This window comes from Acanthopagrus latus, chromosome 9, assembly GCF_904848185.1.
Source record: "Acanthopagrus latus isolate v.2019 chromosome 9, fAcaLat1.1, whole genome shotgun sequence".
NCBI lineage: Eukaryota > Metazoa > Chordata > Actinopteri > Spariformes > Sparidae > Acanthopagrus > Acanthopagrus latus.
The window spans coordinates 30,439,147-30,717,905 of NC_051047.1; the positions used below are offsets into that span (position 1 = coordinate 30,439,147).

General features: G+C 43.6%; 12 protein-coding genes across 15 annotated transcripts; 6 read left to right on the forward strand and 6 right to left on the reverse strand.

The window, feature by feature from the left end:
* Positions 1 to 8,348: 8,348 nt before the first annotated feature.
* LOC119025955 (olfactory receptor 11H2-like) lies at positions 8,349 to 9,275 on the reverse strand. The gene has a single exon (XM_037109986.1). It carries the CDS (start codon positions 9,273 to 9,275, stop codon positions 8,349 to 8,351), a length of 927 nt encoding a protein of 308 aa, XP_036965881.1.
* Positions 9,276 to 14,463: 5,188 nt separating this feature from the next.
* LOC119026255 (olfactory receptor 11A1-like) lies at positions 14,464 to 15,408 on the reverse strand. The gene has a single exon (XM_037110486.1). It carries the CDS (start codon positions 15,406 to 15,408, stop codon positions 14,464 to 14,466), a length of 945 nt encoding a protein of 314 aa, XP_036966381.1.
* A 10,863-nt stretch (positions 15,409 to 26,271) lies between these two features.
* On the reverse strand, positions 26,272 to 28,536 carry LOC119026258 (general transcription factor II-I repeat domain-containing protein 2B-like). The gene is given in 3 exon segments (XM_037110490.1): positions 26,272 to 26,642; positions 26,764 to 27,777; positions 27,779 to 28,536. Coding segments are annotated over 3 exon segments (1,779 nt in total). The 3' UTR covers positions 26,272 to 26,635.
* A 2,598-nt stretch (positions 28,537 to 31,134) lies between these two features.
* On the reverse strand, positions 31,135 to 32,061 carry LOC119025953 (olfactory receptor 6N2-like). Its single transcript, XM_037109984.1, has one exon. It carries the CDS (start codon positions 32,059 to 32,061, stop codon positions 31,135 to 31,137), a length of 927 nt encoding a protein of 308 aa, XP_036965879.1.
* Positions 32,062 to 46,812: 14,751 nt separating this feature from the next.
* Positions 46,813 to 60,113, forward strand: LOC119026264 (olfactory receptor 51E1-like). Its single transcript, XM_037110495.1, has 5 exons — positions 46,813 to 47,725; positions 50,944 to 51,031; positions 52,122 to 52,193; positions 56,239 to 56,502; positions 59,903 to 60,113. Exons 1-5 carry the CDS (start codon positions 46,816 to 46,818, stop codon positions 60,111 to 60,113), a joined length of 1,545 nt encoding a protein of 514 aa, XP_036966390.1. The 5' UTR covers positions 46,813 to 46,815.
* A 6,740-nt stretch (positions 60,114 to 66,853) lies between these two features.
* LOC119026316 (MAGUK p55 subfamily member 4) lies at positions 66,854 to 91,230 on the forward strand. Its single transcript, XM_037110594.1, has 20 exons — positions 66,854 to 67,139; positions 70,132 to 70,170; positions 70,941 to 71,062; positions 71,144 to 71,221; positions 72,158 to 72,241; positions 72,457 to 72,588; positions 79,434 to 79,515; positions 82,061 to 82,146; positions 82,325 to 82,396; positions 84,031 to 84,227; positions 85,388 to 85,446; positions 85,568 to 85,585; positions 85,691 to 85,732; positions 88,363 to 88,401; positions 88,796 to 88,963; positions 89,149 to 89,229; positions 89,356 to 89,449; positions 89,552 to 89,660; positions 90,296 to 90,430; positions 90,653 to 91,230. The coding sequence occupies exons 2-20, from the start codon at positions 70,146 to 70,148 to the stop codon at positions 90,836 to 90,838; spliced, it is 1,809 nt and encodes a 602-aa protein (XP_036966489.1). The 5' UTR covers positions 66,854 to 67,139; positions 70,132 to 70,145; the 3' UTR covers positions 90,839 to 91,230.
* An 8,911-nt stretch (positions 91,231 to 100,141) lies between these two features.
* itgav (integrin, alpha V) lies at positions 100,142 to 132,671 on the forward strand. The gene is made up of 32 exons (XM_037109214.1): positions 100,142 to 100,599; positions 103,411 to 103,544; positions 108,904 to 108,995; positions 109,352 to 109,466; positions 110,396 to 110,457; positions 110,816 to 110,864; positions 113,622 to 113,744; positions 115,148 to 115,192; positions 116,249 to 116,292; positions 116,367 to 116,423; positions 117,284 to 117,336; positions 118,814 to 118,889; positions 119,104 to 119,233; positions 119,333 to 119,430; positions 119,551 to 119,644; positions 119,770 to 119,815; positions 120,751 to 120,858; positions 121,008 to 121,063; positions 121,190 to 121,344; positions 121,428 to 121,559; positions 121,689 to 121,756; positions 121,868 to 122,018; positions 122,339 to 122,431; positions 122,835 to 122,914; positions 123,668 to 123,748; positions 123,872 to 123,977; positions 124,382 to 124,540; positions 125,156 to 125,290; positions 128,080 to 128,193; positions 128,478 to 128,585; positions 128,766 to 128,885; positions 129,325 to 132,671. Exons 1-32 carry the CDS (start codon positions 100,436 to 100,438, stop codon positions 129,415 to 129,417), a joined length of 3,141 nt encoding a protein of 1,046 aa, XP_036965109.1. The 5' UTR covers positions 100,142 to 100,435; the 3' UTR covers positions 129,418 to 132,671.
* A 258-nt stretch (positions 132,672 to 132,929) lies between these two features.
* On the reverse strand, positions 132,930 to 149,517 carry si:dkey-69o16.5 (uncharacterized protein LOC100149419 homolog). 2 transcript variants are annotated; one of them, XM_037109222.1, is made up of 9 exons: positions 149,499 to 149,517; positions 137,896 to 138,021; positions 137,328 to 137,416; positions 137,022 to 137,096; positions 136,734 to 136,813; positions 134,129 to 134,302; positions 133,657 to 133,716; positions 133,150 to 133,232; positions 132,930 to 133,055 (listed from the first exon to the last, which is right to left on the reverse strand). In XM_037109222.1, exons 2-9 carry the CDS (start codon positions 137,988 to 137,990, stop codon positions 132,995 to 132,997), a joined length of 717 nt encoding a protein of 238 aa, XP_036965117.1. In that variant the 5' UTR covers positions 137,991 to 138,021; positions 149,499 to 149,517; the 3' UTR covers positions 132,930 to 132,994. The 2 variants fall into 2 exon arrangements, with proteins under 2 accessions (XP_036965117.1, XP_036965116.1); XM_037109221.1 differs by lacking the exon at positions 149,499 to 149,517 and having other exon boundaries at positions 137,896 to 138,120.
* Positions 139,157 to 152,338, forward strand: tgfbr2l (transforming growth factor beta receptor-like). Its single transcript, XM_037109216.1, has 8 exons — positions 139,157 to 139,381; positions 142,580 to 142,736; positions 145,196 to 145,407; positions 145,594 to 146,336; positions 146,478 to 146,615; positions 146,701 to 146,842; positions 151,163 to 151,290; positions 151,786 to 152,338. Exons 1-8 carry the CDS (start codon positions 139,243 to 139,245, stop codon positions 152,107 to 152,109), a joined length of 1,983 nt encoding a protein of 660 aa, XP_036965111.1. The 5' UTR covers positions 139,157 to 139,242; the 3' UTR covers positions 152,110 to 152,338.
* A 1,340-nt stretch (positions 152,339 to 153,678) lies between these two features.
* lmln (leishmanolysin-like (metallopeptidase M8 family)) lies at positions 153,679 to 164,276 on the forward strand. Its single transcript, XM_037109215.1, has 16 exons — positions 153,679 to 154,973; positions 155,901 to 156,004; positions 156,206 to 156,236; positions 156,905 to 156,987; positions 157,526 to 157,643; positions 158,209 to 158,387; positions 158,501 to 158,606; positions 158,879 to 158,973; positions 159,303 to 159,420; positions 160,322 to 160,429; positions 160,510 to 160,697; positions 160,834 to 160,966; positions 161,310 to 161,469; positions 161,674 to 161,804; positions 161,947 to 162,157; positions 162,237 to 164,276. The coding sequence occupies exons 1-16, from the start codon at positions 154,839 to 154,841 to the stop codon at positions 162,335 to 162,337; spliced, it is 2,001 nt and encodes a 666-aa protein (XP_036965110.1). The 5' UTR covers positions 153,679 to 154,838; the 3' UTR covers positions 162,338 to 164,276.
* Positions 164,277 to 164,580: 304 nt separating this feature from the next.
* lacc1 (laccase (multicopper oxidoreductase) domain containing 1) lies at positions 164,581 to 172,051 on the reverse strand. 2 transcript variants are annotated; one of them, XM_037109220.1, is made up of 5 exons: positions 171,408 to 172,051; positions 169,801 to 169,979; positions 166,509 to 166,674; positions 166,167 to 166,392; positions 164,581 to 165,545 (listed from the first exon to the last, which is right to left on the reverse strand). In XM_037109220.1, exons 1-5 carry the CDS (start codon positions 171,913 to 171,915, stop codon positions 165,455 to 165,457), a joined length of 1,170 nt encoding a protein of 389 aa, XP_036965115.1. In that variant the 5' UTR covers positions 171,916 to 172,051; the 3' UTR covers positions 164,581 to 165,454. The 2 variants fall into 2 exon arrangements, with proteins under 2 accessions (XP_036965115.1, XP_036965114.1); XM_037109219.1 differs by having other exon boundaries at positions 164,768 to 165,665.
* Positions 172,002 to 239,946, forward strand: enox1 (ecto-NOX disulfide-thiol exchanger 1). 2 transcript variants are annotated; one of them, XM_037109218.1, is made up of 16 exons: positions 172,002 to 172,127; positions 173,797 to 174,100; positions 209,728 to 209,865; positions 210,047 to 210,184; positions 216,552 to 216,719; positions 216,904 to 217,110; positions 217,532 to 217,765; positions 219,312 to 219,524; positions 224,252 to 224,358; positions 227,132 to 227,249; positions 227,492 to 227,691; positions 229,753 to 229,860; positions 230,762 to 230,818; positions 232,364 to 232,466; positions 237,952 to 238,037; positions 238,543 to 239,946. In XM_037109218.1, exons 3-16 carry the CDS (start codon positions 209,856 to 209,858, stop codon positions 238,672 to 238,674), a joined length of 1,881 nt encoding a protein of 626 aa, XP_036965113.1. In that variant the 5' UTR covers positions 172,002 to 172,127; positions 173,797 to 174,100; positions 209,728 to 209,855; the 3' UTR covers positions 238,675 to 239,946. The 2 variants fall into 2 exon arrangements, with proteins under 2 accessions (XP_036965113.1, XP_036965112.1); XM_037109217.1 differs by having other exon boundaries at positions 172,018 to 172,138; positions 238,543 to 238,680.
* Positions 239,947 to 278,759: the final 38,813 nt, after the last annotated feature.

Below are 278,759 nucleotides of genomic sequence, written 5' to 3' on the forward strand. Positions count from 1 at the left end.
TTTGCTGAAGATATCAAGTGACTCTGCTGTTCTGACATTGGTCAGGAATTTGTTTCACCACTGAGGCGCCAAAACACAGAAGAGTTGCGACTTTGCTGAGCGACCTTTGTTGACCTTTGCTCTGAGCGATTGCGGTACCAGCCGACCAGCTGATGTCGAAGAGTGAAATACTTGTGCTGGGGCGTGTGGTCTGACCAGGGTTTGGAGGTAGATGGGTGCAGTTCCATTGACGGCCTTGAAGGTAGGTCTGCTCAATTATGGAAAAAAATCATAATCATGATTATTTAAAGAATTATTTGGAGTTTGGAAACATGATGCATTTATTCAGCATTTCTCTCTAAAAAACAAACACTTTGTCTTTTATTTTGAAAAGTGACCAGATGTTATGTTGTTGTTTCGTTGTGTGACTTCCTTTCTGCTCTGTGCTAAATTTGGGTTTTGCTGATCTGCCAGAGATAATAGGCCTGCATATTTCCTCTGGAGGGCTCTGGACTGTCGGAACTGGGACTGAGCACATATGCAGCACAGCAGTTGTAGAGGGCGAATTTGAAGGATTGGGCCACAGCAGTGATGTTGGAGGCATAGGACATTCTCACATAGGTTCCTTACCGTCAATGAAGGTGACACTTTGACATCCTGGACAGTGACTGACAGGTCCATGTGAAGGCAGTCTTTCCTGGGATGGAGGAGTTCAGTTTTATTAAGACTGACTTTGAGGTGATGTGCAGCTGTCCAAGCGGAGATGTCTTCCAGACAGAGATGTATGTTGCAACGTGGGTGTTGGAGGATGAGGGAAAAGAGAGGAACAGTTGGGTGTCGTCAGCATAACAGTGGACAAGATGACACTGTAGGAGACGGCAGCTTATCCAGTTACTCTGTGGCACTGTTTTTGTTTTTACCTTTTTCTTCCCCTATTTTTTTTACCCTTTGTCTTTCCATTCCAACATTTCACTTCTTCACGAAAGATTTTACATGCATCCTGTGGATACAGTGGACTCTAAAAGACACACAGGAGTTGCTAGGTCTTATGATGAGCACACAGGGAAAGAGACACAACATCCCAGCGGAGCTGCAGAGAAGATACCGAGGCTGTAAGGCTGGGCGAAGCTAAAGGCTAAGGTAGCGGACAACCGGAGGCGCTTCAAACCATCAATTCCCTTCATGATTATGGGGAATGTCAACTCACTGCAGAATAAGATGGACGAGATGGCCACTTTGGAGAACCAGCAGATCTACCGTGAGTGCAGCTTGTTCATTCTGACATGCTAACGTGGACCTGCAGGGATTTACAGCAGTGAGAGCCGACAGGGACGCAAAGGCATGTGGCAAAAACAAAGGTGGGGGACTCATCATAGCATGTTTTTAATTAACCAAAGGAAATAAGCAATATAATTATGTAAATCTGTCGTCAGTATGTATGCAGTGTCTGTTTGTGTGAGTGTGTGTGCATGTGGAACCAATATAGAAACAAATAATAATGTTGGTCGGTCAGAGCAGAAGAGAGAGTGAGAGGATCCAGCAGGTCTGATTTATAGACACCTGAGCCCAGCCTGCTCAGGTGTGTTGCATCACTGATGGCATAGCTCCTCCCATCAACTTCCTGAAACAAAGTAAACACAAACAGCCAAAAGAGGACAGAGCAGGACCAACCCTGGGGTCATCACATCATATATGTCAACAATCATTGGTGTAACCCCGGCCTTGTCACCATGAAGACGGTTTTGTGTTTCCCTGGAGCTGCTGGCTGTTACCTTGCAGCCATACTATCTACCGAGGGAGTTGAGTCATGTGATCGCCCTCTGTGTTTACATCCCTCTGAGAGCAGATGCAGCTGCTGCCTGTGAAAGGATACACAGCGTCACAGAATCGCTGCAGATGCAACTTCCTGAGGCCTTCATAATAATTTCTGGATCATGTCACCTTGCACTCTATCCTGGATGCTTTTCACCAGGTTGAAGAACAGGACGATTGACTAACAAAGCATGGATAACACAGAGAGTCAAGGCTATCCTTAAGAAGAAGAACAAGGCCTTCAGGACTAAAGACAAACAGGAGATGAAAGCAGCACAGCTGTCAGAACCATCACAGACCACAAAGCAAAGACTAGCACAGAGGGGGGAGGGTGTGGAGAGAGCGAATGACCTGAATAACTTCGTGGTCGTCCACACGAAAATGCTCTTTTGCCAAAACGCACATGTATTGCATCGTTTTGGCCGACCGTCCACACGGATCCTGAAAACGCACTTTTTTGAAAATGGGTCTCAGGGTGGAGAAATCTGAAAACGCAGCCCTCCCGTTTTCATGTGGATGGGGAATCTGCATACTTTCCGAAACCATGACGCCATCGCCCCACCCCTCGACCTCTTTTCTCTGACCTCCGCGACGTCTCATAACAACAACAATGGCAGCCCACATGTTCGTGTTCATGCTGCAGAAGATATTGAGCCTTTCTTGCAACTTACATACCTTGTAGTTGAGTGTGAGTCGCAGCAGCAGTTCGACCTCATTACCGGTCCACACAAAAGATTCTGGTTTCCTTGCACTAGCCATTTTCATCTTCTTCTTGTTGTATTTGATTTCTCTGTCTACTGTTTGTTTACAGCACGCAAGCTTAATGCACATGCTCCGTGTCTTCTTCCTTTTTGATGAATGTTAAGCACCACCTATAGGCCTGGAATACGAACTACAGCGTTTTTGGTCATTTTCAGTGGATCCGTGTGGATATAAATATTCTTAAAACGATGATGAGGAAGACTGAGAAAAAAAGATTGTTTTCGCCTGTGTGTACTCCACCCAGGCAGCACAGCAGCGCCCCTCCCCCAATGGCCACAGCCATCCCCCACCCTGTTCTCTCTCCCTTACCTCTCCTCAGACTTTTCTCACCTCTTTCTTTCACACCAGCTCCAGCTCCATGCCCCCCACCTCCCCTTCCACGGCAGCTGAGCAGCACCCCTCCCCTCCCCTTCTCACTGCCTCATCCCTGCATCACAGCTTACCAGGTGAAAGGCGAACTGAGGAAACTCCGATCCCAGAAAGTAGCTGGACCAGACAATGTGCGTCCCCGTCTCCTCAAGACCTGCGCTGAACTTGGGGAACCGCTTCAACAGGTCTTCAACATGAGCCTGCAACTCGGGAGAGTGCCCTCCCTCTGGAAGACATTATGCATCATTCCAGTTCCAAAGAAGAACCAGCCTAGTGAGCTGAATGACATCCGACCTGTGGCACTCACATCACATCTGATGAAGACTCTGGAGCTGCTCTTCCTCGACCTCCTCAGGCCTCAGGTACAGCACAGTGAGGACAGCCTACAGTTTGCTTACCGAACAGAGGTCACTGTGGAGGATGCCATCCACTACCTCCTACACTGAACCCACTCGTATCTGGACAAGGGAAGTGGCACAGTCAGGATCCTCTTTCTGGACTTTTCAAGTACCTTTAATACCACCCAGCCCCTTTTACTCCAAGAAAAACTCACCAGAATGTGGCTGGACCCCTGCCTGGTTGCTTTCCAGCTACCTCACCGATAGATCACAATATGTCAGGCTGAAGGACATCACGTCTAATACTGTAATCAGCAGCATAGCAGCTCCGCAGGGGACTGTGCTGTTCCCCTCCTCTTCACTCTGTACACAGTGGACTTCTGCTAAACTCTGAAACGTGTCACATCCAGAAGTTTGCAGATGACACGGCCATCATAGGGTGTATCAGAAAACTGGGCATTGACTTCAGGAGTGACAAACCCAGACCCAAACCAGTTCTGTTGGAAGCAGAGGAGGTGGAGGTTGTGGAGACCTATAAATATCTTGGGCTGTGGCTGGACAACAAGCTGGACTGGACGAGCAACACGAAGCAGCGGTACTAGAAGGCTCAGAGCAGGTTGTACTTCCTGAGGAGGCTGCGATCCTTCAACATCTGCAGGAAGCTCCTATGGATGTTGTATCAGTCCGTGGTCACCAGCATTCTCTCCTATGCTGTGGTGCGCTCGGGCGGGAGCACAACAAAGGCAGACCTCTCCAGGTTTGAAAAGCTGGTCAGGTGGGCCGTCTCTGTGGTCCGCATGAAGCTGGACCCTCTGGTGACAGTGGCAGAGAGGAGAACCCTCAACAAACTGCAGGGCATCTGGACAACACCAACCACCATCTGCACACCTTCATCAGCAGCCAGGGGAGCCGGTTCAGCGAAAGGCTGCCCCTTCCAAAGAGCCGGACAAACAGACTGAAAAACACCTTTGTCCCCTGTGCCATCAAAGTGTTCAACACCTCACTGGGGAGGAGGACAAACAGGCAAACAGAGAGACTGAAGGACAGGGAGGAGAGGCCTGCCCAACCATAGACATGCTGGACTGTTCATGAACACAACATACAATAACCATGTGCAATAATAACATAACCATAACAGATACTGTATGTCTGTGTACACTTTGGGTGTTGGGTACTTAGTTGTCTTTTCTTTCTTGATCCTCTATATGTGTGTAACAGTGCTAGTGTGACATGGAGCTTCAATTTCCTTGAGGGAACCTCCCAAAGGGATTAACAAAGTTGTCTAAGGTAAGAGGAATTCTCTTACTATTTGCTTCCAGAGTCCTTGGATGAAATCCACTTAAGTACAGGGAGATCATGCAAACTCCACGCAGAAAGGCCCTGCCCCAACCAATGGTTGTTCTAGTCAAAGGAGTATTTAATTTTCATGTATGCTTTGTCAAAGCAAACCAGGTGGACGTAGACACGGTTCAGCAGGTAGATGATGATATCCTCAACTGGGGCTGGTAGGCAAACTGGAGGGGATCTAGGTGCGGCCTGACCATAGGCCCGAGCTGATCCAGGATGAGTCTCTCACGGGTCTTCGTGATATGTGAAAAACAGTAAATTGTTTTAGGCTGACACCTCAGCCTCTCTCTGTATTGTGTCTGTTGAGCATGTACATCACCTTGGACTGCCATCTAGTGGCCAGTCTTAACAAGGTATAAAAGGGAGGAGACTATGAGCCTTGTAAGCTCTCCTGAGTGCATCCTCACCTGTGCGCATCTCAATCGCCTTCACCTTTATCTCTGCTGGGTTGACACTGCATCTGTGTTACAAATCTCTCCTTTGTCTGGATTATTTGTGGTTCCCCGAGTAAGTTTGCTTTGAACCGTGTAATGTAATCATGTTCCATCTTTATGTTGATTTGGTTGCTTCAGTCTGTCTTAAGTTTGTTTTCTTATTATTAGGAGGCAGATGGCTCTCAAAACGACACCTTCAACATAAACAATTAGCTCCCTTGGTAAAGTGGAACAATGTGTGTGGAACTCAAATTTTGGGCAATTACTTTTATCCTTGGGGTGTCTAGATTTATTTTTGGTTGATCAAGTTTTAACGATGCGTGTAACCATTTTCCAATAAATGTATCTCTTTTTTTATTATTGAATGGGACTGATTGTATTGAGGGTTTGGAAATTGTATTAGAACACTGTAAATCAAATGTTTCATGTATTTAATCCAATCTCTTTATTTTCTTTCTGTATTTCCTTTTCATATTTTTTACGGTACTACAGCACACAATAAAATTTAAGCACCCGTTGAATCTCTCCGCCTCATTAGTTGACGCCAAGGGTCCGCTACAATACGTGATGTCAGTGCCACCGTTTGGTAGTTCAAGAAACCAATGGGCTGCGGTGTCTTTGGTACAGGAACAAGGCAGGACGTCCTCCATTACACAGGACCCCTCTTGAGGCTCAAGCTCATATTGAAGACACGATGAAACACTCCACAGAGCTGTTCGGCGCAGGCTCAGGGCCTGGAGCCTTACTGGCAGGGAGTTTGCTTAGCTGTCTCCTAACATGTAGCGGTCTAAATGGTGCAGGTCGAGGAGGTGGAGAGTTGGAGTCCAAGTAAGAGATGGGCAGGTAGCATGGGAGCCAGAGGAGGTGTGAGGAGTGGGGGATGGGTGTGAGGGGCTCATAAAGTTGGAAGAGGTGCTATCAGGAGGCAGAGGGGGGGTCAGAAGTGGTGGTGGCTGGAGACGGTCAGCAGGAGAGCCAGCAGGGGCTGCCTGTTGAACAGATTTAACTCGCTGGCTCTAACCACACTACCATCAGCTCCACTGCTAGTTGGTCTGAAACCAGTGATGGTCCTCATACCACTCCAGACCTCCCTCATGTTGTTCTGCTGGAGTTTCCTCTCCAGCTTCCTCCTGTAGCCGTCCTTAGCCTCTTTGATCTTCCCATTCAGTCAGCTCCCTCTGAATGTCCCTCAGCTCCTCCCTGTTGCCACCTCTGAAAGCCCTCTTCTACTGGTTGAGTATAGCTTTGACGTTTTTAGTTACCCAAGGCTTGTTGTTTGGGTAGCAACGCACAGTCCTTGCTGGGACAGTACCATCCACACGGAAATTGATGTAGTCTGTAATGCACTTGGTAAGCCCAGCAATGTCCTCTCCATGTGGCTCACAGAGTACATTCCAGTCAGTCACCTTAAAACAGCCCTGCAGAGCCTCATACCAGTCCTCTGATCATGTCCTCACTGTCTTTGTGGTCACAGGCAGCCTCTTCAGTAGAGGCACTTAGCAGGGGGTGAGAAGCACCAAGCTGTGGTCTGATCTTGCCAGTGGGGGAAGGGATGTGGAGGTGTATGCGTCCTTTGCATTAGGATACAGCAGGTCCAGGGTCTTCTCCTCTCTGGTTTTACAGGTCACATACGGGGTGAATTTCAAGAGTGTCTTTTTAATGGAGACATGGTCGAAGTCACCCAAGATTATAATGAGGGCACTTGGGTGTGCAGTCTGTAGTCTGGCTATTGTCGAGTAGATGACGTCACCTGCCGACGTCGGGTTAGCAGATGGGGGAATAGACACAGCTGCTACAATAGCATGTGAGAATTCATGGGGTAAATAGTAAGGACCAAGGCCCACAGCTACCAGTTCCATATCCAGGCTGCAGATGCGGTCTTTGACGGTAATGTGACCAGGATTGCACCACCTGTCGTTCACATAAACAGCAAACCCCCCTCCTTTATGCTTATCACTCTCAGTCCCTGTCAGCCCGGACAGTGTGGAAACCCTCGGTGGAAACATTGTGGTCAGGAACATCCACGTGTAACCATGACGCAGAGAATCAAACTACACTCCCGGTATTCCTGATGACTCCGGGTTAGCGCTGTAAGCTCGTTCATTTTATTTGCCAGTGATATCATGTTGCCCATGATAAGAGATGGGCGACGAGGCTAGTTTGTCTTCCTCTCTAAGTCTCCGATGTTCTGCTCCTTTTCTTTTCCCATAGCGATTCTTTCCCTCTGCATCCCCAGTGTGTTTTCTTCCAAAGTTGAGTAGGGATATCCTCCATCACCGTAGCCAAGCCGGCCAGCTTCAGCTCCATCAGCTGATCCACAGAGTAAACAATGCAATGTTGCTGAGCAATGGTCGAGTGGCAGAGTAAAAGGAGCAATTCCACCACAAGCGAAACAACAAAAACTCTCCACACAAGCATGTTTAGAGAGTATGTAGCTTAATAAATAACTAAAGCAAAAACTGAAAAAGTGAGATAAAGAAAAAAGATAAAAATTTTAAAACAAAGTAATAAAGTAATATGCATATACCGCAGCTCATGCACACTCTAAAACCCACCGGCCCAATACTGTCCACAGCAGGTTTAGTTTGTGTGGCTGCTCTGAGCAACATGTTTTGTGGTTAAGTGTATTATATGTTTTTCACCTGCGTCTTGTAGCAGGACAGAAGACTATCACTATGCTGCTCTGCTCCATGTGTCTCCAGGGACCATGGATCCAGCAGTGTCTTGAGTTTAACAAGTAATGCAGAAGGCTTTTTCGAATGACAAGCCTGAGACTAGGCTTCACTGTCTCTCTCTCACCCGCTGTGAGTTGGTGACAGAAACAATCTTGTCAACCCACACACCCTTTCCCTTGTCTCCACGTTTCATATGGCTGAAATATGTAGACAATATAATATGTGTTGCCCACTTCAAAATATCAATAAATCAGTCTCTAAGGTTTATATGTCTGTCTTAGTGACAGTCTTAAATGTAGCCCAGACTTTTTTTCTTTTTTCTTTTTCTTTTTCTTTTTTTTTTTACAAAAGACACCAACAAACCAACAAACAAACAAAAAAATTCAAATTAAAGAAGTGGGAGAAATGTTGGGGAGTTAATTCACAGTGATATGCTTTCATCCATCACATCCATCACTACATTGTTCAAACTGAAGATACTCTATACTGTTCCCATCAAATAATAAAGAGCATTGTTGAAGGAAACGACTCCTCAAGTCAAACATTCACATCTCTGCATCATTATTACAAAATATACAACTGCACATTAGCATCACTATCATCACTATTACTATAACATAACTTTGGATACATCAGATTACTTTTGCTTGACAGAACAACCTCCTCAGATGTTTGTTAATTTCTTTCATTTTCAGTCCATATATAATAGGATTGAAGAGCGGATGATACAAAACTGCTTGTAAAGTCATTATAAAACGTGCAGTTGTTGGAAAATCTGATTCCATTCGAACTATAATGATGTCATATGCACACAAACAGGAAAAGCTGATTAAGACCAACAGGTGGGGTAAACAGGTCTGTGCAGCTTTTTTCCTGACATTTCTATTACTTTGGTAAGATATTATAAGTATCCTGGTGTATGTAAAAAGTATGAAAAGAAAAGGGAAAAGTCCCAAATTCAACAGAGCAAAAACACCAAATATTGATCGTGCTTTTGAACTCACACAGTTGAGATTGTAAAATGAATTATTACAAAAAATCCCCTTTAAAGTCGAATGACAGAGTTTCAAATCAGCACTCAGTATTACTGGGACTGAAGTTTGACAAGCAGGCAGAAGCCAGGCTAGAACCAAGAAAATACTGATGGTTGTTTTGCTCATGATAGTTGGATATTGTAGAGGTTTACATATAGACACATACCTGTCATAGGCCATGGCTGACAGCAGTAAGAACTCTGAACCACTTAAAGAATAAAATAGAAAAAATTGAAAGAGACAGGCTGAATATGATATGATCTGTTTTTCAGATAATAAGTCAATCAGAAGCTTTGGGTACATAGCAGTGCTGAAAGCAACAGAGTTCAGTAACAAAGCTGCAATGAAAATGTACATTGGCTCATGGAGGTTTTTGTGCATCCAAATGAGGCACACGATAGTGAAATTACAGCTGAGTATAAGAATATATACTGTGAACATTATCAGAAAATACAGATATCTGTACTTCTGCACTCCCACATATCCACTAAGAGTTATATATGTTACATTAGCTTCATCATCCATTAATGTTGAAATAACTAAATGTTCAGCATGAAAACAGTCATGTATTTAACAGAAATTGAATCAGAATACATAGAACATGAGTATTTATAAAGAACTCTCATTTTCTCGATTCCAACATTCAGCCTGTACTTTAGTATCTGACTGAATCAACGGTACCTGACCTTGAATTGAATTTGGTGTGTGTTCCCCCCCAACATTTTGAAAATGAACCATGCCAGTGTGCGTAATGTTTTTTTTTTATTAGATTGCTTCAGCCTCCATGGATCTCATTAAACATTTGAGATGTCTGTTTTTGACAACCTGAGAATAACCCGGATTACATAACATGTCAGACAGCTCAAGGCTATTTGGCTTCCTGTGTTAATCTGACCAATAAGCAGAATGCAGTCCTGACAGCAGTTTACTATCGATTCAGATTTATTTTCACTTTGCTGGACTGAAATGCATTTCACATAATCCTTCAAGTAACACTAGAAGTCTAAACATACAAACCACACTTTCATTAAGCTATACACAGTAAAGGTTCTCTGTACAAGTACAGTCAAACTTTTACCCGTTGGGCTTTAAATGTAATACACAATCAACATGACATGTATTCTCTTTTGACAAGAGACTTATAGTTCTGATTAAGTGCATGTATGAATTGTACCTGACAAGTTATTACTTGCCCATTTCTCAGTCCATGAAATGAAAATAAAACCCGAACGGTCTTCAGTCCAAAAGTTATAATGGTGTCCTTTAATTGTCTGTAGCAAAAAGAAAAAAATGAACTGCTGGCCAGCAAAAGTACATTCAATTATTTTTTATAGAGCTCTATTTGTATTTGTATGTATAATGTGTGATCGGGGGGTTGTGTATGTGTGAGGGTTTGCCTGAGATATACAACCAGAGGTCGCAGAGATGGCAGCTGGCAACTATCCTCCTTTAAACAGGTATCAGCAGCAGTCTCTCACATCAAGCTAGCAGGGAAACATGACATTACCCGATCAAATGAGCAGACAGGCGACACACACGTTGCAGCTTTCACCATCTGAGCCTACGATGCTCGCAGGGCACTTAGTAAATCTCATGACACGTCATGAACCTGGGCAAAATGGGCAAAGAGTTGGAGCATGTTTGTTCCAACTAGCTGAAAGCTACCAAGCTAGCTAAGGCTGACAAGCTAGCTGTGTTCACACAGAAAGGGAAGTGAATTTCACTTTGTGGATTGCAGGACCATTTGTGCTGTTTCCAGTTAGTCAATGCTGAAGGACTGCTGAAGACAACATATCAGAGTTAGTGAGAACAATCTTGTCTAAAAATGAACCATGCATGGATCGTATGTCTGAAGTGCTGCTTTGATGAAATTGAATTTTTTGACACAGACTGCACTCCTACTGTGCTCCTACTCCTACTCTTACTGTGTTAGTCCGACTATGATCGGATCTTTAAAATGCATGTATACACCTCAGTCTGACTAAAATTGGACCAGATCGGATTTCTAATAGTCGAATTAAAGCACCCAGATTATTCGATTGATAGTCTCATGACTCCTGCATGTATACGTTCCAGCAGATCCGATCGGATTTTGCATTCTGCACAGGCGCGAGATTTTTCCCGGGGCCGTGAGCCGGAAGTAGATGAACGGCAGCGGCAGCGTCTTTCCTCTGAAATCACTGCAAGCAAGAGCGCCATTGTGCATCTAGTTTGTGTTATTATCATGTACACCATATACGATGTGTACAAAGATGTAGCTTCGTCTCGCTCTTCGTACACCATCTTTCTTGAATGCCGAGGCAGCTGGTGACGTAAAGAGGTCAGCCGGAGGTGTTTCTGTTACCACTAGTTGAAATGGGTACAGCGCCACCTAATGTACCGGGTCTGACATGCTCCGGACCAATAATCTGATTTTCTCCCCAGCATGTATACTCAGATAATTGCAGTTGTCTGATTGAGTGGCATAGTCGAACTATGGCTGTAATCTGACTAAGCTGTGCATGTAAACGCACTGATTGAGTTTTCTTGGGAACAATGGGAGCGGGTAACAACAAATGGTGCAAAAACCTTTTTAAATGTTTTAAGCAAACCCACACGGGGACAATCCAGGACTTAAAAGAACTATTTCACAAAAAGTTAGAAGCATTGGCCATTCATCAGTTCAACTGGATCCACCAAACAGAACAGTTCCATGACCTGAAGCAAAATCTGACTGAATCTGAAGCTGTTCTTCACCTTGATTTTTTTGAAAATTACGCCTGCAAGATGAGCACAGAAATACAATTTTATCATTTTGGAGGCAGCCGAAAGCAGGCCACAATACACTCTGCTGTCAAACAGGACAAACGAATTACAGTTCTCCATGAAATCAGTGATGAACGTGTTACACAGTACAGGAACAAATCAAACTTTTATCCTCCTAGTACTGTGCCTTTCCTTTCTGGGTTCAAGCACGTGACATGAAACTATTCAGGAAAGTCCCATGGAAAGAGTGCCCTGGATGGCACTGGTGGTGCTGTAAAGAGGGATGCTGATCTGTTCGACGAGGAGGTAAGTTGTAGACTCTACTGGACTTGTATAAGATGCTGGCCAAAAAATCAGGTTCAACTATTACTCATCATTGGATAAACAAAGAGAGCATCCAGAAATATGATGAACTGATTCCAGAAAATTAGACTGCTGTGAGAGGAACCTTGAAGATACACCAGGTTTTGTCTTCACATGCAGCCCAAATCAGTCACAGGAAGCTGTCATGCTTCTGCAAGCATACAGAAATGAAGACGTGCCTCTGTTACCTGCCAGTAGAAGTCAACTTGGGAGAAACATGTGCCACACTGAAGCTGCAACAAGCAGTCCTGAGCCACCAAAGGAACAAGCCAGTCTTCAAAACTTGAATGGCAAGTTTGTGATTGTGAGCTATGATGAGCTTCCATATGTGGGCCAGGTCCTTCAGGACCTGTAATATCTTCATGTCATTTAGTGCAACCACTCATCATGTGGTGCGACCAATGAAAGTAGTGACTGTATTGAATTCAAAATATAATTGTCACAGGAGGTTTAAAGGATTAAGGGGGAACAAAAGGCAAGTTTTAATTAAACAAAGCTGAATGCAACAAAAACCAAAGAGCATGAAATGGAAATGAATCCAGGACCAAAAACCAAAGTAGCAACACAACAGCAAGACAAAGTAGCAACTAAGACTAAAGCAAAGTTCAAATCAAAATGCATCAAAAAAATCAAAATCCAAAACATACCAAACAGGAGACAGGAGAAGAACATCAGACCAACAGAAGCAATGAATGGACAAGAGGTGAATGGGGAACAAAGGCTTAAATACGAGACAGGTGAGATAACGAGGGGAAGGCACAGAGGAGAAAAAATGCTGACAATCATGACAACATGCGCAGAGGGAAGAACACAGGAGACACTGAAAGGACACAAGAGGGCATGGAAAATCAAGACATAAAACAAGAGACACAACACAAAGACATAGAACCACGACAATAATATCTAGTTTCTGTGGCTGAAGTATTAATCACTGATAGAGTAAACTTAAGTGACTGGTAGTTTTTATATTTCTAAAATATGTGTAAAATAATTTAGAGGAAGTATAGGTGTGTGTGACTGGAACATTATAGAACAAAAACATGAAATCGTTATTGACAAAAAAATCAAAAGAAAATCAAACCCGAATGAGAACTTGTAACAAAAAATGTTAGGTACATTATGGAAAATAACTAATTTTAATATAAATCACGGTCCCACCCCCTGCAGGACACTATCTCAGCACTGGGCAGCTCCTTCAGTAACAGACTGATACACCCTAAGTGTGTGAAGGAGAGGTATCACAGGTCCTTCCTTCCTGCTGCTGTCAGACTTTGCAACCAGCACTGCTCCCAATAGCCTATAGACCTCACCCTGTACCCTGCACTGTGCAGTATGTCTGCACAAGGTCATTTCTGTTTTTGCACTGGGTTAGCAATCTGGTCTGGTCAATTTTCTTAACACCCATATTTATTCCATATTTATTATCTGTATTTAAAATCCATGTTTAAAAAGACAAAAAACAAAACAAAAACTGCTGTTAATTTTGCACAACATCATGTAAATATGTATATATGTCTATTTCTTCCCTTTATAATTGTATTGCTTATTTTTGCTTTTGTTCCTGTAATTCTAATATGTTTCTGTTTTTGTAATATTATGTCGCTGCTGTGACAAACAAATTTCCCCTTCTGCAGGACATTAAAGGATTTCTGATTCTGATTCTGATATAAGTGAAAAACCACTAAAAAGGCTTCATTTAATTTTTAACTTTAATTTCTGTGTGCACAATATTCCTAATGTTTAAACAATTGATATAGATACGTTAATTTTTTATTCTAAATTTGGCCTGTTGAAAATCCTTATACTTCACTGACCCATGTACTGTATGTATCTTGACTTTTATTTTGACTCTGTGATAGTCAGAGGTTATAGATATGGGGCAGTCAGGAAAAATGTTTTAAAAATTGTGAAAACATTTCAGTACACAGATCTTCATCAGTTTAATAACAAGATGAAGAAGGAGAAACCATCTTAAATAGGTTGAGTTACCCATGTTGTGCTAGTAATGTTTCACAAATGTATGATCAATTGAAACTAATACTCTGTGTTTTCTTTACATTAGAATGAGCCTTTTTACATCTACAGAGGGAGCAGCTCCTCTTCTACAGAGCTCACCTGTTACACCACCATGTTTCTACAGTAACCCAGAACACACCAACACACACACACACATTTTGTCTTTTAAAGAATAGCTGGGAATTACAAATGCCATTTTTATTTCTACAAACAGTTTAAGATTCTTTAAAGAACAATATGATTAAATGGAGAAAAAAATCTGTGTGCACACTGTCAGTGTTGTCTTAACACATAATTATATGGCTCAAAACCCATATTAAACTTCACCAATACATCCAGAATGGGTGATACGAATATGAATTTCATTTCTTGTAAAGTGAAATATATATATTTTTTTACAGTCAGAAAAAAGTTGTGATTCTTGATAATAATGAATAAAAAAGATGTTTTGTCCAGAACTACATCACCCAATTACCATGTTCAAGTATCATTACTGTTTATTAATCTGACATGGAAATTAATGCCTATATTAAATACCTTTCAAGAATTCATATCTCTTTATGATTATTTCAGAGGAAGTGACTGAACATCAGTCATCAGTGTTACATGAAATGACTTTGGCTGGACAGAACAGCTTCTTCAGATGTTTAGAAATGGCTTTCATTTTGAGCCCGTATATAATCGGATTAAACAAAGGATGATACAAAACTATTTGTAAAGTCATTATGAAGCGAGCAGTTTTGGGAAAGTTAGATTCCACTCGAGCTATAATGACATCGTATGTAATCAAACAGGACAAACTGATTAAGACCAACAGGTGGGGTAAACAGGTCTCTGCAGCTTTTCTCTTGACTTCTCTGCTACTTCGATAGGATATTATAAGGATCTTTGTGTATGTAAAACTTATGAAGACCATAGGGAGTATTGCAAGATCTAATAAAGCAACAACACCATATATAGAAATTACTCTTGATCTTTGACATTGAAGTCTGTAAATTGCATTATTACAAATTATTCCTTTTAAAGTAAAGTCACACAGTCTAGCTTCAGCACTCAGTATTGCTGGGATTGCTATCTGACAAGCAGGCAGAAGCCAGGCTAGAACCAAGAAAATACTGATGTTTGTTTTGCTCATGATAGTTGGATATTGTAGAGGTTTACATATAGACACATACCTGTCATAGGCCATGGCTGACAGCAGTAAGAACTCTGAACCACTTAAAGAATAAAATAGAAAAAATTGAAGGAGACAGGCTGAGTACGATATGATCTGTTTTTCAGATAATAAGTCAATCAGAAGCTTTGGGTAAACAGAAGTGCTGTAAAGAACAGAGTTCAGTAACAAAGCCACAATGAAAATGTACATCGGCTCATGGAGGTTTTGGTGAATCCAGATTAGACACACAACAGTAGAATTACAGCAGATTATTAGAATATATGCCGTGAACATAATCATGAAATAAAGATATCTGTATTTTGCCACTTCCACGTACCCACTAACAGTTAAATGTGTAATATTAAATGTATCATCCATTAATGTTGTCTCGGACCAAATGTATAACAATAAAATGGGCAGATTACAAAAACAGAAGACATGAACAATAACTCAGAAATAAGTCTCAAAATAACAGTGATACCGATCTAACCTGCATTTGAGTGTCTCACACATTCAAATGGTACTTGGCCTTAACATGCAGCGTGTTTGTGTGTGTGTGTTATTAAAATCAAAGAATGATCTCTATGAGTCTGTGTGTGGAATATTTTATTAGATTGCTTCATTCTCCAAGGATCTCACTGAACCTCCCATCAAAACATACACTAATATGTAAAGGACTTCATCAGACTCTCCAGAAGTCACAGGATTGGTTCGCATCTTTTACTTGAGCATGTGCTCCATCACACAGTTCTTCCAGTTTAACTATGAGCTGTGGTAGGCCACTACAAGTAAGCATTCCAATCTGTACCATGTAAACAGGTGTGACGGTCATGATCTGTTTGGTGCCTGATGAGACTGAGCTTTGGAGCAATAGTGACATGGGGCTGGCAGTTTGAGATCCCTGGTAGAGAACTTGACCCAGGAATATGGCTCGAGCCAGATGCCCCATCTATAGAGAACTGGTACAGTATTATTCATGAAATCTTCATAAAGGAAAGAATTATCTTTTCAATGTTTCAGGAGCAAAAAACTGAGGAAATTTGGAAAATGTGAATTTCCCCGAAATGTCCTTCTTCATCTCATTATAACTTAAGTCTATATTTAGTTTTGGTTTCTCAAACTCAAGATATCCAATGCTCTGGCTGTTTCATTTTGTGTTAAACTGAAAAAATTTACTCAGTGAAAGGAAAATCTAAAGATGAATGTGGAATTGTTGCGTAAGATCTGAAACCAATTAAAGGGGAAATGTAACAAAAAAGAAAAGTGGATTCTGCATCTCTCTAATGTTACAAGAAACAGTCACAGACAGCTTCAGGACAATCTTCAGTAACGTTCTACAGTTAACTAATCATAGCTTTGTGAGTGAGCTCACTAGATAATGGACCAGTTAATTAAATTGTTAACGTTCTCTAATCCTATCAAATTAGCTCTGAGACTCAACATTATCATACATTATTAACAGCTAATGTTACATCTATCTGTACAATCACCAACTCATTCTGGGGAGTAATATTACATTTGCAGTGTGAAAGCTAAAATAAGTTGTAGAGTTACAGGCTCCAGCATTACTCAAAGCTATAACATTAGCTGTGGATACAGATATAAACTCTGTTATCTCTTATTGTTTACAGGCTAACATTATCACTAGTGTAATAGCAAAGTGCATTGTTAGGACAATATCAGCCCATTTTGATTAACACGAACAGGTGAGCAGAGTAGGCGGATTAGGTGAGAATTGCTGGTTGTTACAGCGTCCTTTGATAATTTCAACACAGCGGGTCAAAAGGGTTGGAGGAAGTAACATATAAAAGATACCACACACAACGTCAACAATCAAGTAAGGTTTGTTGTATAATTGTCAAAATAAAACCCACGAACAACACTAGTTCTTCTGTGCACACCAGGGCCCGTATTCACATAGGCTTTTATCTCAACGTTAGGAGTACTCCTAAATCGGACTAAAAGTTTTTATGTAGGAGTTGTCTCTTAAAAGTAATTCACAAAGCAGCTGAGACCTGCTTTTAGTTATGAAAACACTGAACTCCTAAACTAGAAGTAACTCTCTGTTGGTATGGATGACGTCATTTTATAAGGACGCACTTAGAAGCGATGACCGCAGTGATTGGTTGCTGAGTGACAGGGCAGCCCATTGAAAAGTCATTTAAGCTGCGCAATGCATGAAGTAAAAATAAGAAAGTTCCCTACAAGCCCATGACAAAGCCTATGAAAATATATTGGATAAAGAAATGTATTTATGTATTGATGGAATGCAACTTATTCAGATTGACAAAAGCCCTATTCACACAAGACTAGTATAACCTGGGGACCTCCAGTAATTTGTAATAATTGCGGAGGTCTTCTGTGATCTTAATCCCATGCGTATCTGCCATGTCTGTAAAGTAAAGTAAGTAAAAATTCCACTGCAAATTACCTTCCATATTTCACCAAACACAGAGGTCATGTGATAATATTAGTCCTGTGCGAATTGGCATCTCTGTGATTTGGGGTTGTTTTTTGTGTGTTTTCCCTGCCTTGTTTCTGCCTTTTTCCTAGTCAAGAGTTATGGAGGCTGCTTCTGGAATTTATTAAAGTTTTTATTCTTCTTCCGTACGTTTTTCGGCACGCTTCTGCTCCTACAGTTCTTGAGCTATTGAAACCATTCAAGTATCAAAATGTGCAGGACATGCGAGCTTCTATTTTTCTTTCTTCTACCTTTCATAATTTTGTAAATATTAAGCTTTTTATGCAAAATTTTGCCCATTCATCCTTATGGGGATTTTTTCAAATTTCATTCAGCTTTAGCTTCAGCATACGTTCAGCTATTTCAACCATTCAGCTATTAAAACGTTCAGCTTTTTAAGCTCTTTCAGCCTTCTGCTTTTCAGCTTTTCAGCTTTTCAACTTTTTCATAAATTCCGCTTTTTATGAAAAAAATTTAACATTGCCGCAAATGGGAAAAGCTTCAAATCCTCTTCAAAAATCCTCGACTTTCAACCTCTTCTTCTCCCGCATGCTTTGAGCTAGAGACACCATTCCAACTTTAAAAGAGTCACAAAACCTTGAACTACTGGGCTTGTATTCAGTTTTTAAAGATATTGTACGATTTTGGACTAATCACAGTTTTAGTTTGAAGAACTTTTAGCCCGTCTTCTGACTTTATAATGGGTGTGTATTGCGTGAGCTAGAGTGCGTGACATCATCAACTGCTGCACCCCAGAGTGTAGAGCAGCTCCAAAAGTGAGAAAAAAAATTCTCTTCAGCTTGATTTCGATCCAAAACCTTTTACTCACCATAGACAATGTATACATAGAAATGGAGGAAAACTTGTTGGCTTTGAGATGATGGTCTCATTTTAGATGTACGAGTTACAGTTTTGGATGTGGAAGCCCTGGGGCGACAAGAAGTGAAGCAGTTGCCCCATAAGCCACAATGTTAATTTTGAGCCTAAAGTTGTAGAGGACAGCAGACGGTACCTGATTTGTCTCTCGCGTTTGTGCCCTCATTTCTCACTTTCCAGAAATAAAAACCAGATGACCGAGATCAGCAATATCTCCTCTCACTCACCATATAGATGTTTTGACCCTAACTATTAACGTTTTTTCTAAAATCGCAGGGGTTTGTGAGACATTTTCCCATTCATTCTTATGGGGACAGTGTGTGTATCTGTAGAATGCGTGTGTATTGCGTCAGCTAGAGTGAGTGACACAGTCACTTGATTGAGAGCAGCTGGAACACTGGAGAAAGAATTCTCTTCAGCTGGATTTGAATCCAACATCTTTTACTTCACATAGATGATGCAGCCATTTTAAGCTCGTTCTGCCTTTAACTTTCAACCGATTCAGTGTTTTTTCACCTTTTTAAGTTCTTTCTGCTTTTAACTGTCCACCGTTCCAGTGTTTTTTCACATTTTTTACCACTTTCTGCCCTCTTGCTCTAGACCTTTTTAGCCTTTTCAGATATTCATCTTTCTGCCTTTTCAACTCCTTCAAACATTCTGCTTCATGTTCAGATGTGAAAAATGTTCAACTTTTTAAACTCTTTCAGCCCTCCTCAGCTTATCTGCCTTTTCATCTTTTAAAAATATTCATCTTTGTACCTTTTCCGCTTTTTTATACATTTTGCTTCATGTTCCGCTACAGAAACTGTTCAGCTATTTTTTCACCTTTTTAAGCTCTTTCTGCCCTCTTATTCTACAACTTTTCGGCCTTTTCTGTCTTTTTTCTCCTTTTCAAGCTCTTTCAGCCCTCTTGCTCTACACCTTTTTAGCCCTTTCAGATGTTCATCTTTCTGCCTTTTCAACTCCTTTAAACATTCTGCTTCATGTTCAGCTTTGAAAATGTTCAACTTTTTAAACTCTTTCAGCCCTCTTCAGCTTTTCTGTCTTTCCATATTTGGAAATTTTCATCTCTCTGCCTTTTGAGCTTCTTTATACATTCAGCTTCATGTTCAGCTACAGAAACTGTTCAGCTATCAGCGTGTTCAGCTTTTTATGCTCTTTCTGCCTGCTTTTTCAGCTTGTCAGCAGAACATTCAGCAGATTTCCCTTCGGCCTTCAGCATTCACACTGTATTTTCGCAGGAAATGCAAGTTGTCTAGTTATAAATGAAAGTTCTGACAGCATTTTGGGTGCAAATTCAGGAGGCTCATCAGAATAGCGAAATCTGGAAAGATGATTAGATGGATTACATGCATGACAGCATGCGGTAAAGAACATTTTTCCATCTTTCAACAGGCTCACCAGTTATTATATTAAAAATATCCATATATAACCGTTGTGCTGGTCGTGCAAGGGCTCCGGTGCGATTAACCTGGGGGATAATGTCAGTAAATTTTAGTTAAAACACAGACTTATCTTATCCTGTGCGAATGTGCCACATGAAACACAGACGTGGTGGGATAATTTCTAAATCACTTGAGGTTCAGGTAATACTAGTCCCGTGCGAAGAGCTGCATCTTCCCCGTAGCCAAATACAGGAGTGTTTCAGTTGGTTGGGGACGTTATTGCATCCCTCACCAACTCAACCATAACATTAATCATCGTTTTAATCATTCCCTGTCATTTAGCGTCTCCGGGACATTTGGCTGTGACTAGGTCTTAGCGAATTAGGAGTCCTCTGGACTACTTCTAAGGTCTCCTACTACTTTTAGACCTAAAATGTTTTGTGAATAACTCTTATTTTCAAAAATTAGGAGTCCTAAAGTTATGACTGACACACCCATTATTTTTAGGAGTTGCTCCTAAATTCGCCTGTTAGGAGCTACTTTTTAGACAAAGTGGAAACATTTATGAAATGCTTAATATCTGCATCCTGTAGCAGGGCAAAAGGCATTGGCACTCAGCACTTTAGCTTGGTGTGCTACTGTTACACTTTGGTTGTTACTGTGGAAGACAGACCAGCAATGTGTCTCCCTTTTGAAAAAGCTAATGCTCACCGTAGTCTTTGATTAGACAGTTTCATGTCAGTGGATAATAGCTTAGTAGGTGACCAGTTATGCTAAACTGTGACACTTCATCTGTTTCCCCCTTTTTTAGTCACTATAGATAGATTAATATGTTTTTTTCAGGGCCGATACCAATACCAATTATTAGTAGTCAGGGAGCCCGACAAGCGATATTTGGAGCCAATATTCATTTGCAGTAAAAGGGAAAATATTGGCATCAAAATTTTGAATAATACAAACTCAAACACTTAACCTTGTTTAAATGCCTTTAAGCATATGTTTATTAAACATCTTACCAGATTTGTCACGTATTAAAGGGTTTTTTTTTTATCTTACACAATAGACATCTTTGTTTTAAAATTCTAGGCTCAGCAGCATGTCTTATAAAGTTAAATGATAATTTAAACAAATAAATAGCTCCCTAAAGTTTCCAAAATTTCAATATAACTGAAATGTTAATCTTACTTATGGGTGTTCCCAGGGTCAGCAGCAGCTCTTATAAAGTTAACTAAAAGTTTAAACAAATAAATAAATGAATAAATAAACGTCGTAGTTTCTCTCGGCTGATGACAACCGTCGTGACAGGAAGGCGCAGGGATGCATCTTACCATCCTTTTCTGATCTCTGAGATAGTATCGCTCCTACCCCTTCGTTCGACGCATCCACCTCCACCACGAACTGTTTTTGTGGATCCGGTAGGGTGAGGATCGGGGCTGTGGTGAAGCGATGCTTGAGTTCTTGAAAGGCCTTTTCAGCCTCGGGATTCCAGACGAAGGGAACCTGAGTGGAGGTAAGAGCATGGAGAGGGGCAGCTGTCGCGCTAAAGCCTCTAACAAATCGCCTGTGTGAATGAGACAGTCTCGGCATGAAATACACTCTTTTCAGCTTTTACATACAGTTTATGTTCTAGAAGACGGTTGAGAACCTGGGTTACGTGAGCTTGATGTGTGGTAATGTCCGGGGAATAAATCAAGATGTCGTCCAAGTAGACGTAAACAAACTGGTCCAAGAAGTCCCTGAGAACGTCATTAATCATGGCCTGAAACACAGGAGGTGCATTAGTGAGACCAAATGGCATAACACAATACTCATAATGTCCACTGGGAGTGTTAAAGCCGGTCTTCCATTCGTCCCCTTCTCGAATCCTGACCAAGTGATATGCGTTGCGAAGGTCGAGTTTGGTAAAAACCTTCGCCTGCTGGAGCTGGTCGAAGACCGATGTCATCAGAGGAAGAGGGTATCTGTTCTTTATGGTAATGTCATTCAATGGACTATAGTCAATACATGGGTGTAATGATCCGTCTTTCTTACCCACAAAGAAAAATCCAGCTCCAGCGGGTGATGATGATGGCCGAATGAGTCCTGCTTGCAGGGAAGCGGAGATGTAATCGTTCATTGCTTTCTTTTCAGGTCCGGAGATGGAATATAGTTGCCCCTTGGGAATGGTAGAACCGGGGATCAGGTCGATGGCGCAGTCGTACGGACGGTGAGGAGGGAGAGACAAGGCTTTAGTTTTGTTAAATACCTCTTTTAGTCGGTGGTAACAGCTCGGGACTGAGGTCAGGTCCGGGTATTCGGGGTCTGTGACAGGGTTAGTGGAGAATAGATTTATCTCGGTAATAGATTCAATCAAACAGCGTTTAGTGCATTCTTCCCCCCACTCTCTAATCTGACCGCTCTTCCAGTCGACGTGAGGGTTATGTAGAAAGAGCCAGGGTTGTCCCAGAATCAAAGAGTGAGAGGTGGAGTTGAACAAGTGGAACTGTATAATTTCGTGATGATTGCCAATTACCATTTCTATCGGTTTGGTTATGTGAGTTATCATAAAAATGTCTGCTCCGTTAAGGGAGCGTGCCCGAATGGGCCTGGCTAGATGTTCACAATCAGTGTGTAATTTCTTGGCCAAGTTCCAATCCATGAGACTTTCATTGGCTCCTGAATCTACTAGAACTTTCATGTCCCACTTAGCGTTTAGCTTGACTTGGGTAAGCACACGCACAGCCGAATTAGCAATCAGATTAGAACTCACCGCCGGGGTTTTTTTGGCTGGACAGGAGCTGACGAGGTGACCGGTCTCTCCACAATAAAAACACCTTCCTTCTTGGCGTCTCTTCTGGCGTTCATCTGGAGATAATTGAGCCCGTCCTAACTGCATGGGCTCTTCGTCAGTGCGAGTCTGGAAGTTCTCTGGAGCGATTCGGTGCGTTGTCGGCCATTTTGATTCCTGTGGAGCCGCAGATCGCTCTCGGTCGCCCCGTCTCCCTTCTCGGTATTTCCTGAGCTGTGTGCGTCAGTTATCCGTACGGATGGCGAGTGCGATGAGCGCATCCAGACTTGAGGGGAGATCGAGTGGCACCAATAGATCCTGGATATCTGTCGAGAGACCTTTTAAGAAAGTATCATAGAGGGCGGCGTTGTTCCATCCACTCTCCGCTGCCAGTGTCCGAAAGTGAATGGCATAGTCACACACAGAGTCTCTACCTTGTCTCAAGGTGCTTAGTTCCTGGGCCTTTTCTCTGTCAGAACAAACCGGGTCAAATGTTCTAGTTAGAGCCGTCTGAAAACCTGCGATAGTGTCACATACCGTAGAATTGCGGCTCCATTCAGCCGAAGCCCAAGCTTTGGCTCGTCCGGTCAGGTGAGATATCATGAACGCCACCTTTGCTCGTTCTGTGGGGAAAGCTTGTGGCGTAAACTCAAAATGGATCGAGCAGTCAATCAAAAATGGTCGGCAAAGATCTGGCTCACCGGCATATTTCGTGGGGGGCGCCAGCTTACAGGAAGCTCCTCCGGAAGTCGCTGGTAGTTCCGGGGTGACTGGAGAAGGCGGAGCCGGAGTGGTCGGGTTTTGTCGACAGAGTTGCCCGATAAGCTCTTGTATCTGGGAGGAGAGATGTCCCATGTTGGCAGCCATGGCGGTCTGGAACTCCTCCTGACGGTTCAAGCGAGCTTCCTGGGTTCGCAGCGTTTCGGAGAGCCGTTCTGCCTCCGCTGAGTCCATTGCTGGCCAAAGTATACTGTCAGACTTGGGCAGAAAAGAGGACTCAGATGCGGAAATGGCAGAAGTAGTGTCAAGTTTTATTACTCTGAATTTGTAACTCTCCAGAATGAATGACAAATAAACCTCTATGAAACTCTGCGTGACGAACAAAACAAACAACATGAAACACAGAAAAACTGAAAACGCTCCCGCAGGAGGAAAACCTACACTGTTCTTGAATATATACATAAATATCAAAGTTAACGAAAATAAATACTCTCCGAAGAGAAAGCTCAGAGGCTATGAAAATTAACTACTCTTTCTTAATGAAATTATCCAACAAAAATTCACTCGTAACGAGGAAAAGAAACGCTATCAAAATTCAAACTACACTCAAAACTCTAACCAGAAAATACAAATCAAAATCACTCTTCTCGAGGATACAAAATACAGATGAATAAAACATGAACAATACTTAACCAGGATGTGAATCAAACACTCAACAAGGCGTGGAACAAGGCTGTGATGAAAGGCTTCGGTAGACGACATAAAGACGAAATACTTTGGCACAGAGACAGGGGAAGACACAGACTTTATACACATGAGGAAGGGGTTCACAGGTGGAAACAATCAGGGATTAGGGATGACGTCAGACCAGGGACACAGGAGGAAGGGTAAGTGACCTGAAACGAGAGGAGAATTACTTTCAAAATAAAACAGGAAGTTCACAAGACAGATCCCAAGACAAGACAACCTCACCGCGATGTGACAATAGTTCCCTGAAGTTTTATAAAGTAAATAAAACTTGCACAGAAATGTGAGTCTAAAATCAATTAGTAGTCCCAATTGAGCAGCGCCAGATTGCAGTGCAAAAAGCAGAGTTGTTCAGCGTGCCTCTTTCACCCTCATAAATTGCAGAGACTTCACTGAAGACGTGCTCACTTGGGACTGATGAGGATGGTGCACAAAGAAACTTTCTTGCTTGTTTTGCAAGTAGCTTGAAGCGCCCTTCATTCTGTCTCCACGACTGGAGTGGGTCCCCTTTATGCCTCATCCTCAACGCAGCTACTGGCCAGCTGGTCACCAGTGTGAGGTGCCAGCAGAGAACTGAACACCTCATCAACACGGCTGCAGAAGAATGTGTGTTCTGTCCGTTGCCTTTTGTGGGTGTTTCCGTCATTCTCATGTGTCCCATATGCAGCTGCCTGCTCCTCCATACTGGCTCCTTCTGTGGCAGCATGCTCCTCTCGAGTGGTCTGTTGTGTGGCAGAGCCCTCTTCCTCTTTCAACCATCCTTTGGCCTTGCTCAGTGTTATGGCAGAGAAGAATGCATGACTCTTATAACGAGGATCTAAGAGACAGGCCAGAACCGCAGTTTTTGTGTCTTCTATTTTTGAGAAACGCTTGTCGAGACTCTACTTATTGGCTTGCCTGAACGTTGTGATGCCTTTTGTGGAGGGCCCCTCATCATCTTGAAGAAGCATCTTCAGCACAGTCAGGCATGGAATGATGCAGGATTCTTTGCAGCATGTGGAGCACTGAGTTCCACCTCGTTTGAACAGCCTGGATTATGTTGTGCTCTGGCAGGCCAAGTTCCCTCTGAATGTCTTGCAAAGGCTGTTTGACCAGAATGGAGTGGTGGAAATGTGCGGCACACTTCTTAAGTATTGCAATGACACCTGTGATGGCTCTTTGGCTTGCCAGGCCGTCATTCACCACAAGTTGCAAGTTGTGCGCTGTGCAGCTGAGGTCTGGGAGTTCAGCGAGCCTCATTCCCTTCACAATATTTACTCCACTGTCTCAAAGCACTAGTGCTACACGTTTTTTGCTTCAAGCCAACATCAGACACCACCGTGAATGGCTGGTTGTCAGTGACTATCATCTCTATGACTAGTTTGTCCATTAGTTTTGACTTGTCATCTAAGTTTGTCCACTTTCTTTGTGGCTGAAACATGTCCTCTATTGTTGGCTGAGATGAAATTGCCTCATCTTGATGAGATTCAGATTCCTGTTTCTTCTGTGCTGTGTCATACAACTCAGGGTGATGACTCCTAAGATGAGACCACAGGTTTGGAGTATATTTGTTTTTCCTCGTTGCGCCCATGCTGACACCTTCATTGCATGTATTACAGACCGCCTTCCCCGGTGTTAGTTGAGTGCAATATTTCCACACCGCACTTTTAGACTTCTTTAGTCTATCCATCTGCAATAAGGGTTTTAAAAAAGAGAGAGAGTTAAAAGTGGGGCCACATGCTGACATATGCTCAACTCATCATGCTTAATTTACTACAACATTTAGGAAGCCTGTAGTTGATTGTATTATATAAATATTATATTTTACCAACATGTGATAGCAGGGACACCGTCATTCAAAACTAGGCTGCTGCATTACCAACGATTAATGTAACTATAGCTGAAAAAATAGCACAATCACAACAGGAGAGACTATTCATCCCTGAACACCATGCAGTTCATGCAGGCCAGGGGTGTCAAACTCATTTTCACAGAGGGCCACATCAGCATAATGGCTGTCCTCCAAGGGCCAGATGTAACTTATAAATGTAACTAAATGTAATCAAATGCAATGTAAAACAAACATAACAACTCCTTAATATCAAATAACTTCGAATTTATTACTTATTTAAATGACAAACATCACAGTTGCATAGAAAAAAATATGTCTGTTTGTTGCTCTGTTATAACATAAATCTTTTTAATTTGTCAGCTTATGAAACCCATATAACTCCATCAAACGAGGATCAAACTATCCAAGTGAAAGAAAAATAACATAAAACACAAATTATGACATTAAATTTGTTCAAAACGTTTCTGTCAAAGTTAAAATGGGCTTAATTACTGTAAAATCAACAATTGTTAACTGCATGTATAACATGTATAACAGATGTAGCATTTTACAAAAAAAAAAAGGCTGCATACAGCCTTGCATCCAATTGATGGTTTGATTACAATAATTTGTCTGCATACACACATAAAACCTGTAAACACTAAATAATTGCAACAGCACCTACACATAAATAATATGTAATCAACTAAAAATTATTACAAAATAAAGGTTGATTCAGTTCACAACTATATTGGTCAAGTTTTTAGGTTAGTTTTTGATGAGGAGATGCTGCCTGTTCTTGAACACACCAAGTGGATCCCCTCTCTACCATCCATTGATCATGTTCTGAAAATAATAAACACAAAACAAAATGCAAGCACAATCATTAAATTGCACACATAGTTTAATTATTCTTCTTGGTTGAATTACATTATATTCCAATTAAGTTTTTTTTAAAAAAGCTTACCTGTGTGTTTTCTGACCAGATGTCTGACACCGTTTTCCCGCTGCCAGTGTGTCAATGTCTGGTTTTAAGTCCTGTGCAGAGGCAATCCGTAGAACAGCATGGAGGTTGTCATCAGTGAGACGTGATCTGTGCTGGTTTTTGTTCAGATTCATTATGGAAAACATCTGTTCGCACAGATAGGTGCTCCCAAACATGGACAGAACACAGGCAGCATGAAGTCGAAGCTGTGGCATCAAACCAGGGGGCAGCAGACGGTAAAAGTCCTGGATTGCAGCATCCTGGAACTTTGCTCTCTGACCACTGTCGCTTTGAAGCTCAATTAACTCCATCTGAAGTTAATGTTGGGGTGCAGCGCAGACGTCGATGGTGAAAGGATTAGCAAAGATGCCAAAGCCAGACTGCTGTGCTCTGAAGTCAGAGAAGCGCCGATCAAACTCAGTCTTTAACCGGCTCAGTTTGGTAGCCAACTGAGCACATGAAAAAGTTAACGGAAATGAGGCTGACATGCTCTGACAAACAGGAAAGTGGACAAGATTGTCCTGTTTCACCTGGCACATCCATAGGTCCAGTTTACGGTGGAAAGCCGTGATCATATCAGACATCTGCGTGATGACTTGTTTGTGTCCCTGCAGCTTCTGATTCAGTTGGGCGAGATGCTCGGTTATGTCACACAACACAGCAAAGTCCCACAGCCACTTTGGATCTGACAGTTCAGACAAGGGTTTTCCTTTACTCTGCATAAAAAGAGCAATGTCTTTCCTGAGCTCAAAAAATCGCCTAAGGACTTTGCTCCTACTCAGCCACCGCACTTCTGTATGGTACGGCACGTCCCCGTGCTCTGAGCTCATCTCCAGCAAAAACAGCTGGAACTGACAGTGATTCAGGCCACGCGCCCGAATGAAGTTCACTGTTTTCATGACTGTGGTCACAATGTCATCCATCCCCAGCACCTTCAAACACAAAGCTTCTTGATGGATAATGCAATGATACATTATCAGAGGCGTGTGACAGTTTTTGCATTTTCCCCTCCATTAATCCAACCAAGCCCACTTTTCCTCCACACATTGCCGGTGCATCGTCTGTAGTTAATCCCACCAAGTTTTTCCAGGGCAATGCATTTTTAGTTAGATACTTCTCCACCGCATCAAAAATGTCCTGTCCCGTCGTGGTCCCATGCATTGCAGCCACATCCAATAGGTCCTCAGTGATAGAAAGATCTGACTTCACGCCTCTAATAAAAATTGATAACTGTGCTGTATCCGTGTTATCTGTGCTTTCATCAACAGCTAATGAAAAAGCTGTGTAGCTGCGTGTCTCATCGGCCAGCTGTATTGCAAGATTATCTGCTAGTTCCTTAACTCGGTCCGCGATGGTATTTCTTGATAAACTGACATTTTTAAAAGTCTGTAACTGGTCGGGACACACCTGCTCACAGACCTTCAGCATGCACTGCTTCAAAAACGCCACAATAATGCTAGCTTTCACTGCCGCATTATTTTTGGCGGTGTATTTCGAGAACAAACTCTGCTGTGACCGCAGTTTGCCTTTTAATTCTTGGGCAATTTGTTGCTTTTCTTGAAGGCTAGCTTTGGCGTACTTAGCTCCGTGTTTGGTGTCAAAATGCCGCTGCAGATTGTACTCTTTGACAACCGCCAACGCCTCGTAACACAAAAGACATACCGGTCTTTCTCCTTGAAGCACAAACAAGTATTCGCCTTCCCATCTTTCTTGAAACATTCTTCCATCTGTATCAACTTTTCTTTTCCTGAACATTTTGGGATCATTATTTATTTCTCAATTCTACTCGTTGACATTGATGTGGAAACACTGCCGTGTAGTGGCGGTGAGCCATCACTTCGCGGGTATCAAAGTCGACAGGCATTGTGGGAAATGTAGTTTTTGGTCAAAGCACGCTTTTGACCTATTTATTTTAGACACTATCTTTAGACTTTTTAAACTCTCGCGGGCCACATAAAATGACGTGGTGGGCCACATTTGGCCCGCGGGCCTTGAGTTTGACACATATGATGTAGGCTTTATGATGCAGTTACATGATGTCTAAAGTCTTGAACAGCAATATTCTGCTCCTCTCTACAAGAAACTGTCAAAGACAGCTTCAGGACACACAACATGACAATATGTCATTTTCTGCTGCTTGGGATCAACACAGAAAAAGATTATGTAAAATAACTTGGTAGATAAACAGCCATTATTGGCTTTTTATCTGGGTGTTTTTCTCAGATGATGCTTTGCTGTCAGTTTCTGCAGCTTCTCATGAGGCTGAGACACACACACACACACACACACACACACACACACTATTCTTTAGCTGTCCTCTCAACATGCTTCCCTGCAATAAAACTGAACTGAATTGAGTTTATTAGGTTTCTACTCTCTCACTCACACACACAGACTATTTCCATATTGATATTAGCGAGCGATTAACAGGCTCGTCTGGAGGGACTGCGAGCGAGCTGCCTGCCGCCTTAGCTTACCTTCGGAACCAAGCCCCCAGGAACAGCGCCGGGCTATGAATCCAGTTTTACTGAATGGCAAAACTTTTTCTCCTCTCTGCCATGTGTGTGAGCATTGCTTTCACTGCTGATTGGCTGTTGCCCGTGCCATGGCTCTGCATGTAACCAGAGCTTGTAACCAATCAGATGCTGTGCTGTGGGTGGGACAATGCTGGAGACAGAGGAGTGACAGCAGACAGAGAGACTGCATCAGAGCCAAAATAACCTAGTTTTAAATTGATCTCCTATCTGCCGAATGCCGAATATCGGTGCCGATAATCGGCTGGCCGATAATCGGTCTATGTCTAGTCTACACAGCACCTATTGAGCCCATTCCCACTTCTCGTATGCATGGCGGCCTGTTTGTGATTTTTTTCTCCTTTTTTTCACAGATGTCACGTTTCAAGACACTAATGCACTGGAAACAGTTGTAACAAGAGAAAACAACAATTGACCCATTGTGACAGAAGTCTGTAAAACTGGATAAACACAAATAATTTTGAGTGTCACAACCCCTTCATAATTTGAGCCGTTCATTCCAATAACATTTTGGAAATCTAGAAGGGACACACGATTAAATCATTTTATCCCCCTTCAATTTAGCCAGATGCTAAACTGGAAGTTGGCTGGCTTGGTCGGTGATCCAGTTATTTTCAGAACCGGGAGGTGGAGCTTTTATGACTCCAAACACCACTGAGTCAGGAATGAATTAGCGAGACTCCACCTCTGAAACTGTGTCCAGTAACAAAACGCCCTTGGAAGGATGCATCAGATATTCCATCTTTATTTACGCAGCACCATCAGATGTTGATAATGCATCATCACTTCGATGTAAAAGGTAGAATTTAGTGTGTTCACCTGGGGCTGAAGTTTAGATCAAAGCTGAAGCAAGGAGAAAAAACCTGGGTTGACTGCAGAGTCAGTTGACCTAGGTGTTACTACAGAGTTTAAACGTTCCCATTGCACACAAAAGCCTGATGGGGTTTGAGTAGGGGGAGAGTTCCTCTGGTTCGCGAGTTCTTCTGTGCACACCAGGTTTAGTTTGTGTCATTGCTCTGAGCAACGTGTTTTGACAAAGTAGAAACGTTTATGAAATGCTTAATATCTGCATCCTGTAGAAGGGCAAAAGGCATTGGCACTCAGTGCTTTAGCTTGGTGTGCTACTGTTATGCTTTGCTGGTCTGTCTTCCCCAGTAACAACCAATGTGTCTCCCTTTTGAAAAAGCTAATGCCCTGCTTTTTTGCAGCATGGACTCACCATAGTCTTGGATTAGACAGTTTCACTTCAGTGGATAATAGATCAGGGTTTTTCTCATGTCAAATCTGAATCAAACTTAACTGTCTTTTTCTCACCTGCTGTGAGTTGGTGATAAAAACAATCCAGTTTTCACCATGTAACTCCAATGTGTATGGTTTGACTCATGTCCCTGAAATTATTGTTTCATGTCCAAGCAGCCATCATTGCATTCCTCCCTCCTCAGTTCCTATGGTTGAACTATGTAGACAGTATAGTATATTCTTTAGAACAAGTCAGGCCATAAGAAAATTAGGAGAAACCTTGTGAGCGGACATTCAAAGTGACATGCTCTTTTGTCCCCTTCAGACAGCTAGCCAATGACATGAAGTTGAGTTCGCATAAACAAAATCACATTTTTCAATACTGAGTACATCAGTACATTGTTTAAACTGAAGACAGGACAAATTGTAAAAATGATTTTTACAGAATGAAAACAAATCCTTCCATTCAATGTCTTCCATCAGATCAGAATATTGGCATATCAGCATTACTTCTACAAAAGACACAAGTGTACATTAGCATCACTATCATCACTATTATTATAACATAACTTTTGATACATCAGATTACTTTGGCTTGACAGAACAACCTCTTCAGATGTTTGGTAATTTCTTTCATTTTAAGTCCGTATATAATTGGATTGAAGAGTGGATGATACAAAACTGCTTGTAAAGTCATTATAAAACGTGCAGTTCTTGGAAAATCAGATTCTAGACGAACTATAACCACATCATATGCACACAAACAGGAAAAGCTGATTAAGACCAACAGGTGGGGTAAACAGGTCTGTGCAGCTTTTTTCCTGACATTTCTATAAGTTTGGAAAGATACTAGAAGTATCCTGGTGTATGTAAAAAGTATGAAGAGAAAAGGGAGAAGCCCAGTGTTCAGCAACGCAATTATACCGAATATTGATCGAGCACTTGAATTAAAACAGTTGAGATTGTAAATAGAATTATTACAAAACATTCCTTTTAAAGTAAGATAACAGAGTTTCATATCAGCACTCACTATTGCTGGGACTGCTATCTGACAAGCAGGCAGAAGCCAGGCTAGAACCAAAAAAATACTGATGGTTGTTTTGCTCATGATAGTTGGATATTGTAGAGGTTTACATATAGACACATACCTGTCATAGGCCATGGCTGACAGCAGTAAGAACTCTGAACCACTTAAAGAATAAAATAGAAAAAATTGAAAGAGACAGGCTGAATATGATATGATCTGTTTTTCAGATAATAAGTCAATCAGAAGCTTTGGGTACATAGCAGTGCTGAAAGCAACAGAGTTCAGTAACAAAGCTGCAATGAAAATGTACATTGGCTCATGGAGGTTTTTGTGCATCCAAATGAGGCACACGATAGTGAAATTACAGCTGAGTATAAGAATATATACTGTGAACATTATCAGAAAATATAGATATCTGTACTTTTGCACTTCCACATATCCACTAAGAGTTATATATGTTACATTAGCTTCATCATCCATTAATGTTGAAATAACTAAATGTTCAGAAATGAAATTTAAAATTAAGTCTTGCTGTCATAATAATACTAAACATTAATTAAACATTAAAACGGTCCATTATTGTCTTTCTCATTTAGAGCTACCTGAGCTGCAAATGCATTTGGTGTGTGTTCACTTCCAAAATTCAGGAAATGATCTTGTGAGTTTGTGGGAAGTTTTTATTAAGTCGCTTCAGCCTCCATGGATCTCATTAACTGTTCCATCTCAACAAATTCTAATATTTAAAAAAACTTCTTGAACTTATTGCATCGTGAAACTTTTTTTTGTCTGCGTGTCTCATTGAATAGTACACTTTATTACATTAATATTCACCAATGGTAATTGGCTTATATTTTCTTCAACAACATAAATATTCCAATTGTTTTGTTTTTTTTGTACTGTTCTTTTGACCGTTTGAAGATAAACGTTTATTTGTTCGAGCAGGTGTGCCAGTCTAGCTACTGCCACTTGAAGAATTGTAACAAACTGAAGTCCAGCCATCCATCCACCCATCCTCTTCCGCTTATCCAGGGCCGGGTCGCGGGGGCAGCTGTCTGAGCAGGGACACCCAGACTTCCCTCACCCCGGACACTTCCTCCAGCTCTTCTGGGAGGATCCCAAGGCGTTCCAGGCCAGCTGGGTGATATAGTCACTCCAGGGCATCCTGGGTCTTCCCCGGGGTCTCCTCCTGGCGCACATGGCAGGAACACCTCCCAAGGGAGGCGTCCCGGGGGCATCCGAAACAGATGCCCGAGCCACCTCAACTGGCTCCTCTCGATGAGGAGGAGCAGCGGCTCTACTCCGAGCTCCTCCCGGGAGACAGAGCTCCTCACCCTATCTCTAAGGGAGCGCCCCGACACCCTGCGGAGGAAACTCATTTCAGCTGCTTGTATCCGGGATCTTATTCTTTCGGTCATGACCCAAAGTTCATGACCGTGGGTGAGGGTAGGAACGTAGATTGACCGGTAAATCGAGAGCTTCGCCTTTTGACACAGCTCTCTCTTCACCGCGACAGACCGATACAACGACCACATTACTGCGGCTGCTGCACCGATCCGCCTGTCAGTTTCACGATCCATCCTTCCCTCACTCGCGAACAAGACGCCAAGATACTTAAAATCCTCCACCTGAGGCAGTAGCTCTCCCCCAACCCGGAGGGGACAAGCCACCTTTTTCCGGTCGTGAACCATGGCCTCAGACTCTGAGGTGCTGATTCTCATCCCAGCCGCTTCACACTCGGCTGCAAACCGTCCAAGGACATGCTGGAGGTCCCGGCTCGAAGGAGCCAACAAGACCACATCATCAAAAAGCAGAGATGAAATCCTGTGGCTCCCGAACCAGATCCCCTCCAGCCCGTGGCTGTGCCTAGAAATTCTGTCCATAAAAATAATGAACAGAACCGGTGACAAAGGGCAGCCCTGCCGGAGTCCAACATGCACCGGGAACAGGGATCTGACTTACTGCCGACAATGCGAACCAAGCTCCTGGTCCAGTTGTACAGGGACCGTACGGCCCTTAACAGAGGGCCTCCAACCCCGTACTCCCGGAGCACCTCCCACAGCATGCCACAAGGGACACGGTCGAATGCTTTCTCCAAGTCCACAAAACACATGTGGACTGGTTGGGCAAACTCCCATGAACCCTCGAGCACCCTGCGGAGGGTATGGAGCTGGTCCAGTGTTCCGCGGCCCGGACGAAAACTGCATTGTTCCTCCTGGATCCAAGGTTCGACTATCGGCTGAATTCTCCTCTCCAGTACCCTAGAATAGACTTTCCCAGGGAGGCTGAGGAGTGTGATCCCCCGATACTTGGAACACACCCTCCCGTCCCCCTTTTTAAATAGGGGGACCACCACCCCGGTCTGCCAGTTCAGAGGCACTGTCCCCGACTGCCATGCAATGTTGCAGAGATGTGTCAACCAAGACAGCCCCACAACATCCAGAGACTTGAGGTACTCAGGGCGGATCTCATCCACCTCCGGTGCTTTGCCACTGAGAAGCTTCCCGACTACCTCAGTGACTTCGGCTTGGGTGATGAATGAGTCAACCTCTGAGTCCTCAGCCTCTGCTTCCTCTATGGAAGACATGTCAGTGGGATTGAGGAGATCCTCGAACTATTCCTTCCACCGCCCGACAACGTCCCCAGTTGAGGTCAACAGCTCCCCACCTCCACTGTAAGCAGTGTTGGTGTTTCCCCCTCCTGAAATGCTGGATGGTTTGCCAGAATTTCCTCGAGGCTGACCAACAGTCCTCCTCCATGGCCTCTCCGAACTTTTCCCAGACCCGAGATTTTGCTTCCGCGACTTCCCGTTCTGCCGCTCACCTGGCCTGCCGGTACCCGTCAGCTGCTTCAGGAGTCCTCCTCCTTCTTCAGCTTGACAGCATCCCTTACTTCCGGAGTCCACCACCGGGGTTGGGGATTGCCGCCACGACAGGCACCGGAGACCTTACGACCATAGCTCCGGACAGCCACATCAACAATATAAGTGGAGAACATGGTCCATTCGGACTCAGTGTCCCCAGCCTCCCTCGGGATCAAGTCCAAGCTCTCCCGGAGGTGTGAGTTAAAGACCTCTTTGACAGAGGGTTCTGCCAGAAGTTCCCAGCAGACCCTCACTACACGTTTGGGTCTGCCAGGTCTGTCCAGCTTCCTCCCCTGCCAGCGGATCCGACTCACCACCAGGTGGTGATCAGTTGACAGCTCAGCCCCTCTCTTCACCCGAGTGTCCAAGACATATGGCTGGAGGTCAGATGACACGACCACAAAGTCGATCATTGACCTCTGGCCTAGGGTGTCCTGGTGCCACGTGCACATATGGACACCCTTCTGCTTGAACATGGTGTTCATTATGAACAAACTGTGACTGGCACAGAAGTCCAGTAACAAAACACCACTCTGGTTCAGATCGGGGAGGCCGTTCCTCCCAATCACACTCCTCCAGGTAACACTGTCGCTGCCCACATGAGTGAACGATGGAGTCCCCGGTTGGAGCACTCTCCAGTACCCCTCCCAGGGACTCCAAGAATGCCGGGTACTCTACACTGCTGTTCGGCCGATAAGCCGAAACAACAGTGAGAGACCTATCCCCGACCCGAAGGCGCAGGGAAACGACCCTCTCTGGGGTAAACTCCAACACATGGCAGCTGAGCCGAGGAGCTATAAGCAAGCCCACACCAGCTCGGCGCGTCCAGTCCATCCTCTCTCAAGGAGTTCGGTTCCAGAGCCCAGACTGTGCGTAGTGGCGACCCCGACTATCTCTAGCCGGTACCGCAAAACCTCTCGCACCAGCTCAGGCTCTTTCCCCCCCAGTGAGGTGATATTCCATGTCCCCATGGCTAGAGTCACCATCCAGGGATTGGGTCGCCGGGGCCCCCGCCCACGACCGCCACCCAAATCACACCGCACCTGCCTCTTCTGGACCCTCCTGCAAATGGTGCGCTCACTGGAGGGCGGGCCCACGTCGCTCCTTCGGGCTGTGCCTGGCCGGGTGCCGTGGGCAAAGACCCGGCCACCAGGCGCTCGCCTGCGAGCCCCAACCCCAGGAAAAGTGAAGTGTATTTAGAAATTATTTTTCAGCTTATATATTTACATTTACATTTAGAGTATTTAGCAGATGCTTTTTTTCCCAAAGTGATTTACAATAAGTACATTTGTCACAAGAAAGAAACCAAAACATATCATGTCAATAAAGTAAAGATAAAAGAAACAATATTCAAGCCCTCATCTGAGCACAGTAGCTGCTATTTTTCAAGTATTAGTATATTATTCATGGCTTTATTGATCGGACAGCTTGAGAGAGGTGACAGGAAAGGGGGGGATGCAGCAAAAGGGCCCAGGCCAGATTCGAACACGGGGCCACTGCAGCCTTTTCACATGGGACGCTCTATACTCTACCAAGTTGGCACGCCAACAGCAGTGTGTTTGTATAGTTGTATGGTCTTAAGATAGATGGAATTGTTTGTGACCTGAGATGTTGGACTGAATGCATGCATTTTAGGTATGCACCCGCCCATCCTCTGTTCCCAGCATTTTACTGGCTTCCCTCGAGACGCCGGCTACACTGCCAGGGCTGCAGAACACAGAAGAGGAGAACAACTTATTTCCCAAAGCTGTTCAGCTCCTAAATGCCAATCCACCCCCCCATAACTTCATGGTGTCCAGTGATTGTGAGGCCTTTGTTGATGTTGTTGACGTGAGTGACTTTGTCTGAGTGAATAAGTATGACTTTTTAGGACCATTCATGACCCCAGAGAAGTGCGGCAATTATGACTGCCAGAAGAAGGGGGGAGTGAGGACAGTTCTGGGGGCCAAACAGAAGTGAACCGTCTACCACCATAGTAGCCTCCGAAACCTATTGAGGGTGTGGTGTCTGCGTATGGCTAGATGTCCCCTGGCTGGGTGATTTGGTCATCATAGAGGGAAGAAATGCCATTCTATGAAGACAGAAAGTCACACCACATTCTTGGATCTATTTTGCAGGTGATGTAGTTGTGGAGGGATGGAATGGTGGAAGAAAGGGATATTAGGTGGGAGATGGAGGATTGACCCTGAGGGATAATGCAAATGGCTTAGTTTAGGTTTCCGAGCAGGGTCAGAAGGTGGCGCTTGGAGCAGAAGTGGACAAAGATGTAGTTGGAGATGAACAAGGAGGTACGTAGTAGCTTCTCAGTTGGGAGAGAGGCTTGGAAGGTGTGTGAATCAAGGGTGATGGAATTCGAGAAGCCTGTTTTTTTCGGCAGAAAGGGGAAAACCAATTTGGTGGAAGGTTGAATTAAGAGCAGAGGGATCTTGTACTGGAGAGGAGGGTGGTAGAGTGACTGTGAGAAAAGCATAGAAGAGGCAGGTTGTGGTTCTTAAGCAGTATCAAGCAAAGGGATTTGGAGAGGGAATTTAATATTTTTTTAACCGAAGAATCTCTAGAAATCTAGGCAGATGGACAGGACCTTGAAAGCGCTGGTGATGTCTGCTTTTCCTGCTTTTGTCACTGTGACCTTTGAGAAAGATGAGGCTGTGTGGGTGATTGTGGTTTAACACATGGAAAGATCTGGGATTGGGAACCTCTTTTTTCCGGAGTACTTTCCGGAGCATCAATGTGAGACACATGAGGAGCTGGCACAGGGGTGGATGTGGAAGAAGAGGCTCTGAGCAGCGTGAAAAGCTGGGCTTTCTTGACAGTCAGATGGAATGGGATGTTCCTTTCCCTGAGGGCATGCTGGAGGTGGGTGACTGGATGAGGTGGCGATGGTGGTGTCCGGCTGGAGATGCTGGATGGAGAACTGCTAAGCATCTTATTGTGTATAGTGTTTTCAATTGTGTATTGTACTGTTTTTAATATCAATATTTGCCCATACCTCTTGATTGTATTTTTGTATTTCTGATTGTATTGTACCGATGCTGCGATGACCTAATTTCCCCTCAGGATAAATAAAGTTATCCATCTATCTATCTAGCAACGGTGCCTACCTGGCTGGCCTGGTCAGAGTGGAGATGATCCCAGATGGAGGAGATTTAGAGATGACAAATAGATCATAGAAAAGATTGTAGTCTGAAGGGATAAAAAATATATCTTGATCCGTGGGGTAGGTGGCAAGGATTTCAAAGTATATTTTCAAAATGCTTGTTTTAGTACAAACAAATGTCATGTATCCTGCCATTCCTCACCGCTCTGATCAACTCCTCCATCACTTCAGGCCTAGGTTCTGCTCTAACCTAGTTCACATCATGCCTGACAAGTCGGACCTTTCAGGTCACATGGAACGGCTCCTTGTCCAAACACTGCTTTCTGGAAACGGCGGTCCCTCAAGGCTCGGTAGTAGGACTGCCTCTGTTTTCACTATACACTAGATCACTAGGCTCTGCAATCACGTCCCATGGATTCTCCTACCACTGTTGTGCTGACGACACCCATCTTTTCCTTTCTATTCCCTCATCCTCCTCCAACACCCATGTTGTGACGCACATCTCTGAATGGAATCTCTGCAGATATCTCCACTTGGACAGCTGCTCATCACCTCAAACTCAGCCTTAATAAAAATAATAATAATAAAATAAACTCCTCTTCATCCCGGGGAAAGACTGCTCTTGCATGGACCTGTCAGTCACTGTCAAGGACATTGTGGTATCACCTTCATCAATAGCAAGAAACCTCAGAGTAATCCTCGACGACAGACTGTTCTGCACCCCCAACATCACTGCTGAGGCCCGATCCTGCAGTTTTGCACTCTACAACATCTGACAGGAACACAGGTCAGATCACATGCCCCAGCGAGAGCACTTCGCTCTTCTACATCAGCTGGCCAGCCAGTACCCCCATCGCTGAGAGCAAACAAAGCCCACTCAGTGAAGTCGCAACTCTTCTCTGTTTTGGTGCCTCAGTGGTGGAACGAACTCCCGACCAATTTCAGGACAGCAGCATCATTCTCCGTCTTCTGCAAAAAACTCAAGAATCATTTGTTCAGACTTAAACTTGACCCCGCATAGCATGACTCCCTCCCAACCCCCCTAAAAATGATATAAAATTTAAAAAAAATGTATGCACTTGTTCATATCGTTATCACTTCAATGATAGCACTTATGCACATGAATCTTTGACAAATAGCAGTCCTCAGATGAGGGCATGACAATAATGTAAATGTAAATGTACTGCACCGTCATGCCCACCAGGTGTGATGTAGGCAAAAGCTTTTCATAACTTTTCATCTTAAAGGTCTGAGGATGATACTGAGTTAATGTGAAGTCTGTGGTATTAAACCTGTAAGAGGAGTTTGCTAAAGTACGAGGCATAGAAATTGCTGAAAATGGCAGCAAAAATTAAAATGGCCAACTTCCTGTTTGTCTGACTTTTTTGTGCATCTGGTCATGATACATTTGCCCACTGATTTGTTTAAATTCATGTGCATGTAGGAGAATAGAATTTATAGCAGGGGGCACTATAGAGTCCCCAGGTCCTAACCCTAACCCCTACCCAGGGAAGTTAAAGTATCAAATTTTTTCACAAGATGTGACATACATTTCAAGTTTGGTGAGATTTGGGGTATGGTCAAGCTTCCAAAACTGCGATCAATGTGCAGAAGGAGCTGGAGTCGACTGCCACCTTGCTGCATGGACCACCAACTACCTTACAAACAGCTGCAGTATGTGAGGCTCCGTGACTGTGTGTCTGATGTGGTAGTCTGCAGCACGGGAGCTCCACAGGGTACAGTGCTCGCTCCTTTACTCTTTAGACTCTACACATCAAAATTAAGTTATAACACAAACACCTGCCACCTCCAGAAGTTCTCCAATGATACAGCCAATGTTACATGTGTGGCGGAGGGGAACAATCTGGAGTATAGGAAGGTCATCACCAACTTTGTCGCCTGGTGTGAACTGAACCACCTGTGCATCAACTCCAGCAAGGCAAAGGAGGTGATGATCGATTTCAGGAGGAAGGCTCCTCAAACTGCATCGGTGAAAGTCCAGGGTTTGGACATTGAGATCGTGGAGGAGTATAAATAACTGGGTGTTCACATAAACAACAAACTAGACTGGACACACAACACAGGTGTCCTCTACAAGAAGGGCCGAAGTCATCTCCATCTGCTGAAACTGAGGTCATTTGGCATGTGCAGGACACTTAAAAACTTTTTATGGCTCTGTGGCAGAATTGGCCATCTTCTATGCTGTGGTCTGCTGGGGCTGTGGAAGCTCAGAGAGGGACAGGAGGAAACTCAATAAGCTGGTCAAAAGGGCTGGCTGAGTCTTGGACTGTCCTCTGGACTCCATTGAGGAGGGGGGTAAGAGGAAGATGTTAGCCAAGGTAATATCAATCATGGACACCCCCTACATTAGACTGTGGGGGCCTTAAGCAGCTCCATCAGCAACAGACTGCTTCACCCACAGTGAAAAAAGGAATGCTGCTGCAGGTCATTCATTCCAATGGCTGTCAGACTGTTCAACACTAATAACCCTTAATGTAGCACCATAATCACCTACTTATCCTGCACTACTCACATTTCAATATCTGCCATTCGTACATACTCATATTCTTACGCTGAGTCTGTTCAATTCAAACACTGTATTTATTTATGCATCCAGCCTTCCACGAGGCAATACTATTACAATTAATTTAAACGCATATAATGCACATTTACCTCTGTATACAATGCCCACTGCCTCTTTTTCCTGTATATAATGCATATAGTGTATATTCCTTTCTATTGTATCTTTCTCTCCTATTTAAATCTCTTTTAGTATTCTTTAAGTCTTGTACTTATTGTATGTCTGTCTAACTGTAATTGAATTTCCTCGATGTGGGATGAATAAAAAAGTCTAACAAACTAACAGAATAATAAGTATCCTAACAGATTCGATGGGGCCTTCGCACTGTTAGTGCTCGGGCCCCAAATAGCGATTACCTAAAAAGAAAAGGGCAGAAAGTGAATAAGTCTAGAACATAAGTAGATGGAAAATGTGGTCAAGCTAGGAAGGCCTGGAGAGAAGGACGGTGCAAAAGAAAATTGTACCAAGTTGGTGGAGGGGGTGAGCCAAGAGACAGAGCGGCAAGGGCCGGTCAGCAGTGAACATGACTCGGTCATAGAAGAGGACATCACAATAGCAGACCTATGTGCCCTCATGAAGTGAACACGCCACCTGCACTGTAACAAATATTAAAAAATGATAAGGTTCAACTACAGTAAACAGTTAGATATAGCCTTCAGGTATACCTTTCCCTTGCTGCTCAAACCCTAAGTCCTTGCAGTAACTCACAACCCCCGCCCGAGTTCAAAAGACCTCCAGTGTCCAAATTGAAATCCACAGTTGGTTGTTAAAAAATGGTCAATCCTCCTTGTGCTCTGTTTACCTTGGATCTAACAGCAAATCTCTTTAAGTCCATTCTGCGATGATATGCTGCTCACATACTCCGTCTTGAAGTTTAGTCCAAGGTACAAGAGCAGGTTAGGGTTAGGGTCCAGAGGCTCAGCACTCCATGTATTGGTACTCCGTAATTAGTGTACTATCTATTGACTGCCACATATGCACAGGCATATGAAAAATACAGCCGGCATGAACTGCTTAACATCAGTTTGATGCCCATAAACTGTACGTTCAACCTGGAAGACCCCAGACACGACATCTTGTTGGAGCTCGTCAGACCACCAGAGTCACTGCAGACTACACTCCCAGCTGGGAAGCGACGGAGGCAGCACCAAGAGACGAAGCAGAAGCGAGGCTCTCAAGCCAGGATACAAGCTAGTCTAGGCAGAAACCCATACAAGCCTTCACTGCCAAGCCTCTTCGTCACAAATGCAAGATCACTTTCCAACAAGGCCAAGGAGCTGGAACTTACCATATCCACGCAGAAAAACATCCAGGACTGCTGTGTTATGGTAATCACAGAGACGTGGTTCAGTCCAACCATCCAGGCTATCGAGCAAGCAGACCGCGGAACACAGCGACCCAACAGGACATCAGACTCTGGTAAGAGCAGAGGAGGGGGGCCTTTGTGTTTACATGAGTAACAACTGGTACACATGCGGTAATGACTGACACTTACTGCTCGCCAGACTTGGAGTACTTAGCAGTAGGATGTTGTCCCCTCTATCTGCCATGAGAGTTTACAGTTGTCACAATCACTGCTGTTTATGTACCTACAGATGCTTATACAACAACAGCCTCGGGCTATTTGCTAACTATCATTAGCAAACAACAGCTGGACCATCCTGACAGGGTTTTCGTAATAGCAGGTGATTTTGACAAAGCAAATTTAAAAACTGTACTCCCAAAATTCCACCAACATGTCCACTGTCCCACAAGAGGAAGCGGAGGATTGAGGACCACTTTGGCAACTCAGACCCCTGCCGGGCATGGCGATGATGACATGATATGTCACATCACAAGGCAAAGCAACACCAGCAGCAGCGCCGTGGAGGCGGAGCAGCTCAACCTGTTCTTCGGCCACTTCACGGTCATAAGAACAAGGACAAACGTCGATCCTGCTCCAGTCATCAACAACCAGGCATCGTCACCCAATTGGCAGATGTGACCAAGACACTCCGTAATATCAACCCACGGAAAGCAGCGGGCCCAGATTGCATCCTGGGCGGGTCCTCAGAGGCTGTGCTGCAGAATCAGGTGAGGTATTTTCAAATGACTTCAACCTTTTTCTGTCACAGTGCAAAGTCCCCACCTGCCTGAAGACATCCACAATAGTGCCAGCTCCAAAGCAGGCTGCTGTAACATCCCTCAAAGATACAGGTCCGTGGCACTGACACCTGTCATTGTGAAGTGCCTGGAGAGTCTTGTCCTGCGACACATCAAGGCTGCCCTGCCACCCACCCTGGACCCCCACCAATACAGAGCAAACAGGTCGATGGACAACACAACCTCCACTGTCCTCCACACTGTACTGCACCACCTGGAACAACATGGGCATATGCACTGCTGCTGTTCATGGACCACAGCTCCGCGTTCAACCCCATCCTATCCCGCAGACTGTTTTCCAAGATGTCCGACCTGGGTGTACCACACAACTTCTGCCTTTGGATTATTTGACAGATCGACCACAGTCAGTCAGGATGGGCCCGCATCTCTCCTCTACTCTGACACTCAGCACAGGGGCCAAGCAGGGCTGTGTGCTGAGCCTGTTCCTCTACTCTTTTTATACACATGACTGCATTCTCATCACACATCACCAACACCATCATCAAATTTGTAGATGAACTGTGGTGACAAAGGCAATGAGTCTGCCTACAGAGAGGGGGTACTGAGGCTAACAGAGTGATGCACAGAGAACAATCTCACACTAAACACCCCAAAAAAAACAAAATAACTCATTAAGGGCTTAAGGAAGAAGCAGGATGTCCACTCACCACTGAACATCAATGGGGAGAAGGTGGTCAGCTTCAAATTCCTGGGCACACACATCTCTGAGGACCTCACATGGACAGTGAACACTACAGCGCTTGTTAAGAAGGCACAACAGCGACTGTACTTTCTAAGAATGCTAAAGAATGTAAACCTGTCACAACAGCTTTTGGAGTACTTTGACTGATGTTCTATTGAGAGTATCCTCACATATGGCATTCCGCTGACAACAATTCCACCTCCCGCTGCCTGCAGAAAATTCCCAAAATCCTAAAGGACTCATGACCCTGCCCATCACCTGTTGGAATTGTTGCCCTCCGATAAGTGCTACAGGTCCATCAAAACATGCACCACAAGTTTCATCAACAGTTTCTACACCAAAGCCTTCACCACACTGAACTCAGAACTCAAAAACACCCCCGAAACACACGTCAACACTAATGCAATAATTTATTATCACAAATGCACTTTATCATCATGGAACATGTGTTTTGCATATGTTGGCAAACTGGCATGAATGAGAATATGTCATGACTCCTGTTTTTGTTTGTTCTTGTATCTGTTTTTTGGTTTCTTGTATTTGATTTACGTCATTGTATCATGTCTTGTGTTGTGTTTTTGTTTTTCCATGTCTTGTGTCATGTGTTTGATATTCCATGCCCTCATGTGTCCTTTAAGTTCTCCTATGTTCTCCCCTCTGGCTCCCTCTGTCTGTTGTCTTGTTCCCTCCTGGTCTGTTCCTCTGTGCTCCTCCCCCTCATTATCACACCTGGCTTCCTTCCTTCTCTCTCTCCTCACTTGTTCCTCGTCATGTCATTAGTGTCTGTGTATTTAGTCTCTGTGTTCCCCTCACTCCTGGTCCGGTCATTGCTTTCTGTTTTCTGTTTCCTGTTCCATGCTCCTGATCCATGCTCCTGTCCATGCTCCTGTTCATGCTCCTGTTCCATGCTCCTGTCCCATTTGGTATGTTTTGGTTTTGGAGTTTTCCATGTTTTGAGTTGAACTTTGATTTTTGATTTGTACTTTGTCTTGCTGTTTTTGCTTTGCTACTTTGTCTCGTTCTTGGTTGCTACTTTGTTTTTCATCCCCGTTTGTCTGCTTTTGGTTTTGTAAACACCTTTCAAATAAAGCTCGCCTTTTTGTTTTCCTTATCTTGCCTTCCGTGTGTACTGCATTTGGGTCCACCTTTCCCTTCCATAGTTTTCCCTTTAAACCCCAACCTGACAGAATATAAGTAAGGAAAATGGATGATGAATGAAAACAGTGTATTTTTAGGATACATTATCTATTTTACTCATCCTTGAACTGCTGGCCACTGGCTGACCACTGGTCGGACTTGAAAAAACTCTGGCAAACCATCCAGTGCCTCGGGGGGGAAGCAGTCCTCCACCAACATTATTTACAGTGGAGGTGGGGAGCTGTTGACCTCGACTGGGGATATTGTCAGGCAGTGGAAGGAATACTTCGAGGATCTCCTCAATCCCGCTGACATGCCTTCCATAGAGGAAGCAGAGGCTGGGGACTCAGAGGTTGATTCATTCGTCACTCAAGCCAAAGTCACTGAGGTAGTTCGGATGCTCCTCAGTGGCAAAGCACTGGGGGTGGATGAGATCTACCCTGAGTACCTCAAGTCTCTGGATGTTGTGGGGCTGTCTTGGCTGACACGTCTCTGCAGTATTGCATGGCAGTTGGGGACAGTGCCTCTGGACTGGCAGACTGTGGTGGTTGTCCCTCTATTCAAAAAGGGGAACCGGAGGGTGTGTTACAACTATCGGCAAGGCATTCGACCATGTCCCTCGTGGCCTCCTTCTGTGGGGGGTGTTTGGGAGAATGGGGTCAGAGGCCCTCTGCTAATGGCTGTATGGTCCTGTACGACTGGACCAGGAGCCTGGTTCACATTACCAACAGTAATTCAGATCTGTTCCTGGTGCATGTTGGACTCTGGCCGGGCTGCCCTTTGACACCGGTTCTGTTCATTACTTTTATGGACAGAATTTGTAGGCACAGCCACAGGCCGGAGAGGGTCTCGTTCGGGAGCCACTGGATTTCATCTCTGCTTTTTGCAGATGATGTTGCCCTGTTGGCTCCTTTGAGCCAGGACCTCCAGCATGTCCTGGGGCTGTTTGCAGCTGAGTGTGAAGAAGCTGGGATGAGAATCAGCACCTCCAAATCCAAGGCTATGGTTCTTGACCGGAAAAAGGTGGCTTGCTCCCTTCGGGTTGGGGGAGAGCTCCTGCCTCAAGTGGAAGAGTGTAAGTATCTTGGGGTGTTGTTCACAAGTGAGGGAAAAATGGTTGTATCGGTCTGTCATGGTGAAGAGAGGGCTGAGCTGAAAGGTGAAAGTGTTCCTTGCATGTCTCTCGATTTACCGGTCAACCTACGTTCCTACCCTCACCTATCTTATTCTTTCGGTCATGACCCAAATTTCATGACCGAAAGAATAAGATCCTGGATACAAGCAGCAAAAATGAGTTTCCTCTGCAGGGTGGCGGAGTGCTCCCTTAGAGATAGGGTGAGGAGCTTTGTCACCCAGGAGGAGCCCAGCGTAGAGCCGCCGCTCCTCCACATCGAGAGGAGCCAGCAGAGGTGGCTCTTGTATCGGATGCCCCCTGGACATCTCCCTTGGGAGGTGTTCCTGGCATGCCCTGCTAGGAGGAGACCCCAAGGAAGACCCAGGACACGTTAGACAGACTATGTCACTTGGCTGGCCGGCCTGGGAGTGCCTTAGGATCCTCCTGGAAGATCTAGGGGAAGTGTCCGGGGAGAGGGAAGTCTGGGTGTCCCTGCTCAGACAGCTGCCCCTGTGACCTGGCCCCGGATAAGCAGAAGAAGATGGATGGATGATCTATTTTATCTACTTTAATTTAAGCATTTTGAATTCAACACTAGAGCGCACCTGAAATGTCATTGTATTTATTTTACAATGACAAAGACAGTCTTTATCTCTCTATGTTTTCAATACTCTTTCAGCTTCCTGGCCATCTATTGTTTAAGAAGGAAATTTAGCTTGTGTCCTTACAAGACTGTGCAACCACTTTCAGTACCATGACACTGTACTGGTCAACTTTTGTTCCTCTTTATCTCGCAAACTCAATGAAAAATCTCAACCTTTAGCCTACTTGAGCTTGTATATTACTTTGTGGGAGGCTGTGGCAGAGCCAGGGGTAGAGCCAGTGTCTTGTTATCGGAAGGTCGCTGGTTCGATTCCCCTGGTCTGCATGTTGAGGTGTCCTTGGGCAAGATACTGAACCACAAACTGCTCCTGATGTGCTCATTGGCACCTTGCATGGTAGCCGGCACCATCAGGGTATGAATTACTGTTAGTCACTTTGGATTAAAGCATCTGATGAATGCCCTAAATGTAAATGATTAATCTCTTCATACAATTTTGTAACTATGTCTCATTTATAACTCCATTATAACTTTGTAATTACAGCATTGTAATGATTACAAAAATCATTACACATTTAATTATAGATACAATACACTAATAGCAGAGCTCTTGTGTATTTATTAATCACTTGTTAGAAGTAAGTATGCTGTCCTTTTACTTGCAGATGGTATATGACCAGTGTGTAGAGATTCTTAGATCCTATCTTCCACCCCTTCTCCAGTTTGACAAAGTTGCTCTCATGTTATTGTAACTTTCGGTGAAGAGTTTAATGAGATCCATGGAGGGTGAAGCAATCTGATAAAAACATTTCTCCAGCTCAAACTGTGCCCTTTCTGAACATGAGAAATGACAAATACTTACTGCAATTCAAAGTCAGGTAACTATGAATGAATAGCAATCAAATGCTGATTATAGATTCACTTTTAAAATGAGACTTTAATACGTAATTGTAATTTTATTATGTCTTCAATAGTATCTGCTCATTTTTGACAATCTCAATGGAAGAAGAATCTAATGTAACATACATAACTCTTGATGGGTATGTAGAAATAGAAAAATACAGATATCTTTATTTTGTGATTATATTTACAATATACGTTCTTATAATTTGCTGTAATTCTACTATTGTATATCTCATTGTGACAAACAAAAGCCTCCATGAGCCCATGTACATTTTGATTGCAGCTCTCTTAATCAACTCTGTTCTTTTCAGCGCTGCTATCTACCCAAAGCTTTTGATTGACTCTTTATCTGTAAAACAGATGATATCTCATCCTCTGTGTCACTTTCAATTTTTTATATTTTACTCTTCAGGTGGTTCAGAGTTCTTACTGCTGTCAGCCATGGCCTATGACAGATATGTTGCTATATGTAAACCTCTGCAATATCCAACTATCATGAGAAAAACAACCATAAGTATTTTCTTAGTTTTGTCTTGGCTTTTGCCTGCTTTTCAGGTCGCTTTGTCAGCTATGTTTAGTGCTCACAGCAAAGTTTGTAACTTTACCTTGAAAGGAATCTTTTGTAATAATTCAGTTTACAGACTTCACTGTGAGACCTCAAGAGCACTCTCTGTGTATGGTGTGATTATTTTACTCAATATTGTAGTTTTACCTTTGCTGTACATTGTTTTCACATACACAAAGATACTCAAAATATCCTATCAAAGCTGTCGAGAAGTGAGGAAAAAAGCTGCACAGACCTGTGTACCTCACCTGCTTGTTTTAATCAACTTTTCATTGTTATGTACATGTGATATCACATTACTTAGACTGGAATCAGACATTCCAAAAACTGCACGTTTAATAATGACTTTACAGCTGGTTATGTATCATCCTGTCTTGAATCCAATCATATATGGACTAAAAATGAAAGAAATTTCCAAACATCTCAAGAGGTTGTATCCATGTATGTAAGTATGATCTGGTCTGTTTACCATTGCAAACAATTGTGTCTTAATTTTGTTGTAGAGATGTGATTCATCTGATCCTTGACAAGTATTTTAGTAGATTGTCTTTATTACTAACACAAAGAATGGTCACCGCCTTATTTATCTGATTCTTTTTAATTTATTAATCTTTAAATTTGGCCCTTTGAGCTACATTTTAGGGATTCTTTGGGTTGCTGGTTAAAATCCAAGCTCCTCTGGCTGAGCTGCATGTCAAGTTGTGCAAGATATTGAACCCCAAATTGCTCCTCATGTGCAGTTGGCAACTTGCCTGGTGGCCTCTGCCATCAGTGAGGGCCCTGCCATGAGCTGGGGACTTGTACCCAAGGCAAAAACCCTGGGGAACCCCATAAAAAGGATAGAGCGGTTACAGACTGCAGACTACAGATGTATGGATGTGTCCTGAACATCCAAGAGACCATAAGGAATTTTGGCAAATAGATTAAGACTTTAAGATAAATTAATGCTCATGGTCAACATCTAAACTCTAAAGTCTTGAACACAAAAGCAGCTAACTGTTTTTCACTGATTGTTTTCTTGTAATGTGTTCCAATATGGAGTTCAAGTTAATAAAGCAGTAATGATATTCATGCATGTCAGTCCATATTATGTGTGCACACACCTCTGACAGAAGAGTAATAATGATTAAATGTTTTACAACTCTGATGTCAGGAACGATGAAAGCCACTGTTTGTGTATTAGCTTGTAGGCATCATTGTGTGGTTGACTGTTGAATTTAATTCTGCAGCATGTGGATGAATTGGATCGTACAAGTAGAGTTTTAATAACTTGTGAGCTTTGGAAAGCCTCATAACCCCAGAAAGTTTAAAATAAGTAATCAAAAATAGGTTTTGTCTGTGACACTGACATTGTAGTGTGACTTTTTATGACGTTGTGCTGAACTCTTATGTTGGATAAGCTCCTTCATTGGTTGGCACTAGCTTAGCTCAAACTATTTTTGCCAGTGACTTTAAATCAATTACCCCGCTTAAGTTAAAGATTTATATAAGGTTACCTGATCTTTACCCTATACAAGGGGTCACTAACAGATGGACAGTGGTCTGGATCTGATAAAAACTGATAAATTACTAACAATGATTACACTTGACAGAACCTTTCTATTTTAATTCACACTGCTTTCCTAGTCTTTACAGCACTGGTTTAGCAGACCAAGGAATCTAACAGACCAAATAGCATGTTGTCAAGGTTAGGGTTCATGTTGGACCCAGAATAAGTCCAAAGGCAGGAGAATAGTTCAAAGGTATGTATTTGCAAAAAAGAGTCTGGGAAGTTTAGAGTGATGAGGCTGAGTGGTCAGGTAGTGACAATGCAAATTCATAGGTGAGCAGGTGGAGCTGCAGTCGGTTATAAAGTGAGATATAGACGTATTTCACATGGCAGGCTCTTAAAAGACAAAGGTGGACAGTAAGTCTTATATGTTCCAAGACTGTGGCGATTGTTAAAAGCAACAATGTGAAAAGCCACTATGAGACGAAACTCTTCAAACAAATTCTGAACTGAGGGTAAAGAAATTAAACGATAGAGCTCACTGCTCTCACTGAACAATATGAGGTGAGGACCAGAAAATATGAGGGCAGGAAAGAAAAGGAGATGTGGGAGCTGTTCTGTTGTAGCGACATGTTGACCTTATGTATTATAAAGTTGTTTGAGACTGCTCAAATGTTACATGAAGTTGGGAAGGTAAACTTTTTTTCCCCACAATTAGGTAGGCTATTTTAAGAGGAACTGTTCCTAAATGTTACTGTTATGTAATTGTTTTTAAAATACTGCCCATATTTTAATAATAAAATATTTATATATTAACACAAATGTCAGTTCAGTGTGAAAACTGCCGATAAATGTTCATATGTTATAGACTTGTACTTTAATGGTCTTGTTGATCACATTCAGACACTAAATGTGTCGCTGTGTGAGATTTAGCTATTGTAGCATTTCATTAACATTAGCTAGCACTAGCGATGTTAGCTTTAGCCAGTGTTATTTAGCAGCATTAGCTAGCATTAAACACGCTATGGCAGTTCAGTATGCTAAGCAGATACTGAAGAAATCAGCCACTTTTAAGTTTTTTTCCCACAAACTGGCAACTACCAAGACCGTTGACGCTGACTAAACACAGACATGATTCCAATAAGAGTCATTCTGCTGACTGAAAGGAAACTGACATTTCCTGACATTTAACTGACGTTAGAAACTGAACCACCTTCAGAAACACAACAAACGTGGATCGGAATCAGATACTTGCACAGAACACTGGTATGTCAGAGATATGCGAGGACAACAAACTGGAATCGGAATTTGTGGATGTTCCTGTGGGTGTTGGTGCATAGCTAGCTGCTGCCCTATACACTCTTGATGTAGGCTATCCATAAAATCTTCACTCCTTTAGCCCTGCACATTCTGGATGTCTGGATACTCTCTGTACTCATCTGTAAGTTACATTCTCATGTCTCAAAGTGTTTCTCCAGGCTTAACTTCATGCTGGTGCATTTACTGTTTGCTTATTAATCCACTGCCAATGATAGCTAAGGCTAAAACATGGTTAGGTGTTTCAAGTTCCTGTCTTAGGAGCATGTTAAGCTCTATCTATGTTAGCCTTCTGTTCAGTAGTTTATTTTGGTGTTTGTGATGAAGTTTTTTAATGTGTGTTTTTTTTTTTTGTTTGTTTGTTTTACATTATTTGCACAATCACATTTTGCTTGGTTTATTCTCTTGCTAGCATGTCAGCAGGTGTTGTGTTAATCCGACGGGATTGCTAGGCTAATGTTATTGCTTTTTCCACAAAGGCTAAAAAAGCAAAAGGCACCAGTAGTGGTACTTTCACATTAGTGGAATGGGATTCAACTCCCTACAGTTTACTTACTAAAAGCCAAAATATATGAAAACACAATACACATTTCACAACAAACCTAAATACCCCTAACATCCCACCTTCAAACACAGCCTCATTTAGCCATCCATGAAAAAGCTACTTACCCTCCCACTTTTCTATAGGAATACATACTTCCTACGGGCAATGCACTAGTCTAAATGAAGATATTTTTCCAAAATTCATTCAGTTGATTTAACCTTTTTCATCAATAAAATAATTTAGCAACTTGTAATGATGGAACCACACTTTTGTAACATTTAACTGTGACATATGTCACTGTTCCTGTAGTATTTGCCTTTTTTACATCCACATACTGGAAGTGTCTATTGGCGAAGGAGTCTCGTCCCCCTGCAGGTCACTATCACAGCAAGGAGAGGTACCGTAGGTCCAAGTGTGTGAAGGAGAGGCACTGCAGGTCCTTCCTGCTGTCAGACTTCACATGTTCACTGTGCCATAAAAACCTCTTCTTTTTTTTTGCACTAACTGGACATTTTCATATTTATATATATTATTTGTAAACAACAACAAACTGCCACACTGTTTACATTACATTAAACATTACATTACATTACATTACATTGTTCACAGTTTAACATTTTTTTTGTATATATTTTTTTTTAATAAAACGTGTTTCTTGATTTTTTTTTTAATCAAAAAACAAATATACACAAGACAGGACCAAGCAAAAACAAAAACAAGCGGGGAATAACAACACACACAAAAAAAAGTAACAGAAACACAAAGATCAGTTCCAGGTAAATGTGACGGGTACATTATACAGCACAGGGTGAAATACAATGGGAGCTGAATAAAGAAAAATAATACAGTTTTTTTTATATACAAATGCTCTGGTCATTAAAGCAGAAAGATTTACATAGATAGATAGGTTCGTTATTGTCATTGTATTTAGAAAAAAACAACAAAACACAGACAGCAGAAATTTGTTTGTCGAATATAAAATATGGAAAAACAGATAAAAGAACATTTAAAGCATTTACGACAGTAGCAGTATATATACAACAATAGTGAAATATATACAACGAGATCAATAGTATGTAAATGAGGTGTGTGGGGGTGCTAGTGGTCAAGGGTTTTATTGCACTTCAGTTCTGGGGTGGGGGTTTATTGCATATTAATTATGTGTGTATTCCTGATACACAGAGAGAATGAGTTCATAGTGATCACTACAAGCTGAGCTGAGCATCTCCCAAGTCCTCTCAGCACTGTACGCAGTACAGTTGTATGTATATTGTGCTATATTTGTATAGTGTACACACCTTTGTTACTTTACTTGCAGGAATAAGAAAAAAAGGTTAGATACACTGAATATTATTTAATCATTTCCATCATTACCGGCATTCCCGATATAGTGGAGGTGTGTGGCTTAGGTGCCCTAAATACCCCTTCATTTTCTAGTGAGACATTGCCACCCCAAAATGATCACATAACCATCGTGTCCACCCCAGAGAAAATGTCCTGGCTCCGCCACTGTCCATCCTGTCCTGTGCTGTGCAGCTGGAGAACCACACCATGCAGCAGTAGGTCATGAGGCTTTCTATTGTCGATCGATAGAAGTTGGTCAGCAGGTGTTGAGGGAGGTGAACGTGTTTTAGCGTGCCAGTGTTCAGGCTGATGTTTTGTGGTCTGTTGCTGAGGAAGTCCAATATCCAGGTGCACACTGAACTGCCTTAGCCCAGGTTGCTCAGTTTGTGGATTAGTTTATGGTTATCTGGCAGTTGTCTCAAATTACCTAGAGGCATCACCTCTGATTTGAATACATTAACTTTGTATCCAGAAAAGGCAGTAAACTGGGCAATAATCTGAATAAGATGAGGGACTGCTACTGAGGGGTTTAACATGACAACACATCATCTGCATATAATGTCATTTTATGTGATTTTTCGCCCATGTGCAATCCAGTCATTAAACGGTCTCGTCTGATAGCTTCCGCTAGAGGTTCAGTTGCCACTGCAAACCAAGATGGTGATAAAGGACAGCCCTGTCTGCTACCGCTCTGGACCAAAAAATTTGTGGACCAGAGTCCATTGGTTATGTCTACAGCCATTGGCTGGGTATATAGCTCCTTCACCCAATTAACAAATCCATCACCTAAGCCAAACTGTTCAAGTATAAGAAATAAATAAGACCATTCAACGCAGTCAAATGCTTTTTCCGAATCCAGAGAGATCACAAGCCCATCCACTGACTGCTGTTCAGTTAGTTGATTAATATTTAGCAATCTTCTAATGCTGTTGTAGAAATTACGGTCCTTAATAAGCATCTTGTCAGCAGAATTTTTAAATCTACATTCAGCAGTGAGATTGGCCTTAATGATGGTGGGAGGGTGCCACATTCAAAGGAGTGATGATGGAGTGATCATGGGCTATAATAAAAGACTTTTAAATTCTTTAGCACTTGCTGCCAAGACCATCACTGCCTGGTGCTTTGCCTGTTCAAAGGAGATAAATGGCCTCGTGCAGTTCAGCCACTGAGATTGGGGCATTTAATTTAGATTTCTGATCTTGTGATATAGTTGGGAGGTCAAGTTCGGAGAAGAAAGCTTCCATTAATGTTTTGGCATTGCTAGCTTGTTCCGACTGATATAATTTTGTATAAAATTTTCTAAAAGTGTCAGTCATTAGTTAAGAATCAAAAGAGCAAGTCCCCGACCCATCTAAAACTGAGTCAATAATTTGAGAGGCCCTTAGTTTTTTTGTTTAATTGGATAAATATCTTCCTGGTTAATTCCCATGTTCAAATAACCTTTGCTTTGCCCGCCCTCTTTGTTAACAAGGAGTCTAATGTAGAGCGAGTAGCAGTTATTTCCTTCAGTTTAGCTGCTGTAGGTTTCTTGACATATTCCTTCTCTGATATACTATACCTTTTCTCTAATAAAGCTTGTTGTTCCATATTTTTATGTCTTTTGGTAGCGGTATAGGAAATGATTAAGCCCCTGGCCTTGGTGGTCTCCCAAAGCAGAGATGAATTGTTAGCAGAGGGGGTGTTAGTGGAGAGGAAATACCTACATTCTATAGTGAAATATGATATGAATTGTGGTCTTTTAGAATTGAAGTGTCCATTCTCCATTCTCGCTTGTGGTTGTTTTGGGATTTTTTTTTTTTAAATGTAATGTTCATATACACTGCTGCATGGTCTGATATTATAATGTTTCCAGTTGAACAAGAGACAACAGATTCTACAGACTGTTTGGGGGCAAAAAGTAATCAGTACTGTAACAGCTGTGAGGGTTAGAAAAAAAGGTGAATTCTTTATCCAAAGAGCAGTGGCGGCTCTAGACACTTTTTACTGGGGGGGGACTAGTGTTTAATCAAAGGGGCACATTAGAAACAGAAACAAATAATATTTAAACATTAAATACTTAAAAATCATACAAATGTCATGACTCCTGTTTGTGTTGTCCTTGTATCTGGTTTTTGGTTTTTGATTCATGTCCTTTTTTCTATGTCTTGTTGTGTTCTGTGTTTTGGTTTTTCCTTGTCTTGTGTCTCATGTTCTGATTTTTCCATGCCCTCATGTGTCCTTTAAGTTCTCCTATGTTCTCCCCTCTGGCTCCCTCTGTCTGTTGTCTTGTTCCCTCCTGGTCTGTTCCTCTGTGCTCCTCCCCCTCATTATCACACCTGGCTTCCTTCCTCCTCTCTCCTCACCTGTTCCTCGTCATGTCATTAGTGTCTGTGTATTTAGTCTCTGTGTTCCCCTCACTCCTTGTCCGGTCATTGTATGCTGTTTTCTGTTTTCTGTTTTCTGTTTCCTGTTTCCTGTTTCCTGTTCCATGCTCCATGCTCCTGTTCCATGCTCCTGTCCATGCTCCTGTCCCGTTTGGTATGTTTTGGTTTTGAGTTTTCCATGTTTTGAGTTGAACTTTGATTTTTGATTTGTACTTTGTCTTGCTGGTTTTGCTTTGCTACTTTGTCTTGTTCTTGGTTGCTACTTTGTTTCTTGTCCCCGTTTTGTCTGCCTTAATGTTTTGCATTCGGCTTTTGCTAAACCGTAGCTCGCTTTTTGTTTCCTTTATCCTCACCTCCCGTGTATAACTGCGTTTGGGTCCACCTTTCCCTTCCACAGTCTTCCCTTTTTTACCCCGACCTGACAGAATGACCGGACCAGAAATGGACCTACCAGACAGTGTACTGATTTGTAGGCTGGGAAACAATTTGGTGGAGATTTTGAGCGGCAAGGCTGACACAGGGGAGAAGCTAAGGGCCATAGCAGATTTTAATGAAGAACTGTTTATTAGGCCTTGGCTGAAGGAACTCCCTTGGGTCGCTCTGGTTATAGCGGATCTAGATAACCTCAGAAAGGCCTTGGTGGCTTCAGCCACAGCCGAGCTCCCAGCCCAGGCCGCAGCCACAGCCAAGCTTCCAGCCCAGGCCTCAGCCACAGCCGAGCTTCCAGCCCAGGCCTCAGCCACAGCCGAGCTTCCAGCCCAGGCCTCAGCCACTGCCGAGCTCTCAGCCCAGGCCTCAGCCTCAGCCACAGCCGAGCTCTCAGTCCAGGCCTCAGCCTCAGCCACAGCCGAGCTCCCAGCCCAGGCCTCAGTCTCAACCCCGCCGACACCTGCCAGTGGCCCCCAGTCGGCGGTCCGGTCGACATCCCACGCCAAGTCTAGTTCCTGCACCTCGGTCGGAGGACCGGCCGAGGCCTGTTCCTGCACCTCGGTCGGAGGACCGGCCGAGGCCTGTTCCTGCTCCTCGGTCGGAGGACCGGCCGAGGCCTGTACCTGCCCCTCGGTCGGAGGCCCGGCCGAGGCCTGTACCTGCCCCTCGGTCGGAGGCCCGGCCGAGTCTCACGCCAAGTCCAGTGCCTGTTCCTGCACCTCGGTCGGAGGTCCTGCCGAGTCCCACGCTAGGTCCAGTGCCTGCTCCTGCACCTCGGTCGGAGGCCCGGCCGAGTCCCACGCCAAGTCCTGTGCCTGCTCCTGCACCTCGGTCGGAGGTCCGGCCGAGTCCCACGCCAAGTCCTGTGTCTGCACCTCGGTCGGAGGCCCGGCCGAGTCCCACGCCAAGTCCAGTGCCTGCACCTCGGTCGGAGGCCCGGCCGAGTCCCATGCCAAGCCCTGTGCCTGCACCTCGGTCGGAGGCCCAGCCGAGTCTCATGCCAAATCCAGTGTCTGGTCCTCGGTCGGAGACCCAGCCGAGTCCAGTGCCTGCTCCTCGGTCAGGGGTCCGGCCGAGGTCATTTGTTGCCAGAGACCCTTCATCGGCTCTCAGACCACCAGCTCCCGGCAAAACTCCGTCGGTGGTCCGGCCAAGGCCCTTGAGGGTTTCCCAGCCAGTGGTCTGGTCGCCAGTGGGTCTCAGTCCACGCCTTTGCCACCGGTTGCCAGTGGGTCTCAGTCCACCCCTTCGCCACCGGCCTCCAGTTGGTCTCAGCCCGCACCTTCGCCTTCGTAACCAGCCTCCAGGGGGTTCCAGCCCACACCTTCGCCTTCGCCTTCGTTACCAGCCTCCAGGGGGTTCCAGCCCGCACCTACGCCTTCGCCTTCGTTACCAGCCTCCAGGGGGTTCCAGCCCGCACCTACGCCTTCGCCTTCGCCTTCGCCTTCGCCTTCGCCTTCGTCGCCAGCCTCCAGGGGAACCCAACCCGTACCTACGCCTTCGCCTTTGTCTACGTCGCCAGCCTCCAGGGGGTTCCAGCCCGCGCTTTCGCTTTCGCCGCCAGCCTCCAGGGGGTTCCAGGCCGCTCCTACGTCTTCGTCGCTGCCCTCCTGGCGAGTTCCAGGCCGCGCCTACGTCTTCGTTGCCACCCTCCGGCAAGTTCCAGGCCACGCCTACGCCTTCGTCGCCGGCCTCCGGCGAGTCTGAGGCCGCGCCTACGCCTTGGTCACCGGTCTCCAGCAGGTTCCAGCCTGCGCCTCAGTCCACGTCCCTGGTCCCCAGTGGGCCCCAGTCCTCGCCTCCACCTCCTTGTTTATTTGAACCTTGGCCCTCCCCCTGACCCCCTCCACCCTCCCGGCTTTGTACTTTGTCTTGCTGGTTTTGCTTTGCTACTTTGTCTTGTTCTTGGTTGCTGCTTTGTTTCTTGTCCCTGTTTTGTCTGCCCTGATGTTTTGCATTCGGCTTTTGCTAAATTAAAGCTCGCTTTTTGTTTCCTTTATCCTCGCCTCCCGTGTATAACTGCGTTTGGGTCCACCTTTCCCTTCCATAGTCTTCCCTTTTTTACCCCGACCTGACAACAAAAGTTTATCTTGCATATAAAGAGCGCATCAATTGAAACAATGAGGTAGAACCATCCAAAATTTGAAATTAAATACTTTAGGACAATGCTGCAGAAGGTGAGCATGGACCCCTGACCCTTCATACCAGTCTGGCCTAGAGCTCCACCTCCTGCCCTCCATCAGAGTGGTTGAGAATATGTTCAGCTTGGGCTGCACTGCTACATCGTTCTTGGACTTGCTGATATCTGTGGAAAGATGCACAGTAAACATAGGGCACAACTACAAACAACATTTATTTACTCACTCATCTATGCATGTATTTTAAAATGTAGGCCAAGTATTTGTTAATTTTTTTCACCATAAGAATCACATATCAATGACACAAAAAATAGATTATGGCAGAAAGTTCCATTTTATGGACACACTGTACTATGAATTGTAATGACACTGCTTTGCAAATGGCCTGAACAAGAACATCTTTTCTACATCGCAAACCTGATGGTGCAGTACTTGATCCACATGGATCCACTTGCTGTTCTCCTCTGTCCCTGTATGTTTTCTTCCTCCTCACCCTCCTCTTCCTCCTCACCCTCTGGGATGTCCCTCTCTGTGTCAGTGTCCATCACCTGCCTTCTCTCCAACCTCCACCAACTCCACTGGCTCTCCCTCCAGCTCTTCAGCTCTCTAAATACCTTGATATGTTTCGTAGAGGCATACATCTCATTTCACAAGTAACCATCCCTCCCTACATTACACAGCAGATACTGTTGATTACTTTACACACTATACATATTATTTATTGAAATGCAACAGCCAAGACTGATAAAGTTATATGGTTAACGTGACAACACTGTGTAGAACTAGCTAGGATACTGACATTTGGATATTTGCTTCTGCTTTGATGAGTTTGCATCAATATTTAAACATAGCGAGACCAAACATTTACAAACTTGATTTTCTTATCAAAGTGAGGAACCACAGTAACACGGTTACATGCAACAAATCACTTTATGAGATGAAATGGTTTTGTTTACCTTCGCCTCTTGCAACAAGACATTAGTAGCTCCTCTCTTCAAAAGTTCTTGCTGCCGTTCTCATTCTCATGTCGCATCCGGCAACGCAGTGTTTGGATGTGTTGCTCAAATTACTCCGTGTAGAACACCGAACACATTAATTTGGCTCTTGGTGCTAGCATGTAAAATCGTAGTAACTTGACCAATTTATTTCATTTTCCTTTTACTATTCAGTCAGCTCAGGGGTGGCCACGGGGAGGCCAGGGACATTTTTACAGAGGCACTGGTCTCTGTAGGCCCCTGTGTAGAACCGCCACTGCTGCAGGGTGAAGTGTCCTCCAAACCTCAAATGTCCTCACAGAGACCAATGATTTGTTTCGACTGATTTAATAGGAGTAAGGCACCTAAAGGAAATCTGTCCATCAAGAGATTCATAAGACAATAAAGTAACTTCCTACAAAAGTTCTATCCACTGCAAGATCAGATAACTTGGCAAATGTCTCCATCAAAAAATTAAGGGGATGGCATGGAGGACAGTAAACACTTAAGAAAGCAAAATCCTCCCCATGTAAGTAGGCTGACATGAGTACAGACTGTCCATATTCATCTTTTTTTTTTTTTTTTTTTTTGGCCTTTTCTGGCTTTATTGACAGACTGGACAGCTGAAGAGGGTGACAGGAAACAGGGTAAGAGAGGGGGGGTGACACACAGCAAAGGGACCCGGGCTGGGAGTCGAACCCAGGTCCGCTGCAGAGCCTCAGCACATGGGTTGCGCGCTACCAACTGAGCTAAGCGGCGCTCCCCCATATTCATCTTTGATACATCTTGTCACTGTAACTGGTAAATTTATTGCCACCCCTCTGCTTTTGGTGGTGAAAGATGAGATGAAGATGAACCAAGCTGAGAAACAAAAACAAACTTGATTAACTTCTCTTACAGCTCTAAGCTCAGATAACACCACCAGAATGATAATGATATCCACCCTTAAACAAGGACGAACAGACCAATGAAACAGTGAAAGAAAAAAAAAACATGTTGTTCACCTCAGAGTGTCAAGAAAAGGTGGATTATTTTCAGCGTAGCTGGGTAGAGCATCATGTATTTAGCTCCGATGTCCCGCAGCCACTTATTCACATAATCAACCTTTCTGTTTGCACAGAACCGCGGCTGACAGATCCTGGGAAAACATGATGCTTGACTCCTGGTACCTCATAGTCCTGCAGCATCTTGCAGCGTCCAACACCCTCTGTTTATCAGCGAGGTTGTGAAACCTGATTCGGACGGGTCGCGGTCGCTGGTTTGGCCCCCGGCTTTGGAGCTAGTGTACGGTGAGCTCTTTTAATTTTCACCCGGACGGCTTTCGTCTCCAGCCCGAGCAGGCTGGGTATCCAATTCTCGAAAAACTTTGAGTTACTACCCTCCACGTCTCAGGTAAGCCAATTTTTTTCCTGCCTCTGTACTCGAGCTTTGTAATTGGTTTTCAAGCACCTGAATCCGCTGCTTTGCCACCTCTGAGGTGTGTTCAGTCGCAGAGATCTTGTTCTCTGCCTCAGTTGCTCTTTCCTCATTTTTTTTCAGCTGCCGAGCGTGGGCCTTTAGTGTTTGGGATACTGGCCCCATCTTTTCATCAAGCTTTTCATCAAACCTGGTTATGTTTGCCATTATTTCCTGAATAGTCTGATGAAAAGCAGGGTCAAGGACATCCTCAGTGTTAGCTATTAGCAGTTGTTGCTCCTCTTCCACTGGGGAAAGGTCAGGCAAGCTAGCAGTCATCAATACTCATATTAAAATACCCAACATGAAAGTTGTTGTCAATAGTTATGTTGTAAATATCAGTGCAGTGGTGCAGAGCTCAGAAAAGTCAACCACTCTCTACGCCGCCAACTTGAGTTCCCCCCAGTTTAACATATTATGTATGTACTGTATTTGAGGCTCGAAAAGTTAAAATGTTAAGTTAAAGTTCATAAGTTAACTTGTAAGCAGGTCTAAAAAGTATATGTGCTTTGGTTCAAAGAAACTGCATCAGTACAGACAACCTAGGGTGTTCTGTGTTTGACAGGTCCAAGGATGACAACAAACTAGCACTGTCCATTGAAGACAAAGCCTTCCTAGCTCTCATGGATTCAGAAGTCCTCATCAAAATGAGGAGAACAGCTGGGTGGCTCCTTTACCCTTTCGGCTTCCTAGACAATGCCTTCCAAGCAACAGGGAGCAAGCTTAGAAATGCCTCTGCTCACTTCAGAGAACCCTGGAGAAAAAGCCAGAAATGAGAGAACATTATATCAAGTTCATGCAGAAGATGTTGGACAGTGGCCAAGTTGAGCTTGCTCCATCTTTGGACAAAGGGAAAGAGCACTGGTATTTGCCAACCTTTGGTGTGTATCACCCGAAAAAACCCAACCAGATACGTGTTGTTTTCGACTCGAGTGCTGAATGTGATGGAACCTCACTCAATGATGTCCTCCTTAGTGGACCGGATTTGAATAACACTCTGCTGGGAATTCTTTTGCGGTTCCATAAAGAACCTGTCGCTCTTACGGCAGACGTGGAGCAAATGTTTTGTTGTTTTGTCGTCCGAGACGAGGACAGGGATTATCTTCGGTACCTCTGGTATGAGGATAATGACATAAGCAAGAATATGACCGAGTACAGGATGAAGGTCCATGTTTTTGGAAACAGCCCTTCACCTTCTGTGGCCATCTACTGCATGAAACGAGCAGCACAAAAAGGTGAACAAGAACATGGTTCAGATGTAAGACAGTTCATCGAGAGGCAGTTTTACGTAGACGACGGTCTCACCTCAGTCGCCACACCTGAAGAGGCAATAGATCTCCTCTCACAAACCAGAGAAATGTTGGCAGAATCCAACCTGAGACTGGACAAAGTGGCATCAAACAGTAGTCAGGTAATGGAAGCCTTTCTAGTAGAGGACCGTGCCAAAGATCTGAAGGATCTAGACCTTGGAGTGGATCCCCTCCACTTTCAGAGGAGTCTGGGTCTCTCCTGGAATTTGGAAACAGACAGCTTTACTTACCTGGTATCCTCTGAAGAAAGGCCGTACACACGGGAGGTGTGTTGTCAACGGATAACAGTTTGTATGACCCCTTGGGCTTTGTTGCTCCTATAACAATGCAAGGCAAAATGCTTCTGCGGGAGTTGTCTTCTGAACAGAGCGAGTGGGATGCTCCTTTTCTCCCACAAAAGGAGGCAGAATGGAATTCGTGGAGAGACTCTCTAAAGGCTCTGGAAGACTTGCCTATGAGGAGGTGCTACATACCAGTTTCACTGTCCTCAACACAGACAAAAGAACTGTGCATCTTTCAGATGCTTCCACAGTAGCGATAGGAGCAGTGGCCTACCTGAGAGCTGCAGACACTGAGGGACAGTATCGTGTCGGATTTGTCATGGGGAAGTCAAAATTAGCTCCTCACCCCGCTCACACCATTCGACGTTTGGAGCTCTGTGCAGTGATGTTGGCTGTTGAGCTATACGAGTTGATCAGCGATGAGATGGACATCGAGATAGCCACTGTGAAGTTCTTCACTGACAGTAAGATCGTCCTTGGCTACATTCATAACTCTACAAGGTTTTACCTCTATGTCTTCAATCGAGTAACTCGGATCAGACGATCTACACACCCCAACCAGTGGTACTATGTGCTGATAGATCTGCATCCTGCTGATTATGCAACCAGGTTTATGCCAGCATGCCAACTCCGACACAGCAGCTGGTTGTCAGGTCCAGCTTTTCTCTATCAGGACAACGCAGAGGAGATATCCAAATCTAATATCTTCGCCCTTATTAAGCCTGAAGCAGATGATGAGATTCGTCCAGAGGCTACTACCCTGGCAACCAAAGCATCAGAGTCTCAGTTGGGCTCCCAACACTTCGAGCGATGTTCAAGCTGGAGAACACTCTATCACACCATAGCCAAACTTATTCACATTGCGGCATCTTTCAAAGGAAAGTCAGACAGGGCTGAAAAAAAAGGTTGGAAGTGTTTCGGAGATGCATCCAGCATATGTAAGCTTTGGAAAGCCAAAGTCGTGATCATCTGCTCTGTGCAACACAGTGCCTTTAAGGAGGAACTTAAATGTCTTGAAGGCAGACAGGCCTTCCTCAAGCAAAGCACACTCAAAAAGCTCAATCCGATTGTGGATGAAGATGGTCTGCTTCGTGTCGGAGGTCGTCTTTCTCGTGCCGATCTGAAAAAAGAAGAAAAACACCCACTGATCATTCCACACACACATCACATTGCTACACTACTTGTGAGAAACTTTCATGAACAAGTAGCTCATCAAGGGCAACACATTACAGAAGGAGCCATCAGATCAGCTGGATACTGAATAATTGGGAGCAAGCGTCTGGTGTCTTCTGTCATTCACAAGTGTGTTACCTGCCGCCGACTGCGAGGAAGGTTGGAGGACCAGAAGATGGCTGACCTTCCGGCCAACCGACTCACTCCTGAACCTCTGTTCACCACTGTCGGCCTTGATGTCTTTGGGCGGTGGTCTGTCATGACATGTCTGACAAGAGGAGGATATGCAGACAGCAAACGCTGGGCTGTGTTGTTTACGTGCATGTCAACTAGAGCAGTGCATATCGAGCTGATAGAAACCGTGTCAACAGACAGCTTTATCAACGCTCTCTGGAGGTTTTTTGCAGTTCGTGGTCCAGCCAAACTTCTGTGGTCAGACAGAGGAACCAATTTTGTGGGAGCTTGTAAAGAATTGAATATGAACACAGAAGCCATAACAGCCAGGAAGTACCTCCAGGGGAAAGGTTGCTCCTGGGTGTTTAATCCCCCTCACGCTTCCCACATGGGTAGCTCCTGGGAAAGGCTCATCGGAGTTGCCAGGCGCATCCTGGATGCAATGTTGCTTCAGACGGGACCGGCATGTCTCACACACAAAGTCCTCAGCACTTTCATGGCGGAAGTCATGGCAATTATGAACGTGAGACCTCTCGTGACCATATCCACTGACCCAGATATGCCTATGGTGCTCACCCCAGCGATGCTCCTTACTCAAGATGAGCGTAGTTTCAGCCCCTTGTGGAAACTTTGATACAGCTCAGTTGTATGGCAAGCAGTGGAAGCAAGTCCAGTGTCTTGCTGACATGTTTTGGAAGAGATGGAAGGGAGAGTATCTGTCTACGCTACAGAGCTGCAGGAAATGGACAAAAGACAAACCAAATGTCAAAGAAGGAGATGTTGTCTTGCTGAAGGACAGCCAAGCCCACAGGAATGAGTGGCCGATGGGGCTGGTTGTTAAGACTTTCCCAAGCGGTGACAACAGAGTCCGCAAAGTAGAGGTGTGGACTGCAAAGGATGGGACACCTAAGGTGTTCTTAAGACTGGTCTCAGAGATCATAGTCCTTCTTTCAGGGACTTAATGTGTATTGTTTCCAGAAGGCATTCCCCTTTAATTTTGTTTGTATCTGGAGTGATATAATGTAATCATATCAAGTGGGGAGTGTACTGTCTTTGAGGGTTAAAAAGTTAAAATGTTAAGTTAAAGTCCATAAGTTAACTTGTAAGCAGGTCTAAAAAGTATATGTGCTTTGGTTCAAAGAAACTGCGTCAGAGTGAGTGCTCAGCTCGTCAAGTCCAGCTATGCTGTGTTTTTTCTGTTGCATGCTCAGTTCTCATGCTTGGGTGTAAAAGTGAGCACAGACAGCTAAACAGACTGCTAAATAATATTGTTGGACGCCTTTTGCCTAGGAGAATATTTATCTGTGAGTATAATATGCAAATAGTGTTACATAATTGTGTATTTTTGTAATTAAGACATGATTAGTTATGTTTTCGGTAAACACACCTTGCTAGCTTTCAGTCTATGCTAACTCTTTTCACTTGTTAATCTATGGATGCTAATTGAAATATGTTCATACTATGCTACTGTAAGTACTGTAAATAAATTGTGTTTCTATCTGTGATCATTTCAGTTTTACGGAGGAGAAATAGAAGACTCCATTAAAGGACAGGAAAGATCAAGCCTTGTGGTTTTTTGGGGAACTTCTATCTGTTGACTGACTGTCTAGCTTTGCATCAGCACACTCACTGCGAGGGCAGTACAATGTATATACAATGTGTATGAGTTGATTTCTAGTTTTTTACCTTTTTATTATATTGTTTATTTTGTACTGCGTTTATTATTTATTGTTATATTACTGTCCTTTGGCTGCTGTGACAAATAAAGGAATTCTGAGCCTCCAGCTGTCATCAGATGTTTTCCTATGATGAACTTCAGAACAGTTCAGACAACTTTAGGTCCTGTGTTCTGTTTACTCTGTTAATGTGTTTAATTGATCCCAAAGGAAAATGGGACCTGTTGACCACCTCAAATAGGTAATAATTAGTGTACTAATTGCTTCATCAAAGTTTCTCTAGTTATTACTCGATCAGTAAAGGTTTTGGTGTTTGTCATATTACATCATGATGAAAATCATCTGGACACTTCTTGAGATAAACAATATTTCCTCAGCAGTTCATCTCCTGAGTCTCTACGCTGAGCCCACTGGGTCATAATTAGATGTTTCCATCCTGGCTGTAGTCAGGCCACCCCCAGAGGCCTGTTGTTCAACACAGGGCAGCAGTAGTCATGTGACTCAGGGGACAACAGAGACTAATGATCCTCGTTAACAGTATCCTTACATCAGCTGTCGTTTGTGGTGTCTGAAACTAAAACAAGTTGCATCATACTAATTGGAAATATAATTTTTCAATCATTGGAGGCCAACACACACACACACACACACACACACACACACACACACACACACACACACACACACACACACACACACACATTAGACTATGGAATTATCTTTTCTCAAATTTTTATTAATCACTCACACTTAAATTAAAAACAGCTTCATTGTCACCAGGATCAGAGCAGAACAAAACACTATGATACTAATCTACATAATATTTGAGCCCTGTTACAGTTTTTGCTAAATGCTTCCACATATGTTGCAGACTTTGGCTCACAGTGTCATAACTTAACAGACAGCACATGGAGATAAATTCTCTTAACTTATACGGCAAAATGAAACTCTTGAAACTAAATCTAACAATCCCATTTCAAAACTGTTTTTAGCATCAAAATGTTGAACACATGCACCTTTTAATTGTTCTTTCCTAGCAGCAACAACACGCAGTCTTGTGTGCTTTATGCAAAACAGCTGTATTCAGTAAAAGTCTCATACAATTTTTTTTTGTGAAAGATTGAGCCACTACAGTTGATCTAGACACATGAAAACAAAATGGAAACACTTCAGAATTTTTTTTTGTTTTTCAGGTTTTTGCAAAAGTAAAAAAGCAAAACAAAACACAAAGACATGGTACAACTAGAATGTTCTACAAAACACAGTGTTGTAAGGGAGTGATTGGAAGACATTTAGGCTATGGATCCTGTCTCCTGTTGGCATTTGGCCACATCACCTCATCCACATCACAGGCATCATGTTCTCCCTTGCCAAGCGATGGGTAAATATCACTTTGCATGCTGTATCCAACCCTGTATGGACCTCACCTCAATGTTGCCGCATGCCTCTTCCATATCTTGTAGAAGAGGCTAGCTGGCATGTGGCTGACGGTCATAAACTTTCCAGCCTCATGCTGAAAAGAACTCTTCAATTGGATTCAAAAATGGGATGTATGGTGGCAAGTTGGCACAAAGGAGTTGAGCTCATATCAGGTGTATTTGTCATGCTATGGCTTAGACTTATTGGTCTACAATTAGATTTTAAATGTTATTGTGTGTGAGTCTGTGTGCTTTTCCAATTTTAGTTGTGTTTTGTATTTAAATAGATGTGTTTTCCCAATGATTGCATGACATTTGCTTTCTGAACAATGTGTCTTGTATAAAAAACAGTGCGTAGTGTTTTGCAAGAAGTGCGTTGGAGAATTTCGAACACAGTGCAAAGCATATGTTGTGTTTAGAGGGTTGATGCTTTTGTTTAGGGCATGGTCACCCAAGTTAGAGGTTGTGATGCTTTGGGCATAACAATCACTTTTAGTGTTTTAGCATTAGGCAAAAACTGTAAGAGAACGAGAAAATAAACTATATTTGCAGATACTGTAAAGTGAGTATTTTTCATAAGCTATAAGATCAGAGTGATGTTGTCTTTCAAGACTAGAATGGCCCCCAGTAGAGTGCAAACCTCCACAAAGGGCCAACACTCTAATAAGCATATTTAAATCTGCAACATCTGGATTTTCATTGGGAACTGTATCAAATCGATCACAGATACCAGCCACTGTAATATACCTGATACATAAACCTGTCTCCATCAAGATCCAAATATTACTCCCTGTCCTAAGATCCTCCCTTTATCTGGATCAGAGCAAAACGTTAATGTGGTCTGTTCTGGGTCGAGTCTCATCCTCCATCCAAGTTTACTGGAGCAAGCAACAAACCAACCTACAAACAATCAGCAGCTTTTCCATCTTCCAGTCTGAACTGTTGTAATACTTTGTTCACCTTAAAGCATCAATGTTTATACATAAAATGAGTTTTTCATTATCAGAGCAGTGACTAAACTATGTGTAGCTGAGTTATTGTTGCAGCACTGGTGTGAGTTAGTTGTTAGTTGTGTGAGGAGGAGCTGACCTCCATGTTTTCTTAAATCTGCCTGTTTCTGTGGCCTCTGTGTCGCTTTGTGAGGGATCAGTGTTAATCTCAGGTGACCCAGTGAACCTTAGCCTGTGATGACGCTGAATTCACACACACACGCACACACACTCACACAAAGCTGATAGACCCAGATGTTGAAGTGGGATTTAATGCATTACAACAACTGTTCTTGTGTGTTTGTGTGTTAACACGGTTTCCTGGTGTGTGTGTGTGTGTGTGTGTGTGTGTGTGTGTGTGTGTGTGTGTGTGTGTGTGTGTGTCTGGCTAAAAGCAGCAACAAGTTAAGAAGCTTTCTGATATGTTGAAGCACTTAGAGGGAGTGAACATAACAGAAAGAGGAAGTGATGCGGTGAAAGAGACATTTACACGAAGAGACACAGACGGAGTGAGACACACGGAAGACGGGAGAGGACAGACTAAGACTTGAAGATCCAGAAGAAAGAAAAGAATAAAAGAGGAGGCAGGGAGAGAGACAGAGAGACAGCGAGAGAGAGAGACAGAGAGAGAAAGAGGTTAGTGGTTGGTGGATTAACTCGGGTTAGAGAGGATTAGTGGCTGCTGAGGTTTGGTAGTAAAATCAGTTGTCAGCTCACACTGCTGATTCACACACTGAGACATCAGCTCAGTGGAGCTGAGGAAGAGGAGGACGAAGAGCAGGTGAGTGCGTCTCATTGAGTGTGTGTGTGTGTGTGTGTGTGTGTGTGTGTGTGTGTGTGTGTGTGTGTGTGTGTGTGTGTGTGAGTGTGTGGACTGAGAAAGATTTCCACTTAATGCTAAAGTCTTAAGCAGCTCCTTGTGGCTAAATGCTAACATCAGCATGCTAACATTTACAGTAGCAATGCTAACATTCTGATGTTATATGATGGTATAATATTTACCGTCTTGTCTGTCATCTCTCAGTTTGATAGCATGCTAACAGTAAGTCAGTATCAGTAAACACATCAGTACAGTTGAGACTCATGGGAATGTTGTGCAGATATAAGGAGGTGAAGTCGCTCCACCTCCTGTTGACCACCTGTACAGAAACAATATTTATGTCAGTGATAGCAGAAGATAATCTATTTTTTGATTGGGCCTTGAATTATACACACTTTAAAGAAAGTCACAGTTTGTCATTTTTAGGTGAAATATAAGACTGTAAAAAAACATCATTGAGTCTGCAAGGCAAATCTCACACCACAGAGGGTGGAACAAGCAATATTGATTTATGTAAGTGATGTTTTTACAAATGTTTTCTTTATGTTCAGTTTTTATGGAGACATGGTCTGATTCTGGTCTGCATATGTTTAAGCATAAAACCACTTGGTTAGTTGAGGGGATCATCATGTTTCGTAATAAAACACCTGGTTCTGTCTCTACAAACCCAACTGGAAAATGTCCTGAAGTCTCATTAAAAATATCCACAGGTGGGATGTCCCAGTAGCTCAGCTGAAAAGTAGAGCTTGTGTCCCGTGTATGGAGGCTTTGTCCTCGCTGGTTTCCAGTCTGACCTGCGTCCCTCTGCAGTGCCGCAGCCATAAAACTGTGGTTTCACTGATGAAACACAGACCTGAACTGTGGTCTCTGGCTTGGCTAACTTCTCACTCAGCTCTAACTGTAAATGTTGTGTTGGTATGTCATGACACATATGACACACACATTTGAGCACATTTGGTTACAGCTTACAAACACATATTTGAACAAAGAGAGAGTTGCTGTGGTTCAGTTTCATTCACCGACTGTGTGTCCACCTGAACTCACCTTTAACACATCCACATTCTTCTGCTCGTAGGGTAGGATGACATCACAGGCACCACTGCAGGAGTTTTCAGTTGAGTTGCTGTGTTGCTGTTTTGTTCCTGACAAAACGTTTCCAATAAGCCTGGAGTGAAATATTACTTCAGTCCGCTGCAGCAAACACAAACATCCATGAATATTGTTGCATTTAGTTTCATTTGACAAACCAAATAAAGGGAAATTAATGTGACTTGACAGAAATGTTTGCAGACCAAGACTGAGGAGTAACTAAATAGTAAAGGCTGAACTATAATAAAATGTGTATGAGATCAGATGGCTGAACCTGGTCAGGTTTCATCACAGCATCAAGTATTAGCACCAAGCTTTCAGACACGCTGCTATGTTGGATAACCTTATTTAAATAACTTAACATGATGTTACAGCCAAAGTAAAAAATACATCAGAGTTTGTAGCATTGTGTAACAGGCAGCAGAGGCGTTGCTGTGTGAGGCTGAGTGATGACGTTTGATGACTTTCACAAGTATCATGAAAGCTCCTCCTGGACAGTGGAGAGGAAACAGAAGCTGAGCCGAGAAAAGAAGCTAAAGAGGAGACGTAACCACATTTAGCCCTCGCTCATTAACCCCCTGCTGTCACAGGAAGTACAGAAATAACTCACCAGTCACTCCTCATTCTCGTATCTGACCTGTGACATCGTTTTCTTAAATTACAACTCAAAAGAGTGATTAATACACACAGGGAGGAATTCCTCTGATAGTTCACTGAAGTCAAATCAGTAACACCAAAGTGTATGCAGTAAGTTGATGACCTCGGAATTACCAAGTGAAGTCAACTATTAAATTTGAGTTGTGCAAGCTAAAATGCTTTAATAAGTTAAGATGATTAGTCTACCTTACTCGGTAATTATGAGGTAATCAGTTCCCTTACAGTCATACATTGTAGAAGCACTCCTAAGCCTATCCTCCTGCATTCACAATTTGACTTAAGTTACCTAACATATCATAACCAAAAGTAAAAGTACTCATTATGCACAATGTTCTAGTTGAGAATTATGTATTAAATAACTGGATCACTTTACTGTCGCAGCTGCTAAACATGGAGCTCATTTTAATGACTTTATGCACAGCTGGTAGTTTGTTCTACGATGCATCATGATTCATTCTGTATAGGATCAGTAATCTAAATATGAAAAGTAACTAGTAACTGTTGTTGACAGATAGTAGTAGTAATGGAATAAGACATTTGACATTTTTCCAACATTTGCCTCTGAAACATTGGTCAGTTGAGCAGATGTGTGAAGTAGCAGCAGTCTCACTGATAACTCAGATGTGCAGCTTCTTTTCAGCTTCTACCTGTAGACACACTGAAACAATAAAAATATGTGGATATGTTAAAGTAATAAAAGAAGTAGGACTCAGTTCATGGATTATCTTAAAGCTGCAGTAATCAGTAAGAAATCACATTTTCTGTCCTTCACTTCCATCTGATGTCAGAACAGTTTTGCACATATAACATACAATAGATGTTTCATTCAAATAGATAAAAAGCAAGTTAACATTTCCCCGTCTGTCCATTTGATTTAGCAGAAAAGATTTCTTTGATCAAACTTTGACCTGCTGGACTAACTGCTGATGTGAACACTGTCAGTTTCAAACATCGTATCAGAACTTCTGCTTTTACCTTGAGGAGAAATGTTTTTGTAGAGCAGTGTCCCATGTACGGAGGCTCTGTCCTCGCTGTGATAGCTCCGGGCTCGAGTCCCAGTCTGGGGCCCTTTGCTGCGTGGGGAGAGAGTTCCAGAGGGTGGGGGCAGCTAGAGAAGTCTCTGTCTTGTCTCATTTTGTGCCTCTGAAGCTTCCACACTCACTGAAATCTGGTTTATTTATCTTCAAATCCTTTTTTCATCTCATAGTGTGGACGACCACCATGAGACAAGCTGCTATGGAGGATGGTGAGAAACACACACACACACACACACACACACACACACAGTGTGTATACCTGACCCTCACTGACTTCCTTCGCTGTTTATTGTTTTATTTAGATGAAGCCTGAACCTTGAACTGAGTTTAAATCCAGACTTGTCTTAATTTGATTTTAATCTGATGTAAAACCTAATTCAGATGGTATTAGTGTCTCCGTGGGTCAGAGCACCTCATGTTAATCCTGTCTGATCCAAACATGTCTGCCTTCTGCTCAGGACAAACCTCAGCCTCCGACAGCTGCTGTCATATCACACATTCTTCAAACTAGATTCAATCTTCTGCACGCTGGAGTCTGTAACACATCAAGTGGAGTCGCATCAGATTGTCATGTGTGAAAGCAGAGCTCATCTAAAATGCTGCATGACCCAAGAACCAGTCACAAAACCCTGCTCACATTTTATGAGACAGCTTTTTGAGATTAAAACAAGCTTGTCAAATCTTAATCCTTTACTGCCCAGTTGAGAAGTTATAAAAGTCAAGGTCAATTAGAAGTGATTCTATCTGTAGTGGCTTGATGATGCTGGGTCCAACGTGGTGTCTGGACGACCACGAGGGGTCGAGAGAACTTCTTGATTTAATGGGTGGAAATAAAAAAGCTTTTTTTTAAATATATACATTTTTTCTGAGCATTTCATTCATTTCTGTGAAGAAAACTAATTTTCATTTAAAATGAACATTTTAGAAGTAAACCTAAAAGTGTGTGTGTGTTTGTGTGTGTGTTTTTGTGTGTGTGCAGGTGTAAGTGCGATGCTGTCAAGTGTGGTGGAGGACGTTGGTCAGGCTGTCCACAGAAACGTTCACGGTGCTCAGCTGCTGCATGAACTCCTGAGTGCTCCGTGGCTTCACGCTCTGCTAAAGGTACACAACTGACTCAGCACACACTGAAACATTCACCATATAAATGTGAAGCAATTATGTTATTTCCTGTTTTCTTTCCAGATTTATGAGTGCCTGATGCAGTTCCAGAGGTTGACACCAAGTCCCATTCTGCCTTATGCCTCAGGACTCTCACATGAGGTATCAACCAAGAGGCCCAAATGAGCGACCTAGCCTTAGCAACCCACATGAAGGCCAGTTGGGTCAACAACTCTGAAACTCAGAGCTTACATTTGTCATTAACAACTCTACAAAGACACTCCCACACTCTGTAAAGAAAATCCCACATTATGTAAGGACTCCTCAACACTCTGGAAGGATATTCCTTTACATTCTAAGGACACTCTCATACTATATAAGGACACTCCCATACTGTAAAGACACTCCCACACTCTGTAAGGTCACAGTAACACACTGTAAGGTTACTCCCACATTATGTAAGGACACTCCCACACTCTGTAAAGTGTAGGTAGGTACTCTATACGGACATTCCTGCACTCCTTGAGGATACTCCCACAACTACTTTCTGTAAGCCTGCAGCTCCTCCAGTTAGTTAGAACTGAAGAAGCCTTGGATGATACATGAAACATCTTTATCAAACTGAAACAAGTTCAGTTGACTATGCTACAGAACTTAGAAAAAAGGCCTAATTACTGTCATTATTACAGTAAGTCTGAAGTCGTCTGAACACTGGGATGAAAAGCTTCTGTCAGTTCAGTTACACAGCAGAGGGTCTGAGAGTGACCAGAGGAAATAGTCACTGACACTGACACTGACACATACTCCAGTGATGTTACAAACACTGATGAACATTTGTGCCTAAGTCATCGTGTTACAAAAATCTGTGTCAGTCCGTCCAGACGCCAACACTGAAAATAGTTTCTGAATATCTTCAGTCTGAAGGAGATTAACTCAAGATCCCGTCTCAGGGACGTGAAACACCTTTAACATGTGTCCAAAAGCCAGAACACTTCCTTTAACAGATACAGGACCTGTGTGCGTGGGGACAGAGCCTTAGTCTGATGCCTTCTGATGTCAATGTCTGTCTGTCTGTCTGTCTCTCTGTCTGTCCATCAGATTATCAGTACAGTACAGAAGATCCACCATCCCTCAGCTGAAGCTCGAGAGCTCTACAGCCTCCTTAACTCTCCTCACGTCCAGGTGAGCAAACTCAAGCACCTATACCTGTCTTTTTCTGTCACCTGTACCTGTCTCTCTCTCTGTCACCTGTACCTGTCTCTCTCTCTGTCACCTGTACCTGTCTCTCTCTCTGTCACCTGTACATGTCTCTCTCTCTGTCACCAGTCTCTCTCAGTGTACTAACAGCTGTACCTGTCTCTCTCTCTCTCTCTCTGTCACTTGTACCTGTCTGTCAGGCCCTCCTCTCATCCCACGACAGTGTGGCCCAGTTAGACTATGGACCTGTTTTACCTCCTCTGCCTGATGAGATGCCTGATGATGAGGAGGCCATGAGGATTGTTTGTCTGGTGAAGAACAACCAGCCACTGGTGAGACAAAGTGGCACTGTTCTCAAGGAGAATCTGTTTAGTTATTGGTCATTGTATTCATTTGTCTGAAGCCCACAGTTGTGATGAAGATGTGAGAAAATATCTTCCTTTTTTAAGCTGTGAAGGTTTCAGCTTGTGATTTTTTGTCCCAGAAGAGCAGAGAGGTGTTCGAGGGGTTTGTAGGAGACGGAGCAGGACGGGTTCCTATTCGATGGAGCAGCCTGCGTCGCCTCACATTGGAGCGCCTCGTCCCAGCGAGGAGGGCGCGGTCGGGGGAGGAGCTCAGGGTGATCGACAGTGAAACCAGACATTTGCCCCTCGACAGAGGAGAGTCACGTCCCTTTCTCCCCCATTATGAATCAACAGGAAGTTCACATTTGTGCCCACAAACCACAGATCTTTCAAAGACAGGGCTCAACCAGTCAGCTCCCTCTGTCTTTAGTCCCATCCCCTACAATGGTAAAAGGAGGAAGACATGAAGACAGTCACTCCACTACATCACCAATCATATGTCGCCGTTTCCATTCATCACTCTTTGTCCAATAAGTCATCAAGACATCCAAAAGTTCCAGCTGGGGAGAGGAGCGATTCAGTGTCACTCAACACATTATACAGCTTGTGAAGACGTGCTCTGATTGTCTTTCAGGAAAAAAACAAAGTCCAAGGTCAACTGGAGTTTACCTAAGTAACCGTGAACCGTGTTTCTGGTGTTCTTCCTGCACTGAGAGCACTGACAAAGCTTCCACCTCCACGTGAGGAGGTTAATGAAACTCTTCTCTTCATGTTGTAGTTTGATTCAAAGCACAACGTTTTACATGTGGCGTCGTGTTCAGGAAAATGTTATAGCTGACTAAACTGTCCAAATATGATCCCTCCAGATTGAATTAACAGCACGGCGCACCTGTGGAGCAGCGCTCTTTATGAACCCATGGCATCAAATTTAGGTCATGGAAAATGCAGTGTGACTGTGCTTCTTGTACTGAGCACTTGAGATCATCTCAACCTTCTTAAACACAAAAGAACCCAGAACATGTGATGCTGTAAAGGAGCATGCTCCAGGCCTGATATAATGTGTTTCTAGCAATGCCTCTGTGTGATTTGCTGCTTAGACTACATGTGAACACTGGCAGGACACATTTAATGTAGAAAGGCAGGAACCTACTCATAACTTCACAGAAGCTTCTATTCTGCATTAAACATATTATCATCTCTTCCATTCTCAAACCTTTTAGTACACTTCCAGTAACATGGTAAAAACATGAACACATCTATTGACTACTGACAATTTATAACCCAACCCAAAGCATCGGTCTGTCACAACTTGGGAATCAGACTCTGCAACTGACTGTGTTTCTCCAGAATTAGAGTTAGTTTATTTTTTATAACATGGATCCTGTTGGTCAGGGCTGTCAGAGTTTGATTCATTAGGTGACTTCAGAGATAACTGGTTGTAACAGTTTTAACCATCAGTGTGAGGCTGTGAGGACATCAGCGAACTGATATCCTGCAAAGGCCTGAAAGTTAAACACATCATGACAAAAATACTTTCTGCTCCGAGATGCTTGAAAGATAAACTATATTGCCAAAGGTATTCTCTCACCTGCTTTGACTCGCATATGAACTCAAGTGACATCCCACTCTTAATCCATTGGGTTTAATATGACGTTGGTCCCTTTGCAGCTATAACAGCTTCAACTGTTCTGGGAAGGCTTTCCACAAGGTTTGGGAGTGTTTATGGTAATTTTTGACCATTCCTCCAGAATCATATTTTGAGGTCACACACTGATGTTGGATGGGAAGGCCTGGCTCTCAGTCTCCGCTCTGATTCATCCCAAAGGTGTTCTATCAGGTTGAGTTCAGGACTGTGTGCCCACCAGTCAAGTTCATCTACACCAAACTCTCATCTCATCTCTCATCCATGTGTTTATGGAGCTGCTTTGTGCACTGGTGCACAGTCATGTTGGAACAGGAAGGACCATCCCCAAACTGTTCCCACAGAGCTGTGAGCTGGAACTGTCCAGCATCTCTTGGTGTGTTGAAGCATTCAGAGTTCCTTTCACTGGAACTAAGAGACCAAGCCCAGCTCCTGAAGAACAACCCCACACCATAATCCCCCTCCACCAAACTTTACACTTGGCACAATGCGGTCAGACAAGTACCATTCTCCTGGCAACCGCCAAACCCAGACTCGTCCATCAGGCCAGATGGAGAAGTGCGATTCGTCACTCCGGAGAACGTCTCCACAGCTCTCAAGTCCAGTGGCAGGTTTTACACCACTGCATCTGACGCTTTGCATTGCACTTGCAGATTTATGGCTTGGATGCAGCTGCTCGGCCATGGAAACCCATTCCATGAAGCTCTCTACACACTGAGCTAATCTGAAGGCCACATGAAGTTTGGAGGTCTGTAGCGATTGACCATACAGAAAGTTGGTGACATCTGAGCACTTTGTGTCTCAGCATCTGCTGACCCGCTCCGTCATTTTATGCCACTTCATAGCTGAGTTGCTGTCGTTCCCAGTCGCTTCCACTTTGTTATAATATCACTGACAGTTGACTGCAGAATATTTAGTGAGGCCATTTCATGACTGGACTTGTTGCACAGGTGGCATCCCATCACAGTGCCACGCTGGAACTCACTGAGCTCCTGAGGGCAACCCATTCTTTCACAGATGTTTGTAGAAACAGTCTGCATGCCCAGGTGCTTCTTTTATACATCTGTGGCCATGGCAGTGATTGGAACACCTGATTCCAATTGTTTGGATGGGTGAGTGAATACTTTTGGCAATATAGTGTACATCATGTCTGTCCTGTCACCGTCCATTTCTGCATTAGTTCTTCTTTGATCAGAAAGTTCATCCACTGAGTGTTTTTCATCATCACCAAATCCAAAAAACGTGTTGCTTCATCGTATTTTTCATCATTTAATCTTTTATGTTTCTGGCTGCACTAATTTGAATCTTTGTCTTTGCTTCCTCCTCTCTACATTGAGGTTCATTTTCAGACAAACACATCTGGGGGCGCAGTACCTCTTCTGGTGGGGGCAGTGATGACTATGCCTACCCTCCTCCTCCAGTCCCAGCATACGGTCTCAGCCTCCCTAACTCCCCTGTCTTCTACAGAAAGGGAGCAACAGGGGGACACTCAAGGAACATCCCCACACCTGGCAGGACCTCCTCTGGTGCTGGGAGGACTTCTCTCAGAGCCCACACAGCTCCTTCTAGTCCTGCTGCTCATCCCTCCACACGACGGCAGGGTGTTAGCACTCTTCCTACCACTGGGAGGCAACACTGGGGTCAACCTGGATCTCAGAACAAACACCAAGATGCACTGTTAAGTCATCCCTTGAGAATCCACTTCACTACTGCTCCTCACCGCAATGAATGTCAGAACCAGAACCAACCAATCCTCTGTCATCGTCCTGATCTAACCAAACAACACAGTGTGGAGGAGCTTAGGTCCACCATTCAGGCTGTGGCGAGCAGCATTGGGCATGACACTCAGGACGTTTGCCATCTGGGCCAGAAGGCAATGGCAGCAACAGAGATGATCACAGACTGTGTGCAGGAGAACGCCCAGGCGCTCAACCTGCTGGCCCAGGTGGTCGACAAGCTCCAGGGGCTTATCGTGGCCAGCAAACACCCTGTTTCATCTCCTCCACACAGGCCCAAACAACACACTCCTCCCCCACCTCCTCCACGGGTCTCCTCAATCTGTCCAAAGATGGTCCGAAAACCTCCCACACCCTGTCCTCACCACCTGTTGTCCTCCTCTTCGTCTTCCTGTTCCTCCTACTCTTCATCCTCATCTGTCAACTCCTGTGCAGACGGCTTCACCACATCAGATCCAATGAACAGAAGATCTAAAAGGACAGTGATGAGCCTTAGTAGTGCCCACAGTGCAGGTGGTGGTGGGAGTAACGGGCAGGTGAGGCTCAATAATGGATCAGTTTCGAGAGCACCTGTGGAGGACCAGCAGGACTGTAACAGCACTGGATGTTTGACAACCAAGAGGAAGAAGAAGAAGAAGAAGAAGTAGGCTCAAGACCAAATGTCTCCTCTCCTGATGAGCTTGGGCTCATAAAATAGACTCAGCCACCTACAACAGCACAACTACATCTGCAACTACAGCTGCAGCTACAACTATAGTTACAACTACAACTACAGCTGCAACTACATCTGTAACTGCAACTACAACTGCAACTACAGCTACAGCTATAGCTACAACTACAGCTACAACTACAATTATAGTTACAACTACAGCTGCAACTACATATACAACTGCAACTACAGCTACAACTACAGTTATAGTTACAACTACAGCTGCAACTACATCTATAACTGCAACTACAACTACAGCTGCAACTACATCTACAACTACAACTACAGCTACAAGTACAGCTACAGCTACATTACAATTAATACTACAGGTGCAACTACAACTACATCTACAACTACAGCTGCAACTATAAGTACAGCTACAACTATAGCTACAACTACAATTATAGTTACAAATACAACTACAGCTACAACTACAACTACAGCTGCAACTATATCTACAGCTACAACTTCAGTTACAACTACAACTACAGCTCCAACTACATCTACAGCTAAAACTACACCTACAACTCAGCTAAAACTACACCTACAACTCAGCTACAACTACAGGTGCAACTACAGCTACAACTACAACTACATCTACAGCTACAACTACACCTACAACTCAGCTGCAACTACAGGTGCAACTACAGCTACAACTACAGTTACAGCTACAACTGCAGTACAACAATAGCTTGGACAACAGCTACAACTACAGCTATAGCTACAAGCTCAACTACTCTTACTTCATCAGTTGCAGACCTCAGACTGAAATCTCTGATCATAGAGCTTCATCAGAATCTGTATCCAAGCTATTAGTTGAATGAACAAAGTTGTATTTTTCATCAGAACCAGACTCTGGACCATCACACACAGGAGGAGAAGGTACAGAGACATTACATTTTCTCAACCAACATCTGACTGTTCTTCAACCGTCACTACCATCATCACCCTCTCCATCATCACCATCAATGCCACCGTCACCACCATCATCACCAGAACAGAGTGGAGTCGTGACTTCGCTGAGCGGGCTTTGTTTGCTCTCAGCGATAGTGGTACTACCTGGCCAGCTGATGTACATGAGCGAAGCGCTCTCTCTAGGGCGTGTGATCTGACTGGTGTTTGGAGGTAGACAGGTGCAGCTCCGTTGACGGCCTTGAAGGCCAGGCCAGTCTTGAATCGGATGTGGGCTGCAACAGGAAGCCAGTGGAGGTAACGGAGGAGGCGGGTCACTTGGGAGAATTTGGGAAGATTGTAACAAGACAGAGGCTGGGAATCCAGCCAAGAGGGAGATCACCAGCGCTTGGACCAGGAGTTGCATTGTGTCCCTTGTGAGGAAAGACTGGATCCTGTGGAATTTGTAGAGGGCAAATCTGCAGGATCAGTCCACAGCAGTGATGTTGGAGGTGCAGGATAGTCCGTCGTTGAGGATTACGTCAGTGATACTGTGACATCTGCAACAGTAACTGACAGGTCCATAAGAGGGCAGTCTTTTCCCAGGATGAAGAATTTTATGTTCAGTTTTATGAAGGTTGAGTGTGATGTGATGTGCATCTGTCCAAACAGAGATGTCGCGTTGCAACATGGGTGTCGGAGGATGAGGGGAACAGAGAGGAGCAGTTTGGTGTTGTCAGCATAACAGAGGTCAGAGAATCCATGTGATGTGACCGCAGAGCCGAGTGATCTAGTGTATAGTGAAAACAGAACTAGTCCTACTACTGAGCCTTGAGGGACACCAGTTTCCAGGAAGCAGGGTTTGGATAAGGAGTCATTCCTTGTGACCTGAAAGATGCGATTTGTCAGGTATGATGTGAACCAGGTTAGAGCAAAGTCAACAATGCCAAGTTCAGCAGAGTGGAGAGGAGGGTTCGACTGTATTAAACGCAGCATGTAGGTTGAGGTGAATGAGTGTTGTGGAATTTTGGCTTGTCTTTCAGGAGAGATGAAGAAGATTCATAGACACTGATGACTTATGTTGAAACAGTTTATATAACAAGATCTTTGATCTTTAACATCTGTACAAGATACGTATGACCTCCTAGCATATGAGGACAGAATGAAGGGAAAGGAAGAATCATATTTTTCTACCACAACGAGGACTGATGCGGGACAAGGCTCTGGCGGCACCGAGGGACTCAGTCACTGTGAGGACAGCCATCTCAGGAGTGGGTAGTCCTGAAACCTGACTGATTTGGGTCAAGGAGGTTGTTTTGTGAAAGACAGTTGGTTATAGATGGCATGCTCTAGGGTTTCAGAGAGGAATGAAAGACAAGATACCATCACCACCTTCACCACCAGCATCATCTTCATCATCTGTCTTTTATCTTTTTCTCCTGTGACCTCAGCTAATGTTCGCAAGTATATGTGTTAATGTGTCTGTCAGAGGTGTCACTCACTCTGGCGACGCTGTATATGGACACTGACACTTTTTGAAATCGCAGATTTTCTCCCATGACTTATTAAGGTATAATTTGTGAAAAAAGTTCTGAAATAAATTGTAAAAAAATAAACTGTGAACTAACAAATCAGAAATTGTTGCCCTCCATCAGCACTTTAAGTTAAAACTGTCTGCTGCAGATCTGCTGAGAAGTTGTCACCAAATTGTAACCCAGGCCCTGATGTCTACAGGACACCATGAACTAAAGATAGAGTACAACATGAGCTGGAAGACTGTTATTAGATAATAAATAATGTCTGTCTGTCTGTCTGCCTGCCTGCCTGCCTGCCTGCCTGCCTGCCTGTCGGTCAGGGGGCAACGATCAGGAGAGACGAGGAGACAGGAGAGATCTACATCGCCAGAGTGATTCATGGAGGACTTGCTGACCGCAGTGGTGAGACAAGACTGTATTAACTGTGTGTGTGTGTGTGTGTGTGTGTGTGTGTGTGTGTGTGTGTTTACAGTCCTCTCAAACTATTGGAACAGAGAGGCAAGTTTTTTTGTTTTTGGTTTGACATCAATATAGCAATATGAGCTTAACAAAACTTAGAAGAAAGCATCTTTTGTTTGAATCCACACAATTTTCAAATGAGCAAAATTCTTGGAACATGTGACTGAAAGGTGTTTTTTGCTGTGCAGGTGTTCCCTGTCACATTGATTATTCAATCAATAAAAAGTGCTGAATATCTACTGCCAGTTTCAACTCAGGATTTGTCTTTGCAGACTGCATTTATAGTTTAAAAGGTATAGCCAACAATTGGCTGAGGCTGAGAGAAGATGGAGAATCAGTCGGAGCCAAAACAAAACAGACATTGGCCATAGCCAGTACAACCATCTGGACTGTCCTAATAAAGAAAGAAACCAGTGGTGTTCTCAGCAACAGACAACGAACTGGTAGACAAAGAAAAACCCCAGCAGTTGATGATCAAACATTGTGAGATCTGTAAAGAAAAACCCTAAAACAACTGTCAGTGACATCACCAAAAAGAGGGTATGGGGGAACCACAATTCAGTGTGACAGGAGACTTCAGGAACAAAAGAACAGAGGCCACACCAGATGATGGAAATCACTCATTAGCAATAAGAACAAAAGGGCCACATTGGAATTTGCCAAAAAGTACAGACACAAGGCTCAGAAGTTCTGGGACAAAGTTTCATGGTCCAGTGAGACGAAGATGAATTTTACCAAAGTGATGGAAAGTGTAACGTGATGAGACAGGAAGCATCTGCTCAGGATGCCAAACACACAAGCTGATCTGTGACACAAAGTGGAGGTGATGTCATGGCTCGGCTGCATGGCTTCTTCTCGAACAGGCTCATTGATCTTCATTGATGATGTCACACATGATGCTGCAGCTAAATAAACTCAGAAGTCTACAGAACCTTTCTGTCTGCCAATGTAAAGAGCGATGGAACCAAACTGACCACAAGCTCCTTCATCATGCAGCAAGACAACGACCCAGAACACAAAACAACCAAGGAGTCCATCAGAGGAGAGAAGATGGTCTGAGACTGAAGAGAATCTCCAGACTTATTAACATGTTGAGCTTTTACCTGCTGAAGGAAACTGAAGGGAGAAACCCAGAAACCAACACCAACAGAGAATCTGAGATGAAGTCTGGAGAAGCACCACACAACAAGAATGCAAAGGTTTGGTGATGTCAGCACATCGCAAGCAAATATGTATGGTGAAGTCAGCTGTGAATCAGCTAACTAGTTAGCTCCGCTTCAGTCCACTATGTAATGGTGTTTGAAGCGAGTTTAATGTTAATAATATTATGATGGAGCTTGGTTGTCACAGTAAAAAGTCTGGAAACATGCAGACTGGAGACAGAGACGATGAAAACAGTGTCCAAGAGTTTGGAGACTGAGTTGCAGACAAACACAGCTTTCGCTAGCTGTTAGCCATTAGCTACATGGTGGTAAATGTAACAACACATACAAACAAACTAACATTATACAGACACACTAACCATTCTGAAACATCCTGCTGCAGCCACAGAGTCTGTACTTCTTCAGCAGCCTCTCCTTCTGGGTCCCATTCTGGGTCAAAAAGGTTCGGTTGAATGAAAAATTCTCTGCAGCCACAGCGATACATATATACATCCACCGTAAACATTAGCACATGCTACTGCTAACCCAAGGGGCTTCCCCTCCCTGAGAGTGATGTAGCAGGCAGGGCTCTCCAAGTGGGCACTGACAGACGGAGCTCATTTAAAGGTGCAGGCACAGAAACAGACTGCTCTGAATAGAGCTCTGTAAAGCGACTTTTAGACAGCTGAAATTCAGGACCGCGGATGGATTTGGGGCAATGCATATCGAATACAGAGCTGTTGGACCTCTGACAGCTGTGTGAAATTGATGAAAAACAGTATAATATGGGACCTTTAAGAATTATACACTCTAATCTATTTTCAGTCTATCTGTTCCTGAACTTTTGTTAAGCTAAAAGTTTGGTGTTCCGTTATGTATGCGGTTAATACCTGGAAATTAAGCTGACAAACTGATCTTTCGTCTCATATTCATCTTTAGATGTCAAACCCAAATGTTTTGAGAGTTCAGCAAAAACAAAAGAACTGACCTCGCTGTTCCAGTAGTTTTGGAGGGGACTGTATGTAATGATGCACTCAGCTGCTCCTCAGATGGCCCCGTTTCCTGAACTGGGAAGTAGTTCTTCTGACATTGGTGTTGATGTATGTCACATCACAACTGACAACTGTTTCCAGTATTTGAGTGACAAGCAGGAGTGAAGAAAACAACACGACAACTTCACAGCAAACTAACCCTAAAGTTTCTTACCATCAACCCAATGCTCACTCTCGTCCACCATGTTTCAGTGTCACATGACATCAACTCAACAATTTGTGTACGTGTGTGTGTGTGTGTGTGTGTGTGTGTGTGTGTGTGTGTGTGTGTGTGTGTGTGTGTGTGTGTGTCAGGCCTCCTTCATCCCGGTGATCTGCTGGTGGAGGTGAATGGAAACCCTGTGGTGGGTTTGGAGCCCGAACAGGTCATCCAGATCCTGGTGGGTCCCATCATTGATAAATAATAGAAATCAATCATCAATCAATAGAAGTGTGTTTGATTAGGTTGATGGCCACAAATGATGAAATTAAATGATAGAATCATAAATGTGTCCCTCAGTGTTGAAGTGTTTGCTGCTGCTGTTGGTTCTGTTCACTCTGGTGTGTCTCTTCCATCAGGTGAAGTCTCGGGGGACGATCCTGTTTAAAGTCATTCCTAACCCAGCTCAGAGCAGCAGCAGCCTCAAGTCGGTAAGAAACATCCAGCAGACACTTCAGAAATGATTCAACAACTCAGTCTCATCAAGTCACTGTGAATGTGAATACAACACCCTGACAGGCTGAAAATATCTGTGACTCAAACATCAATCATCATCAATCTAAAGACGAGTCTGGAAAAGACACAAACAAGTCTGTCTACCATCAAATCCAACAATCAGACTTGGTCAGTTAATGACTGTCTGTGGTTTTGGACCTGAGCGTCCTCACAGCAGAGAGAGCTTCCTCCTACAGCTGCACAAACACTCTCTGCATCTGATTGGACAAACATGGCGGCTCATTTAAAAAAAAAAAACAAAAAAAAAAACTCTGTCTTATTGTTACAACCCTGGCTCTCAGGTTGAAACAAAGGAGAGGAGACACACAGAGCTCTGAGACGATTTCAGTATTTATTTAACTAAACAACCCGAAAAGAACATAATGTGGGTGTGTGTTGTATCAAATGTAGTGTGTGGGTGTGTGGGTGTGCATTTCTATATGTATTTAAGGCAGCAAACACCAAACCACAGCAGGTTGTAGGCCATAGCAGCAGTCAGCTGCTCAGCCACCAGAGAGAGAGAGAGCAGACTGACTGAGGCAGCCTTTTATCAGTGAGGCCCCACCCTAAGGTGTGGTCTGCTTAGGACGGCCCACTGCTTCCTGGTTCTCCTGGAAGGCACTGAGAAGACAAACAGATGCTCAACAGGGCCGTCACATCCCCCCCCATAAAAAGAGGAGCCAAAGGGTATCCGAGAAACTAAAGTGAGTCCTGTCCTGTAAAACACAGAAGACACAACATAGTAATACAGCAATACAAGTACACTCCAAACTGCTCCCTCGATCCCCTCCAACTCAGCAACTTTGGTACCTAAGAAGCAAATGGTGGGGAGAGAGGCTCAGCTGAAAGAATAAATGGACACTGTCTACTTAAGTCAGAGAACGTGACAGGGCATCAGCAACAATATTCTCTGACCCTTTGATATGACGAATATCAAGGTTAAAGGGCAGTAAAAACAAGCACCACCTCATCAGACGCTGATTTGGATTTTGTGATGAGTGCAGGAACGTTAGCGGGTTATGATCAGTATAAACTACTACAGTTCTACCTCCACCAACATATACTTCAAAATGTTGCAGGGCCCAAATGAGGGCCAGGGCCTCTTTTTCAACAATGGAGTAATTCAACTGATAAGAATTGAATTTTCTGGAGAAAAAACAGAATCGGGATCTCTCGCATTATGAAAACAGTTCATCAGAAAGGCATGCTGCTGCAGCTTCATTCTTCATTATAACTTGACTTAATGTTTTTATCTACCAGTTCCATTTCTAGTATAGTATAATACAGTCATGCATTGTTTAACAGCAGTTAATGAAGAATTCAAATCATAATGAATGAACTTTGTTTATGTAACAGATGTTTCACAGACATAAAGTGGAAAACACACAGTTCAATCACAGAATGAAGAACAGGTGAAAATAGAAAATGAAAATAAAACCTTTCAGAGTAAGAAACAAGAAGGTACACTTTTGAATGAATGAATGAATGAATGAGTTTTTAAAACCTTCTGACAGGAGGACACTGAGCAGCTCCCGTCCTGCACCGACACTCTCCCTGCTCTGTCTGTCAGGTGTACATGAGGGCGATGGTGGACTACTGCCCCCTGCAGGACTCATCCATTCCGTGTCCTGATGCAGGGATGGCGTTCAGCAGAGGAGACTTGCTGGAGGTGGTGGACCAGTCCGACGGACAGTGGTGGCAGGCCAAGAAGCTGCCGTGTACGGTTTCCTGCGCTGGTCTGATTCCCTCTTCCAGCATGCTGAAGAGGTGATGGTCACTCATCTGAACACCTGGTAGTCAAATTTTATTCACTGGACACATTTTTGATTGATTGATTTATTTTTGGATTCTAAGACAAAAAGCATAATCCAAAGCATAACATGTTAAAGTGATAACACTTTTTCCAACATGGTCCTCGGTGTCAACACACAACACACAAAGACACAGAAACAAAAACACTGACATACTATCAGACACAATCCAAATATAAATACATTACTAAAAGTTATTAGAAAATAAAATACATCTCTAGTAAAAACATAAAAAAGGCAAGCATAGACATGACTCATCATACATCCGTCATTTTGTTCCATTAAAAGGCCTCAACCTGATTTCTAAAAGACTGTCAACAATTAAAAGTTTGGTGTCAGGTGGAAACTGTTTCTTAATAAGATACCAGTGTAAAACAAAAGGTACATGAGGCAGCATTTTCATCTCTGGGTACTTTACAGGAAGGATTGCTGGCCCTTGTATTATGATTGTGTTGAGTGTGAACCATTTTCATACTGGTGCATAAATAATTGGGAGCATGGCCATTTACACCATTATACATATGATTTAACTTAAGCTGCTCCACTGTAAGGTACAGTACTGGCATCAATCCAGATTCAATTAAAAGCACGAGAGAACATTTAGTGACTTCTCATATTCAGTGGTTACAACATTAAATGATCTGGATCACTTCATGTTTCCTCCTGAATCTACAGGCTGTGGCCAACAGACTGCTACTAACTCTTATTGTAATTCATGTCTCCAAATTCTATTCTGAGTTAATCAATGAATCATTTACACTATGACACATCAAAGGAAAAGATGATGCCCTCAAATGCTGTGTTGTGTCTGACTGTCTGAACTTTATTTTACTGTTTTACATCACAAATAACATCAGAAAATATAAACATATATATTATATTTGATATATTATCAGAGGAGTTCAGTTGTTTTCCATTGAGACCGAAGTAATTAATCTTTTAATCAAAGTAGTTATCAAAGAAAGAAATGCCAGTTATTTCTTTGTCGATTGATTAATGAGGTAATCGTTTCATGTAGAGTAATGAGCGACCTGAATCAGCTGATTTCTGCTGTTTTAATGCTTTAGTTTGTTTCTATGTGCAGTTTCAATGTTGAATCTTCTTCTGTCTCTGCAGTAAACAGAGGGAGCAGTGGTGGTGTCAGCCGCTACAGGTTCATACCTGCATCAGACCCTGTGAGCTCATCAATATTATCAGTGACACTAATGTTTACTAATGTGCAGGGACGTCCATCCCGTCTCCGCCTGCAGGGGGCAGTCTAATGTTTTAACATTTGTTTGTTCTGTCTGTCCTCAGTGACGCTGCCTGATGAGGGTTAGTGTGTTCAGACATGTTGCAAGTCTTTAATTACATAGTTAACTATGTGTTTTGCTGACCACAGCTTCAGTTATTCAGAGGAGTCTTGTTTGTCTGTTTCAGAGGACGATGGAACGCTTGCTGATGACAAACACACAGTCACAGGTAAAGAGTCCCACACAGTGAGGAACATTAATATGAACGATCAACCATCAGATCAGTGAAGTGACTTCTGTCTCTCACTCTGATGTTCAGATTGATCTCTGCTGATCGATCGTTGATTTGTTGTGCTGTCGTCACTCTGTCAGTCTGTGATTAGCAGCAGTAGTTTGTTTTTATTCACTTGAACACACTGAAGACTTCACAGATTGAGAAAGAAATCATTGATGAAGAAGGATCTGTGTTGACAGAGTAGGGCTTTACAGCAGCACAGCATTGTGAATCCAAACCTCTGCTGCTAAACACCAAATACAAAGGATGAAAAGAAAAGTACACGAATTGGAGACGCTCTGCTTTTCCCAGGTCACCTACACACAACTGCTCGCAGATGCAGGTGCAAAGCTTTTATTAGGCAGACCCACAATGGGTATCAGACACCTGGCCTGACAGTCAATCAACTCAAACAATCAATCAACATGAACATAAAGTTTACCCATCATAAACACAATACAACAAATAAACATTTAATAATTGGGAGCACTAACTCAATAATCTGTGACCACAGAGCGTCTATGAAATCAGCTGATCCTCCTCAGCAGTTTAATAACAGAAGAAGTACTTAGATACTTTCTGTCAGTAACAAATACACCATTCCAGTTAACGTCAGCTGGTTCTCACACACAGCATCTGTGTTCAGTGTTTCCTCTCATCTTTTTTCAGCCCTTTATTGAAATATTGATTATGTTATCACTTATTAGATTACAGTTTTTTTGGATCGCATAAACACTAAAATCAAAAGTCGTACACAATTATAAAAACCTTACACTCAAGGAGCAAAACTCCAGACCAGATTAGCACAACTATAAGCACAATGTCAGCTTCACACTTTTTGCAAATGACTGCACACAGTAATTTGCAAAACACTAAACACACTTGTATACATTAGACACAGATGCACTCATTATCTAATTGGTTAAACACAACACTCAGGTGCACCAACACATGATTGCTTAATTGTAGACACACCAATCAGGTTCAAGCACTACAAAAAGGCAGCAGGTGAGTTCACCTGTCTTCTACCACAATGGCATGAGTAAGACGAGGAAGAGTCAGAATGAGAGGAGGAATTCAAAGAGAAGGAGAAGGAGAAGGAGGTTAAGGCAGAGGCCATGCCAGACGTCAAGGCGGAGGTGAAGGTAGAGGAAGAGGAAGAGGAAGAGGAAGACTGGAAGCAGGAATACATGCCCTAAGATGGAGAGGACCAAATTTATCAAATGAAATTCGGGCAGCATTATTTGACCATGTGGTGAACCACAGACTGATGCTGAGGGAGGCTGGACTGAGAGTTCAGCCAAATCTTAGCAGATATATAGTGGCATCTGTGATCAGGACATTTCGACAAGAAAACAGGTAAAAAAAAATCTTTCTACAAAAGTTATCAACTGTATGTACCATATCAGCACTGTTCATACTGGTTCCTTTGACATCCTATGTATTTCTCTCCACATAGGATTCAGGTTTGAGAGCGACAAGGAGGGAGGGGGCCTTTTTTCACACAAGAACAAGAAAGAGCAATTATAAACATGGTTCTGGCCAATAATGCAATAACTCTCAGAGAAATTCACAGCGGTTCTTCCCTCATTGTCCTGCTAATGAAGATATCGCCTGTGATATTGACGAAATTCTCTGGCCTGATCCAGCTCGGCGAAGAGATAATCCCTAATATTTTCCCTGCTGGATTTTCTTTTCTTTTTTTGGCAATTTTTAAGTCATATGAAACATGTGTGTTTTCATATGGTAACAAAATATCATTTTTATAAAGTAGTGTATAGTTTTTACAAGCGTGTTTCATTTTGCAAAGGATGTGAGGTATTCTGCTAATTGTGTGTATGGTTGTGCTAAATAGTTTTTGAAAAACCGGGCCCTCTATTCGAAATCGTGCTTAAGCAATTAGAAAAAAACTGAAAAACATGTGACTCTGGCTTTGAGGAGAAAAGTCTAACAGCTCAGTGGGCTTTCTGTCTTTGTGGAATACAAAAGAGGAAGATCGTTTCAGTCAGTCTACACAGAGTGCGGAGGGTTCATTAAATGTGGACGACTGATCTGCTGTGTTACCTTCTGTATGTTGTCAAGTCTGTTTAAAGAAAAGTTTTTTAATTGGGGCCCGAGCAGGTCGAGACCTGCGAGGTCACTATTGTTTTTCAAATTACCCCTTTTTTTTTGTCCCAAATGATCACATTTTTCATTGTCTGAACGTCCCCCAAAACTCAACAAACTTAGAATACACGTCACACCTGCCAAAAAATTTCACAATCTATTGTTGTCTTCAATTTCCACCACTAGGTGGCCCTATAATCAAGGAAAGTGCGCTTTGGCTTATAACTCACAGGTGGCGTGCTCCATTTTGATGCTTCGCCATAAAACAATCAACTCATTTTAACTTCCACATACAATTTGCCATCTACTCAAAATTGCTCAAACATGTAGATGGTCTTGCCCTGAATACATCTACGTGGCACAACCTGACAGCAGCATGCCCCGACACGCGTGGACTGTGAGGGCCCGTTCATTGCTGCTTGCAGCTTTAATTATCTTATTTAAATTCTGAACAAGGTCTGAATGTGTGCTTCTTTCAGATGAGGCCGACGCTGACATCACTGATGGGATCTACCTTGGTAACACCCAGTTACTTACTGTACTTAGTTACAGCAGGTGTTACTGTAATTGTTACTAGAGATGGTAACTGAACTTAGTTACTGTGGTTGTCTGTAGTCTGTACTCAAAGTGATGATGATGGAGCAGAAGACGTCCTCAGTGAAGAACCGTTGATGAATAAATGAAATGATGAACTTAACACATAGAATAAAGATTTATAGAATAAACTGTTGACGCTGTTAATTAACATGTTGATAGTTTCATTTATGTTCATTGTGAAACCTTGTTATAGTCTAACAGATACCGACAGTCAGACGTTAATGACTTTATTTATTAACTTTAAGTACCAAAGTTTCTCTTCCTTCTGGATATTAAAGAGCCAGTAGATTCATAAATGAGTCGTCTTCTCTTCAGCTGGTTTCCGTCAGAGTTTCCGGCTGTGGAGGAGGACGTCCTACAGGAGAAGACGTCAGTCCTGCACCTCCTGCTCGCCCAACAGCAGCGCTCTGTCCACTCCCTATGAGGAGGTGTGTCTGTACCAGCGCCTCCCGCAGGAGAACCACCGCCTCATTGTCCTCGTCGGTGAGACACCAACAGTTACTCTATGGACGGACGATCAGTTCTTTAATTATTGTGTGTTTGGCTGGTTGTCCCTCAGTTTACATATGTGAATGATCAGTATGTCCCTGTTCTGTCTCAGTGTGTCTGTTTGTCCTCTCTGTCGTCCAGTCTGACAGAGCCTCATGTCTTTTTCTGTGTCTGTCCAGGTGCTTCAGGTGTCGGCGTGAATGAACTAAGGAAGAGACTCATCAAACTGAACCCTTCCACCTTCCAGGGACCCGTACCTCGTATGTCTCCTCCACTGATTTAACACATTTGTTTTAAATAGGATGAAATCTACCATGTCGGACTCTTCTGAGAGTCATCTGTGAATAATTGTTCTGTTCTGATTGGCTGTTGCCCTGTTCCTCCAGACACCACTCGTCCAATCAGACCAGGTGAGCAGACAGGAAGAGAGTACCACTTTGTGACCAAGGAGCTGTTTGAGTACATGGTGTGTAACCACAGGTGAGAGCATCGCCACCTTTGTTAACATGTTAGTGTTTTTAAATGTATTTTGTTGTTTTTGTTGTTTTATAGTCTGATATTTATCTGCTGATGTGTGTTCAGGTTTGTGGAGTACGGGGAGTATAGGGGTCACCTGTACGGGACGAGCACTGATGCCGTAGACGAGGTGGTAAAACGAGGACGGATGTGCATCATCGACGTAGAACCACGAGTGAGTTTCATTAACAGTTAACCAGTCATACTGGACCTATAGATTCTGATGCAGGCTCATCTGCTGGTCACACTGCGAAGCTCCCTCAGAGGAAATTGTGATTTATAAATAAAACTGACTTGGAAAATGCAAACACCATAATATCAGCATTGTGATATATGACTGAAATTGAAGATTGTTATAAAATGGATAAATCTGTAGATCATTTAATCAACTAACTGATTAACTGTTCAGTCTGTAAAACATCAGAAAATAGAGAAAAGTTTGCCTCCATCGACAAATCGACACTCTGATAACTGTTCCATCTTTATTTAGTTTCTGATCATGTTTGATTCTGGAGGTAAGTTTTTACGAGTGTGTCCCAGTTTTGTTTGTATGAACACGATTGAGATGCAAATCTGATGTCAAGAGACTTTAAACTACTTCACAACACAGTTGACAGGATTTAGAACGAATGATCAGAACGAAGGTCCCTCTCATCATATTCAAAAACATGTTTCCATACGACGTTGAGTCAAGGACGCTTGCTGAAAGATATGACTTCCTGAACAGCTGCTTCATCAAACAAACAGGAGCGTTTGTTTGGGACTGTTTTCAGCAGCGGATGAACACAGATCTGTTGGTTCTATCATCAGAGCATCCTGATGCTGCGCACGGGGAAACTGAAGCCCTATGTGATCTTCATCAAACCCCCGAGTCCTGAGAGACTGAGACAGACGAGGAGAGACGCCCGGATCATCACCAGCTACAGCGTGAAAAGAGCCTTCACAGTAAGAAGTAGTCCAGACAACAGAACGACTGTAGTTACTCACTGTTTTATTAGCAGGTACATTTGTCTTTATCGACATCATTTCAGTTTCTACATGTTACGTCTTCCTTTCTTCTGAGTCTTTGTGCTGCTGCCACAACCTAATGTCTCCCTGGGATCAATAAAGGATCATCTTATCTGATAAATGTGTAAAGTGACTCACAGGGTGTCTGTGCTCCTGCAGGAGGAGGACCTGCTGGAGGTGGAGGACTTGTCCCGACTCATCGAGGCAAAGTACAAACAGTTCTTTGACAGCGTGCTGGTGAATGACGACCTGCAGGACACCTGCATCCAACTGTGCTCCATCATACAGGACGCCCAAGACGAACCACAGTGGATCCCTGTGAGCTGGAGCCAGAACCAGGAGTGACAGGGAGGAGGAGGAGGAGGAGGAGGAGGAGGAGGAGGAGGGACCACTGGCTGGTGTAAGGTGTCGTTGTCCAGCTGTGTGTCAGACAGAACCAGGAGTAAAGACAAACATAATGTCTGGACCCAACAGAACCTCAACACAGAGGCGCCACAACAAGAGACTGAATACTGGACATGGATTTTGAACATGTGTGTGTTTTACAGGAACATTTGTTCTGGTGCTGACATCAGACCCGGTCTGGTTCTGTGTATAGTCACTGTTAGGACACACTGGGTGTGATTGTATGAATGAGCTGTGTTGTATTCAGAGGTCCACTCACTGATGTTCCAGGTCCTGTAGAGCTGCTCAGTGTCATCTCACTGTTTAAATAAAGTTAGAATCTACAAACCATCGGTCCACTTTGACCCGATTTCTTCACTGTGTTGCTGTCTGGACGTGACTCACTGACAGACACCAACACCGATGTGTCATACCCGATTTACAGTTTTTTTTCCAATTACTAAAAGTCAATTTTGCAAACTAGGCTGGTTTTATCAAAATACTTAAAGGGGTATTCCGATGTAAATTTAATCCATGTTCTAACACACCGTGACACTGAGTACGACCCCCCCCCGAGAGATAAAGTTTGTGGACCGCTAGCTTACATAGTTTTTAGCATCCTCAGAAATGACCGTACGGCAACAATACACTGCAGTAAATGGATCCAAGTATTAATATAAGTATAAATCGTTGCCGGATTCGTCGGAAAAGATAAACAAAACTCACCACCTGAGAAGCCTCCTACTGAGTGCAGTAGAGTCCCGCAGTAATTATATTCACTGAGCTGCTGAACTCTACTGCACTCGGTAATCGACTCACAGGGCTTCCCCACAACGAGCCTGCAGCTGGAGAGGTGAGTTTTGTTGATCTTTTCCAACAAATCCGGCAACGATATCAAATGTTTGATGCGTTGAAATATGTGCTGGGACCCTGTTTCTATGTTGCTGAAGTTTGGTGCTGTTCTGAGCATTATTTGTGGCTTTTTGGTGGCGATTTATACTTGGACCCATTTATTGCAGCGTATCGTTGTTGTTGTGCGGTTGTTTCTGAGGATGCTAAAATTACGTAAGCTCGCGGTCCGCAAACTTTATCTCTGGGGGGGGTCATACTCGGTGTCACTGTGTGTTAGAACATGGATTAATGGATTCAATTTACACCGTAATATCCCTTAAACACAGTTCACAAAACCACAGCAGAAGACCTCATACATCCTGCAAAATGAAGCGCTGCAACCAAAACTACATAAAGCATTATCAAAATCAAACCATTGCACCAAATGGCACACATTTCATTCATATTACCAGACTTTTGTCTAAGCAGCTACACTGTTGTTGGGCATAATGAAAAGCACTCTCCTCTTCATTATGCTTTGCCATAATGCTAATATAGTTCAAATTGTAGAGAATTCTTCAGATAGTTCACATGCACAGAAATATTTGCAGATACACACACATGCTGCTGAAACATATATTTATTTATTTATTTTTTCACCAAACAAGTCAGTGCAACATATGCACAGCAGATATATTTACATTGGAGTGAACAAAAATATGCTCACAAAACAGTAAACTGAAAAAGAAAATTGCAGAAAAAATGTGCAGAAAAAATATGGAAAAAAAAAGAAGCAAGAAAAATAACTAGGCAGCATCTCACTGGACAGTCAAAATGTCACTCTGATGACAAAATGATACCCACTTGCATCATATGAACACACTTTCAGATCAGCAGCAACACACTAGTCTACTTTATATAAAACACTGCAGTCTTTTGTTTTCACTGTTTTGATTCAGTTCCACAGAAGCCACATTTTCACAACAACCAAAAAATGAAATACTCAATTCAAAATCATTGAATTACAGTTATGTATTTTACAATACAGTAAATTCAGTTAAAGCAAAAATAAAACAATAAAACAATGCACTACTGTAAACAGTAAAACACAATTGTGCACGATTGGGCTTATGGATCCTGCCGTCTGTCTGTCTGGCCACAGGATCTCATCAACATCACAAGCAATGTCTTCTCTCACTAAGCATCAGGGAGAATATCCTCCATCACTGGACTGACCTTACCTCAGTGTCCCTGCAGGCCTGTTCCACTGCCTGCAGAAGAGGCATACAGGCATGTGGTGGCGGTCATATACACGCCATCTCCAAGTGGAAAAAAAAATGACTCTATAGGATTTAGAGATGGGGAGTAAGGGAGCAAGTACACAACTTCAATACTTGATCATAGTTGGTGAACCAGTTCTGGACCAGAGCAGCACGATGGAAACTAAAATTATCCTGGACTACAACAAACTTCGGCTGCTCTGGTCTATCCTGTACAGCAAAGTTCTCAAAATGGCTGAACTGGGGCCTTTTTGTAGCTGGCTGATAGGTTCAGTTTTGTAAGTAAGTATTTTCAGGTGTGTGTCTAAGTATTTTGAATAGATGTGTTTTCCCAGTGGTACCCTAAGATTTCATGTGTGTCTTATGTATGAAATGGTGTGTAGTGTGCAGGAGCAAATGTGTTGCAGAATTGTAACTAAAGTGCAAAGCAGTGCTTTTGTTTAAGGTATGGTTACACTTTGTTTAAGGTACAGTAACAACAGCTTCAAGTTATGTAACTTTGGTTATGCATGTGTCTATAGTGTTCAAGCAATGAGTAAAAACTGTAATGGTAATAAAGAGCCTAAAGAACACTCCTTCTTTGTATGTTCTACTTCCATCTTTTGCATCTCAGGCGATTTTATAATGCAAGTAGAAAGAATGTCACGCGTGATGTAACTTATTACTTTCTTCAGGGAGTAACCATGTAATGCAGGGGTGTCAAACTGATCCAGTAAAGGGCCATGTGGCTGCAGGTTTTCATTCCAACCAAGCAAGAACACACCTGATCCAAATCAGGTGTGTTCTTGCTTGAACACACCTGATCCAAATCAGGTGTGTTCTTGCTTGGTTGGAATGAAAACCTGCAGCCACATGGCCCTTTACTGGATCAGTTTGACACCCCTGATGTAATGTAAGGCATTACTATTTTTGAGAGTAATGTGTAATGTGTTATATAGTACTTTTTTGAGTAAGGAGCCCCAACACTGGTTGTATGGTCCAAGGCTGGCATGACGGTGGTGGACACCGCTTGAATTGGAGATGGCAGTGATTGTGATGTTTCGACCATGTTGGCCAGGAACGTAATGGATCTGTGGACGTTTCCTCCCCTTCTTCTGGTTTTTGCTAGGTTGAACCCAGCTTCATTTATAAAGATGAACTCAAGTAGGATTGCATGAGCATCCATTTCCAGCACTCTCTGAAAACAAAGAACAGAAGTCAGTCAGTCTCAAAAGGCTCCTGATAAAGTTATTTCATTCTGATGTGGTTTCACTCGAGAATGTGAGCCGATGTGGACAGACTGACTCATTGAATGTTGTTGAACATGGTGTTGTCTTGGATGATGTTGCTTTGAATTTCTCATAATCTGATTTCATTATTTTCCAAAACCAAGTTTACAATGGCAGCTTCCTGTACCCCAGACAACATTTGGCCCCTTCTTCCACCATGGTTGCATCTCTCAGTCCTTTAGAAAAACAAAAATACTAAAATATAGAGCGTGGCCCATGCAGACTCAGAATATTTCTTCCAGAGTAGAGTAAATTGTACAGAAGCTTGTACAGTGTGTGTATGACATCAGCTAGTCATGAAGTAAACAGGTGTCATCCAGCTGATACACTGTGACACAGGGTGTACTAGTGTGAAAGTAATGTTGGTTACCTGTACTGCAGTCTGAATGTCCAGATCACAGAGGCGACAGTAAAGGCAGGAACACGGCCCAACCCCTGCACATCTGAAACATTTGGGGAGACTTGGACAAGTTCAGGAACAGATCTGTTCAGTGTGTTCAGCTGCGTTGGAAGCTTTTGGAACCACACGGAGGGGGGAATTCTGTGTGCGCTTTCCGTTCAGTCATTTCCTGTTTTCATGTTTTGGAGTACTGCAGTTCTTTTGGAGTACTGGCACGAGAGAATAGCACCACCCACTTGTTGCATCTCACACAAGTGCCCAACGTACATGCTACTGTGGAGTTGGCAGCACATCTGGCCACAGAGTGGTCAGGTAAAGACAGCTGGCTGTTGGTTTGAGTCTGGGCGGTGTGGGAGGGCCTTAAATTAGCTCACTGCACTCTGTTCAGCCTCTCACAGTGTCAGCCTGTGATCGATGACACGATCAACTAAGGTTGCTCTGATTTCATTTGACAGTTGTTGTCTTCATTGGCCATGACCTCTTCTACCAGCTCTATCTCTCACTCTTCCTCCCCCTCTCATTCTCACCCTCCATCTTCCTCTTCCTCTCTCTTCAACCTCTTCCATTGTTGTTATATAAAAAAAAAGGACCTCACCTGTGGTCTTTTAGTGCTGACTTCCTGATTGGAGTGGTAACAATTAACAATTGTTTGACCAAGTGGCACAGATAGAGAGTGTGTGTGTGTGTGTGTGTGTGTGTGTGTGTGTGTGTGTGTGTGTGTGTGTGTGTGTGTTGTTGCCTTAACATATTGTTCATATGATTACACATCATTCATCAGAATCAAAATCAGAACCAGAATTCCTCTATTTGTCCCGCAAATAAGGTAGCCTAATTTCTTTGTCACAGAAGGCGAAGAACAGTAATATAACAAAAAACAGTAATAACAGTACAAAATAAACAATATAATAAAAAGGTAAGAAATAGAGTAGACTCATACACATTATAGATACACAACATGTTACACTGAGAACACTGTGGCAGTTTGTTGTTGTTAAATAATAAATATAAGTATGAAAATGTCCAGTTAATGCAAAAAAAGATAAAGAGTCTGACAGCAGGAAGAACCTGCAGTACTAGTACCTCTCCTTCACATCTGGACCTGTGGTACCTCTCCTTCACACACTTGGACCTGTGGTACCTCTCCTTCACACACTTGGACCTGTGGTACCTCTCCTTCACATCTGGACCTGTGGTACCTCTCCTTCACACACTTGGACCTGCGGTACCTCTCCTTCACACACTTGGACCTGTGGTACCGCTCCTTCACACATCTGGACCTGTGGTACCTCTCCTTCACATCTGGACCTGTGGTACCTCTCCTTCACACACTTGGACCTGTGGTACCTCTCCTTCACACATCTGGACCTGTGGTACCGCTCCTTCACATCTGGACCTGTGGTACCTCTCCTTCACATCTGGACCTGTGGTACCTCTCCTTCACACACTTGGACCTGTGGTACCTCTCCTTCACACACTTGGACCTGTGGTACCTCTCCTTCACATCTGGACCTGTGGTACCTCTCCTTCACATCTGGACCTGTGGTACCTCTCCTTCACACACTTGGACCTGTGGTACCGCTCCTTCACATCTGGACCTGTGGTACCTCTCCTTCACACACTTGGACCTGCGGTACCGCTCCTTCACACACTTGGACCTGTGGTACCTCTCCTTCACATCTGGACCTGCGGTACCGCTCCTTCACACACTTGGACCGGGTCTTCTTGATAAGTCTCCTCTCCTCCTGCTCCAGCAGACGACTCCTTAGAAAATGGCTGATGCCACCACAGGATGAAACCCCGCCTCCTACATGTCTTCTTCTGTGGTTTCTGTTTTGGACCTGGAGGTTCTGTTTCACAGTTTTTTTTTCTGTGGATCAGGTACAGACATCCTCACAGCATCTTTATTAACCACCAGCACACTGCAGAAGTCAGAGGTTACATGAGCACTGTTTACCACAGCGGCTCACCGTGGAGCCACAGTGAGACGCTGCATCATCACTGTTACTCACTTCAGTCTGAGCTGTTCTGATGGCTGCTGAGGAGCTGAGGAGTTCAGACATGTACATATATACACGTTTTTATATAGTTATTCAGTTAATATATTGTGGAACTCCTCTGAAAACCAGACATGTCGATGTCACATGTCAGTAACAGTTTCACCCTTTGGACACACCTGTACCTTCACCTCATCACATCTGCTGTTTGTGCTTTAGATCGTGTTTAGAAGTGATGGACCAGAACAGAACTTTTTAGTTCCAGCAGTCGTTTATGTGTTCTGGTTCACTGTCAGTGCTCTCATGGTGTTGCTCTCTGAGACAAAGTCCACTACAGACAGTCAGAGAGCCGCTGGTGGACTGAGATGATCCAGAGACACAAACAGTGTGAACATCATGTCGATCTGTACAGTTCAGCACATCAACTTCATGATGATCATTGTTATTGTTGTGTTTCTCCTGAAAACAAAACGGCTGAAAAGGTATAACCATCAACATTGTATTTATTCATTTCATAACACTGTAGCTTGGTTATGAAATAAATACAATACATAAACCTTTACTGGGGATTTTGTAGGTTTGCAGGTTTTACAGATCAGGTGTTTGTTGTATTGAACCTGCTGTGAAGTTACTAATGTTCCAGACTGATGTATTTAATCACTAAAACTGGAGGAAGAACTCTGGACCTCTTCAGTTCTGACATCTCTCTTAAATGTTCTCACCTTTATTGACCCTGAACCCGTCTGATGCCTGTAAACTGTCTCTGAAGGTCCATCAAGCTCTGCATGCTACATTATCTGCAGAACTCAGACTTACACAATGTCCATTACACCATCTCTTTGACACAAATACACAAGCATGCACACACACACACACACACACACACACACACACACCTCCCCCTCCTGTGGATCTCGGGGGAGTTCTGCCACACATTCTTGAGTGCACACTTCATTGTAGCGGTGATTCAGAGCAGCTCATGGCCAAATAAGACGAAAAGCCCTCAGCTCAGTGTGTGTGTGTGTGTGTGTGTGTGTGTGTGTGTGTGTGTGTGTGTGTGTGTGTGTGTGTGTGTGTGTGTGTGTGTGTGTGTGTGTGTGGAGGATTTACTGGGCTGTGGCTCCGTCTGAGCATCACAAACAACATTGTTCTAGTGAGAGACACTTGAAGGTTTGATCTGTAACATGTCAGCATGTTTCTGTCTCTTCAGGGTTTTTTAGATGTGTTAACAAAGTACATACATAAAACAACATCAGACTGTCCCTGGACTTTGGTCTTGATCAGGAACTTGACCCAGGACTTACAGTGACATGGTCTAGACTAGGAACTTGCCATTCTTGGTGGTCGTGACTTCAGACTTGAATTGGGAGATGGGGTATCTGGACATCAGGACTTCCTGATTCTGATCTGACCTGGACTGCACACAGGACTTGACTGTCTGAAGACATGTGACTTGTGGTCTGTTTTAACCTGGGACTTTAAATCAACTTGACTTGGTTCTTGCCATTGATTTATGATGTTCCTATCTTGACTTAGGACTTCACTTTGCTTGGTTCTTGCATTTGTTGACTGGAGAGATTATTTAGAACTTGGTTATTCTGATATGGGACCTTATGTGGGACTTGAAGTCCCCTGTCTTAACCAGGACTCAACCATGTAAAAGACCAGGACCTTTTTCTTGGACTTGACTTTGACTGCACTTACTTAGGACCACTATATTAAGATCTGACTATGCTGACAAGGGACTGGGATTGTTTTTTAAACCTGGGACTTGACTTGAAACTCAGCTGTCTAGACTGAGGACATGCAAACAACTTAATTAAGGACCTGATTATTTTGACTTGGACTTGTACTTAGTTTGTGTCTGTCTTGAATGAACACATGACATTATGTGTTCATCTGCTGTCAAGGAAACATGACAAAGTTAATCCTCCAGATTGAATCTAACCTGTCCTGTTGCTGCAGACATCAGCCTGTTCTGTCCTGAACAAGTGTGTTCTGCTTCAATCTGCTGAGGAATGAACTTCCTGTTGTGCGTCATGACTCTGCTGCCTCAAGTTGAACCGGTTGACTGCAGACAGACCGGAAGACACAGAGACTGGGCTCCAGAATAAAAGCAATCTAGTTCTGTATTGGATTAACTGACTTCTGTATATTAATCATGAAGGCAGATTTTCGTGTTTTCTGTCTTCAACATCACATTCATGTTGAGATCCAAACAAACATGGTGGCCACAAATCACATCTGTCCACACTCTGTTTGATTAAAACATTATATTACCATTTGTCTGTTATGATAACATTGTGTTATTTTATATTTTCAAACAATAAATAACATATGTCACATTTGCATCTTGTTTAATCAGAAATAGAGTCTTAATGTGTCTGTAAATCATTGTTATAGTTTTTCTTTTTTACTCTATCAACAGTGATCAAACTGCTTTGGACAAAAGCGTCTGTTAAATGCCCTAAATGTAAATGTTTAACTGTTCAGCTTAGTGAATGTAAAGCTGTGGTAGTACATGACTGACATGACGTCCTCTGTAGCTTCTCAGTTTGTTGTCTAGTGATAAAAAGTTATACATTTGTGTTATTTACGGGCTGATTTCAGTATCAATAAGAGAGTATTTAGTATTTAATAAGGAACTAATGAGATAAACAAATATGTTTTGATCCTTAAATAATTCAGCAGAATCCTCTAAAGTGGTAAATAAACAGGTCACATTTTATTTTGTCTAATTAAAATACTGTAATTTACAGTAAATACAGTTTTGAGGTACTTGTGCTTTCACTGAGTATTTCCACTTTCTGTTACTTTAGTACATTCTGGAGACAAATACTGTACTGTTTACTCCACTACATTAATGTGATGACTAGTTACTTCATATAATACATGCTGCATCAGAGCCATCATAGCCATGATTGTGACGATCAGCTGACTCATAGTATAAAGTTTATTTATATGTATAAATATATGTATCAGATACAGATACTTGGATTAGGGTTGTCACAATAATCAGATTTTAACTACATGATTATTGTGGAAATATCAAAATACTTGTTTAAAGATGCTCTGAATCCAAAGTGTCTGTAAGTGAGTTCACTGAGTGTTTGTGCGTGTTGGTGAATAAGTGACGTCACAGTGTCCTGAGGAGGAAACCGAGTCTGTGACGTCATCTCTGGAGCGTTCCCATCAGATCATCACGTGTTATCGTGAGTATTGTGATGTCACGACATCCCTACTTTGGACACTTTTTATCAGATACTTTAAGAGTTCTACTAGTACCATTCAAACCGGAACTACTGTACCGCAGTATCTTTACTTTTACTCGAGTACTGATGGGTATTTTACAACACCAGCACAATGCCTTGGGTGCTTTTCTTCTGAAAGGTATAAACCGGATGTAACGTTGCGATCCTGCGGTGGCGCGCGCACACACACACACACACACACACACACACACACACACACACACAGCACGGCCTCTCCCCGGCTGTGTATCCGTGTTTCTGTTCGCTCACAGCGGTTAGACGAGCTGACGCTGCTCCAGTTCGGACGGTTCTTTAACGGCTCTGTACAGACCGGAAGTCCCGCCGTCGTCCATCAGGAGGGCTGTTATCGTGGTGCTGAGGTGTCGTCGCGTTGACGCTGGACCGACACCGGACCAGTGGACCGACGCCGGGCCAGTGCTAACATCAGTTAGCTCCTCCATCTCTGCGCCTTCATCCTCGTCCTCTTCCTCCGTGTTTCCAGCGGCTAACCCGCGGAGCAGCACCCCGGCAGCCATGGTAGGAGGACGGGCAGCTGTCGGGCTCTGGGTCGTCCTGGTGCTGGTTCAGCACTGCGGAGCCTTTAATCTGGACGTGGATTCTCCGTCCGTCTACTCCGGACCGCAGGGCAGCTACTTCGGCTTCTCTGTGGACTTCTTCAAACCGTCCAACAACCAAAAGTAAGACGACGACGATGATGATGATGATGAAGATGAAGATACAGAGCTACTGTCTGAACTGACACCACGACGTGTGTGTGTGTGTGTGTGTGTGTGTGTGTGTGTCTGTCTGTCTGTCTGTGAAATAGATAATTTATAAGTGGTGTTGTTGATCAGCACACTTGTGAACACCAGCGCGTGTTATGGTAAAGTTCATGTTACCAGTGTGAACGTTGCGTTTGCATACAGAGAAGTGTGGAACCACATCAGACTGTTAAACAGTTGGCTTCACCCCTGACTGCCTCCGCAACTCTGATGGTGAAAAAAGTTCACTGGTCACAAAAAAGAACCTCGCTTGACTTCCATCCATTATGTTATCTGTCGCTAACCTGCAGCTCTTTGAACTCTGAACAAGTCCGCATGTCTGTCAGCTGAAAGTGGCATGAGTGCTCCTGCCGACCGTCCGAGGCGTGTTGAAAACGCAGAAGCACGGAGCGAAATATGGAAATATTTCACTAATGTTGCCGACAGTATAAGGGCAAGTCCACGGACACCACAAGGCCCGTCTGTAAACGATGCTTCCAATCGGTAATGACCGAGGGAGCCAACACGTCTGTCTCGCTCTGCGCTGACTGTCCGTCACCGTGAAGCCACGCCCACTCTGGCTGCAGGCGGTGAGGAAGCAGAGAGAAGCTGCACAGACAGACCCGCTGTTCAGCAAGTACCGCGATAAAACGTGAAAAAGTATTGTTTTTAACGGCAGGGTAAAGATGCTGTCTCTACCCCTGAGCCAAGGCTGCCAATGACGAGACATCCTGCAGTGTAACACAACAGACACAACTTTATAATATTTGATTTCATACACCATGTTGATGGTGTGCACAGTTCAAACAGCTGTGAGCCGTTTCACTTCCTGTTTTTATTTCACCAGACACCAAAGTGCGTTATAGTTATATTTTAAAACACACGGTCATCTGACAGTACTGAGGCTGATGTTCCACTGTAATGTCCTGACAGTCTGAGCAGCAGCTCCATGGATCAATCACAGTGTGACTCAGTGTCATTGATCAGTGACTCTGACACACTAAAACATCCTTCACACACAGACATGAATGATAAAGTCAAAACAACACTCTGCTGCACACACAACTCACTCACATCCATCCAGTGTTCAAAGCTCACAGGCTAAAACAAAGTTAGCCAACTAGCTGTCCTGAAGAGACACGGCTGTCACCAAGGTAACCAGGTGTCGTAGGTTCACGTGACTCACCCGGTCAGATAAGAAAATAATAAACATGGAGACTAGGGCTGTCACTATTCTCCAAATCCTCAATTCGATTACATTTTCGATTCGAAGGTCACGGTTCGATTCGATTCTCGATTTTTACATTTATTTTTTTTAAAGCACAGGTTGCTGTGCCATTTTTAGACTAGACTTTTATGCAAAATAATATCCATGTTTGTGCAGACAGTGAATGAATGGGAGAGGAAGGAGAAGCGAAATGAGTAGCAGGAGTACTGACAGCAACAAAGTGTACCCTGGTATTATTTCCAGACCAGCTGAACACGTGAAAGTGTTTCACCCTGAAGGTAAACACAAACTTCGGCCCTGGAGGAATCATCTCCCCTGTGCTGCCCGACCACGGTCCAGGAGCTGAACTGTGTAACACCATGCTGTCGTTTGACTGGGCGTAGCTAATAGCTACTGGCTTAGCTAGTAGCTAAGTTAGAGGAAGTTGACTCGCAGCACTTAAACACTTAAGTTACTGTGTTTTTTGTTTTTTTTTCCGCTTGGCAAGCCGACCAGACGTGACATGGTGGCGTGGCAGCGTCGACAATCCCATTTTTTAATTCAAAGTTCGAGATTGTGACTTAATTTTGAAATTGTGACACCCTTAATGGAGACGTAACGTTGGTGCAGAGCAGCAAAAAGCCTCTGTCTTTGTCTCTCCATCAAACACAGCAGTTGCTGCTCTACGGCAACTCTGACGGGACACAACACTTTACTGCTGATGAAGGTTCTCAGTCATCTAGGTCCTGGTACCTCTAGATTGTTAAACATCATAGTCAACTGGACTTGTTTCAGTTGAAGCATCTTCACTTATACATATTTAAAAGCTGCAGGCTTTTAAATTGTGTGTGGGAGTGTCCTTCATATAATATGTGAGTGTCCTTATCTAATGTGGGAGTGTCTTTACATAATGTGGGAGTCCCACACAGTCTTTGAAAGCCTTACTACTCCCCTCACTTTATTGTGCTTACCATGTAACAGTTAACACAACTCAGGAGGGAATATCTCGGCCATCAGCAGCCTGACTAACATTCATCCTCTCCTCCTCTCCTCCTCTCTCCTCCTCTCCCCTCCTCTCCCCTCCTCTCCTCTCCTCTCCTCCTCTCTCCTCTCCTCCTCTCTCCTCCTCTCCTCCTCTCCTCTCCTCTCCTCCTCTCCTCCTCTCCTCTCCTCCTCTCTCCTCTCTCCTCTCTCCTCTCCTCTCCTCCTCTCTCCTCTCCTCTCCTCTCCTCCTCTCTCCTCCTCTCCTCCTCTCCTCTCCTCCTCTCCTCTCCTCTCCTCCTCACTCCTCCTCTCCTCCTCTCCCCTCCTCTCCTCTCCTCCTCTCTCCTCCTCTCCTCCTCTCCTCTCCTCTCCTCCTCTCCTCCTCTCCCCTCCTCTCCTCTCCTCCTCTCTCCTCCTCTCCTCTCCTCTCCTCCTCACTCCTCCTCTCCTCCTCTCCCCTCCTCTCCTCTCCTCTCCTCCTCCTCTCCTCTCTCCTCCTCTCCTCCTCTCCTCTCCCCTCCTCTCCTCTCTCCTCCTCTCCTCTCTTCCCCCCTCAGGTCAGACGTTCTGGTTGGAGCTCCTCGGGCGAACTCGTCGTCGTCAGGTGGAGGTGTGGTGGAGAGAGGAGCGGTGTATAGTTGTCCCTGGAGTAGGTCCTCATCCTGTCAGCAGCTGCAGTTTGACAGCTCAGGTATTTAAATGTTGCAACAACAGATGATCACCACACAGAGTTTGATACAAGATTTATGAACCTGAACTGGATATTAAAGGAGTACGCCACCCCCAGGTGAAATTGAGTCACTCCCCGCAGTCCCTAGAGTTGGATGAGTGAGCCAAAGTGTTTTTTAGCCGACCCAGCCATTGTCCTAATCTAGAAACGCCGCGGTTAGCTTTAGTTTAGCGTAGTCGCTGTAATCCGGAGTGTCCAGCTAGCATGTCATTGCAAAAGTGAATCAAATAACTCAAGATTTTTTGTAATTATTTCTCTTGACCTATACATTCATATCGAGTACACATATAAATGCAAATTAACACGAAGGGATTTACTAGACCAATTTATATCTGGAACTATTTGCGGCCACAACACAGGCAAAGCACTGCTACCACGCGCAAAGACCTGAAACCTGAGACCAGCACCCGAAAACCCTCAACTTCCGTCAATACACTGACAGCACACAGCACCACAACTTCCAGTGTTACCTGCATGTAGTTGCAGTAAGAGAAGAAGTTGTTGCAGTAAGGTTGTTACGTTAGTAGTTTGAAGTTAGTTTCACATCTACTGAGGAAAAATGGTTATTTGCTGTGTGAAGGGCTGCGATAACAAGCAGAGGACATACACGAACATAATGTTTCACAGAATTCCAAAACCAGTGGAACGAAGAAATCTTTAGCTTGCTGTCCTCGGCATTCCTGCAACAACACCAGTGGATAAAATCAATCAATATCGTGTTTGCGATGAGCATTTTAAACCGGAGGACTACAAAGAGAAAATGCAGTATGCTACGAGAAAGATGCTGCTACATCTGAAGGATACGGCCGTCCCATCCATTTTCAGTACAGAGGCAGAACAGAGTTCATCATCCATGCCTGTAGGTAACGTTATAATTTTTACCCTTCCTTGGTTTATACATTGCTAACGTTATCACTGAAACTTCACGTTAGTAACTCAGGTTCGAACAGGTAGGGTCTCGGATCTTGGTAGTCAAAGTCATCATCTTCGTCTGTCGTGTAATCTTCCATATTCATCGGACTTGAGAAAGCACACCTGTCAGTGTCAGCCTAGAGGCAGAGAACTTAGTAGCCATGCTGGTGTATTGACGGAAGTTGAGGCTTTTCAGGTGCTGAGTGGTGTCTTTGCGCGTGGTAGCAGTGCTTTGCCTTTGCTGTGGCCACAAATGGTTCCAGATATAAATTGGTCTAGTAAATCCCTTCGTGTTAATTTGCATTTATATGTGTACTCGATATGAATGTATAGGTCACGAGAGATAATTACAAAAAATCTTGAGTTATTTGATTCACTTTTGCAACGACATGCTAGCTGGACACTCCGGATTACAGCGACTACGCTAAGATAAAGCTAACCGCGGCGTTTCTAGATTAGGACAATGGCTGGGTCGGCTAAAAAACGCTTTGGCTCACTCATCCAACTCTAGGGACTGCGGGGAGTGACTCAATTTCACCTGGGGGTGGCGTACTCCTTTAACACTGATCCATAATCTATAATCTGATTTTTTTAGAACTCAGCTCCTCAAAAGCAAACACTAGCTGTCATTTGTAATAATGTAATCTGATTACTTGTCAGTAGAGGTATGAACTGTGGCTGCTCCTCATTATGAACACTTCCTGTTTGACTTTACTGTTGATCTTCATACTGCTGGTGTGTTTTCATCAATAACTGGTCAAACGCAGGTGGAGACAGAGAGAGAGGCTGATATTAGTCACAGCTGATTACAGACTGTAACTGGATTACAGATTACAGTGTTTGATCTACTATATCTAGATGTAATTTAAATCAAACATTAGTAAATGAGAATATTATTGAATGTGAGGATTGATCACATGTTCACACTTTACGAGGTGTTTGGTAGAGCAGCAGAAACTGATCAGTGTCGTCAGCTCTCTCACTGTTGTGTTTCTGATGGTCACAGTGGAGCTGCTGCACTGATCTCCTGTCAGGACATGATCAGGAATGTGTGATGAAACAGGAGGTGTGTGGACTCGTCCAGGGACTGAGAGAGGAGCTGAACTCCTCACATTGCTCCTCGCTGAGTCAGAACTCAAGAAACAGCAGAGTTCAAATAGTAGAAGATCTACAGACATTAATACAGAAACATTAATGAGTTCAGATTTTATCTGTCAGAAAGTGTTGAGTACAGCAGCACATACACATCCAGGAATCTCTTCCAGAGTTATTACAGCAGCACTACAACTGTATTTCACACTGTGACCCTGTTCACACCCGCTGTCACCTACATCTGTCAGTTCACACCTACTATCAGCAGCGGCAGTTACCTGTGAAGTGATGTCACTTCCTGCTCTGTATGAACAAACTCGTCCATCTCTGAGACAAACAGACTCCATGTTTCTACTCAAAGACAGAAAGAAGTTCATATAGAACATTTGCTGAATGAACAAGAAGGTCCAAATGATGCAGAATGAGTCAGAGACAGAGTTTCACAGAGTTTATAAAGTGTCTCCAACTCAACAATTCACTAAACTGACACATTTGTTAAGGGAGTCTGGGGACTTTCTCCACGGGGACAAAGAAGTCGCCTTTATTGTTCCTGTTTAGTGTCTTTGTAACATGTGACATGTTTAGATCAATAACATGTTTCTTCTTTCATAAATGGAGTGTAAATGGTGAAATCAGTGTAAACAGTGTGTTCAAACAGCTGATCAATGTTGGCAGGTAAGACTTTAGCACTTTAGACACAGAAGCAGACAGGCTGGTACAGACATGCTGCCACAAACTGACACTTTTTACAAGGAGACAAACAACTTCAGTTTCTCTCACTCAACATCTCTGATAAATACAGCATTTGTTAAGGGAGCCTGGCTGCTGTGCTATCAGTCACACTGGGTGTGGACAGTATTGCCTCATGACAAAGATTAAACTCTGATTAAAGAGTCTGATCCTCTGTTGAAACTCTTCAGTGTGTCTGAACCTGTGATGACTTCACTCAACAACACACAGGACTGTTCAACTGCACCATCAGATGATTCATACAGAGGACAAGTCAAAGAGCAGAGGTCAGGTGTTTGCTCCTGTGTGCATAATGATTTTCAGAAAAGTGTCAGTTAAAAGCTCAACCCGAGCTGGAAGCAGAGAAACAGATGATCTATACACACAATAATAAGACGGACCGTCACTGCCCCCTCAGTTCATGTAGCAACAACTGATTGTTGACTGACGATGATGATGATGATGATGATGATGAAAACTTTAACCCTTAAAGGCCACAAACATTTAAACTGGTGTGTGTTTATGTGTGTGTGTTTGTGTGAGTGTGCGTGTATAGATCCTGGTTAGTATTCTGTGGGATCGTCTGACAACAACAAACACACACATGGCCTCAGTTCAGAAACACTGCTTCACTCCTGAGAGTGGACTGATATTAATGTTCCTCATAAAGTTGTAGCGCAGATGAAATTACACTGTGATCAACAGGAAAAGGACTGTTTCCTCTGATGGATGATGAAGTAATGACAGAGTGAATTGTGTTTGTTGATCTCTGACAGTGATCGACACTGAGTAACACGATGTAAACATGTTCCTGTGTGTTGAAACTGTTTGTCAGGATGAAAGTGGACAATATAAAGACACTACAGTTGTATGTACACCACAGAGGGACGGGCATCGTGATGTTCAGTTCTTTATTTAGGCTGGTTTGGTTTTGTTCTGAGTTCTGGGCTTTGTAGAATTCACTTAATTGTTGTTTGGCTGTTAGTCAGAGACACAGTTTGACAATGAAATAACTGAGTGTGTGTTAACTGACCATAATTCTCCACTGATTTAATATGTCACATGTAGTAATGAGCAGACTGAAGGATGTGTTCAGCTCAGACAGATCAGTGTTTTGACACCAGTGTGAGGAAAGTCAGTCCAGAACCAATGTTACAGTTCTGTAGTGATTCATTTGGGATCTTAAGTTTTAACTGGTTCTGAGTTGGACCTGGGTTTGGATGACCAGCTCTGTTCTGGTGGACAACTCTGAGACCAGATCAGTTCTCATACATCATTGGATCATTCAGCTCCAAACCTTCAGCCGCTGGTCCTGTTCTGACCATAAAAGGTGACTCGGCCTCACAGCCTCAGCAGGCCTGCTGCAGTTGGCCTGTTTAGACAGGATGTTTACAGCGTGACATCACAACACTTAGCAACCAATCAGCTCTCAGTGCCTCTGAGCAACATACTGACTGACACCAACAGACCTGCTCTCTCATGTTGATCCCTGCATGACCTGGTTATATTGTGTGTGTGTGTCAGAGAGAGAGGGTTCTCCCACAATAGAGTCTTTGTTGTTGTGAACTCTGTGATTGCTGGACTAAGGCTTTACTGGACCACCAGAATTAACTGGAATTTGTGTGTGTGTGTGTGTGTGTGTGTGTGTGTGTGTGTGTGTGTGTGTCAGGCATGTGCTCCTCTGTACCAGTGGTCAACATTCGGTGTGTCAGAGAGAGAACCTGTCGGAACCTGTTTCCTCATGAAAGGAGGGACGGTGGTCGAGTACTACTACTTTCTGGGATCAGGAAGTGTAGAGCAAAGACTCAGGACAAGGACTCTGATGTTCTAATCAGAGCTTCATTCATGTTCTGTTTGTGTCTGTTAGGTGATAAAATCTGAGTGTTTTAATCTTCCGTCCAGACAAAAACTGTTTCTCTCCACCAGACGTCCTCCTCAGAGTGTCAGTCTGAAAACTGCTGCTCTGTGTCAGTAAACGATGACATCAGCTGATCAGAGACTGTGAAGTTAACAAGAGACAAACTCTAGTGTTCTTGTAGTAAATATCCGTATAGAACACATGCACCATGAAGATGGACTCAAGGGGTTCAACTGAAACAGTTTAAAGATGAGGCTGTCATTCAGTTTTCATCATTAGTCTGGTTTATCTTAGTCAGTGTGTGGATGTGTTTGTTGTAGCTGTTAGCCTGTTAGCAACGCCTCCTCCAGAGACAAGGAGACAAAAAGTCTGTTGTTATGGTTACAGTTAAAATGGTGACCGGCTGGCACAAACATTTGGCATCGTGTCTGTGTGGCATCATGACAAACATGATTATATAAAGGAGATAAAACATCTGATCCATCTCTGTAGTGTGTGATGGTACAGAGCTGTGAGTCTGTCTCAGTCACACATGAACAGGACAGGATTTAAACTCAACACCCAACATGTTTCATCAGGCTGGAGTTTCCCAACCTGAAGGGAAGATCCCAACGATTCCTGTCAGAGCAGAGCAGACTGTCATTCATCTCCTGCTGATGGCTGCAGTGTTACTTTGTCCTGAGAGCACAGCCTCTGAATTAATGTGTGTTTGTGTGTGTGTGTCTGCAGGTGACAGGGTGAATGATGCAGGAGCTCAGATGGAGTTTAAATCCAAACAGTGGTTCGGTGCTTCAGTCAGATCTGATGGAGAACACATCCTGGTAACACACACACACACACACACACAGTGACACTGTACTGTGTATTATGTATGATACTGTAGCATACATTACTCTTACATGTACCTTATGATACTGATGAGTCACTCCACCTCACACTACTGTAGTATCAGTACAACAAGGGTTGTAGGTACTTTGTGTATTATGCACTGCATGTTTGTCATTTGAGTTTAATTCCTCTGGTTTTTATATTTTATATTATTATTTATTTGTGTGTGTGTGTGTGTGTGTGTGTGTGTGTGTGTGTGTGTGTGTGTGTGTGTGTGTGTGTGTGTGTGTGTGTGTGTGTGTGTGTGTGTGTGTGTGTGTGTGTGTGTGTGTGTGTGTGTGTGTGTCAGGCATGTGCTCCTCTGTACCAGTGGTCAACATTCGGTGTGTCAGAGAGAGAACCTGTCGGAACCTGTTTCCTCATGAAAGGAGGGACGGTGGTCGAGTACTCGCCCTGCAGATCCAGTCAGTACCTCACGTCTCGACAGTAACTGCATGAAATACTACAGTTAGACAGGAAATACTACAGTTACTGCATGAAATACTACAGTTAGACAGGAAATACTACAGTTACTGCATGAAATACTACAGTTAGAACATGAAATACTACATTTAGACAGGAAATACTACAGTTACTGCATGAAATACTACAGTTAGAACAGGAAATACTACAGTTAGACAGGAAATACTACAGTTACTGCATGAAATACTACAGTTAGAACAGGAAATACTAAAGTTACTGCATGAAATACTACAGTTAGAACAGGAAATACTACAGTTACTGCATGAAATACTACAGTTAGACAGGAAATACTACAGTTACTGCATGAAATACTACAGTTAGACAGGAAATACTACAGTTACTGCATGAAATACTACAGTTAGAACATGAAATACTACATTTAGACAGGAAATACTACAGTTACTGCATGAAATACTACAGTTAGAACAGGAAATACTACAGTTAGACAGGAAATACTACAGTTACTGCATGAAATACTACAGTTAGAACAGGAAATACTAAAGTTACTGCATGAAATACTACAGTTAGAACAGGAAATACTACAGTTACTGCATGAAATACTACAGTTATTCCATGAAATACAAATAAACAAGCTAAGAACAAGCTAACAAGCTACCCCTCCTTGGTTTGTGATGTTGTGGCAACATGTTAGCTTCCTTTTGGACCTGGAGCTGTGATAAACAATATGTTTTCTCATACAAACAGATCACCACACAGAATTTACCTCTGTGTAAAGTAGAATGTTTAATCATTATATTGTATATTTGACACTGTGACTGTCTATATATATTTTGAAGCTCTGACAGAATGTTCATTATTATAATTTCTTGTGATAATTGATCTAACGTTGGTGTGTTGTTTGTGTGTCCAGATGCAAACTCACCTGAGGGACAGGGATTCTGTCAGGCAGGATTCAGTGCTGACTTTCTCAAGGTATGAAGTTGTCCCCGGTTCTTCTGTTTGATTCAGTTCTTTTGGTTCTAAACGTGTTCCCGTTAACCCGCATCAGAGAGTATCTTTTTGAGTATTTTTTTTTTTTCGCCTTTGATGGATTTATTCATAAGACAGCTTGAAGAGATAACAGGAAATGGGGTGTGAGAGAGAGGGGGAATAACATGCAGCAAGCAGCTGCAGGTCTGACTCGAACCCTGGGCCCTGCAGCGAGGAAGAAGCCTCTGTACATGGGACACACGCTCTACCGACTGAGCTACTGAGACACCAAATAACTTGTTGTCTATATGAACAAGGAGTGAAATAACAGAGTTGTCCTGTTTGTGTTTGTGTGTTTCAGAAGAACAACAGAGTGGTGGTGGGAGGACCAGGCAGCTTCTACTGGCAGGGTCAGTCTCTGTATCTTTGTTATTGAGTCCGTCTGGTGTCAGGCTGCTCCACTGACTGACACATGGTGGCAGTTAGGGATGTAACGGTATGAAAATCTCACACTGCGGTAATAGTGACCAAAATTATCTCGGTATACCACGATATTTTTTTAAATGTCTTCAAAATGTTGAAAAAACACTGATAAATTTATAAGAAATAAGATTTATATTTAAATATATTTATTATACATTAAAACAGTCCAAATCCAAAACCCTAACTAAACATTGCAAAATCAACATTAAATAATTATAAAAGAATGTATCAGAACTGTGCAAAATAGGTCATCGACTTTTTGTGATGAGGGCACATAAGCAGCCTATTTTTGAAACGTGTCCTTTCATGTCTGCGTTGCAGTGGTAGAATGAGATGCAGTGGCAGCAGCACTCGATTGGCCAGCAGACCCTCTCTGTGAAGAAAAGGAATAGAAAATGTCATTATTAATTATTACTGTCATCGTTACTTAATACTAAGGGTGCAAGTAACAGATCACAAAACTCACAGTTTAGATCATATCACTTTGGTGAGGAACAGGTTGGATCATTTTCAAGATCAAAACAAAAAGCATTATTGTTGTTAAATGAATTATGAATACTCTATTTTGGCTCTTATTTCTATCTAGACACATATTCACCATTTTATATTATTCTTTATATACAGGCTATTCTACAAATAATCCACAAGTATTATATATTTCTGATATAACTGGCTGGATATATATTGGCTGTCTGTCTGTCTGTCTGTTGTCAGTGGACTCGGTCAGTCTGATTGGTCAGATGGCTGCTGAGCCACAGGTAGATGCTGCTCAGGTGAACGGAGCTGAGATGAAAGTCAGTCATCTCAGTCAGTTTGTGTTCACTAACTCAGTCCACCCAGTACATGTTTGTCTCAGATCCTCCTCACTGCAGCTCTGCATCAATATCTGGGGAATTATTAGTTCGACTTTAAAAAGTGAAATCTGCAATTAATAACCCTAACCGTCAGATAACGAGCCAAATAACAAATCAACTTTGTTCAGTTATACCACCATCTGGTCAGTTTACATTAGTGACAACAGCAGATTAGACAGAGAAAACTGGACATACACATACATGATGCACCCGAGCTTAAGATGAGCTTACCTTGCATTCACTGAACAGTTGAAGGTGATGGTCGTGTAAACCGGATGTGTTGCCGCCCCTCGCAACGACTTTCTTCTTGCAGCTCCTGCAGATGGGGCTGCCATCCTCGCCCAGCTGTCCCCGAGTATTCTTATAACAACCGCAATATGCCCAGACTTCAGATTTGGTTTCTTTGAAGGCAGAAAAATGCCGTGAGGACCGCTACTATCAAGTCCTCCCTCCACCATGTCTTCTTCACTACATAACTAGCGCACGTTGCATGCTGTGCATGCGCCACAAATTTTCCACACCGTGGTTACTGACCGCTGCGGTTACCATGGTAATTAAAACTTAAAAGGTAACCTTCACCGTCTGGAATTTTACCGTGGTTTACCGTGACACCGGTAAATGTTACATCCCTAGTGGCAGTCAACAGTGTGAAACACACCATGAGAGGCAGAGAAGTGGAAGGAAACTGTCAGTGAATGTAAACCATGTTGGATTAAGGTCTAAATATAACTGTGTGACTGTGATGTGACATATGTAATAACTGTAAATGTTTGAGTTAACTGACTCAGTGTAAACAACATCGACTGGCTTCATTCCATCTAGCTTCCATTTCTGAGACTTGGAGGAGCTGGTTTATGTCCTTTGACCTAGCTGTTTCCCCCTCTTTACAGTCTTTATGCTAAGCTAAGCAAGCTGCAGCTTATCTTGAGGGTACAGACGCTGGTGTGAGTCAGTCTTCCTCTCTGACTTTCAAACAGACAACATGTCAGACTGTTCCTTTAATGACCTCCCTGGCTCCTCATGATCATTGACTTGACTTGAACAAAGCAGCCAGTTGTAATGAATCTGCTTCTAAACAAACTGTGATCAGATGTCCATGTGGGGCATCAGAAAAGAAACTGACGAGTCCTCTGAACTGACAGCTGCTGGATTTGGTTCTGCTGGATCATTATGAGCCCAGTGCGTTGTGTCATTGTGGACGCAGCATGCTGTTAGGATCAGAGGCCAGGACAGAAATACATCATGATATTTCTGTAGTGCTGAGACTTTCCCAGACTGCCACACTGAGTGCATCTGTTCCACAAAGCTGCCCTATCTCTGTCTGGAATAATCTGCCATGAATGTGTGTGTGTGTGCGTGTGTGTGTGTGTGTGACATCAGAGGGTGTGTCACAGACCGACTCAGTTGCATGATCTGTGTGTGGTGAGGGCTGTGTTAGTCTAATTATTGTTTCCTGTTGAGTCACCCCCCCCCGCCCCACACACACACACACACACCCTCTCTCTCTCTCTCTGGAAGTGATTACAGTGTGTTCTCAGTGTGTCTCTGTGTGGTTCCTTTAATTATAACCTGTGTGTTTTTTTTAAAAAAAGCCTGTAGACAAAAGTCACATGTTCTCTCTCTCTGTTCTCCTCCTCCTGTTGTTTTCCTCCTGTTGTTCTCCTCCTGTTCTCCTCCTCCTGTTGTTCTCCTCCTGTTGTTCTCCTCCTGTTGTTCTCCTCCTCCTGTTGTTCTCCTCCTGTTGTTCTCCTCCTGTTGTTCTCCTCCTCCTGTTGTTGTTCTCTCTCCTCTGTTTTCTAATGTTCTCCTCCTCTCTCTGTCTGTCTCCAGGTCAGCTGATCTCAGATGACGTGTCGGAGATCTTTGACCGTGGGGGCCGAGGCTTCATCACGCCGTACGGAAACACGCAGGCCACAAAGTCTGCCAGCGCTCAGTATGACGACAGTTACCTTGGTGAGCACACACACACACACACAGGGGCCGTCCATACGAAAACACTCTTTTGTGAAAATGCACACGTATTGCATCGTTTTGGCCGACCGTCCATACGGATCCTGAAAATGCAGCGCCTGAAAACGCACTTTTTTGAAAACAGTTCTCAGGGTGAAGAAATACGAAAACGCAACCCTCCCATTTTCATGTGGACGGCGAAACCGCATACTTTCCAAAACAATGACGGAATCACCCTACCCTCGACCTCTGAACCCCGCGACGTCTCACAACAACAACAACAATGGCGGTGGACAACATGCTTGTGCTCGTACTGCAGTAGATATTGAGCCTATTAGGGTTACTAGGGCAAAATATTCTGCTCCTCTGCCTCGGTCTCCCTGTACACGCCATTGTTGTCTTGTTATGTTTGGTTTCTCCTCTACTGTCTGTTTGTATACAGAGCGAAAGCTTTCTGCGCATGCTCCGTGTCTTCTTCTCCGTTTTTGGTGAATGTCAAGCGCCAGCATTTTCGGTATTTTCAGTGGATCCATGTGGACGCAAATATTCTTAAAACCATGACCAGGAAGACGGAGAAAAAAAGATTGTTTTCGCCCCTGTGGACGGGGCCACAGACACACATACGCACACACACACACAGACACACACACACACACACACACACACACACACACAGACTCTCTGCTTCTTTAGTTTAATCACATCAGTGTTGTCTGATGATTACTTTGAAGACTCACTGTTAATGTTGTATTTCATATTATTGAACATTCTGTTATTTAGTTTAAATCTTATCAGTGTTCCGACCAGTTAGCCTTCTTTAAAGGTTCTGTCTGAACATGTGATTCAGTACAGACACATTCACAGAGCTGACAGACCAACTGAAATCACACTGTCTGAAGTAATACCAGCATGATTTCAAAGACCCGTTTAATATTAATTTTTATTGATTAAAAAAAAAATTGTTCAGAAATACTTGAGAAGATCAAATAAGCTTTCTTTGTTAAACCACAAAGCACACATGAATGTCAGGTTCTTTACAGTCTGAGCAGCAGGTGACACTCAGTCCTGAAATCATAGAGAGAGACAAACTCAAACTTTAAACATGACAAACAGAGGAGGGACGACAGGCTGTCATAGTCATACAGTCAAACAAAAATTAAATATATATTTATGAATGATAAACAGAGCTGACATGAACCTTCAGAAGAGACTTCAGTTCGACTTAAATGTTTGTGATTTTAAACACTAAAATGAACATTAGTGCCTCAAGTCATTCTCTATGTGGACTGTGGATTGTTTGTGACTCTGACATGTTCTGTAACATGGTCTCAGTCAGATAACAACAGTTAGTATTACATCATGTGGATGAGTGTTAACCTGAGTGTCTGTGTGCGTGTGTTGATTAGGATACTCTGTCACAGTCGGAGACTTCAACGATGATGGAGTGGAAGGTGAGAACAGAAGTCATCTCCGTATACAACACTGTGAAACTATATACAGCACTATATACAACACTGTGAAACTATATACAGCACTATATACAACACTATATACAACACTGTGAAACTATATACAGCACTATATACAACACTGTGAAACTATATACAGCACTATATACAACACTGTGAAACTATATACAACACTATATACAACACTGTGAAACTATATACAGCACTATATACAACACTATATACAACACTGTGAAACTATATACAGCACTATATACAACACTATATACAACACTATATACAACACTGTGAAACTATATACAACACTATATACAACACTGTGAAACTATATACAGCACTATATACAACACTGTGAAACTATATACAGCACTATATACAACACTATATACAACACTGTGAAACTATATACAACACTATATACAACACTGTGAAACTATATACAACACTATATACAACACTGTGAAACTATATACAGCACTATATACAACACTATATACAACACTGTGAAACTATATACAGCACTATATACAACACTATATACAACACTGTGAAACTATATACAACACTATATACAACACTATATACAACACTGTGAAACTATATACGAAACTATATACAACTCTGAAACTATATACAACACTCTGAAACTATATACAACAATATATACAACACTCTGAAACTATATACAACAATATATATAACACTCTGAAACTATATATACGAAACTATAAACAACACTATATACAACAGTATATACAACACTCTGAAACTATATACAACAATATATACAACACTATATACAACACTGTGAAACTATATACAACACTACCACACTTTGAAACTTTATACAACACTAGTACTAACCTAAAAACTTTAGTTTTGTATATATGAATACATTTACACACAGAATAGGATGTTATTGTCATTAGATCAATAGAGATGTGTTTCATAGTCCATTAGTTAGTCCATTGATAAGTTGACCATCAGAAAGATTAAAGCTTAAATTGTTGTTTAAAACATGTGTCCATCTTTCCACAGATTATGTTACTGGAGTTCCTCGAGGGCAGAAAGCATTGGGCTATGTAAGTGTTACACACACACACACGCACACCCGTGTGCACACACATGCTAATGTGTGTGTTGTTGGATGTTTCAGGTGAACATCTTTAACGGCCACAACATGGACTCCATGGTGAACTTCACAGGAACTCAGGTGAGCTTCAACACTGAGGTTGATTGGATAAAGAGCTGTGATTTAAGTTTCATCAGAGCGTGTGACCATCAGACTACAGTCAGGATGAGGAACATTATGAATGTCTTCTCTGTAGAGATGGACAGTCAGGACAGAAAGAGAGGCTGTCATCATCACACCTCATGAACTCCACAGGAAGTGGGTCAGGCTGAACTGTGTAGCATCACGTGATGCCCTGCAGCCCAGAAAGACCTGTTCCCATAAAATAACACTGAAGCGTCAAACAGTCCGCCTCTCTGTCTTCAGTCCGTCTCTCTCTCTTTGTTACTCAGCTTGTCCTATGAGACAGCCCTCCTCCTTCAGCAGCAGCTCACAGACCACAGATGTCCTCTTTGCTGTTTGTTGAAGGAAGTCAGAGGTCATAGTGAGTCAGTAACAATGTGTCTGAGGGTGATCAGGTGGGGTTGGTGTTGCTCCTTCTGATGAAGATGGACAAACTGAATTTATCAAATATGATGTTTAAGGAGACGACACACAGCGACATGTACGAATAGCGGTGTTGCCGAACCTGAGAGCAGTTACTCTGATTACAGTTCATGAAATGTATGTATGTGTAAATAAAATCTTTACACGTGTGTCTCTTTCTGTTTTGTGAAGAATTCAGTGTTTGGAGAATCCTTCCAGTGCCTCAGTTTCCTCCTGCTCAGTGAACAGATAGTAAAGCCTACAGGGTTCTGTTGATGTCTGTCAGTGATGTGGTTCAGAAGTCATTTCATCAGACAGTTGATATTTCAGTCCAGTGTGTCTGTTGTTAAGCTGACTCATTAACACTGGATCTGGATCACTTTAATGAACCCTCCTCTCTCCTCTCCATGTTGTAGATGGCTGCCTACTTCGGCCATTCAGTTGCTGCCTCTGATGTCAATAATGACGGGTGAGTTTGTTTGTCTGACTCAGCAGTTAATAGTCTGATAAGCTGCTGAACACTGACTGACCTGTTTCACCACCTAACACACAGATTTAGTCTCTGCATTTGAGTTTTATCCAGATGGTAATGAGATGATGTCACACCAGACTGAACACAACATCCAAATTCCCTGAGATCATCTGTGGTAACATCTGTACTGTCATTAACACTGTAGACAATATAAAACACCTGACATGTTTACTGACATGTGACTCATGAGCCCCTTTCACATAGTTGCTGCAATAACCCCACAGCCGTGGTTCGCCAATTCTCCGCCGATGGTGATTCACACAGAGCGAAGCATCTCCGTCTTAAAGACGAACCGTCGTGTAATACACACAGAAAGCCGGCGCCACGGCTCCAAAAGAAGCACGACTGTCCATGTCATGGTGATGACATCTGTGTGTTTTCAAGGTGTTTCCCTGGTGTCCTCCTGTCAATCTGAACCTGCTGACAGTTTATAATGATATGGATGCTGTTATAATGTGTAGTGATGGAGATCCTGACCCACCAAACATCCTGGAAAGTGACAAAGTCATGTTTAACCCTAAATTACATTATTACATAATCATCAGTAAACAGGAAGCTGTCTGGCTCCCTCACTCGCGGGGACAGAGGCTGTTTTCTGGGGGAAAGTTCACCGAAGTCTCAGTCTGGAGGGCTGACCATCACTGTGATTTATTTTCATCACAAACACCCAGTGAATTAAAGTTTTTTGCTGGTGACAGACGCTTTCTTTCAGGCAGAAATGTGACCAAGAGTCAGGAGGACAGACGCTTCTCCACGTATAACTGCAGTATTGTTTTCCTTATATAAGTTGCCAAAGACAGTTACAATTACTGTGTTACTGTTGTTTGTTCCTGTAACGTTGCTTTGTGGGACATTTCTCTGTATTAGTGGAGTGAAGGACCTGTGTAGTTATTAGACCTCGATACGTGCAGCAGGTTCGGTTCGCCAATAATGCGCCCCTGATTCTACCTCCAGAGGTGGATTTGCGCCGGAGCAAAATTTCAACACTCGGCACCTCTGAGAGATTCACACTAAGATGGAGGCAGGGAATTGGCGCAGGGTCCCTGCATCCAAACGGCAGTGTGAACACTGCTAGTGATTCATCTCAAGTGTGTGAAGGAGAGGTACTGCAGGTCCAAGTGTGTGAAGGAGAGGTACCGCAGGTCTTCCATGCTCCACACTGCCACGCTGTTTATAATTACATGTTAATATAGTAAAATATTACCTTTATGTGTATATACAAGTCTCTTCTATTTCTTACCTTTTTATTTTATTATTTTTGACTATTATTGTTTATTGTTATATTACTGTCCTCTGTGACAAAAAATGTCCACCGTTTGTGGGAAAAATGAAGGAATTCTGAATCTGACGTGTGTGTGTGTGTGTGTGTGTGTGTGTGTGTGTGTGTGTGTGTGTGTGTATATGTGTGTGTCAGTGTGGTGGATCTGCTGGTTGGAGCCCCTCTCTTCATGGACAGAGGCTCAGATGGAAAACTTAAGGAGGTGGGACAGGTAGGACAAACACACACGAACACACAGGAACATCAGAAAGAAGGCATGCTAACACTGAATGCTAACATGGTGACACAATTAACATTACACATGTTACACATGAAAATTAATGGAGAAATAATAAAAGTATTATCCTACACCTCCTCATTGATTGTGTGTGTGTGTGTGTGGGTGTGTGTGTGTGTGTGTGGGTGTGTGTGTGTGTGTTCGCCAGGTGTCAGTGCACCTTGGTCGTGGTGGGTTCTCCTTCCACCCTGCTCAGGTGCTCACAGGCTCGGAGAAGTACGCCAGGTATGGCTCAGCCATCGCCATACTGGGAGACCTGGACAGGGATGGATTCAATGGTAACACACACACACACACACACACACGCACACGCACACGCACGCGCACACACACACACTCTCTGACCTGCTTCACCCCTCTTGTCGTGTTTCCTCCAGATGTGGCCATCTCTGCTCCGTATGGTGGCCCTGACCATCATGGTCTGGTCTACATCCATAATGGCCGCCCTCAGGGGCCGGACCCCTCACCTTCACAGGTAAACACTACCACCAGGTCACCAGGTGACATTTAATAGAAGTAGTCAGATACATCTCAACATTACATTACATACATTGTGTGCGTGTATGTGTGTGTACGTGTGTGTGTTGTCTGTTAGGTCCTACAGGGTAAATGGGCTTCGAGCTACATGCCTGCTAGCTTTGGATACTCTATGACTGGAAACACTGACATCGACCAGAATGGATACCCAGGTATCACACACACACACACACACACACACACACACACACACACACACACACACACACACACACACACAGATATACAGCAGGGATGAACTGCTGCTGTGATTAAAGCTGCTGTTTGTGTCTTACAGATTTAATAGTGGGAGTGTTTGGAGCAGACAAAGCTGTTTTATACAGGTAATCCTACTGTGTGCATGTGTGTGTGTGTGTGTGGAGTTTAATGAGTGAGACCTCCTCTGATATCAAAGACTTTCTGTTTCCTCCTCACTTTAACGATGCTTAGAGCAGATTAACCCCTTCACTCCTCAGACCTGTTCACTCGTTGGTTGTGAATGCAGAAAGCATTGTGTTGATCATGTGTTGATCATGTGTTGATCATGTGTTGAGGTTTTCAAAATCTTTTATGGTTTTTAAATCATCACAGTTTTAGTTTTAAGGATTTTTAGGCCGTCTTCTGACTTTATAATGGGTGTGTATTGCGTGAGCTACAGTGTGTGACATCATCGCTAGAGTGTAGAGCAGCTAGAAAAACTGGAGAAAAAATTCTCTTCAGCTTGATTTGGATCCCACATCTGTTACTTAACATGGAGAATATATGCATAGCAACATTGGAAATCCTGTTGGCTTTGAGTTGATGGTCTTATTTCAGATGTACGACTTACAGCAGCTCCCCCATAAGCCGCAATGTTAATTTTGAGCCTAAATTTCTGGATGACAGCAGACTGTACCTGATTTGTCTCTCGCTCTGGAGTCCTCATTTTTCACTCTACAGGCTTTGGCTCAAAGCTTATAGTCTATTTCTAATGCTTCATTCTCACCCAACCATTACGACACTTCATTCTCTTCAGACGGGACTTCAGTACACTATAGTTTGGCCTTAGTTTTTCAACAAACCTACATTATTTCATAGTTTTTATATATTCTGGACATTATTCAAAGTTTTCACAACCAGCAATCCACATTTGGCTTCAGCTGGTCAACAGGGAGCATTCACAACCGCAAGTTCTTCAGTTAGCTTGCAGCATTCACACTAACTAGAGAGGGCAACTTATTATTAATGATTCTCCTGTTCTTTTGTCTTGTTTTGATATTTATTCTTTATTATGTATCAGAGCTCGTCCTGTGGTCAGTGTGAATGCCACATTAGACATCACTCCTCAGATCATTAACCCGGAGGAGAAGGCCTGCTCAGTTCCTGGAACCAGCAATATGGTGTCCTGGTGAGTTTACACGTGTTTACACTTCCTGTTTGTTCCTGAACTGGTCCCTTCTGAGCTCTCTACCGTTCTGTCCTCAGTAAAGGCTACAACTGAATCTGAAGCAGCTCCTGCAATTCATCCTTCATCTCATGTGATATCTGTGTTTTCAGTTTTAAGGTGAAATATTGTCTGAAGGCCAGCGGACCTGGAGCCCCTCAGACCCTCAGTGAGTCTCACACACACACACACACACACACACACACACACACACACACACACACACACACACACACACACACACACACACACAGACTCTCTCTGACTGGTCTCCTATCTGATTGGCCTGCTAAAGGTTTCCGTGTGGACCTTGTGTTGGACCGCCTGAAGCAGAAGGAGGCGACTAAGCGCGTCCTCTTCCTGCACGGTCGGACCTTTCAGTACTCCAAGAACATGATGGTGACGAACGGGAAGACACCGGCCTGCGAGGAGCAGGAAGTCTTCCTGAGGGTGAGGAGGTGACACAAGTCAGGAGGGAAAGAAGGAGAAACTGTCTGTCGGAGGAGTTTGATGTGTAAACTTGTGTTTCTCAGGATGAGTTTCGAGATAAGATCACACCGATCTCCGTGGTGATGGAGTACAGTCTGGACTATAAGCTGGCTGCAGATCAGACCGGACTGCAGCCCATCGTCGACATGTCCGCCCCCTCCAATGTCACCAAACAGGTAACTGAGTGTGTGAGCGCACTCACACTGCTGCTGTTTTCTGTCAGTTCCACTGTAAATGTTCTATAATATGTATTATAACATATATAATATTACTTCTTTCCACTCCTCCCTCATCTGATCACTCAGGCTCACATCCTGTTGGACTGTGGAGATGACAACATCTGTAAACCTGACCTGAGGCTGTCGGTGAAGAGGTGGGAGGTGTCCCTGCACACTTGATACCTTCATTTAGCAAAGTGACAGATTTTCAAACTTCTCAAATGAAATCAGACAATTAGAATGTTTACGTTACTTTGTTGTCATAGCAACCACCAGCAGATCTACATTGGAGACGACAACGCTCTGACTCTGGAGATCAGTGCAGAGAATCAGGGCGAGGGAGCATACGAGACGGAGCTGCACGTCTACCCGCCACAGCAGGCCGACTTCACCGGCGTCGGAGCTGTGCACAGCCAGGTAACTGCACCTGTACCTGTACCTGTAACTACACTTATACCTACACCTGCACCTGCACCTTTACCTGGACCTGTAACTACACCTACACCTGCACCTTTACCTGGATCTGTAACTATACCTACACCTACACCTGTACCTGTAACTGCACCTGCACCTGCACCTGCACCTGCACCTGCACCCGGACCTGTAACTACACCTACACCTGCAGGTTCATGCAAAACATTTTCCCAGAAAACAATTCTGAACTGGTTCCGCTCTAGTTCTGTTATGGTTATGACGTGATTATAATATGGCTCTGATCTGGTTCTGATCTGGCCCAGACTCTCAACAGGTTATCCTGCTTCTACAAGAAGGAGAACCAGACCAAGGTGGTGGTGTGTGACCTGGGGAACCCCATGAAAGGAGGAACAAAGGTCAGTGATCACATGACTGATCCAGACACAGACTGGTTGTCAGGAGCAGATCAAATGTGCTGCTGGTGGATCGGATCACAGAGGTTTTACTGATGAAGACCAGTTAAACTGAAATGAGAGGAAGCAGTTGGAGGAGTTGACAGTCGCAATTCAAACAGCTGCTCTAGATTTAAACATGAAGTTTACTCTGATGATCAGTTTGTTACAGAACCAGAACTTTACGTACCAGTTAATGTGGTATTTAATGAGATGGATCATCTACGAGCTGTGATGACACCAGACCAACATGTTCTCCATCAGAGTGGAGACGAGATGCGTCACACAGGACTTCAATATTCTGTGATGTATCCTGCTGCTTCCTGATTGGTCTGCTGCTGTCTGTCTCTGTGCTGTGATTGGTCAGGTGGTGGCAGAGTTGCGGTTCAGTGTTCACCAGCTATCAGAGGAGGACACGTCAGTAAAGTTTGACCTGCAGATTGTCAGGTACGGTCCTGTCACATGACATCACTCATCACCTTCCTCCATGTGTCTGCAGCTGTTTATTAACTGCTGTGACTCTTCTGGAGTACATAAACTTTCTCAGACTGAACGATTCAGGTCATCCAGTGTTTTCCAGCTGCTTCTGATGGGAAACAGCTCCTGTGTCCTCTGTGCATCACATGGTGTTGTAGTTATTAGCTGTGTAGTGATTGATCAGTGGTATTAGCGTCTCAGTGAAGCAGCTGAGTCTCTTCTCTGTGCCAAATGGATGGATTTCCTTGTAAACTGAAGCGAAGTTAAACTTTTTCAGTCGACAGGAAGTCATTTTAATGAGCTGCTGACCCTAAAACACAGTATAGACACACGGCGGTCAGTATGTGCTTACAAAGAAGAATCTGTCCAATCAGAGCAGAGTATGTTAATGAGCTGCACACATCAGCATTCATGACAGCAGAGCAGTTTGTGTCCTGACACTCATTTACATAACAAAAACTGTGTGTGTGTGACGGGGGGGTGGTGAGGTATGTTAATGACAGGGCTGCGTTGCCGTGGTTTCTCTGCTCTGATTGAATCCACGTGTGCAGGAAGAGAAGAAGTCTGAGTCTGATGGTACTAAGGCAGAGCTGCAGCACTCACAGGCAGCAGCGCCCCCTGTGGCTGCTTCTGTAACAGCAATACACAACCTCACAACACTGGCCGAACGTCTTGATGATGATGAATATGATGATGATGACGATGGTGATGTTTTTGTTTCAGCTCTAATCAGTTCAACAACACCAGTCCACGAATCTCCAGTGTCACCAAACTGGCTGTCCTTGCTACAGTCTCCATAAGAGGGTAACACACACACACACACACACACACACACTACAGTTCTGTAGTACACACTAACCCTTTTCACACAGAGACACTGCATTATCGGTATCTCTTTATATTATCTTTGTGTGTGTGTGTTATCAGGACGTCCTCTCCTGGTCAGGTTCTTCTTCCCATCGCTAACTGGAAACCTAAAGAGCCTCCTGTGGTGGGAGATGACATTGGACCACAGATAGTTCATGTCTACGAGGTACACACACACACACACACACACACACACACACACACACACACAGTCACTGTATATATCTGTGTGTAAAAAATCAGATCTAGTTTGTGGAAACTGCTTCATCACATCACAGAAGTAATAGTAACCTGTGAATCAGCTGGTCTGAAGTGACTCGAGCACACTGTCGTTAATAAACAGGAGAAGAAGAAGAGGTCTCCAGCTGGAAACACAACCAGAGCTGTTGTTCTTCTTCTGCTTCATGTTGAATATCTGAGATAATGAAGCAAATGTTCTCTTTGACTGAAGATTGTGTTCTTTGTCAGACTGCATTTATTTGGTCTGAACAGTTTCACTAACAGACCAGAGCATCAGTGTTCAGCACATGATCGATTCAATTAATAATCAATGACCATGTCTGCTCTCAGCTGCTGAACAATGGTCCCAGTACATTCAGTAAAGCCTCTCTGGAGGTCGAGTGGCCGTACCAGTTCAAGAACGGCTCGCTGCTCTACATCACCAGCTACGAGACTGAAGGACCAATCAACTGCACCACTGACATGGAGATCAACCCCCTGAACGTCTCTGTGAGCAGGACACACACACACACGCACACACACACACACACACACACACACCTGCACACTGAACATAAAGAAGCACTTCACTGGCAGAACATGTCATATTATAAACTATAAAATACAAAGTGTTCATGTCTGAGAGTCACTTAATGATCAGTGATCTGCTTCCAACTTGACAACAAATCACAGGAATCCTGGAAATGACAGGGTTTGTACGGGTGCTTGAAATCATTGAAAGTGCTTGAATTTCAATGTTGTGTTTTCAAGGTCTCAAAAGAGCTTTGATTTTAGTTTAAGTGCTTGAAAGTGCTTGACATTATAACTGTGTCTTTTACAAAATTGGGATCAGACTGGATAATTAATTTCTTAAGTTTTTGCTGTTATGAAACATAATCGTAGATGTTTACAGCATAATACAATGTACATTGTGATAAAAAATGAAGAAAAAAATCACGAGTATATAAATTCCTGTAGATACGTATTTTACCCCAGCAATAAGGTTCTGGAAAATCTTGAAAATGACCCTTAAAAGTGCTTGAAAAGTGCTTCAATTTGTACGAAACCTGAAATAAAGACTGAGATTAGTATTGATTATAATAATGTGCGTGCGTGTGTGTGTAGAACCCACTCTCCTCGGGGAAGAACACCAGCAGCGGGGTTCCACCCAGAGAACGAGAGACAGAGGGACGGAATAGAAACCACATCCGCAAGAGAGACCTGGAATCCAGAGACACACAGAGCGACCTGCAGACTCTGGTACACACATACACACGCGCACACACACACACACACACACACACACACACACACACACACACACACACACACACACACACACTAACCCGCCCCAAGCTGTTTCCACTCCTGAGGAGTCAGTCTCCTCACCTGATCTGAATTCCCTGCAATCAGTCTTGAAGGATTTGGGATAATCCGTCCAAAAAGAAAGAAACATAGCAAGTCTCAAACAATTGAACTGCTACAAGCTAACATAGCTAACACAACTAATATAGTTAACACAACTAACTCAGCTAACACAACTAACTCAGCTAACCCAATTAACATAGTTAATACACACACGCCAGTATAAAGTTTGATTCAAACACATATGATGAGCTGTGATGGCTTCCTCTGGTGTGGACTCTCAGTCTCACAGCTCAGCGCTTGTCTTCGGTCAACAGGTGAACTCTTGTATTGAACTTTTGAGCAAATGTTTTTCCAATTTTAATTCAATCGATTAGATCATACAAAACATAAGTACACCATGTAATGGCAGTGTTTTCACATACAAAAACAATATTCCTGTAGTATGACAAATGGAGAAAACAAATCAAACAAATAAAATAAAATAAAATGAATAAATAGAATGAATAAAATGTGCATGGGAGGTCCACATAACAAACCAGAGAGACAAGGTGGGGAGAAAAATGAAAAACAACATGGCAAAAGTACAGACACACCAGATACATACAGACATACATACATACATATACACACATATACAGTGCTGCTTGAAAGTACGTTTTACCATAATTTTATTATTTTATCATTACCAGTTTTTATGTATGAACAGATGTCAGATATACGTTTATCAATTGCATGAACTTGTTTAGTAGGACTTGTTTAAGTAGCCCAAAAAATACATGAAACATGGAATTAGTGTATGTGCAAAAGTAAGTGAACCCCTAGCTGCGTTGATTAAGTCAAGCAGGTAACAGACTCAGGTGAAACACATTTGGGTGCTTAATAAATCATTTAAGCAGACCAGACATCCTTGGGAAAGGGTTTGGCCTGCACTAGTTAAAAGAGAGAGAAATCAAACCAAACCACTGTGGTCCCATACAAATCAACAATGCCAAGAGTAAAGGAGATATCCGATGACATGAAGAAGAGGGTAGTGACAGCCCATCAGTCTGGGGAGGGCTATAAGACCATCTCCGAAAGATTCCAGCTCCATCCATCCACTGTAAGACAAAAAATGTACAAATGGAGGGCCTTCAACATGACAGCAACTCTGCCCAGAAGTGGACACCCATCAAAACTATCACCCAGAAGCACCAGAAAAATAATAAATCAGGTAAAGGCCAACCCACACATCACCTTTGCAGACCTCTCTAGTAGCATTTGGGACAAATGTGCATGCATCTACAATCAGACAAAAATTTAACAGCCATGGTATCATGGGAGGGTTGCAAGAAGGAAGCCTGTACTCTCAAAAAAGAACAAAGCTGCTGGTTTCAACTTTACCAGCAAGCACTTCTGGAAGTTCACTCTCTGGACAGACAAGTCCGAATAAAATAATTTGGTCACAATCAAAACCACCATGTTTGGAGAAAAGCCAACGCTGCATATGAAGAAAATAACCTCCTCCCAACAGTGAAGCATGGTGATGGAAATGTGAAGGTCTGGGGTTGCTTTTCTGCTTCTGGACCTGGACGACTCCATATTATCCAAGGAACCATGAATTCTCTGGCACATCAACAAATTCTTGACCAGAATCTCCTGCCATCAGTCAGGGAGTTGAAGCTGGGACGAAAATGGATTACACAACAAGACAATGACCCAAAGCATTCTAGCAAAACTACACAGGAATGGCTTCAGAGAAAGAGGATTCGTACTCTGGATTGGCCCAGTCAAAGTCCGGACCTTAATCCAATTGAAATGTTGTGGCGAGACCTGAAGAAGTTGGTACATGCCAGATGTCCCTCCAACCTCTCTCAGCTGGCTGAGTTCTGCAAGGAGGAGTGGGCAAAAATCCCCATAAGCAGATGCAAGAGACTGGTTAGTGGTTACAGAAGACATTTGGTTGAAGTAATGGCTGCGAAAGGAGGAGCAACAAGCTACTAATCCAAGGGTTCACGTACTTTTGCACGTTAAATGTTCAGTTTTTGTGAAATAAACCACTTTTGTTGAATTAAACAATGAAAATATAAGGGTACACAGCTCGTTCAGAATCAGTGCACTCACAGTTACAGGCACTGTAACATGAATTACGGCAGATAGCTGGGATGCAACATTGCTCCAGAATAAACTGACAGGAGGGCAGTCCCACATCATGTGAAGACATGTGCCCCACTGGACGTGAGGCACACAGAGGGTCGTTAGCAGTCAGCGTGAGGTGTGTCCCATGTATAAATCATACTGGATTTGCTGGTGGTCTGGACTATGGGGTGCTGGGGAAATGTCGGACCACTCCTCATGCCAATCAAACTTCTGGTCCAGTTCTGGGCAGTCTTGCTCCCAGACCTGCTCCAAAGGTCTTGTATTGAACTGTTGTATTGAATTTTCAAGGCTTAGCACAGGTAGACACACTTGTGGGTGGATCCATGTTGGTGTGACCAGCTGAGATGTCATGGTTTGTATTTGGATGCTGACAACAATCTGTAAACAAATGACAGATGTCAGCATGTTGTTTTGTTTACTGCTTGTTGGTGTACATCATGATGACATCACACAGATAATGTATGTCACAAAATGTGTCAAGCAGCAGAAACAACATCTGAATACATCTGACACACAACTGAAACAGCGTGTGTGTGTGTGTGTAGGACTGCTCTACGGCGGAGTGTCTGAGGCTCAGGTGTCAGGTGGGTCGTCTGGAGAGGAGAAAGAACGCCATCCTCTTCATCTACTCCCGCCTGGCTGTCAACAACTTCCTCAGGGTAAACAACAAACAAACATCTGGCTCTTGGTGTCAGGGCTGATGTGATGACAGTATGGATTCATTCTTGAAGCAGAACCTGAAGGAGTTAATGATCGGTCAGATAAACAACAGTCTCACAGGAGAACTGTTGCCTGGCAACTGGTCTCAGGTGTTTGTTTTTGCACCTATGACACATAAAAGGTGGTCAGAAGTTTTCTTCACTCTATTACATATAACACTGAACCAGTGTGTGTGTGTGTGTGTGTGTGTGTGTGTGTGTGTGTGTGTGCGCGCGCACTTCAGACTGAGAATCAGAACCGATCATATGCGGTCCGATCCACAGCCTCCTTCACTGTCATCGAGATGCCTTACAAGAACCTGGAGCCAGAACTACCGTCCAACAGTACCACTGTAAGAAGCACACGCACACACACACACACACACACTTCATCAAACTGTCCCAGTTTGTTTCCTGCACGTCATAACCAACTGTGAAAATGCTGCTGGTGTGATTGTGTGCTGCTGGTGTGTGTGTGTGTGTGTGTGCGTGTGTGCGTGTGTGTGTGTGTGTGTGTGTGTGTGTGTCCTCAGGTGAGTGTGTCGGTGGTGTGGGTGGCTGAGGTTCCTATGCCGGTCCCTGGGTGGGTCGTGGCTCTGGCCGTTCTGGCTGGACTGCTGCTGCTGGCTCTGCTCATCTTCATCATGTACAAGGTCAGACACTCACAGTGGAATGTAACTAAGTACTTTTACTCAGGTACAATGCTGGATTACACCATACTTTTCTTGCGTATTTACTTTTTTCTGCTACTTTACAGATTACATGACTGTGATCAGCTGACTCAGTTTACACAAATGTGATAAATGGATCAGTTACATTACTGATACTTTACTGATACTTTACTGATAAACAAGTACATTAACATCAGATACTTTTTTACTTTTACTCTAGTACAGTCACAAAAAGTAACTGTACAGAAATGAGTACTCCTAAGCAATTAGAGTACAGAGTTCTTATGTAGTAGTTTAAATTTACTGTATGTGATGTTTCAGTGGCATGATGAATAATTAAAAACTAGATCTTCTTCTTCTTCTTCTTCTTCTTCTTCTTCTTCTTCTTCTTCTTCTTCTTCTTCTTCTTCTTCTTCTTCAGTTGGGTTTCTTTAAGAGAGTGCGCCCCCCACAGGAGGACTGCACTGAGAAGGAGCAGCTGCAGCCAGAGGAGAATGGCAACGCTGATGCCTAGAGGAGGAGGAGGAGGAGGAGGAGGAAGAGGAGGAGGAGGTCCCCCCTCTCTATGATCAGAGAACTTCAGGGTAAAATGTCGGACGGGAGAGTTTCACTGTATCACTGTATCACTCCGATAGAGGTTCTGCTTGAGGTTTTAATGAGGTTTTTATGAATCATTTTGTGTTTGTGCCAAAAGAGAAACTCCACCAGACAACAGCGGTCACACAGTTAAAGGACAAGTTCAACATTTATTAGCTTTGTTACTCGTCACATGTTCAGACTCTCAGGTTAGCCTAGCTTAGCATCAAGACAGCAGCTGTAACAGTTCTGATGAACCCGTCTGTTTAATGAGTGTGGACATCACAGTGCAGAACCATCAGCTGACTGGTTCATAGAGGGTAATGTTGACCCTCGTTACCCTGCAGACAAATGACATCTGCAGTGGGTTAATCCATGAGCCAATCAGTGACTTCAGAGCAGCTGGTTGGCTGTTTTTGAACAGAACTGGGTAAATGTTGAACTTCTTTAACAAAATGACCAGGAACGCTTCATGGGTCAGAAATCTGATCATCTGTGTTTGTTCCAACATGTTTGGCCTGAGATTTAATTTGCACATTTTCTGTCTGGACCCACAAAAGATCTGTGGGTGTGTGTTGCCCAGAAGTCCAGAACTGCTGATGAATTCAAGTTATTGTATAACCTGCCCTGATCAATAACACTGAGGCTGCGCAAAACCCAGAGCTGTGGCTCCTCTCCATTAGCTTCCACAAAGTGCTGACTCATCTTCCCATGATTAGAATCAGAATTTCTTTATTTGCCCCCCAAACAAATGACAGTAAGACATTCAGTACTGATAACAATAAAAACAGACAGAACCACTGAAGGAGAGAACAGGCCAACTTCTTCAAATAAACTATGGGAATAAAATCACTGCTAGCTGAGTGTCATTGAGGATAAAGCTGTTAAAAGTGAATTTATGAAGCAAAGGATCGTGGGTACATGATGTCCTCGGTGATGGCAATATGAAATATGTCATCAGCAATGAGTGACCTGAGATCAGCTGTCTGTTGTTTCTGATACAGGTGGTTCAGTTTGTAGTGAGAAGGAGGATGAGGAGGAGTGTTGCAGTAATAGATTACTCTGATGTATTCACTTTTTTCCTGCTGTGTGTGTGTGTGTGTGGGAGCTGTTTCTTCGGGGTGTTTTCACTGTTTGTTGATATTTGTTGCATCAGAGCGTCTGTCTCATTTCAATCATATGTCTACAATCAAACAAACTTTATTCACATTTGATGTTTGTTTGAAAATCAATGCAGCGATGAGTTTATGATTTGCTCTGTAAAACTGACTGCTGGTTAAGCCCCTCCCCTGAGGACTGATGTCCAATCAGAGCGAGGCAGGTCTGTCACTGTTACAGCAGTTTGCATCTGCTGTAGTGGAAATTGATGTCATTAGCATGTCTGCTAGCATTCTGACTACCTATAGTGCAACTGAGCATTACCTCCAAGGCTAAGAGTTAGCATAGCATAAGCCAACAACTCAAGTTTGTTGGGTTACAACAACAACATTCGCTGTGTAGTTTTGCTCACCATGTAGAGGAGATGCTATCAAAGTTAACACTAACATCAGCAGCTCTGTTCCGATCCTGATCAGCTCCCGATAGCAAAGACAGACTGCAATAACCTCCTCTATTAGCAAAATACCATGTAGCCATCAAATAAGTTAAGTTAGCATGATGCAGTTAGTGGAATATTTCATGCAAATATACCTTTTTTTTTTTTTTTTTTTAATTATTTTCCAGGAAATTAAGAACTGAAATATTATTAAATACCAATAAGATGATTCTTGTTCCATTGTTGGACCTGACACTGGCCTGAAGGTGAGACAGGTGACACCTTCCAACTTAAAACCACTCAGCTGTTAACATCAGCTGGAGAACTGATTGAGCTAACATTAGTATAGCGACTCCAAACAAAAGACGAAGTCACTGAGAGGCAGAGTGGGGGCGCATTGCACTGGTGACTAGCTACACAACCAAGGAAGCCTCTTCCATGTTGGCGATTGCATCCATATTTATTTTCCAAACAGCGTAGCCCACAAAACGATTAGCATTAGCATTGTAGCTACACTGATGAACCTGGTTGTAACAGGATGGATCATTGTTTTAGGATTCTGATGATCAAATCTGTCTATGAATTTAAACTGTGTGAGAGCAAAGAGATTAACAGACATAGCAACAGAAACTAAGGGGGCGGGGCTTAGTAAGCAGTTTTAGTTCCAGTTATATTTTTCCTTCCCTGCACTGATGCTCATCTACTCCTCTGCTTGTTTGATTTATTATAGCGTTATTTTCCTCAGATTTCAGATCGCGTCTGGCAGCTTCATCTGAAAGCAGCTCGCTATTTTCTGTGTGTGCATTTATGTGTGTGTGTGTGTGTGTGTGTGTGCATGCTTCTGAATATATAAACAAACAACAGAAAGTTCCTACAGAATGAATTCACCCATATTGGGTTTTCATCATGAATTAATATTGATAGTTTTAAAGATATAATAATCAAGTTAAGAGTAACACCACAGGAACTATAAACCATTTTGTTGTATTATCCTCTGCTGCCACTAGAGGTCACTGCTGCGCCACCAAACTGTTACTGACTCCTGCTGTCATCACAGATTTACTCCACATATAAACTGTGTTACTAGTCTGATGTCGCACTTCTGGAGGAAACTTTACTCTTCTGACTGCGATGTCACACCTTCAGTCACTTCCTGTTGACCACAGTGTGAACAGGGTGCAGACCAGTGAGACGGGATCTCATTAATAGCTTGTTAAGAAGTCATTAGCATGTGTGAGTCTCTGATGGGACAAGATGGACATTTCCACCTGACTGAGCTGCTTCACTGCACTTTTAAACGTGTTTAAACTGAACTAATATAAATTGTTACTTCACTTTAAATTCAGTTGAAAATATTCACAGAAGCTCTCAGGACAAAAGTTCTGCATTAAATATAAACAGAAATATTAAATTATTGTTCAATATTATAATTATAATCCTTGTTGAATTACATAGAACAGAATCAGAGCTTAAAATCAAAGAAGTTAATCACCTGTCTGTGTGTCTGTCTTTCTCTCTGTCTAACTGTCTCTTTCTCTCTAACATGAGACAATATGTATTTTTGATGTATGTATTCTTTCACCTGGGGAATAAAATTAACTTTTTTCATAAAGAGATGATTTCGCCTTTAAAATAAACTAACCTGTTCACATTGTAAACATGTGTTTTGTTTTTGTCTCTGAGGATCAGCGCTACAGCTACAAACAAAAAAGAGATGAGATGACAATGCAAAAGATTAAACATGTTAACCTGTACAGAGGAGCTGTTCCAGATACAAACAGGAACTGAAGAAGACTAATGGCTACAGTCATGCCAAGAGCTAGCTCAGTGTCAGCATGCTAACGTGCTGCCAGCTTTTCACACGCAGAGGAGTTAAAATATAAAGACCTTTTGACACACTGACAGGAAGCACTTCATAGATTTCAGTTAAAAAGTTTATTTTGCTCGGACCAATCATCTGACTACAATTTCCTCTGATTGGTCACTGGGTCAGCAGGAAGCTGAGGTCACTTCCTGGGTCATACTCCACTGAAGGCTTCCCCCTAAAACAGCAAAAGAAGTATTGGTGTTACTGGTGTGCTCCCAGCTTGTGTGTGTGCGTGTGTGTGTGCGTGCGTGCGTGTGCGTGTGTGTTACCTGGTGAACAGCCTGGCGCTGGTGGTTCCCAGCAGAGTGGCGGTGTTTCCCTCCACCAGCAGCATGGAGCCCTCCCTCAGACCCTGACACATGGAGGCAGAAACATGAAGATCTAATGGAAGCTGACATGAATCTGTGATGTGAATGATGTCAACATTGTGTTTCTGTTCTGTAATGTTTTAACTTGATTTAACTTTAACGTGTTTGTAACTGATGAACTCAATGATGACCAACTGTCTGTTATTCTGGGGGCTAATGCTAGGTTTCTACTGTTGGCAATTATCTAGTTAGCTCATCATGGTAATGATTGGATCTTTAATTAGAGCAGATAAAAACAGGTGTAAGGAAACGTGTGATTGTCATCAATGACACTCCAGCAGATCTTCCACAATAAAAGCATTCCTGTATGAGATGTGATGACTCACTGATGATGTCAATGAATCTACATTATACTGAAAATCTATAAACACGTTGAACATGTTTGATGTAAATACAGACAAGTCTCACCAGAACAGATGGAGTGTTCGGTTCTTCGTGGTACTGAGTGATCCGCTGCTCTCTGGTCTCCTGGCCAACAACAACAACAACGTGTTTAAATTGAATAAAATGTTTAAAAGGACTAAAATGATTAGTCCATTAATCAATGAGGTGATCGATAGGACTGATTTCTTTCTGTAGCTTCACTGACGTGATTTCATGTTTCTTCACTTCACTTGTTTATTACACCTGCAGGAGGAGCTCAGGTCATGGAGGGAGGTCACTGACATGACAGAGAATCAGCCAATCAGAAGGAGCTCAATTAGCAGCTGGTGTTACAAGGTGACATCATAAAAGAGCCACTTGGACATCCTCAGACATGCAAGTCTGTACGATCAGAAACTGATTTTTTTATCTGATGAGCTCATCAATCGCTTTCATGTTTCATCTCCCTGTGGCAAGTAATCAGTTACTCCAGCTGTTGATTACTCTGTTGACTCACGCCCATGTGGCGGCTCTTGGGGTCATGGTCCAGGTAGTGAGGGTTGATATTGAAGGGCACCAGGCCGATGGCGGAGAAGGACGGAGGGTATACGATGGGCATGTCGTTGGTGGTGTTGATGCTGACAGTCGCCACGTTGGTGCCGGCGCTCGAGCCCATATAGGGGACGCCATCCTACGGAGGAGGGAGGACAGGAAGGAGGAGGGAGGACAGGAGACAGTAGAAGACACAGGAGGGAGGACAGGAGGTGTGTAAATCTCTTTGTTAATTTAAATGATGACACTCGCTGTTTGCTGTCAGTCTCAGTGACAATAACCCTAACCCTTACATAGCGTGGGTGTGTCTTTACATAGTGTGGGAGTGTCCTTACATACTATGGGAGTGTTCTTACATGGTGTGGGAGTGTCCTTAGAGAGTCATTCAGGACACTTGTGAGCTCAGAGTTTTAGAGTCGTTAGGGCCACTTATGGGTCCGTAGACTCAGCTGGTTTCATGTGGGTTTCTAAGTCTAGGTGAGTCCAGGTGTGAATGGTTGTCAGGCTGTCTGAGGAGAGAACTCAGTTCTGTTTTGTAGGTGGTGATCAGTGATGTCTTAGTCCACCTCCTCTGTTCAAAGACGGTCATTCCAGTCTGACATAGATTGGATTCTTCCTCTTTCAAACCATCAGACTTCTCTGGACGACACATTCACATTGTCGTCCTCACAGGAATGATTTGTCTCCTTCAGATGTCAGTGGACAGCAGAGTCTGGACCTGAGGAGTCGGTCCTCCTGTGCTATGATATTCATTTATTAAGAGGTTGTTTTGTCTCCCCAGTGTACAAATCTGTGCAGTCCTGCTGCACCGAACTACAGAACTCTGTTCGTGTCTGGGCAGTGGCAGTTCTACACGGGGGCCTACAGGGGCCAGTGCCCCTGTAAAAATGTCCCTGGCCCTCGCTGTGGCCCACCCTGAGCTGACTGAATAATAAAATGAAAATAAAATAAATTGGTGAAATTATTACGATTTCATGCACTAGCACCAAAAGCAGAACTAATGTGACGCAGTGTTCTACACAGAGTAATTAGAGCGACACATCCAAACACTGCGTTGCCGGATGCGACATGAGAATAAGAACGGCAGCAAGAACTTTTGAAGAGAGGAGCTACTAATGTCTTGTTGCAAGAGGCGAAGGTAAACAAAACCATTTCATCTCATAAAGTGATTTGTTGCACGTAACCGTGTTACTGTGGTTCCTCACTTTGATAAGAAAATCAAGTTTGTAAATGTTTGGTCTCGCTATGTTTAAATATTGATGCAAACTCATCAAAGCAGAAGCAAATATCCAAATGTCAGTATCCTAGCTAGTTCTACACAGTGTTGTCACGTTAACCATATAACTTTATCAGTCTTGGCTGTTGCATTTCAATAAATAATATGTATAGTGTGTAAAGTAATCAACAGTATCTGCTGTGTAATGTAGGGAGGGATGGTTACTTGTGAAATGAGATGTATGCCTCTACGAAACATATCAAGGTATTTAGAGAGCTGAAGAGCTGGAGGGAGAGCCAGTGGAGTTGGTGGAGGTTGGAGAGAAGGCAGGTGATGGACACTGACACAGAGAGGGACATCCCAGAGGGTGAGGAGGAAGAGGAGGGTGAGGAGGAAGAAAACATACAGGGACAGAGGAGAACAGCAAGTGGATCTATGTGGATCAAGTACTGCACCATCAGGTTTGCGATGTAGAAAAGATGTTCTTGTTCAGGCCATTTGCAAAGCAGTGTCATTACAATTCATAGTACAGTGTGTCCATAAAATGGAACTTTCTGCCATAATTTATTTTTTGTGTCATTGATATGTGATTCTTATGGTGAAAAAAATTAACAAATACTTGGCTCATGCATAGATGAGTGAGTAAATAAATGTTGTTTGTAGTTGTGCCCTATGTTTACTGTGCATCTTTCCACAGATATCAGCAAGTCCAAGAACGATGTAGCAGTGCAGCCCAAGCTGAACATATTCTCAACCACTCTGATGGAGGGCAGGAGGTGGAGCTCTAGGCCAGACTGGTATGAAGGTTCAGGGGTCCATGCTCACCTTCTGCAGCATTGTCCTAAAGTATTTAATTTCTAATCTTTTGATGGTCCTATCTCATTGTTTCAACCAATGCGCTCTTTATGTACAAAATAGACTTTTGTATGATTTTAATGTAAAGCAAAATCAAAGTTTTAATGTTTAAGTGTCATTTGTTTCTGTTTTTAATGTGCCCCTCTGATTAAACAATGATCCCACCTTGGCCCCCCCAGTAAAATTTGTCTAGAACCACCACTGTGTCTGGGTTCTCAGAATGGACAGGGTTCTGCCTCAGTGTATTGGGTTTGAAGTGAACCAGGATATGATATTTATTAAAGATCCTCCTGAATCTCTCAGGTGTTAAGGAGACTTAAGAAATGACGATGTCATAAATTTAACCTCCACACCTGTGACCAATTACTCCTCACCTGAAACTGACCTCACCTGTCTTGTGTCTTCCTCATATGAAGCACACAGTGTGTGTGTGTGTGTGTGTGTGTGTGTGTGTGTGTGTGTGTGTGTGTGTGTGTGTGTGTGTGTGTTTGTCAGTCACCTCCAGCACTCTCCTCCTGATCTCTGTCACAAGCTTGTTGTCATAGAGACTCTTCAAAAGCCGGAAGGTGTTTCCTCCTCCTACATACACACACACACAACCATTTTACTTGACGTTCATGTTGCTCAGCCTACATTCAGACATTGCCGCTGTGTTCATCAGCTCTACTTTCACTTTTAAAATTTTCACACTTTAACTTGACGAGTTGTTGGATGTGAGGGACGTCTCATGTCATGTTTGTTGATGTCAGTTGTAACTGCTACTGTCCGTCTGTCTGTCTGTCCTCACCTACAAAAATGGCCTCAGCCTTCCTGACAGCACTGACCGGGTCTGAAGCCTCATGGATCCCATTCAGCTCATAACCTACAAAAGCCAATCACATTGAGAAAAGCAGAGTGGCTGCTTCATTAGGAAATGTTACTTTGCTAAGTCCACACAGTGTAGTACATATATATATATATATATATATATATATATATATATATATATATATATATATATATATATATATATATATATATATATATAATATAATATATGTATGTATGTATGTATGTATGTATGTATATGTATGTATACCATGACAGGACGTACCCAGGGAGGTGAACTTGTCCCTGGCTGTCTTGGTGTAGGCATCTCTGTCGTGGAGAGCGTACGGAACAAACAGAACCTTCTTCACATCTCTGAGCACACAGAACATGAACAGAGTGTCATTATCAGATTTTTTTTATATAAGCAACGTTATTATGATCAATATTGTGAAATTCCCCTGATGATGAAACCTTTAAAGGGTTTACTGATAACAGCTCATTAACACTGTAACAACTAGTTAACATGCTCCTGCCCACTCTCTCCACACCAAACTCCACTGAATAATCTGGTAATTTAGTGATCGTTTAGACCTTATTACAAGCCTGTTCAACCACGACTTTGCACATTTAAGATAAAGCTTTTCATTTAAACTATTAATAATAAACTGCTGTTCTGTGCCGAACTTTACCGCCCGATTCTTGACTCACAATGATTTTCTAACGTATTCATAGAGACGCGTACATCTGATAATGAGTAAGGAAATGTAAAATTTCAGGATTTTTAAAAGGAGTTCGTCCAAGAGAACTCGACCTGATCCTTCAAGTCTGCTCAGCGGCTACAGTGAACTTACTTTCCGAAGAAGTGTGAGATGTTCTGCTGACAGTGGTCCAGATACCCGCCACCGTGCAGCGTGGAGTTCGACACCAGCAGCAGCCTCCTCTTCATCTCTGAGCGCGCGCCCGCACACACACACACACTTATCTGAGCTGAGCCGAACCGAGCCCAGCCGTAGAGAGCGGGGGAAACCTGAAGAGGTTTTGCTACTCAGAGTCCAGAGGTCGGGGTCCACAGTCCGGCTGCGATGGTCTATGATCTGTAATAAACAGCGATAACACACACACACACACACACACACACACACACACACACACACTGCTTCAGTCAGATGACGTAGATCCTGTCTGCATTGTAATCCATAGATAACACATTAGTCTGATACAGAAGAAAACTTCTGACCACCTTCACTGTACCATCTGTCCCAAACTAAAACTTTATTTAAACTCCACTGAGCGGAAACAACTTCAGCACATCCGGCCCAGTTGTTTCAGAAAACAAGTATTATGAGCGATCCAACTGGAATGATACATTTTGACAGTCAACGACCAGTGACGTCATATACGCACCCGTGTGTAATACGTCCAATAATGTTTTACACATGAAATTGTATTAATCAAAAGTAATCCGCATCTAACAATAGCTGAAGTTCGGTGAAAGAGAAAAAATAAAAAAAAAAATACCACAAGAGTAAAATAAAAAATGTGCTCAGCCTAATAATAATAATAATAATAATAATAATAATAATAATAATAATAAACATTATTATCATTTAATGTGACTCTGTGTGTCTGCACACACACTTGGTTCTGTCGAGTGCCTTCAGTTTGTTTTTCAGTCATTTGAGAGCAGTGACGTGGTGAGACCACCAGGAGGCAGCACAGCGTCACACAGCAGCGGAGGAGAGGAGTACACCAGATCTGTATTATCGGTACAGACAGCAATAAACATGCACTGTGTGTGTGTGTGTGTATGCGTGTGTGTGTGTGTGCGTGCGTGCGTGCGTGCGTGCGTATCACTGGTTTCATGATAATGAGACTACTGAGATGGAATAATCCTGTTCATGTCCCAGTCTGTGCTGATGACCACTGTGAAACATCTGAGCTGTAGGAATATATAAAATACAGGCTAACACGGTGTGTGTGTGTGTGTGTGTGTGTGTGTGTGTGTGTGTGTGTGTGTGTGTGTGTGTGCGTGTGTGTGTGTGTATACACTTGTGAATTTGTCTGACCTGTAACGCAGTACTAGTACTCAGTATTGGTCCCCATGTCATCAGATGCAGCTCCACAGAACCAGCTGCGGTGGGCGGGGCTTAACCACATCTGGATGAAAAACATCTGGGCTCCTGTCTGAGTGTTTCTACATGAGAGTCTGTCTGTCTGTCCGACCGACCGACGGACCGAGCACCGACGGACTGACCGAGCTGCCTCGTGTGTCCCCCCGACTGATGATGGCCCGGTGCCGGACGTTTTGGACCGGGATCTTGGTCCTGCTGACGGCCGGTGAGTGCTGCTGTCCTCCGGGCTTCTCTGTCTCTCTGTGCCTCGGAGGGACGGCTTGATTTACACAGATTACATCCTTTGTTCAAGTAAAAAGCACAGTTACGTCAAAGTACTGCAGTACAAGTTAAACTTTCTTTATAATCTAACGTAAAGAACGGATGTATTTAGACTATAAGTACTTCATGTATGTAAAGTTAAAGTACTGTGATTAGTAATACTGACACATGAGTGTGAGAGCAGCCTCTTACTTTAAATACTTAATATATTCTTTACATGTACTGTTTAATATGCTCTACGTGTACTGTACCCTACATGCACTATATAGTGTACATGTACTATATAATATACTTGTACTGTATAGTGTACTTTTACTGTATAGTGTGCTGGTTGGTGAACGAAGGATCTCTTTCCTGTCTAACACAGAAACAGATTCTGTGACTCCACTGCAACAGTCACAAACTGAAGAGCAGCAGTATGGCTGCAGAGGTGGATCAGTGCTGAGTCATGGATGTATGTGGACATGTGGAACAGTGTCAGAGGTGGATATCTGATTCTTCTGATGAAAGCAGCTCAGAGGTGCATGAAGCCAGAAAACCTAAAAGACTCCATATTTATTATTATTATTATTATTATTATTATTATTATTATTATTATTATTATTATTATTATTATTATTATTATATACGACTGTCAGCTCTCCCTGTGTGTGGACAAGCAGGAGCATGTCAGCAAAAGGCTGTTTGATGGCAACATCAAGCACCAAAATGTTCAAATTATAGCGCACATTGAAAGGGATATATATATATATATATATATATATATATATATATATATATATATATATATATATATATATATATATATATATATATATATATATATATATATATATATATATTTACATATTAGGTGGGAATTTAAAGTAACAGGCTGGGACTTCTGCTTTTAGTCTGCTATCGCTTTCTTTATTCAGCTAACTCCTCTGTTATCAGTTCAACAGTTAACAAGCTGATGAACATTCTCAGTTAACGAAACAGTGAACGAGTCTTTGTATGAAGACTGTAGTGATACAGTATTCTGAAAGAAATGGGGACAGAACAACATCATGCTCAATGTTCAGTAAGAGCTGCTGTTCATGGAGCTTCTGCTGAGACTCTGGAGTCAAACCTGAATCTGCAGAACTGAAAACACTTGATGCAGCTGATGTTTGTTGCACATCATCTGCCTTCTGAAGGACATGAACAAAAACAAGCCAACAGATGCTAATGGGTTTCAGTCTGTCATCATGCTACAGGTGAACATCTCATTGTTGTGCAGTCATGTTGAATAACACGCTGCTCTGAGTGAATCAAAGATGGTGTCAATGTTAACATGTTAACATGTAGATGGAAGCAGCAGCGCTGCTGACTGAAGGAAGAGTCTTTAACTTCAGCTCACAGCTGAACATTCAAAATGTCTGACCGTCCTCAACACGTGTCATTAAAAAGAAACATTTATCTCACATCAACAAAGAGTGAGTGTGTCTGCAACATCTAATGAATACACACACACAGATATTTTTCAGTGCCAGTCTCTCTTCTCTCCAGTGTCTTAAGACAGCAGCAAGAAGCTACTGTGTGTGTGTGTGTGTGTGTGTGTGTGTGTGTGTGTGTGTGTGTGTGTGTGAGAGAGAGAGAGAGAGAGAGAGAGAGGGAGTCATCAGGCCATCACCACGTCACCTCACTATCCTCATTAACCCACACACTGGGCTGAATTAACAAGAAGGTCCAAATAATGCAGAATGAGTCAGAGACAGAGTTTCACAGAGTTTATAAAGTGTCTCCAACTCATCAACTCACTAAACTGACACATTTGTTAAGGGAGTCTGGGGACTTTCTCCACGGGGACAAAGAAGTCGCCTATATTGTTCCTGTTTAGTGTCTTTGTAACATGTGACATGTTTAGATCAATAACATGTTTCTTCTTTCATAAATGGAGTGTAAATGGTGAAATCAGTGTAAACAGTGTGTTCAAACAGCTGATCAATGTTGGCAGGTAAGACTTTAGCACTTTAGACACAGAAGCAGACAGGCTGGTACAGACATGCTGCCACAAACTGAGACAAACAACTTCAGCTTCTCATTTAATGCTGAATTTACAACAAGGACACAATGAGTTAGAATCTGTCAGAGACACAGTTTCACTATGTTATAAAGTTTGTTTTAACTCAACAACTCTTAAAATAACTACATTTGTTAAGGGAGTCTGGTGATGATGTTGTGGATCAGTTAAACTGTTGATGTTGATTTTCCTTCAAGTACTTTAAACCAAGTATTACATATGAATGTGTATGTGTTTGTGTGTGTGTGTGTGTGTATATGTGTGATAGTGAAGCAGAGTAAACAGAAGAGAATCTCTGCATATGTGTAACAGTTGCGCATGTGTTGGTGTTAGATGTGGGTTTGCGTGTGTGTCCAGGAAGAAATTGAAGCCAGCAGTGAGCTGTGTTCAGAGCCAAGCTAGCATCCACAGCTCCGCCCTCAAAGGCTCATGGGAAATCTGAGAGCTCCATGCTGCCCAGAGGAGGTGCTCACTATCATAGACTCTCTCTCTCACACACAAAGTGTGTGCTGATTCTAATTAAACTGAGCATTTGGCTATTTACTTCTACGACTGTTTGGATGAAACATCTGTATTGACTTCTCTGTGTGTGTGACAGAGTTAATTAAGTATTGTGTGTTTATGTGTACAGTATCTTATATGTGTACACAGTATATATAATCATAGTATGGTTGGGTTGAGTGTGTAATTGAGTCCATGTTTAAGAAGTGTATGTGTGTGTGTGTGTGTGTGTGTGTGTGTGTGTGTGTGTGTGTGTGTGAGGGGGGGAGTGTGTGTGTGTGTGTGTGTGTGTGAGGGATCAGACCCAGATGACACAGAGATGACAGTTAAACCAAAATAACCCCCCCCCCCCATACACACACACACACACACACACACACACACACACACACACAGAAGTCACTACAGATGTTTCATCCAGCTGACAGAAACATTTAACTGACATTAACTGAGATGACGTCACCACTGACATAGGTGCACACTTTAATACTGATGAAGATGATGAAGATGATGATCCAGGTGTGGTCCTTTCCGTCACCTGTGTAATATACCATATGTAGACTTACACAGTAGTAATAGAGTATCTCTGCTCTGCAGGTGATCCAGGTGTGGTCCTCTCCTTCAGTCACCTAAGCTTCAACCTGTGTAAGTGGTGTGAGGCGTCCAGTCCTCAGTGCAGAGACAGTGTGTGTTTCAGTAACTGCAGCCTGTCGTCATTCTGCACTGTCACTGATGAGATCTGCATTGCCATATGGTGAGTATGAGTCATACCACGTTATTAATCAATGAATGTGATCAGTACCACTTATACAACCTGTCAATCAATTCATATGGTACTTCTCATTTACATGACCTATTCGTTATTAATATTTGATTAATCATAGTCTGAAGTCTGATCTGACATTGACTGAACATCTGTGAGCTGTTCCTTTAAAGTTGTCTGTAAGTAGTCTGCAACTATATTTCTGTTATATTTGCTAAAATTGTCATCATGATCTGACAACAGAATAAGATACAGGTCAGCTGTCTGTGGCTCCACCCAGTGTCTTTAATTTGATATGCAAGAATCCACCACTCCCAGCTAAATAAAACCAGAGCCAAGGGGCGTGTCTGAGAAGTGTCAATCATACTCATGCATGTGCTGCCTCCCTCCCTCAAGCAGTGCGTACTCGGCAGTGCCCCTCCCCTGTGCAGATGCAGTGCCTGCTGTCACCTGGTCAGATACTTTCAAGCCCAAACTGTAAACAATGGCGGAGAACAGACAACAACAACTGAGCAGAAACATGCCCCACCATTGCCCGCATCAAAGAGAAGAAATAGGAAAACTGACAAAGAAAAGCAGAGTAAAAACACAGAATTGAATCGAGCCAGAGAGAAAACAAGGATAAATAACGAAGCGTTATTTCAGAGGTGGAGGAGCTGCAGAGTTTGTAAGAACTCAAGAACGATGCAGAGTTAGCTTAGCTTTACTGCAGAGTTAGGGCTGCTTTGTATATTGTAGCGAGCGGCAGCAATACGAAGTAGGCAGAGGTTATGTTGACAAGCTCCAACCAGTGCTTCGCCATTTATTTAATTAACACACACATAATGCTAGCAAACCAGCAACATATAACTGGGGCAATTTACCACCTCACTCACAGTGCAAGAACCACCCCCCCAACTGTCCATAAAAAAGTCGATGCCTGTCAGTCATGATGAGTTGCGTCCCGCCACCTCTCTGCTGTGTCTGCAGCTGAGCACTGTGGGCCGAATCAATGCATGTCTCTCTCCCCGGGCGGGGAGAGTTATCAAATAATAGCTGGTGCGTTTATTTGTTTCAGTCACTTAACAGACCAGGCGTTTATTTGGGACAGGCGTTTAATTCCTTCCTCATAAAAATCCGGGATGAAAATATCACAAACTTCGCCAGCCTATCGGCGAATTCTCTGCCATCCTTCTGCAAGTGAAGTTCCTCCCTCCACTTCCTCCCTCCACCAGGCAGCCTGGCCCTGTCGCTGTCCTCCTCGAACAGACGCTGAAGCTCAGTTTGATTTTTTTGGCAATCTCTCACATTTTTGACTGCGTCATCAGAGAAACGTCTAGGCGCAGCAAATAAATAAATAAATATAAAAAATGGCCGTCCATCGGCCCATTATTGATCGGCCCACTGGGAAAAATTCCGGTACTCCCGATGGCCAGTCCACCCCTTCAATAGCAGTTTTTTACGCACGAGCTTGTGCTTTTGTTTAGGGGCACAAAAAAATATTTGCACCATGATGTTACACTACTGGCCAGTGACATTTGCTGCCTCTGCCCCCTTCTCTCCCTCAACTACAGCAAACTCCACAGTTTCCCCATCTCTTAACACTGTAAAAGTATTTCTTCGGGCCGTCAGTTTTGATGGCTGTCTGGTGTCCAAAATGTTCTCTTTTGTGTCATTCCTATTTCTGACCAATATAGCGAGTGGCAGCAATGAGGAGTAGGCAGAGGCTATGTTGACAAGCTCCAACCGGTGCTTCGCCATTTATTTAATTTTGTGTTCTAACCATAAAACTAAGATGGCGGCGGTTACAGTAATACTCGCAGTAGCGCATATCGCCGTTAGATGTTGAAGTCAAGCTAAGTAGCTTGTTGATAAATCTAGCTTGTTAGCTTGTATGCTAATTCCAGTGTCTAGCTTTGTCTTTATTGCTACTAGTTAGCAAACGTGTCTTCAGACATAAGAAATCAGGGCTTATGGTGTTGTTGTTATTTTGAGTGTGACATCTGGTTATCTGGCGTCCTCTATTACCATGGTTACAAGCCTGCTCATGCAGGCTCCCCTGAGGCAGGGTGGCAGCAGCAGAGAGGAAGAAGGAGGGACCTACGAGCTGTATCATTCAAATGTCCTGGCAAAGTCCACTTCATTTTCAAAACTCCAGACTGCAGCTTTAATAGAACTGCTCCCCCCACTACTCTTCCTGACTGCTCTCCACTGCAGTTGGTCGGTTGGTTTTGTTAGTTAGTTGGTTAGTTGGTTGGTTGATGTCTCAAGGTATAATGCATAGATTTGATTGAAATATATAATCATAAATCATATAATACGCAGAAGAAAGCAACTTGATACTAAATTTTAACTGACCATGTCTTCAACTGGACATAAAAGAACATCATTCTCAGTGAAGTTCTGATGAATGAGAGCAAGCTGATCCACTGACTGAGCCTCACTCACATGTTGTTCCTCTGTTACTGCAGGAGGAAGACCAACGATACCATGACAGTGCATACTATGTGTCATAACCCCACTCTGCCACTAGAGGGTATCGACCCCAGGCTGCTGCTGAACTTCACCTCCAGAGAGTGTCACATGACCCCACAGCCGGCAGACGACGGTGTCATGATGGTCTGTGGCTGCCACGGAGAACACGAGTGTAACGACAAATTGATGTTCGACAAGGGAGCCAACGGTGAACACATGATGGAGGGATGATGGAGGGTTGAGGAGAGGGAGGGATGATGGATGAACAGATGGATGAATGGATGAAAAATGGATGAACAAATGGATGAACAGAATGATGAATAGATGGATGAATGGATGAACAGATGGATGAACAGATGGATGAACAGATGTCAATACTGTCTCTATCTCTCAGGGTTCTCTAAACTGCAAAGTAAGGATGTGATCCCGGTGGTCATGGTCAGTCTGGTTCCTCCTGTGCTCATTGCCATTGTTGCCACTGCCACCTTCTACCTCTACCGCACTCGCCACCCTAACAAGCCAGACCCTCCTGTACGCCCTGGCTGGCCCACCAAACACACGCCAGAGCTGTACCAGGCCTTCAACCTGCCCTGTGTGGATGTAGGGGCTCGGAGGGATGGTGGAGGAGGTGTGATTGGTCCTGGTGAAGTGGAGGAGTCTAATGCCAAACATCCCAACAGTGACATCATCAGTACAACAATCGACTGGCAAGGCCAGCAGACTGAACCCCTGCCTATCAAGCTGGAGGTCCTGGTGGGAAAGGGGCGCTTCGCAGAGGTGTGGAGGGCATGCCTGCTGCAGGGGGAGACAGGTGGAGTCAACACCTATGAAACGGTGGCGGTGAAGGTGTTTCCTGCTTTGGAGTATGCCTCCTGGAGGAATGAGTGCTCCATCTTCTCCGACCCCAACATGGAGCATGAAAATGTGGTTAGGTTCCTCGCCGCTGAGGAGAGAGGCCTGCTTGGCTACACCCACAGGAAGTACTGGCTGGTTCTGGCCTATTATAGCCTCGGGAACCTGCAGGACTTCCTCACAGCAAACACGCTCAGCTGGGGGGAACTTGTTGCCATGGCAGCCAGCATTGCTAAGGGGTTAGCTCATCTCCATAGTGACACAGCGCTCAGTGGGGCTTCTAAGGTAAGATCAGTCTGTTAGCTGTGGACGCTCAGTTCACTTAATACTGACATCATGAGAGAGAAAACTTCCTGTGTTTGTTCTTCACCTGCTGCTGTCAGAGTTTTTGATGGTGCTTGTTGTTGGGTGCCTGTGTTGCTGTAGATTCCAGTTGCCCATCGGGACCTGAAGAGCAGTAACATAGTGATGAAGAGCAGGATGGAGTGTGCTCTGTGTGACTTTGGTTTGGCATTGAGACTAGACCTCTCCCTCACAGTTGACGATTTCGCCAACAGTGGACAGGTAACTGGACAGATGCAGTTAGTTAATGTTGAAATATGTTACACAGTTTGTAATCTGATTGGCTGCTGTTTGTGATCCTTTCCAGGTGGGGACAGCTCGCTACATGGCTCCTGAGGTTCTGGAGTCCAGGGTGAACCTGGAGGACCTGGAGGCCTTTAAACAGATGGATGTGTACTCTATGGCTCTGGTCCTGTGGGAAATGGCATCCCGCTGCATCATCATCGGCGGTACGAGCTCCTCCATGCTTCTACATTATATATGTTTATTCTTATCTGAATTGAGAATAAAGGGGCAGAACTGAGAGTTGTCCAAAGAGACCTACAAGACAAGACTGTCCCTGCAGCTCCCCTAGTGCCACTGGCAGGTTCCACTTTTCTCTCCATCACGAGATGGATTGGAACCCAAGACAGTTGCTGATGTCCTCATCCAGCTTTTTTTTTTTTAGAACTTTATTTTCAGTATCATATGTAACTGAACCATATCATCAGTTACATTTGCTTTGATTGTTTGATGTGACAAGATAGGAAAAACAAAGAGAAATGGAAAAAAGTGGTAAAATAAGATGAAATAAAAGATGATGCATATAATTGCTGCGGTCAGCAGGATTTGTAATAAGTAGTTTGCAGCTCTTCCCTTTATTACTTGGGGTTTTACCCCCAATACAGCAATCAGTGGGTCTTTGGGGACGTTAGCATGAAAAACTTTATATACCTCATCCCAAAATGGCCTCCATTTAGAGCATGCCCAGAATATGTGTAAATGATTACCTGTGTGTGCTCCACAATTTCTCCAACATTTGTTACTGTGTGTTGGGCCCATTTTTGCCACTATATGTGGTGTTCAAAAATATCTATTGAAAACTTTCCACTTGAATTCCCTCCATGTGTTTGAGCTGGTTACCAAAGGCGCTTCAGTGCAAGTTCCCTCCCAGTCTCCCCTCCATATCGCTTGTTGCATCTCAACCTCCCATCTCTCTTTAATTTGTACTGAATTATTTGGATTCAAGTAAAAATTCCTGGTAAAATCTGGAGATTACTTTTGCCCCATCATTTGTAAATGTAAATTTGTAAAATGCATCAGAAATTCCTGTGGAATTTACAATTTTGGCCCAATCTTTCTGTGTCTCAGTTGTAGATACCTGAAAATGTCAGTTTTGGGAGGAGGAACTTATTCCTTAATTTTGCAAATGGCTTCATAGTGCCCTTCTCACATAATTGATGGATACATTTAAGTCCATATTCCGACCATCTTTTAAATCCTAAATCTAATTGGGCAGGTGTGGCATGCTTGTCAGTAAAGAAATTAGTCTAGTCTGGGTAGTTTAAACAAGGATTATATTTCTTTCCAGGTCTTTAGGGTGGACTGGTCCACTCTCCCATCTCAGTGTTTTTCAGAGAGACATCTAGAAAGGGTTGTTGACATTGTGAATCTATGAGGTCCCTGAGCTGTGCTGTCAAAGGTTTTAGTTGTGCTGCCCAAAAGTAATATCTAAGATGTGGGAGTCCTAGTCCTCCTATCTTTCGGAGAGTTGAAAAGTTTTAAGTCTGACCTTTGGAAGTTTCCCTTGCCAAATGAATCTGGAGAACAGTCGGTCTAGCTTTTCAAAGGTGCATTTAGGTATCTCTAATGGTAGCATCTGAATGACGGGATTATCTCCTGTAGCTCCTTCTTTCATAGGATCATCTAATTATTTAGTCATTGAATCTTAGAGTTCAGTTAGTTTGATGTCTTTCAGGTAATGCATTAACTGTTTATCATCAGAGCAGGTATACATGTTTTGGTATAAATCCTTATAGAAATCTGCAAATGATTCAGCAATTTCATCTGGCTTTGTAAGAAAGGTGTTTGGTTTTTTAGATTTTGACTTTTGTGCGATATTTGACTATTACCATTTCCTTAAATGAAAAGCCAACAATTGTCTTGCGCTTTCCATGTTCACAGAGTTTTTGCTTTCCGCCCTCAATCTCGTCAGAAATGACATTTTTTAAGTTTCTCCACGCTTCTTTATTCGCACTCTCTAATTCTTTTTGTCTGGCTTCTTATCTTTTCTTTTTGGCATTCGAACACAATAATACAGCCACTAATATAGGCTTTGGCACAATCCCATTAAACAAGTGGTGATACTTCTGGAGTGGATTTGTTTCTAGGCAGGTCCGTAGCCACTATTGAGGACACCGAGGTCATGTCCTCCGTATTTTTTTTTCATTAAATATTGTTTCAGTTGCATTTTCATTTTTCCCCTACATTTTAGCGAGTAAAGATGTAAACATAAACCCGAAAAACCAAATATGTAAAGCCCAACTTATTATCATGATATATTTGACTCATTAAAACCGATAGTAAACACGGTCGTGACATGACTGCAGGTCTATTTTTAGAACAGCGACTGAATGAAAGAATTGTAATAAGCTAAGAGAATGAGAAAAATAGTGAACTAGCCTACAGATGCAACAGATAGCCAATAGAGATGTTAACCTGTAACCTACTGTAAATGTAGCCTAGGCTGAAAAATGAAAGAATATTTTAGGCCATGTTCAGTCACAGTATGAATTATCCATCAATAATATTATTTAGATGTTTGGATGGATAAGTAATAATGTGACTAAACATGGCATTAAAATATTAGCTCAAAATGTAGTAATCATGACTCAGTAGTATACTTAAATATTTAATTAAAAAAATTCAACAGAGGATGAGACAGGAGATAGATGAAGAGGTTGGTGGATATGGGTTAAATGTGTATTTAATGAATTCTTTATATCATTGCATGACAGAAGAAGCCTGAGCAAGATCTTCACCTTTATCTTCTCTCTCTCTCACCAAACACTTAATGTATACAGTTACAGATCATCTTAGTTGTAGCTTTTTGTGAGGCAGCAAAACCACACACACACACACACACACACACACACACACACACACACACACACACACACACACACACACACACTCAAATACTTCCGATTGTCGATTGTCTGCCGAATGTTGACCTCGGTATATGACAAATCCTGGGTACGGCCCTGTTTCTAGGTAGAGTTTTAGTTCAGTCTTCAGTCTTCAGTTAAGAAAGGTGAAAAAATTCTCATCATTCAGGAGAGATGTGTTTAACCTCCACAGCCTGGAAGTTGGCTTGTGTCCCAAATCCCAGGACATCAGCAGGGGGTCAGGATTAACTACTTGATAGTTCTATTCTATTCTATTCTATTCTATTATGATGTATTTCGGACTTGGGAGTAAAGAAATGATAAAGTCTAGAATAAGACTGATGTCTAGTAGAATAAGTCTTTACAGTTGGAGAATTTCTCTCTCTCTCTCTCTCTCTCTCTGTCTCTCTCTCTCTCTCTCTCTCTCTCTCTATCTATATATATATATATATACACACACACACACACACACACACACACACACACACACACACACACACACACACACACACACACATACGACCGAACCAAACATTTCTCTCTTGAGAGTGGTGTTTTTGGAGCAGGTTGTCTGTCCAGGCTCTGTGACATGACGCAGTTAAAGTCCTGAACTATTCTTTAACAAAAAATTGAAAATATTTTTTTTGAAGACTGGGTCATCCTCATTTGGAGCATAAATATTCATTACAGATATCCCAGTCCCATCAATGATTCCATTTACTATAATATATCTGTCCTCAGTGTCCTTATAAGTTACTGTGGCTGTAAAATGTACTGACCTGTGCCCTAAGATAGACACTCGTCTCTTTTTCTCCTCCATATCTGGGAATTGGGTCTCCTGTAGAAATGCAATTTGACATCCTGCTTGTCTCAGCTGGTTTAAAACATTCTTTCTTTTGACAGGGCTGTGGGGTCCTCTAACATTATAATTTATTATTTTAAGTGATCCCATAATATATACGTATACATTCTAATTTAATAGCGGTTAGCGCCCTCTCTCTCTTATAGCAGTTTCTGGTCTCCAGCAGCTGCGAGTCGATTACCGAGTGCAGTAGAGTTCCGCAGCTCAGTGAATATCATTACTGCGGGACTCTACTGCACTCGGTAATCGACTCGCAGGGCTTCCCCACAGTAAGGAGGCTTCTCGGGTGGTGAGATTTGTTTATCTTTTCCAACAAATCCGGCAACGATATCAAATGTTTGATGTGTTGAAATATGTGCTGGGACCCTGTTTGTAATGTTGCTGAAGTTTGGTGCTGTTCTGAGCATTATTTGTGGCTTTTTGATGGCGATTTATACTTGGACCCATTTACTGCAGCGTATTGTTGTTGTGCGGTTGTTTCTGAGGATGCTAAAACTACGTAAGCTAGCGGTCTGCAAACTTTATCTCTTGAGGGGGAGTCGTACTCGGTGTCACTGTGTGTTAGAACATGGATTAAACTTACACTGGAATATCCCTTTAACTTCTGAACACTCTGCTGTGTTCACCAGCTGTTCTGACCGTCTGTTTGCTGTTTGTTGCGAACTTTGACTTTTTACAGCTTTGTGTCTGAAAACAACATGATGAGAAAAAAATGTATGAATATGTTGTGTCTGTTTGTGTGTTTGTGTGTGTGTGCGCAGAGGTGAAGAGTTATGAGCCAGCGTTTGGCTCTAAGGTCTGTGAGCAACCCTGTGTGGACAGCATGAGAGACCTGGTGCTGAGAGACAGAGGACGACCAGACATCCCAACAGCATGGACACGACATCAGGTCAGAGACAGACAGAGACATGTACATGCACAGATACATACAGAAACAGATACAGACAGACACAGAAACAGACAGACAGGAGGACAGAGACTTCTCCTTGCATAACTGCAGCATTTTGTTCCTCATAAGTGTCCAAAGACAGTTACAGTTACTTTGTTACTGTTGTTTGGTCCTGTAATGTTGCTTTGTGGGACATTTATCTGTATTAGTTGAGTGAAGGACCTGTGCAGTTATCAGACTGTCAGACCGACACGCCCTTGATACACGAGCCGGCTTGTCCATTCACACTGGTTGTGTTTGCCATTGCTGCTCCTCTGATTCTACCTTCAGAGGCAGATCAGCGCTAGAGCGAGATTTCACCCTTCGTTGTCTCTGAGACTCTCACACTGAGGAGGAGGCTGAGAATTGGTGCAGGATCCCGGCATTCAAACAGCAGCATGAATGGGGCTAGTGAAACAGTCTGCTGTCTGACTCTAAGTGTCTGCTGTCTTCCAGGGGATGAGTGTGTTCTGCTCCACCATAACTGAGTGCTGGGATCACGACCCTGAGGCCAGACTGACAGCTCACTGTGTGGTGGAGCGCTTCACCGACCTGCAGGAGGAGGAACAGGAGGACCAGGAGGAGGAGCAACAACTGGAGGAGGAACCACAGCGAGAGGCTAGTGGAAAGGAAGACGAAAGGCGAGAAAAGGACTCAGAGACACCAGACAACGATCTGTTTGTCTCCGCAGCTGCTTTCTCATCCTCCTCTTCCTCCCTCCAGAGCCCACAGACAGACTCACAGACAGATGAGGTATCAGCAGTCAACTCCGAGCCATGAACTCACTTTAGAACCAATCAGAAGTAAGCAGGTGATCATGTGATGAGACCTGTGGACATCATTCATGTTCTGCTGGCAGAGACTGACTTTGTGGGAGCTGGTCTCCTTGTTGTTGAATATCTCTTGTTATGATCTTTATTATAACCTCCATTAGTACACAAAGACACGTTCCCTGTGTTTGAAATAAGATTTTCATCATGTTGAAGAAATAATTCAGTCCTGTGGAGTAGTTTGCTGTACTGATGTGTTTATTCAAAGAATACCGATAAACTGGTGGATTGACAGGCACAGAGCGGATCTGAGCCAGTGAGTGGACCCAGAGCAAACGAAACTGCAGCATTTTATACAGCAAGGACTCAGAAGGACAAATGGCAGGTTCAAACAATGGGTAAACAAAAGGCATGCAAAAGGAGGGTCGGCTCTTTGGAGAGTGTGAGCATCAGGGATCAAACCAGGTCCTTTGACTAAGTGGTGTTACACAGTTGTGTATCTGCAGGGTGCAGGAAACAAACATTTAGGTCTGGAGGTCAAAGGGCTCCAAATGTGTATTTTCTTCCTCAATCATCAAACTGGAGCTGATCTGAGGGGCTGTCCACATGGAAACGGTTTTTGTGTAAACACACATTTTGCATCGTTTTGGCCAACTGTCCACACGGAGCGTGAAAACACACTTTTTTGAAAACGGGTCTCAGGGTGGAAAAATCCGAAAATGCAGCCCTCCCGTTTTCATGTGCATGGCGAATCTGCATACTTTCCGAAACGATGATGCCATCGCCCCACCCCTCCACCTCTAGCCTTGACCTCTGAGCCCCACAACGTCTCATAACAACAATAACAACAATGGCGGCGTACATGCTTGTGTTCGTGTTTCTTCCAACTTACTCGCCTTGTAGATGAGTGTGAGTCGCAGCAGCAGCCTGAAGTGATGCCAAGGAAGACAGGGACAAAAGATTGTTTTGGTACGTGTGGGCTCCGAATGTGTATTTTCTTCCTCAGTCATCAAACTGGAGCTTATCTGAATCTACAGACAAGAATTTGTCAGATTTTCCTTTTTTGATCTGTCATATTGTTGCCAACACATAAAATCAGAGAAAATCTTCCACCATTATTATTTGTAGATGGCAGAATATGGACACAGAGGATCCAATGACTGAAATTAATTTTCCATGCAGCAGGAAACACAAACACAGAAAACCATTAAAAACTCCACAGAATATGATGCTAATGTTGAAATAAAGTTTGTTGTGTTACTGATCAGAGATTCATGATTCTGTTTATGTCCATCAAACACTGCAGCACTAACCATAACCTTACTTCAACTACTGAATGTGTTCAAAGTATTAGCATCAAATATAAAGTATCAAAAGTAAAAATACTTTGATAGCATTTCTCTGAGGATGCTTCTGACTGAAACTGAGCTAAGTAGGACATTAAATGCAAGATTTGGTGGACTTGTATTTTTTCCACGACAATAACTACATTTGAATTTCAGGGAGGAAACACATGAAAGAGCTGCTGAAAACCACCAGAACTCTGCAACAATGTTTTGAAGTTTTGTGTTGTGGTGGTTTCCAGAACATTTTAATGTGCTGCTGATTTTCTCATTTGGGTCAGAAAAAGTCAAGAGAACGGAGTCCAGCTGCTCCCAAGTAGCTGACATACATACTGAAGTATACACACATAAATACAAATACACAGGAACTCAAAATAAAAGATTTGTTACAGGATCGTCTGAACCCAAGGCTACGGACAGCAGAACAACAATCAAATGACTTCCGAGTGGTTCAACTTTAAATTGTTCCTGATTCATTTTCTATCAGTCAGCAGAACACAATTTAATTGAACTGGACTCAGCGACTGAACAGGATATTGACAAACACACATTCTGAGCAGAGAAGAAGACGAGTGGTTGGACAGGAGGATGAAGGTGGTCAGGCAGACAGACACAGAGCCTCCTTTCTTTCACCATCAAAGGCTTCAATATCCAGCTGAACTGGAACAAACATTTAATCACATTTACCTTGTCTCTGAAGTTAATTAAGTTTTAGTGACTGTCTGTCGGTGTGTGGGAACCAGCATCACACACAGGAAGTCAGAAGAAGCGTTTACACATTGTGTTAATGGACTGTGACAATATCTTCAATATTGTTAATAGATTTATCAGTTGAATGTAGGAGTGTGTTCAAATGGGTTTGGTGTTTAAAGATATGTATGTCCATATACATTTACTCACCAATAGTCACATTCACATTTTCTAGCATAAGTTTTTTGGTTCAGTTCAGTTTCGTGTCTTTGTGGGTTTCGGTTGGAACAAGTATCGGTACCGCGGCGCCTCCTAGTGGATAAATCCAACCACGACAAGGAGCAAACAGAAACCCAGGCAGAGTGACTGCTCTGTCAATACACGATCTTTGTAGCCCAATGCCTGTTTCCGTATAGAAATGTTTGTCTGAGTGAATCCTCTCGCCGACAGACGATCTTGGTCTTTTCCCTGTCCCCTCTCAGCTGACTCCCGGTACCATACCAGGAGATTTTACCTTCTACCGGCCGGTGTTTCTCCTCCTGCGGGCTCTTCTCTTCTCTGTTTGCCGTCAGGACTTTTTGCGGGATGTTAGCATGTTGTGATTCAGCCTGCGAGCGATGAATGAAACGAGCACCGAGCGGACCGGGCCGACGGAGGTTCTGTTGACGTCGGGCTGCCGAGCCCCGCTGACCGGGCCGGTGGGAGGATGGAGCCGAGGCTGAGAGATGATGGCAAGCCGTCCGTGTCCCGGTTCCTCGGCTCGGCCCTCATCTTCTCCATCCTGGCCGTGTTAGCGAGCTGCCACGGGACGTGCAAACATCGAGTCCCCGCTCCCAGCGAGGTGAGCCCCGGTCAGACTGAGCTAGCTAGCACGATAGCTGTGGTGGCTAAATAACGTCTGTTCAGTGAGCAGATGTAATGAATTTACTGTGACACTCACTGTAGTTAACCGTGATGACTGTATAATGTGAAGTACGAGTTGTTATGTGACATCAAATGTAAGAACACTGTAACATGTTCGGCTAACTGGTTAGCTACGCAAATTATATTTACAATACAGTTAGCTAGCAGGCTAACCGGCTGAGACGAGGCTAAGTTGTTACTCAAAGACTTTCTCGTGTTAAGTGACAGTAACAGTGTTTGACAGCGTCTGTCAGGAATAAAGTATGAAAGTGTTTATTAATCAGTCTTAACTCTTCATCTTTATCCTGTCCGTTTCCCCTAGCAACAGCCACAAGAACACTTCCGGGTGGGGTACTTCACAATAAAGGCACTTTTATAACACTCGTTTCAAATCTAACTTTGACAAAGTAACTTATATTTGAAGACTACATTGCGCCAATAATAATAATAATAATGATAATAATAATGATGATGATAATAATAATTTGATAGTCACTTGCCAATATACTGAAAAATTCCTTAAGCAAAAACCAGTATTGTATTTTATCATAAAACATTGAACTAGAGTCTAGTTCAATGTTTTATGATAAAATACAATACTGGTGAGTAATGTCAGTCTAGTTACTAGACTGACATTACTCGACTCACCACGTCTCAGTTAAACCTAAAATATTGTAACTATCAGATTGTAGATTCAGATAGATGGAGCAGATAAACTGAAAACTCAGTTTATGATTGATTTAAATCACAGTGTCAGGTGTTTTCATGTTACCCAGTCTGAACCTGGAGTGTTTATTACATGTCAAACTGCTCAGTCTGTCTAAATGTCTAACATCATGTGTCTGTGTGTGTTTGTGTGTTACAGGTGGTCCATCATGTGTACCTGAAGCCTGAACGTTTGACTAAAAGAAGCTCTCCTGACGACCTACAGCTCAAGATAAAGATCATCTACGACTACAGTGTGGACCAGTGAGAACTGCAGCAGCTCAGTCACATATAAACATGTATATAGACATACAGTATATATCAGCATCGTGGTCACCAGAGACGGGCGTGTTACAGTTAATGGTTGAAGTTATTCAACCATCACAAAGTATTTCTTATTCTATGAATCAGACACAAGCTGTGACTACATGACGTCAGTGATGTTTCCTCTCTCTCTCTCCACAGACTTCCTGCTGACAAGAGGAGGCTGGTGAAGGTGAGGAACACAGAGAGTTCAGCACAGACTCATCTCGGTCCTGTCACTGGTTTCCTAACATTGTCCTGCTCTACAGGGGCAGTAAAGAGCCAGAATCATAGAGATGAGCCAGTAAATGCAGAGAAGAAGACCTTTATCTAGGAGACTATGAAGGATTTAACATGACCATAACTTGCATGTGTGCACACCAAAAAAAAAAACACTGCAAGGAACATTAAAAACTAGAATGTTAACACACAGAGGTTGTTTTTCTTTCTTTCTTTTTGTGAATTTGTATATCTAGACAGTTAGGTTTGTGTGATGATTTCAGCAGTTTATTTGTTCCTATTGGCAGCTTCTAGTTGCCATCAGAGAAACTGCAGTTTGAAGCTCAAACAACCAGCCAGCCATATATTGTTGTTGTTTGTGAGTTTTGGGTGAGGGTTGAGTTTTTAGCTAACATGTAATTGAAGCTCTCCGCAGTGATGCAGATCCGTACCCCCACACACCCTGATATCACTGCTGGGTTACCAAATCGATCAGTCTTGTGAAACTGTGTGTGTGTGTGTGTGTGTGTGTGTGTGTGTGTGTGTGTGTGTGTGTGTGTGTGTGTGTGTGTGCGCGTGCGCGTGCGTGCGTGCGTGTGTGCGTGCGTGCGTGCGTGTCTGTATGTGTGTGTGTGTCCTAAGGATAAGCTGTTTCCTCAGGCCATTGATTACCTGCAGAGAGCATTCAGTGTGAGGAGGAAGGTGGGCCCTGTGCTGCTCAGCAGGTGAGTTACCTATTCGTCTCTGTATTAGACACACAGTGAGCCTCATGCAGGAAACACTCATATACTGACTCGTATCTGTACTCGTATGTCTGATGTATGTGTCATCCATCACTCTTATCTTCGGTGCAAGGTAAATTCCTGACTGGTTCAGACGTGTTGTTCAAGTCAGACAGCCAGTTTGTCCTCAGGTCAAACACTCTCACAATCAGACTTAAGACATTTGTTCGAGTTCGTAAGTATGAATGAAGAAAGTAGGATCATAACCAATAATCAGTTTAATCATTAGAGATTTACAATAAAAACACTAAAAAAAGTGGTTTCCCCTGTGGATGTTTGAAGCCCTCAGTGTGATCTTCACTGAGGACATGAAGAGTTGGATGAGGGATGTTAAGAAGCCTTAATGATCCTCTAGTTTCCATCATCTGACATTTCATTTTTGATAAACGCTTTTCTTAATAATGATCAGAGCTGTGTGTTTGTTCTGTAACAACATCACAGAGTTAATTTACATCAGAGCTTGTTGTCCCTGTCATCTCAGACAATGTGCCACCAACCAGTACCTGAGGAAGAGAGATGACCCTCATCGTTACTGTCAGGACGCCTGTGCAGACGTCACTCGCTGTGGCCCGGTCATCGTCCCACAGCATCACCTGCAGGTCGGGACAGCCACAGACTGTAATAAGGGTTCCTCTAGAGCCAGACAAAAAACAGAGTGAAGAGGTGATCCAAAAAATCACAAAATAAGATACAATACAAATGTTGTGCAAAGACAGACAATAGTTAATAAATAAAACAATGCTAATAAGAGCTAATTGTCAGGGCACACAGAGTCCACCAAAGGACCTCGATGTTAAACCATTTATGTGGAGCTCACTGATAATAGAGTAATGATGTAGTTTCCTAGAGGATGTAGAGGAGTAGAGAAAATAATGAAGGCTGCTGAAAGTAGGAGGTCAGAGGCACTGATGGAGGATAAAAGAGGGTTAATATTGGATGGTAATCTTATTATGGGTCATGTAGACGCTGTGCAGGAGCTAATAATGGTTCTGTCACCTCTTCTTCTGCTTCCTGATGAATACATGAATCCTATAATACAGAATGTGAAGGTCTGACTCCTGATGTATCATAATGTGTGAAGGTTTGTGTGTTGTCCCTGAGGAGGGGTTGACCTTCAAACTCAGTCCCTCTGATACACCTGTCTTCTGTCACCTCGTCTCTCAGCAATGTAAGGTGTGCAGTGAATCGGGGAAGTCCTGTGGCCCTCTGGGGCCCCCTGATGGTCCTGGAGTTGAAGGGTCAGATTTTGTGCTGTACGTGAGTGGAATCACCACCGAGCGCTGTGGACAGGAGAACATCGTGGCCTACGCTGCTTATTGCCAGCTGGAGGCAGAGCTGGACAGGTGAGGAGCACACCTGTAGACTGGTGGTGTGTCACATGTCATCATCATGTCAACCTTATTATTATAATGATAGTAACTGACAGGAAGTTGTAACTGTCTCACCTGCTCTTCAGGCCAATAGCGGGCTACGCCAACCTGTGTCCCAACATGATCTCATCTCAGCCTCAGGAGTTTGAAGGGATGCTGTCCACCGTCAAACACGAGATCATCCACGCTCTGGTCAGTGTGGTCACATGTTTCATATCCTGTTGCATTCAGAAAGTTGTGTTTGTGACCATCACACATGAAGTTGGATTAACTGATACAGTCAGCCTCAGTAGATTTTAGGGATTTTAATCTGTGTGCAGCTGATTCAAGTATTGATGCCACACATGTGAATTATTATCTTCTCTTGATGTTTGTCGTGACTGATTTTCTGTTAACCACGTTGAGAACAGACCGTCTGATTTCTGTATAAATGAAGTCAGTGTGGTTCCTCCTCCGTCCACCAGGGGTTCTCAGCAGGCCTTTTTGCCTTCTACCATGATGATGATGGTAAACCTCTGACTCCTCGCTTTGCCAGCGGCCTGCCTGCCTTCAACGAGAGGTGATGTCAAACTCCACCTTATCAGAGACCTTCTCAGTCTGGTTCCCTCACATGTTGGCTAAGCGACAGCTCAGATTTAATCTGCAGTTTACTCAAACAAGAAAACATGCTGTAGATTGATCAAGTTTAATGAGTTAAAACATGATGAATTCAAGGGGATGTGTTTGGACAAAATCAGCATTAATGTGTCAACAGCAGCTTTTATTATAGTACATGAACGCAGCAGAGCGGATAGTTCAACTATGACTGTAGTTATTATCTGAGTACTGGCTTTAATGTAGTCTGTGTGTGTGTGTGTGTGTGTGTGTGTGTGTGTGTGTGTGTGTCAGTCTGGGTCTGTATCAGTGGAGTGAAGCCGTGATCAGGAGGGTCAGCAGGCTGTGGGACATCAGAGGAGGCGACATGGTCCGACACCAGGTCCACGTCCTCGTCACACCTCGAGTCGTGGTGAGAATCACTTTAAACATATTGATCTTATTTACCCTCCATGAAGCAGAACTGCCAAAACATTCAGCTCCCCACATGTGATGATCTTCTGCTTTTCTTTGCCACATGTGACAGTAAACTGACTCTAGAGGAGAATAATAACCTCTTCAGTTGCTCTCACAGTACTTGATGGGGCTGTAGTGACTTATAGAATTAATGACTAATAGAGAGAATAAGTGTTGTTCTGATGTTGTGCCGGCTTGTCTTTCTAAAACTGAGGTGTAATATTCCTCCTTTTCTAAAAGCTGCCTCTGAGGCAGGCGTAAACATGTGACGTGATGTGAAGCTCAAAGTCGGGCTGTGAACAGTGACAACAAATTTGTCTTCAAAATAAGAGCTTTACATTGCACCCCACTGGAGTTTAGAACTGGGTTCTTCACGGGGGGCTTTTAATTTGAAAGTAGCGACCGTCCTTAACTTGCCGACACAACAACAAGCTAACACAATCAAACAGCTACAGAGACCGAGGAGACGCTGCATCTCCTGGATCTCTGCAGCTGTCCAGTTGTTCATCTTAATGTCTGTGGATGAAGTGATGGGCTGACTGCTGTCATCAGCTGTTTCCTGGTTTTAAAACTCCCCGGCTGTGGGTCGCACAACAGTGCAGGTCATTGTCACCTCCGCCCACCTCACTCAGAGGCCGGCACATTTCCGCCTCGTTTTTAGCTAGCAGGCGAGGAGGAAATAAGTGTTCCCTCCAAGGAGGAAAATCGGCGGACCAAAACAGACCCCAAATTTGCCACCTCTGTCCAAAAATTGCGGACCGAGCCACCAAAAGGACGGGCAAATTGGCGGCTTGGTGCCCTGTCTAAAAACGGCTAGTATTTGATGGAGCTGAATGTGGTCTTGTGTCTGTTTTCAGGAGGAGGCTCGCAGACATTTTAACTGTCCCATCTTGGAAGGGATGGAGCTGGAGAACCAGGGCGGGACGGGGACAGAACTGAACCACTGGGAGAAGAGACTGCTGGAGGTGAATACTGTTTATTATGTTAAACTGCAAACAACAGTTTGAGTCTCTCCTTGTTTCTAATATTTCTCCTCCTCCATCAGAACGAGGCGATGACGGGCTCCCACACTCAGAACCGGGTGTTCTCTCGGCTAACTCTGGCCATCATGGAGGACAGTGGCTGGTACCGGGCCAACTACAGTCTGGCCCAGAGGCTGGACTGGGGCCGCGGCCTCGGCTGTGACTTTGTCATGAAGAGTTGCAAATTCTGGATGGATCGCCAGAGACAGAGGTCAGAGGTCACAGTCACACTGTTCAACACTGCTGTTCACATCAGGTGTTTGTAGAGACCCAGTCTGACTATCAGAGGAACCCGTCCACAGGTTACAGTTATCTGAATGCTGATTTGAATGTGTGTGTTGTTGCAGACGTCACTCTGTGACTCCGTTCTGTGACACGGTGCGAGCGTCTCCTCTGCAGCTCACCTGCAGACAGGACCAGCTGGCTGTGGCCGTCTGTAACCTTCAGAGATATCCTCAGGAGCTGCCGCTGGAGTACCAGGTAACCACACACTCTTCAGAGGTGGAGCCAAATCTGCTTCTTGCTACCAAGTACCGGGTAAAATGAGTTGGTGCTAAATGTTAGTACCTGAGGAAGACCTGGATGACAGGGTAACATACTATATATAATGAAATGCTTAATTGTGATAAAATAAAATACTGAGGTAAATGAAAATAAAATGCTGAGGCACTGAGGAGAAAAGGTAAGGTGCAAGGGGATATGTGTGTACTACTGTGTGTACTCTACAACAACAGATACTGTGGTGTATGATAGACTGTATGTAACTGTGTGTGTGTGTGTGTGTGTGTGTGTGTGTGTGCGTGCGTGCGTGCGTGCGTGCCAGTACTTCGAGAGGATTCCTGATATATCAGCTGATCAGCTGTCGTTGTTCGGCGGTGCTGTGGAGATCGCCGACTTCTGTCCCTTCAGTCAAGAATTCAGCTGGCACCTGAGTGGAGAATATCAGAGGAACTCTTACTGCAGAGTGACCGAGAACCAGCCAGGTAACTTTTATACTACAAGTTATATATACTGACACACCTGATTACCAGCCAGGTAACAACAGTATGCCCAGGTGTATCAGTCTGGCAACACCATGTTGCTCAGCTGACTGGATGAAAACCAGCTGCAAGAATACCTGTGTGTGTGTGTGTGTGTGTGTGTGTGTGTGTGTGCGCGCGCGTGTGCGTGTGCGTGTGTGTGTTCAGATTGGTGGAGGAACTACGGAGCAGAGCAGTATGGACCACACTCTGTATGTTTGTACCAGAAGTCAGCTTTCATCATGGAGCAGTGCACCAGGAAGATGACCTACCCTGACTGGGGCTCTGGATGTTACAAGGTCCAGTTTACATACAGACACTTGACACACACTACAGTTGATACACTTCATATACGTCACCTAATGTTTGACTCTGAATTTTAACTTTTAAAACAATGGTGTCTCTCAGACTCTGTCTTTAACCTTGTCCTGATGTCTCCAGGTGTCCTGCTCGTCTCAGGGTCTCGTGGTGTTCGTTCAGGATCGTTCCTTCCTGTGTGTCCGTAGAGGGCAGCTGCTCAGTGTCAGCGTCAGAGTCAACGACTGGGTCTATAACGGCGTCCTGATCTGTCCTGCCTGCACCGACTTCTGTGATGACTGCCCCCTCCCCCACCAGCTCCCGCCCATTAACACCTCCAGGAGTAACCCCATTGGTCAGTGTCACCTGTCATAACTTACATGTTTACAGACAGATGTGTATGTGTCTGATGTTGTGTTTGTGTGTCGTGTCAGACCCGTGCTCCAGCTCTCCTGGTCTGGTCGTCACTCTGTGGCTCCTGCTCATCAACCTGCTGCCCCTGCTGGCCGGACTGCTGCTCTGCAACTGCAGCTGATACACACACACACACACACTCACACACACACACACACACACACACACACACACACACACACAAAGCTAGCTGGAGACTTTGACACATTTCCTTCTTCCTCTTCATCATTCCTCAATTCGTCTACATCTTTCTTTGTTTTCTTCATTTGTTCTTCCTGCTCCTATTTCTCCTCCTACTCCTCCTGCTCCTCCTCTTCATCTGTATCTTCATCTCTGTCAGGGATATTTCTTACTGCTGCCTCATTCAGGTCCAAAACACCCAGAACATCAACAACCATTCAGATCGTTTCTATGGCTCAGACGGGCTGGACTCTGTCTCCTGATTGGTCTGAGCTGCAGATGATTTCAGATCTTCCTGATGTTTCATCAGACTGTTTCCTTCCTGCTGCAGCGACTGAAGAAGTAGATTATTGATCTCTGATCTGTTCTGGAACAGATCTATGTGAAGATCACAGTGAAGTGAATCAGACTTCAGCTGCCTGTCTGTGAACCCAGAGGAAACATCACGCTCACCCGCTGACAGGAAGTAGGAAAGCACTTTCCATCAGAACACTTCAGGTCCAAGTATTTCTGTGTGCATCTGGATGGATAAAAGACTAAACATTGTTTTAAATCTTACTTTTAAGGTGAAAGGTCGGTGTACCTCCTCTGAATGAAACAACCTCCGGATGGATGAACATGTGAAGATGTTAGTTGGAACATCAGTTAGTGTCCCTGACAGGACTGAAACAGATTCTAGTTTATTTAACAACACATAATGACCTCAGTATTTTATTAAACGTGTACAATTTAACAATGCAGATTAGATTTGGTTCAGTTTTCAGACCAACCTGTTGTCTCAGTGAATCTGACGGTGCTTCATATCAAAGAGTTTAACACTACATCTATACTGTTACAGGACAGTTTAATTAGAACACAGTGTGTGAGATCTGATCAGTGATCAGCAGTCTGAGCAGGGTGGAGGATGAAGGCTGCGTTCACTGTCGGCATGTTCTCACAGGTTCATCTCAGCGCGCTGATGTGTTTGTTCACATCCTGAAGAGGAACCCTCAGTGACATCTGAGGTTTATAAGCAGGAGGTGAACCTCCTAATGAACTTCCTGATTTAATCATCACTTCCTGTTAACGTCCAGCCTGTGTGACGTGTGTGGATGGTGGAGAGACGACTGATGAAAATGTGCTTGTTGTTTTTATCTGAAGTTGAATATAAAGTCAGTGTGATGGAAGGCAGCTGATGTGTGACCCCACAGGCACATTTAATGATTCAAAGTCACTTTGAGGAAGACTGAAGTCACTTCTCACTTCACATATCGTTTTTTTCTTCTGTTGTATTTACTTGTTGCTCGTTAGTTCATGTTTACCTTCATGGTTTCATTATCTTTAGATTAAACACAGTGAAGAAGAGCTGGCCTTAATGTTCAAGGAGTGTTTTTATTTATTTATTTATTTAGTCCAAGTCTGTCTTCAGTCCGTCACATCCTCGTGTCCCTCCTCCTTCATGTTTCTGTTTAATGACTCAACAGGAAGTCAGGGCAACTGTTTGTCAACAGGAAATGGAACATTTGTTGCTGGAAGTTTTCTGATTATTTATATGAACAGTTTTATTGATGCACTGTCTATCTTTACGCTTAGTCATAAGACTGAGATTATTTTAAATGGGCATTTCACCCTGTTGTTTTGATCCCGTCTGATATTTTAGTGAAGATGAAGACGACTGAAGCTGCAGAGTCCAGAACTCATTCTTTAAATCTTAAAGTTGGCTTCAGTTAAACTATAGACCGTCCAGATGTTCCCTGTTGTCCTTCGATCAAACAGATGGTATTGATCTTTATTGATCTGATGTTCTGATCTGCTTGTTTGTTTCTTTGTAGAAAAAGGGCTGCTTTTTAAGACAAATCAACTCTGAGACATTTGTCCAAATAAACGCCGTCTGGATGTCCGTTTGTCTTCTGTTAAATAATCACGTTTCACTCATTCAGTGTGCAGACTGTAGGACTACAGATCATTATTGACAGGTTTAAATATTTGACTGTGTGAAGTCTGTACATCAACTCGAACACATCACATGAACATCAGGACATTTATGAGAAATCTGCAGTTTTAGGATTGAGATGGAGACCGAAATGTTTCAGTCAAATCTAAAATTGAAAACATGTTGCTAAATTGTGTCTTTGGCCAAATAACTTCAATCTTTACACTAATTGGTACATTTTTTTTGTATTAAAATGAAGTTTAGTATATCTGTTTGTTTGAAGAAAATCTTTATTGATTACAGATAAAACCTTGAACGTGACCTCAGGATGCGTCAACCAATCATAGAGAACTTCACTCTCACTTTAATATTCAGGATGTGAAAACCTCAGAGTCAATCAGACACAAACACTGAATTCAGAGGTCATGATGTTTATTTAGGATACAAATGTTAATCTTGTGAGAGTGTTTAGCCCACAGCAGCCATACTGCCCACATCTCCTGCCTGCACCTGAACGCCTCATTAATGCTAATTAGCAGCAGCTGCTGAACTTCAGCTGGTCCCTTCAATAAAACTCAGTCAGCTGGAACTTAACATTAAACAGTGATTCTTGAGATAAGTGATTTTTATTTAAAAAAAAAAAATATATATATATATATATATATATACATATATATATATATATATATATGATCATTTCTAAAATTATGAATTCATTTTTGTCAAATGATGTTTTGTTTATCCAGACATGTTTTGGTTCAACCTCCCAGTTGCAGATTTTTTTTATGTAAACTGTATGTTTGCTGGATCACAACTTGATTTTTGCCAACACCATCAGAAACATAAGAATAATTATTAAAAATATTTGAAATGATCTTACCTGAAAAATTTCACTCATTAGTTTACCCACTTCCCCTAGTAAGGTACACAGGTCTTTAAATCAATAAAACTAAATTTTTTTTTAAAGCCAAAGAACTCAATATGATTGGAATAGTGGTGGAGCACTAATTCATCATATTTAATAGTTAAATTCAACATGTATAATCAGAACTGTGTGATTAGAAGTTAAAGGGTTTTTATTTGGTCCCTCCAGCCGTCTGCAGGTGTTTCACCCTGCTGATTATTAGACAGTCCAACTAGCTGCAGTCAGGTGGTCTCACTTGTCGGGGGTGAAGCCTGTTCCTCTGTCTCTTTGATCCACAGGAAGCCCACCTGAGTGCCAAAGTTAGGTCCGTCTCTGCGATGAGAGAAAAAGCGTTCAGGGTGACAGGAAGTGCACGGCGTGACACACGGTTGCTCTGTCATCAAGTCGTCATGAATGTGTTCGGACAGGATGCCGCCTCTCTGAAGGAGGACCCTGAGGACCAAGATTTGATGAGGTTACAATTATCTCATTAATACTTTTATTATCTCATATGAGCAAACCTCCAGAATTCTGCTTAGAAACAATCACACTCTCTGAGAATCACCATGTTTTTAAGTTTTCTTCAGTATCAGAGTAATCTATTAAATACTGCAAACAAATGTCTGGGAGTGAAGTTAGTGAACAGTGCATAGAGCAAACAGCAGGGGGTGGAGCTCACATCAATGGGGTCAGGCCTCACATATCTGGGGGGCTCTGGTGTTGAGCACTAACATAGAGGATGTGTGACAGCCAATCAGAACTCCAAATGACCATAAACTGTGGTCAGCTCATCCGGCAGCATGGCCTCACAACTGATGGGGTGCTCCAGCTTTTATAGCCTGCGATGTTCTGGATCTCCTGCCACATACAGTATCTGTGGTGTGTCAATGGTGTTGAGGCGGATGTTTATGTGTCATCGGGCTGACTCTGGATCAGTGACAGTTCTGTTCTCACCTGTTAGCGAGGCGAATGTTGACGTGTGGTCGGGCTGACTCTGGATCAGGTACACAGTCTGGGTGGATGTGGCTGAAGTCTAGCGCCTGATCTCTTTCCAGAGTGAAACAACATACTCCCACTGATGGACCCACTGCCACCATGATGTCACTCATACAGCAACCAAACTCCTTCACCATGGCCTCTACTGTTGCCGTAGCAACCCCCAACAGGGTCCCTTTCCAGCCTGAGGACCAGTGATGGAAATCAATCTAAGTTATAATTATTTCTTTCAAACACTACTTCTAATAAAACTATAATTTCAGGATGTCTTATATTGTCTGTTAAACAAATGACATAGACCTGCATGAGCGGCTGCGATGACCTTTAACACGGGATCAGCGAACAGGATGGGCATGCAGTCAGCTCCTGGAGCTCCTAACACCACCCCCATCTGATTGGTTACCATGGCATCATAACTCTCCGGCTCAGCTTTCCCCAGAACCCAAACATCACTGGCGTGGTTCACCTGCAAAAGAGACAACACCCCCGGAGGCTCATCAGCAAGGCTGGATTAACCATATGGGCAACTGGGCAATTGCCCAGGGGCCAGCGACCTCTAAAGGACCCAGGGCAGTGAGGGCACAAGCAAAATATTTGGTTATATCTCACTTGTGTTAAACTGTCCGCCGTTGCGCTGCACTTTTACGGTCTACGCGCTGCACATAATCTCTGCCCATGGCTGCCTGTGACTGTGACCGTGAGCTGAGACCCTCTCTTCATCAGTCAGCCCATATGAGGCAGTCAAATGTACACCAATCAACGTGCACTGAGCAGGTCGCTTGACGTCAAGCGCCGTCACACAACACAATTTAAAAAATGCAAACATGGAGAAGCTAAGTGGGAATGCTAAATGGAAATTAAAAAAGGAGAAGGATATCAGGAACACAGAAAATTTACAGTAAATACAGAAAATAGAGAATTCTTCACGCTAGTAAACATTAGCAACTGTTCTGCCAAGGCAGCATCCGAGGAACGAGGAAAGCTCAGCTAGCCAGGACATTTCTTCACTGCTGGCGCTAGGTAATGTTCTTCATCCGATGGCCCAGATTCTGCTGCGAGTGCGACCGTTGAGGGAAGTGGTGGTGGGTCTCGAGGGTTAAACTGAACTGCTCGTCGAGTCAGCGAACAGCCCCTGTCCCTCAATGCCTCTACTCCCTGGGGATCCTGCATTGCGGGGACCAGTTATGGAGCAGCTCCGGGGAAGAGGCGATGTTCCGAGGGCCTGCAGCTTTCCAGAACCAGGCTGCCAAGTATCCTGCATCGGTGAGGGAGTCCGGACTTGGGAGTAGGACATGCTCCCTCTCCAATGATCTGCTTCGTTGCCGTCTCCCAGACAATCAAATTGTGCCAAGGGAATGGTTTCTTTACTCGCCATCAACTGGATCAGACTATTGCTATGCCTGTGTTGGGCCTTGTGCCCTTATGCACATGTCTCAAACAAAGAGACCAAGAGAGGCCTGTAGTTGAAGCCAGAAGCCTAACTACTAGGACCTCTGCCACAAGGAATGACAGAACAAAGAACAGGGAAAAACCAGGTGTGAAAAACGTGACCAGGTTGACTTGCCCCCAGGACGTTCACTCGGTCCCTATTGGCTATAAGCCCGGAAGCTCCGCCAGGATCACAATGACGTCACTCCCACGTTAAAAGGTCACGGAGCATTCCTGCCCTTTGCAGTCCAAGGGAGCACTAAGTTCTGGTAAGACCCCTGGTTTCACCCAACCACTACCATAAGGATGCAACCTCAAGAAATGTTTTACACTCTTGATTGAGCTAATTTCAGTTCCCTCCTCTCTGGATGAGACAGAGACTGTTTTTGTTTTACTTTTGTTTTTGTTCAGACGTTCATCATTATGGTTTTGGATCCCTAGAGGAACGCTGCACAGGAGATGAAACCGTCTCTTCCATCGAGTCGACATAATGCTGTCAACAGCCTGGCGTCAGCTTTTAGGATGCTAAAGCTGACCCCGCTCACATTGTGCAGAATGAGACTTCACCTGTGCAGCTGCTGCAAAATCTTCAGAGACATAGATAGATAGATAGATAGATAGATACTTTATTGATCCCAGAGGAAATTCAAGCATCCAGTAGCAATAACAAACATTGAACATACATACAATATCAAAGAAACAGTAGGAATAAAAATATGGAATAAAAAAATGTTATAAAAATGTTTTGTACAACTGTATAAAAATATAAAGTGATATTAAAAATATAAAGTGACATAGAAGTAAAGAGTATTAAGGGGACAGGGGACGGTGTACAATTAAATTAAATTGGGCGTGGACTTCAGACAATGTTTCTAAATGTTTATGTTGCACTAAGACCGTTTTTAACGTTGCCTGTGTCTAACTGCGAGGGTCAGAGGTCGTTTTCTGTTTTGAAACAAGTTAAAAATGAGCTGAGGACCACAATGTCACAGACACGGCTCTGCACTTTCTCTCTTGGCCATCGAACATGAACTTGTTAGTGCCCTTTTGGAGATATTGTACACAAGTTTGCACATTCAAAGTCCAGAAAAATGCCAGTGTAAGATGTGTTTGTCAAATGAAATCAAGCACTTCAAATTTAAACATGCACTTCCCCATAGGATTAAAATTGTGTATTTTGCCAGATTATTTAGCATTTCTTTTTTTCTTGTCTAACTGATAGAAAATTGCAGATTTTCGAGATGTTTATCTTGCACTAAGATGTTTAACCCGTGTCTGTCTTGTTGAACTGTGATGTGACGGGTTGTTTTCTGTTTTAAAACAAGTTAAAAATGAGTTTTGGAGCAGATGATACTGCATTTTATTTATTTTTTCCTTGTGGTGGCTCCACGAAAATGCTGTAAATTGTTTATCGTTGTTGAGAGAAAACAGGCAGATTTCAAAATGTTTATATTGCACTATAACTTGACTGTCCTGTTGAATTCTGAGGTGACAGGGTGATTTCTGTTTAAAATGAGCTGAGGACCAAAATGCTACTTTTTTTTTGTTTGTGTCTTGTCTGTGGACTTCCTCTGTGATGGCTCTATCAATTCAATACATTTGTGTTGGGAGTAGGTGTTGTTAAATAAATATTGGATGCTTTGAAAGTGGTTACTTATTTATTCTTTTGTGAAAATGGAGGACACTTCCTTCCCTCTCTATGTAGTGGGTCAATTTTGCCAGATTATACTGATGCCGATGTGTTTTGTTTGCATAACATTATTTGTCAGTGAGTGGCCTTGACAAGAGAACATAGTGGTGCATTTGTAGTTCTATGTACAAATGCACATCTCTCTCGCATATTAATGTCTGCTGGTTTTATTTGACACCAAACTGAATATTTTGTTTTAGACTAAAAAAACTTCCAAGAACAATGTCCAGCCATCCTCCGGTTGGTCACTTCTATTTGTCTCATTAAGTCTATCTCTCAGAATCCTTCCTGATGGGGTTTTAAACATATTTCAGGTCTGAGACTTCAGACAGCAGGCAGAGGAGCGACAGTGTATCACATCATGACCAGTAGGTGGCAGCAGACACACAGAAGCATCATGTGGTTACAGGATGAGGACCGGCTGACTCTTATCTTGCGTTATTCAGGATGTTTCATGTAAAGACAGCTCGGTACCTTAACCAGACGGAGCTCCTGATGGTTGAACCCAGCATGGAGGGCCAGTCTCCGTCTGTTCTCCATCACCACGGCCTCAGGGTCCCTCCTCCTCCTGCTGCTGAACAGATTCAAGGAGGACAGGGTCTGGATGGAGGACACGCCGCCGCTACGAGTACTGAAGCCGTGACCAAAACACTCTAAAAGAAGAGATACTCACACTGTCACACCAATCTCCATTCAAAAAACTGTCAGTGTTACAGTGTGTCTTCAGGGAATGGAACCTGAATTAATAATATGAGAGTTGATGCTGTTTCACACAATGACAAGAGGTTACAGTGAGAAGTTAAATAAGGAGAACAGACAAACTGAAGTGAATAACAGACAGGTAACGTGCTGCAGGACTGACACCGGACTTCATACAGGTTAACACAGCAGTAAGCTGCGACACTGACAGCACAACAAGCTGGTATACATCACAGTGTGTTTCATGAAGCCATGTTAAAGAATGATGAAATCCTAAAACATGGTGGTGAGAGTGTAAAGAAGTTTTTTCCTGCTCATTGCACTAACATCACATCTCCATGTCCTGTTTGTTATTTCCTCATTAAACTGGCTCAGTTAAGAGAAACCACAGACACTCGGTTTCTTTTCCTGCGGTTTCTGTCAGTTGTGCTATTTTTATACACAGTTTTCTTAGCTTAGCTTTCTTGGCTAGTTGACCAGCATTGTTTTAGACATATGTAATATAATATAAGTTGAACAAAGCTGAGTTACAGACGTGTGGTGCAGAGACGAGGGCACTTTTAAACCTGACACTGGGATGTTTGTCGAAGGTTAGGGGAGGTCGTGTTCTCTGCAGGTCAGCTACAGCGGTGAGCTGCTGTCTCACCACAGCACTGAGGCCACACGCTGCCTCAAATACATAAACAATAATGTCACTGTCCATCATGATGTCACACCGGAGACATCGTCATATGCTGATTCAGCAGACACCACGTCTGAATAGAGACTAATTCTATGATTAGTACAAGAATGTCACCGTCCATTCTCTGCCCATTATCGCTGAGTGCACTTCTGTTTCTCATCCAACAACCACAGCTGTTAACAGAAGCAATGATACACAGAATATTTCATTAAAACAAGTGAACAACATGGATGTAAACTGAGAAATATGTTAAGTTAAACTAAATGATGGTGCAGGTGGTGTGAAGCCAGGAGATAATTAATTTAAGAATAATAAAATAATAAACAATATGGTAGATATTCATCTAACGTTGTCCTTAAATTGACATATACTTAAATGGAGATTGGTGAGGGATGTTCACGGAGTCTGAACGAAGTCTGGACTCATCTTATCAACAAATGTGAATATCAAGATATAAGAATAATAACACATGTCTGATGTGTTACCATGGTTATCTGTTTAACTGTAACTCTCTTAATTGTCTCAAAATGAAGCTTAAATCAACATTTGTATTTTTGTTTTCACTTGAGAAAATAAAGTCATTAATCTTTTTCTGTTTTTAATGATGAACTGTTATGAACTTGTGACCTGCAGATTTATGATGTATAACAAGTTTATAATGTGATTTATCACATTTAAATGATGTTTCATTCAAACTGACCTGGGATCAATGAGGACCTCAGCACTGTGACCTCTCCTCTCAGAGCAGGCAGCTGCTGCAGGAACCTGCGCACTTCTTCTTCTTCATCTTCCTCTTCAGACTCACCTCCAACAGGTGAGTGTGTGGGGGCGGGGCCTGTGCAGCTCGGACAGGTGTGTGTGTCAACCATTTGGTAATCAAAGGTATAGACGGCTGTGAAGAGCAGCTGCTGGTACCGCAGCAGAACTTGTTGGCCCTGCGGGCTGGTGAGGACCCGGACCGAGCTTAGGTCCAGCTGGTCCACAGTCACTTTGAACCGGAACAAACACTCCGCGGTGGAGCCGGAGTCCAGCACATGCACGCTCCTGCACGAGCTCAGACAGCTGCCTTCAAAGCCTTTTCTGTCCCGGAAACGCGTCCCGCAAAGCAGGAACACATGCGGATCTGGTGCGGACTCGTCCAGCAGAGAAGCCGCGGTGCATGCTGGGCAGCAGCCGTGGATCAGGTCCAGCAGCACGGCCCCCGTCATCACGGACAGTCGGTGTGTGTCCAGAGTGAAGCGGCAGCTTCAGAGTGTGACTGACACAGCATGTTGAACTACACTGACACTTCACTTCCTGCTTCTCTCAAACCCCGCCCCCCCCCGGAAACTCCAGACCAGGACTGGAAACTCTGGTCCCGGACCAGCTGCTTCCTCCAGACTTGCTGACTGAGATGACCCAGCAGAGCCGTGAGCAGCACGTACGCATACGGTGAAAACTAATGCAGATATTAATGTTTGAAAATAGAAAGTGGTTTATTGTTATTGATCTGATGACGCAAACAATTAGCAACAACTATTCAAACATATGTTGTCAAAGATGTCCAAAAGTTTCAGACGTTTAACACAATAAGTGAAAATGAGGCGCTGAGAGTACTCAGACAGTCAGAAAGTAATCAGAGTACTCATACAGATGGTAAGACCGAAACATGTAATGGAGTAACATGAACAGTAGTAGCAATACCTTCTTGATCCAGAGGTGAAGCCCACCAACAGGAGGCGCCAGATATCCAGCCCAGACTTGTGAGGAGGAGGAGGAGGAAGAGACTCTGGGGCCGAAGCCCACAGTCTGGCCTCCTCCTCCTCCTCGTGCAGTGGACTTTATCATAATTTTGTATTTAGAGTCACAAGATTAAAACACGCACACACACACACACACACACACACACACACACACATACAGTTGTATCAGCTGGTCTGGAGCAGTATCTGGATGACATACAGCAGTTTCTTCTAGTGCTTCAAATCAATGCATTTGCAGTTTACAGCCCAAATGGACCTCTGACCTCAGCTGGAGGAGGAACAGTTGCCATATTGAAACGTGACATTTGAAAAGAGAAGTTGTTCTAAAGGTCAGAGGAGCCACAGACAGGATGGTTCTCAGGACCACAGACCGATGTTCTCATCAGTCTGCAGTTGACTCCTTCAGATCTCATGTTTCTGTGATCAATGAGTGCAACAAAAAAACTCTAATGACTTTTGGTTCAATAATTGAATTCATTGTAGGTGTTCTAAAAATGAGACCAAATCTGCTGGATCATAAATACACCGAGCTAGAAGTGGCCGAGTCACATGATCTCCAGTCCACTGTGGTGACGTGGGAGAGGACAGGCTGATCAATACTTTCCTGATCATCTTCTGTAACTCGGGATCACTACCGACTGAAATACCCAGGAAATCAATAAATATGGATCAGTTTGAATATTTGATCCATCAGAGAACTGAAGGATTATTTCAGGTGACGTTCATGTTCCTCTTTAGATGAACCCATGGTGAGCTAATGTTAGCATGCTAACATGATAAACATCCTGCTAAACATCAACATGATCAATATCATCCTTTGTCCTCTCTCCTCTCCTCTCCTCTCCTCTCCTCTCCTCTCCTCTCCTCTCCTCTCCTCTCCTCTCCTCTCCTCTCCCCTCCCCTCCTCTCCTCTCCTCTCCTCTCCCCCCCCTCCCTCCCTCTCCTCTCCTCTCCTCTCCCCTCCCCTACTTTCCTCTCCTGCTCTCCTCTCCTCTCCCCTTCCCTCCTCGCCTCTCCTCCTCTCCTCTCCTCTCCTCTCCCCTCTGCTCCTCTCCTCTCCTCTCCTCTCCTCTCCCCTACCCTCCTCTCCTCTCCCCTCCCCTCCTCTCCTCTCCTCTCCTCTCCTCTCCCCTCCCCTCCCCTCCCCTCCCCTCCCCTCTCCTCTCCTCTCCTCTCCTCTCCCCTACCCTCCTTTCCTCTCCTCCTCTCCTCTCCTCTCCCCTCTCCCCTACCCTCCTCTCCTCTCCTCCTCTCCTCTCCTCCTCTCCTCTCCTCTCCTCTCCCCTCTCCTCCTCTCCTCTCCTCTCCTCTCCCCTACCCTCCTCTCCTCTCCTCTCCTCTGGTCAGTACCCGCTGTCAGAGCCTGCAAACCGGCTGCTCGTGCACGGTGCTGTGTCGGGGGCGCGCCCCGGGTTGACTCGTCCTACCGGAGCCAGAAGCGGCAGCGGCTCGGTGTGTGTGTGTGTGTGTGTGTGTGTGTGTGTGTGTGTGATGCTCCGGATCTCCTCACAGGAAAGACACACACACACACATTGTGGAGGGAGGAGCAGCAGGAGAAGGAGCAGAAGGAGGTCTCAGCTTCCCCTCCGTCAGGATTTCTTCACACGGACTCTCCGGAGCTTCTGACGGATCCTCAGCACCGACTGAAGCGGTAAGAGCTGTCCGCCGCTCGCGCTCCTCTCCCGTTGTGAGCGTGAGTGAGGCACGCTGCTGCCTGTGTGTGTGTGTGTGTGTGGGGGGGGGGGGTCCGCGCGCGTGCTTGCGCGCGCCTTCAGAGCGTTGATATGAAGCTCAGTTCAGATGAACAGAAGTGATTAAATTATTATTCTGATCAATGAATGTGATCTGAGGCATCACCACGCACTTGATTCACCTGTGTGCGCGTGACGATTTGGTTCAGGTCAACAGTTTAAAGTCTTCATCATCATCATCATCATCATCATCATCAGGCGATGAAGGAGTGAAAGTGTGTGCGTGTGTTTGTGTGTGTGTGTCCTTGATGTGAAGTCACCTTGATGACCCTGAGCTGCAGTGTGTGTTCTGTGCTGATATGAATTTATGCTATATGTAAACAGACTTCCTTCTCTTTCCTCTTGTGTGTATGTGTGTGTTTTTGTGTGTGTGTTTTGTGATGTGCTATATGTAAACATGTGACACTCTCTTGTGTCCAAAACACATTTCTCCTCAGGAAGACAAGAAAAGCAACCAACTAACTAACTAGTAGTCCTGTAATGGTTTCATAATGGTTCAGTCCCCGGTTCTGTCCTGTTGTGGTTCTGTCCTGTAATGGGTTCTGTCCTGTAGTGGTCCCGTAGGAATCTTGTCATGTTGTGTCCTGCAGATCCATATTTGCCTTATTCTGTCTGTCTGTAGTCAAACTGCAGAGTGATGCGTCTTTGTATCTTTGTGTCTTTGTACCTTTGTGTCTTTGTGTCTCATCCTGTTTGAATAAACTTTATTGACACCGGACAGACTGTTGGTAAGTCCTGACTGGTCAGCTGATGTTTCTGATGAGCCAGTTTAAACAGACATCAGTTGTCTTCCTCATGTTGTCTGTAGACTGGCACATGATGACGATGCCTGCAGTGAATCTAACACCACCCTCCTCCATCCTGTGTGTGTGTGTGTGTGTGTAATGTGATTATCCGTCCTCGTCATGTTTGTGTCGTCCCTCCTTGCTCGTTAATCGACCTCACACTGCAGAGCTCAACAGGGACGACTGAGCTGCACAGAGAAGAACTCACAGGAGACCAACACACACACATTCATAACTGTGTTTTAGTGTGTGTCTGGTTTCCATCACAGTGTGAGGACATCATGGCTGGACCCAGAGATGGTAGGGTTAGGGTTAGATGGTATTTAGTACACATCATGAAAGTGGTCCAATAATAAACCAAACATAACTCACAAAAATAGTGTGTGTGTGTATATACATACACACACATATATATGTCTATGTACATATATAGACATGTATGTTTAACTTAATTCTAGCAGACTGTTTTAGCATGTAAACGGAGAAGGAGAGGTGATGGAGGTAAGAGAAAGAGAAGGAAGAGGTGATGGAGGTGAGAGAAAGAGAAGGAAGAAGTGATGGAGGTGAGAGAAGGAGAAGGAAGAAGTGATGGAGGTGTAATTGGAAAGTCCCATTTCCAAGTTATCAGGATGTCCTTTACATTTCACCATTTCATAAGAACCAGTGTTTGTTGTCTGTAGGCCCGACAGGCTGTGTTGTAATATGTTAATGCCTGAAATATATTTATCCCAAGTCATCAGTAAGTTTCACAAGGCGTCATCATTTATGGGGTAGATAGGTAGTTTGGACGGGGCCCAAAATGTCGAGGACCATCCAGGACATAATAAATGTAAAATTTGGACCTCATATTCTAAACTCGTGCATACAGTTTCATCCTGGTGACTGAGCTGAGGATTTCACACCTGGTTTGTCTGATGCTGAAGCTTCAGATTAGAATATAAAGCACATTTTATGTTTCACAGCTGAAGACTGGATTCAGTTTCATTGACACTAAAATGACTTCAGCTGTTTGTGGTCAGAACACACTAACATGATTTATTGTTCAGTACAGAGAACATCTGACCAGCTGAAGGTTGTTGAACTGTACAGTGAACTTGTGAACTGTCCCTTTCATGTGTTCTGATGGTTCAAGGTGTGTGTGTGTGTGTGTGTGTGTGTGTGTGTGTGTGGGGGGGGGAGGGGTTATTTTAGTGCTCAGATACATTACTTCAATTGAAAATATGACAAGTAAAACACCTGCTTTAACCCTGAGGACTCGGTCCGGTGGTGAGTTAGAGGTTCACTGACATGATGAAGAAAGAAGCAGAAAATCTTCACATCAACAGTCTGGAACCATCTAATAATTTGTATTTTTCATCAAATGCAACCAGAAACAAGGGATTGATTAGCAAAATTAATTAATTGAAATCTAGAACTGAAACAATGAGTTAAAAAAATGATTAATGAAAGTTAGAAAATTAATTCCAAAAGAAAACACAGAAAACAATGTCAAAAATGAAATTCTACACACACAGACACACACACACACACACACACACACACACACACACAGATCAAAGCAGAGTCTCCATCAGTGTGATGGAGGAAGCCGAGCAGCCGGAGGGAAGAGCTGCTGTGACTGAAGAGCTTTTTAATTCACACAATGGACTGTGTGTGTGTGTGTGTGTGCGTGCGCGCGCATGCGTGCGTGCGTGCGTGCATGCGTGTGTGTATGGTGTCTCTTTCTGGCTCCACATCAAACAGATCTGATTTGTGCTGAAGAAGCAGAGAGACAGGAAATGGATTCTGATGTGTATCCATTAATTATCTTTGAATGTAATGTACCTTTATATTGATAATTCAACTCTGATTACTGTTGAAAATGAAACAAAGAAGTGTTCAGTTAATGAGCTGTCAGAAAGTAGTGGAAAAAATACCTCCTGAAAATGTCACGTGGATTAAATATTTTCACATGTGAATCAAAATTTCCACAAAAGACAATATTTTTACGTGTGAAACAAAACATGACACAGGAGATCACAAGAGAGCACAAGAGATGTTTAAATGAGATGTTTAAATGAGATGTTTGCTAATGACTCCGGACAGTGAAGATGAGGCAGACATGTGAATTTATTGTCCTCAGTTATAAAATCTGATCCAGACTTCCTCCTGAGCTGAAGGTATTCCACATCTGATCCTTCGAGCTGTTCACACTCAACTCCTCACACATCTGATGGATGTTAGGTGGCTGTGTGTGTGTATGTGTGGCAGAAGTGTTGTAGATAAGCAGCAGCCCCTTGCTCTTCCCATTAGTCCGCCTGACTTCCATTTTTCCTCCCCCACTCAACACACACGCACACGCGCGCGCGCGCACACACACAGACACTCACCTGTCTCAGGGTTAAATGGAGGTCAAACACAGTGTGTCAGATGTGTATCGGTGTTGATTCATGGCGTCAGCGGATGAACAGACGACAGCTCAGAGGAGAGATCTACGTCAGCGAATGAAACACAGACGCCGTTAACACTGTAAATGTCTTTATGTAGAGTTCATGTGTGTTTCTGCTCTGTGAGCTTTAGACACACAAACTCTAGTTCATTTAGGAAAACAATTTTTTGTCATAAAACACCTGCTTCTGTCTCCACAATGACATCTCGACATTTCGTTAAAAACGTCTAGTGATTTCACTCTAACATGTTTCAAACAGTGGTCTCCCTAACTACACCTCCACCTCCGTCAGGTGATAAACATGTATGGTGAACATAAATGAAGCATAAAGCACGTAGTCTATCACTGAACAAATGAAATCTTTAAGTGCTAATATGTTAATCCCGGTGACTGAGGCTGAACTAGGAGCCCTTTTCACACAGAGATGCAGCATTAGCTCTGCAGCGGAGGTTTGCAAATCCTCTGCCCCTTTTTTTTTTACACAGAACCGAGCAGCTCCAGCGTAAAGACGCACCACCAGCCATGTAGTTCACATAGGGAGCCGATGCTGCAAGAGGCGGGAAGGTACACGTCATGATGATGACCTCTGTGTGGTTTTTCAGACATTTTTCATATGGATCCTATTATAATGTGTTCAGCGACACAGCGTTGCATCTGAAACTTTCACACACTCTCCTTCACACACATCACTCAGTGCTGCTGCAAAGACAGTTTGAGGATGAAAACAGAGTTGTACAGTATCAACTGTACAGACAGAGTTAGTATCAGGTGTACAGACAGAGTTTGCATCAGCTGTATGGACAAAGGTTCTATCAGGTGTCTGTGCTCATAGTGAGGCTGGCAGCCAGTCAGACTGAAGAGTACAGGTGGTGTAAATCGGGCGTGCTGCAGTGTGTTCATTAGAACGGAGCAGCACACAGACGGAGGGTGTGTGTCGCTGTAACGGACAGTGTTGGCACCTTGTTCCCTCTATTGTTACCTCTGTTGGACGGTGTAATGATCCGTCTTCTCTATCCACAGCAGTCTGCTCTCTAATCAAAGCTCATCCCTCACTGTCCTCCATAGTCCTCCATCGTCCTCCATCTGTCCTGACCGACACGGTGGTGTCACTGCTGCTGCTGCTGCCAGCCAGGGAGGGAGGCCCGGGGGAGAGAGAAAGGCTGGGGGTCATATATGGAGGGAGAGACATGTATGCAGCGGTTCCAACAACATGGAGAGAGTGATGGTGTTCAGCTGCAGTCTCATCAGCCCAGGCACCAAAATAAAATGTCAGTGCTTAATGTTTGCTATCAACATTTCTGTTGTGTTTTGACACGAACAGCACCAATATTTCTTCTGGTGGCTGGGTTGTGGAAACAGCGTTGATCGGCAGAATGTGTGTAATAGTTGCAATTAAATTAGCAAAATGTAAAGGTGATGCAGGATTCAGATTCAGAGATTAGTTGAATTGTGTGTGAATTGTTGTAATTGCAGTCTTTCTGCTTCCTGAAGGGACGGAGCTGAAGCTTCAGGATGGAAAAGTCTCAGGGTTCAATGAAATGTTTGTACCTGCTGCCAGATAGAGCTGAGTATCGAGAACCTTCTCCAGGTTCCAGGTCCAGATGTTCCCTCTTCACTTCTGTGGTTGTTCTGTTGTCTTCAAACTGAAACAAGTCCCAGCCCAGTTGTCACATGGTCCCTCTGTGAGGCCTGATGAAGACTACGTCACAGTCAGCTGTCTGAATTCCAACTGACTGTTTTCATGTGAGAACGATTTCTGTAGAGACCTGAACATGTAAACAGCTCAGTCTCTACAGGACTGTGTGTGTGTGTGTGTGTGTGTGTGTGTGTGTGTGTGTGTGTGTGTGTGTGTGCACGTGTGTGTGTGCACGTGTGTGTGTGTGTGAGAGAGAGACAGTAATGTGTGCTGAGAGCTGACTCTGCTCGGCTGCTCTCTCTGATGGATCGTGCTGGACGTCTTATTTCCCCTGCAGACTTGTCTCACACCAAACTACAGCTCCCCGAATGCATTCTACTGACCATAGAGTCCTGACAGTCATCATCCTGGGGTGTCACACATTTTATAAATTTGCAGACACACACACACACACACACACACACACACACACACACACACCCACACACACTGGTATGATTGTAAATGTTTCTCAACAGATGAACCTTTATTAGTGGTTTATTCTCTGGGTTCTGATTTAATGTGAGAACATGTTTCTGGTGTTCTGGTGGGTTTGGGTTGTTCTGGTGGTTACAGCTTTATATTCTGAGTTTCTTTTGGTGTTTTTGTGGAAACTTATTCACGTGAAAACTGGTGCAGCGTTTTATTTGAATGATGTTAATGTTTCCACACTCAAACATGTTCAGTTGCATATGTTGACATGTGGCCTGCCTGTATAGTGGAGGGTTTGTGTCTTTGATAGATGCTCTGCAGTGACGCTTGTCTGCAGATGAAATATGAATGTTTTTATTTGAATAGTTTTATTTGTGCAGAGCAGAAAGTCAGAGCTCATCTCTCAACCTTTATCTGAGGAGGAGAGTCGCTGCAGGGGAGGAACACAAAGGTTAAATAGGCCACATCTCTTCTTCTGTGGTGTTTCAGTTTGTGGTATATAGAGCATGTCTAAGTCTCATCTGTGGCTGTTGAATCCATGCAGTTCAAACTACAACGCTTATTTCACTAACCTGAAACAGTCAGGATGGTTTGTTGCTGCAAAGAGGAGACGTGAAATTGATTTGAAATGTTGTTAAAGTTTAGATTTTAGTGATGGAGGCTGGATTAATACCTCAACATTTTAAATAGCAGCAGTTGATTTCTTCACATGCACAGATCAATGCCTCCCTGTCGGTGTCATCATGTGACTCTGCTGCAGTGCTTTTAAAATACACTTTACTGATTCAGAATCAGAGTCAGAAATCAGAAACAGATTTATTGCCAAGAAGGGTTTTACACCAGTGAGGAATTTGTCTTGTGAATAAGGTGCATGCATTGAGACAATAAACAATAAACAAAAAGTGGCTATCATGTATACAATATCAACAATAATCAGACACAAGTGTGGGATGGTTGATAAATGAAGATGGAAGAGTTGTACAGGAATGACAAAAAAGAGATACAAAAAATAAAAATAAAGGATAATTAAAAATAACAAAAAATGTACTAATTCTGCATCATTGTAATGCAAAGATTCAAGGGCGATTGTGGGTATGAGTGCAAGAGTCCTGCTGTGCTGGGGGTCGGGGGGTTGGTGAGAGGGGAGGGATGGTGTCAGGACTGTCCCTTCAACTCTCCAGACCCGTCCACATGCAAACGTTTTTGTGTGTAAAAGCGCTTCTCCTCTTCTCCTTCTCCTCTTCTTCTCTGTTTTTGCTGAATTTCAAGCACCACCTATAGGCCTGGAATATGAACTACAGCGTGTTGACTTGTTTACAATGGATCCATTAGGACGCAAATATTCTTGACATGATGCCAAGTTAGACGGGGGAAAAAAGATTGTTTTGGTACATCTGGACTCAAAGTGACAGTAGAACTCATTTAGTTCATTTGCAAGTCGCAGGTTGTTGACAGAGTGGGGGGATTTAGGGTTTAGGGTCCTTCACATCATACTGCTCTCTCACTCACAATGTGTTTCAGTTGCAAACAAATGGACAATAAAATCACTTGTCTGTTCCTTCAGACGTGTGAACAGAATCTTTAAATGACGTCTGCAAGTCAACTGTCATTGTTCATGAAGCTCTGAATGAAGAGAAACATCAGCTCATCAGCTGAGGGAGGAAGAGGAGGGAGAGGAAGGTGTTTTCACATGAGTGCTCACCAAAGCTCCTTCCCACAAGTCTTTGAGTTATCGGGTTGCTTAGCAACAGGAGAGGAGCAGCTTGTGTGTGTGTGTGTGTGTGTGTGTGTGTGTGTGTGTGTGTGTGTGTGTGTGTGTGTGTGTGTGCCGTGCACATCACTTCAATAAGTTTCCTAATTGACCCGATCGATGGTCTTCTGAGGTTAATGACAGAAACCTTTGGACTCAAACACGAACAACAGAAAGAAGGTTTAAAACTTTCAGCAACTAAAATATAAACTAAATAAAGGACAGAAATATGGTGAAATGTAAATCAGTCATTTGATGAAACACCAGCAGCTTTGATATATAAGCATATATATAAATCAGTGTTTACATGAATCTGAGTGATCCTGTATGTTCACAGTATCAAAGCTTCATCTTGTTCAGCTCATTAAATCCTGCAGACATGTGCTGATCACAGTGTAACCACACAGTCCATCTGAACAGTCATTAGATTCAGATTTATGGTACAATACAGTGTTTTTTATGTCACATTAATTTGTACCAAGCATCATCATAATCATCATCACCGCCTCCTTCCTTCTGAGTGTGTGTGTATGTTCACATTATCATCATACAATCAGAGTTCCTGATGAAGATTCTCTTCATTTGTTGAGGTGTTGTCATCATTGGTCACTGTGATTGGTTGAGCTGTGTCAGGGTAATCAAACCATTGGTGTGATTGGATGAGACTAGTTATGTTTCATGAACTGGAGTATTTTTGAGTTGGATGACAGCTAATGGTTTGAAAATCACCCGTCAGCCTGTCTTTTTCGACCTGCAGCTAAACCAGCACTGATGTTCGTCCAGGGTTTTCTTCAGGATGTGAAGTGTTGATCCAAGGATGCAGAGAGAGCCAGAGGCCGTCTGGCTGCTCAGGCATGATGAGAAATCCAATCGTTTCAAGGCCAGTCAGTCATTTTCAGGATGTTTTATTATGAGTTGTTCTCACCTCCAAAAACTGTGGAGATTTTTCCACTGGGAAGTCTGTAAAAGATCCTGGAAACATTGATTTCACTTTGACTAAACAGACAAGTGCTTATTTCAACTGGAATAATAAAAGTCAAATTCATCTTTATAGATCTTTATAAAATCTGTTTCACTGAGTGCCTTTTATTTACTGTAACATAACTTTATTTACACTGAAGTTCTTTAAAATGGTCACAGTGGTTTAAAGATGGACATGAAATGTAGATGTAGCTTGCAGCATGAAGACATCATTACAGATGTTGCCGACAGAGCTATGGCTGGTAGCCAACTAATCAATCAACACTTTACCTCCTCTGATTATCAATAAATAGTTTAGAGTAATTTTTGGAAGAGAGAACAACTCTTCTGTATTCTGTAACAGTAAACTGAACCTGTTTATCACCTGAAGCATCATTGTATGACTCATGGACTCCTCCACAAACTCAGCCTGAAAATAATCATTAGTTGCCCTAATATACAAAATCATTAGTTTAATGTTTAACTTTTCAAACCTTTAGATACATCTTCTAAATGTGTGAGTGTGTGTGTGTGTGTGTGTGTGTGTGTGTGTGTGTGTGTGTGTGTGTGGTGAAGCTGCTGACAACATCAATATGTATTTCCTGTGAACATCAGCTTGGAGAAGAATTTAAATTTCAGAGAGAGAGAGAGAGAGAGAGAGACAGAGAGAGGGAGAAATCTTTAACCAGTCACAGAGCCTGCAGGGCTGCAGGGGATAGAAACACAATTTCACTCACACTTCCTCTTATCTTCCTTTCTTATTTTCACACACACACACACACACACACACACACACACACACACACACACACACACACACACACACACACACACACGTGTGGCAGTACAGTGATATTCAGCTAAAAGGGGGATGGTTAAAATGTTAATGGCTTGTGCAGGAGGAGGCCGTTATTTCATTGGAAACACTCGGCTGCACCGAACAAAATCTATAATCCTCTTTATTGGAGGGAGGATGTCCTATGGGAGCGCTGCATGTTGTGTGTGTGTGTGTGTGTGTGTGTGTGTGTGTGTGTGTGTGTGTGTGTGTGTGTGTGAAATCTCTTTGTTCTCTTTCATTGCCATTGGAGCTCACAGGGATAATCAGCTGGGTCTCATGGACAGTAAAAAGGCCCTGACGTCTTATTTCACAATCAATTTACAACCAACAGGAAGAGGTCAAATACAGAATATGCATTTATATATGTTCTGTATGATTAATATTTGATAGCACAGAGGAATGTTCTAGAGTTAAATCAAAGCTGCGTTCAGCAGAGAACATGTTCTCCACTGACAGAGTTTAATATGACACATGGGAAGCATACTGAGAGAACCTCCTCCACGGATCATTTATACTGAAAGAACCTCCTGTGTGTTGTGTTGTGTTGTGTTGAGGAGTTTACGGTGATGTGACGTCGGAATCTCCATCTGTCTCAGGATGTAAACATACTCTATCCATCCATCCATTTTCCTCTGCTTATCTGGGGCCGGGTCGCGGGGGCAGCTGTCTGAGCAGGGACGTCCAGAATTCCTTCTCCCCGGACACTTCCTCTAACTCTTCCCAAGGATCCCAAGATGTTCCCAGGCTAGCCGAGTGACATAGTCACTCCAGCATGTCCTGGGTCTTCCTCGGGGTCTCCTCCCGGTGGGGCATGCCAGGATCACCTCCCATAAACAGGTGTCCCAGGGGCATCCGGAACAGATGCCCGTGCCACCTCAGCTGGTTCCTCTTGATGTGGAGGAGCAGCGGCTCTATTCCGAGCTCCTCCAGGGTGACAGAGCTCCTCACCCTATCTCTAAGGGAGCGCCCCGCCACCCTGTGGGGGAAACTCATTTCGGCCACTTGTATCTGGGATCTTATTCTTTTGGTCACGACCCAAAGTTCATGATCTTAGGTGAGGGTAGGAGAGTAGATTGACCAGTAAATTGAGAGCTTCACCTCTCGGCTCAGCTCTCTCTTCACCACGACAGACTGATACAACGACCGCATTACTGCGGCTGCTGCACCGATCCGCCCGTCAATCTCGCGTTCCCTCATTTGTGAACAAGACCCCAAGATACTTGAACTCCTCCACTTGAGGCAATAACTCTCCCCCAACCTGCAGGGAGCAAGCCACCTTTTTCCAGTCAAGAACCATGGCCTCAAACTTGGAGGTGCTGATTCTCATCCCAGCTCCTTCACACTCGGCTGCAAACTGCCCCAGGACATGCTGGAGGTCCTGGCTCGAAGGAGCCAACAAGACAACATCGTCTGTGAAAAGCAGAGCTGAAATCCAGCGGCTCCTGAACCAGACCCCCTTCGGCTCCTGGCTGCACCTCGAAATTCTGTCCATGAAAATAATGAACAGAACCGGTGACAAAGGGCAGCCCTGCCAGAGTCCAACATGCACTGGGAACAGGTCTGACTTAACTGCCGGCAATGTGAACCAGGCTCCTGCTCCGGTCTTACAGGGACCGTACAGCCCTTAGCAGAGGGCCTCCGACCCCGTACTCCCGGATCACCTCCCACAGAATTCCATGAGAGACATGGTCGAATGTCTTCTCCAAGTCCACAAAACAAATGTGGACTGGTTGGGCAAACTCCCATGAACCCTCGAGCACCCTGCGGAGGGTATAGAGCTGGTCCAGTGTTCCACGGCCAGGATGAAAACTGCATTGTTCCTCCTGAATCTGAGGTTTGACTGTCGGCTGAATTCTCATCTGCAGTACCCTGGAATAGACTTTCCCAGAGAGGCTGAGGAGTGTGCCGTTGCCCCTTTCTGAATAGAGGGACCAACACCCTGGTCTGCTAGTCCAGAGGCACTGTCCCCGACTGCCACGTGATGCTGCAGAGACGTGTCAGCCAAGACAGCCCCACAACATCCAGAGACTTGAGGTAGTCAGGGCGGATCCCATCCACCCCTGGTGCCTTGCCACTGAGGAGCCTCCGAGCTCCCTCAGTGACTTCGGCTTGAGTGATGAATGAATCAACCTCTGAGTCCCCAGCCTCTGCTCCCTTTATGGAAGGCGTGTCAGTGGGATTAAGGGGATCCTCCAAGTATTACTTCCACTGCCCAATGATATCCCCAGTCGAGGTCAACAGCTCCCCACCTCCAGTCCCCCACCAACACTGTTGTATTAGTTGGGGACTGCTTCCCTTTCCTAAGGCACCAGATGCTTTGCCAGAATTTCCTTGCGGCTGACCAGTAGTCTTTCTCCATGGCCTCCCCGAACTTCTCCCAGAACCGAGTTTTTGCTTCCGGGACTGCCCATGCTGCTGCACGCTTGGCCTGCCGGTACCGTCAGCTGCCTCAGGAGTCCCCCGAGCCAACCAGGCTCAATAGGACTCCTTCTTCAGCTTGACAGCATCCCTTACTTCTGGAGTCCACCACCGGGTTTGGGGATTGCCGCCACGACAGGCACCGGAGACCTTACGCCCACAGCTTCAAACAGTTGCGTCAACAATGGAAGTGGAAAACATGGTCCAGTTGGACTCAATGGCCCCAGCCTCCCTCGGGATCTGGTCAAAGCTCTCCCGGAGGTGCGTGTTGAAGACCTCCCTGTCAGAGGGTTCCGCCAGACATTCCCAGCAGACCCTCACAATACGTTTGGGTCTGCCAGGTCTGTCCAGCTTCATCCCCTGCCAGTGGATCCAACTCACCACCAGGTGGTGATCAGTTGGCAGCTCAGCTCCTCTCTTCACCCGAGTGTCCAAGACATCTGGCCGGAGGTCAGATGACACGACCACAGAGTTGATCATTGACCTCCGGCCTAGGGTGTCCAGGTGCCACGTGCACTGATGGACACCCTCATGCTTGAACATGGTGTTTATGGACAAACTGTGACTAGCACAGAAGTCCAGCAGCAGAACATCACAGGGGTTCAGATCGGGGAGGTCATTCCTCCCAATCACACCCCTCCAGGTAACACTGTCATTGCCCATGTGAGCGTTGGGTTAGGGTTAGGGTTAGTTGGAGCACTTTCCAGTACCCCTCCCAGGGCCTCCAAGAAGGCCAGGTACTCTACACAGCTGTTTGGCCTGTAACCAAAACAACAGTGAGAGGCCTATCCTCGACCCGAAGGTGCAGGGAAACGACACTCTCGTTCACCAAGGAAAACTCCAACACATGGTGCCTGAGCTGGGGGGCTATGAGCAAGCCCACACCAGGCAACTCCAGCGTGGAAGAGAGTCCAGCCTCTCTCAAGGAGTTGTGTTCCAGAGCCCAGACTGTGCATGGAGGTGAGTCCAACTATCTCTATCCGGTACCGCTCAACCGTCCGGGTTCCAGCTGTGTTTGCATCTGGGTATAAGAGGAGGTCGACAGACGGGTGAGGGTCGAGGCTCCAGACTGTCTGTATGAAACCTACGGCAGCTGTGACATTAAACTGATCAACACATTAATGAATCAGTGATCAGAACCCTGTCATGGACCTTCATGATACTTTCAGTACTTGAGGTGGAACAGGAACAGTAGCATCTCATGGGTGACGCTCGCCCAGATCACATGTCTGTCCACATAATGAAAGGAGGTCCTGGTCGCAGCTGTTTTCTGCCTGCTGACAGTTGACCTCAGCTGGAGGAGAAAATGTCTCCATGTGTGATGTGTTTCAGCTCAATTCAGATATTCCTGGTGGATGAAGGAGGAGACAGTTCTGGCTGTTAAGCTTCAACACTACTGAAGGTCTCATCAAATCTAGTCTTAGTTCATTGCTTAACCCTTGTTTAATATTGGAGAAAAGGAAATCAAACCTTCAGGTGTGTTCAATGAGAGAAACCTCCCTCATCTGTGGAACAGATTCTAAGATCAAGAATCAAGATGGTTTTTAGCTGCAGCCCTGAAGATGTGTCTTCTGTAACCACACACTTCAAACCCTTCTCTGCTTAAAAAAGAGAAGAGAGAAGAAGAAGAGAGAGAAGACCCAGAACAGAAAATAGATCCAAAACCCTCCATCTGAAACAGGAAATCATCTTTTTCTTCTGTTCGTCTGGGTTCTTGTGTCAGCAGGTCCAAAATATAAAGTCATCACCAAGGAACTTAAAAAACAAAAACAACCTGACAGCAGAAAATTTGCTCCAAACAGCCTTCCTGCCCCCTCTTTCTCCTCCTCTCATTCTCCTCTTCCTTTCCCTGCTCTCCTCCTTCCTATCTCCTCCTCCTCCACCTTCTCCTCCTCCTCCCGGCCTGGTATTTTTCCTCTCCCTCTTCGTCTCTGTGTCATTAACAGTGATTTATTCGAGGGCTCTGTGAAACACGGATGGAGCCAATAGGTGGAGGCAGGTACATGGCGGCTGGCCCTCCTCCCTCACCCTCTTCACACTGCAGTGATTGATCAACAAACACAACACAAAGCACACAGACACACACAGAAAAACACATTTAGTGTGTGTGTTTGAGGAGACAACAGCGGTGTGTGCAATGAATAGAATGCTGGGGGAGCTTTTATTTTGAAAAGCAATAACATCTGAGTCAACCAAGTGATGAATTCATTTAGACTTTAACAGATAAACATCTCAGACTCTTTCTGTGTTTCCTCCATTAATGAGAAGAGAAATATTACATTTCTCACTCGTCTGATTATCAAAGTGTCAGGTGTATAAATGAAAGTGCAGACAGGTCGGATCAGCACCGACAGGATGATGATTATGATGAATGTGCACAGCTGGCTCATATCACCAACATTAATATAATTTGAATATATTCCTCTGATGTCAACACACATTAGAAATAAACAAAATTCACTTAAAATAATTACATTAATATTTAATTCAACACACAGTCTTCTGTTGTTCTGCTGCCGTCACAGTAATGTGGGACAATCAGGATTAATTACATTATTATTATGATTATAACTATTTCACATTTAGTTTATGAATACCATACCGTTATTATATAATTGAATATGTGAGCAGTTAATGTAAGTTATGTTATAATGAAGAGCTGAGTTATATAACCAGCGTTGGCCATTTAATAAATGAATAAGTCATTCAAATAAACTATTTCATACATCACAGTGTGGGTGATGATTTGTTTCTTGTGACTCTGAGAGTAATTAAAGTTAAATATAATGACATTAATTGATTGTGGCCCTCATGAGATCTGATCAGAGATCATTTTTGTTTCAGACTTTGAAGCTCAGAGAAGATCTGGACCAGATGATTCAGATTTATTCAGTCATTTGCATAACGAATCAGTTCAGTGTTCGGTGTGTTGAGGTGAAAACAAAGAGACTTCTTTAAAAAAATACTCAGAGGAATAAAGTGAAGAAGAAACAAAAAGAGAGGAAAGGTTAACAGCTCACCTGCTGTTCAGGTGCGTCTTCACTCATTCTGCTAAGAGCTGTTTTTACTCTCTTCTCGCTCACTTTTAAAACCTGTCAGCAGCTCACTGATGATTCTTTTATTTCTCATGTGCACAAACATTGTCTCCATCAGGTGATGTCAGGCGTGATGTCACAGTGTCATCAGACTCATAGGACGTCACAGTGACATCAGTCTGCTGCAGGAGGGCCATGTCTGTCTTCAGGTCTTTGTGACAGTGAAGCAGTCAGTGATGTACTGAGCATGCTCAGTAGAGTCTGGCCTCCCACTGTAACATCATGCCGGTGTCCTGGTGCAGTGTGCCTGAAGAGAGGAGCTGCTGTGAGCTGGACTGGTTCATTCTGGTCTGGACCACCTTGGCAGCGGTCTGTTGTTTCCATATGGTGTCTCTGGCAGTAACACACTGTCCTGCTCACTCTGCTGAACACTAAACAGAGAGCAGTCACTTCCTGTTCACGCGCTGCCACACTAGCTGTCAAATATCACTTTAATTAATGATTCATGTCTCTGAAACTATTTTCTTACAATTAACAGGAAACTGCATCACTCCGCAACACCGTGTCAGACTCATTAACCCCTCCCCCGAGCAGTGACTGTCCAGTCACTGCTCAGCAGCTGTCACTATAGTCACAGCAGGTCTGTCTGTGTCTGTGATCATGTTGAAGCTGTATCAGATACTCGACATGTAATAGTCTGCAAGTGGTGTCTAACTGATTTAAAATGAAACTGTAATATGCAGCTAACATTAGAATGTCAAGCTAACTAGCCTCCCCGCTATGGTAGCACTAAGGGCAAGGACACAGTGGGGCTCCAGAGCTCCAGATTAAAGATGTAACCTGTCAGATTTTAACCCTAACCCTAACCAGAAGAACACTTTAACAAACCTCGTCTGAGTCACAGAGACAGATCTTCATCACTGAAGATGGTTGTTTTATTGAGGTGAAGCTCTGAGTGAAGTCAGCACTCAGCACAGACTCTGGTTCTGGTTCTCTGTTTCCTCTCTGTAACATACATTCATGAAGTAAAGTCAATTTCCCCTCCAGCTCCAGGCAGCAGTCAGCAGAACAGAACCTGGAGGTCCGCTCCGGATCACTGCTGCAGTCAGGCTGATCAACAGGAGTGAAGAGAAATCAGCTCTTAATCCCAGAAGATAGAAACTCATCTCTGAGCTCTGCTCCCATCAATGAACAAAACACCTTGTGGCAGATGATACAGACTGTGTTTAAACAAAGCTGTGGTAACTGCTAACATCCACTGTGACCTGTTTCTAAGCTTCAGTTCTGTTGCTCAGCCTTTATTGTTAATATTGATGGATAATATTGTGTGTGCATGTACATGTGTGTGCCCTCAGGATGCTGTAAATCATCCAGCGGTTTCATTAACACTTCACCTTCACCAGCCTGCTTCAGGCAGGACACAGCTGATGTGATGATGTCATGGTTGAAACCGAATGCACACACGTACGCACACACGTGCACTGGAGCAGTATGTGAGTGCAGGATGTTGAAGTCTGATGAAATCTGTTTGTCTACACAGGAACCATCAAATCAGGACCAACCTGCTGCATCACACAGTAAAACTACTGATTGTTTCTTTGTTAATCTGTTCTGAGTTTGACCTCTGGAACTTCCCCTCTCCTCTCTCCTTTCTCCTCTCATCCCTTCTCCCCTCTCCTCCCCACCGTCTCCTCATCTCTCCTTCTCCTGAGGAGACAGTGGAGGAGCAGCAGGGCCTGAATTTACATCTTGATATATCAGTTTGCTGCAGCAGCAGAGGCGGTGATGGATGGCGTGTTGCCGGCACCGCGGCGCTGCCATGAGTTACCGTGGTGATTACGGGCCGAGACGGCTGCTCACTGGCCACTTCATCACTGTGACTGGTCGGCAGGAAGGCGAGAAAAGAGAGAGAAAAAGGAGAGAGGTGCAGAAAAACAGAAAGAGAAGTAAGAAAAACACAATTGGAGCCGAGTGCAGAGAAAGCAGTGTTGACTCCTTGTGGCAGGAACAGAATCGTTACAGAAGCTGAGCTCTGATTGGACGCAACAAATCATCCTCATGTGGAAAATAAAATCAAAGGGGAAGAAGACACAAGGTGTGAACATGGATCTGATCAGGTGAAATCTGAAGATTTGTACAGGTTGAATTGGAAGTGCTGACTCAGATCAGCTGACTTATATTGATCGTCAGCTTTAAGAGAGAATCCATCATGACCCGGCTCAAAGCTAAAAATGGCCAAGAAACAAAACCACGTCTGCTGTTCGCTGATGGTTCCTACATTTTGGATCATTATAATCATTATTATTCTAATATTTCATCACAGTCAAGCATTTAAATATCTGCTCCTGGATTTCTGTCTGAATGAAACAAAAGCAGCTCATTTTAAGCTTCTGCTGTGATGACTGACGCTAACAGATTTCATCAGCTTTAGTTTCATGAGTTAGTGGAAAGTGTTTTCTCTGGCCAACCCTTTAACACTTTTAAGTGACTGGATTTAAAACAAGTATCTCCTGAAAGGATCATTGATATGTACTTGATGGTTACATGATGTGATGCTAACAGGCTGAGGCTAAAGCTAACAGGTCCCATTAAAAAGGAAGGTGATGAAGATATGGAGGATCTGATCAGATGGAAATGATCCTGTGTGATTGCCATTAAACATCTAACATGGCACGGCATGGTGTGAGTGGGAAATCAACTGATGTTGAGGATTTTGAAGCTTCATTGAGTCGATTGTTTCATTTCTCAGCTCCGTGTGTCTCATCCTTTGGTTGGTGAGTTCATGTCTGGACCTGCTGCTGCTGCTGCTGCCATCCAGCTGAGGGAAAAACTGACATCACTTCCTGTCTGCATAAAACCTGAAGAAAAACAGATCAATGCTGCCCAGGCAGCTTTTGAGTTCACTGTGTGGCTCAGTACTGTGGAAAGTTAGTGTTAATGCCACTGAGCACAGTCATCATAGAAATATCAGTACAACAAAGTACAAATACTCCATTAGAAGGAAAAGTCCTATATACAAAATCCTCCTCAAGTATAAGTACAGAAGTACTGAAGTTGGTCAAAATTGATTAGATTTAGGAAATGGCAGCAATTTGTTTGATGTGACTGACAGATTAAAACTACATGTTGTATCTCGAGTTGCTTTTTAAACATTTAACTCACAGACCAGCTGAACTGATCATCGTTTCATAAATTTAAACATTTCCTCATCATGCTGATGAAGACAGAATGGAACTTTTCTTCAGGTCTGCTGGAAACTGTACTGCAGGGAGGTGGCAGCTGCAGGTTTCTGTTTTCCTGCTGGTGAATAATTCAGTCCTGTGTGGTTCGACCTTGACGTGTGTCCTCTGTGGTCTCATCGTCCAGCCCTCCCCCTCACATACTGTAGAAATGTGGACACATCCAGTCAGTGACACGGGTGATCTTCAGGCAGTCTGAGAGGCTTCAAATCTGTCCTCCAGCATTTTGAATACTTTATGGAAGCAGGAGAGAAGACAGCTATCATCCACGAATGTGTTGGTGCAGAAAACACTGAGCGTGTTAGCAAACTGTCAGGAATCCGCGACATGTGTCTCGCCTCTGGGAAAATGTCTCAGAGCTCAGACACTGAGGCTGCAGCAGCATGTAGCGGCTCTCACTGATCTCATGTTCATCATGTTAACTAGTTAACTGTCATAATGATATTTTAAAGTTTAAACCTGTTGTCTGATCAAACCTCCTTGTCACTGTGAACTCTGCTTTCACTGATTCATCTGCTACAATCACTGAGGAAACAAACCTTGAATAAAAGAAATGTCTTTCTCCTTCCTTCTGTTTCCATGCAGACTGCTGTTGTCCATTAGTCTTCAGACGGCAATCTGATGGAGACTGTTTCTCTGCTCATTCACAGTCGGTTCTTGATGGCTGTCTGCCAGTCACAGTCAGTGTGGATTTAAAGGACTGGATACTTCGGTTGAGCTTCGTGCTGTTGAGGTTGTGTTCCTCCTGTAGTGATGGGTTCAGGGATAGTGCGGTGATTTAGGGCAGTTTTATTGTTTTATTGTTTTTGAAAATGACGTCACTGATGATAAACAAAGGAGTCTGGTGCATTAACACTGAGATCAGGATGGTCACTTTAATGTAAACCTCAGACGGTCACTGACATCACAGCTCTTACGGCATCTGTATCATGTTAGCATGACATTAATCATGTTGCCACTTGGGGATGCTGTGACTGAGTGTCTGTACATTCTGTACTGATGCTGTCATGAATGAGCTGCTCAGCCCTCAGGTGAGTTAAACACCTGAATGTGACACAGGCATGTGTAGTATTGTAGCTGGTGAATAGCAGCCTCTTGTTGTTACAGTAGGCTGATCTGATTTCTCTTTGTTATGAAACGAAGCCTCTCCATCTCCACCTCCACCTCCACCTCTCTCCACCTCCACCTCTCTCCACCTCTTTGATCACATTCTGTCTCCTGTCTGACAAACTGAGCTGAACTGAATAGAAACACAACGTGACAACAGTCGATCTGCTGACAGGAGGCAGAGGAGGATTTATAACACGAAGTCTTATCGCCTCTGCATTCAATGCAGTGCTCTCTCTCTCTTGTCTGCAGTGTCTCTCTGCCTCACTCGCCCTCTGGGTGCTCTTTAATTGCTGGTGTGAATCAGATGAGAAGTTTCTGTTGCTCTTTGAATAAATGCCTCTACACTACACTGCTTCCATTAAACACCACACACACATCTCTGAAGACCTGGCCATGTGTGTGAATGTGAAAGACTGGCTCCTCTCAGCTTTGTGTGTGTGTATGATCTGTAGTTCTGTGTGTATCATGAATATGTATGAGTGTATGTACTGTATATATGTTGAAGAGCTGCAGCTTTGAGCTCAGAATAGCTCTAGTTGTGTGTGTGTGTGTGTGTGTGTGTGTGTGTGTGTGTATGCAGCAGCTGAATAAACTGGTGTTTTCAGGCAACACAGTACGTTGTTGTGTTGGCGGTGAAGAGAAATAAACCCCTGCTGTGTTTTCTCTTCACTCAGTCGATTGTTCAGCAGTAAACTCGTCGCTGTGATGAAGCAGAGATCAGTGTGTATTCACTCATTTTCACAAACACAATCTGAAAGTCAAATGAAGAATGCTGGATGTGGTTATTTGTCGGATGGATTGAGGCTGCAGACCTCCATCATCAACCTCTGAACTCCCTCCACAGCCAACAGTCACATGATGTAGTCTTGTTTAATGCTCACTGAAAACTTGGAGTCATCTTGGCAGCTCACAGAACTGAACCAGAAACAGAGCAGCAGTTGTCAATATAAGCACATTGACTGTGATGTTCATCTTGTTCACAAACTTTTCTGACCCAGTTGGCTCCATGTTGGTTCTGGTGTCATGCTGATGAGATGATGTAGTTCACTGAGCTTTAACCCAAAATTACATGAGGTCTGACTTTAATTAGATCGATCAATAGATAGACAACTTAATCAAGCCCCAAGGGGAGATTAGGTCATTGTAGTAGCAGGTACATTCAAGTACAAATGCAATCAATATAAGGGCAAACATAGAAACGGTACAGTAACAATAAAGTACTATATACAATAACATGTTAGCAGTTGCAAAATAAGATAAAATGCTGAGCTAAGCGGAACTTAAGTTGAGGTTACCTTATACAACCATTTATGTGATTAGTCTCTCCACATTGACTATTGATCACATCATGTTTTTGAAATAAGATCCCATTGGTCACAGCTGAGGGGGCGGGACTTCCCCTCTGTAGTGTGAAGGATGTGACCTACACTACATTGCTATAAGTATTCACTCACCTGCTTTGACTCGCATATGAACTGAATGAAATTCTTTATCCACAGGGTTTAATTTGACGTTGGTCCCTCTGCAGCTAAAACAGCTTCAACTCTTCTGGGAAAGCTTTCCACAAGGTTTAGGAGTGTTGATAGGAATTTTTGACCATTCTTCCAAAAGTCATTCCTGAGGTCACACACTGATGTTGGATGGGAAGGCCTGGCTCAGTCTGCGCTCTAATTCATCCCAAAGGTGTTCTGTCAGGTTGAGGTCAGGACTGTGTGCCCACCAGTCAAGTTCATCCACACCAAACTCTCTCATCCATGTGTTTATGGACCTGCTTTGTGCACTGGTGCAGTCATGTTGGAACAGGAAGGGGCCTTCCCCAAACTGTTCCCACGCTTTGCATTGCACTTGCAGATGTCTGCCTTGGATGCAGCTGCTCGGCCATGGAAACCCATTTCATGAAGCTCTCTACACTCTGAGCTAATCTGAAGGCCACATGAAGTTTGGAGGTTTGTAGCCATTGACTCTGCAGAAAGTTGGTGACATCTGGGCACTTTGTGTCTCAGCATCCGCTGACCCGCTCTGTCATTTTACGTGGCCGACCACTTCATGGCTGAGTTGCTGTCATTCCCAGTCACTTCCACTTTGTTATAACACCACTGACAGTTGACAGTGGAATATTTATGAGCGAGGACGTTTCATGACTGGACTTGTTACATAGGTGGCATCCTATCACAATACCATGCTGTTATTCATGGAGCTCCTGAGAGCGACTCATTCTTTCACAGATGTTTGTTGAAACAGTCTGCATGCCTAGGTGCTTCTTTTATACACATGCGGCCATGGAAGTGATTGGAACACCTGATTTCAATTATTTGGATGGGTGAGTGAATACTTTTGGCAATATAGTGTATATATTGCTCTTAAATCTGTTTTACACAGTCTCATATTCAGACCTCAGATCAGATGTGATGGTGCCCTCTGCTTCTACTTTATTTAAGAAGGGAGTATAATGAATGAGCTGTGTGTGTGTTAATGTGTGTCAGTGTATGTGTACTTTCTGTATACGGTTTATAGTTTCACTGACTTCAGTTTGTTAATGTGTCGCTCTGTCTCACACACACACGCACACACACACTCCCTCTCTCTCACACATCTGGAATTCTCATTAGATTTCTGGAAGCTGCTTTATCCAAACCCCCTTCTTTGTGTGTGTGTGTGTGTGTGTGTGTGTGTGTGTGTGTGTGTGTGTGTGTGTGTGTGTAAAATGTAATCTGACTTGTCTATTTTTGACTTCCAGAATTAATCTATGGACACCTCCATCCGTGACTATCACTGACCTCTGTCTGTGATTACCACTGACCTCCGTCTGTGACTATCACTGACCTCTGTCTGTGACTATCACTGACCTCCATCTGTGATTATCACTGACCTCTGTCTGTGACTATCACTGACCTCCATCTGTGACTATCACTGACCTCTGTCTGTGATTACCACTGTCCTCCGTTTGTGACTATCACTAACCTCCGTCTGTGATGAGTCTGTTCCCCTTGTTCTGTTGAACCCTGTGTGATGTCGTTTGTCACCTTCTCTCCATCTCCGGCTGCTTCTCATTGTGACCCGTCTGGATGTTGTTTGTCTCTCTGATTGGCTACATCATGTTAAATCATGTTAAAGTAGGATTTGATTCTAACATGGCAGATGTCCTCTGTCTGTTTGCAGCGTCACTGTTTATGTGGCCAGTGTTGTTCCTCAGAAGATACCAGACTTTAAATAGCTGTTCAGCAGTCAGTGTCCACATCATTTACTGCAGTAAAAGCACTATTACCACTGTAAAAATACTCTCTTACAGTAAAAGTCCTGCACTGTAAATGTTACTCCAGTTAAAATCTGTACAGATAATCAGGAACATGTAGTTGAAGTATGAGAAGTGAAAGTGGTCAGGACGTTGCTGTAGGCCTGAACTCATCTCTCTGTTGTCAGATGATTGTGACTCAGCAGATTTTACTCTTGTAGAGTACTCTTGTAATTTGCATACTAATGACTCTAATGATTATTTTACTTCTGGATCCATCTGCTGATTACTTTTGACTCAAATCCATTGATTATCACTACAGATGATCAGGTGCTAATTAATGTTTTTCAGCTGTACTTGTATAAATGGTGTAAACATCAGATTTTTATTTATTAAGTCTTTGTGTGAAAACTAACTACTAAACTAAAGCTGGGGGATAAATGTAGTGAGTAATGAAGTAGCAGGAAAAGAAAAATCTTAAGTAAAGTACAAGTACCTCAGATTTACAGTACTTGAGTAATTTGCTTAGTTACATTCCTCTAGCCTGTGCAAGAGACTGTCACTCTGAGTTGAGGATTCTTCTGCTGACATTTTACAGATTTTTAGATGTAAAAAACACTCATATTAAATTATCTGGGCTGTAGAATAAAATCTCTTGTGTTGGTCGGTCTGATCCAAACCCATCAGAGTCTTCCTCGCCTTCAACGTGGCCTCAGTATCGACTCTGACTGCAGTTATGAAGCTCAGACGAGGGACTGATGAGTTCTGCCACTTTGAGTTTTCTCTGATTGTAATTAGAAGAGACGGGAACAGACGGAGCCGCTGCAGCCCACTGCTTCTGTCAATCAGCCCATTTAACATGAGTATAATACAACACACACACACAGTGGAGTCCATTAATTTCCTGATTCTGTCATCGTTACTTCTTTGTTTATTCATTTAAATCAAATTGTCTCATTTAGCAGCTGCTCTACACTAACACGCTCATATATATGGTGGCCAAATATTTGTGGACACTTACTGCAGGAGAGGACAGGACAGGTGAACGCTAACCTCAGAGCTAATGACCTACACACAACAACGTGGATGTACTCTAAGGCTCACCTGGTAAATAATGGTACCAACCCGAACAAACAGCTGTTGGCTTTTCGTTTGTTGGCTCTCCTATCCAAAAACACAGTAAGTTGCCTCAACACTATTTTACAGTTGGGTTACAGCCCCACTTCTGCAGCCTGGGTTAGCCCAGGAAAGCACAGGCTTTCTTTGTGTAGCAGAATAATAATGACTACATTCAGAGACATTCATGGACACATTCATGGACACATACAGAGACATTCATGGACACATTCATGGACACGTTCAGAGGCGTTCATGGACACATACAGAGATGTTCATGGACACATTCATAGACATTCATGGACACATTCAGAGACATTCATGGACCCGTTCAGAGACATTCATGGACACATATAGAGACGTTCATGGACACATTCAGAGACATTCATGGACCCGTTCAGAGACATTCATGGACACATATAGAGACGTTCATGGACACATTCAGAGACATTCATGGACCCGTTCAGAGACATTCATGGACACATGTAGAGACGTTCATGGACACATTCAGAGACATTCATGGACACGTTCAGAGACATTCATGGACACATATAGAGACGTTCATGGACACGTTCAGAGACGTTCATGGACACATTCAGAGACGTTCATGGACACATTCATGGACACACATAGAAATGTTCATGGACACATTCAGAGACGTTCATGGACACATTCATGGACACACATAGAGACGTTCATGGACACGTGCAGACATGTTCCTGGACATAGTCATGGACACAATTAGACACGCCTGAGATCACAGAAACATGTGACGTCAACTTCTGATCCAGAAGTAAGAGAACCTCATTCAGAATTTCATTAACATTTGTGATAATTTAACACAAAAGCTTTTTATGTAGTTTAGATTCATGTGTCAATCAGGATGGTTGTTAACAAGACATCCTTCATTTTATTATCATTAATGTTTCAGTGTGTGTGTGTGTGTGTGTGTGATGATAATGAGTCAGTTCTGGTCTGTGAGCAGCAGTGAAGCTGTTTAAAATGCAGAGAGGAGTCACGGCTGGACGAATGTTAGCTACAAACACTCTGCAGCCTCTGTCATCCTCCTCCCCCTCTGTCTCTCTCTCTCTCTCTCTCTCACCATCTGGTCATCTTCTGTGACTCAGCGCTGTCGCCTGCTGGAGGCTCTGACACACACACACACACACACACACACACACACACACACACACACACACACACACACACACAGACACAGACACACGCAATCTGTGACATTTTACACCCTGCATGTGTGTGATACTGTGTCTGTGAAATAATAAATACTCCCTGTTAAAATCTTTATATGAATAATTCACAATTTACTGATCAATATGACCTCAGCAGAATATTTTACCATACCATGTTATTGTGGCAAAAGAAAAGCAGCTGCAGAGTTCGGACTGAAGCGACCAGGTGAGTGTCGGGCAGGCTTTGTATTTTCAGAGTGTAGCTCGTTAATGCGTTGGCTCTGAGGTGGTTGTTGTGATCTGCAGTGTTAATGAAGGTGTTGCGTTGCGTTACTCTTTATCGATTAGGCCAACATTATTTACAATTGAGAAAACCCTAACCCACTCACAGGTGTATTTTCTGATCAAGAGAAGATCATCATCATCATCATCATCATCATCATCATCATCATCATCATCTTCCTGTGATGGAGGTCATGCTATGGACATGTTGTCTATGTTGGTCTATGCTCACCATTCTGCTGCTCTTCTTTCACCTCTGGCTTCATTTCTTTCTTTCTTTTTCTAAACTGACGACTGTATTGACTCTCTGTCTCCCCTGCCTCCCCCTGCCTCCCTCTGGCCTCCCTCCTGCATCCCCCTGCATGTCAGGTCCTAAGTGGATTAAATGGATTTGAAAGTGGAGCCACAGCCTCACTAATAGCATTTCTTGAATATGAAACAATCCTCGGTGGATTGATTCACAGACTAAAGAGCAGCAGGATTGTAAAGTGAGATGCATGAAGAGCTCTGAGTGTTTTCTCTCAGACACAAACTGAACATTATCTGTCTGCTCATTAAGGTTTATCTGACAGGCAGCAGAGTTTAACGCTTCTGTTACCTGAAGGTTAAGAGGACAGAGACTGTATGAGTTCACCCTAACCAGATAAACCTGAACCAGTTAAACCTGAACCACTTAGACCTGAACTAGTTGATTTCAGGACCCTCTCAGCAGCAGCAGTAGCAGCTCATCAACTGATGACACACTGATAAAATGAAAATGAGTGTTTTGTCTCAGGCCTCAGATTTGTGGCTCTGTCCTCTGCAGCAGACTCTCATTACTGCTGCTTGTCCCCGTGATGCTGCTGCCTTCACTGCTAATTTTAACCAGCAGCTAATTATGAGTGTTTCTCCAGGGCAGTAACCTGATGAAGAGATAATGACTGTGGAGGAAACACGAGAACAGAAAACAAACACTGTCACTGAGAAGAGGTTGTAAAATAATCCAAAATAAAATGAAACAAGATGTCAGTTGTTAACACATCAGCATATTTTTAACAGTACATAGAGTCACCAGCATATGAACACATCAGAGGATGTAATATTTAACTCATTAAACCCACTGTATCACTGTTACTAACAGCTGGAACTGAAACCACTCCCACTTGATACTGATCCAAGTGAATCAGTAGCCCCATTCATACTGATGTTTGGATGTGGGGATCCTGCGCCTATTCTTTGCATCCTCCTCTATGTGAATCTCTCGGAGGTGGCGGGGGGTGAAAATTCGCTCCGGCACTGATCCGCCTCTGGAGGTACATTATTGGCAAACAGAACCAGTGTGAATGGATAAGCCGCCTGTGCATATTGAGGGTGTGTCGGTCTGACAGTCTGATATCTACACAGGTCCTTCACTCAACTAAATACAGAGAAATGTCCCACAAAGCAACGTTACATGTTGCCCGAAAAACAGCACTGTAGCAGCCTATAATGTAATAATTTCCTGAAAATGTAAAAAAATAAAAAAAATGTACTACTTGACAGATAATGTAACATATATGTTAATTTTCAGTCCAGAGTTCTACATTTTGTGTTTTGAGAATCTAAGAATGTTATATTCACTGGATTTGAAACAACAGAATGACTATTGGGTTAAATTGCAGACCTTGAGTACCATACAGCCATATGCACATGTACCATATATACCACTATGTCACTTGACGTAGAGTGAGATGTCAATTTGACATTGAAAGTGGTATAATAACCATTTATGAGAGGATATGTTGTTTATGTCAGGTGTCATGTAATGTGTATGTAGGTGTTATGAATGCTTATGTATACCCTCTTCAAATGTGTTACTCAAAGTTGTTTTGTTGGTTTGTGGTTGATTTCATGAGGTAGTGATTTGTTGGAAATTTGTGAAGTGAAGAGGTACGTTTAGGGCAGAGTTACCTGGGGTCTCCAGTGCTGCTCAGAAGCTTATCTGAGCTGGAATTCTGGTCTCCCAAGGAGGTAAGTCCATCACCTACTTAGTTGGACCAGGATGTAATTGCATGTCCCTGAGTATCTGCACATGTGATGTCGTATAAACGACTTCTCTTTTCTTCGTTGGTCCAAAAGATTTCAAAGATCAAAAAGTCACCAGGGGTCTTCAAGGCTGAGTGGGTTAGGGTTAGGGATCAGACACAGACAAAATCCATGAAAAACCAAACTGACCCGAGGCTCAAAGCCCCCAACATCCTCTTTTTCAATGCAGAAAAGTGGTTGTGTCCGTTTGGACAACATGGCTTCAACCAATCACTATTCTGCATAATTTCTGCTGACACTGTTATTTCTTAATGGAAAAACACCATATTTTCTTATGGAAAAACACCATATTTTCTTATGGAAAATCCCCGTACCTCTAGTGGAAAAACCCAATATCACCTTCCGCACTTGCGTGAAGATTGGCGTACGTGCAGAACTGCATGTCGACCAGTTGCTCTTTACCTTGCTTTGTTTTTTTAAGAAGGTGCTCTCACTGTGTCCTTATCACTGGCTCTTAGAAACTCTGGCCTTCAGGCATTCAGTTAACTCCCTTTCTTGATGCATACCGTTATATCTGATCACTCTTTGCACTGTATTTTTAAACTTAATGAAAGTGTTACATATTTGGTTATATGATGTTATTCTTAGATTTGTGGTTACATTTTCACACTTGACATTATCTGACTATAGCAGCTTTAATCAGCAGATGCACTTTTCAGTCAGCTGGTGCCCAGTAGTATGTTTCAGCAACCCTTTTACACTTGTTACTCTTTGTTTCTTACTTTCATCATTATAACACTATCAGTTACCATTCGTCACTATTTACTAACTGTGGTTATTTTATACCGACCACTATCTACTTACTATGGTTATTTTACACTACAGTGCATATGGCTGTATGGTACTCAGGGTCTGCAAGTTAACCCAACAGTCATTCTGTTGTTTCAAATCCAGTGAATGTAACATTCCTAGATTCTTAAAACACAAAATGTATAACTCTGGACAGAAAATGAACATATATATTACATTATCTGTCAAGCATTACATTATCAGTTTTGAAAAAAAAGACCCTCCTGAAAACGTAATAAATTCCAAATAAAGTCAATAAGGTATTACATTATCGGTAAAAATGTTATTACACTATCAGTCAGGGTTAGGGTTAGTTGAAAACACACCGTCGTCATCATCAGCCAATCTCTGTATGAAAGGGGCTTGTGTGATGACTGAAACCAGACGAAAAGCTTTCATTACTGTACAAACAAGCTGACACATCTTCAGATGTATTAAAGAGTCACAGAAAGTTTCTATCACAGATGTTTTCTCCAGTGTCTCAGGAGAGTTTAATTGTCAAACAATGCATGCTGGGAAGTCTGATATGTTGACTGACCTCTGCACACGAGTTCAACAAGAACTATATGTGAACATGTGTGTAGTTTGACTTCTTGGAACAACACCAACTGTTTTGAGGAATAACTGTTCTTGGACTTGAATTTAGAGTTAAAATAACTCTTACACTAAAGATATGATGATGCTGTGTAGCCTTCTTCTCTGTCCCAGCTCATCAGAGTCATTGTAGATTAGTTTATGTCTTTCGACTTATTAATGGAATAATTGTTTAAACATTAATGTGACCAAACACAGCAGTAGTCTGACTGATGTGATTTCTAGCAAAGGCTCACTGAAAGCAGCTGAGCTGTTTCCTGTTTCAGCAGTTAAATCCTGATGCAGCTTTGAATGTTAAATGTGAAACGTTTCCTTTCTCTCAGCGGTCATTATGGCTTTAAAGTGGCCTGTTTCTGTGACAATGATTTGATTGTATTTGCTGGCTGGGCTGCAGCTCGTCTCTCTCTGGTTAATGGTGCCGCTCTAAAGGCTTTATTAGAAGTAATTTGCTGCAGCAGCGCTGACTGATATCTGGGCCGTGACCCTGTCTCTCAGCTGAAGGGTAAAGAGAGATTCTCGGTCACACTGGAGACGACAGGCTGCACTCCGTCCATACATCACAGTCGGTATACTCTGAGATCAATACACTGAGAAGAGAAGTGATTCAAATCAGAGACGTCACTGCTGTTGACTATTTTATTTCATATTGAAGGGGGATGTGAAAAATTATTTAAAGACTTGTCAGAACTGAACACCAAATGTTTTTAATCTGACAGTACTGGTTTAGGTTTGGTTAGGTTCAGTCTTCAAGTGAGAGAAACACAAGACAACATTTAAAATACAAACTGTAACTGTACTTGGAGTGTAACCAATGAGACAAACCCAACCGTTGTGTTTCTGTTGGATCTCTGAGTGATTCATGCCACTTTTGCAGCAACATATTTTAAAGAGACTGAGGATTCAGGATGTTTGACTCTTTCTCACCTCCTCACCCTCCATTCAACATTAAACTGACACCAGAGAACAAATGACTTTCTGATGCACAGTTATGGATCATTATGAACTTTTCAGATATTGGTTTGTCATTGAATATATATTTCAGTATTAAAGTGAAACTCTCACCAAAATGCAACCTAGGCTTTTTTTTGTGAATGTATGAGTCAAACCTTCACGTAAAAGCATAATTATGACGAAAGAGGCACAAATTAGCAATAACATCAATATGTCTATTTTTAAACCAGTAATAAGACTCGACACAACATGAAACTTTGCTTGTGGTATCACCAGGGTCTCTACACATGAACACGAGCATTGAGAACACTGTTTGTGTACACAGAATTACTAGAAAGAAGGTTTTTGAACAACTCACTTTAGCAATAGCTTGTTCCACTCACCGCCGTCCTGCCAGCCGAGTAGTGTTGATCTCATAATGTGACGTAACATGTAAATTCCTGTCAAATCCCCAGAAGAGCATTCATTTATAATCTGTATGGGCACATCTGGGCTTCTGTATTTCACTACTTCTATTGTGACGCTTTGTGACACGTGTTTCCCTTCTGTCTTGTTGCTGATGGTCAATTTTATTGGACAATAATCACCCTACCAACACATCCTGTCTGTAGCTGGTATATATTTGTCTTAAATCAACATCAAAATGAACCACAAAAATAGGTTAAAAAAATATACTGTCAGGTTTCTCTGAATTACTTCTCTCTTTTTGGTGACACATTTATGTGAGATGACTATAAAGTGACTAGGTGATCTCAACAGTAACTAACAAGTTCATCCTTGAGGTCACATGTGATTTCAGAGGTTTTGGATGTGATTTTAACTGTATAAAATCTCAAATCTCAAATTCCTAACCCTTAAAGGTTCAATATTATACTGTTTTTCATCAATTTCACACAGCTGTCAGAGGTCCAACAGTTCTGTATTCGATATGCATTGCCCCAAATCCATCCGTGGTCCTGAATTTCAGCTGTCTAAAAGTTGCTTTACAGAGCTGTATTCAGAGCAGTCTGTTTCTGTGCCTCCACCTTTAAATGCTAATGAGCTCCATCTGTCAATGCCTACTTGGAGAGCCTTCCCTGCTATGTCACTCTCAGGGAGAGGATGCCTCTGAAGCTAGCAGTAGCATGCGCTAATGTTTACGGTGGATGTATATTTAAATGTATCGCTATGGTTTTTGTTCAACCATACCAGTTTGACCCAGAATAGGACCCAGAAGGAGAGGCTCCTGAAGAAGTACAGACTCTGTGGCTGCAGCAGGACGTTTCAGAATGGTTAGTGTGTCTGTATAATGTTAGTTTGTTCTTATGTGTTGTTACCATTACTACCAGGAAGCTAATGGCTAACAGCTAGTGAAAGCTGTGTTTGTGTCCAAGACAGTCTCCAAACTCTTGGACACTGTTTGCATCATCTCTGTCTCCAGTCTGCGCATGTTTCCAGACTTTTTACTGTAACAACTAAGCTCCCTCATAATATTATTAACATTAAACTTGCTTCAAACGCCAGTGCATAGCAGACCGAAGCAGAGCTAACTAGTTAGCCAATTTCCGGATGACTTCACCATACTAGTAGGCAACTGTAAATACTATCAAACCGCAGCGACACTTTTCGGTGGCTCGGGTGCAGTTGCTGGGTCCGGTATGGTTGGGACTGATCCTTTTAGGAGGGTCAGTGTCGAGGCAAAGCCAGCTTTGTACTGACCCTCCTTACTGAAGCAGTTTGATGCAAAGTGGTTAGCACACGCATACAAGCTAACATGAACCGCAGCCAGCATGTTGTAAAAATGAAATGTAACCATTGTCTCTTCTGTTGTTCTGTAGCTGGGACAGAATATTGGCACTGATGTTTATTTTCCCAACCAACAACAGAGCTATTTGTGTGTCTAGCTTTGAGCGACGACATTGTGAAACACTGCTGTCTCACTGATGGACACACCGAACTTCACCTCGGGGTTGAACGCCCCCCTCTCAGATATCTCCTGTCACCGCTCAAAGGAGGTCGGCCTATGATAATGACTCCTTTCATTACGTAACGAAAGGAGCAGAATCTGAACAGCCTGTAGGAGCACTGTGTTACCAGTGGGTGGGCTGCAGAGACCATGCAGGAATCGCTCGTTTTCATCATTCTGGGAGTTGCCAGGCTCAGGGAGGACCAGCTTATATATGTAGAGACCTGAGAAAACCTGTTTTTCATAAGATGGGACCTTTAAATCAACATCTGAACCCCTTTTGTTGCTTTAAGCTCTGAAAAGATCATACTGCTGCTCAACAGCTGCCCTCATGAACTGTATTTTTAGTCTTTGCATGTGTAGCTGTGAGCTGTAAGTACAGAGAAATATGTTGCTCGCTCGGCTGTAAGGTTAAATGAAGCAGGAAGACACGAAGCATTCATCTGCTCACTGCTGCCATCACAGTTTGCGTCTGTGGACTCATTGTGAGCTCATTAACATGGAGACAGGAGATGAAATAAAACCATTTCAGCCAGTGTGAAATCTTCAATATCTGCGGGGTTTTACAGGAACGTTTGCTCTGAGCCTGTCTCTGACTGTCTGTAATCATTTATCAGATGACTTTACATCTTTGAAGTTTAAATGTCTTCAGATTTTCATCAGGGACTACTGCCATGCTTCATCAACATTTTTAATGTAGATGGAATTTGTGGAACTTCCTGAAACACTTTTTAAAATAGGACATGCTGAGCAGCGTTTCATCAGGAACGCTTCTGTTTTTAAAAAGCGTTATCAGAATCTTCAGCTGCTGATAAAACTAAAGAAGCTTCCTAAGAGACACAGCATCTTTAAAGCTGCAGTGATTTCTGTTTTCTCTAGGGTGCAAAATAACTATTTAAACCACTGAAGCAACTGTATACAAAATGAAGTAAATGAGTAATGTGACAAATGAAAACTTGACCAGATGCTGTTATCAGAAGACTCTGATTGGCCTCAGCAGTATTAGTATGTTCTGTGTGTACGTGTGTGTGTGTGTGTGTGTGTGTGTGTGTGTGTGTGTGTAGATATGTTTACAAGAGTACCAAACAGATCCAGCTCTCCCAATGTGTCCTTTACATTTATGAGCGTGTTTGTGTCCAACTGAGTGTTTGTGCACACGTGTATGTGTGTGTGTGAATGATTCAGAGATGTCAAGTGAGCTCATGAATAATAAACAGGACATGCATTCAGCTGTGAATATTTTATGGTGCATGAAAGTGAGCAGAAACAGTCAGTTGAGTCTGGCTTCATCCAATCAGCTCTCAGAAGGGTAGGTGGATGGATGCATTACAGAGTGGATGGATGATGGATGGATGGATGGATGGATGGATGGATGGATGGATGGATAGATAGATGATGGATGGATAGATGAATTTTGATGGATGAACAGATCGATGATGGATAGATTGATGATGGACAGATACAGCTGCTTTAATCAGGATCTCTAAGCTTCAAACTTTGACTGCTGTTACACCTGTAGAGTCAACAGAGACAACAGATGTGGAAGTCTTTAAGTATGTGATGGCTCATAACATTGCTAAACACACACACTCACACATGCACACATGCACACACAGTGTGATATGAATGGAGAGCGACAGTCACTGGAGACTGAACACAGCTTGAGGTGTTTGTGTCTGTTTAGATTTCCAGTAACTGTTGGCTGTGGCCCATTGAACATATGACTACTACCTGGATAAATACTGAGTTCGTTTTCTCTGTTTCCCTGCAGGACAGAGTGTGCTTAGCAGAAAACTCAGGAAACCTGATTCACCCAACATGACTTTTATTTCAGTTAAATCATGATTTAAGATCAGTCACGATTTATCACTTGCTTATATGACTGATTTAAGATAAAATCTTTCACACGAATGTCATGAAGGGACAGATTCACCACAATGAAGGGAAATATCTGTTTGACTTGTTACAGAAATCAGCTGAAACCAAAATACACAGCTAAAATACATTTCGTGTTTGTCAGGGCTGCCAATTTGACGACATTTTATTGATATATATTTTTGCCTGTCCAGTATTTACATTTAGCCGACGCTTTTGTCCAAACCAACTTTTTCACATTTATACACTGATAGCAGAGGCTGCCATGCAAGGTGCAATTGCTGATCAGGAGCAATTCGGAGTTCAGTGTCTTGCTCAAGCACAATTCAACGTGCAGCTAGGAGGAGCTGGGATTCGAACCTTCCAATTATTTGATGATCTGCTCTACCTCCTGAGCTAAAGCATGTGACTGCCCTAGCCACATTTCATCACAGTCCATTACAGAGTTGACACACAGGCATATATATACAGATCCATGTGTGAAAAAGCATCTCATTTCTGTTGTACTGTATCTTTTTATTTCACTACATTTTTATTTCATTTTTAAAAATATTTCTCCTTGTCAGTTCCTACCTCATACTACTACTCTTTGTATTGTATTATTTGCTCACTGTTTGTTCCCCTCTGTGCTTCTCTCTTACGCCAGGTTGAATTTCTAGTACAAGGATCAATAAAGGGACATCTTATCCTATGTTTCAGTCTGGACCAGTACAGGACATACTGACAGTAACATCTCCACAGATGCTAAGCTAGCATGGCTAAACAATTTTATTTGCCAGATAAATGTTTCTTAAAATATACTCATGGATTTTGTGTGAAGCTGCAGTGCTCACTGCAAGGAAGCTCAGCAGCTTCCTGGGCTTGTCATAATCCACAATCCCTCTCAGTGTGTGTGTGTGTGTGTGTGTGTGTGTGTGTGTGTGTGTGTGTGTGTGTGTGTGCGCGCGCGCGCGCGCATGTGTGCATGTGTGTGTGAGAGAGAGAGCATGTTCTGTCTTTGTGAGGACTTGGTGAGACTCTTCAGTGTTGACTCTACAAACAGAACTGATCTGTTCTCACTGCAGTGACTTTTTTACCAACTGCTGCTCCCGTCCAATCAGAACATTTATGTTAAACTCATCGTACCAGTAAACATGTTTTACTGGAAGTGATGTGTTTGATGTTATTGATACAGTCAATCTGATTGATCCAGTTGTATCTCAGTTCAATCTGGATGTGTTGTGGTGGTATCAGATGTGCATAATAATGATGACTGCAGTGCAGAGTGGGCTGACAGAGAGTGATACGTGTCCGGGATACCAACACAACAGTGTTATAATCCTACATGAAAGACTCAGGGAAACAGTCAAGACACTGCTGACACGTAAAATATCTTAATAGCAGAACAATTTATGGTTCTGTGAAGAGATATTTCACTTTTTGTGGAATTAAATAACATTTTAATGTCATTAAAATTACCACCTCTGCCAGAGGTTATTTTTTTTTCCACCTGCATTGGCTAGTTTGTTGGTTGGTTGTTTTTTTGTTGGTTTGTTGGTTGGTTGGTTTGTTGGTTAGTTAATTAGTTGGTTGCTTGGTTTGTCAGCAGTATTCAAAAAATATGGATCAAGTATCCCCCCGCTTTCTTTCCAATATGATTTTTAGGGGAGTTTCCCCACATTTTGGTAAATTTCACAGTGAATAATTCATCGATATTGATGAAAAAAGCAGGGGTACTTAGATGGCTGGTATCTGTGAGGGAGTACAATTTGATTCTGATCCTTATAAAAATCCAGACCTTGCGGATGTGTCTAGATATGTTTTGAAAGGGGGTAGTCATTTTTATGGCTTTCATAGCAGCTGGGCTAACCCTAACCCTATACAGTAAAAAATAGTGACAGAAACCTGCAACTTAATGTCAGTTGTGGTTTGGAAACTGTTTACATGCAGATATTGATGTACAGCTGAGATAATGGGAATTTAGAAAAGTGTGACCAGTGATTAAGTCTGAGTTGTGTAGTGTTGGCCCTTTGTTATGGGGTTAGGAAAACTATAGTGAACTAAAACATTAGAGGGTTAAAGTTAGCAGGCCTTGAGTCAGATGTGACAAGACTTGAAAAAGACAAAGGAACAATGTTAATCCCAGCTAGAAATCACAAGGCATCACAGAACTCCTAAATAACATAGCTTGACCACAGTAGAAATGGCTGATGTGACATTATTGTTTTAACGGGCACTCTCGGGCCTTGGTGGAGGTATGTATCTTGTATCTTTGTATGTATCTTCTAACCCTGTTAAAACTGTCCAATCTTTGACCCTCATAAGCTGAGTGATTGTTCAGTACAGGGAACCATCACTGTGGGTGGAGACTTGAACCCTGTGTGACCTCTGCTACAGTTATATGGATGCAGCTGAGTTCTGTCCTGTCAGACAGAAACAAGGGATTTATTCAGGCTGTCAGTTTTCAGATTTCTTCCATGACAACTCGACAGCACAGAGGAGGAGAAGTGATAATGATTGAGACACCAACCTACCAACAGCACACGCTGTGACTGTGTGTGTGTGTTTGTGTTTGGAGTTGAGAGCTCAGTTTTGGTTGTTTTCAAAGATGAGAAACTACTGCTGAAACGTTGTGTCACTGTATGACTCTGTGTGTGTGTGTGTGTGTGTGTGTGTGTGTGTGTTCTCCCTGTTGGAAACTGAGCTTGGATCATAATGTTGCTTCTTAATTACCTCATCATTTCTCTGCCTGTGCTTCAGCTCGATGATTCATCAAAGTGCTCAGGGATTTATTTATGATTTAAAAATCTTCTGAACTCTTCCGTTTTTTCCTTCCTCAGGTAGGTGGCACTGACTGGATGAACTGGTCTGTTCATCTATCCATTGATCCATTAATCCATCCCTTCATCAGCCAGAGGAAGGATCTGATGAGACGACTGAATACAGAGACGAGAAGAGACAACCTGCGATGGCCAGTGGTAAAAATTGATATTCTGACATTCTAGAAAAGAAAAAAGACATTCTTTCAATCATGTTTCCTCCATCATGTGTCTGATTATCTGTGTGTGTGTGTGTGTGTGTGTGTGTGTGTGTGTGTGTGTGTGTGTGTGTGTGTGTGTGTGTGTGTGTGTATGGGGCGGGGGGGGGGGGGGCCTGTAGCAGCTGATGGTGTAGGTAGTCTGGGTGCTGAGCAGAACCACCTGAGTGTCCCTGTCACGGATCATGGAGCCTGGGCCACGGCCATGAACAACCTGGGCATCATGCCTGTGGGCCTCAGCAGGCAGCAGCTTGTTTCAGGTATTTTCCTCTGTAACTAGTTCAGACACAGATGTTGAGATTTGCTACTTTTCTCTGAATAATTGCAATGATTTATTAAGTATTTGTTACAATGTGGAGGTTTGGACTGCTGGTTGGACTAAACAGACATTGTTAAGGTGTCACATTGTGCTCTGGCTCATTGTCACCACATTTCTCACTATTTTCACAAAACAAAGCAAATAATCAGCAGATGGTCATCAGATAGAATAGTACAATACAGTCACAGCCTACAGTGACATTTTACTGGCAACATAACTTCACTGGCAATACTCTAACTACATTTTACATATGCAAATAATCACAGAACACTCAGTCCAGCTGAGTCTAACATAAGCAATTCTGCACATAGCCCTAACATAACCATAAAATAGCCCTAACCCTTCCTCTTCTGGGAGGATCCCAAGGCGTTCCCAGGCCAGCTGAGCGACACAGTCACTCCAGCGTGTCCTGGGTCTTCCTCAGGGTCTCCTCCCAGCAGGACATGTAAGGAACATCTTTGCCTTTTGGCTCAGCTCTCTCTTCACCACAACAGACCGATACAACGACCACATTACTGCGGCTGCTGCACTGATCCGCCTGTTAATCTCACGCTCCATCCTTCCCTCACTCTTGAACAAGACCCCAAGATACTTAAACTCCTCCACCTGGGGCAGTAACTCTCCCCCAACCCAGAGGAAGCAAGCCACCTTTTTCCAGTTGAGAACCATGGCCTCAGACTTGGAGGTGCTGATTCTCATCCCAGCTGCTCATCCCTGACATCGAAGGAGCCAACAGGTCCACATCATCTGCGAAAAACAGAGATGAAATCCAGTGGCCCCTGAACCAGAGCCCCTCCAGCCTGTGGCTGCGCCTAGAAATTCTGTCCATAAAAATAATGAACAGAACCTGTGACAAAGGGCAGCCCTGCCGGAGTCCAACATGCACCGGGAACAGGTCTGACTTACTGCCGGCAATGCAAACCAAGCTCCTGCTCCGGTTGTACAGGGACCGTACGGCCCTCAGCAGAGGGCCTCCGACCCCGTACTCCTGGGGCACCTCCCACAGAATGCCATAAGGGACATGGTTGAATGCTTTCTCCCAGTCCACAAAACACATGTGGACTGGTTGGGAAAACTCCCATGAACCCTTGAGCACCCTGAGGAGGGTATAGAGCTGGTCCAGTGTTCCACGGCCAGGACAAAAACCACATTGTTCCTCCTGAATCCGAGGTTCAACTATTGGCCGAATTCTCCTCTCCAGTAACCTGGAATAGACTTTCCCAGAGAGGCTGAGGAGTGTGATCCCCTGATAGTTGGAACACACCCTCTGGTCCACAGGGGACCACCACCCTGGTCTGCCAGTCCAGAGGCACTGTCCCCAACTGCCACGCGATGCTGCAGAGACGTGTCAGCCAAGACAGCCCCACAACATTCAGAGACTTGAGGTACTCGGAACGGATCTCATCTGCCACAGGTGCCTTGGCACTGAGGAGCTTCCGGAATACCTCAGTGACTTCAGCTTGAGTGATGAATGAATCAACCTCTGAGTCCCCAGCCTCTGCTTCCTCTATGGAAGGCGTGTCAGTGGGATAGAGGAGATCCTTGAAGTATTCTTTCCACTGCCCAACAATGTCCCCAGTCGAGGTCAACAGCTCCCCACCTCTACTGTAAACAGTGTTGGTGGAGAACTGCATCCCCTTCCTGAGACGCTGGTTTGCTAGAATTTCTTTGAGGCCGACTGGTAGTCCTGCTTCATGGCCTCCCTGAACTTTTCCCAGACCTGAGTTTTTGCTTCCGCGACCGCCCATGCTGCCCCACGATTGGCCTGCTGATACCAGTCAGCTGCCTCAGGGGTCCCCCGAGCCAACCAGGCTTGATGGGACTCCTTCTTCAGCTTGACAGCATCCCTTACTTCCGGAGTCCCTGGTTGGAGCACTCTCCAGTACCCCCTCCCAGGGCCTCGAAGAAGGCCGGGTACTCTGCACTGCTGTTCAGCCCATAAGCTGAGACAACAGTGAGAGACCTACCTCCGACTCGAAGGCACAGGAAAGCAACCCTCTCGTTCACTGGGGTGAACTCCCAACACATGGCAGCTTAGCTGGGGAGCTATAAGCAAGCCCACACCAGCTCGCCACCTCTCACCACAGGCAACTCCAGAGTAGAAGAGAGTCCAGCCTTTCTGAAGGAGTTGGGTTCCAGAGCCCAGACTGTGTGTGGAGGTGAGCCCGACTATCTCTAGCCGGCACCGCTCAATCTCCCGCACTAGCTCAGGCTCTTTCCTCCTCAGCGAGGTGACATTCCATGTCCCCATGGCCCGATATGTCTGACATATCCCTGATATATATCCCTGATATATATCCCTGATATATATCCCTGACATAGCCCTAACATATCCCTGACATATCCCTAACATATCCCTGACATATCCCTGAGATATCCCTGACATAACCCTGACATATCCCTAACATAACAATGACATAAGCCTAACATATCCCTGACATAACAATGACATAACAATGACATATCCCTAACATATCCCTGACATAACAAAGACATAACCCTAACATATCCCTGGCATAACAATGACATATCCCCAACATATCCCTGAGATATCCCTGACATAACCCTGACATATCCCTGACATAACAATGACATAACCCTGACATATCCCTGACATAACAATAACATAACCCTAACATATCCCTGACATAACAATGACATAACCCTAACATATCCCTGACATAACAATGACATATCCCTAACATATCCCTGACATATCCCTGACATAACAAAGACATAACCCTAACATATCCCTGGCATAACAATGACATATCCCTAACATATCCCTGACATATCCCTGACATAACAAAGACATAACCCTAACATATCCCTGGCATAACAATGACATATCCCTAACATATCCCTGACATAACAATGACATAACCCTAACATATCCCTGACATAACAATGACATAACCCTAACATATCCCTGACATAACAATGACATATCCCTGACATATCCCTGACGTAGCCCTATGCAATCCTAACATATGCAATAGAATAGAATAGATTTTTTTAACGTCATTGTTTCAGAAACAACGAAACACAGCAGCTCTTTGCTTGACAAATAAACTTAAAAAAACATAGAAGATAGATAAAAATTGTAAGATATATAGGACAGTAATAAAATATATACAAGTTAAATAGACAAAAGATTCAAGAAGGTATGTAATATGTACACAAGTGAGTATGTAAATGAGGTTGTGAGGGGTGGTAGTGGGGGTTATTACACTTCAGGACTGGGGTGGGGGATTATTGTACTGATGTGAAAGTCTTTTAGAGAGTGAGGGGTGTGTGTGTGGGGGGGGGATAATTTTTTTTTTCAACGTGAAAACAAAACCGTCTCATTCTGTGGTTCACAATAATTACATAACATAACATCCTGTAAGACTCTCAAGTAATGTGTAATACTGCATGTAGATTAAGTAGTATTAAGTAGTCCCTCAGCAATGTGTAGTATTGCACGTATCTGTCCCTCAGCAATGTGTCCAAACACTTGTCATTTGTCTAACATCCACTAAGCTTTTCATGTATCCAATGATTGTAATTTAGTGTTTATGAAATAGTTTTGGGGGATTTGTCAGAGTCTCCTGCTGTATGAAGGTCTGTCATTGTATAAGAGCTGCTGTATTGAGAATTTATTAAATGAGCAGCAGGGAGATTTGTGGGCTTTTTGAATTAATCTCAAAATAATTGAATGCATGGATTTAAGCGAGGCTGAATGAGGAGAGAAGAGAAGAGCTGTAAGGAGACACAGACTGTAACTTAGCAACCTCATTCCTGAGGAGCGCAGCAGAAATATTAATATGATGACATGATATTATTACAGTGATGATGTGGTGCTCGTTAGACTCCACCTCTGGCAGCAGCTGCAGCTCTCCTCCCTCTTTAAACGACATGTGGGAACATTTACATCATGAATCTGATATTTTGTGTGTTAAAGGGTCATTCATCCCAAATCACAAAAAAACGATGTTTCCTCTTACCTGCAGGAGGCAGTTTTCACTCTTTTAAACGGTTAAAGGTTCATCTGCTAGATAAGTGTCTGAAGCTGTGGAATAAAAATATCAACCTGATTGGCTGTAGAGTTAATTATGATGTGGGTTCAGGGTAGGATGTTTGTCCATCACTGATATGTTTGGGTGTGTCTGACTAATGAGATCTCACCTTCTGGGTAATCACAGACAGATGTTTCCCAGCAGCTTTTGTCTCTTGGTGGTTCTGGTGCAAAAACAGTCATAAAATGATAATAATGAAAGACATAAATCCTCCTTTTCCATGTCTGAACATCTCTCTCTCTCTCTCTCTCTCTCTCTCTCTCTCTCTCTCGGCTCTGGTTTTCATTTTTCTCTTCCTTGTGTGTGTTTTTCTTCTTTATATTTCTTCCCCTGTCTTCTTCTGTTTTTGGCGGATGCAGCAGAGCTCAGAGCCAGAGAAATGAACCTGGCTCCAGTCGTTTTGGCTCTAGGAGGAAAAGCAGCCTTATGTGATTATGATGAATGTGTAGCAGCGCAATGTGTAATTTACCTGTCGGGGTTATCGCAGGCAATGCTGTAATGAGTTTTCCTTAGACCTGAAGAATCTGTGAATGCACCAAGGCTACATATGTTCGGCTTTGTGAAAGATTATCTCTGCAGTGTTTTTCTCTTTTATAAGCCTGAAGAGGTCTAATGAAGAATGTGTAGGAAGTGTTTAACAGCTCTTTTTGAATTCTGCTGCTGTGAGAAAATGAGATTATATAAGGAATTATTGGGATTGTGCAGTCCAAAGGATGCCTGAATAAAGACATTTTTTTCTTCAGAAAATGCATTTATTTAAGAAGTAGTCACCTGAGGTTTGTTTGAAAAGGATCAGTCAGCTGATGATCATCAACTGCATTGACTTCTGGGACAGACTGTCTGAGGGTGTGCTCCATTTTTACTTTAGATATTTAAATATGTCATCCTGTATGGAGGACCATGAATGTGTGCTGCAGATTTCATGGTTGTTAAAATATTTGGATCAGCCTGGATCATAATGACTGACACGTCAGTGTGTGGAGATAAACAACTCAGATGATAATCATAGCATATTAATGTTAAAATTAACATTGACTAAAGTAAAGTTGTTTTGGTCTTTCACCTTAAAAATGTTTGCCTTTTATAAAAAGAAAAAATAGTTCAAACTAATGAAAATAATAGAATAATGAATAGAAGCTACATTATTTTACATCTTATCTGAAAACCCAACTAGATGACGTTGACATGAAAAACTGAAATGATTCAGAATCAAGTTATGTGACACAAAATGTTTCTTTTGGATTTTAAGAAAGTGATGCTGTGATGATGTCAAACGGCAAACCATTCAAATGTAAAATAATCCTCTTTATTACAAATACAGTGTGGACATGAAGGGCTTCACTTACTGCCTTGTGCTGCTGATTGTTTAGGGTGTATGTGTATGTGTGTGTGTGTGTGTGTGTGTGTGTGTGTGTGTGTGTGTGTGTGTGTGTTTGCAGTAAAAGACTTCACACTGAATCAGTGATCCGTTCGATCAATTGTCCACTCTGAGCTGCAGCAGAAACATTTCTTGAGGGACGTTTGTGGTGTTGTTGTGTGACAGCTCCTCTCGGCTATAATCTGAATCGCTTTATTCTTCTTCTGTGGTGGCTGTGGCAGATTTTCTGCTGACGTTTCGTTCCTCCCTCTCTTGTTATTGCAGCACTGTAGATAGAAACATGCACCGCCTCCTCCACCCTGCCTGCTCCATTTTCGCCCAGACAGCTGAAACATTGCTCCTGTCGCCTCAGTCCTCTTGCTCTTTATCTTCACTTTCTCTTCATCCTGTAGAAAACACGTTTTCTCTCTTCTACCTTTCATTACCACTCAGCTGTTATTGTCTTGTCTTTCCTCGCAGATCCAGCTCCCATTTTTTCATCTCTTATCTGTTTTTTATTGCAGATGGTGAGGCTTTTTTTTTTTACTTCCCTTCCTCCCCTGAATTTGCAGTCATGATTCTTTTCTGTATTTTGAAATATCACACCACAGTTTTTCCTCTTGTGGCTCTGCTGTGCTCTGAGACACCACATGTGTAGTGAGTGTTGCCATCAGCTCTTTAATAGGAATAAAAAGGTGCCAGAAGCCACCGAGAGCTCGATTTGTATGTGATAATAATTAATTTGTTGGGTCACGGTGGATGTTGCGCTGCTGTTGGACTGTGTTATGTAACAGGTCAGGGTTCAGGGGTCAGGGTCTGCTATGTTGGACTGTACAGGTGTGGTATTGATTTATGAGTGATGACTTCACACTTCATGTTGTTATGTCCTGCAGACTCTGTGTGTATCCAGAGGTTTGACACTGGTCTGGGACTCATCACGCCCATTAACCCCATGATGGCGGGCATCAGCCTGGTCCCTCCCCCGCCCGTACCCCCTGACATGCCAGTCATCAAGGAGATCATTCACTGCCAGAGCTGCACTCTGTTCCCTCAGAACCCGAGTAAGATCACATTGTGTTCTACTGTCAGTACTGTGTGACAGGTACAGAGGTCAGAGACGTCGATACAGATGATCATTCAGAGACTCTTCTTCAAAGACAACAAAAATGTAATGAAATGAAATAATGTCGTAATAAATATATGCATGTGATAATATAGAGCTGAACATGATGTGACATCCTTCAGATCTGCCCCCTCCATCAACGCGGGAGCGCCCCCCCGGCTGTAAGACGGTGTTTGTGGGAGGTTTACCGGAGAACGCCACCGAGGAAATCATCAGAGAAATGTTCGATCAGTGCGGAGAGATCATTGCCATCCGTAAGAGTAAGAAGAACTTCTGTCACATCCGCTTCAGTGAAGAGTTCATGGTGGACAAGGCTATTTACCTGTCAGGTGAGAGGTCTCAGATCCACACACACACACACAGGCGCACACACACACTACTAGTGGCTAGTGGAGCTTCAGAGATCACTCATCTTCTCTTTTTATCAGATGTTTATGAAGTTTATGTTAGTGGAGAACAAAATATTGAGGATGAAAATAAATGTATTTAGTTATTTTATCAATTGATAATAAGTTTATATTCTTGTCTCATCCAACATCTGGCCCATCCCATATTCAACTGAGACACACGATACTTACGCACGATACAGAAAACAACCTCCAGTAATAAAAACCCCAAGAACATCAGATACAGTACTGTACTATTTATGACAATCTGACACTGTTAATGCATTGAATGTTAATATTGTGTGTACACATGTCAAATGTTTACTTGTGAGTAACCTGTATGTCATGTTCTTTCTGTTCTCAGGGTATCGGATGCGTATTGGATCCAGCACTGATAAGAAAGACTCAGGGAGGATCCATGTGGACTTCGCCCAGGCCAGAGACGACCTGTATGAGTGGGAGTGTAAACAACGCCTATTTGCCAGAGAGGAAAGACACCGCCGCAAGATTCACGAAGACCGACTGCGGCTGCCGTCTCCTCCGCCTATTGTCCATTACTCCGAACACGAGGCAGCACTCTTGGCAGAGAGACTGAAAGGTGAGACCAGAGAAAAAAACATCAAAGTTTAAAGTGTGAACATGTGACTGTTTACTGTGACCTGTGTAGTCTGACTCTAAAGCTGATTAACAGGTGACTGTGAACAGTGATGTGTGTGTGTGTGTGTGTGTGTGTGTGTGTGTGTGTGTGTGTGTGTGTGTGTGTGTGTGTGGACTGTATAATCTCCTCTGTAGTTAACCTGCAGTGACACCTGGCAACAGTTTTAAATTAACCATTTAGGAGGCTACATGATTATTGATAGTCTTCATGCTGTCGGGGAACACCCTGAAACAGTTTGTCTGTAGCTGCTCTGGTTCGTGTGATGATAAGACAGCGTTAGATCAGAACATCTCTACAATCCATTATTTTACTAGTGACACAAGTAATAGCACAGTAACATTAAATAACTAATATCCACTGTCATTAATCCTTAATAACCCTAACCCTAATGCCACAATACCGTTCCTTTCTGTTCCAAATTAGAGGTACTTGTACTTCGTGTGAGTCATTTTTTAAAATTTCCACTTCTACTCTTTCTACATCTCACGGGGTAATAGTCTACATTGCACTAAGCTTAGCTTAGCATAAATATAATAGGAAACACTCAAACAATCACTCTTAATGCAAAGTTTTGATTGGCTGTTTGGAAACAGGTTTTATCAGCAGGCAGAAAAGGTGATGCAGGGTAGATGCTGTCACAGACTAAAAATATGAACTTTATTAACTGTACAATTGAATGACCGCACCTTGTATGTTGGAAACCAGCAGCCTGTTGCTTCATTTATTAGTGTTTGCTTCTATGTCTTCAATTTAAGCGCAGAGCCCAAAGCTGAGCCCGTGTGCCGTCTCCTCCTCCATCCTCTAATGCCTAACATAAACAAGCATGTTTTTTTTCTCTGAATAACCTTTTTGAATTCATTCTTCACTTCAAACAGCAGGGGAAATAAATTTCCTTTATCCCTCCAGTCGTCCCCATTCAGCTCTGCTTCATTGTGCTCCCTGTAATGTGACTGTAATCTGCTGCTGTGTATGAATGAGGCTTTATCAGAGCGGGAAAGTGTCTTCTTACAGGTTGCGTTGCAGTGGGTATTGAGCTCATTAAATGCTCTCTAATTCACTCGGTGGCACTGTTCAATTATTATTCAAATGGGGGAGAACGTAGTCGACAGAGCCTGCTGAGGCTTTTTATGACTGAGCCCGATTGCAGCTCATGGTTTTGGTTGAAAAGTTGAAAATCAAAAATGCCTTTTGTGTTCAGTGGCTGGTTCACAGAGCCATGCAGCCCCCACGAGAAGGGTTTAAATCCTGACTGGCTGCTCTGCTGTTTGTTTAGCCTGACTGAGTGTTAAAGGTCCCATGAAATGTCTCTCACATCCAACTGTTCACTCACTATTTGATGTGATGTCACATGAAACATGAGGCTGATGAGCAGCTGTGGAAGAAGTATTCAGGCTCTTTTCTTAAGTAAAAGATCCATACAACAATATGAAAATACTGCATTGTAGGTGCTGTAAGTCTCCTAGATTCGTGTACTTTTCTCCCACAGATGACCATAAGTTCAGCGAGGCCACAGCAGTGCTTTTCTCCTGGATTGACCGGGGTGAGGTCAACCGCCGGACAGCCAATCACTTCTACTCCATGATCCAGTCAGCTAACAGCCATGTCCGGCGGCTGATGGGTGAGAAAGCTCAGCACGAGGAGGAGATGGAGCGCGCCAAAGAGATCTTCAAGAACGCCCTGATGGCCATTTTAACACAGTGTAAGAACGCTTTCTTATTTCAAACAGTCATATTGACAATACTCAGACAAGCTGCCACACGCGGGAAACCTGTGACGGTGAAGTTATTCAGGTGAGTTTATGATTCAGTCCATGTTACATGTGTGTTCACTCTGAGGACTCATGTCACAGAAAAAAAACAAACAAATAGTATAATTGTTCATTTCATTTCATTTATAGATAACATTTCACCACCTGGAAAAATATGATGTTCTAGGTTTTATGTTTTCAAACTCATCAAAACAAAAAGGTCACTAAAGTGTATTAAAAACTAGACAGTGCAGTTATGTTGCAGCTAACCCTAACTAACCCTAACCCAAGACAGCTCAGGTTATTGGTTGTCATAGTAACACATAGTAAAACATCTCATCTGTCATCATGGACCTGGACAGGACTGAATCTGAGTCCACAAACAAAACTTAAATCAGACTCAAAATGACGAAAAAAGCAACCATCAGTGTGCATCCGTGGATACTGTCTTCTTTTGTGTGTCAGACCGAAGAAGCACCTGAGGCACCAACAGAGAGACGTGGGCAGGTGACAACAGGAACATGACAGTCATGTAGTACCTCCTGGTGATGCACTTTATTTTAGGTCATTATGAATCTCTGATATGGAGAAGACAAGAAAGAGAGCTAGCTGCTTGTGAGAAGTCAGGGTACAACAGAGAGTAAAGTATACAAGTACAGGTACTCTGTGTATTAGTACTTATTAATATTATAATTATTGGTGTATTCACGTGTTCATCACTTTAATGTTGCAATTGGTAAATGTTGAGCTAATATTAATGATTTTATATTAATGCTGCTGCATAGATTAACCTATCAAACTGCATAATTAATTTGATTCTTTTTTAATCTGCAAATGAACAACTAATGTTGTCAAAGAAATGTATTGCATTTAAAAGAAGATATATGTACAGCAATCAGAACTATACTCATGTACTTATGAAGGCCACGTCAGTTTATCTCAATACAGCTCAACTGCAGCACCAACAAAATCTTCCTCAATAACCATAAAGTTAAATGCTCATGTCTCTACAACAGTTTGAACTTCATAAATGTCATGATGGAGGATTTGTTACAGGAATTATTACAGGATATATTGATTAAGTTTTAGTTCCTGATAAACTCAACTGAATGTGTGTCTGAACTTGAGTTTATTCTCAGGATCGAAAATAAATGAAACAATACTAACTCTAAACCATACATTTAACACAAAACACTTTTCAGGCCAATATCTGTAAAATGGCAGTTTTTAACGAGTTGATAATATAAACACATATTATGTCAACTTGTGTTTGTCAGATTGAACAGTTTTTCATGGTCACAGTCCTTCACACCGCTCCAGTCACAGAGGTGTCGACCATGAAGCCATTTTCACCACATCCGTTTCAGAGCCTGCCTCATTTACTCTGCAGAGATCTCATTCCTGTCTCCATGACAACACTCCTCCATCTGTCGCAGCATCAGCTCCATTATGTTCAGCTCAGTGTGAGGTGGTGATTAGGTCAGTCTTAAAGGTTCAGAGTCAGTTGAGTGACGAGGTGCCAGGACATGCCAACACACTCTGACTAATAAACACAGCTGGTGTTTTAAAGCTTTAATGTGTTGAACATAACTCAATGTCACCTCTTTTAAACCAGCATTAAGTCATTTTGCATTATTGAATAATTATTAGATTGAAGCAATGTTTCTGTCCAAGTGCTAAATATTTATCTCTGCTTTTATCTCTATTTTGGTCCACACCATCTCTTCAGCTAGTCATTAACGTCGACTCATCTATGTCTGTTTTGGGTTTTATAGATGCTTTTATATAATACTATACATAAACTTGTGAACATCATATAGAATGTTTGCTACAGACCGGTAGTGTACGCAGGAAAAAACTGAGACAGAAATGACCTGATTTAATGAATTATTCAAACAAAGTCAAAAGACCAAAATATGCTCAACAAGTCTTTTTTAAATGTTCTGACAGGCAGAACTGAAGCTGCAGTCTTATATGCCTTGGTTTGACCCAATATTTCTCCCGTGAGCAAACATTTGGAGACAGCTACAAGAAAAAAATGCCATTAAACAGGAAGAAACCTTGAGTAGAACTTCAATCAGTGGTGGGCGGTCATCTCCCTCAACTGGTTGGCTAATATGTTTAGTATTGGTAATACTAAATGTATAATAATAATAATAATAATAATAATAATAATAATAATAATAATACGTGGGAACCTACGAGATGAGTGAGCACAGAGACTCCAGGAAAGAAGCAAAGTCTGTAACATTCATTAATGAAACAAGAATGTGTACAGAGAGAGAGAGAGAGACAGAGGAAATCCCCTGGCAGTTTAAACCTATGGCAGCATAGCTAAGAGCATGTGCAGGCCCTTACTATTGGATTTAACAAGAAGGAGAGATTCCTCTTAAACATAGAGAGGGTGTCTGCCTCCTGCACCGACACTGGAAGATGGATCCACAGGAGAGAAGCTTGATGAACTTTTGTTACAGTGTTTGTCCACAAAGTCAACAACTCAGGCAGCACACTCATCATGTGAAAACATGGATTTTACTTTGTGTTCAGTCATGTTTGGTTTGTCACTGTAAGAAATGTTTCAGTGACAGCAACCACAATGTCAGATCAATACTTTGAAAGGCAGCATTTTAAAACAGAATGAACCGCTTTTAAAAGGGATGTTCGTATCCTTTCTTTGAGTAATTGATTACATTAAATCTGCCACTTACATGAAATTTGTGACTGTTTAAAGTCAGCATCATTCTGAATAAATGCTGCAAAAGTCAGTCCTTAAGGAAGTGAAGCTGCAGGTGATGTAAGTACAGAGCAGTGAACAGGAGAGAGACCTGCTCACCACATGACACACCTCCATCGCCAGCTGCCATCATGATCAATATTTGTTGTTTAATCAATAATATTTATTTAAATCAGTCCTATTTATTTAAATCAATAACATGGTCTTTACTCACTAATATTCTGTTGGTTTCAATTCTTAGTTTTCAGTCACTTGACCCGCATGCTGACCTGGAGGGCAAAGACGCCTGTAGACCAAGAAGGCGGCTCATACCAGACTTCCCATAGAGACATGGCAACAGCCAGAAAATTTCCCCTCTCACAGTTATTTAGATCACCTGTCAACTGTAGAAAAGGAACGATAAGGACATAAACTGCAAGACACATACAGCACCCACTGCAGTATTCCAGCCATTAAAAACCTCAAGGTCTCTGCTAGAGCTCGACGTCGGATACATTTACGTGGACCTTGTGGAGAATTCCTCACCTCATTCTGCTGCCAGGAAGAAAGCTTATAAAAGTGCAGGCAGTTCTATGTATTTTCCATCTCGATGTGTAAATAATGCTGCCAATTGAGAGATAAAGGGCAGGAAGTTCTTAATTATGAAAACAAGGCAAGTACTAATTAACTAACATTAGATTTTCAACGTTATTGTATTAATATTACTATTGAATATGTACCCTGGACCAGAGTCCTGCACGGGTCTTATTTTGCAAAACTGCACCTGTCCTTACCCGCCATACTTAAAGCCACATCCGACCCGTTTTCCGACAGTAGCACAAATTACATTTCGCACCCAAGCTGACCCGCTATTAACTACAAAGAAAAATTAGACACATGAGATAATGGCAAATTTCTCCCATACATTGGACTTGAGTTTGATTGAGGTATTGTCAACTACTTTAAAGACTCCTCTTCAGGATCCATTTTCTGACTGTCGACAGATCAGATGTAATTTTTAAAAATGAAGTGTGGGGAGTGGGAGTCCTGGGAGGATGCGAGCATGCATGAATGAGCTCATATGAAATATGAATGCGTATCATTTTGAAATGCAGCATATTTTTGTAGATGTGTCGCTAATAAGGTTTTTTTCTTTTTGCACATGACACCTTGAAAATGGCAATCCCGAAACCTGACCTGCGCTCTTTCGGTAGAAGCATAATTTGGTAGAAGCATAGCCCAGGCTTGTCTCCTCATCTGTTAGTGCATCCAATAGCACAACAACTATCGGGCATTTTGGCAAAAATGAATCTAGTTCTAAACAAAATGTAACCCTAACCCTGGCTGGCAGAGGGGAGTGGTCTTTTGCCCTCAAAGGGGGCGTTCCCCTTAGAGCATGACATAAAGTGAAAACTATCAACACATTTTCCACAATTTGTGAATCTGTAACTGAATGAAATTATATTTCTATAATAAGTTGGTGACTATAAATGATAATGTTTGCTTTATTTATAAATATGATTGTCTTACTCAAACATTTGGGACTTTATTTAAATGGACATTTCACTTCACATCTTGTTATCTACAGTCTGCTCTCCAGTTGTTCTCGACACATTACATCACAGTAATTTGTCCGTCTTCTTCTTGTGGAGGAAAACAAGTTAACATCCACACAGAGTTGAGTTTGTGAGGGTCAGAGTGATGAGCAGATGGTGACACTGTTTAATTTTTTGGAGTGAACTGTTCTTATAATATGAATGAAAGGTCCATGTGAGGAGGTTCTCCTGCTGGTTTCACCCAGCCTGTCATCAGTGTGTCCACGGTCTCTCCTCTGTCTGCTGTACGAGCCTCAGTCAGTGCTTTTACACTACATAAATGGCTTGTTTTGTCTTGACCCTCCTCCTCCTCCTCCTCCTCCTCCTCCTCCTCCTCCTCCTACTCCTCCTCCCCCCTCTTCACCCCAAAGTCGAGCAGATCACCACCGTTTTCACCGCCGCCACCAGGCAAAAGGCATGGGACCATTTCTCAAAAGCACAGCGCAAGAACATAGACATTTGGCGAAAGCAGTGCGAGGTTGGTATCTTCTTCTGTGCTGTTCTCTGAGTCCAACCCATCGACTTATCTCTGCTGTCAGTGCTGAATCTGCAGGACAGATAGACAGACAGACAGGTAGGTACAGACAGCGAAGGACATGTACAGACAGACAGGAGCAGATCGAAACATACAGGTACAAATAGGAACAGAGAGACAGACAGACGGGTACAGACAGACAAGTACAGACAGTCAGGTAAAGACAGCGGTCTCTAGTCGTCTGTCTGTCACCCTGCAGCCCAGATGTAATGCAAATATCTGATGCCTCCACGAAAGTGTGAGGTGCTGCCATGGCAACAGTGGTATCCAGGCTCAAGTCTGTGATCAATAATTCATACCGAGTCAAATGTGGATACAGAGTATGAACATGAGACAGGCATGTACGAAGGAGGGAGGATTTGTCTGTTTTCAGCCCCATCCGCAGTCGGAGGTTCGAACCAGGAGTCGCCTGTTGCTCCACTGAGACTCCAGTTTAAAACATCTGTGGAGGCAAATATAGAAAAATGAAACACAGACATAAAACAGAGAAATTAAAAGACACGTGATGAATTTTGTTATATTACTTCCTTTTTTACTTCCTTTTTTATGTAGGGATTGATGGTATCTATTGTACTATACACAAGAATTATCCTGAAGAAACAAATAAGATTAGCCCCTGAAATAGCTTGAATTTCATCCTGTTGTTACCTTCTGATGATTAGATATTTTACTGATATAACACTGCTTATCAAAACTCACTATCATCATGTAGCACAAAGTTTCAGTCTAGCTCTGATGTTACACTGACAGTTATGGAATAATTTCATGAACAAGCTTTAACTTGCAGTAACTAAAAATAAACGCTAGAAAAATCCTCTCTAATCATGACACAATAAACATACACAACAATATTTAAAATAATGTTCTTGTATTTTAACATTTTTGTTTGATTTGTTTTTATTTCTGCTTTTAAATCCACCGTAACCAAAGTCCATCCAGTATGAAAACAAACTGTCAGAACAGTATTTTATAAAACAAAGGTAAGACTCAGACCTGCTGCAGCTCAACAGTTCTCCTTTAATGGCTGTTATATCTGTGGTAAGTGTACGTGTACTGAGCAATGACCGCCAGTACCGACCGACTGCACTGACCGCCAGCACCAACCGACTGTACCGACTGACTGCACCAACCACCAACATCGACTGACTGCACCGACCGACTGTACCGACTGACTACACGGACCACCAGCACCGACCGACTGTACCAACTGACTGCACTGATCGACTGCAGCGACCGTCTGCAGCGACCGCCAGCACTGACCGACTGCACCGACCACCAGCACTGACCGCCAGCCCGGACTGACTGCACCGACCGACTGTAATGACTGACTGCACCGACCACCAGCACCAACTAACTGCACCGATTGATTGCACCGACCACGAGCACCGACTGACTGCACCGACCGACTGTACAGACTGACTGCACCGACCACCAGCACCGACCGACTGTACCGACTGACTGCACTGATCAACTGCAGCGACCGTTTGCACCAACCGCCAGCACTGACCGACTGCACCGACCACCAGCACCGACTGACTGCACCGACCGACTGTACAGACCGAATGCACCAACCACCAGCACCAACCGACTGTACCGACTGACTGCACCGACCACCAGTACCAACTGACTGCACTGATTGACTGCACCGACCACGAGCACTGACTGACTGCACCAACCACCAGCACCGACCAACTGTACCGACTGACTGCACTGACTGACAGCACCGACCACCAGCACCGACTAACTGTACCGACTGACTGCACCTATTGACTGCACCGACCACCAGCACCAACTGACTGCACCAACTAACTGTACCGACTGACTGCACCAACCACCAGCACCGACCGTCTGTACCGACTGACTCTACAGACTGACTGCACTGACCACCAGCACTGACAGCCAACACGACTACCAGCACTGACCAACTGCAATGACCACCATATTTCTAAACTCTTCTCTCAGATTTTTGAATCTGTGAATTCTTAGCTGATGAATAAACAGAAGAAGAAATGTCGTTGGCACACAGATGTGATTATCCAGAGATAATTCATCCGTCTTCTGGCATCTCTTCACCCTCATGGACCTAACTTTAGTTCAGAATATTTAAGCACTCTCTGACTTCTGATTTAAGTCAAATCAAGGCAAAAGTATTTTTACAGTAAAGCTGAACATTGATAGTACTTTCACAATAAAATGTTTGTGGAAGTAATTTTCGTTTTTCTGCTTCTTTGTGTTTTTTATCATTTCAAAGTGAATAACTTTGGATTGATGAGGAGTTTTGGAAAGTGATGACTTTTTTTAGTGAATGTAAATCTGTCAATAAGAAAAGGATGTCTATCAAATACAAACACAGCTGAAGTAAAACACCAAATCATATTGCTTATTACTTTGTTCGATTTCTTGAGATTACCTTCTCATGTGGCTCCTTTGTGTAGTATTACAGAATTTCTAAGTATTCAGATTTTATCACTGACGAACATATTTTGATGTTGTAGTTCGTCAGTGTTTAGCCAATATCAGATACTGTGTAAACTACTGAGTAGCTAAGTAATAGACTGCTGAATCGTGTCATGTAAGCATGTCATGTAAGAAGTGTTGTGCAGTGAAATGTATTAAAAGGAGGGAACATAAACCATTAGAGCTCTTTATGATGCGTGTGTGTCGTGGTGCTGAGGATGTCCTGCAATCCGTGTGTCTGTTGCGTCTCATATTTCAGGAGCTCAGAAACGCTCACAGCGAAGAGATCATGGGCATCAGGCGAGAGGAGGAGATGGAGATGTCAGACGACGATTTGGATCAAATTCCCTGTAAGAGGATGCGTTCAGGAGAAAATGGTACAAAACACCAATGTCAACATATATGAATTAAATTATATATGCAAAAGCTTTAATAAAGCAGCTGTAAAAAGTTTTCAGGAAGTAAAACGTGATATTTGTCTGTTGTCATAGCAACAAAGTGGAAGTGTCTCCATTTGAGTCATCTTTTTAGAAGCTGACAGGTCAACTCCTGTCTCCTCTTTCCTTTCCTTTCCTTTCCTCCCACTCCTCTCCTCTCCTCTCCTCTCCTCCTCCTGCAGGAGTGTATGATCAGTCTCAGGCGTCTCTGAAGGAGGAGAACGACTCCCTGCGTTGGCAGCTGGACGCCTACAGGAATGAGGTGGAGCTTTTGAGGAAAGAACAGAACAAGTTGAACCGAGCAGACGACGAACACACACACACACACAGTCCTGAGGCTCAGATCCAGCTGCTGCAGCAGAGCATGAATGACATGCAGCAGGTGGGTCAGCATTTTCCACTTCGTCGTCTTCTTCTTCTTCTTCTTCTTCTTCTTCTTCTTCTTCTTCTTCTTCCACGGGCCGGATCTGGCCTGCCGGCTTCCTATTTATGGCCCCCGAACTGTTATTCCTTTACTAATGTGTTTTGGTTGGGTCAGCATGTGTACACCATGACTTGTCTCCATGCCAAAGATACACAGACAGCTGGGTTACTCACTGCTGCGAGCCAATTTTTAACTTTCACTTTCGTTTTCGTAGCAGTTCGCTTAATTACATTTTGCCAGTTGTAAAAAATTAAAAATTGCGTGTTCCAAGTAAACTGCTAAAAAAAAGTGGATAGTGAAAACTGGCATCTCAAATAAATAACAACTTCTTATTTGCATTCAGTCTCTCTCCAACCAGAATGAGACCCATGTGCCTAACCAAACACAGCAGTGGTAATAAGGAATAAGCCAAATCTACTTCAGCATTGCCTAGCTCAGTGGTTCTCAGTTATTTTTTATCATGCCCCCCCAGAAGACAGAAATTTTTTCACGCCCCCCCGAATTGAAATACTATTGAAAATCTGATAATATTTATTTATTTATTTATCTGTATGAACCATGGTATGAGTTGCAGCATTCTGGATACAATCACCTGATTATCAAAATGGTTTCATGCTGTCCTGCCAGAGTCTTTAGGCATAAAGCACGAACAGGTCTTTCCTCATTTCCGACCATGTTCATGGTATGGTATGGTATGGGCTATGTAAGCATTGTCATATTTCCTGCTCCATAGTTCCCGACTGAAGTTTATGTGCTGGTGTCAACACAAAATCAGCTCTGCTGGTGTGACGGATCTAACACAGCAAACACTTGGCCAGTGGAAATAGACCTTTGAGTCCCACCCTGCCTCTCATGCCCACCTGACAAGTTACCACACCCCCTCCAGGGGGTGCACCTCACTGTTTGAAAATCACTAGCCTAGCTTAAGAGTTAGTGTACTTCAGCTCGCATTACTACTGAACAGACAGGGAGACTTTCTCGGCAAACACCCTTTCACTCACGGTGCCAAAATTTTCCCTATTAAAACTCTACACCATTTAACCACAGTAAAAACGACATGAATTAACCCACAACCATCTTACATATCATCTTCTTCACAAACACATTCACGAACCATAATTACACCAACACCAACAGAATACCCAACAGTCATTGCGCCACAGTCCACAAGGGGCATTTCAATATGCCAGGAGAAGCTGTGATAAAGATTTCCAATTTGAAATGGCATTATGAGACAAAGCATATGAATTTTGAAGAGACATTTCCTCAAAATTCAGAGGTAAGCACAACACAAATAAATACACTGAAATCAACATATTAAGCTGCAAGCAGGATTCTTGTCACATCTATGACACAACAACAAAAAGCAACAGAGTGCTCACTTAGAGTGGGCCATTCTCAGATGCAGAAGCCATTCTCAGATGCAGAAATAATAAAAGAATGCATGACTGAAGTGATGGACACAATGTTTGAAGGCAAACAAAAAGAGGACATATTCAACCATGTATTTTAATTTATGTTTAAATGGAAATGACATTTTATTTTAGTTCGTATTTTTCTTGTTGTTTTGAAAGAAAAGGACATTTTGTTTTGAATATTATAGTATTATTGCATGTCGACCTCAAGACATGGAACTTTGAGTCATTGAAAAAAATCTTTGTGGCCCTTTAAGATTTGTATTTGAGTACCCCTGCTATAAATGACGAAGCAGTGAAGAGTCAGCCAGGAAAATGAGACATTAATGAGTCTTTGGACAGGAGAGACAGAAAGAAGTGTTGGATTCAAATATGTGGATGGGTCTCTTATATTTCTGTAGAAACATGGTTTGTTTCTGTAGACAAAGTATTTTCCTGTAAACACATTTACGCTGCATACGCATTCACAACTTTTACACAAGCCTCGTCCATTCTTATCTTCAGCTTTATAAATAATTAACTAAATCTAATGACTTCATTCATAATGACACACCTGTACCTGTTAATAATCATCAATGTGTGTGTTTCTGTGTTTCTCTTCCAGCAACTCCTGAGTCTGCAGGAAAAGCTGACGCATAAACAAGCTGAGCTGGAGCAGGCGAGGGAGGAACATCGCTGCCTGGAGGGGGAAATGATCAGCCTGCGAGACAAGGTGTGTGCTCCTTCAGACACCCTGTGATAGAAAAATATTGTGTTAATGCAGTAACTAAAACCCCTTCTGTGTTCTGAGAAATAATAACTCGTCTTTGTTTTGGGTTAATCCAGAAACTTTTCATTGTTGCTCTTTCTGGAAATGATAGAAATTGCTGTCAGTTTCCCCCCAAACTCTGTCAGTTGATTCTTTAAGAATGTTTGTATGCAATCTAACACTCAGCTCGTCCTGAGAAAACTCACACACACAGACACACACACACACGCGCATATGTATATACGTGTGTGTGTGTGTGTATACACACACATTATGTTTGATGGAGGAGGCAGTTTGATGGCTTAAATTCGCAGGCCATAAAGAAATATACACTGATTTGATATTTAAGACTGGATGGTTAGACATTTTGTCACCTCTGGAATGACATATAACTGAATGAATTCAACATGAATTCAAGTTGATAACAGCTGATTCTTTGTGAAGGAGCAAGCTACGAACTGTACAGCTTCCCTCAAGTCACTGTCTGGTTTTTGGCTAATACTATTAATAATAACAAATTGTACTCAAAGACACTTTACAATGACACTTTAAGTGCTCTACTCATGCTGACCTTCAACCATGAAGATGCTTTTACACCAAACCTGTGTGTTTTGGTTCAAATAAAACTCTAGTAACTCTCCTACTTCTTTGAAAAGAGCTGAGAGAAAAGAAATGTAAAAAATGCTTTCTTTATCCACTGTAAGATGGACGAGGACAATCAGTCTTCACAGTCCGTTATGTTTTTTGAGAACAGTAAATACTTGCTGCCAGTCACAAGAATTTGTCTTCCTCATGTGGGTTACACTAACCCTAGCCCTTAACTGGGACTGATCAAATGTCCGGTTCTTTCTCTCTCTGTCTTCAGCTTTTGAACAGCAATATGGAGGCTGTGGAGGGAACTAATGGAGAGCTACATGAAAAGGTAAAAGACTGCTGTAGACAACAGTGACAGGAGCACACAGCAGCGTGGGCTGAATAAAAAGTGTCACACTATCATCTTTTCTATATGTGACTAGAAAGACACTTAGCCCGATATGATACTTAAGGTGAAACTGTTTTTCTGAACTGGCCAATAAGAAAAGACGTGGCATCAACAGGTTTACTAAAGCAGCCTCTCAAAACACATCCTGTGATGGGCAACATGAGCAGTAAAGTCAAACAAACCTTTACACTTTTTGCTTGTGGCAGTCGATAGCAAGTCAGAGGTTTCTGAATGTGTATCAGAAAAAAAAAAAAAAAACAAAACAAAAAAACCCCTAACCCTTCTGTGAATTCTCTCTCCTAGATAAATGAAGGGGACATAGAATTAGGCAAACATATATATGTACTTACACATACACACATATATACATATCACTTTATTTACTGATCAGCAGATATTAGCCAACATATGAATATCAGCTAACATATTGTTGCATCCCCACCTCATGGTGGCACTAGAAGAAAAGTCAGGGGATCAACAAACTCAGTAGAATTCATCCTCTGGGGACCATCAATGTCTGAACCACATGTTGTGCCAGTTCATCCAATAGAAAAGAATAGATAATAGATAATAATTGGCACCAGTTGGGAACAAAGTGGTGGATTGATTGACTCACAGTCTCTCATGGCCTAAAAAATATAAAATATGTGAATCACCTGGTAAGTTTAACTGGAGTAGTGTGGGAGAAGTATGAACCCTGTATGAACACTCTGTTGCATGGCAGACATGTCTATTATAAACATGTCATTATAAAAGGGATGGATCATGCAGTTGCATATTTGTACTTGGGTTAGGGTTAAAATCATTTGTAGAGGCTCTAAAGCACTGAAATGTAAATAGAAGAAAACCTTGGACAGTATGAGGTCTGAAAACACAGTAAAGATAAAGAACAACACAGTACAAACAAATATAACTGTGCCTCAGAGGTCAGAGTTCATGAATGTTGCAGTGATAAGAAACATTAGTGAGAGGGCGTAGAGAGTTCAAGCCTGTTATTTTAGCGTCTCTCACAGCACTTTACTGAGAGCTTCCACAGATACATACACATACATGCATATGTCATGAGAGATGGACTTTTAGCTGTAAACCTGCTGAAGTGGAAGCAGACTGAAGTCAGAAGGACATGGATACATAAAACATGTTGTAAACCCTGGAAACTGCTCTGAGTGGGGATAAGTTATGCTTTTTATTAAATGATAAGCCTTTACCTTCGTTTGTTCAGTGTAAGTACTCATTTGTGCTAAAATGTACTCCATACATCAATGTATTATCCTCACCTTTGTGTATTTTAAGTATCAGCAGTAAAAGAACAGTGGTACATTCAGCTTCAGCGATATGTGAAATACATTAAGACCCCCTGAGCCAACGTTTCAAAGGCCAGAAAGTTTGAGATCCACTAATTTAATCGATAACTCTAACTTTCTATAGCTGCTGGTCAGACTCATCTTGATATTTGGTACTTGATTTGTGTGTGTGTCTCAACAGGGGATGAATGGCTGTGTTCCTTCATTGTGCCTCAGCAGAGAGAGGAGGAGTGAGGTCATCATGAAAGGAGGAGTCACATCTGAAAAGGAGGCTCTTCTGCTGGGTAAATATGTTCTCCAGTTAAGGAGAAATATTTAACAATGTTTACCCTATTTGACCATACTTAACAATATTTAACAATGTTAACCGCATGTAACCATATTTAACAATACTCAACACTGACCATTATTTATCGACATTTAACAATGTTAACACTATTTTACCATACTTAATATCGAACAATATTTAATACTATTTGACCATACTGAGCAATAATTGATAACATTTAACAATATTTAACATAGTAGACTATTTAGACGTAGTTAATAATATTTAACAATATTCAATATTAAACCTTATTTACTTACTAACATCACTGAAGAATCTTTTAAACATTTAATGTTTTCCAACATTTAACAGTATCGGTCAATCTTTAACAACATTTAATAACATAACAATATTAAAAAATATATTTTTTATACTTACATAACAGACTGGTTTAGGGTTATGGTAACTCTAACCGTAACTGCTAACACTAGCCCTATGCATGAACACTGATTTTAGCTTAGAGTGTTTTGTCTCCAAACAGTGGTGGTTCTAGACAAAATTAACTGGGAGGCCAAGGTGAGACCATTGTTTAATCAGAGGGGCACATTAAAAACGGAAACAAATTATATTTAAACATTACATACTTTAATTTTGCTTTACATCAAAATCATACGAAAGTTTATGTTGTACATAAAGAGTGCATCGATTGAAACATTGAGGTAGGACCATCAAAAATTAGAAATTAAATACAGTAGGACAATGCTGCAGAAGGTGGGCATGGACCCCTGAACCTTCATACCAGTCTGGCCTAGAGCTCCACCTCCTGTCCTCCATCAGAGTGGTTGAGAATATGTTCATCTTGGACTGCACTGCTACATCGTTCTTGGACTTGCTGATATCTGCAGAAAGATGCACAGTAAACATAGGGCACAACTACAAACAACATTTATTTACTCACTCATCTATGCATGTATTTTTAAACATTTTTACAGGGGCACTGGTGAGGTTTCTGGACAGCAACACATTCTGGCCTTTAATTCAACTCAGTTTAAATATAACCTGTTCCTCCTCCTTGTGTGAGGTAGGGAATGCAGACAATACGGGGCTCACAGCTCCAAGGGACCTTAAAGCCAGCATTCAGCTGTGTGTGGGTCAAAGGTTAGCAGGGGACAAGGCCACTATAGGGACTAAAATGGAGCCTGACTCCTGTGTCAGATGGAGGATGATCTCTAAACACATACATCTCCAGAAAAGGATAGAGGGCTCATTTAGGTAATTTAGGAGTACAAGACCGAAGGAGTGACAGTAACAGATCTAGTCATTTATGGGAGATGGACCACCTCCTTTTCTAGTCGATTGGATAGATGGACCTTCAACCCACCACAGTGACCAATTAGGAGTAGGCAGGTACTGCCCAAGGGACTTTAAGAAGGATCCCACGAGTAGAGACTAGAGGGGGTGGCATTTGGTAGAATTCCTAAGATCGAAGGCGCTAGGAATTCTGATAGGGCAGAGGGCAAAACGTTTGGCATTACTTTGCCCTAGATTGGAGAACACCAGATGTGCGGCCACACTCTGCTCGGACGCTAGGCCATCTGAAGTCTGTTTCAATAAAGATTGCTCTATCATTCCAGCCAGCCTTGCCTCCGCAGAATTCTTTTATCAACATACTACACACCGACACCTTTGAGGAAGACAGCCCAGAAACTACACTGGCCCCTGTAAACCCCCTGTACAACTGCCACTGTCTTCAACCTCTGCTGCTTTCGAGAAGTCTTCCAGTGCACAGTTCCAGATGGATTGTGTTCATACTAGGATTAAGAAGTCTGGAATTTGCTGACGAATATTACACCAAATTTGATTTGTAGAGCGACTCCTGTTCATTCTTCATGTTGAGTCATCACTGGATTGATTGCTTTGCCTTCCCTGTGGAGTGAGTTCAGTGGGGCTCTGTTACTGTTTGTTAGCATTAAAGATGACTTAACACCCTTAATAAAAATGAAGTGGAGACTTGACACTTTACTCATTACAGCTCACATACCGCTGACATCATGTTGACACACTGTGTGACATCTGGGGGTTCAGATCCAGTGAAGCAAACTAAAACCACAGAGGACACTGAAATACAAAGTGTTTAAATCCCCTCTTTGCCTTCCTCAGTCTCTTTTTCTCTCTGATGTTTGTCTCTTTTTTCCACTTCTGTTTTCTTCTACGCTCATAAAAATGCATCTCACTCTGTGCAGGACCCACAAAGCTGCTGGACTGAATTTATTTCAGCTGCTTTTGTCTCTCTCTGTCCTATAAATCCTTGTTACACAGGACATATAGCAACATAGAGAAAAGCATACAGTGATCTGTATTATTTGTACTGGCACTGCTGCTTTGTCCAGAGACCAGGAGTAACAGCAGCACATTTATCTCTGTTAGAGGCACCAAGGAAATCCAAATCTGAAGGAGAGAGGAGGCTCGGCTCTTCATCTTCCTTCTGTAATCTGATGCCTCTAAAGCTGCTGCTGCTTGGAGGTTTTCAGTATCTATACAGGTAGCATCTATACAGGTAGTTTCTATACAGTCAGTATCTATACAGTTAGGATCTATACAAAAAGATGGGGATTGTTTTTTAAAATAGGGGGACCACCACCCCGGTCTGCCAGTCCGGAGGGTGTGCTCCAACTATCGGGGGGATCACACTCCTCAGCCTCCCTGGGAAAGTCTATTCAAGGGTACTGGAGAGGAGAACTCGGCCGATAGTCGAACCTCGGATCCAGGAGGAACAATGCGGTTTTCGTCCGGGCCGCGGAACACTGGACCAGCTCCATACCCTCCGCAGGGTGCTCGAGGGTTCATGGGAGTTTGCCCAACCAGTCCACATGTGTTTTGTGGATTTGGAGAAGGCATTCGACCGTGTCCCTCGTGGCATTCTGTGGGAGGTGCTCCAGGAGTACGGGGTCGGAGGCCCTCTGTTAAGGGCCGTACGGTCCCTGTACGAGCAGAGCAGGAGCTTAGTTCGCATTGCCGGCAGTAAGTCAGACCTGCATGTTGGACTCCGGCAGGGCTGCCCTGTGTCACAGGTTCTGTTAATTATTTTCATGGACAGAATTTCTAGGCGCAGCCACGGGCCGGAGGGGATCTGGTTTGGGAGCCACAGGATTTCATCTCTGCTTTTCGCGGATGATGTGGTCTTGTTGGCTCCTTCGAGCCGGGACCTCCAGCCTGTCCTGGGGCGGTTTGCAGCCGAGTGTGACGCGGCTGGGATGACAATCAGCACCTCCAAATCCGAGGCCATGGTTCTCGACCGGAAAAAGGTGGCTTGTCCCCTCCGGGTTGGGGGAGAGCTACTACCTCAGGTGCAGGAGTTTAAGTATCTTGGGGTCTTGTTCACGAGTGAGGGAAGGCTGGAGCGTGAGATTGACAGGCGGATCGGTGCGGCGGCCGCAGTAATGCGGTCGTTATACCGGTCTATCAGGGTGAAGCGAGAGCTGAGTCGAAAAACAAAGCTCTCGATTTACCGGTCAATCTACGTTCCTACCCTCACCTATGGTCATGAACTTTGGGTCATGACCGAAAGAATAAGATCCCGGATACAAGCGGCTGAAATGAGTTTCCTCCGCAGGGTGGCAGGGCGCTCCCTTAGAGAGAGGGTGAGGAGCTCTGTCACCCGGGAGGAGCTCGGAGTAGAGCCGCTGCTCCTCCACATCGAGAGGAGCCAGTTGAGGTGGCTCGGGCATCTGTTTCGGATGCCCCCGGGACGCGTCCCTCGGGAGGTGTTACTGGCATGTCCCGCTGGGAGGAGACCCCGGGGAAGACCCAGGACACGGTGGAGCGACTATGTCGCCCAGCTGGCCTGTGAACGCCTTGGGATCCTCCCAGAAGAGCTGGAGGAAGTGTCTGGGGTGAGGGAGGTCTGGGTGTCCCTGCTCAGACAGCTGCCCCCACGACCCGGTATTGGATAAGCGGAAGAAGATGGATGGATGGATGGATGGATGGGGATTATTTTGTTACAAATTGATTCACTAAAAGTTCCATTTTGGCTGGAGATGGGAATATATCATCTACCTTTCATGGTAACAGATTTATTTTTACATGTACACAGTTAACACAAAATTAAACGAGAAGCTTCCAGTTTTGCCCTAAATGCTTTGCTGACTTTTTCGGCCCTTTCTCTTGCCTCCCAGGTTACATAGACGATGTTGAATCTTCCAAAACTGCCTTTTTGAGACTATTTCAGTCATCATTTTCCTCCCTACTGTTATCTCTGTGTCACTGTTTTCACTGTCTCTGGCTGTATGGGAAACAATGAATACTACCACCGAGTGAACAACCCACAGACTGAAAAGGCAGACTTTCTCTAACACTCACCTGGTCATTAACAGGACAAACCTAAACAAGCATCACTATGTAACAGACCTATAGATTATAGAATATATACACTGCAGTCAGTCAGCAGACACACAGTTGCTACTGCTGCAGCGGTGTTATTTTTAGATCACACTACCTTGCTCAGCATGACCCGTCCTACTCTGCCTCTGATTGGCTACCTCCTGCCCATATAGAATGTACATGTATTTCAGCCATTTAGGAATTTTAGTATCATATTTTTCCATATATAATTATAAATAATAATAACAATGAAATACAATAATAATGTTGCCTTTGTATATAAAATCTACAGTTCGCCACAGATATTCGCCTCATTGACGTTCAGATATTTGTGACGTAAATACAAAGGTACAGACAGCAGGTATCACATTTACATCAAAATGTTTCCCAAATATTATTTGTATTCCACAGTAAATATCATGTAGTTAAAATCAGCTCAAAGTCTCGGTGTTGAGCGTCTGGTTGTTGGTTATTGTCCTCCATCCCCTTCAGTAGAGTATTTTGGTGGAACACACACACACACACACACACACACACACACACACACACACACACACACCCCCTACAGCACTTCTCTGGTGGCACTGTTCCATGTGAATAGGTCTAGTGGAAGGAATTGAATTAGGCCTGTCTGTAATTGCCAGCGTTTCGCCACATAAATCAAGGAAATAAAAATTGGCTGTGCCGGGTCCTCCAGGGGATGCCTCTCTATTCCCCCACCCCCACTACACCACTATTCCTCCCCTCATCCACAGTCCCTCTGCATGGCTGCCTACCTTTGCAGGACCTCTCACAAGTGATCAACTCAAGAGCAATTTTTGCTCTGGCCAGCATCTTTTCCAGGGTCGCTCTGCTGTTTGTGTATTGTGGAGCACTTCATGAGGATGCAGATTGGTGCCTGAACTTTTCAAAGCTGTCTGTCAGTTCTGTCTCCTTCTCTCTGTTAGCTTTATTAGCTTGATAAGCTTGTGTTCTTCACACACTTGCCAAACTAAATTTGCACCATTTTAAACATGCTGATTGTGTAAAGAGTATCTGTTTGAAGAATAAAATGCAAAGATGTGTCCCTACAGTGTCTGTTAGTAATACGTTTGTCTAATGAGTTTACTTCTTCTCTGCAGGAATTATATCAACCTTTCTCCATGTGCATCCATTTGGGGCTAACCTTGAGTATCTGTGGTCGTACATACAGAGACTGGACTCAAAGGTAAAGGACACACAGAACAGTCAGTTGGGTACAATATAATTGTATTTAAAGCTGCCCATCCAGAAAAGGATGAATGCCCTGTGTTAAACTGTGACACTTCAGCAGTGGTAGAAAGTAAATAAATGCATTTACTCAGGTATTCTACTTTAGGACAGTTAGAAGGTACTTGTACTTTACTTGAGTGTTTCCATTTTTATACATTCTTCCCCTACTCTGAGACATATTGGAGGGAAATATTGTGTTTTTTTTTTTTTTACTTTGCTGCATTTATCTGACAGCTTTAGTCACTTTGCAGACTGAGATTACAAGGAAATAAGTCCTGGACTTTGTCATGTTAGCCCTGACAATATCTCCCGAGTCTTATTGTCAAACAAACATATAATCCAAAATGTAATTGTCATAAATGAGGAGGGAAATTCAAGATACTTCGACTGTGCTCCATCTATAAAAGCAGCCACACTAAAGTGGTGAAAACATTAACTGGTGTTCCCTCTCTATCTGTCAGGTGACGGCGGGCGAGCTGGAGCGTCTTATGGTCCGTCTGCCCACTATGTTCAGGCAGGAGCTGAGTGGTGTCGGTGCAACCCTGGAGAAACGATGGAAGTTCTGTGGTTTTGACAGCCTTGGTGCAGCTTGACGCAGGAAGAACGCACACACACATACTGAGAAAACACACTGAACAGATTAGACTTTTAACTGTGTGAGTGCGTTCGTCACAAATAATGTTGGATACATAGCAGTGTGTGCGACAGTGATGTTCATAGAAGCAAACACTGGAAACTGTGGAAGATACAGATGTTCAGCAGGAAATCCCAAACAAAGACCACTTCCTGATTTAAGGTTGAGGTGAAATAAGTGATGGTTCCACCAGATCTTCGCCTCACTGCTTACAGTCAACACAATGAACCACAACAGGATCTTGTCCTCACTTTCTTCTCTACAGTGGTCCCCAGCAGCAACCCATCGATAGGAAGAGAGAGTAAAATTGGATCCTCCATAATTTGTCTTCAGAAAAAAGGCACGCCAAACCTTATTTCATTTATCTACAAAATGGAACCAGTTATTGACTATTTTGGCCAGAAAGTGGGTGTCTAATCTGGCAGCATGATGGGACCACAGAGTGCCCACCCTCCCTCCCTGGTACTACAGGGTTTGTCTGGGGAAAAAAGCAGAAAGCCCCCAACTGGCAAAACAAATCAAACTGAGGGAGTTTTTAACATCAACTCTTTTCAAATCTGTTGTCAGACAAATTGATGCACAGATGCCTTTCATCGAGACAGATGCATTTAGAAAAATATGACTGCTGTTGTAACAATATTGTTTATCCGGATGAACATGGAGGGAAATTCCTTCAGGGTTTGAAATAATCAGAATAATTTCTTCCTACTTGAGCTTCCTGCAGAGATTGTAAACATTATCTAAAGTAGTGAAGGAGGAAAAGGGAAGCCTAAACCTAAATATGAGCTATAAAGGATTATATGAGGGAAAGAAATAAAGTTTATCATTCCACTTAATTTATTTCATTGTAACGTACGAAGGTGTTCACTGAAGGCAGCACTGAAGCCTAATGCTGCCATAACTTACATGCCGTATTTAAATATGATGAAGTTGAATAATGGTCCTGACTGTGTCCTGCTTTTTGTAAAATATACTTTGATATAAGAGTTGATAACAGTTTCCCTCTGAATGGAGGGAAGAGTGGGGTGGAGATAGAAATGAAGGGATGAAGATACTGACTGGATGAGACATATTTCCTATTTTGTTGCTTTAAGCCACATCTACTCTTTTCCGTCCAGAGTGCTGTACATGTCAAAATACAAATGATAATTAACAGATTTTATTGTACACTTCCATAAAGTTTTTTGTCATTGTCTTTCTTATTAAAATAAAGTTTTTCCATCAGCAGACATCAGTAGAAGATTTATGATTAAACACTTACGCTTACTCACTACCCTTCTTTTAGTTTAGTTAGTGTTACTGTAGTTCCTGTTATGTATGTATTATTTTGTGTTTTAGTTGATGTTATATTAAGACGCTTGTCCCGGGCCTGCTGATGACTGCCTGTAAACAGTTTACCCACACCTGTCTCTGTGGAGACAAAGTTCCCTGTTCCAGTCGCTACAAACACGACTGTACATGTCCTGATGTGACACACCTGGTGTTCTCATGACAAACAGGGCTAGAAAGCTTCCTGGGTTGACCTTGAAAACATTCAAGGCTTTCCATTTCAGGAACCGCTTTTGAGAATGCTTTCTGTTTATTGTCTCACCCCCAACAGTGAGGTGAAATATCTTCCCTTGCTTTCAAACAGCAGCTAATGTGAACAGACAGTGCAGAGTGCATGCTGGTCATAAGTCAACATTTCAGAGAGCCTGTCTATTGTGTTAATGCGACGTTCACACAGATCACATTTGATAATTAATACTTTTCCTACTTGTTGTGGTAATGTAGATATTGGAGGGAACTGGTAGTGATTCCTGCTGTATTACTTGTTAAGTTGTCCTTGTTTTCAGATAATGAGGCAGAAAAAAATATCATCATATTCAATCATATTCAATATCTGATAGAGCTCAATATTAAAGCTGAAGTCTGGACTTGTGCGAAAAATAAGACTTAGTCAGAACATTTGAATTAGTACAGCTCCCAGGTCAGTTCTTCTTCCTCTCTGCTGCTGCAGCCCTGCAGTGGCAACAAAATAAGCCCTGATTGTTCTATTTCTCATCAAAACAGCTAAATTAAAATGACGGTTGCCTCATGCCGATCACTGTAGTAATCTGAGTAACAAACAGTAATCCTCACATTGCTGTAGACAAGTTACCAGGTCTGTTACTGTTGCGGCTGTAGCTCAGTGGGTAGAGCTGGTGGACTGGTGATCAGAAGGTCACACGTTTGAATCCCGGTGGAACTGAGCTACATGTCGAAGTATCCTTGAGCAAGATACTCAACTAAACTTCCTGATGTGCAGATGCCATCAGTACACAAAATCCTAACCAGAAAATTTACAAAATCAAAATCACTCTCTCCAGAGGACAAATACAGAAAAACAAAACAAGACAATATTTATCAGGATGAGAATTCAAGGTTGTGAGACAAGGCTTGGGTACACGACGAGACAACAAAATACTTAGGCAACGCAGACAGGGGAAGACAAAGACTTTATACACATGAGGGAGGGATACACAGGTGCACACAATCAGGGATTAGGGATGACGTCAGACCAGGAACACAGGAGGAAGGGCACGTGATCTGAAACGAGAGGGAAGTTACTTTCAAAATAAAACATGAATCCACAAGACATATCCCAAAGACAAGACAACCTCACCGCGATGTGACAATACCATCTGCAATTAAAATAATGTCAGGCATATCCACATGAAGTTATTCAATTTTCCTGTAGATATTTTTCTCAAATTAAAGTAGTTAATTTGACTTTAATTACTTTTACTTCTACTGGAGCACTTAAAAACTTACAGCTCACACACACAAGCTTGAAAATGAATGTGTGTGCATGTGATATCTAAATGAAAATCTAGGGCAGAGCTCCACTCTGTCAAATGCAATCTCTAGTGAAAAAAGCAAAACAAAAAAACCAAGACTCAATACGTGAACATTTTTCCCCTCACAAGGCTTAATTACCTCTTTTAGCATGAGAAAAACACAATTGTATAAAGGAATCACTGACTAACTGTAAATCAATGGAAAGGACAACCAAACCCTGTCATTCCTGATAATGTGTTGAGGCTGAGTGTTGAAGCATTTTTAAGATCGTGATAGCAAACATAACTCCAACCAGGTCCAGACAGATAGCTAAAGGCCAACCTTACTTTCACCTCATCCTGAGGCTTAACATGACTTTATTTGAGTACAGAGAAAAGTCAGATGAGAGAATGTGGGTGAAAAGGAGATAAACTCACACACAAAACCAGCATAGACCATCACCAAAACACAACATATGCTTGTCTATGCAGTTTTTTCCAGCAGGGATAGCTGAGACAGCTGACATCTGTACAGCAACATTAGCTTTGTGTTTAGACAGAACAAAATCTTGCCAGACTTTATACCACAACCATGAAAATAACATAAAATACTCTTATTTTCACCAGCCTGAGGTGTCAGTTTATTTCACCCAGGGAGCTCCAAGTAATGCAGTCTAATACAACAATAAATCTTTCCTTAACTTTGTTGATCCTGTTTACATTTTGCAAAAAGGAGGAAATAAAAGGTGAGCTTCAGTAACGTGAAGCTGATTGTAGTAGACAAAAAACAGACAGCCAACAAAATGTGTGGTAGCAGGTTGAGGAAAATCCAACAGGAAAAGAGAAATCCATCAAACTAGACTGGATATAAGCAACACATGGAGGAATACAGATGAGGAACAGAAGCAAGAAATGAAGATGAACTGCAGCTGAAAAAAGGAAAATCACACCAACTGAAGACACCTGAGTCTCATCGAACAGGTGGAACTAATCAGAGCAACAACATCGGAAGCAAAACTAAACAGAGACAACATTCATTCAGCTGCAGCTGTAGTCAGCATGTTTATGTTCTGACCCATCAGAACTCAGTACTCTATTATTATCATACAGATATACAGATGTACAGAGACAGAGACAGACAGATGATGTATTTAAAAGACATGAACATGGCCAGTGTCTTCATGTCTTCCATTAAACCGTTTGATTTTGATTACCAGAATCAGTTCTGTTAATCAACATATTCATTTAGCACTGCAGTGTTTTGTAAGCGACTTTCAGTAGCAGTAAATAGATGATGTCATATGAATTAGCATTGTTAAATCAGTGGATTGTTTGTCCACAAGTAGAAGCAGTAAGCTAAAGATTCCACACAGCTGCTTCTGTTTCCTCTGGGCCTGACAGAAGAGAAAAAACAATTTCACAATTTAGGGCAAGGCTGCACTCGTGAACAGGGAACACGCATAATCACACATCGGTGTGTAGAGGAGGAAACTGGCTGCAGTATTTATGTGTCTGTTAGGTTTACTGTGTCAACATTGAGCCTTTCTCTCTCTGTGGGCTCTTCACTGCTCATGTCACGATTTGTAGACAACAGCTGCCAGTGGCTTCTTTCCCCACATTCACCAGCTCACACTGGGTCCTTTTGTTTGCATGTTGGTTTATGCAGGAGCATCACACTGTCTTGGACATGAACTTAATGAGATGATAGAAAAAGTTGGTAGGGTTAGCATCTTTTGGTATTCTGATATCTGTATAATTTTGATATTTTGAAGCTAAACTGTGTGGTGGAAATTTCTGTCAATAAAAGAGTAAAGTCAGATGTGTCTTTTCAGCAAGTTTAATCCAACCATCTGCAGATGGACTCACCACACAGTCAAATTCATGAGCTGAGTGAATGAGCCACGAGTAAAGGAGTGTTCACAATTTATACACAGATATCAACAAGGTCAGGGGAAGAGACAAGCACTCTCAGTGCCAGCAGCGATTAAGCTACACACATACGTACATACAGCTATCCCAATCAGACAGGCTTCTCATCGACACAAGACATAAAGTTAAAACTTCATGACGCATGACCTGGGACTCTGTGTGAAGCATAAAATTATCAGACATAAAACATGAGACAAGACGGCGACTTTCTATTTGAGTTTTGGCTGGTTCGTGACTCTATTACAATCATATAGGGCAGAGGTTAGGTGTTCATACATTTGATTCAACAAAATAGTTCAAAATTCATCAACCCATAATGAAAAGGAATTTTTCCATCACAACTGTTAATAGCTTGTCTGTAGGCCAACCCCTCATTTCACAAAATGCTGTGTTCTTCTAAATATCGTCTGACATCACTGTGGAATGGGCAGTGAATTGGGCTGAGGTTTGTAAATGCATGTCAGTTGTAGCACTGTCAGGCTACTTTAACATAGAACATTTATCATTAGGGCTGTGATATGGTAATATTGTTATGATATTAATATTGTTGCATATATGCTCTACGCACTTAATAAATATCCCAAAGCAAATGGGTTGTGTAGATGAGTTAGCACTGAGTTCGAGACTTTTGTGCTGAGTTTGCATCTTCTCCCTTTGCCTGTGTGGGTTCTCAGGCTTCCTCCCACACTCCAAAGACATGCAAGTTAGGTTGATTGGTTATTCCAAATTTCTGGTAGGTGTGCACGTATATGAATGGTTGTTTGATCCTACATGTGAGCCCTGAGAACAACTGGGGAGATTTCTTGGGTCTACCCCACTGCTAATCCTGTTTCACCTGGGACTGACACCTCTTCCATGTGTTTTTTCTTATATCTTATCATTTTAACAGACAAGGTTCTTTTCATTTTTCTCCAAATAATGTATTTTGTACTAAAAGGTCAAAATTAAGTTTTCACTAAATGTGAATGCTCTACAGTAGAATCTTGGACTTTTGTGTTATCCACCAAACTTGGCATCTGGTGTTAAAGAGTGGCGATGCTCTTTTAAGAACAGGGCAGTTTGCAGTGAGTGAGTGGAGAGTGATGGTCGGTGGATAACCTCAGATCAGACAGCAGATTGAACATTTAGCAGATGTTGTGTAGTGGCAGTAAATGTACAGCGCACGTCACAGTTTGACCATGAATAGACTCTGCAGCTCCTTCATACACAGAACAGCTAGTATTTTGGTAACAGCTATCAAAGCCACTACTTATATTCATGCTTTTAAGATATGATACTCTGTAATTACTTCCACAAAAGAAAAATTTGCAACAGTGTGGAAATGTGTTAGCCATGCTAATGATGCAAATCGTGCTGAAACGGTAGTCTGGAGGCGATGGTATAAAGTCCGCTTATTAACCAAAGCCTATACTGGGATAGAGAAAGACTTTTAAACATTTGGAAACACTGGCTGCAGTGGGACTTTTACGGCAGTATGCTCATCATGCTTACTAAGCTGCTGTGGAATGTGTCCAGTGACATGACGTCAAGGGTGGTAATAGGGCATTTAATGCCCACCAGTGTAATAATGTCCACGTTGAATAAACCACAAATGTAATAAAAATCTGCAGCATTTAATGTAATAAACCCACAAATGTAATATGTTTTTTCACACAGGTAATAGCCGCTGCCTACTGCAAACGTAACACGTGATTTCCCACAAATGTAATGGCTATTAAGTTTGCAGGGATTTATTACGTTTGTTGGGATGTGAAAATCTTTATTGTAATAACTTGCCACAAACGTAATAATACAATGAATAATGGTCGATGTGGTTATTTGTTTGTCTGTCTGTCTATACACCTACTAATACTACTGACCGTGGGTGCAAAACCCAGCTGCTGACTCTCCCCACTGCTATCACACTATCCCCCCGCCTCCATTATATTAGGCCTAATGTATTACATCCAAATGAGTTAGAAGCACCAGCAGCCCATTCCTAGGTGTGGTCTTACATGAAGAAAAATAATTTTGAGCTGTTTTGGGTTTTTATGTGTTTCAGAATTAATACAATCTCAGCTTTAATATATAAACCCTAGTCAACATTCAAATGATAAGCTGTTTTTTAGAAATTAGTTTAGTAACATTTTGTCTGAGGGTTTTTCCCCAAACACCTGTTAATTGACAGCACTGAATAGAGTTTATTGACAGAGGAGACAGGATGTGGTTGACAGAGAGAGATAGCTAGCTTGAAAAAAAAAAAAATCATTTCCGTGAGGAAAACATTGCCTGACATTTAAATTTAAATTCCCATTGGCAATAGAAATATGAAGTAATCTGGATTTATTGCTCATATGTAAACATAACACTTATCAGTCTATAGGCAAGAATCTGAAGATTTATTAATTCAATTCATTTCAAATTTGCTTTATTGGCATGAATGCCACAACAACAATATTATGCTAAAACGTCAAGAACCATGAAAAGAATACCTAGCACAGTACCATTACACTGTGTGTGTGTGTGTGTGTGTGTGTGTGTGTGTGTGTGTGTGTGTGTGTGTGTGTGTGTGTGTGTGTGAGTGAGTGAGTGAGTGAGTGAGTGAGTGAGTGTGTGTGTGTGTGTGAGTGTGAGAGAGTGTGTGTGAGGGATGGAAATTAGCACCCGGCTAATGTGGGTAAATTTGTGTGCTGCCAGGAATAGAATCAGTTTACCAGCCACTGTGGTGGGTTAATTCCAGTCAGATCTGATCCTATTAATCTCAATGATTGATATCTTGGTTAAGGGATAAGAGTGTGCTTTCCACAACCCTGTAGTTTGTTCAAATGATATTTTTCTGATTGGACTTCAGTTTGACTTCAGAATGTCACATCGCGGTGAGGTTGTCTTGTCTTGGGATCTGTCTCGTGAATTTCATGTTTTATTTTGAAAGTAACTCTCCTCTCGTTTCAGGTCACTTGCCCTTCCTCTTGTGTTCCTGGTCTGACGTCATCCCTAATTCCTGATTGTTTCCACCTGTGTTCCCTTCCCCCATGTGTATAAAGTCTTTGTCTTCCCCTGTCTGCGTCGCCAAAGTATTTCGTCTTCCATGTCGTTTACCGAAGCCTTAATCCACAGTCCTGTTCCTTGCCTTGTTAAGTATTTTTCTCGTTTTATTTATCTGATTTTTGTTCTCTCGAGAAGAGTGATTTTGAGTTTGTATTTTCTGGTTAATTTTGTGTTTGAATTTTGAGGTTTCATAGCTTTTCTTTTGTCCTCCTTGTGAGCGAATTTTTGTTGATAAATTTCAAAAGAAAGAGTAGATCTTTTTCATAGCCCTTGCGCTTCCTCTTCGGAGAGATTTATTTTGTAATTTTGATATTGTAGTTCATTTCTAGAATAGTGTAGGTTTTCTTTCTGCGGGAGCGTTTTTTGTTACTCTGTGTTTCATGTTGTTTGTCTTGTTCGTCACTCAGATTTTCATAGCCTTTTGGTTATCATTCATTCTGGAGAGTTGCAAAAACAGATTAATAAAACTTGACATTACTTCTGCCTATACTGCATCTGAGTCCTCTTTCCTGTCCAAGCCTGACACAGAATGCCTGGAATTCCAACACTACTAGAACGGCCCTAAGCAGTCATAGTTTTTATACTCTATAATCTGTCACGTAAATACCCAATTTAGTGATGAATGCATTCACTGTGTCACATTTTTTTTTGAGAAACAAAATAACACCAAATTATACATTTATCAATATTAATTTCATTGCACATAGTAAACTGTAATTATTGCATATATTCACACAATAATGTACTGTACACATCAACGCTTGAATATAACAGTGGCTGGTAAAAAGGTTGAGTAAATTTTAAAATCTACCAGCCACAGTGGCAGATGTACAAAAAAGTTAATTTCCATCCCTGTTGTGTGTGTGTGTTTAATAATATAAATAATAATAATAATTATTATTATTATTATTGTCAACACTATTACAATTAAGTTATCGGGGGTGGGGGATCTGTTGTGTGATAGTGGATTGAAGAGTCAGCAGCTGGATTTTGCAACCACGGTCAGTAGTATTAGTAGGTGTATAGACAGACAAACAACCCTAACGTTATTCATAGTATTATCACATTAGTGGTAAGTTATTACAATAAAGATTTTCACATCCCCACAAATATAATAAATCCCTGCAAACTTAATATTTATCACATTTGTGGAAAAACATATTACATTTGTGGGTTTATTACATTAAATGCTGCAGATTTTTTTTATCAAGTTTGTGTTTTTTTTACATTTGTGGACATTATTACATAGGTGGGCATTACAGAGCATGATTAAGCAGCACTAATTAATGTCGCATGACCTCATTAACATCGATATGTGTGTCTTGGTTTGAGATGTTTTAATGGTATTTACTATAGGTGGCAATAGTGACAGGAAGTGAAGAGACAAAACAGGAAATGGAACAAAATACTAAAAGACTCTGCAACAGTTACTACAGTGTTGAGTCAAACATCCTAGGTAAGACTTGTGTGTGTGTGTGTGTGTGTGTGTGTGTGTGTGTGTGTGTGCGCGTGTGTGTGTGGTATGTTCACAGAGTATTGAGTAAAATTCACCAGCACCAATTTGTCATGATGGACACCCTACCTGCAAAATAGCCAATGTACACAGTTGTAAAACAAACAAAAAACTGTGTGCAACATTATTGGGGGTGTAAGATGACACATACAACACATTTTGGTGTAAATCACAACCAAAACAAAAAAAACAACAACAAACAAAGCATCGAGAACCGGATTAGTAAACTCATTTTCTGTTTTGTAAAATCTGTCTGCTGAACTATTTTTCCTGTTTAGCTTCTGTTGCTATTTCTCCGCAGTGTTTCTCTTCCTCTATCTCTTTCTCACAGCTCCTCCTCTTCCATTTATCTTCCCTGTTGTTCCCTCTCTGTGTGTCTATTCTTCTTTTGTCTGAAAGAAACACAAAGAAATTACAGAGGGTGTAGCTGTCACCCCTGGATGATGATTCCTCCACTAATGGCTCCCTCTTATTTCTCTGCTGTTAGAACAGGCAGAATATAATGTACAGGAGATTGAAACACAAAACCTTTTTCCTGCTAAATGTGATCACTCCATGATATATTAAAAATGTGTGTATAAACAGTGTGATGGAAAAATAGTTATTGACTATGCCTCTAACATCGACTGTCTAAATATTTAGCAATTTACTTAAATTAATGATTTTCTCCTCATAAATTCAGTTTAACTCTAACCCACAAATAAAATACAAATGGTAATGTGAAAGACAGACAAGTGAACTAATAACTGTTTTAATGTGTCTTATTTGCACGATTGATATGTTCTTTCCTGTTGTTTTTGTTTTAGTTTTGTAGAATATATCCTTGCAAGTCAGGATTTTCCTTGCTCCTTTTCTATCAATATCTGTAAACCAGCAGTCAATCATTGCTGTGTATTTCAGCCTGTGTCTTCCTCTCATTCTTTGTTGTTTCATCTGCGTCTCCTGCGTTCTTTTAGTCCAGTCATCGTTGGGCCCTGGATTCCCACCGTGTTCTCCATGGCTTCTGGTTAGTCTTCAGTGTTGTATTTCTCTGTAGTTTGCTCCCTGGACTTTCCTTTATGTTGTTTGAGCTGTTGGATTTTGAACTTAGAAGATCAGCACATCATTAAAGTTTGCTTGTTGTTTACCAAAACTGTTAAAAAAAATAAAATTAAAAAAAAAAAAAAAGTTTGCTTGTTGTGCTTTTACCCTCCTGCCTCTGTTCATCCTGATTAGTAGCTGTGTGTGTATGCATGTGTTGCTGGTCTGTAAAGAATGTGTTCAGCAGCAGCATTGTGCAGAGGAAGAGGCAGGAGTCCTCCATTAGCTCTCCTCCATCTGTAATGAAGCCTGTTGACAGCGGCTGTAATTAGCCACGGCTCTTTGTCGACTGCAGTGTCGAGACGTTCATCCAAATCCCCTGTTGTTGTCGCATCTCATCACTGACGCCTGCTTGTCATTACACCTGGCAGCCATTACTGTGGGAAATCTGTGTTTTTGAGTCTGCTTATGGCTGGCTTATGTCTGTGAGTAACCACGTATTAATGTCATCAAATTGTGTCTCCAAAATATGCTTTTGCACTGAGTGATGGTACTCTACTTAAATGAAGCAGGTGCTCTGGTGTCAGCAGTAACATTTTAGGGACACACCACTCAGCACTAGGTAAGCTTGCTTTTTCCCGTCATAAAACTGGTGCAATGCACTGTGGAATATAATCCTCTATGGGGTTGCACAATATCAAATGTTCCAGATTATGCGTACAGCAATACATTAGAAAGCACTCTATTAAACTACCTGGGTTAAACTCGTCAGGCCATCTATGAGATCTTGCAAACACATGCCTGAAATGGTTTACTGATTTGAATGAAAAGACAAGATCACTGATGTGTATTTCTGCCTAAGGTGTAGGGAGAAGTGTACAAAAGAAAACCAAACCAAAAAAAACCTAAATCAAACATAACCACAAAAATCAAAGCAGCATCTGAGTAATGATTGAAAGTTATTTTTAAAGAGGAAGAATAATATATTTTCTGGGGATGTGGCTTTGAGAGCGGTGAGGAAAGTGGTGAGGAAAGGCAACTCTGTGTTGGGGATGAAACTGGACAGGATGAGGTGACAGAGATGAGGATGAGAGGAAAGCTGCAAGCTATAATGGACAATCACTCTCACCCTCTCCACTTCGAGCTGAGGCATCTTAGGAGCATGGTCAGCCATGTACTCATCTAACCACATGCCTCAAAGTGCTTGGGGGGTTCTTTCATACAAGCAGTGATCAGACTACACAACACCACCACCACAGCTCCCAACACCTCCTTTCTCCACTGATTAATGAGTCAGTCATACATTTCACTGTCAACGGGATAGAATGTATTTTCCTCTGTTGTTATGTATATTACCTCAGGAATCCTGCACAGTCACATTTATGGTGAATGTATACATTTTTGGCCATGTCAATCTGAAAGCCAATCTTTAAGACATTGACTTGATGTGATTCCATAGAAAAATACAAATGTATATAGTAAAATGGTTCAGTCAGAAGAGATGAGGCTTAAGTTGGTTGCCCATCGCACTGGTGCAGATGCCTTTGTAAAGTTTCTTCAGCCCATACTTCCCATTTCAAAATAGAGGTCCCTCAGGTTATGCCAATGTGCAGCTGTGTAGTTAGTTAATGTTTTAAAAAGTGGTCAGTATTCTGCCTGGAATCTGAAACAATATGGTTTCGGGTGTAAAATTAGACCGAAGGGTCAATCATTCAAGGTCAAGTGCATAAAACACACAAAACTGGAGTTCCATATTGCATGCAAAGCTCAGGGGGAAGCACAAAAGGAAGGTGTGACAATAATATTCTTACAATGTAAAAATTAGTAAATCATGGTAGTCAATGTATGGATTAATAAAGAGTAAATATAGAAAAGTATAGATAAATAGTAAAGTCATAATTATATTACCTATATATACTATTTATGTCACCTATATCTACGTACCTATATATACCTAATCTATATTCCCATGTAGGTAACGGGTTGTAGAAAAGTAAATATAAGTGCCACAGTTGCAGCAAGATGGTGGCACTGCTGACTCCAAATAACCAGGTGGGTAAATGGGTTAAAATCCCCACACAAACATTAGTGTAACAGATTAAAATGATGAAGATGTTTTGTGGTGAATACAGTCAGCTAAGCAAGGTTAATTTAGGTTTAAGGGTTAGGGTGAGGGGACTAAGCCTTCCCCAAAAGGGGATAGGAATTGCCCGTTCCTTCCCCAGTCATACTCGAGCCCCATTTCCCACTAGTCTCAATAGGTTACAGTGGTGAGTCTGTATTTCTTGCCTCAACGGTCCATTCGCCACCCTCCATCAAATGTTTCTATCCTTGAGTAATCCTGAATCGGCTGTGTTGTAGCCTTTTGTTATATATATGTAAGTATGCATTTGTTTTGTAGTTTTTTATCTAATAAATTAAATCTTTTTATGAAGTAGATTTTTTTTTGTTTTACACAAGAAATTCATGTGCCTGGGGTTTCGATCCTGTCTGGATCCTATTCAGGCCTCTGTGGTAAGTATGTTGTTTTCACAGATACACTCCTGGCAAAAAATATATATATATATATATTAGGGTTGTGTGGATTATGCACCCAGGTGCAGTGCAGAAAAAAAATTCCCTGTATCCTCTGAAACTAGGGTTTGTCAACCTTTGCATGAGCTAATTATTCCTGTAACTTCCTATTCTTCCTGTATAGAGCAAAGATTCTATAATCCAGTAAGAGCTGATTACCTTTAGAATTATCCAGAGAAATTGTCTGTAATCTCTGTGAACAGTTTAACTGCTGATGGAGAATGTGTTGTCATTACTAGAAGCAGAGAGTAGACCTCAATTGGCTTCAACTCCTGGAAAGACTTAAAGGATTTCCTTATAAAGGAGCAGCAGTACCATCTAGTGGTTACAAAGGAGAACACTAAGTTTTGTAGCTTGCTTGAAATCCTCTATTCTAGTACACACTGTGTGGAATCTCAATAACTGACAAGTGCCGACACCACCATATGTGTGCTTTGAATGAAAGCTTGTTTTAAACAGCAGGGCAAGTGTATCTATCTCTATCTCCAATTTGTTTGTTATTTCAAAGTCTGTGCCTTTGTAAGTGTAAGTGTCTAAAAAAATCAACCTAAGTAGAATCAATTGTAGCTTTCAAATTGACTGATGAATTGTGATTATCTAATGTATGCAAGGAGTTATCAAAATCTGTTTTGCGGTGATGCCAAACTTCCAAGACTTCAGCAAGACATCTGCAATAATATAGGGTTAGTGTTGCGACTTTCCAGTCCCTTAAAGTCGCTTGAGAGGTAGAATAGGTCCTGTATATTTGTGACAAGCTGTTGCTGATCCAGAGAAGCACGCTGAGTCCAGGTAAGTTTCAACGGATTTAATAACAAACGAGACTTCAACGGCTTTCAATGTTACACACGCGCACAGATGGAAAAACATGTACACTTATTATTTGCGTAATGTGTATCCAAATGAAAGAACAGAACAAAAGCGGTCAACAAAAATTACGGCTACCCCTCTTCCTCTCTCCATCCCCAGTGCAGGTGACCCAGCCCCTATTGTAACCTGCGCCTTTCATCTAAGGTGCCCACGTGACGCCCATGTGACGCCCATATCGCCATGACAACCAAACCAAAGCAAACTGAAACCCAAATTATCCCAAACCAAGTGTGGCTCCTACAACACCAGCCCCTAATTATTAAGTTAATCTAAATAATTACTCACATAGTAGGAGACATACATATGAAAGAGACTTTCAACAACAAAGCTCCACACTTAATGTTCATCAATAATCCATGCTTAAATCTTCTTTCTTCATGAATCATATCTCTATGACTCAAAAGTCCACAGTGTCATCAGTCAAAATCAAACAGTCAAAATCCAGCAAGGAGAGTCTAGTAACAGTCCAAACAAAGTCAAAGAAGTCACAACTGAAGCCAGCATCTCCTCAAATGGCTTCAGCCTCCTGCAGAAGGCAAACCTGGGTTAGGGTTAGGGTTAGGTATAGTGGTGAAGTACTCAGAGTCTCTCCCTATGTTGACCAACGACAACATAGTTTGGGGTAGAGAGACAGAGGCAATGCGCTGGCCGCCGCAAGTTAGTCCCCATCCCACCTCCCACTTGCTAGCATGACCGATGATAGAGGAGAGAAGAACAGGTGGAGGAGTAGGAAGAGTTGGTTGAGAGGGGGAACGCCTTTAGCGAACCCGCTATGCCTAATGGCAGGACAAATCCACACCACAATAGAGTGTGTAATGGCTCAAAAAATACTGGCTGAAATATCTACAAAAAATGCTGACTAGGGCGTGTCCAGCGTCAGGTCAGAGAAAGAAAAGAAGGAGGGGTTAGGGTTAGACGTGAAGGGGGGAGAGGGTTAGGTATAGTGGTAATGTACTCAGAGTCTCCCCCTATGTTGCCCACCGACAAGCATAGTTTGGGGTAGAGAGACAACGGCAAGGCACAGGCCGGCGCAAGTTAGTCCCCATCCCACCACCCAGGTGTCAGCATGAACCATGACAGAAGAGAGAACAGATAGAGCAAGAGGATGTTGAGAGGGGGAGAAGGCATTCAGCGGGCCTCCATGCATATTGGCAGAACCAATTCAAAACTCAGTCGAGTAGCATGTAAGACAGTTACATTTTGCAAAATAAAAAGAATTAGATATTGTTGCTTGCTAAGTGAGTGGAGACAGTGTCAGAGATGTCATCGTGTGAACAGCACAACATCCCCCTCCATGTGGTCCGCACCAGTGGAGGCTGACTGCTGCAGTGGAAAGCTCCCTTGTCACCATATCCCCCCTCCCCACGTGGTCCGCACCAGTGGAGAGCGAAAGCTACAGCGGGAGGAGCCCGTAAGGCACAGGTGGAGTACTCTGAACAGCGCAGGAAATCACTACAAGTCATCCGCCACAGACTGCCAGCGATGACAGCTGCAGGGAGCAGGAGTGCTCCCCCGACACCATGACAGACATCCCCACCTGCTGTCTGAATTTAAGGGAACGTTGGCCAGTATGTCGTCCCGCGATGCCCCAGAAGCGAAAAACCATGAGGGAATTTCGAGTGATGACCTGCCAAGTCTGTGCTCACTGGGACACATCCTCAGTTGTGTGGCTTAGGATCATCGAGTGTTTCGACCCGTTACCACAAGACACTCTCCCCCAAGGAAGGTCCAGCCAAAGATGTACGGTCTTTGGTGTGTCTCCCTCCTATGCTGCTCTACACTGGCTGCTTGTAATTTAAAGGCTTGTGTTTTTAGAGAAACGAAAGTCTTAAGATTATTTATCACCGCCTATTTTGAGACAGTGAAGATAAACTAAAACCTTAATTTGGGGGGGTCCCAAATGCAACCAGCCAAGCATCATTGTTAGTCACCCAGAATTTCCTGTAGCATCCCCTTAAAAAGCACACAACACAGCTGCTGCTAAGCAGGCAGGACCAGAGAGCCAGCTCCATCCCAGCCCCAAAGTCCACCCCAGCAATGTCCAGGAGAAAGCCCGCCAGAGCAGAACCCTCCTGGCCACCACAGAGGATCGGAAGACCAAGGCCAGCAGAGACTCGCTCTGCCTCCTTGATCCCCGATGGACCCATGGCCAAGAAAAAAGCCAACTCAATGTCTTCCATACACCGCACTACAACAAAGAGTGGAAAAAGGCAAAATAAAAATTGAAAATGTAAAAAGGCATAAAAAGTCCAAATCCAAGAGCAGGCCAATTGAAGAAATGAAGAAAGAAATCCTCTGCAGGGTAAAGTCCTTCATCAGAATTTGCTTTTTTGATTTGCAATGGCCAAAGCTGGCCAAGTCACTGAAGCTGCTACGCTTCTCCCTTAGGGTGCAGCACTCTGCAAGTGACAGCCACTCCCCCTGTGTGTGAAGGGGTGAAAGGCACTCTGGGTAAACAACAAGAAAAGGAGGGGGAAGGGGAGAGAGAGAGGAGGGGGATAAGTCTGCTCCACTGGTCTGAGTGAGGCGGTGCAAAGCCTTATGGGTAAACACGCCCCCTGACTGTGAATGTGGGTGATAGGGAAAGAATGGGAACCACTATGTGGTCCCCATGGTGCACTCTCCACCCCAAGGATAGCTAGCCTCCCATCCCCATCATCCACTAATTGGGCTTTATCGTCGCGGTGTATTTATATAATAACGTATAAAATTTCTAGTTTAATATTTATTTATCATAAAATTAAATATATATCAAGTATGAATGTTTGTATTTTTAGTTGTTTTTAACACCGCTTCTTTTTTTGTATTTTTATATTTTTCTATTTTTTTGTATTTTTTGTTTTTTCCTGGTTTGGCTTTATTTTTATTTTCCAATTAATTCCCACCCTTGTTTAATTTGGTTAACCATTGTCTTTTCCTTTTCCTTCTGTAGGTGGCGCTCGCGCGACGTTTCGTCTTGACTGTGACTTCTTCAGGCTGGCCATCCTACGTATAAATTTCCCTGAACCCTGGAGAGATGTTGCTCCCTCAGTGGTTCATGCCAAACTGACTTGTCTTCTGTTCTAACTTCCCTTTTATACTCCGCCCACTCTGTCTTTTCTCTTTTAGTAAATTCCCTTTAGTTTTCTAAATCTGTGTATTAGTTATCCAATGAAATGGCTTGTTTTATTTATGTTATTTTTAACCCAACTAATTTAGAATTATGTATTTCTAACCTAATGTTTCACTATTTATATTTTTTTTAACTATTTTGTTATTCTATTTATATTTTTTTAACTATTTTGTTATTTCACTTGTTTGTTGTCATTAACTTATTTATCAACTAATAAATTATTAAACCCTAACCTTCTTATGAATTATTCTGTCAATTAATAAATTTATTTACCCAAATTTCCTTATTCTTTTCCCTCTTTATTTCCCTTTTTCCATAACTCATCCTCCATCCTTCACCCTAGGCCGGTGCCTATATTATAACGTACCTCGTATATAATTTGCCTGCCATTGGTGGGGACTTTTCCAAGGGGCTTATACGGAACCTAAAAGTAATGGCCGACTTGGCTCATTTGGACCTCTAAGGTCAATTTACGGGCCTATGTTAGGGTTTGGGGATTAGAATAGGGCAGGGAACCAAATTGGGGTTGGAATATAGGTTATGGGGTTGGGGCCCCAACTGGGGCTAAAATATAACCAATCAAAAAACTAGAAGAGAGGTTAGGGTCTGGGTTGGGTTTAGGCTTAATTTCGAATAGGGTTGGGGTTAGAGTAGGGTTAGGGTTAGGGTTAGGGGGTTAGGGTTAGGGGGGGTTAGGGTTAGGGGTTAGGGTTAGGTATAGTGGTGAAGTACTCAGAGTCTCTCCCTATGTTGACCAACGACAACATAGTTTGGGGTAGAGAGACAGAGGAATGCACGGGCCGCCGCAAGTTAGTCCCCATCTCACCTCCCACTTGCTAGCATGACCGGTGATAGAGGAGAGAAGAACAGGTGGAGGAGTAGGAAGAGTTGGTTGAGAGGGGGAACGCCTTTAGCGAACCAGCTATGCCTAATGGCAGGACAAATCCACACCACAGTAGAGTGTGTAAAGGCTCAATAAATCCTGCCTGAAATATCTACACAAAATGCTGACTAGGGCGTGTCCAGCGTCAGGTCAGAGAAAGACAAGAAGGAGGGGTTAGGATTAGACGTGAAGGGGGGAGAGGTTGAGGTTAGGATAACCGACTGGTGTGGCCATATGAACAACCAAGCAGACCGGCAAAACACAGAAAGAAATCACAGGAAGGTCAAAGGGGAAGACAGCATTAGGGACAGTTGCAGTCTGCAAAAGAAAAGTCATTAGATATTATTGATTGCAAAGTGAGCAGAGACAGTGCTTGAGGAATCATCATGACAGTCTGCGGCACAAGTGGAAGCATCCCCACGACGCCGACGACCACCGCCCGTCCCCCTGAAGGGAACAGGAAGAGCCCCCAGACATCACGACAGACGCATCCACCTGTTGTCTGAATTTAAGGGAACGTGGGTCAACATGTCGTCCCGCGATGCCCCAAGGGCGAAAAACCTGGTAGGAATTTCGATTGATGATGTGCAAAGTCAGAGCTCACAGGAAATATATTAGTATATCTTTGAGAGTTTTGCCTAATTAAACGTTGTAGCTTGCTAAGTGAGTGGAGACAGTGGCAGAGATGTCATCGTCTGAATCATAACAGCAGTCCTCTCCATGTGGTCCGCACCAGTGGAGACTGACTGCTGCAGTGGAAGTCTCCCCTGTCACTATGTCCTCCCTCCCCATGTGGTCCGCACCAGTGGAGAGCGAAAGCTACAGTGGGAGGAGCCTGTAAGGCACAAGTGGAGTCCTCTGAACAGCGCAGCAGATCACTGCAAGTCATCCGCAACAAGCTGCCACCAGCCGACCAGGCCCCCCTGTTAAACCTGAATCCCCCCCGTCGGCAAAGACACCGGGGGAGCACACGGCCACACCAGAAGGTGCAGCAGCATGCGTCCGGCGTGCAGAGCCCCAGGAGGGAATGTGGTGGGGTGCAAGGAAGAGCCCGATGACAACCGAAGGGAGCAGGAGTGCTCCCCCGACACCATGACAGACCTCTCCACCTGCTGTCTGAATTTAAGGGAACGTGGGCCAGTATGTCGTCCCGCGATGCCCCAGATGCGAAAAACCATGAGGGAATTTCGAGTGATGACCTGCCAAGTCTGTGCTCACTGGGACACATCCTCAGTTGTGTGCCTTAGGATCATCGAGTGTTTCGACCCGTTACCACAAGACACTCTCCCCCAAGGAAGGTCCAGCCAAAGATGTACGGTCTTTGGTGTGTGTCCCTCCTATGCTGCTCTACACTGGCCAGTTGTATTTTAAAGGCTTGTGTTTTTAGAGAAATAAATTCTTAAAATTATTTGTCAGCGCCTATTTTGACACAGTGAGGATAAACTAAAGCATTAATTTGGGGGGGCTCCCAAATGCAACCAGCCAAGTTTCATTGTTACTCACCCAGAATGTCCTGTAGCATCCCCTTAAAAAGCACACAACACAGCTGTTGCTAAGCAGGCAGGACCAGAGAGCCAGCTCCATCCCAGCCCCAAAGTCCACCCCAGCAATGTCCAGGAGAAAGCCCCGCCAGAGCAGAGCTCTCCCGGCCACCACAGAGGATCGGAAGACCAAGGCCAGCAGAGACTCGCTCTGCCTCCTTGATCCCCAATGGACTCAGGGCCAAGAAAAAAGCCAACTCAATGTGTTCCATACACCGCACAACAACAAAGAGTGGAAAAAGGAAAAAATAAAAATTGAAAATGTCAAAAGGTATAAAAAGTCCAAATCCAACAGCAGGCCAATTGAAGAAATGAAGAAAGAAATCCTCTGCAGGGTAAAGTCCTTCATCTGAATTTGCTTTTTTGATTTGCAATGGCCAAAGCTGGCCAAGTCACTGAAGCTGCTACACTTCTCCCTTAGGGTGCAGCACCTTGCAAGTGACAGCCACTCCCCCTGTGTGTGAAGGGGTGAAAGGCACTCTGGGTAAACAACAAGAAAAGGAGGGGGAAGGGGAGAGAGAGAGGAGGGGGATAAGCCTGCTCCACTGGTCTGAGTGAGGCGGTGCAAAGCCTTATGGGTAAACACGCCCCCTGACTGTGAATGTGGGAAAAAATGCTCTTTTCTAACAGTAATTATACTGGTATATATCTATGTAAACTAACTCTGTTATGGTGTGTCTTTGTCAAATACCAAAAAACTACTCGTTAATCTTTTTATGGTCCATTGCACCGTGAGGGAGGTGGCTGGACAGCCCAGTAGTATGCTGGGGCAAAACACACAGAGGGTCATGCTCTCAATGCTAGGCTGTGGCCACAAGAGGGCGCCATCTGTGAAAAGTAAGCTGTCAAAACAAAGGAAGCCCTAAAAGAGCTGCCATATATGCCTACAGTTATACCTACACTCACAGGAAGAACTGGTGTCAGGCTGTGGCCACAGGAGGGCGCCAGCTGTGAAAAGTAAACTATCAAAACAAAGGAAGCCCTAAAAGAGCTGCCATATATGCCTACATCTACACCCACACTCACAGTCAGAACCAGTGTCATGCTGTGGCCACAAGGGGGCGCCAGCAGTGAAAATTGAAAATTTTGACAATTCAATTGTGGACAATACTCTATAATTCCTATCCCTGCTTGGGGGCTGATGCAGGTTAAATGGCCATAGACTAGGGTTAGGCACAGGGAGGGAAGGGGTTGAGGTCAGGGTTCAGGAACAGGGCTGGACATATACTAGAAACGAAAATGTCAGAAAAGTAAAGTGGTTGGGTTTAGGCATAAGGGTTGGGTTTAGGGATTAGGGTTGGGATTAGGCATTGCAGAGAAAAAAAATGTAGAGGAAAGAAAACTGAATAGGAGCTCTGGGGGCAGAGAGGTTAGTATGGGGATTTCACGGCCCCTGCCAGGCACATGATGAGAGCACAGAAGTCCAGTGAGCAAGGGGCGGTTATTTGGCTTGTACCGCGGCATTAAGTAGTGTCTTCCAAGGGGTGACAGGCTGCAGGGGGAGCAGCATCATGGTGACATGGATTGCAGCTGATGCATGACCGTAGTGGAACAAGCCTAGCACTCCGCCGATATCAGTGGGCTTCTTCATTAAGCCTCAGGTTCTGAAACGGGGAGCAGCTGTTGACTTGTCCTTCCACTAAGTCATGTTAGGGGGCAAGTATGTGGAACGCACGGTGGCTGCAGTGGGCGCTGCAGATGGGGAGAGAGGAGAGAGGAGATCCTTTTGGACGTGTACGAGTTGACGTAGGTGACGAAGAGGGAGCGCATCCATGGGTGTGGGTGGGTTCCTGTCAGGACAGACATGAGAACAGTTGACAAGTATAGGGAGTTGAGATCCTTTTGGGCATGCACGCAGGCGCAAAGATAAAGAGGGAGTGCATCCAGGTGCGAGGAGTACAGGGAGTGAGGCTCCATTTGGGCGGGCATGAGGCGACGCGGGGGATGAAGAGGGAGTGCAGCCAGATGTGTGTGGGTTAGGGTCCCGTGCAGGAGGCACATGAGAAGAGTTGGCAATTATAGGGAGAGGATATCCTTTTGGGCATGTACGCAGGCGCGAAGATGAAGAGGGAGAGCATCCCGGTGTGAGGAGTACAGGGAGTGAGGATCCATTTTGGCCCGTACGCAGGCGCGAAGATGAAGAGGGAGTGTTTCCAGGTGTATGGCATCCTGTGAGGAGGCACATGAGGAGAAAGGGCAAGTCCAGAAAGGGGCGTTGGTGGGCGTGGCCATAGGCGTCATGTTTGTGCTTTACAAGGGCAAATAGGCAGCGGGGGGAGCACCTTTGTGCTGATCTGGGCTGCAGGGTGATGCATGATGGGAGAGAAACAAGTCGAGTGCTCCTCCCATATCAGTGGACTTGCCTGGGAAGCCTCACGGGCTGATAGAGGGAGCTTCTGTTGACTTGTCACTGTGGTAACCATGTGAGGGGGCGATTAAGTGCAGAAGGTGCTGCAGATGGGGAGAGGCGATATCCTTTTGGGCATGCATGAGGAGACATGGGGGATAAAGAGGGAGCGCATCCATGTGTGTGGGTGGGTTCCTGTCAGGACTCACATGAGAAGGGTGGACAAGTATAGGGAGTGGAGATCCTTTTGGGCACATACGCAGGCGCGAAGATGAAGAGGGAGTGCATCCAGGTGTGAGGAGTACAGGGAGTGGAGATCCTTTTGGGCATGTACGCAGGCGCGAAGATGAAGAGGGAGTGTTTCCATGTGTATGGCATCCTGTGAGGGGGCACATGAGGAGAATGGGCAAGGCAAGAGCATGGGGCATGGGTGGGCGAGTACGTAGGCATGACGCTTTTCCTTTTAAGGGATGAGAGGCTGCTAACATGGGCTACAGGTGATGCATGACTGTAGAAAAACAAGTCGAGTGCGCCTCATATATCAGTGGGCTTGCTTGGGAAGCCTCAGGGTCTGATAAAGGGAGCCTCAGCTGACTTGTCCCTCCAGTAGCCATGTGAGGGGGGCGATTAAGTGTCTTGTAGTGCAGAGTGAGCAGCAGAGGGGGAGAGGCGACATCCTTTTGAGCGACCCTGACGAGACATGAGTGATGAGGAGGGATCGCTTGCATGGTCGGTGCTCTGGTGTGCCCTGGCAGGGAGCAGTTAAGAGGAAGTTTTGGTGGATAGGGTTAGTAACCTGACAGGAGCTGGCCCAGTAAAAAAAGTTTCCTGGTGGAGGAGATAGTTAAATAAAACTTCCCAGGCTAGGCCCCATGGAAGGAGAAAGTAATAGTCTATTTAACAAAAAATATTTTTATTAGTATTGTTGAATATAACAAATAATTGTTGCAATGAAATGCAGCGAGAGATAATCTTCAAGACAATTATAGTCTGGCAGCCTGATTACAGTAGCCTACAGACTGTGACCTCAGAGTGTACTTTGTATTCATAGAATTTGCATGTTCTGGATAGAATTACCACCAGCCCATGTAGATGTCAGACTACTCCTGATCACACTACAGTTGCCGTGTAATCAAGAGAATAAGATTTTACAAAAAGGGAGAAAATGGTCCTGCCGCCACATATTTAGAGATTATGACAAAAACAATTGCAGTCTGGTAGCCTGATTACAGGAACCCCCAGACTGTGACATCACAGCATATTGTGTATACATAGATTTGTCATGGTCTGGATCGAATTACCACCAGCCCATGTAGAGGTCAGACTAGTATTGATCACACTACATTTGCCGTGTGATCGAGATGCTTGGGGTTTGCAAAGAGGGAGAAAACGGTCATGCCGCAACATATTGGGTTGAATGAGAGGAGCTGGTCCGAGGCACTGGCTAGGGTTAGGTATAGTGGTGAAGTACTCAGAGTCTCTCCCTATGTTGACCAACGACAACATAGTTTGGGGTAGAGAGACAGAGGAATGCACGGGCCGCCGCAAGTTAGTCCCCATCTCACCTCCCACTTGCTAGCATGACCGGTGATAGAGGAGAGAAGAACAGGTGGAGGAGTAGGAAGAGTTGGTTGAGAGGGGGAACGCCTTTAGCGAACCAGCTATGCCTAATGGCAGGACAAATCCACACCACAGTAGAGTGTGTAAAGGCTCAATAAATCCTGCCTGAAATATCTACACAAAATGCTGACTAGGGCGTGTCCAGCGTCAGGTCAGAGAAAGACAAGAAGGAGGGGTTAGGATTAGACGTGAAGGGGGGAGAGGTTGAGGTTAGGATAACCGACTGGTGTGGCCATATGAACAACCAAGCAGACCGGCAAAACACAGAAAGAAATCACAGGAAGGTCAAAGGGGAAGACAGCATTAGGGACAGTTGCAGTCTGCAAAAGAAAAGTCATTAGATATTATTGATTGCAAAGTGAGCAGAGACAGTGCTTGAGGAATCATCATGACAGTCTGCGGCACAAGTGGAAGCATCCCCACGACGCCGACGACCACCGCCCGTCCCCCTGAAGGGAACAGGAAGAGCCCCCAGACATCACGACAGACGCATCCACCTGTTGTCTGAATTTAAGGGAACGTGGGTCAACATGTCGTCCCGCGATGCCCCAAGGGCGAAAAACCTGGTAGGAATTTCGATTGATGATGTGCAAAGTCAGAGCTCACAGGAAATATATTAGTATATCTTTGAGAGTTTTGCCTAATTAAACGTTGTAGCTTGCTAAGTGAGTGGAGACAGTGGCAGAGATGTCATCGTCTGAATCATAACAGCAGTCCTCTCCATGTGGTCCGCACCAGTGGAGACTGACTGCTGCAGTGGAAGTCTCCCCTGTCACTATGTCCTCCCTCCCCATGTGGTCCGCACCAGTGGAGAGCGAAAGCTACAGTGGGAGGAGCCTGTAAGGCACAAGTGGAGTCCTCTGAACAGCGCAGCAGATCACTGCAAGTCATCCGCAACAAGCTGCCACCAGCCGACCAGGCCCCCCTGTTAAACCTGAATCCCCCCCGTCGGCAAAGACACCGGGGGAGCACACGGCCACACCAGAAGGTGCAGCAGCATGCGTCCGGCGTGCAGAGCCCCAGGAGGGAATGTGGTGGGGTGCAAGGAAGAGCCCGATGACAACCGAAGGGAGCAGGAGTGCTCCCCCGACACCATGACAGACCTCTCCACCTGCTGTCTGAATTTAAGGGAACGTGGGCCAGTATGTCGTCCCGCGATGCCCCAGATGCGAAAAACCATGAGGGAATTTCGAGTGATGACCTGCCAAGTCTGTGCTCACTGGGACACATCCTCAGTTGTGTGCCTTAGGATCATCGAGTGTTTCGACCCGTTACCACAAGACACTCTCCCCCAAGGAAGGTCCAGCCAAAGATGTACGGTCTTTGGTGTGTGTCCCTCCTATGCTGCTCTACACTGGCCAGTTGTATTTTAAAGGCTTGTGTTTTTAGAGAAATAAATTCTTAAAATTATTTGTCAGCGCCTATTTTGACACAGTGAGGATAAACTAAAGCATTAATTTGGGGGGGCTCCCAAATGCAACCAGCCAAGTTTCATTGTTACTCACCCAGAATGTCCTGTAGCATCCCCTTAAAAAGCACACAACACAGCTGTTGCTAAGCAGGCAGGACCAGAGAGCCAGCTCCATCCCAGCCCCAAAGTCCACCCCAGCAATGTCCAGGAGAAAGCCCCGCCAGAGCAGAGCTCTCCCGGCCACCACAGAGGATCGGAAGACCAAGGCCAGCAGAGACTCGCTCTGCCTCCTTGATCCCCAATGGACTCAGGGCCAAGAAAAAAGCCAACTCAATGTGTTCCATACACCGCACAACAACAAAGAGTGGAAAAAGGAAAAAATAAAAATTGAAAATGTCAAAAGGTATAAAAAGTCCAAATCCAACAGCAGGCCAATTGAAGAAATGAAGAAAGAAATCCTCTGCAGGGTAAAGTCCTTCATCTGAATTTGCTTTTTTGATTTGCAATGGCCAAAGCTGGCCAAGTCACTGAAGCTGCTACACTTCTCCCTTAGGGTGCAGCACCTTGCAAGTGACAGCCACTCCCCCTGTGTGTGAAGGGGTGAAAGGCACTCTGGGTAAACAACAAGAAAAGGAGGGGGAAGGGGAGAGAGAGAGGAGGGGGATAAGCCTGCTCCACTGGTCTGAGTGAGGCGGTGCAAAGCCTTATGGGTAAACACGCCCCCTGACTGTGAATGTGGGAAAAAATGCTCTTTTCTAACAGTAATTATACTGGTATATATCTATGTAAACTAACTCTGTTATGGTGTGTCTTTGTCAAATACCAAAAAACTACTCGTTAATCTTTTTATGGTCCATTGCACCGTGAGGGAGGTGGCTGGACAGCCCAGTAGTATGCTGGGGCAAAACACACAGAGGGTCATGCTCTCAATGCTAGGCTGTGGCCACAAGAGGGCGCCATCTGTGAAAAGTAAGCTGTCAAAACAAAGGAAGCCCTAAAAGAGCTGCCATATATGCCTACAGTTATACCTACACTCACAGGAAGAACTGGTGTCAGGCTGTGGCCACAGGAGGGCGCCAGCTGTGAAAAGTAAACTATCAAAACAAAGGAAGCCCTAAAAGAGCTGCCATATATGCCTACATCTACACCCACACTCACAGTCAGAACCAGTGTCATGCTGTGGCCACAAGGGGGCGCCAGCAGTGAAAATTGAAAATTTTGACAATTCAATTGTGGACAATACTCTATAATTCCTATCCCTGCTTGGGGGCTGATGCAGGTTAAATGGCCATAGACTAGGGTTAGGCACAGGGAGGGAAGGGGTTGAGGTCAGGGTTCAGGAACAGGGCTGGACATATACTAGAAACGAAAATGTCAGAAAAGTAAAGTGGTTGGGTTTAGGCATAAGGGTTGGGTTTAGGGATTAGGGTTGGGATTAGGCATTGCAGAGAAAAAAAATGTAGAGGAAAGAAAACTGAATAGGAGCTCTGGGGGCAGAGAGGTTAGTATGGGGATTTCACGGCCCCTGCCAGGCACATGATGAGAGCACAGAAGTCCAGTGAGCAAGGGGCGGTTATTTGGCTTGTACCGCGGCATTAAGTAGTGTCTTCCAAGGGGTGACAGGCTGCAGGGGGAGCAGCATCATGGTGACATGGATTGCAGCTGATGCATGACCGTAGTGGAACAAGCCTAGCACTCCGCCGATATCAGTGGGCTTCTTCATTAAGCCTCAGGTTCTGAAACGGGGAGCAGCTGTTGACTTGTCCTTCCACTAAGTCATGTTAGGGGGCAAGTATGTGGAACGCACGGTGGCTGCAGTGGGCGCTGCAGATGGGGAGAGAGGAGAGAGGAGATCCTTTTGGACGTGTACGAGTTGACGTAGGTGACGAAGAGGGAGCGCATCCATGGGTGTGGGTGGGTTCCTGTCAGGACAGACATGAGAACAGTTGACAAGTATAGGGAGTTGAGATCCTTTTGGGCATGCACGCAGGCGCAAAGATAAAGAGGGAGTGCATCCAGGTGCGAGGAGTACAGGGAGTGAGGCTCCATTTGGGCGGGCATGAGGCGACGCGGGGGATGAAGAGGGAGTGCAGCCAGATGTGTGTGGGTTAGGGTCCCGTGCAGGAGGCACATGAGAAGAGTTGGCAATTATAGGGAGAGGATATCCTTTTGGGCATGTACGCAGGCGCGAAGATGAAGAGGGAGAGCATCCCGGTGTGAGGAGTACAGGGAGTGAGGATCCATTTTGGCCCGTACGCAGGCGCGAAGATGAAGAGGGAGTGTTTCCAGGTGTATGGCATCCTGTGAGGAGGCACATGAGGAGAAAGGGCAAGTCCAGAAAGGGGCGTTGGTGGGCGTGGCCATAGGCGTCATGTTTGTGCTTTACAAGGGCAAATAGGCAGCGGGGGGAGCACCTTTGTGCTGATCTGGGCTGCAGGGTGATGCATGATGGGAGAGAAACAAGTCGAGTGCTCCTCCCATATCAGTGGACTTGCCTGGGAAGCCTCACGGGCTGATAGAGGGAGCTTCTGTTGACTTGTCACTGTGGTAACCATGTGAGGGGGCGATTAAGTGCAGAAGGTGCTGCAGATGGGGAGAGGCGATATCCTTTTGGGCATGCATGAGGAGACATGGGGGATAAAGAGGGAGCGCATCCATGTGTGTGGGTGGGTTCCTGTCAGGACTCACATGAGAAGGGTGGACAAGTATAGGGAGTGGAGATCCTTTTGGGCACATACGCAGGCGCGAAGATGAAGAGGGAGTGCATCCAGGTGTGAGGAGTACAGGGAGTGGAGATCCTTTTGGGCATGTACGCAGGCGCGAAGATGAAGAGGGAGTGTTTCCATGTGTATGGCATCCTGTGAGGGGGCACATGAGGAGAATGGGCAAGGCAAGAGCATGGGGCATGGGTGGGCGAGTACGTAGGCATGACGCTTTTCCTTTTAAGGGATGAGAGGCTGCTAACATGGGCTACAGGTGATGCATGACTGTAGAAAAACAAGTCGAGTGCGCCTCATATATCAGTGGGCTTGCTTGGGAAGCCTCAGGGTCTGATAAAGGGAGCCTCAGCTGACTTGTCCCTCCAGTAGCCATGTGAGGGGGGCGATTAAGTGTCTTGTAGTGCAGAGTGAGCAGCAGAGGGGGAGAGGCGACATCCTTTTGAGCGACCCTGACGAGACATGAGTGATGAGGAGGGATCGCTTGCATGGTCGGTGCTCTGGTGTGCCCTGGCAGGGAGCAGTTAAGAGGAAGTTTTGGTGGATAGGGTTAGTAACCTGACAGGAGCTGGCCCAGTAAAAAAAGTTTCCTGGTGGAGGAGATAGTTAAATAAAACTTCCCAGGCTAGGCCCCATGGAAGGAGAAAGTAATAGTCTATTTAACAAAAAATATTTTTATTAGTATTGTTGAATATAACAAATAATTGTTGCAATGAAATGCAGCGAGAGATAATCTTCAAGACAATTATAGTCTGGCAGCCTGATTACAGTAGCCTACAGACTGTGACCTCAGAGTGTACTTTGTATTCATAGAATTTGCATGTTCTGGATAGAATTACCACCAGCCCATGTAGATGTCAGACTACTCCTGATCACACTACAGTTGCCGTGTAATCAAGAGAATAAGATTTTACAAAAAGGGAGAAAATGGTCCTGCCGCCACATATTTAGAGATTATGACAAAAACAATTGCAGTCTGGTAGCCTGATTACAGGAACCCCCAGACTGTGACATCACAGCATATTGTGTATACATAGATTTGTCATGGTCTGGATCGAATTACCACCAGCCCATGTAGAGGTCAGACTAGTATTGATCACACTACATTTGCCGTGTGATCGAGATGCTTGGGGTTTGCAAAGAGGGAGAAAACGGTCATGCCGCAACATATTGGGTTGAATGAGAGGAGCTGGTCCGAGGCACTGGCTAGGGTTAGGTATAGTGGTGAAGTACTCAGAGTCTCTCCCTATGTTGACCAACGACAACATAGTTTGGGGTAGAGAGACAGAGGAATGCACGGGCCGCCGCAAGTTAGTCCCCATCTCACCTCCCACTTGCTAGCATGACCGGTGATAGAGGAGAGAAGAACAGGTGGAGGAGTAGGAAGAGTTGGTTGAGAGGGGGAACGCCTTTAGCGAACCAGCTATGCCTAATGGCAGGACAAATCCACACCACAGTAGAGTGTGTAAAGGCTCAATAAATCCTGCCTGAAATATCTACACAAAATGCTGACTAGGGCGTGTCCAGCGTCAGGTCAGAGAAAGACAAGAAGGAGGGGTTAGGATTAGACGTGAAGGGGGGAGAGGTTGAGGTTAGGATAACCGACTGGTGTGGCCATATGAACAACCAAGCAGACCGGCAAAACACAGAAAGAAATCACAGGAAGGTCAAAGGGGAAGACAGCATTAGGGACAGTTGCAGTCTGCAAAAGAAAAGTCATTAGATATTATTGATTGCAAAGTGAGCAGAGACAGTGCTTGAGGAATCATCATGACAGTCTGCGGCACAAGTGGAAGCATCCCCACGACGCCGACGACCACCGCCCGTCCCCCTGAAGGGAACAGGAAGAGCCCCCAGACATCACGACAGACGCATCCACCTGTTGTCTGAATTTAAGGGAACGTGGGTCAACATGTCGTCCCGCGATGCCCCAAGGGCGAAAAACCTGGTAGGAATTTCGATTGATGATGTGCAAAGTCAGAGCTCACAGGAAATATATTAGTATATCTTTGAGAGTTTTGCCTAATTAAACGTTGTAGCTTGCTAAGTGAGTGGAGACAGTGGCAGAGATGTCATCGTCTGAATCATAACAGCAGTCCTCTCCATGTGGTCCGCACCAGTGGAGACTGACTGCTGCAGTGGAAGTCTCCCCTGTCACTATGTCCTCCCTCCCCATGTGGTCCGCACCAGTGGAGAGCGAAAGCTACAGTGGGAGGAGCCTGTAAGGCACAAGTGGAGTCCTCTGAACAGCGCAGCAGATCACTGCAAGTCATCCGCAACAAGCTGCCACCAGCCGACCAGGCCCCCCTGTTAAACCTGAATCCCCCCCGTCGGCAAAGACACCGGGGGAGCACACGGCCACACCAGAAGGTGCAGCAGCATGCGTCCGGCGTGCAGAGCCCCAGGAGGGAATGTGGTGGGGTGCAAGGAAGAGCCCGATGACAACCGAAGGGAGCAGGAGTGCTCCCCCGACACCATGACAGACCTCTCCACCTGCTGTCTGAATTTAAGGGAACGTGGGCCAGTATGTCGTCCCGCGATGCCCCAGATGCGAAAAACCATGAGGGAATTTCGAGTGATGACCTGCCAAGTCTGTGCTCACTGGGACACATCCTCAGTTGTGTGCCTTAGGATCATCGAGTGTTTCGACCCGTTACCACAAGACACTCTCCCCCAAGGAAGGTCCAGCCAAAGATGTACGGTCTTTGGTGTGTGTCCCTCCTATGCTGCTCTACACTGGCCAGTTGTATTTTAAAGGCTTGTGTTTTTAGAGAAATAAATTCTTAAAATTATTTGTCAGCGCCTATTTTGACACAGTGAGGATAAACTAAAGCATTAATTTGGGGGGGCTCCCAAATGCAACCAGCCAAGTTTCATTGTTACTCACCCAGAATGTCCTGTAGCATCCCCTTAAAAAGCACACAACACAGCTGTTGCTAAGCAGGCAGGACCAGAGAGCCAGCTCCATCCCAGCCCCAAAGTCCACCCCAGCAATGTCCAGGAGAAAGCCCCGCCAGAGCAGAGCTCTCCCGGCCACCACAGAGGATCGGAAGACCAAGGCCAGCAGAGACTCGCTCTGCCTCCTTGATCCCCAATGGACTCAGGGCCAAGAAAAAAGCCAACTCAATGTGTTCCATACACCGCACAACAACAAAGAGTGGAAAAAGGAAAAAATAAAAATTGAAAATGTCAAAAGGTATAAAAAGTCCAAATCCAACAGCAGGCCAATTGAAGAAATGAAGAAAGAAATCCTCTGCAGGGTAAAGTCCTTCATCTGAATTTGCTTTTTTGATTTGCAATGGCCAAAGCTGGCCAAGTCACTGAAGCTGCTACACTTCTCCCTTAGGGTGCAGCACCTTGCAAGTGACAGCCACTCCCCCTGTGTGTGAAGGGGTGAAAGGCACTCTGGGTAAACAACAAGAAAAGGAGGGGGAAGGGGAGAGAGAGAGGAGGGGGATAAGCCTGCTCCACTGGTCTGAGTGAGGCGGTGCAAAGCCTTATGGGTAAACACGCCCCCTGACTGTGAATGTGGGAAAAAATGCTCTTTTCTAACAGTAATTATACTGGTATATATCTATGTAAACTAACTCTGTTATGGTGTGTCTTTGTCAAATACCAAAAAACTACTCGTTAATCTTTTTATGGTCCATTGCACCGTGAGGGAGGTGGCTGGACAGCCCAGTAGTATGCTGGGGCAAAACACACAGAGGGTCATGCTCTCAATGCTAGGCTGTGGCCACAAGAGGGCGCCATCTGTGAAAAGTAAGCTGTCAAAACAAAGGAAGCCCTAAAAGAGCTGCCATATATGCCTACAGTTATACCTACACTCACAGGAAGAACTGGTGTCAGGCTGTGGCCACAGGAGGGCGCCAGCTGTGAAAAGTAAACTATCAAAACAAAGGAAGCCCTAAAAGAGCTGCCATATATGCCTACATCTACACCCACACTCACAGTCAGAACCAGTGTCATGCTGTGGCCACAAGGGGGCGCCAGCAGTGAAAATTGAAAATTTTGACAATTCAATTGTGGACAATACTCTATAATTCCTATCCCTGCTTGGGGGCTGATGCAGGTTAAATGGCCATAGACTAGGGTTAGGCACAGGGAGGGAAGGGGTTGAGGTCAGGGTTCAGGAACAGGGCTGGACATATACTAGAAACGAAAATGTCAGAAAAGTAAAGTGGTTGGGTTTAGGCATAAGGGTTGGGTTTAGGGATTAGGGTTGGGATTAGGCATTGCAGAGAAAAAAAATGTAGAGGAAAGAAAACTGAATAGGAGCTCTGGGGGCAGAGAGGTTAGTATGGGGATTTCACGGCCCCTGCCAGGCACATGATGAGAGCACAGAAGTCCAGTGAGCAAGGGGCGGTTATTTGGCTTGTACCGCGGCATTAAGTAGTGTCTTCCAAGGGGTGACAGGCTGCAGGGGGAGCAGCATCATGGTGACATGGATTGCAGCTGATGCATGACCGTAGTGGAACAAGCCTAGCACTCCGCCGATATCAGTGGGCTTCTTCATTAAGCCTCAGGTTCTGAAACGGGGAGCAGCTGTTGACTTGTCCTTCCACTAAGTCATGTTAGGGGGCAAGTATGTGGAACGCACGGTGGCTGCAGTGGGCGCTGCAGATGGGGAGAGAGGAGAGAGGAGATCCTTTTGGACGTGTACGAGTTGACGTAGGTGACGAAGAGGGAGCGCATCCATGGGTGTGGGTGGGTTCCTGTCAGGACAGACATGAGAACAGTTGACAAGTATAGGGAGTTGAGATCCTTTTGGGCATGCACGCAGGCGCAAAGATAAAGAGGGAGTGCATCCAGGTGCGAGGAGTACAGGGAGTGAGGCTCCATTTGGGCGGGCATGAGGCGACGCGGGGGATGAAGAGGGAGTGCAGCCAGATGTGTGTGGGTTAGGGTCCCGTGCAGGAGGCACATGAGAAGAGTTGGCAATTATAGGGAGAGGATATCCTTTTGGGCATGTACGCAGGCGCGAAGATGAAGAGGGAGAGCATCCCGGTGTGAGGAGTACAGGGAGTGAGGATCCATTTTGGCCCGTACGCAGGCGCGAAGATGAAGAGGGAGTGTTTCCAGGTGTATGGCATCCTGTGAGGAGGCACATGAGGAGAAAGGGCAAGTCCAGAAAGGGGCGTTGGTGGGCGTGGCCATAGGCGTCATGTTTGTGCTTTACAAGGGCAAATAGGCAGCGGGGGGAGCACCTTTGTGCTGATCTGGGCTGCAGGGTGATGCATGATGGGAGAGAAACAAGTCGAGTGCTCCTCCCATATCAGTGGACTTGCCTGGGAAGCCTCACGGGCTGATAGAGGGAGCTTCTGTTGACTTGTCACTGTGGTAACCATGTGAGGGGGCGATTAAGTGCAGAAGGTGCTGCAGATGGGGAGAGGCGATATCCTTTTGGGCATGCATGAGGAGACATGGGGGATAAAGAGGGAGCGCATCCATGTGTGTGGGTGGGTTCCTGTCAGGACTCACATGAGAAGGGTGGACAAGTATAGGGAGTGGAGATCCTTTTGGGCACATACGCAGGCGCGAAGATGAAGAGGGAGTGCATCCAGGTGTGAGGAGTACAGGGAGTGGAGATCCTTTTGGGCATGTACGCAGGCGCGAAGATGAAGAGGGAGTGTTTCCATGTGTATGGCATCCTGTGAGGGGGCACATGAGGAGAATGGGCAAGGCAAGAGCATGGGGCATGGGTGGGCGAGTACGTAGGCATGACGCTTTTCCTTTTAAGGGATGAGAGGCTGCTAACATGGGCTACAGGTGATGCATGACTGTAGAAAAACAAGTCGAGTGCGCCTCATATATCAGTGGGCTTGCTTGGGAAGCCTCAGGGTCTGATAAAGGGAGCCTCAGCTGACTTGTCCCTCCAGTAGCCATGTGAGGGGGGCGATTAAGTGTCTTGTAGTGCAGAGTGAGCAGCAGAGGGGGAGAGGCGACATCCTTTTGAGCGACCCTGACGAGACATGAGTGATGAGGAGGGATCGCTTGCATGGTCGGTGCTCTGGTGTGCCCTGGCAGGGAGCAGTTAAGAGGAAGTTTTGGTGGATAGGGTTAGTAACCTGACAGGAGCTGGCCCAGTAAAAAAAGTTTCCTGGTGGAGGAGATAGTTAAATAAAACTTCCCAGGCTAGGCCCCATGGAAGGAGAAAGTAATAGTCTATTTAACAAAAAATATTTTTATTAGTATTGTTGAATATAACAAATAATTGTTGCAATGAAATGCAGCGAGAGATAATCTTCAAGACAATTATAGTCTGGCAGCCTGATTACAGTAGCCTACAGACTGTGACCTCAGAGTGTACTTTGTATTCATAGAATTTGCATGTTCTGGATAGAATTACCACCAGCCCATGTAGATGTCAGACTACTCCTGATCACACTACAGTTGCCGTGTAATCAAGAGAATAAGATTTTACAAAAAGGGAGAAAATGGTCCTGCCGCCACATATTTAGAGATTATGACAAAAACAATTGCAGTCTGGTAGCCTGATTACAGGAACCCCCAGACTGTGACATCACAGCATATTGTGTATACATAGATTTGTCATGGTCTGGATCGAATTACCACCAGCCCATGTAGAGGTCAGACTAGTATTGATCACACTACATTTGCCGTGTGATCGAGATGCTTGGGGTTTGCAAAGAGGGAGAAAACGGTCATGCCGCAACATATTGGGTTGAATGAGAGGAGCTGGTCCGAGGCACTGGCTAGGGTTAGGTATAGTGGTGAAGTACTCAGAGTCTCTCCCTATGTTGACCAACGACAACATAGTTTGGGGTAGAGAGACAGAGGAATGCACGGGCCGCCGCAAGTTAGTCCCCATCTCACCTCCCACTTGCTAGCATGACCGGTGATAGAGGAGAGAAGAACAGGTGGAGGAGTAGGAAGAGTTGGTTGAGAGGGGGAACGCCTTTAGCGAACCAGCTATGCCTAATGGCAGGACAAATCCACACCACAGTAGAGTGTGTAAAGGCTCAATAAATCCTGCCTGAAATATCTACACAAAATGCTGACTAGGGCGTGTCCAGCGTCAGGTCAGAGAAAGACAAGAAGGAGGGGTTAGGATTAGACGTGAAGGGGGGAGAGGTTGAGGTTAGGATAACCGACTGGTGTGGCCATATGAACAACCAAGCAGACCGGCAAAACACAGAAAGAAATCACAGGAAGGTCAAAGGGGAAGACAGCATTAGGGACAGTTGCAGTCTGCAAAAGAAAAGTCATTAGATATTATTGATTGCAAAGTGAGCAGAGACAGTGCTTGAGGAATCATCATGACAGTCTGCGGCACAAGTGGAAGCATCCCCACGACGCCGACGACCACCGCCCGTCCCCCTGAAGGGAACAGGAAGAGCCCCCAGACATCACGACAGACGCATCCACCTGTTGTCTGAATTTAAGGGAACGTGGGTCAACATGTCGTCCCGCGATGCCCCAAGGGCGAAAAACCTGGTAGGAATTTCGATTGATGATGTGCAAAGTCAGAGCTCACAGGAAATATATTAGTATATCTTTGAGAGTTTTGCCTAATTAAACGTTGTAGCTTGCTAAGTGAGTGGAGACAGTGGCAGAGATGTCATCGTCTGAATCATAACAGCAGTCCTCTCCATGTGGTCCGCACCAGTGGAGACTGACTGCTGCAGTGGAAGTCTCCCCTGTCACTATGTCCTCCCTCCCCATGTGGTCCGCACCAGTGGAGAGCGAAAGCTACAGTGGGAGGAGCCTGTAAGGCACAAGTGGAGTCCTCTGAACAGCGCAGCAGATCACTGCAAGTCATCCGCAACAAGCTGCCACCAGCCGACCAGGCCCCCCTGTTAAACCTGAATCCCCCCCGTCGGCAAAGACACCGGGGGAGCACACGGCCACACCAGAAGGTGCAGCAGCATGCGTCCGGCGTGCAGAGCCCCAGGAGGGAATGTGGTGGGGTGCAAGGAAGAGCCCGATGACAACCGAAGGGAGCAGGAGTGCTCCCCCGACACCATGACAGACCTCTCCACCTGCTGTCTGAATTTAAGGGAACGTGGGCCAGTATGTCGTCCCGCGATGCCCCAGATGCGAAAAACCATGAGGGAATTTCGAGTGATGACCTGCCAAGTCTGTGCTCACTGGGACACATCCTCAGTTGTGTGCCTTAGGATCATCGAGTGTTTCGACCCGTTACCACAAGACACTCTCCCCCAAGGAAGGTCCAGCCAAAGATGTACGGTCTTTGGTGTGTGTCCCTCCTATGCTGCTCTACACTGGCCAGTTGTATTTTAAAGGCTTGTGTTTTTAGAGAAATAAATTCTTAAAATTATTTGTCAGCGCCTATTTTGACACAGTGAGGATAAACTAAAGCATTAATTTGGGGGGGCTCCCAAATGCAACCAGCCAAGTTTCATTGTTACTCACCCAGAATGTCCTGTAGCATCCCCTTAAAAAGCACACAACACAGCTGTTGCTAAGCAGGCAGGACCAGAGAGCCAGCTCCATCCCAGCCCCAAAGTCCACCCCAGCAATGTCCAGGAGAAAGCCCCGCCAGAGCAGAGCTCTCCCGGCCACCACAGAGGATCGGAAGACCAAGGCCAGCAGAGACTCGCTCTGCCTCCTTGATCCCCAATGGACTCAGGGCCAAGAAAAAAGCCAACTCAATGTGTTCCATACACCGCACAACAACAAAGAGTGGAAAAAGGAAAAAATAAAAATTGAAAATGTCAAAAGGTATAAAAAGTCCAAATCCAACAGCAGGCCAATTGAAGAAATGAAGAAAGAAATCCTCTGCAGGGTAAAGTCCTTCATCTGAATTTGCTTTTTTGATTTGCAATGGCCAAAGCTGGCCAAGTCACTGAAGCTGCTACACTTCTCCCTTAGGGTGCAGCACCTTGCAAGTGACAGCCACTCCCCCTGTGTGTGAAGGGGTGAAAGGCACTCTGGGTAAACAACAAGAAAAGGAGGGGGAAGGGGAGAGAGAGAGGAGGGGGATAAGCCTGCTCCACTGGTCTGAGTGAGGCGGTGCAAAGCCTTATGGGTAAAACACGCCCCCTGACTGTGAATGTGGGAAAAAATGCTCTTTTCTAACAGTAATTATACTGGTATATATCTATGTAAACTAACTCTGTTATGGTGTGTCTTTGTCAAATACCAAAAAACTACTCGTTAATCTTTTTATGGTCCATTGCACCGTGAGGGAGGTGGCTGGACAGCCCAGTAGTATGCTGGGGCAAAACACACAGAGGGTCATGCTCTCAATGCTAGGCTGTGGCCACAAGAGGGCGCCATCTGTGAAAAGTAAGCTGTCAAAACAAAGGAAGCCCTAAAAGAGCTGCCATATATGCCTACAGTTATACCTACACTCACAGGAAGAACTGGTGTCAGGCTGTGGCCACAGGAGGGCGCCAGCTGTGAAAAGTACACTATCAAACAAAGGAAGCCCTAAAAGAGCTGCCATATATGCCTACATCTACACCCACACTCACAGTCAGAACCAGTGTCATGCTGTGGCCACAAGGGGGCGCCAGCAGTGAAAATTGAAAATTTTGACAATTCAATTGTGGACAATACTCTATAATTCCTATCCCTGCTTGGGGGCTGATGCAGGTTAAATGGCCATAGACTAGGGTTAGGCACAGGGAGGGAAGGGGTTGAGGTCAGGGTTCAGGAACAGGGCTGGACATATACTAGAAACGAAAATGTCAGAAAAGTAAAGTGGTTGGGTTTAGGCATAAGGGTTGGGTTTAGGGATTAGGGTTGGGATTAGGCATTGCAGAGAAAAAAAATGTAGAGGAAAGAAAACTGAATAGGAGCTCTGGGGGCAGAGAGGTTAGTATGGGGATTTCACGGCCCCTGCCAGGCACATGATGAGAGCACAGAAGTCCAGTGAGCAAGGGGCGGTTATTTGGCTTGTACCCGCGGCATTAAGTAGTGTCTTCCAAGGGGTGACAGGCTGCAGGGGGAGCAGCATCATGGTGACATGGATTGCAGCTGATGCATGACCGTAGTGAACAAGCCTAGCACTCCGCCGATATCAGTGGGCTTCTTCATTAAGCCTCAGGTTCTGAAACGGGGAGCAGCTGTTGACTTGTCCTTCCACTAAGTCATGTTAGGGGGCAAGTATGTGGAACGCACGGTGGCTGCAGTGGGCGCTGCAGATGGGGAGAGAGGAGAGAGGAGATCCTTTTGGACGTGTACGAGTTGACGTAGGTGACGAAGAGGGAGCGCATCCATGGGTGTGGGTGGGTTCCTGTCAGGACAGACATGAGAACAGTTGACAAGTATAGGGAGTTGAGATCCTTTTGGGCATGCACGCAGGCGCAAAGATAAAGAGGGAGTGCATCCAGGTGCGAGGAGTACAGGGAGTGAGGCTCCATTTGGGCGGGCATGAGGCGACGCGGGGGATGAAGAGGGAGTGCAGCCAGATGTGTGTGGGTTAGGGTCCCGTGCAGGAGGCACATGAGAAGAGTTGGCAATTATAGGGAGAGGATATCCTTTTGGGCATGTACGCAGGCGCGAAGATGAAGAGGGAGAGCATCCCGGTGTGAGGAGTACAGGGAGTGAGGATCCATTTTGGCCCGTACGCAGGCGCGAAGATGAAGAGGGAGTGTTTCCAGGTGTATGGCATCCTGTGAGGAGGCACATGAGGAGAAAGGCAAGTCCAGAAAGGGGCGTTGGTGGGCGTGGCCATAGGCGTCATGTTTGTGCTTTACAAGGGCAAATAGGCAGCGGGGGGAGCACCTTTGTGCTGATCTGGGCTGCAGGGTGATGCATGATGGGAGAGAAACAAGTCGAGTGCTCCTCCCATATCAGTGGACTTGCCTGGGAAGCCTCACGGGCTGATAGAGGGAGCTTCTGTTGACTTGTCACTGTGGTAACCATGTGAGGGGGCGATTAAGTGCAGAAGGTGCTGCAGATGGGGAGAGGCGATATCCTTTTGGGCATGCATGAGGAGACATGGGGGATAAAGAGGGAGCGCATCCATGTGTGTGGGTGGGTTCCTGTCAGGACTCACATGAGAAGGGTGGACAAGTATAGGGAGTGGAGATCCTTTTGGGCACATACGCAGGCGCGAAGATGAAGAGGGAGTGCATCCAGGTGTGAGGAGTACAGGGAGTGGAGATCCTTTTGGGCATGTACGCAGGCGCGAAGATGAAGAGGGAGTGTTTCCATGTGTATGGCATCCTGTGAGGGGGCACATGAGGAGAATGGGCAAGGCAAGAGCATGGGGCATGGGTGGGCGAGTACGTAGGCATGACGCTTTTCCTTTTAAGGGATGAGAGGCTGCTAACATGGGCTACAGGTGATGCATGACTGTAGAAAAACAAGTCGAGTGCGCCTCATATATCAGTGGGCTTGCTTGGGAAGCCTCAGGGTCTGATAAAGGGAGCCTCAGCTGACTTGTCCCTCCAGTAGCCATGTGAGGGGGGCGATTAAGTGTCTTGTAGTGCAGAGTGAGCAGCAGAGGGGGAGAGGCGACATCCTTTTGAGCGACCCTGACGAGACATGAGTGATGAGGAGGGATCGCTTGCATGGTCGGTGCTCTGGTGTGCCCTGGCAGGGAGCAGTTAAGAGGAAGTTTTGGTGGATAGGGTTAGTAACCTGACAGGAGCTGGCCCAGTAAAAAAAGTTTCCTGGTGGAGGAGATAGTTAAATAAAACTTCCCAGGCTAGGCCCCATGGAAGGAGAAAGTAATAGTCTATTTAACAAAAAATATTTTTATTAGTATTGTTGAATATAACAAATAATTGTTGCAATGAAATGCAGCGAGAGATAATCTTCAAGACAATTATAGTCTGGCAGCCTGATTACAGTAGCCTACAGACTGTGACCTCAGAGTGTACTTTGTATTCATAGAATTTGCATGTTCTGGATAGAATTACCACCAGCCCATGTAGATGTCAGACTACTCTGATAAAACTATAGTTGCCGTGTAATCAAGAGAATAAGATTTTACAAAAAGGGAGAAAATGGTCCTGCCGCCACATATTTAGAGATTATGACAAAAACAATTGCAGTCTGGTAGCCTGATTACAGGAACCCCCAGACTGTGACATCACAGCATATTGTGTATACATAGATTTGTCATGGTCTGGATCGAATTACCACCAGCCCATGTAGAGGTCAGACTAGTATTGATCACACTACATTTGCCGTGTGATCGAGATGCTTGGGGTTTGCAAAGAGGGAGAAAACGGTCATGCCGCAACATATTGGGTTGAATGAGAGGAGCTGGTCCGAGGCACTGGCTAGGGTTAGGTATAGTGGTGAAGTACTCAGAGTCTCTCCCTATGTTGACCAACGACAACATAGTTTGGGGTAGAGAGACAGAGGAATGCACGGGCCGCCGCAAGTTAGTCCCCATCTCACCTCCCACTTGCTAGCATGACCGGTGATAGAGGAGAGAAGAACAGGTGGAGGAGTAGGAAGAGTTGGTTGAGAGGGGGAACGCCTTTAGCGAACCAGCTATGCCTAATGGCAGGACAAATCCACACCACAGTAGAGTGTGTAAAGGCTCAATAAATCCTGCCTGAAATATCTACACAAAATGCTGACTAGGGCGTGTCCAGCGTCAGGTCAGAGAAAGATAAGAAGGAGGGGTTAGGATTAGACGTGAAGGGGGGAGAGGTTGAGGTTAGGATAACCGACTGGTGTGGCCATATGAACAACCAAGCAGACCGGCAAAACACAGAAAGAAATCACAGGAAGG

What these genes read in the sequence shown, in the direction of transcription:
- LOC119025955 (XM_037109986.1), bottom strand. Translation starts at nt 9,275, where the DNA reads ATGGATGATGAAGCTAATGTAACATATATAACTCTTAGTGGATATGTG.
- LOC119026255 (XM_037110486.1), bottom strand. Translation starts at nt 15,408, where the DNA reads ATGGATGATACATTTAATATTACACATTTAACTGTTAGTGGGTACGTG.
- LOC119025953 (XM_037109984.1), bottom strand. Translation starts at nt 32,061, where the DNA reads ATGGATGATGAAGCTAATGTAACATATATAACTCTTAGTGGATATGTG.
- LOC119026264 (XM_037110495.1), top strand. Translation starts at nt 46,816, where the DNA reads ATGGAAGAAGAATCTAATGTAACATACATAACTCTTGATGGGTATGTA. An exon ending in CACTATCACAGCAAGGAGAG is followed by an intron (nt 51,032 to 52,121) that starts GTACCGTAGGTC and finishes TGTCCACCCCAG; the next exon opens with AGAAAATGTCCTGGCTCCGC. An exon ending in CGCCTACGCCTTGGTCACCG is followed by an intron (nt 56,503 to 59,902) that starts GTCTCCAGCAGG and finishes TGTGTTTGACAG; the next exon opens with GTCCAAGGATGACAACAAAC.
- LOC119026316 (XM_037110594.1), top strand. Translation starts at nt 70,146, where the DNA reads ATGAGACAAGCTGCTATGGAGGATG. An exon ending in ACAAGCTGCTATGGAGGATG is followed by an intron (nt 70,171 to 70,940) that starts GTGAGAAACACA and finishes GTGTGTGTGCAG; the next exon opens with GTGTAAGTGCGATGCTGTCA. An exon ending in CTTCCAGGGACCCGTACCTC is followed by an intron (nt 89,230 to 89,355) that starts GTATGTCTCCTC and finishes CTGTTCCTCCAG; the next exon opens with ACACCACTCGTCCAATCAGA.
- itgav (XM_037109214.1), top strand. Translation starts at nt 100,436, where the DNA reads ATGGTAGGAGGACGGGCAGCTGTCGGGCTCTGGGTCGTCCTGGTGCTG. An exon ending in TCGGAGCTGTGCACAGCCAG is followed by an intron (nt 122,019 to 122,338) that starts GTAACTGCACCT and finishes GATCTGGCCCAG; the next exon opens with ACTCTCAACAGGTTATCCTG. An exon ending in GCTACAGTCTCCATAAGAGG is followed by an intron (nt 123,749 to 123,871) that starts GTAACACACACA and finishes GTGTGTTATCAG; the next exon opens with GACGTCCTCTCCTGGTCAGG.
- si:dkey-69o16.5 (XM_037109222.1), bottom strand. Translation starts at nt 137,990, where the DNA reads ATGAAGAGGAGGCTGCTGCTGGTGTCGAACTCCACGCTGCACGGTGGC. An exon ending in TCAGGAGGAGAGTGCTGGAG is followed by an intron (nt 134,303 to 136,733) that starts GTGACTGACAAA and finishes CCTCCTCCGTAG; the next exon opens with GATGGCGTCCCCTATATGGG. An exon ending in CCAAGAGCCGCCACATGGGC is followed by an intron (nt 133,717 to 134,128) that starts GTGAGTCAACAG and finishes GTTGTTGGCCAG; the next exon opens with GAGACCAGAGAGCAGCGGAT.
- tgfbr2l (XM_037109216.1), top strand. Translation starts at nt 139,243, where the DNA reads ATGAGAGTCTGTCTGTCTGTCCGACCGACCGACGGACCGAGCACCGAC. An exon ending in CCGCTGCATCATCATCGGCG is followed by an intron (nt 146,843 to 151,162) that starts GTACGAGCTCCT and finishes GTGTGTGCGCAG; the next exon opens with AGGTGAAGAGTTATGAGCCA. An exon ending in CAGCATGGACACGACATCAG is followed by an intron (nt 151,291 to 151,785) that starts GTCAGAGACAGA and finishes GCTGTCTTCCAG; the next exon opens with GGGATGAGTGTGTTCTGCTC.
- lmln (XM_037109215.1), top strand. Translation starts at nt 154,839, where the DNA reads ATGGAGCCGAGGCTGAGAGATGATGGCAAGCCGTCCGTGTCCCGGTTC. An exon ending in ACAAGAGGAGGCTGGTGAAG is followed by an intron (nt 156,237 to 156,904) that starts GTGAGGAACACA and finishes GTGTGTCCTAAG; the next exon opens with GATAAGCTGTTTCCTCAGGC. An exon ending in GGCCCTGTGCTGCTCAGCAG is followed by an intron (nt 156,988 to 157,525) that starts GTGAGTTACCTA and finishes CTGTCATCTCAG; the next exon opens with ACAATGTGCCACCAACCAGT.
- lacc1 (XM_037109219.1), bottom strand. Translation starts at nt 171,915, where the DNA reads ATGACGGGGGCCGTGCTGCTGGACCTGATCCACGGCTGCTGCCCAGCA. An exon ending in GAGGTCCTCATTGATCCCAG is followed by an intron (nt 169,980 to 171,407) that starts GTCAGTTTGAAT and finishes CTCTTCTTTTAG; the next exon opens with AGTGTTTTGGTCACGGCTTC. An exon ending in AGGAGCTCCGTCTGGTTAAG is followed by an intron (nt 166,675 to 169,800) that starts GTACCGAGCTGT and finishes TCTCTTTTGCAG; the next exon opens with GTGAACCACGCCAGTGATGT.
- enox1 (XM_037109218.1), top strand. An exon ending in TCTGTTCCCTCAGAACCCGA is followed by an intron (nt 216,720 to 216,903) that starts GTAAGATCACAT and finishes GACATCCTTCAG; the next exon opens with ATCTGCCCCCTCCATCAACG. An exon ending in TGATCAGCCTGCGAGACAAG is followed by an intron (nt 229,861 to 230,761) that starts GTGTGTGCTCCT and finishes CTCTGTCTTCAG; the next exon opens with CTTTTGAACAGCAATATGGA.